The sequence below is a fragment of the Chiroxiphia lanceolata genome, chromosome 2 (genome assembly GCF_009829145.1).
Source record: "Chiroxiphia lanceolata isolate bChiLan1 chromosome 2, bChiLan1.pri, whole genome shotgun sequence".
NCBI classification, from domain to species: domain Eukaryota; kingdom Metazoa; phylum Chordata; class Aves; order Passeriformes; family Pipridae; genus Chiroxiphia; species Chiroxiphia lanceolata.
This window is the reverse complement of record NC_045638.1, coordinates 55974442-56259617: the sequence shown is the minus strand read 5'-3', so window position 1 is coordinate 56259617 and position 285176 is coordinate 55974442. Positions and strand designations below refer to the sequence as shown.

Sequence of the window (285176 nt, the reverse complement as noted above, 5' to 3'; positions counted from 1 at the left end):
TTTGAGCACTTAAAGAGGGACCCCAGCTCCTCTGTATAGTCAATGAAGATAGCAAGGAGACACTTCTGAAGACTATGGTGCTCTCCACTGGTGCTGGAAGAGACACAGCAGGAACAGACTGAGACACGCTGACTGAATGGCCAAACTGGACAGCTTGGCTTTCTGTACTCCTAGTTCTTCTTTCTTACGGTGTAATAAAGCTCCTTATTCCAGCAGAGAAAGCTGCTCTTCCCATGGGTGTTCCCAGGCCAGTGCCTGGCATGAGACATCAACAAGGATTTCAGTTATCTGCAGTATCACCACCCTCTTTTGATGTGCTTTTTCTCACCCTCAACAAAATTCTAAGGCAAGTGTTGGGTTGCCTGTACCTGATGAAGTGATGCCACAGGGTTACACATTCTAAGCTGTGGCCTTCCAGTTAGTGTGCTGATATCCTTGTGACTGCTGAAGTCCTGGGCTGAGCTGAGCAAAGGGACTCTGCAGCACTACCATGAAAAGCACAAGCCAGAACATGCTCTCCTCAAACACAGCCCCCTTTCAGACCAAAAGGGACTTTTACATGCCCACATAACATGTATTTGGGATTCTTTCACCAGGTGCCTTTTTGGAAGCTGTTGCACCTCGCCATGGATTTTCCTGGCTACTTAATCATTAGTGTGGAGAGGGAAAGGGTTATGCAGAGATGCTGTCTTTCCTTTCCAGTTTGTGTTTATTTTCAGCTTATTTTTCCCCCTCCATATAGGATGAGCACTTTCACCACAGGGCCTTCTCCTAACTTGATGACTCAGAAGTCAAAATCGACATAAAAATAGTCCCCCATTTTCTACGTTATTTTGTTCTTTTCAAATTGGAAGAGCCTGACTGTTTCCTTAAATGTTGTAATCAGGAATGTTATATTTTCTTGTATAAATTATCCTTGTATACTGAAATATAAACAGCCCATGGGAAAGAAATTCAGTGTATATTTCATTTCTTCCACTGTTCAAGGCAAAAAATATGTACTTATCTGCTGAGAAATACTCTGCTTGTGCAGCAGAAACCAATCATAAATATCAACTTACCAGCATTTTAATGACTGCCTGTAGGGATCCCAGAAATTATAACATTCAATCATTACAAGAAGATCATGGCAAAAAAATAACAGGGACGAAGAGTCTCTGTGGCAAGTGCAGACGGTGTTGACAGTGACACTTTAAACTACCATTAAACTTCTTGATTCTGGTGTTTCTGAAGGAAAATTTTAGGCATCCTTAGGAAGATTCTGGGACTAGAAGTGCTATCAGTGCAGTAAGTCACTGCGTGCCCAGTCCAAAGTCCCCTGGGCTCTGAGAGCAAGGAGACGACCGTCTCCATCCCCTGGAATGGTCTGGAAGCTGCAGAGCTCAGTGCAGGGCAGATGCTGTGAAACACTTTAGCCTACCAACACACACAAGTTGAGACCAGGTCCTTTCCTCTCATGTGCATCACTGAGACAATGCTTTGTGTGGCTATCACAATAAATTACAGAGCCAGGTGAAGTCTGCTGTTGTGGATGTTTCAGTTCCATTACTTCTTCCCACAAGACTGTCTTGGGGAAGGGATGTTTATGTGCCAGACTCCATGGCAGTTTACTTGGCAATGCCCAAGAAGTAAGATAGAAAATGAGAAAATATTAGACTGTCTGCTTCATGCTTCTCCTTACTCAGGATAATTTATCATAATGTAATCAAGGCCTAAGGAATAGAGAGACAAAAGGCAAACTGTACTGGATAACCTATGGGGAGAATAACTTTATTAAAGTCTAGTACAGAATAAGTGCTCATGGTGCAGCTTTCATTCAGTCAGGTTATTTAGAAGGTCTCATTTTCTACTTCAAATATTCATCACACAAGTAGAATAGGATGAGATTTTCCTTGTTTCTGTAGGAAAGATTACAAGATACAAAGGCATCAGGTGTGGCTTGGGACACCTGTGAGCCTCCAGCCCCAGATGCTGGAGGATAATCCTGGGAAAGTAACAGGAGTTGTTCCCTGGGTCCACAGCCATTGTCCATCCAAGGCAGAGTAATGAGCCAGATGTCCTCACCTCGTTTACTTGTACTGCTGAGCCTCCAATTATTCTATCAAATTCAGTCAAAATGAACAAATAGATACACAAGTTATTAGAGGCAACAACCAGACAGCAGAACCCAAAGCAACGAATACACATGATATGTTTCCATAGGAAGCCAGGCTAAAGCAAAACACCAGTGTTTGAAAAGTTACTAATGAAATTACTTCTTTAGGAATGTTTGCTGATTTCCTATAGGGGGGAAAACAAGCTTTATTTAATTTTTATTGAATGGTATTCTTCAGAGATTGTCTTCCACTGCTAATTCAGGAGGTCAACCTCTGTGTTGGTCTGTGTAAAGAAAATTTTCCTTGAAATAATAAATACATTTCTTTAAAAAAATCCAGTCCTCTTTTCCCCTGCTTACCCACCAAAGTAACAAAATGTCCAAATTATTGTGAGCAAAATTTACCCACAAGCCCAGAATATTAACTGAGAAATTCCAGTGCTCTTGAAACTTACAATAAGAGAAAGTGGAATTACTAAAAGTATAAAAGCCAAAGCCCCCGTTGAGGTCCATGTATTCTCTGTTTATGCTACTACAGAGTGTGCTAGACAAATGTGTAGGGTTTGCAAAATCCTTTGGGAATCCCTGAAAAATGAAGTGGAGAGAAAAAAAGATTAGCTCCTCACACAAGGGCATAATAAAGCTACTGAACATTTCTGTCTTAATTGTGCTTCATGCTAGAGTATAAGAGAGAGTTACCTCAGCTGAATAAAATGCGAAACTCTCCTGGCAGCAAAATGCCTCCTTTAATATTACAGCAGGAATAAACCTCTCACTTATAAAATACAGTTGACAAAAAAAGGCTAATAATTCACAAAGGTTTTACATACAATAGAAAAAAAAAAGCCTGTAAAGTTACTATGCATGAAATATAATAATCTAAATCAGCAGTTTAATTTGCATTTCTGCATATCAGACTTAATATTCCCATTGCATACAGCCATAATAAAAACTGCTGTTTCATTGACCACAGAAGATAACATTGTGTGGTTTTATTTTTTTATTTCATTTTCTCACTCCTAAAATATACCTTTTGCCACCTGTCAGTGCATTTGTCCTCCTCAGCGGGAGGATAGTAAACGGTACTTGACACAGTATCTGGTCAACAGAATTGCAAATTTTAACCTCCAAAAAGAGAGGACCACAGTTCCTACTTGGAGCCTTCTACTCATGGAAAACAGAACTGTATGTTTACTGTAGAGTAATTATGGTCAATGATAACGAGAAAAAGCAAGAATACCACAGAACAGTTAGGTGACCACAAATGAGTTAGGATGGAGTTTGATGCAATATCGACGTGTGAAGAGTCTTCAGTGGAGTTGCCTGATTCTGTGATTTGTGAGGGGAAAAAAAAAAAAAAGAAAAAAAAAGAGAAAGAAAGAAGACTGCTATGCAGCTGAACTGAAAAACAGGACTTTGTTCACTCTCACTAATGGATCAACTGACAGTCAAATAGAGGTGTCTAACCAAGAACTTCCATTAGGGTCTCTGGAGAGTGATGGCTTGATGTAGCTGACCAAAAGCATCCCACTTGGACTGCTCTACATATCCCGCCTGGCCCACAGTGTCTCATATCTGCCAGCCCTGGATAGATGGATAATTGAGGGCACCTCAAACAGTTCTAGAAGCCTATATTTATCTATGGCTTCATCTGCACTGTCATGTGGGGCTGGACACCAGCATCATATGTAGATGCCCATATCTCTGACAGCCTCGTTTAGTTATCCCAAAGTCACCCCTGTGGTCTGTGCAGGTGGGAAAGAGAGGAGTTGGTTAAGTTTGTTTTTTTCTTCTGTAGGGTTGTGTTCAGAGCAGGAGAGGTATGCTGGCGCTCCCTGCACAACCCTCCCCACTCTGCACCTGGACATGTGTATATTTGGGTAATGCATTAAAATTTCTGAGATTACTGGGAGGTAAAATGGGACCTTTCCAAGTCCCATAGACTAGGAATCACCCCCCTGACTCCTGATCATCATTGTCTGCCCACAAGGCTTGGTCTCAGGCTGCAGCTGAGAGGTCCAAGGTGGGGGTTTGTGCTCATGGGGTGCTTGTGAGAAAGGTCTTTCAGTGGCAGCCAGCTCACAGCCATGACTTCTCACAGCCATGTGTTTCCAGGCACAGAGCATCTTCTCATGGTTGCAGAAGAAGGCACCTAGAGCAGGCCCTAGGAGCTTCGTAAAGAAATCACTTTCTTTAACAGTGACATTTCCTTCCAGGCCAGTTTCTGTTTAAGCAAGAGCCAAAGGGAATTCCCTGGGGACCCCAAGACTTTCCTCCACAAAGGGGAGCTTTGTGGAAGAAGCTCTCCAGGCAGCTAATACAGCACTGTCACAGCATAACAAATCTAATGTTATGGAGTTCCTTTGGGTCTGTTCAAGAACTCTTCGTATCCTGGGCTCCAGGTTCCAAAGGACTCAATTTTAGACCTAATTGCAGTGGATGAAGGCTAGGTTAGGAGCCTAGCTTGAGGTTATAGCAAATCTAGCCTCTGGCTGATATCTGAACGAAAAAACTCACTCATGCAAATGAGCCATTTTTTGTGAAATTACAGGCCTATCTTTGCTTCTCATGATGAAATTATGTTTCAGAGGTGTGCTGGGATTTAAGCTCAGTTTTAGATTTCACTGTCGAAAGCAGTTTGTGAGTGAGAGGTGAGGTTATTTCTTTGGGCTGCACGGGTGTCTCACCAGATGGCACTGTGCTCAAGGACTGACTCTGGACAGAAACAGGGGTGGACAAGGTGTCCAAGCAGGAGGCGTGGAGGTATATGGCATGTAGATACACTAGCAAGTTCCCAGAATCTGGCTGGTGAGCTGCACAACATTAGCATGTCCCAAATGAGACTCCTCTCAAAAGTGGGGACGATGTTGAAACTATCATACTCCCTTGCACATTGAGTGTGCTCCAAGTGCCTCCAGCACAGCCCTTGGGGGAGGCACCATGTCCTGTTGAGCACACCAGATGGCAACACCATTCACAAGGTGTGTTGTGTTTTCCTTGAGGCAGCATTTCACCAAGTCCTCTGACTGAAATGAGCAGTAAGACTCACAGAGGCAGCATGAGACTTAGTGCTGTCAGAGCAGAGCCTGACACAGAGCTCTCCACAAGACTGTGTCCCATGGAGTGCCCTGTGTTCTTTTCGGAACCTGCTTGGCTCAAACCCTGCCTCTGTGTAACAAGGACCTATATGTAGGTACCTCAACCTAAAACACAGGAAAAGGGTAGGGTTTTTTTGTTGTAAGTCTTACCATTCTGTGTGTTCCCCTTTGAGGTGTTTGAGTCAAACAACTGCACTGGAAGACATTCACAAGGACAGTCTCTTCTGGTAAGGTACTGTCTGCAGCCTGAGGTAATTTTAGTGATCTCTTCCCTTAGTTCCTTGATAACTTTAGGTTACTTGCAGCCTTTATTTCCAGGGAAGTTTGCCCATCCTTTTCCTGGTAAATCTACTATTCAAGAACATCAAATCCACAGGAGATGTAATATCTATTAATTTTTTCCTAAGGTTTTGCTGGTCAGTCTTGCATGGTCATTTAATAGCTGTTAAGGTACTTAACTTATATTTGGTTTTGAGCCATGAAATAGAGGTGATAATGCACTTTCCCCCCCTCTACTGAATATTTGTTTAGTCTGTTTTGGATATATTCTCATTTTGTACAAGTAACATGCAGCCTGAGTGCCAAGGCTGGTGGGACCCCTGTGGATTAATTAATGAATAATAATAATAAAACCACATGATGAGTCATTTTAATTGACACTGTCAACTTTAATTTAATCATTTAGGAAAATGCCAATATTCATATTTGCTAAAAATTGTAACATATTTTTGTTAAAAATTATAACAACAGTAGAAAAGAAGAAATTAAAAAACAAACAAAAAATTTAAAAAGGAAATAAATAAATTAAAAAAATATAGAAAAGCCATTAAAAAGGACAGAGGTGTGGAGAATCTCTTTTTTCAGATGAATCTACAGGATTCAGCTAGCTTAGCCTACTAAGACAAAGGCTAAGGGCATAGACTTAATCTTTGTAAATATGGGATAAAGGATTGCTTACACAAAATAATAATAAAAAATATTTAGAACAAGTGAGTATAAATGGGCCATTAAATAGGAGCAGCAAGGGTCAGAAACAGCTTTTCACTGCCTATAGAAAATGAGAGGACTACAAGTTGCATAGGCTCTTCATCTGGTCTGAAACAAACTGGTCTGAAACTTCAAATCATCTACAGTTGCTCTGAGTTTAAATTAATTAAATTAACCAACTGAAGGTCCTATTTTGGGGCTTGATGTTTGGTTGGGTTTTTTTGGGGTTTTTTTGGGTCTTTTTCTGGCATTGATGTGTTTGGGATAGGTTTGTTTAGACAATTTCTCATTATTTCTGGAGATGTGTGGCTGTACGGTGTGAGGAGGGTTATGTGCAGTGGTCAGAAGGCTGCCATGGAAAGGCCTCTCTCCATCATATTACTGCTTTTGTAAGGTGATGATGTGATGAAGCATCTGTGAGGGAAGTCACTGAACCTGAGAACTCAAGAGGTCTTTTGCTAAAGCTGAGTCTTACTAATGGAGTGGTAACTGAAAGTTGGCTTGTTTCACTACTGGAAAGTACCTGAAGTTCTTTTCACAGAACATATGGTATATATGGCATATACAGGGCTTTGCCTAAAGTCAATGAATGTATTTTGGGATTTTGTATCTCCTGCCATCTTGTTTTCTCTCTAAAAATACCTCCTTCTCAGGTCCAAGGATACCTTTGCTGCAAGAGCACTTGCAGCAACAACAGATGGTCCCTCCTGTGCACAGAAACTTTACCAGGAACACAGATGACTCCTTGAATGATTTAGCTCCTCATGGGCAGAAATTAAAGCCTTTGGACAGGTGAGGAAATCTTTCAAACAGCTACATACATTGGTCAGAAAGAGATTGCTACTATTTTAGTGATGGATGAAGGATCACTGAGGTAGAGCTGTCACCCACCCACTTTGAAGTTCCTGCCCATTGGTATGTAGTGGAAGTGGCAGACTCATCAAAAAGCAAAGCCTTTCCTCCCTGCACAGACTCCTTTCTGGGAGAGCAGCAAATGAAGACATACACACGTGTGCACATACAAAGGTAACTGTTGCCATCAAATGGGTGGCAGCTAATGATCTAGATATGGCATGCACTCAAGTCAACTTCTACTGGACTCCTGTCTGGGAATCAGGTCCGAATTGCAGACATGGGAATGTTGCTGTTGAGATGTCCTCTTAGCTCTCCTCCTCTTGAGGCCAGTGGAGATCTGCTCTATACAGCCAGTGGGGTCTGTGGTGGGATTCAGGAGGTGAAAATGGTCCTAGAAATGCTCATCCATACATAAAATCCATGCAAATATCCAAGTTCCTGTTATACTTTCCTCCCAACAAAGGCTGTTGAGAACTTTCCTTATGATAGGGGTTTTTTACTGATGTGCCAGAGAGCAAAGTTTTATCCATCTAGTCCTTCCCACGAAGTTTGTTACTGTTAGCAGTGAGGTTGAAAGCACTTTTGAGTGAAATTCATCGCACATTACCACAAAATTTGTGTTGAAATGGGAAAGAATGAGGAGTTAAAAGCTGAAAGACCCTCTCTGTCCTGTTTGGTAACAGAATTTATTTTGTGAGGAAGAAAGAAATAGTTGAAGAAAACCAGAAGGGAAAGAAATAATATATCCTCCTTCTGCAACTTTACAAATTAATGGCAGGAGCTCAAATATAAAAAATTTATACCCAAAGGTTTTACCATGTCACTGCCACACACAGTATTTAATGTGCTGTTTGCTGCACTTGCATCACCAAAACCTCTTGTACAGGAAAACAATGTTTTGCTAAAAATTCAAAAAGTATTTGAGTAACAGTATTCTTCCCATCATTGGTGTTTTCCAGCTATAGTGTCAAACAGGGAGTTATAGTGGGAACATGAAATCATTCTGGAAAGAAGAAACAGCTCCTGGAGGAAGGGAAGAAGCAAATTGAGAGAAGAAGGAAAAACCTTACCACGACGAAAGGCAATTCGTTTGCAAAGAGGTAAATACCTCACTTGGGAAGAAGAATAACAAGAGGCTGGCCCAGGAAGCAAGACTTTCTTAATGAACAGGATTATACCTGTCTGACCTATTCCCATGTAAAAAAAGTATTTTCTGAACTTCAGATTAGGAAAACATCAGAGACACCCCACAGGAAAAAGTATTTTGGTGAAAGCTCCTTCTAGCTCAAGTACTGGGACATTTGAAGGTCTGAAAAAGCCTTGAAACAGAAGAAGCTGGAACAGATTTCCAAGGGTTATCTCCCAGAAATCATGATGCTTTTTAATCTTGATTTCTACTACAGTCCTCTTGAAACTCATTCTTCATTCCTGTCCTCAATTTCTGGCCGGATGATTGATTTTGTCATCAAAGAAGCTGGGTCACTGAGATGAGTTTGGCTCAAGGTCTCACAAACAGAGAGGTTGCTGTAACTCAGTGAAAGATTCTACAACCAAACCAAACCAAAACAGCCATCTCTAAATTTTAATACAATTTCAATAGAAAAATAGACACAACTTCTCTCAGTAAAGTGCCTCTCACATCCTGTAGGATGAGGGACTGAGTTGCACTAAATGTATTTACAAGGCATATAATTAAAATATTTGGTACTTACACAGAGAAGGTGTTCAAATGACCAAAATTTCAAAGACTAGGAACGCAAATCCAGTTTAAAATACCTACTCTAAAGACAGACCTGATTTTCTAATCCACTTATCCATCACTTCTTCCGAACACCTTTAGTGAGACCAACCCATTTAAAAAAGTCAGGATACTCTTCTAAAGCAAGCTTTCAGGTAGATTTAGGATCACAGATTTTGTTTTGAAAACCATCTAGTCTCGGTTGTATCCATGCTCAGCTTTAGTTCCATCAATTGTTTTGTTTCAAATAACACAAGGTACAGTAGCACTTACACTGGCTGACAAATTTAGTCATAGAACTGTAATGACATAATCTGAGAATGTGTCTAACATTTAGTGTAAGTACTATACATGTCTTCCAGATGGTTTCCCTAAGCCAGGAGGGGAGATAGCATGGGTAGTAAAACCTTTGGATGGGTTTTATTATGCTTGAGAAGCAACCAGCATGAAAATGAAGGAAAGTACCAGTTATGGCTCATACTCTGCCAGCAGCCCAGTGACTCCTTCCAGCTCCACTCAGCATCACTGGACTTTCAGCTAATGGTTCCAAACTTTGTGAAATTCTGTCACTGTAGGTGAACAATGGATCACAGTCACCAGTGGGCATCAGAGACTCAGCTGTCATAAGGACTGCACTTCTCTAAGTGTTGTGTTTCTGCTATAGAGTTTTAAAAATGCTAAGTTTTCAGGTAGCATGACCACAATTGCTGGATATCTTTGGAGCTTTATTTTTTTGATGGTAATAGATGGTAACAGAGAAGAATAACAAGAGTCTTAACAAGTAAAGAAATATTTTTTTTCAAATTCATTTGAAACGGATCTACACCAGCTTCTGACTTGTTAGCCACTAGTTCTGCACTCTTAGAAATGTCTGCAGAAAACTATTTTGATGACAACTGAGAGTGTTTGCAGGCTTGTGGAACAAAATGATATAATTTAGTCATTTTCTGTGAGATAATAATGATGTTCTAATTGAAAAATGTACTCTAATTACCCTACATCTTTATATGCCTGCCTCAGGAGCTCAGTAAAAGAACAAGTGGCAATATTTTTACTGTACTATATGAGAAAAGGCTCTCAAACTTTTATTTGTATCACTTGATGCATGTTAAGGAGGTGGAAGTCTCATAAAAGCAAAATAATTTCCTGCTTTTGTCTGAGCCAAAGTGAACTTAAGCCATGTAAATTAGAGACAGACTTTGAGGTGGGGCTCATGCATACACCTGGGTGCCCTGTGCCCTGGTATGCATTGGGATATCATCACTGACACCCATCACTCTCCTCTCTGTCAAGCCCCAGGATATGCGTAGAGGAGCTGGGCTGGGTCTCTGCCAATCTATCAGTAATGAGCAGTGAACCAAAGCTGCAGTTGCCAGCTGGTGTCCTGCACTCCTGACTGCACCTCTGTAGTGGGTTGACCCTGGCCAGATGACAGGGACCCACTAAAGCCACTCTCTCTCTCCCCTCTGCAACTGGACAGGGGAGAGAAAAAAAAACAGCTAAGGATCCATGAGTAGAGATAAGAGCTGGGAGAGGTGAGTTACTGATCTCCTTCACAGGCAGAACAGACTCACAGTGGGGATATTACTTAAATTTATTACTGACAGGATCAGAACAAAGGAGTGAGAAGTAAAATAATCTTGAAAACACCTTCCCCCTACCCTCTTTCTTTTCATGTTCTCCCTCGTACCCCGCCAGCGGTGTGGGGGGGACAGGAAATGGAGGTTACAGGCAGTTGCTGTTTCTGCCGCTGCTCAGGGAGAGGAGTCCTTCCCCTGCTCCCACAGGATCCCTCCCACGGGAGACAGTCCTTGATGGACCTCTCCAGCATGAGTCCATCCCTTGGGCAACAGTTCTTCACAAACTGCTGTCCCGTGAGTCACTCCTCCATGTGGTGCAGTCCCTCACAAATGAGCTGTACCAGTATGGGTCCCCCACAGGGGCCACAAGTCCTTCCCAGGAAAAGCCTGCTCCAGCATGGGCTCCTTTCTCTGTGGGCTGCAGGCCCCTGGCAAGACCCTGCTCCAGCCAGGGCCTCCCACGGGGTCACAGCCTCCTTCGGATATCCACCTGCTCCAGTGTGGGCTCCTCCATGGGCTGCAGGTGGGTCTCTGCACCTTGATGGTCCCCCATGGGCTGCAGGGGCACAGCTGCTCCACCATGGTCTGCACCACAGGCTGCAGGGGCCACAGCTCTGCCGCCTGGAGCATCTCCTGCCCCTCCTTCTGCACTGACCTTGGTGTCTACTTTGTTGTTCCCATGTTTTCATTCCGCTCTTCCCTGGCTGGAATTCTTTCTGTGCAACAACCTTCTGTTCTTAAATATGTTATCCCAGAGGCGTTACTATCACTCCTGATTGGCTCAGCCTTGGCCAGCGGCAGGAAGCCTGTCCTGGAGCCGGCTGGCATTGGCTCCAACAGACAGGGGAAACTTCTAGCAGCTTCTAACAGAAGCCACCCCTGTAGCCCCCTGGCTGCCAAAACCCAGTCACAGAAACCCCCATATTTAAGAGTCACAGTTAACACTTGGGTCCTAATAAGACAGCTTGTGCTGTTCCACCAGATTAGGTGAAACATTTAACTTCCTACTGCTCTTGGGACCGTTATGGGAGCATTGACCTGCTTTGGTGAGGCCCCCTACATCTGCTGTCTGACAGCAGCTTTGGCATCAGCCTTGCTGACATGGACAGAGGGCAGGGAAGAAGTGGGAAGGATTACAAAAGTCAGTGTGGGAAAAGATGCAAGCTGAAGAGAAAGTTGGCAGCAAGTCCCTCAGCAAGAGGGAAATAAATTTATCAGTGTGCATATGTATGTGTGTGTGTGTAAGAGCGGGAGACAGTGCACACAGGGACTGGAATTATTATTCACCTGCTGAGCTCCTACTGCCAGTGCGGGTACAGGATCCTCTAACAGAAGATCCTCAACAACTGCAGTGCAATGTGTGGCCAATATTTAGCAATATTTCATAGAGTCATAGAATAGTTTGGGCTAGAAGGGACCTTTAAAGGTCACCTAGTCCAATCCCCCTGCAATGAGCAGGGACATCTTCATGTAGATCAGGTTCCTCAGAGCCCCATCCAACCTGACCTTAACCATTTCCAGGTATGGGGCACCTACCACCTCATCTGTTCCAGTGCCTGACCACCCTGATTTTATGTGCTGTAAGTACAGAACCAATGTCTTCTGCCACAGCTTGGCACAGGAACTGCAGTTTTCCTCTTGAGAAACCCAACTCAGATGCTTTACATTTTCAAAGGCTGAGCTGTAAAAGCTGTTCTAGAGACAAATCTACATTTGACCATCTGTACCTCTGAGAACATGAGGGACAAGAGCAACAGTGAAAAGTATGAGGCATTGAATTTTTCTCTGGAATGGCAGCATTAGTAACTCATTCTCCTTCTATACAGGATTTTAACAGTGAATAGACTCAAGGACAAAATGTAAGAAGCCTTTACAATTGCTGTTGAATAATCTGATGACTTCTGCAACTGTCAGGCATTCTTAGGCTGTCACTCAAGCCTGTCACTCAAGTTCAGTCCTTTGTGATGAGCTGAAGGATAAGGCTGCCTGTCCTGTTTAATTTTATTCAGGTTAAATTATGCCCTGTATCTTTCCTGACAAATCCATGAATATTTATTGTTCAATGAATAACCAGCCCATACAAAAAAAAGCCAGCTGTTTCAGATAGGGTAGGAATGTTTTGCAACCTTTGCCTTACATGGCAACAATAGATTAATAATAACAGAGGTGAAAATGACCTATTAGACCATTCAGTGCAATTTCCTGCAAATTCGGGGCTCTTACACATTAGAGCTTTATCATTAGATGCTATAGAGAGAAAGAACCTTTTAGGAAATAACAGTATTCAAAAAGCGCTTGTCACTTAATAAATTTTAATGTCAAAAAGCCAAGAATTATCTCAGTTATTCAAATCCACACATCAAATTAACATCCATTTAAACTAAAATTAGGTATGCTCTCTCTTGCAAAGAACTTGAAACACATGAAATGCCATTAGGAGAACTCCTAGTCACTTCTTCTTTCACGGTAGAGCAGAGCAGTGTTTCTCTGGTGAGAGTGCTGTCAGTGACAATACAACTGTTGAGAAGTTTAAGGCATTACACAGTGCAGAACAGAGGAACCAGAAGCTTAGCCATAGAAACCCATATACCAATATGGTTTTAGATTGCTGGTAGCTCCCTCAAAAATACTCCATCCTGCCTGGTAGCTTCAGAGTGGCCTTTGATTAGGTGGCAATGATGGACAGAGACCATATGCTTTCCGGAGCTGGGTATTCGAAGTGGGAAGTTAGACGCCACCTGCTCTGTGTCCTGCGGCTCTGGACTGAGGCTGAATTTCAGTCATGAAGGAAATCTCTGCTAACTCTCTGGAGTTGTAAAGTAGTGAAGGGGACAAATAAAATAATTTTTATAATAAAAAGCACAGTTACATTTATCACCTCTGCAATATGCACGTGGAGGCTGTCAAAATGTGACGCTCAGAGTGAAAAAATACACCTCCCTTAGAAGTTCAAGTCTGCTGATCTGGCACAGGTTGGCTATAGGGACCAGGAAAGAATTGTACATGTCTAAAGACCTGAAGATATTTGAAGCATGAACTCACCTAGAGTGGAAGGACCTAAATAAACTGCCAAGCCTACCTGTGTCTCAAAAGCAACCATACCTGTAGTGCTCTGTGCAACCACTTCTCTAAGCTGTTTTTCTTGTTTAATTCCCTGCACTAGTGTTGCATAACCATCACTTTCTCTCTAGGACTTTACTTACATTGATTTTTTTCATGATGTCTGAGGTGAATCTCCCTCATTGCAGTTTTGACTTCTTATCTGTAGTCCTATCCACTGTCTGAAGCCCAGTATTGTCTTCTCTATCCAAGTCTCCCTAGATTAACCCACCCCATCTGCTGCCCTCCTTCACTGACCAGATGCTTTGGGTAACTGCAAGGCTTCTGTCCTCCCTTCTTCACCACCTCCCCTCTCCAAAAGACTGAAAAACCAAGGTAATTTGCAGCATCCAGACACACAACCTGAAGATGTCAAAAGTCCAGGTCACAATGCATGTTTTGCAGAAGGGATTTAGCCAGGAGTGATACGGCTGAGCCCTTCAGATACCAAACATCAGTACCGAGCTGCACTGCTGCTGGTGGGTCCTTCTGCAGAGCGATGCCACTGCATCGAGCCTTGTCCTGCACCCCAGCATGTCTCAGCCCCTGTGAAAGCAAACCTGGGACTTAGCAGCACAGAGTCAGCCAGAACAGCCACCGATGAAACTTCAGGCCATAACCAATCTTCCTGTTGTCGTGTAAATAAAGGGCTATTAAAGACAAAAGTGGAACAATTAGGGTAATTTCAAAGCAAACCAGAGATAAAAGCCAAATACAGGGAAACATGGTGAACCCAAACAACTGATATATGTTGCCAATGTAATTAATGTAAGGTCAATGAGCTGTGTGCACTCAGGAAAGGTTTGGAGCCTTAGCAAGTCTGCACAGACTGATCTGACAATGAGATACAGAAATTTGATGGACTAACGGGGCTGCATGCCCAGAGATCACCTGCTTTCTGGTGCATGTGATGCAGTTCTTGCTTTCCTTCACTGGAAAAAGATATGGAAATACTATAGAAAATATTACAGAAAATATATGTCGTGGCAGGAAGGTCCCACTTTATCCACACTGAAAGGCAGCCCTGCCTCAGTCACAAGCCGGTGAAGATGCTGATTAATCTGCTATACATATTTCGAGGTGATATTCAGGAGCCTTTTCTTTTAAAGTTTATGCTCAAGTAATTCACAGCAGATTATTTTCTGTTCAAGGCCACAAAAAAGGTGGAAGTTATGGACTGCAGCTTTGTGCCTCTAAAACCACAGAACCCAAAGTCTTACAGAGGGATGACAACTCCCACACAAAGCAATAAAGAGATTGAGTCAGTAGTGCTAAATCAGCTTAAATATTTGAATGAGAGAAGGAAATAGCTCCTGAGCTCACCTGCACAATTTTGAAAAGAAGCATTGTCATCAGAAAACATTTCTGACACAGCTGTGGAGCTAAATTGTGGGAGAGGCAGAACATGAAAAATGGTAAAGAGTCATTTAACTCTACTGACATGTCCAGATGCATCATAAACCAGAACTGTAAGAGTGACAGAAGAAAATTAAATTTATTCAGTATATGTATGTGTATATATAGCTCTAATGTTCAACTCTGTGTGACAGTCATTGCATAGGAGAAATGTAGAAAAACTGGGAGGCAAGACTGTGAATAATGGGAAATTGGAGGTATGGATACCATCCAGGCACATATATAAATTCTACTGCTGTTCTGCCAAGAAGTCTGGCTGAATTGTTGAAAAGTCAGTGTAGAGGGTTTCCACAGAAATTGAAGGAAGAGATAAAATACTGTGACTGAAAATATCAGATGGGAAAAAATAACCACACTTGCATCCTTCAGAAATTAACTTCTAATGTGGGTTAAAGAGATGAAACACAAAGAAACTGTATTTTTAAAACAACTGTGTAATGCTGAAAATATCTCTGTTTCTCCTTTCTTTTCTTCTTTTTAAAATATTTTATTTATTGAGTGAACTAAGAGCACGACCTACAGAGAGAGAGGGAGTTCCAGGTTCTTGACATTTGGGGATTTTTAGGAAGGTTTTGGTCTTGATCCAGCAATTCACTCAATCTATGTGGTCTCTCAGACCATCTGAAATGTTCCAAAGTCCCGTATAAATCCATATTCACAATTAAGACTGGGATTCTGCTATTGCTGGTTCACAGGTGGGGTGATGAATTTGAGCACAAGCACACATCCTTGATGACGTGGGCTTTTATCAAAATAAAAGACAATACAGATTTGTACCCAGCATCTTCAGAAACCACTGTGGCAGCCCTGGAGTTGTAAAGATAAGCACAGATTGTAGCTTGGATCTTCAGGTTTGCAATACATGAAACAGAACCTCTGAACTAACAACCAGTTTCCCTGGGCTGCAAGTTGTCCCCTTCTTATTTGTGATTTTCGTGTGTGTGCAGGTATGTGTGTGTGTACATACAGACACATACTAAGGAGGAAAAAGTGGCCAGGAACCAGTCAGTGTGTGCAGTACAGACAAAACACTGTGCTCCTGCCCTGTCACCTCCCTGCACTGCCTCTGTTATCAGAAGTGTTGTGTGAATGACTAAGAGCAGGAGCTGTGCAGCTGCAGACTTAACAAATATCAGCGTTAAGGCTGTGGAAACAGGGGACCTCAGTGCAGGACCATGATGACACACCTTTTATGCCATCATCACCTTCATGAGCAAGAACTGCTCAGGAACAGTAAAAAAAAAAAATTAATTAAGGATGGTATTTCTTCAGTCCAAATGGAAGCACGACTGTTCATCCTCCACATTTTTAATGTGAGTTATAGCATCATGATTTTGTTATCCCACAGCACAGCTTTCTGAGTGTTTTGGCGTGGGAGCTTTTCAAGCAGAATTACTGTTATTCTTCTTTTTCTTCGCATGAATGCTACATTGCCAGAGCTCTGCTAAGCTAGCCTGAGAACACCTAAATGGAAATTGCGTTGAAAAGCTGTTATTTGGCTGCTCACACTGCCAGTAGATTTCCAATTCATGTATGGATTTTCTTTCCTGTTCTTCAAGATTTGTGGCTTGACTGCTGTACTGCAGGAAGGAGGAAAGAAGCATGAACCAAAGTAAAGTCTCACTGGGAACACATTGTGAACATGCTCTCTCTCTGCTGATGTATCAAAAAAAAAAAAAAGCAGCTGTCCCTGCATACTCCATTGTGATTTCAAGCTGCAGCCCAAACACATCAAGTTCTACTTGAGAAAGCTATACATCCCACGATTGCTTCATAGCTGTCATATGGACACTTAATGTACATATAAAGCAACATACCCTGGCTTTACATCATATCAAGATACACAATATTTTCTTCTTTTCAGAGGCACTCAGATTTGCATCTATGGAATTAACAGCTATGTTTAATTTAAAAAGCCAGCCCAAGCAGCAGCCTGATGGAAAGTTTTTAATACTGTGAAATCTGGAGATGAAGAAATTCTGTGACCTGATCTTTTGCACTGATCAGCTGCAGAGCAGAGATGCATTTGAGGGCTGATAGGAGGTGGAACTGATTAACAGGGCAGATACCACCTGAAGCATCCATCCTTTCCAAGGATGGGAAGAGGGGATTTGTGTCAACTGATATTCTTTTTAATGAAGGCATAAATAACAAAGCCTGCAATGATCCCTCCACAGGGAACCATCAGCCCTGCATCAGCCTGCTGAAAAGCAGCAGCAGCATGAAGCACGGTACTTTGCACTTATAAGGCTCCTGCTATACATATCTCTGTGATAGATAAAAATGTGATGCTTTTTGCTTTTAAACCATCCTATTACCAGACATTTATCAATTGTGAACTTACAGTATATCGCAGGTGAGCATGTTCCACCTCCTTAGTCTCCTGTTTAGACCATTATTTTGCATTTAAACAGGCCAGTTTCTACCAGTGATTAAAAATATAGCCTTTTCATGAGACCGAATCAATTTTTCAACATCTAGAGTTTTCTTTTGCCAGTCCAAGGATGAGAACTGACAGCTGTCTGCACTGGAGTTATGCTCCATGGCTTTCCCTGAGGAGTCCTCTTGATCCGTGATGTTCTGAACATGGCTTTCTTGACTCTCAGCGGGTAAAGACACTTTTCTCCTGCAGCCTCAGCTGTGGAGAGTACCATAAGGTCATGTGCATCCTTGGCTTTGTGGGTTGGGGCTGGCAAGGAGCAGCTTGTGGTGCTCTGTCTCTACATAACATGCAAGGAATTTAGCACCCTCCTTTTGAGTTGTCTTCAGTATGATCTAAGTTGTCATTTCAAGATCTCAGCCCCTACATTGAATATGCCCCCAACTATGTGCTGGCTGGAAATGTCCTGCCTTTGCCCATACTGAGTACTGTCCACTCAGGATCACAAGTTTCTATGCAACCATTGCCTTCCAATCCCATGATTAACTAAGCCTTATCACCCCTGTGTGAAGCCCAGCATTGGGTGCAATACATGTCATCATGCAGAGGAAGTCGGCACCTCCAGCAGGCACAGGTCCACAGCCCTGGTGCACTTATCAGGGATGGTGGAGGACCCCATCCATGGGTAGCATCATGCTGCAAATGGCACAGGTCTTGCGTGGGCAGACACAAGCTGAGTCAGCCTTATCCAGAAGTCAGGGCACGGCCATGACTCTGTATGAACAGATGGGATGGACTAACCCCAGATTTTAATGCCAGAAATGGATTCACCTGCTATTTTTACCATCTAACTCAAGAATCATATAGAAGAGCACTTATAGTCTACTCCAAAGAGAAGCTATCTTGTAGAAGGGCAAACAGATTTGGCTGCAGGACTGCAAGCAAAGGCGTACCTGCAACACCTATGGATGCATATTACCACCATAGGCTGCTCTCTTTGTACTGCTTCTCTAAAAAACATATGTGATTCAGTTCCCATGACAAGAACTTTCTACTAGTGAACATCTGACATCTTCCAGTTTTACCCAACAACTCTTCTGTGTGGTCAGGACACATACTATGCCAGTGTAACCGACTGGAAATGCAGGCACAGGGTCTGTGCTACCAGTGTGCATGGCCTGGGTGCATCTCAGTGCCATACTGGGAGTCTGTGCCCTTGCCCAGTGCCCTGATTTACATGGGAAGGAAACAGAAGCAGACATGAGAGATACAGATGGGTCTGGATGTCAGAGGTAGGACTGTAATCACACTATAAACCTTAGGGCTGGAATAAGATTCAGAGCTTTAAATGTTGACATTCAGGAACCAAATGTTCCTGGGGCCTGGGGTCAGGTAGCCTGTCTGACAGTAGAAAGATGGCTCTCAGAGGGCTGATCCTGGGGCTTTTTGAGGCATTTCACAGATCACAGCTGCCTTCTCTGCTCTTTGGCTGCAGCCACGGTAGATGTCACAGAAACAGCAGCAAGAACAAGACGGTGCCGTATAAAACTTGTAAGTGCGGCACACTGATTTCCAGGCTCATGTTTGACCAAGCGATAACTCCTGACTTCAGACACTTCCAAAGCATTTAATTGTACACTTAACACCTCTGCAGCTTGCTCACAAGTTACGTGCTCGAAGTCTTACTGCCATCCATGGGACAAATGTCTCCCATGACAACTGTAATAAGAGGAATTCTGTTTTTAACCCAACTACAGATAGCGCACCACAGATATTACAGGAAACCTGTGGGTTGGATTTCCTAATGAATAGCTCAGGCACCAGAGAACAGTGCTCACAGCGGTAGGTTATGCCACCCTCACCACTCTGAGACCCACCTTGGCAGGGGGAGCCACAGCCTCACCCTCCCACACCCCCTGCTACACTTTGTCTCTTGTTTCTGCACCATCTCTGTCCCTTGCTGGAGCAGCGAGCCCTGCTCAACCCCAGCCCTTCCTCCTCCACACAGGATTTCCTGATGCATGGCAGCCTACCTGGAGGCAAGCAGCAGATTATGATATAACCTATAGCTAGATGCTTTGAGGAAAGAGAAAATAAACCAAAATAAAGCATGCAGAAGTGCTGGCTGGAAAGAGAGGATATGGCCAGGAAAATCCAAGTGGGTGGCAGCTATGGCCAGGACAACCCTCCTCATGATGTGCCAATTTCTACTGAACAGCAAATAACTGTGACAAATACATGTCATGTTTTATTGCTAAAATTATTTGTATTTGGAGCAGAGATGCTGGACTCCTCAGTTTAATGCTGGCATATGAAATTATCAGTTTGCAGCCTCAAGCACAGAGACAATAACTGGTGTTGCACACATTGTCAGTGCTGCATATTTTTAGACTCCTGTAGGCGTTTACAATCATTTCAAAGTGCCTTGATGATTTTTTTTTCACATGTTTTTTCAGCAGGAATGAAGATGGTTTCCTGAGCTGGGATATAATGACCAGTGAGAAAAAAATGACTGAGTGTTTTCACTTCAGGGCAAATTTTGGGGCAACAAGAGCAATTCTGAGGCTGCACAGACATTCCTTCTGTTTCCTATGTGAAGGACTTTGTGATGCCAGCCAGAAACATTTTTCATGACTCTTCCCATTTCACCATGCTCTCAAGCAGGGACATGCTGCTCAGGGGTTGCAGGACAATTTCTCTCACAGGCAGGGGCTCGTTTTCTCCCTTGCACTCCCTAAAGACCTGCTGTCCTTGGGACCATGCCAATGTAGCAATTTGCCCTAATTTCATTATGAAAGAAAACATGTGAAACTTGTATTTTATAGGGATAGCAGGCTCACAATTCCTATGAGATCAGCGCTGAGTCCTTTAAGAAATAATGCAGTTTTCCCACAAGACTCTGGCAAGGCTGATCTGAGCCCTGCAAGGACCTGGGTCCAAAGAGCTGCAGGAGAGCTGGAGGCAGCAGTTGGCTCCTTGCAACTCACCCGTTGCAAGGATGCTCACATCCAACAGTTTCCTTGGGGCTGGAGATATGACTCTAAAATGATATTCCGATTACAGTTCAGATCTGATCAAATTAAAGTTTGTTGGGAGAGCAAGGCAGAGAGAGCAAGGGGTGACTCCATTATACAGGAAGTGTTTGTCAATGCGGAGAAGCCTTTCAGCACCTTCCACCAAAAATCTTCATCTCCAGATTAAACAGTAACTGCATCAATCTAATTGTTACATATTGATGACTTTTAATATCTATAAATATATGTATGTCTGTGCACTGATGTGTGCAAATGTATGTGTGCCAACAGGTGTCTCGGAGTGTATAATCACAACCACAATCAGATTCAGACCTGCCTGAGGCCACGTACACTTTAAAAAGTGCTTTTTCCTAAAACATTTACTAAGGTCTCTAACAGGTGGATGAAATTTCTAACACCTCTTCTTGCAGTGTTTGGATGCTTCTCATGGTCTAAATTTGGACTTCTTTGACAGGGAGAGAGATAAAGAGAGGAGTAAAACCAAACATTTTTCTAATAAAGTCAACCGATTCTTAAAACAGTCATGCATGCCTGGGTGTGCATGCAAATTGCAGGACTCAGCTATCCTCGACAAATTGTCCACATTTACTGTTGGTTAGCGCATAGGTAGACCTGGACTTTAGGGAAGTGGTGGAAGACAGTACAGGAAGATTTCAGCTCTCTGAGATGGTCTGTACAGAGCAGCTGGTACCACCAAGTTGGAAACATGGATGTGCACCGGATTACAAGCACTGCACACTGCATTATAACTAGATGGGTCCAAAAGGCGCGGTGGGATCATTAAACTTAAACCTTCATTCCCCAGCCTGTTGGTTCATCTCATCCTTGGCTGTCCTGAGAGAGATGGCTGCCAGCAGTATGGTCTGCTCACTTCTGCCAAGGAGACATTACTGACATGAGGGAAATGTGCCCTGTGAGGTTTGGAAAGAGCTTAAAATGTTCTCTTGAAAATAGCACATTGTCCCTGTTGGATAGGTTCCAGGATACATTTCTGGTTTTCCATTTGAGAGCTGTAATGATAATTCAGATGCATTTATAATCAGTTTGCTGTGATTTAGCAATGAGGAATGGGAATGCAAAAGGCAGAGTCGTGTAATTGTGCTTCAGAAACAATGAATATGTGTGAGCTTAATGTCAAGGTTTTCCTCACATTTTCAGATGTCTATCCCTTTTTTTGGAGTATATCACTGGAAGACAAGAGTAGAGCAGTGGGCAGTGAATTCCAGGGGCAGCTGGAACAGGGAGAGGGGCTGGGGTGCAAGGTGGGGCCAGGAAGGGGTGGGAAAGCCCCAGCTGGGGAACTGGGGAGTCATGGGTGGACAGAGCAGGAGCGCTCAGACCAATCAGCCAGGAAGCAGAAAATGTGGGACAGGTCCTGTACAGCTCAGCCTGAAAAAGAGGGGAGTGGAGACAGAAATGAAAAAGGTCTGTTAAGTCCTGAGAGGCACAGATGAAGCTACTAGTCTCCACTACTACAAAATTCAGGAGACATTGAAAGAAGCTAGCTGTGTTTGCATGAGCAATATTTCCTGTTTTAAGCATTCAGCATTTCCTAGTTTCCAGAAATTTCCTTTCTTAGTCTTCAGAGGTTTGAAGTATGTGACCTTAAATATCATGTACCAGAGGCAACTTTAACCAAGGTCTGCTGCAGGTTTTTGTGCTGAGTGCCAGTCAACCAGCCATTTCCAAGGGACTAGAAGTATTTTAACACCTGCAAATCCATCAGAGAGGTCCTGAATGATTTTTGAGTCACTGTCCTATGAAAATCCTCTCTTGCCAAAGGATAATTTCTGTAACGGCAAGGGACATCAACACACAACCAGCTCCACTGTATGTCCACAAAAACAAAAGCCAGTGCAAAGCAGGTGGAGAAGGGACCATGCACGCAGTATGATGCTGCTGCAGTGCACTGCCATGTCCTGCTCTCAGGAGCTCTTTCTAGCCTTGTCACATTACTCCCAGGGCTGGCATGAGGCATGGCTGCACAAAGACAGTGAACACAAAAAATGTAAGAAACTCTTGGCAGTAGCCTGATGGTGTCTGCCCCAGGCCCTTCCTGGTAGCTTGGGTATACAGCAATCCCAGTTTCTCACAGCTACACTGCTAGCCAGGCTTTTATTAGAGCCTTGTAGGAGCTTAGGTAAACCCATTTATTATTTTTATTATTGCCTCAGCAAAAGCATTCCCACTTTCAGCAAAGTTTTATGAGTTCATGTGGAAGAAACAGACCGTGACACGAGTAAATTCTCATTATTTGGATTATTGTATGTTCGAAACAACTTCTTTGATGTCAGTATTTCTTGTGTTAGATGCTATCAGTTAGATGCTCCTCATTCATCAATTAATGCCCATAATGAAAATGTACCTGGCCAGTTTATCTCAATGAGCATCTCTGCTGTGGTTGTCATCATGGCATCTAAATGTCCAGCACTGCAATTGCAATCAGTGGTAGAGATCATCCATGGTATGGTTTTCCTCTCATTCTCCAGAGACAGTCAGAAGAAAACAGCAGTGAGAGACAAAATAACCCTCTTGTTGTTTTAAACATCAGTCACATCCTCCAAAGAGCTGGAGGAAAGAACCTCTCTTATTAGACAGTAAATAATTGCTGATGCCATGTCTAAAGAAATATGCTGGGCTTTATACATGTTTTACTACATTAGACAAGCACTATCCTTTCTTTTCTTTTTTTTTTTTTTTTAAAGCCAGTTTGACAAAATATGTGGATCCTGACTGTTCCTATCAGTTAAACTCTTCAGGACATTAGAAGCATGTCCAGCCAGTTTTGCCCACCAGTCTTTCTATGTTAAGGAAGAGCTGCAGAGGTGGGATCCCTTCCCCATCCCCATCCCAAAACAATCACAAGGAGCCAGGCTGGAAGCTGTTTATGTACCCTAACTAATACTGGTAGCTTCTGCGGTTGTTAAAGAGCTCGTAGATGTTTTGCCTGAAGTTGGGGAAGAAGCCAAATACTTACATGTATTTATTGTGAGGGAAGGTCCAGAAGGCAAAATAATAGATCAGCAATAAAGCCACACCACTAGTCCACTTGCATCACAGTTGTCCCATAACACAATTAAAAATATAGTGGAATTGGGATCTGATTGTGTTTTATAGGTTTTCTCAAATACCTGAGAATAGTAACTATGGTCACAGGTAAAGAAAGATTCTAGTAGAGTTTATAGATGGTCTTAAACCACTATTCCCCCCCCCCCCATTATTATTTGTATTCTTAAAAAGGGTTTCAAGAATACCTAGTGTTTTCAATGCAGGCACCATCTGCCCTGAAGGCCTCCAGCAGGCATCCTCCAGGTCTGGTCATGCCATCCCAGAATTGTGCTGGAGGGAAAAAACAGATCATTAAGAAAGGGAATAGCAGTGCAATCCCTTTCTACAGTGAAGTATGTGGTCACCTGTAAAAGCCATTTCTTGGGTTTGCTGGTGAGTGTTCCATTGGTGCCCAGTGACAAGACCAGAGGCAACAGGCACAAACTGAAAGACAGGAGGTTGCCTCTGAACATCAGGAAACTGCCACTGTGGGGGTCACCAAGCACTGGCATAGGTCGACAGTATTGAAAAACTGTGTGGACGTGGTCCTGAGCAATTGGTCTAGGTAGCCCTGCCTGAGCATGGGAGGTTGGCCCAGATGACATCTGGAGATCCCTCTTAACCTCAACCATTCTGTGATTCTGTGAACCTAACTGCTCCCACCAGTGTGTGCTCTTAACACATTACTCTTTCACATCAAAACATTCTTAAAAATGGAGATGGAGAAAAGGTGACCTCTTTTCAATCCTCAGCTTCTGGAGGCAGGGACAAGCAGCGCATTCCTGTATGGTGACACAAGTGGCTCTGGGAAATTCGTGTTCCCCGTACAGTGCCACGTGATCCTTGGCACAGCATCAGCAATGGTGGGAACAGCACATCTGCTGTGGAGAGGAAAACAGGATGTCCACATGGGCTTTTGTGGCTGAAATGCATTCCTTAGCTTTCTGAGGCCATGGGAAATGCTAATTCCTGAATGTTCTTGTAGTCAAACCCGTCTTTCTGAGTAGGAAAGCCATCTCCCAGCTTCCTGGTAATTGCTTTTGTGGTAAATACATTGGGCTGAATAACACTAGAAAGGATAAGTTTTCTGCAATTAATTATTTTCAAAAGGAGCTGGGATTCAGCCAAACACTAATGAAGTCAGAGGGAAACAGGAGCTGGACCATCCCTGAAGCAATGAAAACGCTTTGCCAGCAGTTTAAAAGCTGAATCATTTTCCTCACAAAACCAGACAGATATGTCTCCTGTAGCCCTTTGCAGTCACTTTTCGTACTTGTTTTCCATTCCTTCTGTGAACAGTATCACTTAAATCCTGCATTAGTATTTTAAAAGCGAAACTAATATAAGATGCAAGACTGCCATACAGAGGGAAAGCCTGAACCAGAACTTGAGAATATTAATAAAGTGAATGACAAATAGTTTTTTTAGTCTGAAATAACTTGCTTAGTTTGGAAAATAGGATGGGGAGAAAGGTAACATAAAGAAAGCCCTGGAAGAGGGACTGACTAATATTTTCTAAGCCCAGGTAGAAAAGAAGATGCAGGTACACAGGGGCATGCAGGGCTGTAAGTTGTGCTGTCATGACTGCTCTTAAATGAGAGAGTCATGGGTTTGACACTACACCCATCTGCAAGAGCAGCAATGAGCCAAGGCTGTGAGAACTGCTTGATCACATGGAGCTACTGGGTAATGGAAGGCAGGGTGAGTGGTAGACAGAATCCCCATGCTGCCACACTGCTAGTGACCAGGATGATTGGCAGTCTGTATATTTAACATGAGACCATGTGGACTGTTGGCTCTTTTTTCCCCCAAGATTTTTAATCCTATTTTGGATTAACAACCGAAATGTGTGGCTCATCTAGCACATAAGTATCTACTATCTGGCAGGCCAGGTTCTTGAGCCTTTGATGTATAGAAATACACTTGCCTCATCTTTATAATCCAAATGACTATATGCACTTTCTGTTAGGCATTAATAACACTGTCCCTTAAATCTTTCCATTCATACACTGACAAACAACCCAGAGGACTTGTCAGTGTCTCCTTTATATTTCAAGAAAGCTCAGCCATTCTCCTCTTTTCCAAATCATCCAGTCTCTATTAGAAACATCTTTTATTTCTAAATCGGTTGTGTGGAATTGCTGGGTGTTAGAGTCCAGGAGAGGGTAAGACAGACAAGCTTGATGGAATCAAACAGATCTAAAGTTTCAAGACCAGAAAAAGTGGAAAAAAAAATCATGCTTACAATCTGTACAACGTTATTGAGAAATAACTACTTGCCTTCATGCAACTTGACAGTGGGCTGCTATTAGCCTGAATGATTGTCGTGATTTAACCTGGCAGGTTAATCAGAAAAGAAAAAGAAGGGCTAATGTTCTCCTAGAATATCAGAGAATAAAATAGCAGATGATGCAGGTGAGGTGGCCTCTGGGGAAATGTGCTAGAACCTTCTAGGTATTGCTTTGATACTGCCCTGTGTACAAGTGATGGTGTCATGAGCTGGAATTGTTTAGAGTATTCGTGGCTTGCTCTGTGCCCCAGCATCTCTCTGAATAACTCAGCAGATCAAAGAAAATGTATCATCTGCTGTGGTTTGCCATTTCTGTCTCTGGCTTTTTTGGTTCTTGTGTGTTAAAAGCATTTTTTTGCTGAAGCCAGTGCATGTGTTGCAAAAGTGCTGTGGCCACTCACAGCACCAAATGTGTATATGTACAGCACAGTAAAATAAATGGAAGTGTGTTAATACTGGTATAGGTGCAGTCATCCTCATTACACCCACTGCCATTTCTAAGCATGTATTTTAATTGATGAAGAAGTGAGTGGAAGGAGAGCATGCAGAGGAAGTGCTGTCATCAGCATAGATGGGTAAATGCGATGCACAAATACACACGCCCTTTAAATCTGCTCATTTCGTTACTCTTCAGGTCTCTTATTACAGGGGTTTCCAACATATTTATTTTCTGACTTACTCATACAAGATGTGGAAAATGATGTAAGAACTGATGAGAATAGGGAGGGTGAAAAAGATGTTGGGAAAACAGTCATATGTGTCTGAATCAGAGACCAATAACCTGTCTGCTGGCAAGTTATGTTTTTGCTCATTTGTTATTGCAAAGCTAGACGTTAGTTCTTTTAAATTCAATTTTTTTTTTGTTTTGTTTTTGTGGGATTTTTAAAAACAAACCAAGTGACTGTGAGAACGAAAACAAAGCAAGATGGTGATGAAAGAGCTGAAATGCAGAACATCCTTGTCCCTGCTGAGTTCAGACACTGCTCAAGTCACTTCACCTGTACCTTAGCTCAGCTTTGTGTAAGATGCAATCAACACTTTCCCTATGGCAGTGGCTTGACGTTTTATTACTGTAAAACTTTATCTCAGGGCTTACATTTAATAAACACACAGGGAGTTATTTAACAACATTATTAACAGCAATGACAGAGGTGTGCTTTTCCATAGAATTCAACACTTTTTGAAAGAGGAAAATAGCAAGGCTGCTTTGGGCTCAGCCTTGTTTCCCCCTCATCCCCTGTCCTCTCTGGCCCAAGATCCTAGGACCAAAATCTCTGAGCAAAGCTGCTTTTCTTATTACTTTAAAAACATCTTGACAGCAAGCCTATTTTTCTGCTGACTTATATTTGTCCAACATGCTTATTATTTAAGCAAGAAGACCTTTTCCTATAGCTTAGTGTGTTCAGAAGGGAGAAGAACTCTGTCAAATTCCAATTTCCTCTGTTTTATTAAAGCTTAAGGAGTTATTGCTGTAACTGTTAATGACTGGTTAATGGCTTTCTTGGGGAAAGGAGTCTTGATATGACACCTCTTTCAGTGCAGAGGTGCTGTGTGAAACCTACCTTGGACTTGCAGGTTTTGAGGTGCTCCTGGCTCCAGATGTAGGCTGTGGTGGGTGCTGGTCAGACCTTGACACTACTCTGAATGGCTGAGGGTTTTTACCCTCTGGTATCCTCCAGCAAAGTGCCCTAGTGGCCTCAAAATCCTGGTGTTCCCTTCTTACAAAACCAACCCTCGTGTTCTAGTTTCTCTCCACCCTGCACTTGGGTCACAACAGCCCCATGCAACACTACGGGCTGGGGGAAGAGTGGCTGGAAAGTGGCCTAAGTGTGAAAGAACCTGGGGATGCTGGTCAACAGTTGGATGAACATGAGCCAGCAGTGTGTCCAGGTGGCCAAGAAGGTCAATGACATCCTGGCCTGTATAAGCAATAGTGTGGCCAGCAGGACCAGGAAAGCGATAGCCCCCCTGTACTCAGCACTGGCGAGGCCACACCTCGAATCCTGTGTTCAGTTCTGGGCCCTCGCTAAAAGAAAGACATTGAGGCACTGGAGTGTGTCCAGAGAAGAACTTAAACCTCACACTCCCCGCTGACTTTCTCAGCCCACTTGTTCCAGGTGTGGGTACCTGCACTAGCAGAGGCAGGCGACTGCAGGCATCTTCCACCAAAACCACCCTTCCAGAAGCTTGTGAGCTACTGGTATAAACCTTATTACTGCAACATGGCCTTGGCCAGAATAGCATTGGCCAGGTCACCTTTACAGTCAAAATTTGCCTCCCCCATGGACACGAAGCAAGCAGCATGCTACCCAAAAGCCTTGCCTACCTCTTGTTCATCCCTAAGATGATGTTATACTTAACAAGCTCCATGGTCTGTAAAGAGAGCAATCAAACAAAAGCTTCTCTGATTAAGTTAGTTGTGGCACAAATATATTGGCAGGTGTATGAGGTTTTTAAATCCTCCTGCCATTGTGAGAAGATAAAATTCCCAACACAAATGGCAACTCTGCAGCAAGATTCTAACATAATTATAGTAATTATATTGTCTCTGCACTCCCTTATAAATCAGTGACAGTATATATTTAATGAGCTCTTTCCTGTTCAGCAGGTTGCTCCCAGCCACTCAGATTTGCAACTGCAATGCAGAGTTATCTTAAAATAACATTAACCCTTGGAAGTGAGGTCCCTTTCTGCAGGGATGCAGGCAAGTCTCTTGGAGCAGGGCCTGACACCATACAACCTTTCCTGCACCACTGGAACACATAAGCAGGCTTTGGAGCAAGCCCCCTGTGCAGATCTGATTTGCCTTGAATAAAATTTTGCCAGTTCTGCCTGTGTGAGCTGGATGTGGTAGATGTGAGCATTGTCAGAATGCATGTAACCTGCATGCAGGTTACAAGCAGCTGAGCCCAAAATGGTTTATGTTTCACAGTCTGATGCTGTGTCCTGTAGGAAAGCCAAGGGATTTTCTTGTCTTTTCACAGCAATCAGATGTAGTCCATCGGCTGTGTCCATGCAGAGGCACTGCTGGAGGCACAGCAGGACATGTGAGGTGGTGCCAGTGCTCTCTTTACACAAGAGCATGCAGCTGCCCCAGGCTGCTTGGCCAATCCCATGCATCCCCGTCAATAGGGAGGTAACACAGGTTGCTCTGGGGACGTGCTGCGTGTGGGCCATCTAAAATCCAGCACTTGTCTGCAGAGAAGCTTTTTACATTTTCACTCCAGGCAGAAAGACAGTTAATCATGTCTCTCACTGCATGCACATGATGAAGTAATCCCCAACCTGGCAGGAAAGCTTACATGAAGCTGTACACTAAAACACCTTCACTGCAAACCTCGATGAGAGCCTTACCTGCGTCCCTTGCTTCATCCCCATAAATCGGCCCACTGACACACAGGGAATTTGACAACTCTGAAAACTGAAAATGGGTGCACCCAAAATGACCACAGCCAGTGGTGCCCAGTGCCCCCTGTGCAATGAATTTGCCCCTCAGCCTTTCCCAGCAGCAGGCTTGGCACCAGCTCCTGTTCATACCCTGCTGGGACCTCCAAGAGGCCTGATGAAATCCACAGGCTCAAGCAATGATGCTTTTTACAAAAACAGTGCACTGTGTCAATCTTAATAAGAGGTGGCAACAGAAGAAAAACAGTTTGGCAAACTTCTTTCAAATCCAGTCTATTTATTCATTTTAAATATAGTTGTATGGATTTGGGGTAGCTCCCTAATTGTTTAGAAGCCTCAAATATTCAGATTTATGCCTAATTTATTTTCTGATATCTATCATGAGATACATGCAGCTTTCTTCAGTGCAGCTTTTCTTCTTGAATCTCAGCTTGTCAAAGGAAAAAGAAAGTCATTTCAGCAGATACCATCTGTGCAGCTCTGGATTTACTTAAGCATCAAATAATACAAAGTACCAATTCAGAGTTCAAGCCAAACACATGCGAGTCTAAAATCTGTTTCCTGGGCTCTATAAAGTTAAGTCAGCCCAAAATTTTAAACATGACTTAAACTGCCCCCTTTACATTTTTTCCTGTTACTGCTAATCAGCAGTGAATATATTTGATCTTCAGATGCTTTACAGATTAAGGGGTTTCTCTGGCTTGGGCTGGACCTGCAGTTTTGGGTCAGCACATCACCCTGACCCAAAACTCACCCTGATGCCAGGATGTCCCTGAACTGCAGCACTGCTCAGCGCTGACCAGCACAAACCTGCTAGTGGACATACCTCCATCTTGGGAGGCTGATGGCCTAAGTGGGGAAACACACATCTCCTCCTACCACATATCCCTTCCCCTGCAGCAACAGGGGAAACTTCAGAAACCATCCTTTTAAGCACGAAGATAAACCAATCATGAAAATCAGATCATTGCATGGAGAGCCTGTGGATGGGCTGTCCTTGCCTGCAAAGCCTGAGTGCTTTTAACTTGAGACAAGGAGAGGAATTAAGGTCTTCTCCTGTGCTTATGTGTGTTTGAGACCCACATGTGAGCAGGATGTTTTGCGCTTCACCACTTCTTTTGTTGTGACGCTCAAACGATTTCCCACTGAAAACCAACACGCTTGTTGTTGGTGTCTTAGTAGAAGAAATTAAATCTGACATTTCAGTGTTATTTGATTTCACATCCCTGTACACCATTGTATAATTTCACCACCTACTCATTTTTTTTCTTCACGCACAAAGGCATTTAGAGAAAATACAATCCTTGAACGAATACTTAGAGAAAGGTTGTAATCAGCTGGGATACAAATCAGACAGTTTATTTGCTTGAAAAACAAGGAAAGGAGGCGGAAATTAAATGGAATCCTTTCTTTCCTGTGAACTTAGGGCACCAAAAAATTGTATCAGAAAACTATAACATGAGAAGAAAAATAGTTGAAAAACTTCGCAGGTAACAGTGCTCCTGAGCTATTGCACTAAAAATAACACGAAGGTCGAAGATCTGATTCATTAGATGTCTTCTGTGTTCATAGGAAAAAAAAAAAGCTACAGAAAAAGACTCATAAACTTTTCCGAGAGCAAAACAACTAGATATCCCACGTAAATCATTAGATATATCAACATTTAGAGGTCAGATAGGCAGCAACTGAGTCATGCTGGGAGAACATGCAGAATGTAGACACCTAAGATCAAAACTGGGATTCGAAAAGTTCCTCCAACTGTCTAATCCATGTAAATACTCAGTCCTGGGAAAGAGGAGAAGTGTGGCACACTGGAAAGCAGCTGGGGCACCGAGCTTATGAATTGCCTCAAGAGCCTGCTTTCTCAGGCATCTTCCTCCAGCTCTTTTACTGGACCTGGCTCACAGGGCAGAGGAACAGCAGTCACAGACCAGCGCCTTGCTCTGCCAGAGGGCTGCAGGCAGACAATCCCCGTGGAGACAAGGAAAGCTCATGATTATGTTATACAAAAATGCAGATGCTGAGCTCCATCTCATACACCCCTCCAGTGAGTCAGCTCAAATTTAACAAATGCACATGATCACAAGTGTCAGGACTATCACCTATTTTTTTTTTTTTTTGACTATGTATAACTATTCTAACTTCCTCATAGATACTTATACCTTGGCAGTGTTGGTTGACAAGAAGTTCAACATGACCCAACAATGTGCACTTGCAGCCCAGAAAACCAACCATATCCTGGACTGCATCAAAAACAGCGTGGCCAACAGGTTGAGGGAAGTGATTCTGCCCTTCTACTCCACCCTTATGAGACCCTACTCTACTGCATCCACATCTGGGGCTCCCAACACAGGAAGGATTGGAGCAAGTTGCAATGGAGGACCACAAAAATGATCAGAGGGCTGAAACACCTCTCCTATGTAGACAGGCTGAGAGCCTGGAAAAGAGAAGGCTCCAGGGAGATCCTATAGCACCTTCCAGTACCTAAAGGGAGCTGGAGAGGGAATTTGGACAAGGGCATGTAGTGATAGGACAAGGAGCAATGGCTTTAAACTGAAAGAGGGTAGATTTGGGTTAGATATTATGAAGAAATTCTTTATTTGTAAAGGTGGTGAGACACTGGCAGAGGTTACCCAGAGAAGCTATAGATGCCACATCCCCAGAAGTGTTCAAGGCCAGGTTGGATGGGGTTCTGAGCAACCCACTCTAGTGGAAGGTCTCCCTGTCCATGGCAGGAGGGTTGCACTAGATTAACTATAAGGATCCTTTCAACCCAAACCACTCTGATTCTAAGATTCATGCAAGTTTCACAGCAGTTTACAGTCTAAGACATTATACAAATATAATTAGCAAACCTTAACATATTTTCCAATTCATTTAAAGTTATTAAATAAGTCAAAGGTAACCTTTTTTCCAGTTCTTTGGCACTTCTTGAGAGTAGGATAGTGTGATCAATCCTCTACTCCAATAATTTTCCAGTTCATAAAATGTTCACAGAAATAAGAGAAAGCCCAGCTGGGGACAAGGTTAGGAGCTTGTCCAGAGCAGCTGCCTGACTCAAGGCAGGATTCATCTGTGGCTAATGCATTGTCATCAGATACGTTTCTGATTGCCATGCACATCCAAAGAATCCCCCTCTGCAACCTCTTCCAGTCCTCCACAATCTTTCCTGTTACACAGTTCCTCCCTAGTGACTAATCTAAATCTTTTTTGATTCAATAAGCCTATTATTTCTTGTTCTAGCCACCACCAACATAAAAGACACCACAAAGGTGAAAGAAATAAATCATTCTCTTCATTTTTGAGACTTGTATTTCCTTTGAGTATTCTGTAGGCAACCCTACTCAAACTCCTTCAATCTTCTTATAATTCTCATTCGCATATACTTACGTTCTCATGGTTTCTAGATTTTTCTTAAATATCACTGCTTTTCTCTGACCTGTATGCATTTTTCCTAACAAGCATGACATATAAAACTAGACCTGATATTTCAGCTGATGCCTCTCGAAAACAGAACAGAATGAGGTACTTCATGTCATATGGATGATACAGTCTTTATAAACCTCTCAATACTTCTGTAAATTTTGCAGAATCACTATGTTGTTAGAATAGAACACAAAACGCATGCCAGACAACTACCTGATCACAAAATGCATGCCAGACAACTACCTGACTTTTTTCTGCTGGGCTAACCTTTAATTCCTTTCTTTCTTGTTTGCAAAGTTTGTCAGTTCTGTCCAATTTCCCAAGATGATTCTGAATCTTATTTCCACCCTTCAATATGCTTTTTTCCCTCCTATATGTCCTGCCCGAAACAGATCACAAAACAGTCGCAAAACCTTGTGCATATGTATCCTGCAAGCCAACAATCACTGCTTATGCTCTTTTTTTTATTCTGTACCCCTGAAAAAAAAGAAAAAGGAAAAGAAAAAGGAAAAGGAAAAAAGACAACAAAGAAAAAAGAAAAACAAAGACACAAAGTTATTTATTTGTTTGTTTGTTAAAAAAAAAACAAACCATATTTTTACCATAAGGACTGGTAAGAAAGCATAGAACAGTGAAACAGCAGATCCTCTTTCCCACAGGGAAATGTATAGGCACCTATGGCATATTTGAAAAGTGTGTGTGCTGTGAAAGTAATCTCTATTTATAGAGAGTTTTAAAACTGATTTATAATCATATATAAGACAGTTCTGTCAAAGTTTGCTAAAGACAGTTCAAATACAATACTGAGAGGAAGAGAGAATAGGAAGACCTGGCCAATGTTTCAAGCACAATTCTTTTCCTCTCTTACTTGTTTTTCATTTCTACATTAGAAGAAGCAGGATTTGAACCTGCGTTGGAAATAGCTTTATATTTAAGTCAATGAAAGTAAGCGGTTATTTCACATAGTTTAGCATAACATTTCCTCTTCTTTCAGTTTTTATTTTAGATTATAAAACTGTGGTCTGCTTACATTGGAGTCCCACAGTTGGACAACACAGCACTCCAGGACTGGATCCAGTGCACCAAAGCCATTGATTCCTACTGCCTTGACTCTAAAAAGTGTTAAGGGATAAATTTGACATTTACGGGGATAAAGTTACTGCAAGCTTTGGAAAAGATGCTAAGGCAAAAAAAAAGTGTTGTTCAGCACCTTGATTTCTCAATAAAATAGAGCAAAGAAGGAAACTAAAACCAATTCAAAACATGAATACAAATTTACATTTGCTATTACAAATCTTCTTAGTTCAAGTCCTCCTGTCATTTATTTAGATGTGACAGCAAATAGAAGCCCCACATTTTAAGGCCATTTTTCCACATTTATCATTTAAACTTTGGACTCCATTTTAAGCAACCAGCAAGCTGGGGTTAACTTATGCAATAAACTCGCTCTGTTCTGCTGTGCTGGAGTCCAACCAGTGACAGTTCTGCTCTCAGTCATAACACGGTAAATACCAATTTTGCTCACACAGGCATAAATTCTTCAATCTGTCAGAGGAAAGAGACAGATAACTGCCCAACTGTCAGGAGCTTCCTAGGGTCCTGCAAGTATCTTGGATAACTTGGACTAGGAATTTTTCTGCCTTTGTGGACTTCAATAGGAATGGAAAAGTTCCTGGTGACTTAAAGGAATTTGTCCCAAACAGGAATATCTGTATACATAATAGTAACTATAGAAGATATCTTGTGCAAGGAAAGGAGAAAAAAGGGCTCATATTGAGCAAAAGAGAAAATCTAGGACAGCAGTGCGAATCACAGAACAAGTTTAGCAATGGAAATGTGCATCAAAAGGATGCAAAACCTGAAAACAAGTGAAAATCTTTGAAACAGACCCTTCAGAGAGTTATAGCCAGTGAAATAACAAAGCATTTTTGGTCCAAGGAGACAAACATGAATCCTAAATACAAAGTGTTCTCACAGTGACATGACTAGTTAGGATTCTGTGTAAAAACTCAACTTCAGACCACAGAGATTCTTATGCCATTGCTAATTTCACTTAGAAACACATTAATATTTGGCAGCTCTGAAAATACTTTTGCTTCACGTGCTCTTGAAAGAATAAAGTTAGAAAGAGTGAAAAGTATGAAATTTGGTGCCTAGCAAAGAGTCACAGAGAAAGAAACACTTTTAGACTCTGAAAATTACAATTTTACATTATTTTACTAACTGCTGTACGCAAAGAAGCCAGTTCATAGAGCCACAGATTATTTCCATAACTAGAAATAACTGGTGACCTGAAAAAAATCCACCATCTGTACAACCCAACATTGAGCTGGGTTGCAATTGTCTTATGAGCCGAAGGAGTAACTTCATGTACAACCTTGAAGCTCTTGATGAAACAAGTCAATCCCTCCCATCACTGGTGAAGAGAAACATTTCTCTGTACTAAGAATGCACTGCTTCAGATGTAGTGTTCTTCATCTCCTCCATTCATGAGCAATGACAACTTTCCCCCTTCCTCCTCAACAAAACCATTACGTCTTGGCAGCTTGTCTGAAGCCAAGGAAGAGAAAGACACTTGGCTAATCTGATCCCAAGGAGCCAGTCTGGAAGAATCCCTTCTTCTATCATCCATTCCAATATGAACACTGATTTGAGAAGGAGTGAGTGGCTTCATGTGGCCTTGAGCTCGAGCTTCATAACTTTCTGTGTCTGGCTTCTTGTAACTAAGAAAAGAAAGAGAAAAGATGTTTAATACCAAGATGTCAACGTGTAGAAGCATCTTCTGCATTGGAACAAATCTGAAACTTCTGATAACCTAACTGTATTGAAAGTATCTCTATAGAAAAAATAAATTTATAGATTAATTACATACGTTTAAATTAACAGCTTCCTATTAATAGCTCACAAATAATTAATTTAAGATGTGTGGTGTCAAGAATGTAACAGTCTCAAAAATCAGCTACAGAATAATAATTTTTATTACTACTTAATTTCTGAGCCTGCCAATTCTCTCAAGCCAAGACAGGCACAGAAGGATAGGGGGGATGATGGAGAAATGGCAGAACACCTCTTGAGATGCCTTTGATCTCAAGTTTTCAATCATTCAAGGCCACATACCATTCATTGGTTGAGCACTCTTTTGCTGCATTTAGGGACATGGGTAGTGGTGGCCTTGGTGCTGTCAGGTTAATGGTTGGACTCAACCATCTTAAAGGTCTTTTCAAACCCATTTGCAGAATCAGAAACATAGTGCAGTAACTGATTTCCTATGTTATTTTATACTATACTGTACTGTACTATACTGTAATATACAAAAGACCCCAGCCACAGTAAAAATATGTGAAGGTTTGGATTAATTTCAAACACCATAAAAAGTCTTATTTTCGAAAGATGTTTGCTCTCTATGCTGTTAAGAACAGGTCCAATGTAACTACCAAAAAGGGCACCCAAAAATGCAGCATTAATAAAATTAATAGAATTTGAAAAATCTTGTTATAGTTCAGAAAAAATAGAGAAAGATATCTGTAGCAAGGTGCAAAAGAATACATATACTGCTTCTCTGTTTCTCTTTGGCTAATTTAAATAGACAAAAATAAAAACGAAACAGGTACAAATATTTTTTAAAAAATCAACTGCTACATCATGGAGAATTATCTTTTGAATGACTTGTTCACCTGATATCCACAGCAAAACCTGCTGATCATTACCTTACTTGGTATTGAACTACATTTGCAACACATGGGCTCAGGAGGCATCAGCTGCTAGTTAAAGAATGCTCAGCACTGTCTTAGTCCAGGTGAGTTCATAATAGCAACATCTGTCTCTTTTGGAGCCAAGGATAAGACAGAACAACCCCAGGATAAAGGACTGTCAGGCTAAAATGCTGACAGCAGCTGCTGCACCACCCGCTACAACATCAACATGACCAAGTCCATCTAGGTATAGAAAGCCCAAAGTGTGTCCCACTTGCATCCCATCATCAGTGTTGTCATGGTTCCCCAACTGATAAGTGTAAGACAACTTGCCATTTCAGCTGCAGGGAAGACAGCAGGACAGACACAGAAGAAGCTGCCATTGCAGCTGATCCCATCCAAGGCTCAAGCACAAGGCCAACAGGCATGAACGCACCTAGAAAAAAAAATATGGACATGAGCCAGAGCCACCCGCCCCAACACAAGCATTTCCATTCCTGCATACTATGGAACAGATCAGCAGTTCTACAGCATGACTTGCTGAGACCTCCATAAACACAACTACATCAATATATATATTTACTCACTTATTTCTAAACATGACCCTTCCGTTGCAAGGGATGACATTTGTACAAATACAGCTACAAGACTGTGGCCACAGGTAATTATATTTGTCCCTTCCAGCTATTCTGCACAGATGAAACACAGCAAAGGCAACAGAAAGACTAGACTATCGTACAGGCAAAGGAAGAAGTTACTCATAAACAAAATGAGGAATGCTTGAAGTAAATTTTAAGTAGGAATCTGAAGCATGTGGTATAGAGGATGCAAGTAGTAGGAGAGAAAATGTGTGATTCAGGGTGAATAAAAGAGGGAGCACCCAGAAATGGGGTGGTGTATCTGATTAGAGCTGAGTTTGATTATATAGAAACAAATCCCCAAGTACTGCTATGTCAAGTAAGAGTATGGTTTTAATTTCATAGAACTACGTATTCCTAAGAGTTTAAAATTTGGCAAACAAATATTTTTGTTCAAATAAAAAAAAAAAGTATTTATTTTGTCATCCTTCTACCAAATTTTAAATAATCTAGGAACCTCTCTTTGGTTCCTTGAGCAGGGAATCCTACAAGATGCACTACAGAGTTCAACTATACTGCTGCCTTCAACAAGCTGAGCTCTAGCAGCCACATACCTGCTGCTATGGGTATTCCAAGCAGATTATAAATTAAGGCAAGAATTAGATTTATTCGTATTCTTCGAACTGTTCTCTTCGATAAATGAATACTGGCAACTACATCCAGCAGGTCATTCTGCAAGACAGAAAAGCACTGAGTGTTTTCCACATGCAGTCTTCAGAATACCACACCAAAAAGAGGAGCGTCAGGGATAAAAGAGGACAGGTTAAAACTGTAGTGCTCACTCGGATAAGAACAACATCTGCTGCTTCAATGGCAACATCGGTGCCTGTTCCAATTGCAATTCCAATATCAGCCCTGGCTAGTGCAGGGGAATCATTGACTCCATCACCAACCATTGCAACCTTCCTCCTCCCATTTTGGAGTTCCTGGACCTTGGCAACCTTGTGAGAAGGAAGAACCTCGGCAAACACTTTTTTGATCCCAACCTATGTACAAAGAAAGACACCCAGTTGGTGATACGCTTCATGCTGAAAGGAGAGCCATTTGCTGTTCTGGTGAAGGGGAAACACAGGAATATCAACCCAACTGATTCCAGTGAAGGCAATCTTGCAAGCTACACAGAAAGCTGAAGAGCATCATGCCTTTGGCATAAAAAAAGGCCTGATGAGAGCCCCCGCCATCTTTACTGCAAAGATGCTGGCAAATGATGCTCTGCCCTAAGCATTATGCCCTGCAGGGCTTCTGAAGCTCCACTATCCTAGCAATAAGTGTTTAATGGTTAAAAGAGGCAGTTTTCAGCTAACCATGCTGCATGATGCACCAATAAAAGTTTCAGTAAAATCACAGAATCATAGAATAGATTATGTTGGAAAAGACCTCTAAGATCATCGAGTCCAACTGTTAACCCAGCACTGCCAAGTCCATAAGCACCACATCCACATCTCTTTTAAATACCTCCATGGATGGTGACTCCACCACTGCCCCACGCAGATATTTTCTCTTGTCCTGTTGTTTGTTACTTGGCAGAAGAGACCAACGCCCACCTGGTTTACAACCTTATTTCAGGTAGTTGTAGAGAGTGATAAGGTCCCCACTGAGCCTCCGTTTCTCCAGACTAAACAACCCCAGTTCCTCAGCCGTTCCTCATTTTGCATTTAGAGTTTGAGATCAGGGGAATCTCCTATAAACCCAACATCCTTTCAACTGCTATGCTTCTTACAATAATTCATATTGTTACTACTGTGTTACCCTTGAAGATACTGACAAATCTCCACTTCCCTTGTTGTGAACACGACTGGACCTTCAAGGAACCTTCCTTCATCAGTAACCAAACAGGACTGCCCTTCAGTGAAGGGAAGCAGAAGGCTTCAGTTCAGCAACTGATTACTGCAAGGAACTCTATACCTCTGGAGAAGACTGCATGTCTTCAGCAGCCACTGGCCTTTACTATGTCATAGGACCTGACCTGATTTGCAGTCCAGTTCAAGAAATGTTAGTCTTCATTTAACATTTCCAGAGAAACTGGGATTCCAGGGAAACTGAAGTCCTACTTCAAATTCACTGGGGCAAACCAGAGTTTTAAAACCTCATCATATATTTTTTTGAAACACAAAGAAGCAGATACCTGAGTAGCAATGGCTTTTGCAGTTTTTCTGTTGTCCCCCGTTATCAGCACCACATCTATTCCCATGCTTTTCAGTGTATGCACAGCAAGGGCTGCCTCCTGCTTGACAGTGTCTGCTATTGCAATCATTCCACACAACACACCTGCACAAAGAAACGCCCTCTGTTAGAGAGAGCTGTAGGAGGCAAAGTGGCAGCAAGAGAAGGGGCTTCCCCTCTATCACTTCAACACATTCTGGGCATTATTGCCTGCATAACTGTCTGCAGCTTTCTCATTTACGGTCTCTTTCTTTCCTCATTTATCTGTTTCAGATCAAACAGTAAACTGTTTAAATATATCAATATATATATAAATATATCCTTAAATATATCAAACAGTAGCTTTTAAACATGCCTGACTGCTATATTTTATTGTATAAATAAACATGATAGTGGGCCAGAGAAAGTTTTGGAATTTGTGCCCAGGAGAAATGTTGAAGCCAATCCTCCAAGAGGAAGCACATAGAGTGTCTGGTTTTATGTCCCCTACGCTTTCAGGGTTGGATCTCTATTAGAATTACTTTCACAAAGAGGTGTTGGCATCTGCCTTCCAACCCATTGACTTAAAGGTGCATCCATGTGCACATGCCTCTCAAAATTGCCCTCTAGGAGCATCAAGAATATTTGTACAGTAAATGAATCACAGGCCTCATTTCAAGATCACATATGCACTGGCAATCTATGACTATTACAACCATTTGTTATATCAAGGTATTATCTGGGATCTCTTTCTGTATAGCCTAGAGCAGAACCTCACTAGCAAAACTCATTGAGTCTAATTTATATTTGACTGATCTAATGAATTATCATGTTTATTTATTACATGTTTTGAAACCGGTGATGCAATAGGTTGGCCTGTGACCCCTAGGTGATGTAAAGTCAGGATTGGACATGGCACTGCACTGGTACTGCTTTTTTGAACAACAGTCTTAGACAACAGGGGTTTCAGAAATTATTACTTACATTAAAAACTACACAACAAAATCTTATAAACACTGCTCTATGGTAAAAGCTTCTTTTAAGAACACCTTGATACTTTGCAGTTCACAAGCAGTTCTGCACCAAAAGCTTGGTAGCTTCTTGCCACTAAGCCAGTGATCAGCTGCTCCAGAGTTTGCTTTTATCCCTTCCTCAGTAGGATCAACTGATATTTATTGTCACTCCAAGGAACAGCAGTTACCATCTATAGCCACCAGTACAGCAGTCTGTCCTTTCGTTTCATGGTCTGTCATTGCATCATTCACATCATTTGCAATATTCAAGCCATTGCGTCGCATCCACTCACGATTTCCGATCAACACTGAGTATGTATGAGATGGTGATGGACCTTTGTGCACAGACAAAAAGAAAAATTAGCAACTCGAAAATAGTGTACACAAGCAGAGATGTTCAAGGATGACAAGTTGGGCATAGGCAGTGCCTGAAGACAGCCTCATGAAACTTTTCTCCTTCAAGACGCAATCTGTGCCTGTTTACATACAGAAATGTGTCATGAATTTAATAGAGGTATTTGCCTGTATTTGCCTTTGTCAGTTGGCACTGTTTTTCTGAATAAGTGCAGTATGTATGTTTAGTAAATGCCATCCTCCTTTGTTCTCACAGCTAATGACTTCTTTCAAATATAAAGGCTATTTCTGACGAGAAAAAAGTAGTTTTGTTCTAATAAACAATGAACCTCATTATTAATTCAATCCAACTTCACAAGAGCCGTATGAGAAGGTGAGAAAATATTACATTAACACCATTTACAAATGGTACAGTTCTGATGATTAAAGTTCTTATTCTATTTAATTCTTCTAATAGCTTTCTTAAAAAGGTCAGGAGCACCACAGCCTTTTGAAGAGAACTGATGAGCTTCTTAAGGAAGGTTTTAAATACCTTTTCTTTCTCTCCTACACTACAAAAGACCAAAGTGGCTTCCAGAGAGTCTGAAACAAACCCAAGTGTATTGGCCTAATCAAAAATATCACACACTGAAACTCTGTTTTCAGATGTAAAGTGCTTTATTGTGCATCTGATGAATTTTTTTTTTTTACTTAAATGCTCTGAGAGGTATATGAACAGAAAACAAAAGGCCAAAGTTAATAAGGAACTGAAGGGTAGGATATAAAAGGTTGCACTAAGAAATATATGTTAAAGGTAACTGTTCTAAATGGGAAGATATCACTAACTGGCAAACTTTGCTGTCTGCAGGACCATTCTTCTATCCAAAAGGAATATTGCATAAGTATTGTATGTAATTTTCAAGTATCCATCACTGTAGCATCCAAATTCTCATTTAGATTTCTGAATTGCAGCGAGATCAAGAGTTGCAGAAAAGAGCTTCAATTTTTGCTAAGCCACATTTTGGTCCTCTTTGTTCTTTGCCTCCTTCTGCCACAAATCCATTTTTCTGTTGTTCCTAGTCCAGTAGGATTGGTTTAAAACGGTCAGCACTGTTGATTCATCATCGCTCACATTGCCACTGGTGGTCACCTCAGGGGCAGACTTACCACATGATTCCAAGAGCGTGATCACCGCGTTATCTCCCAGAGGAGCCCTGCTGTCTCCACTCCTGTTAGCATCCAGATTATCGAAACCCTGATTGGCTGTGCCGAGGATGGCCTCAACTCCTCTGACTTTGCAGCTGATACCACAGCCTGGGACTGCCTGGAAGTCGGTGCAGTATCCCAGACTCTGAGTGCCAAGCTCCTGCAGACATAACCAGAGGTCATCACCGGTCTGTTCTGCCCAAATTGGGTACAAACATTAGTTAACTCCTGCAAAAAAAAGGCCTCACTCCTCTTGACAATGACTGACCAACCAAAAATTAGCACAGAGTATTAGTAGCACAGAACTAAAAATAAGCATGTTTTGGATGTGCTGTGGCTTAGACTTCCAGAAAGGGACAGCATACAGGTCACATTCAGGTCTCAGCCCTGGCACCAGCAAACTATAAAGAACAGCTTTTCCTGGTAGCTTAAGCATGAAAAAGTTAGATTGGTGGTTCACGACTTCAGCCAAGATTAGGAATTGAAGAGAAATAATATAACATTAAGCCACACACCTTCTGAAAAGATGCAACTTCTAACTGGCTGTGGTAGATCAGACCTTTTATATACACATATATATATATATGTATACATATATGTAAAAGTATAGTGAAAACCTGTTTCTAATTCCTAGAGTGATCTAGCTGGATGATAAGGAACTGGGTTTTCCTGTTGAGTTAGAGAGAGAAGCCAATGAGTACCTTCAAGATAAGAAAAGGATTACCAGGATCCTATCAGTTTCAAAAAGAGCGGAGAAAATATTTATCTATAAACAAGTTACTCTGGGTTGTTTCTGGAAGTTGGAACTATATGTATCTTTTAGTGACCTTCTTAAAACACAGGGATGATAAGATGGGTGGTAAGAATATTATCAAACAGTATACCGTTACAATTCATATAAGCTATGATCCAGTAATAACTGGTGCATGGGATAACTACAGAAGTATCAGGGTACTAAGAGAACTTGTAAATAGAAAATGTAAAATACAAGAAAGGCAACCAGTTAATTACTCATACTCATACTTCTAAATTCAGTGTTCAGTTCTAAATTTTATCAGTGAAAGATCTATCACTAATAAGTTTTATATATTCTTTCCAATTATTTTTTCCCTAAATCAATCAAGGACTTTTCTTAGCAGAAAGAAATAGTTTATTTGAACAGGCTTCCTATTTTCATTATGATTTGTGCTTTCAATCTTTCTGAAACATTTAAGGAACACAATATATACAGGACCTCTGAGGATTTGTTAAATTTGCAAAGATTTGAGTAATCCATTAATTAATTTGTGAAATTCACAAAATATTACAGTTTAATATTCAAGTTTTAAATCTCTTTCCCTAATTTATTGAAATGAGCAAGTGACTAAGAGAAGTGACTACAGTCAGGTAACACAAGAAATGTCACTACATTTGCTTCACAATGCTATTTTAAGTATAATTATTGCTCCTGTACATATTCCACAATCCTTATTTTTCTATTAATTCAAGAAAAACTTTGTAAGGTGTTGCTTCTTACCAGAAAAGCACAGCTTAAAATATACCTTCTGGTAATGTCCAGACTAAGATGCACAACCATAAAAGCACAGAATAACAGAATATGCTGAGTTGGAAGAGGCCCACAAGGATCATCAAGTCCAACCCTTTGCTTTGCACAGGACCATTCCCAAGAGTCACATCATATGCTTGAGAGTATTGTCCAAACACTTCTTGAACTCTGTCAGGTTTGGTGCTGTGAACACTGCCCCGGGGAGCCTGTTCCAGTGCCCAACCACCCTCTAGGTGAAGAACCTCTTTCTAATATCCAACCTAAACCTCCCCTGACACAACTTCCAGCCATTCCCTCAGGTCCTGTTACTGGTTACCATAGAGAAGAGATCTGTGTCTCCCCCTCTGCTTCCCCTCACAAGGAAGTCGTAACTGCAATGAGGTCTCCCCTCAGTCTCCTCCTCTCCAGGCTGAACAGACCAAGTGCCCTTAGCTGCTCCTCATATGGCTTCCTCTCAGTCTTCATTTGGACACTCTCTAATAGCTCAATATCTTTCCTATATTGTGGTGCCCAAAACTGCACACAATATTCAAGGTGAGGCCGCACCAGTGCAGAGTAGAGCGGGACAATCCCCTCCCTCGACTGGCTGGCAATTCTGTGCCTGATACCCCCCAGGACACAGTTGGCCCTCCTGGCTGCCAGGGCACTCCTGACTCAGATTCAACTTGCCATCGACCAGGACTCCCAGGTCCCTTTCCATGGCACTGCTTTCCAGCATCTCATTCCTGTCTGTCCGTACATCCAGGGTTGCCCCACCTCACGTACAGAATCTGGCACTTTCCCTTGTTGAACTTCAATGTGGTTGGTGATTGCCCGGTCTTCTAATTTGTTAAGATCTCTCTGCAGTACCTCCCTGCCTTCAGCCTCCCAGCTTTTCAGCCTGTTAATTTTCAGGCAGGCCTGTCCCTCTGGAACTTGATCCTTTTATATAACATTTCTGCATTTGCACAGACACCTTCAGGCCTTAGATGAAATAGGAAGACTAAGTACCTCTTTGCAATATTTAGTGACTGCCACTCCTAAAGGATGCTCACTGCTGGCTTCTGCAGTGCCAATAATCGCCAGTACCTTCTTCAGGGAGATCACAGCTGTGTCTCCCAACAAAAGCACCCTCATGACTTTAGGAACTCCATAGGTGATGGTCCCAGTTTTATCAAACATTACAGTCTTGATCTGCAAGAAATAAACCACAGTTACTCCCTAAGCCCTGTGAGTAAAGGGATGCTCATATGTTTATATGTTTTTGGAACATAAATGCAGTCAAGACCTTAAGAAATAGTTGACTATATCCACAAGAAGACAGAATAACCCTACAAAAGTAGGGATTCCTGTATGTACCTTAAACTATTTGTACAGTACACCTCCTCATACTTTTTTATTCATTCCCCATACAGTGATTTCACTCAAGCTACACCATCATCCTGTACCTACATCAGGATCTCAGACAACAGCATCATTGTAGGACTTAGATGCACACACAAAGGAGTCTTGTATTCTCATGCAAGACTCATGCAATGGCACCTTAATCACTTTTTCCACAACCTATGTGATGCAAAGAGGGCTTTTATGAATGCTGTTCTAAACAATTGACGAAAGAGGGCTCAGGAAGTGGTTTGGTGATAGAGAAGGTAGAGAGAGTGTAAGAAGCTGCAAGAAATTCAAGAACCTAAGCAAAATCAACATCATGCTAATTCAAACCCAGCAGTCACTTTTTAGTCAGCCCAATAGGTCTTGAGGAATCAGGAATGAACCAAAAAATACAGCCCAACATATCATGAAATCCAAAGCTAAAGTTAATTCTAATGCTGCAAATAAACACAGCAGAGAGAAACACAAGAAAAAAAACTTACCAAAGTAGGCATTTTTTCCATTCCCAGCTATTTCAACACATCAGCCTTGCAGAATCCCAATTTTCAAAGCCCTGACCCTAGCTTTGCTTAGATCCAAAAGGTAAAAGTTCCAGCATTATTTAGCAGTCTTTTTGTTTGTTTGTTTGTTTCAAAGACTTGGAACTTCTGGTCCAATAGGAATAAGAATTATCAGTCTGACTAACTTGCTCTTACCATCCTTTTCCCTTAAAATGTTCTGCGTATGTCTAATACAGTCTGTCATAGCATGGTTTCAATTCATATTCTTTGTGGACATGTCAAACCTCTTCCTCCTTCAACTTCTTCCTCCTCTTTTCATCATTTTTGTGTCTTTGAAGGGTTTTTTCTTCCTCCCTTCTATCTTTTTTTCTATACAACGAAACAGCTTCAAATAATTTGGTTTTTCTCTTACATCCCACATTTTAAACTGCGGATCATGAACAATATGCATTTCACAATAGCTCTCTGAGGAAAGAAAAAACCTACTGGATTACTGGGCTCTTTTGCAGAAGAGGTAAAGAAAGTGTAAAAGTCAGAAACCTCTGAGGCCATGCAGAAGATTAGCAGCCTCATAGTCATGAGATTGCAGGATCTGTTGGCTCTCAACACTTTGCTGCGACTGCTTTGAAGAAAGAAGGTCAGATTTGTCTTCTTTACTTTAATGAGCAGCAGTGAATTAAAAAAAAAAAAGAACAACTTTCTGTAATCTTTCTCTGTACCTGCAGGATTTCCTGGGAAATTATATTTCATGTAGTAAGATACAAAAGTACAGAATGAACTATTAACCTTGTGTGCCATTTCCAGGGGTTTTCCACCTTTGATGAGAATACCATTCTGTGCAGCCACTCCTGTGCCCACCATTACAGCTGTGGGGGTAGCCAGGCCTAAAGAGCAAGGGCATGCAATGCTCAGCACAGTGATTGAGGTTTGAAATGCAAACCTCAGTATTAGTTCAGCTTTTGAAATGTGTTTGCTCTGATTCTGCAAGAAGAAGGAAGAGAAAGGGGAAAAAATTAAAGATATGTAAGAGTGCTGACAGAAGATGTACAATCAGATGTACAATAAGATGTACAATACAGATGTACAATCAATCACAGTAATATCAAAAAACACGTTTGTCTGGAAGCCTCCAGTGTAGGAAAGCAATCTATTATTGTTAACATAATGCTAAATAAAGATCAATGTTATGAATTGTTTTATGACAGTATTTTCTGGATTTTTTGCTGCTCAAGCACACATATGTTTAACTCTGCTCTTAGGCGACAATATAACTTGTTGGAATTTCCTTTATAGCTTAGCAAAGGAGAACCCTATTTCCAGGTACACAGATCCCCACAGCTCCTGAGCATAGCAAATACACATCCTAAAGATTGCAGAAGCTCATCTTCTTTCTAAAGCCAAAACCACTATCTGCCATCAGGAACCAGAATGTCCACAAATATTTCAGACATGACAGGAATGGTTCCTTGCAATGCAGCTACAGATCATGTTTAGTCCAGAAAGACTGTCAATAATTTCCATTTGTAAGAACCCCATGCATAACTAAGGGGGAAATGCAAAGGTATATTTATACCTGCAGAGAGATTTTAACAAGTGTAATTATCTGCTCTGTGTAGGAAACACCACATTGCACAAAAATATTTGCCAGGTTGTGACATAAAACCTAAGTACAGAAAGTATGTTAAGTACACTGTAAGGCATTCTAAGAAAAAAATCCATCTCTTAATAAAATTACTTACAGGAAAATATTTTTTAATAACATCAACATTTATAAAACCAATTGTGATCCATACTATCAATGTCACTGTTGAAATGATGATGATAAATGGAACAAAGTATCCACTAAACTTATCTGCCAGTTGCTGGATGGGTGCCTATAAAAAAGAAAACCAGTTATTTGCATGTTTATGGTCAAAACAAATAAATACGCAGAGTTCATGAAAATATGCAATAGTCTTTATCTATTTCTTTTTTGAAGTCTGGAAAAACACAGTTTGCTGGAAATATAGAATCTTTTGATTATTTAAGGTTTTCTTCTCTATTATTTTTACCTTTGACATTTGAGCTTCTTCCACCAATTTCACAATCTGCGCCAGAGTGGTATCACTACCAACATGAGTAGCATTAACAAGAACTGAGCCATGTGCATTTATAGAACCAGCAATCACTGTGCTCCCAGGCTTTTTAGTGACTGGCATAGGTTCCCCTAGAAAGAAAAGGTAGGAATAAATGAGCCAATACCTCTAATAACACAGTCCATTAGCATTCAGCTCATTGTTAGCAAACTCAGTATACCAAGTAATAATGACCAGAAATCACATATTGTGTATCTCTGTCTGATGAAGACACGTAAAAGTAGCGTCATACTTCCATAAATCTTTTCGTAGGTTTAATTTCAAAGGAAATGCTGTTTCCTTGGTCTTAATTTTTCAGTATCGCATCCCTCAACAGGGCCAGGAGCAATTTGGTTGGAAAAGGAACTTCTAGGAATTTCTCCATTAACACTTTACCTTGTCATGGGAGTTTGAGCAATCTGCCTTTATTTCTACAATCCTCAGCTTGCAAAGACTAGAAAAGTTTTCTCTGTGGAAAAGCTCCTGTTCTCATGCTTCCACTTCAAGAACAGTAGCTCTACAAAATCTGTATTTTCTCTATTTTTAGGGTTAGTGATAACAACTGGTTCTCTTAAGTTAAGGGTGTCGGGGTTCCCAAGTAAAGCAAGTACGTAACTAAAACAAGTAAGCCAATTCAATGTAAACTTCTTCTATCCTTTACCTTATTTATAAGAATTGCACAATTAATTAAATTCTTACTTTATTTATCAAATGAAATGAAAATTTCAGAAGCTGTGAAAAAGTCCCATGACCCTGAATAGGTGTCAAGTTGTGAAGCTTCCTTTCCCTCTACTTGCTCACTGGAAGAGCCCTGTCATACATACCCCAGCATCTCATCAGTATCTCCCCATTAATCCTTAGAAGTTATTTCTGAAAAGGTACCATCTCTACAATTACATTCCAGAGGAAACTCCAAACAGATCACTGGAATAATGACAATAGTGTTTAGACTCTACCCATCCCATCAAGTACATTAGTAAGTGACCAAACTGAGTGGAAATTCTTCAGCTTTTTAGGGTGTTGCAGACACAGGATTTGAACTCAAGATCACAAAGGCAAGCCACAGTATCCATTAAGGTGGGAGGTTATTCAGACAGCAGTGTTTGCATTGGGTCTGCTCTCTTTTCTTGTAATAAAGAGTTCTAGAAGCTTTCACTTTTTTGCACAAGGTAAGGGGAGTTACCAGTAATGAGAGACTCATCTGCCATAGAACTGCCTTCAATGACCTTTCCATCCACTGGGAACTTTCCACCAGGAACAACTTTTATGATATCACCCCTTTGAACCAGTTCAACAGCTACCTGTTCCTCCCTACAAAAGACACAAGTAAAACAGACAGATTATTTATGCTCTCAGCTTTCACGTTAACTGGATCAAGCATAGTCTGTGACCCAGGCAGGCTGAAGCGATTTTGGTTCATAAATACGTACCTGACAATAGAGTGGTCAGGTCCAAGAGTCACCACAGTGGCTTCTGTGGCTTGAAGAGACATAAGTTTAGCAAGAGCTTCCGAGGTCTTACTCTAAGAAAGAGAGATTAATGTTTAAGATATATTGAGACATATAAATGCTGATGTCTACTCAACACAATGAACTCTAAATGACCTTGTACAGTATAGGCTGCATCAGAAACATCTGACTTAAAATTCCTCTGAATAGTTTTATTCTACTCCTATCATAAATAAACAATAACTAGCATGAAGATGAGTTACCTTTGCTATGTGTTCCAGCCATCTGCCAAGTGCAATGAACACAAACAACATCGGAGGAGTGTCAAAGAAAGTAACAGGGCTTTCCTCTGCCTTTTCTATTATCGCCACTATCAGGATCACACAGGAATACACATAAGCAATCGTCGTGGCCAGTACGATGAGCACATCCATGTTGGCCATCCTGTGCCTCAGCGATTTGTAAGCTTGTACATAAAAATACCATCCGCCAAGAAACTGTCGGTGTAAGCATGGACAGACTTGTATTAAGATCACAGCAGTAACCACAGCAGTGAATGGAGAGAGTACATAACACTGCCCATAGCAGAATTTAAAAAACATAGTAGATAAGGGAAAGCATAGCTGTCCTATGCAAATTTTGTACTGCTATAACTTCAGGTCTCCTGGAAGACTGACTCCATTGACATCTCTCATTTGCCCTTCCTTATTTTCAAAACCAGCTAAATATCATCCTTTTCCTCAGCTATGCAAAGTAAACAAGGCACAGAAGATGAAAGGATTTACCTATAGCTACCCAATTAGTTTGCAGATGATCAGATCTTTTTTCATTGTGACAATACCTTCCCCACTCGGAAAACTGTCTGATGCAACTTTGGCAGCAGTAAGTACTGTGAGTAAATACAGAATGGATAATTTGCAGAAAAGTGCCACTTTGTTCTGCAGGTGGTACAGACAAGAGAGAAGGCCTAATCCACTAAAGCTTTCCAGTCTCCTGTCTTTACCACATCAGATTACATAAATGAAATAGGAGATGAATAGAAACAAAACCCCTAGGATGTACTGTGGACATACCTGAACAAAAGTGCACAGGATAAAGAAGAGAAGATTCAAAATAGATAATCCAGGAATGAGGTTCCGTTCCAGCACCATAGACCCATGGTGCTCACCATTGGGTATTTGCATATAAATCATTATGATTAAGACAGGAATACCAAACAGTAGGCTGCACAAGAAAGATTTCTTCCACCTGAAAAGGAGAAACTGTAAATCCTTGGTTGTTGTACACTCTGCAGTACTCAGGCCAAACAGTGTGCTCACAGTGCACAGCTTTGGGATATTTGCAAAGATCCAACATTTAGGGACAGTTTCAGTGTCTCCTACATGTTTAACTGTATAGACTTCTAGGAGTTTAAAACTAATGAAAGTAATAAATGTACTTGAACCAAATGGTGAATAGTAAAATTAAATATGCTTTACACAAGAAGAAGCTAATTAACTGGGAAGAGTCCTGGGGAGACGTCAGTTACAAGATATGATCTAGACATGTTAATTAGTGAGAAAGAAAAAGAAATGCTTACTGCTGTATTTCCTTTTTATGATCCAGGTTATGTGCATTTGGATCTCTTCTAGCCACAGAAGCATGAAAACCAATTTCCTTTTTATTGACAGAGGAGGAAAGATCAGTTAGTTTTGATTAAACTAACCATATTACTTATAACATACTTAAATGACACCACTTTTAGAAGAAATGTCAGAAAAGGACACTGTTCCATATTTAATAAATGCCGACTTCTTATTTATTTTTAGATCCTTCCAAAATGAGAGGATATTTCAGTCAGTACTCAAAATTTGGACTGCTAAGGATTTCTGGTACCTATACATGAACATGGTGTATAGATGCAGTATGTATCCCAGTTTTCTTAGGCACAGGAAGCTCCCACTGACAGCTGGAATTCTGTTGCTCATTCCCTCAAGGACAAGGTATGCCTGCCCTTTCACCTCCACTGGAATAATTATGAGAGATGAGACATATCACAAAGGAAGTAAAAATGCAGAAGCCGCTGGGCTAGACAACCTTGTAAGCAAATCCTAAACATTACAGTTTAGCAGATAAACCTGAAGTTAAAAATGAAAGTGTCTAAAATCCGTTTAAACATGTAGACTACAGGGTAAAGCATTCCAGAAACAAATATAAGCAAAAAGCCAGCTTTGACTGACACTTCAGTGAGTTACTGCAGTATAATCACAAAATCAATTAGGTTAGAAAAGACCTCTGACATCATCAAGTCCAACCTATGACCAAACACCACCTTGTCAACTAGACCATGGCACTGAATGTCACACCCAGTCTTTTCTTAAACACCTCTGGGGATGGTGACTCCACCACCTCCCTGGGTAGCCCGTTCCAATATCTAATCACCCCTTCTGTGAAGAAATTCTTCCTGATGTCCAACCTAAACCTCTTCATGTTTTGACTAAGGACGTTAGGCTGTGATTGCAATCGTATTGTTAGGGCTAGAACTATGCCTCTCCCTCAAACACCCAAAACCCCAAAGCACGCTTGCAAGAACAATACATCTAAACTTCCTACCTGCATCATGAAATGCTTCTCTGGCAATATATGCTTTACAGAACTACTCTGCCATCCTGAACAGTCTACTAGTTAATATGTTAATAACTGCTGCTCCATCAATCCTGCAGTCTAGGAATTTTTTTCTGAATAAATCCTCTAGAGCACAGAGGGCAAACAGTCTCTATTGTCCTCCTGACTACTCACTGCATGCACCTCATACAGTACATTTTCTTCCCTTCTGGTGGGCAAAAAAGGAAGTTTTGTCCACATCTGGGCCACGCTAATGGTGGATTTTATGATCTATGTGATTACTGGTAAGCCAGGATTTTTTTTTCATTTAGTGGCTGTATCACAAGCTTTTCCAGTTTAAAAAATTCCACTCTATTGATGTGAGAATAAATGCAAGTGTATACAGAGATGTGTAATACTTGTGGTATGAGCTGTGGCAAAACTTCTTTTACAGCCTTTCACTGTAGTATTTTTTTTATGAAATATTAAGACCACTAAAATGACTGGAAATGAGAGACACATGATTGTACACACAGAATTAAAAAGAATAAATATATCGCACTTTTATCACATATAGATAAAAAAAGGTTTCCTTTTGTAGTTTTTAGTATGTGTTTTTAGAGTAACAACCTGTGAGACTACACGACTGTGCAGCACAGCAGCTTCAGCACAAGAGCATAAAAACATATGGCAATAATCGTGTCATCTGCAAAAGTCAGTGAAACCTCTCAATTATCAGCCGCTCTATATCCTTTTAAATTTCACCTTAAAATTGTCCATACATAAAAAATTCTTAAATCCTACCTTGATTATTTTTATAATATCTCGAGGTCCAATAATTTCAGGATCAAACTGGATGTGAGCTTTGCAAGTTGCAAGTGCAACTGAGGCATAAAATATGCCATTTGTTCTCATGAGTTTGGATTCAATATTGTGAACACAAGAAGAACAAGTCATCCCTGTAATCTAAAGAAAAGACACATTTAGGTAGTTAGCAATCCCATATATTCGCCCAACATTTGTAGATGAACTTGAAACAAGGCCTCCTGATCTCACAGAGGTACTAATTCTATATGACTATTCAAGCTCTTCTGGTATTGACCCGAGGTCTCAGCATAAAGATTTTATAGAGCTGTCTTAAATGATACAAAGCTGAGAATACAACTACCCACTTTTATTATAAAATTCTGCAACCAGCTGTTATAGTCACAGCTATGTATTTGTATAGCAGAACTCAGATGTTGTATTAACTGTAATAGTATAACTAATATAGTTCTATCAACAGCTATATTAACACCAGCAAAGCCAAATTCTTCATGTTGCTTACTTAAATTTCCCTGTGGCTTCAACAAGGCATTATTCTGATTACTTCTGTTTTATTAACACAACTGCAGACTGCTATCTGTCTTGAAGTAGGTATCTGTCAGAGAATAAAAACTGACATTTGAAGAATCTGTCCTTCATAAAACAATTAACTAATTTTATCCAAAGTTCTTAGACCTCTATAAAAAGCCCCCAGCATTGGCAGTACATATTTGGTGACACATTCTCTATCACTCAGAATCTGTACTGTTGACAGAAAACTTCTGTTTTATTCCTGCTTGCTAAGAAAAGTCTAGTCTGTACATAGAACTATCACCTTTTATTTCAGTGCATTTGGATAGGTTCTTCTAAGACAAACGATCTTGTCTTTTCAGTAATTAAGAGACAATAACATCACCATCCAGAACTGAGCTGCTGAAGGTACAAGTGCTTAAGTAAAGGTATTTTCAAGAAAATGAGTCTTCCAGACCTGACTATTCCTAAACCAAATACACATGACTTACAAGAAGATCCACATGCCCTTCTGTTTCTGCATGATCTTCTATGATGGTAGCTTCAAAACCCAAATTCTGGATCAGCCGTGCTATTTCAAAAGGCTGTATGAATTCTGGCTTGTATTTTATCTCTGCTTTACCTGCCATCAGCGCTACCAACACTGAAACAATTCCTGCAGTGGCATAATAAAAAAAATATTAGATAATATAGCCCCTTTGAGGGAAAGAAAAAATATTACAAGTGACTGTCATTGAGGACTGTAACAACTCTGAGACACTATAAGCCTAATGATTTCCCTCTGCCTCCTTCTAGTGTTGTTCCCTGGTCACAACAGCAAAGTTTTTACTGAGATCCAGCCACATTGTGGTTCCCTTTAGCAATGAGAGGAACATGGAAGGAGGTGAGTTTTGTTATGATCTAATGAGACAAAAAGGATGTTCAGAAACAATCTTTGCACTTATTGCTATAAGCTCTATCCTGGACTCTCTTAGTTTGGAAAGAGCCAAACAAACCCCACAGTACAATGCTAGACTTTTTTATTTTCTTGTTTCCCATCTCCTCCTCTTTTTTAATAAATAAAAACCCCACAGAAATCTATATCTAGAATTGAAAAGCAAAACATAAAATTCATAGGTAAAAAAAAATAGTTTTGAAGCGCTAATGGTTTCTTGGATTTTTAAATCAAGACAGTGAGACCATCACTGTGAGACTGGAGATGCAGTAATCAGTAAGCAAAACCCTCCAAAGGCATGCTCACACAAATGAAATCAGAGGCTGCCAAGGCTCATCTGTTCATCTTCTATATGGTCAGAGGAAAGGCAGCTCCAGCCTGCAGACTTCTAGACGAGCAAACACTGCTCTGCCTAAGCTTACCCTGGCACTGGAGCCATGCATTTGTTCGTACCTGCTTGTGCAAATGCACCCTGAAGGGCAAGTTTCACATCAAAAACGTGCCAGAGCTCTCAACAGCTCTGGAGCAGATGGATTGCTCTGTAAAGCAACAAGGCCCTGAAAACTAAACGAGAACCCTTTCTCTGTTCTTGTCTTACTTGAAATTACTTGAAATTTTTATCACATTGCAACAACTTACTGTTACAATACATGTATGTCCATGAGGTTTGTCCACTAGTGCAGTAGGATAGTAAAACAGTGACATAGTTATATTAGCACTAAAAAGAGCATTAAGTCTATTTACCTTCAGATGCTGTACCACAACCTATTCTATAGAATCACATAGAATAACTTTTCCACCCCATAGTCCCTTATAGACCCATTATAGGAATCTTAAATTTATTACCATCTTCTTTCTGCAGATTTCTTTCGATGGTAGACACACATGATGCACAGGTCATGCCTGTGATTTGCAAAAAACACTTTTCAGCTGTTGCTCCACTGAGCTGGTTTGACCCATCAAGGTGAGGACTGTCTAGAAGAGCATCCAAGACACAGCCTTGCTGAGGAGGCTCTGGAGCTCGAGGCTGCACCGCAGCTTTGCTGGCATTAGGCTGGTGCCTATGTTCTGCAGTGGAGGTATCTTGAATAAATAAAGAAGTACACCAAACAAACACTATTTACAGTGTGATTGGATGATGCAAAAGTTCAAACAAGTCACACATATCAATCACGCAAATCCTCACAGTAGTTTGAAAGGTGACCCAGTAACCTTGGTCTCTACATGGAAATAGTGTATATTATTCCTAGGTTTATAAAACTATACACTCACCAGTACCACTTGCATGATCATTTAACTCTACAGAACTAGTTCTCCACTTTCAGATGACAAATGATTCCCCTCAATTTCAATGCCTAGACCTGACATCTACCTCCACTTGATAAAGATACCTAGAGGGTCACTATCCAGCACAGAGAATTCAGTCCAGTTATATCCATTCTGTTGTTGTTGTTGTCATCTATGCAGGACTCATAGCATTTCATCTCAAACAAGGAAAAGGTCAAGTTTCTTAACAGGTTTCTCTTTATGGTGCAGTATTTACACTGCAAGTAGTGCAAAACGAGTAGTGGAAGCACCCAGGAGACCTCAACACAAACAGGCCTGTTGTGATCATTTTTGTTCTTTACCAGACATCAAACAGACACACAACAGCTCCAGCTATGTTCACAAACTGCCTCCTTTGTGTAAAGGAGCAGGAGTTGCTTTTGAATGTGTTAAACACAGGGGATTCCCTCCTTTCCCACAGATGGATTGGGAGGTCTCGTACTAAAAAATTACAAACCAAACAAATAATAATTAAAAGCCACATACCAGCCCTGCCTCATTTGTAGTAGTACCACAGATTCAGAGGGTTTGGACACATGAAAGAAGTGAATAGGATGTGGTCTGTTGTGATCAAACTAATTAATTTCAGGTAAACTACATCACTATTTCAAAGCAAATCTGTTTAGTTTGAAGCAGGTAAAAACTGTTACATTTGAAATTCACTAGAGAGGAGATTGTGCATCAAAGCAACTTTTTAAACACTGAACACATGTACAAAATGAACACACTGCTGCAGCTGACATGTAAAAGCAGCTGTTCCCACCAAAGAGTATCTGCATCTTGCCACTTATCGTGCTTAAAGGAAGCTTTAGTTAAGTAAGGCAGGTAAAAATACTCAAGAAATAAAGGTCAAAGGATTAAGACACCAAAAAGAGGTTTTAGCTAGGTGAAAAGTGGTTTTAAATGAAAGAGATTTCATTACGTTTGTAGGTTTTAGTATTCTGGAACATAAATGAAAACATTTGGTTTGACAGACCTACTTACAGCAGCCTGTAGACATAGTAGGAAACTTACTTCAGTGGGTAAGGGCATGAGCTGTTTGAAAGACCTTGTACCAACTCTCAAATATTTTGGTTTCATAACACAACTCAACTCTTACACCCATTAGTGCAGTTATGAATGCCTGAAACAAGGTGCTTTACAGCTGAAACCTCTCTCCCTTGCTAAGTGATGTCAGATCAGGCCAGTCATTCAGAAAAGACAATGCCAATGTGATGCTTTAAGAGTTTCTCTCTAGAAGAGAATTTCAAAGCAGGTGTCACACAGCCCAGCCTGGCATTCTACCCACAGAAAAAAAACACTGTTACCTGTCAGCACTGAAGCATCAAATCCCATGTCTTCTATGGCAGCTCTTAACTCTTCGCCGTTAGTGACAGCTGGATCATAATGTATGGTTCCAGTACTGCCAGCTAGAGAAACTGCTACCTGTTGCACTCCTTGTCTCTCTGATATGGTCCCTTCTATGGACTGTGCACAAGAATTGCAGGTCATGCCATCAATCTTAATAACAACCATGCACGTCGGGTCTTGCAGCGGCTGTTTGATGAGATCACCTGTGAAAGCAGGTGATGGAGATGCTCCTTTATTTGCTTCTGAACCACTAAGGAGACATACTTTAAAGTTTTCAGGTGGAAGGGATTCAATAGCTTGCTGCAGAGCTGACAGGGTGATTAAATTTGGGCTATACTCTACCACAGCACATTTTTGCTCCAAAGACACTTTAATACTTTTTATTCCAGGAATAGCTGATATATTTTCTTCAATGTTTCTGACACAGGACTTGCAGTGCATGCCTTCTATCTGTACAGTCACCGTAGCTGTGCTGCTCATCTCAGCAACCAGTGGATCCAACCCATCACCCTCAAAACTTGCTGGTGTCTTCTCGGGGTTTGCATTCTGCAAGCGCTGGAGATCAAGGACACCCAGCTTCAAAGGGGCTGATTTACTTTTAATGGTGCAGTCATACCCCAGGTTATTGATGTGTCTCTTGAGGTCATCAGGCTGAATGATGTAAGGATAGTAAGCAATAATTGCTTCCTGGTTACCAAGTGACACCTTGATTTTTGCTACACCATGCAGTTTCCTAATCTTTCCTTCAATGTTGGTGACACAGGACTGGCATGTCATGCCTTCTACGCGAAGCTTAACTACTGCTTCTTTCAAGCTCGACAGATTTATGGTTGCTGTTGTCAACTTCTCTTCTGCTATGCTGGCATCAAAGCCCATATCCTGAATTTCCAGGCAAATCTGATCCGGACTTATTTCCAACTGCAGATACTTGATAACAGCATTGTTCTGTTCACGGGAGACTTTAATACTCACAATGCCCTTCACCTTGGAAATCCGGCCTTCTATTGCCTGCACACATGATTGGCAAGTCATTCCCACGATGTTGATTGTCACAGTACGCTCTTGGGAAGATGAAGAGGGAGTGGTTTCAAAGCTCTCCTCGTAGCCCATGTTGTCAAAAGCAAAATTATGTTTCATTGTAGGCTCCAGCTCACAGCCAGGAGGAGAATCAGTGTTTGACAAAGCCTAAGGAGAAAGAGGAAGAGTAAAAATAAATGCCTGCATCTTCAGCCCTGTATACGCTGCAATGGTCTGCATATGCTCTGAAGCACATGCTAGAAGTGTTCTCAAGTCAGTCTATAGTGCTGAAACACTTCACAACATTAACCCATGATGATGAATCAGGCCTCTGACTCATTTCTTAAGTAGCAATTTAAAAACTATTCACTAGGGATGTAAAACCAGAATTGATTCAGTATTCCTACCCCAACCAAATAATTTAAAACTTGAGCTCTCTGCAGCAACAGGGCACTTCTGTCACAAAGCCTGAGCCCTGCTCTTCAGAGCACACTGTCACTGGCACAATGGGTCACAGTAGAGTGTATGCTGACTGCCTCTCCACCAATGTCCTAAACTGCCTGAGTTTGGCCAACCTGCTCCTGCTCATCGGGAGTTCCAACCAAACCAAACCACATCAAACCAAAAAGCCCAAGAAAACAGAATCATGAATCTCCCAGAAGCTTGAAACAAGCTGGTGCAGGGAGGACCAGCTGCATGATATTTGAAGAGTATACGCATGCACAGAAAGGCCTGGGGTCTCTGCATATAACATATAGATCTTTTAAGTTAAAATCTATATCTGACAAAGATCTTAAAAGACACAGAACTATATGCAGATATTTCCACTATGGTTTAGTTTCATTTACCGACTTGTGAGGCACCTAAGAAAGACTATAAATTGAGCTACTCACTAGTTTGATCCAACACTGATTTTCAGGATGGCAAGTACTGAAACAGATCAGTCAGATCATGGGCTCTGCGGTACTGAAACTCTACAGTTGAATGCACTCAATTCAATTGAAAATGAAGTATTAAAAAAATAAAAATAACAGCAATGCTTCTCACAGAACAGGTATTCAGAGCACAGACTGTCTCCAGTTAGTGGCACCGTGTGATGAAGAAGATTGAGAAAGAGAGGGACAAGTTCCAGATTGTCAGATTTCATGGAAAGAACATAAAAATTCATGTCCATGACTTAAGCCAGCTTTAAATACTAAAGATCTAGATGAAAGCAACTGTGATAAATCTATTCTCTTGCCAGCAAAGCTGTGGAATCTCCAGCATTCAATAAAACACCTGATGCTGGGCATTACTGCAGAGAGGGCCTGGAGAAGGGGCCAACAGATTAGGCTCAGTACTGCAAGTCTTGTTCCTATGACCCATAAGAAAACTCCCTCCTCAATACCACAGCATGGATGAGAAGCATTTAGGCTGCTTATTAACACTAGAATGCATCCAGTTCATTTGATGCAGAATTCAAAATTCATTAACTTGATTTTGTTTGATGCTTAGACAGCTTGGGAATAATGAGGTCTGAGGTCACAACCAAAACAGTAAAAATTTAACACAAGACATTTTCTTTCAGCTTTTCCTGTACTGTATTTGTTATAACAGGAGGAGGAATGAGCAACTTCAACTCTTCAGCAATTATGGTTGCAGCCCCTCATTATCCCAACAGCAAGCTGGGGAAGAAGACTCACAGGAATATTTTAGTCCTGACATCCCCTTTTGCTTCCTCCTCCCACAGGCCTGGCAGCACCCAGGACCCATACCCCTCTCCTTGCACTTCCCTTCCCAGAAGTTACTGAAATCCCCAAAATATGTGAAAATGTGCAACCACACCCTCCTTTCAAAACAAAACATTAACAGTTAATCAGACTTCCCTGCAAAGACGGTTTCCTGTTTAAGCACAAAGACGACCAAGATGCCCATATTCTTATTTCCTTCTATCTGTGACTTCCCACAATTTGAAATAATAACCTGGCCTTGTATAAGGAAAATAAACCCATCTAAAAACAGTCTCTCATCCACCACACTTCAAATGCTTAGACAGCTCAAACTGTTGTTTATTGTAAAATCTGCCTCAAGAAATGTTTTTTGAATATTGTACCTCATCTCCTCTTCCCTTATCCTCAGTCCCTCAAGGACACTTTGCTTGCTGTGGCCCCCTCTTCTTGTCACAAACACCCGGTGAAGCACAAATCCGCTTGAGAGTTACAGAAGCTCACCCAGTGCATTTATTTTGGCTCATATGACAAAGGCATTTGCCTTCTGCATCCTTTGGCGAAACAGAGCGTGAGAAATGGGCGAGACAAACATGCTCTGCTCTCCTGCTTCCCTTCACTGTGTTTCTGGCAGCCACTTGCAGATGAAACCCAGGAACTATCAGTAGACTTATGTACTCCGTTGTTCCCTCCACCCTCATTCTCACCAACTGTCTCATCTTTCCCAAGTACCCAGTGATATAAAAGCATTTCAAATTAAATAGAAAAAAAAGATTAAAGGGTATTTCTTGTCCTCCAGCCATGCGAAAAGCATAAAAGCAAGGACTGGTTCTACTATTTCAATGCATTGTAAGCCACAGAAACATCAAAACTTGGCTGCTGCTTTATATTTTGCATAAAAGGCTATTATCAACATTCAACGAACTGTCAAAAATATTTTGTTTGCTACTTTACAAAACCAGATGTTTATAGTCCGTAGGAGAAAAATTCTTGCATGCAAATTTTTAAATGACAAGGAAAAAATAGAGAGGGGACATGGATATAAGAAAAATACAAAGCTTATTTCCCTTAACCCCCCCCCACCAAACACACAAATGCAAAATCATTGAAGAATTTTCCCCCAAACCCAAGAAATGTGCACAGGAACAAATAAAGTATTTACAAAGCCTTTAGTATTGTCTAACAGCTTCAAAAAAACCCACAAACTGAAGGAGTATAAATACATCCATGTGTGTATTTGCAAGGTGGGTGTTCCTAGACCAGAGGAAAACAGCAGATTCATGTAAGGACACAAAGACGAGTGATATGGAAATGTGCCCGTAGTTTTCCTTAGGCACAAGCTGGGTCTCAAAAGAGGGTTTCCTGATGCCATACACATAAAATGGCATCTATGAGGCTGTATAGTAATTTAGACACCATCTGCAAGAGGATCAGAGAAGCAATCACCACCAAAAATGCCAAAAAAGGTGCCTGGGATTCCCAGGCGCTGCCCCTTCTGCTTGTTTCTGTCTAGAGAGAAATACCAACATAATAGTGGAAATGCTTCTGACTCTGCATCCAGAGGGGAATGTGTGAAAGAACTGGCCACTGTTACTATTTTGTCTCTCACACCAAAGGAGGCCTGCTTACTTTTAAGGACAGGTGTAGACCAAGTATGTTGGTGCTCTACCAGTCTCATGCATAATTTTACAGTAGCTATGTAAAGAGTATGTAAATAACGAAACATGAAATGATGACAATTCTTTCCCTCCCTTCTTCTGCACATAAAAGTTGCAACTGACAGTGCACAGCAGAGTGAGGCTCTAGTCTGAAAGCTAAGAATCTCAACATAAAGAAGCTCATATTAATAATATGGAAAAAAACCAGAAAAAATCAAGAAACTCATTGACACAGAAGCAGCAGTAGATGGAGAGAGCTTTAAAGGAAGTGCCAGAGCTGGTTGGAAAACAGTTGCATCTATAGGAGACAGCTCTGAACTAGACCCGAGATGAGTAGCAATTGAAACTGCTGATGTGCAGGAATATGGCATTCGAAGCCCAACTTCCAGCATGAGGATTTCAAGGCATGAAGAACAACCTTTGATGTCCTTGAGAGGAGCTGTAGTACTCATGCCTGTCCAGGAGCAAAGCAAGGCTTACAGACTGTTGGTAGAGCAGAGGCTCATGCTCCCCATTCTGACTGCCTCCAGCCAGCAAGAAGGAGGACATCCAAAGGGAATATGCTCTGGGGCTGGACTAACTTCTTGTGAAAGCACGAAGGTGGGGCAGGGAGATGCTGCTGGATTGGAAGCACCAAGTCTCAAGCCCTCATATCAGAGCATCCAGAGCTTGTGACAGGTCCGATGGGAAAGGCAGTCACTGCATATGGTCTGTGTGGCTTCTGGGGCAAACCTCCCCATCGAGGGCTGCCCTCAGAGGCCTAGCAGCAGGCTGCTTTGCTGTCCCCCAAAATGGGCTATTCTTTTGGATATTCCCATTCAGACGTGCAAAGTCTAGGAGTTTAACGGAGCAGTGAAGGGATACATAATAAATGTGAGAAAAACAACTAAACTCAGAGGAAAACCCCAAGACAAGGAAACCACAGCACCAGGTGAGACTTTCACATATGCACATATGGTGACCAGTACGCTGAAAATGGATGCAACTCCATGGCTGTGAACTAAACACAGCTTGTGCCCTCCCTGGCTTCACAGCCCAGCCACCAGCTACCCTTGGCTGGGTCTCCATGCTGCCTCCACCACTGTGTTCCAAGGGTCACCCTGTGGAGTGGCTTGTCATCAAGAAAGCCACCCCTCTACCCATTTCCCCTTCCCAAGAGGTGCAGCCACCTCCAAAATGCCAATGTAACACTCCTGTCTTCTGCAGCACAAGGCTGAGGCCGTGGTAGGCGCACCCCACAACTCTCTGAGCATCACCCACACCAAGATCTGGCACAATGCTACTCCTCTCTGCTCACCCAACAAGGTTCTCCCCCCATGGCTGGCACTGCTTTCCTGCCCTCCTGCGTCTGGCCTGCAGGGATGCCAACTTTCACATCCTGAAATTCAAACACCAGACTCCTCACCATGATGCCAGGCAAACAGCCAGTGAGAAGATGGGGCCCAGCCCATTGAGCACCTCCCCCTCTGCCTCTTCCCACCCACTCATTTATAAATACCAGAGCTCACTGAATCTCTCACGCACTATCTCCAGAGGTTTTGGGCTGCTCTTCTCCCTGTATCTCTGTGGGCTGAAACCAGTTATCGCTCTCTTACCTTTGAGCACACAACCACCAAGGAATTATCTTATCTGTGCTTTACCTTTCCTGCTTCCTTCTTTCACAACCCTCTGATTCATGGCTTTGGATTCAGGCAGGCAGCAACACACAACTGAAAAGCCACATTCTATTAATTAAATGCTTCAGATGTTTCTCAGTTTATTATAGGCAGGCAGTGAACAAAAAAATGAGGGCAGAGCAGCCACAAGAATATCAAAGGTCGCAAGTCTTCAATTTCATGCCTACAACAACAGCGCTTCTGAGAGGGCAGACATTCAATCCTCATCCTCCTTAATAATTTTCAGTGCAACTTGTCCATCCATCTCATTAGTGAATATTCTTTAAATATATTAGATCTTAACAGGTTGTTCTTCCTTCTCTCTTCCCCCAAATGAAGATTAACAAATGTCAGTAGCTACTATTTTCAGTAACTACTTGTAACACAATTTGTTATTTTTCAAACAGTTCCTGAGTCTTAAAAGACGGAAATAACACCCTCTAAACCCAGATATCAAGATTCAATGAGAATATTATTACAAAGCAGCCTTTATGGGACTTTTGTTTTCAAAATACTAAATTAATTACCTTAATGCTTCTTCAAAGTGACTGCTATTCCCCATTAATGATCAGGTTTCTCTATCAGTACAGATGATGGGGAAAGATTTAGGCAGTTAGAGCTTACTGAAATCACACCTACTGTAGTTAACAAACCTTAGAGACCTTAACAGCTAGTTTTAAATTAAAGGGAGCTGTGTAAACCACATTTGCTTTACGGGAAAGGAGAAAGCCTTGCTGTATATGCAATGTTTCTAATTTAGAATTAAAACAATGCAAAACTCTCTTTGATGTTCTTCACAGCTCCAATACAAGCAACACATATATTCCAGTGAACTGAATACAGAGAAGAGATCCTCTGGCAGAACAAAGTCATTTTTGTCATGATTGTTTTCTAGCAAACATTTATAATACAAGAAATAACTCAAGGCAGAAAAAGCCTTCAGGTATATTTGGTCGGTCCTGGCTGATATTTCATTCCAGTCTGACACTAATTATTTAAGCCATTCTAAGCATACACAGTTTCAAAGAACACATTTTTTCTGAGAGTTTCTTTTCCTTGAATATTTCCAATACTCACTGGCCCAAACTACATTACTGCAGTTTACATACCTTTTAAACAGCAAAAACTCTTTTAAAAATAATAAACTTTATCATGCTTTTATCAGCGCTGACCTTTCTAAGCCTCTTTTTCATAGCAGTTAATCTAAAAAAATACCATAGTTATATATAACACTGAATTTAAAAAAAGTTGCCACAGATACATTTATCAAAAACTTTCACTAGCACCCACTTAGCAGATATAAATAAACTACTTACCTACAAGGACTTTTTAATGTTTCTTCAATTTCTGTTATTCCAGAGAATAAACTGGTATGAGCTTCTGTCAAACTACTCAAGCAATTGCAGTTCAAAAGGAGAAATACTATGTTTCCTTCCTAAGAATCACCACTCTGTATTATTAGAGGTGGAGCTGAAACAATGCTCATTAGTTTCTACTGCATAACTCATCATTAACATCTGCTTTCAAAGATTACTTTCAGAGGATCTCCAGAGGACTTTGCATTTGTGTACTGCTTGCTATGGGGCTGGCATCTGTGCTGGGGATTGAGACAATTTAGATAAAGAAAGTTTAACGTCCTTTAATATACAACCCATGTCCAACATGCTTTGTTTTAAATTCTCCAGATCAGAAACACTACTTCCCTCCCAACATGCGCACACACACCAGCTCACTGACCTGTCTTTCAACTGTATTGACTTCTGGCATTCCCATGGAGTAACTCTGCAAAAGTTTCTCTTCTTTCTGCAAGTTACTGCTTGCTTTTACTGGAGATCCAGTCTTGGACTTTTCACCAATAATCAGTAGTTCAGGCACATCATGAGCTGCCTGCTGCTTACGAATAGACATCAGGGTTATGTTTCTGTCGTTTAAAGTAGCTAAGTAGGACAGTTCCCTTTTCATTTTACTGTCCTGTTTTCTCTCCATTATCTCTCTGGATTTTAAATATTGCAGTGCCAAACAAAAGCTTTACGAGAGCGGTTATTCAGTGTCTTATCAGCCACGCTTCCTTCAGCTACGTTTACAACAGCCTGGAGAGTTCTGCCCGTCTAATCAACATGCTCATTAGGCATTCATCACAAAATCCCAGATGTAACCTGTGATCCTTGTGTACACTGCTCGCTGCACTCAGCTACCTGCTTTCCCTGCCAGTTTAAATGTTTCCCACCAATTGGCATCCCCTGTGCTTTCCGAATTGCGTTCAGCACTGCTAATCTCTGCACACGGCGTCGCGGCAGGCTCAGCCAAGGCTGCTTTCACAAGCTAGTCAAACATGACCTGTGTGCAGCAAGCAAGTGCATAATCAGCCCGGCCAGACACGCATTAGCGCCTTGTGGCCGTGAGCACAATCACAGCTCCTACAGAGGGCAACGCTACTCCATTTCCTTCTATGAAATTGCCAGGGATTTCTTGGATAAAATGTGCTCCCTTCTAACACTGAAAATGTGCCAAATTAGATAACGTACATAATTAGATAAGGCTCTTAGTCTAAAAGTCTTTCACTCATTCAGGGCATGAGAATGTTCATTTTTTGTTTCAAGAGGGAAAACAAAAGAGTGAGTACAATATTTGTATTTTCTAAAACATGCCTCTTTACCATCAGCAAGCTTTACTAAGAAACAACGAACCAAACAAAATTAAACAAGCAATTAGTGCCAGAAAGTAAAGGGAAAAAAAAATATATGCTCTCTGGCAAATTCAGTTCCCCTTAGATCCTCTGGGCAACAACAGGAAAATCTAATTTAGACAGCCATACATATGATAGGTACCATCACTAGAAGTGCCTTGAGCCAAGCTTGAATATATTTCTCTGGGATTGCCCACAGCAAATGCACAGCACTGTGCTAACACACCAAGTGGGATCTCCAGTTCCCTAAGCCCACAGTAGCACAATCCACTTCTGAAGGCACCCCTGAACAGAAACACTTAAAGAATGGCCATACAGGGAATTTATAAAATATAATTGAGGTGTTAGCAAGTTACACACTCCTTGGCTGTGCAGTGACATCAGTGCACATGCAAGCCTTAAAGTAATTGATTTAAATTTAATCAGAATTTCTTGGACTTGCTGCAAAAAGGCACAGATTTACTCCTATGCAGAGGTTAGCACAGAGGGTGAAAATGTCAGCATATCTCTGTCACCTCATGAAAACCTATGGGATAGATGACAGACACTCTACCTGTCTGGTAGGACAAATTCAGATTCTTTTTACTTCCAAAAGCAGAGGTACATCCCTCACACTCCTGCCACATTGACAGTGGTCCAGAAAGTCACCATGCAGGACATTAGCATGCTAACTTGTCTTTCTGTTCTAACTTCTCCACAAAGATGGATCCTCAGCTCTGCTCACTCCATCTAGTTCTTGACTCCACTTCAGAGGTAAGGACCATCTTTGAAAAAGAAGGTCTTCTGACAATGAAGGGAAACTCAAAATACTGCTGTAGCACTATTTTGTATCATTGTACAAGATCGGTGATAATATTAAATTTTTAAAAAGGGTTATTTTGAAAACATTTTGAGAAATGGCTCCTCTAGAGAGTCACTACAAAGAGTAAAGTATCTCTGTTTGTTCTATGTTTATCAGTGAAACGAATTAGAGCTATATCTGACTTCAGCTTGAACACTGTGCTGAAAATGCAAATTGTGTTAAAGGTGAAATACTTTCAGGAATTACTGATTTTAACTCATTTTGAAACAAGCAATTGAAAATCATACAATTTGACTTACATGAAAAAATTCAGTACGTCTTTAAATACTAAAGCTACATCTACATACTAAATACACGTATATAAAGTTAAAAACTAATCTTTGTCTTTCTAAAACAAAACAATTCTCTTCCCCCCAAAAAAAGATATTTAGAAATTGAGCTCTGTGTTCTAATTCCAAATAACAACAATTTCAAATTCTAGATTTTCTTAGTCAACAGAAATTTCAGTTTCTGGCCATCCCTAAAGTACATACTCTCAATTAACTGCCCCTTTGGAGTTTAGGCTACTTGTGCCAGCTGCAAATTGAGGGTAAGTGTTTTAGTTAAGGCTGAAGTAGCAAAGGCAATGTTACTCATCTCATCTGATGAGTTTAAAGGCAGATTTTGCACAGCCTAGGAGTTTCACCAGGATGAATCACTCAGGCTTGGTAGCATGAGATTCAGATGGCAAACAGAAAACATGCCTTCTGCCTTCACAGCTCTCTGCTAGTGTTGGGCAAAGATGTTTGCATTTTCATGTCAGAAAATGCAGAACATTCCAATAAAATTAAGTCCCTTTGACTTAAGGCCTCAAGAGCTGGTAAAATTCCAGTTTTCCTCTTCATATTACCCGCTACAATCAGACTGTATGATAAACACACAAGAATTATGTGTTTTCAGTTAAATTAAGTTTCCTGGGTTCATCAAGCATTCATCCTTGGCTTTATAGGATGTTCTGGCCTGTGTCTAATCCCTCTGGTTCCTTGCCCAAAGAAAGCATATTAAAATAGTGTTAACAATGTCTTGAAAGATGAGATGCTTGGTTCAAGGAAAAAAATTGGGGAGCTGGAGGTAAGAGGGTCACATTGCTTTAATCTGTGTGGGGAAAAAAACCTGAAAAACAAAGTTCAGCAAGAAGGAGAGCATGCGTTGGCTATAGTTCACCAGGAACAAACTGTCTGCACACCTTAGGACCAGAAACACTGAAGGAGCTTGGTGTACCACTCTTAAGAGAGGCATGAAACAAAGGATGCAGCTGCACAGAGGTGTTGTGGTCATGCTCTGTTTAAAATGATGCAGCTAACAGGACTAAGCTACAGGAATGACCCAAATGGTGACCAAAAGTTGACCTTTGTTTCATTAACTCAAAAAACCATACTACTTTTCATGCCTCTGTGTATGCTAACAAATAAAACCTGTACATGCTTTACATGTATGACTAAAGTCATTCAGGCTACACCTAAACATGAAATGATATCAACTTTAACTTTTCTTTTTCCCGTCTCTCAAAGAAAATAATATAAATGTAGCTTAAGTGGGGAAGGAGGCTAGAGGAGACTCCACTTTTGTATCCTGGGATGTTTGATGGGATGTACCTATCTCATTCCCCACAGGGATGCCTACATGGTAAGACTCGAACACGCAGGTATATCTAGGGCTTCTTTCGGAAATTTAGAAAGCAAGGTTCTGCTTGTGATTAGACTTTTAGCACTATATAGTCATCTGGCAATTAAACGTATTTGCCACAGGTTATTATTATGTGTTTTATTCATTTATTTATACATTACTTATGTATTCACACATGCTCCTGCAGATGATGTATTTATCACCAGCAATCCAATAACAATCTGCATTTCTGTTGCTCAAGAAACAACACCATCTTGCACTTGGCCATGAGAGTTACTGAACACGACCAGACTTCAATCTGGCCATGAGAGCTCATTGGGCGCAACCAGACTTACAGTGTATCGCAGTATTTGTGCAACCGTAACCATGGCAGTTCTTACTGAACTCAGCAGAACTTACAGCGCTGCATTGGCTCTGCATTTCTGTTGCTTAGAGCTGAGCTGGCTGTCACTCAGAATCTAAGCCCAGCTGCCCCAAGCCCCTGGCATCTGAGATCCACCTGGAACGCAAGGGGGTTAGTTTCTGCCAAATCTCCTTCTCTTAACACAACAGAAAGGTTAGCCCTACTCTTAATTTGACAATTTGACAGACAAGAGGAATTGGTTCAGATACGTGCACTTTGTGTCAATGCAAAGAGGGATGTATTAGTATTAATACATCACTCTTGAAATCCAGTCTGCCTTTGAATGTTGATCATTTTTCAACTCTCCTCCTCAGACATCATTCTAAACTACCAAAATACAATCCATCCTGAGGCATACAAACAATGATATAAGGGTTAACCACAAGTAATTTCCCATTTGACATATTTTGAGTTATTTTTAATTTTGTCTTCAGAATGCAATCAGCTAAAATGTTTGAATTTTTTCCCCCCATCTTAACAGAGTTAGATTTGGTTTTGGTTTTTACACATGCAACTGCAGGAAATGGAGCATTAAGTGAAAAAAAAAGTGGGGAGGGGTAGCAAAGTATTGCAAAGCTTGTAGTAATATCACAAACAACAGTGCTGGTAACTCACAGTTATCAAGAAGTTGTTAACAACATTGTTTGAGAGCAAACCCGTGAAACATCCAGCCCTTGTGTGAAACAATTATTTCTCCACTGTCAGTGCCCTCTTTAAGCCAAAAGAGAAGTAGTTACTAAAGGCATCCACTTTTTCTTCAAATAAATCACTGCACTTGCTCAGTAGTCATTTTGCAGTCCTACAACAGGCAACACAAACCTCACATTTCCCACATGAATCAAACAGTTGCAGCTGAAAGTTCAGTGGAAGCTTGGTCATATTCATGGTACATAACTATGTCCCTGACTTCTCCAAACTAACTGACATACTTATTACTGAACATAAAAAAAATGCCATACCTTTCTGTATGGACAGGCAACAAAACTCTCTCTTTAAATACATTTGTTCTTAGTTTTGAGCCATGAAATCAGAAAAAACTCTTTGGTTCTAAGAAAACAGGCAGCAACTAGATACACAAGTGCTTCTATAGCATGAATGGGATACATATTTCTTGAAAGAGATGAAGAAGTGTGTCCATAAGTACTATTATTTCTTACACTGTAAGAAAAAGGGAAAACATACAGAAATCCGAAATATAAGTGATCAAATTCCTACCCGCCACGAATAAAATTGCTTAAGAGTTGATGACCTCATTTCAAACCCAATCAGCTCAGACTTTGGCTTCAGTTTTTCAGGAAGCAGACTCAATCTTCTCTAAATATTTAGAAAGGTTTGTTTGCTCGAAATCAGCAAAACTCAACAAAGCACCTCTTTTCTAACAGGGTCCCAAAACATGTATTGATTTTTTTCATTCCACAGCTTTTTGTATGATTGCAAATTGTGTGGACTTGGTACTTTGTCTGCTCTTAGCAGTGTTGGTTTCATTATGATAATTTCTGTTATCTGTTTATACTGCAGCAATTTGTTTTCAAGGGCCTGGAAACTACTAGGCTGATCATATTACCATAGAAAAAGACACACCTTGTGGGTCAAGGTTTAAGTGCAAAGAACAATTGCAACCTGCATGAATTAATTCAAGTCAAGATTTCCACTAATGTTCATTTACCAAGAAGGTTAAGAAGGCTGGCAGAACTTGTAAGGCAGTGCCACAGCAAAACCAGTAATTTTACTTCTGTGTTTCCAACTTAATTTTCTAATATTGTCCACGATTTTCTCTTGCTCAGAAGTGGTTCTGGCTTGTGAAGTTCAAGCAAAAGCTTTTTAGAATTCCATGCATAGAAAAAGGACCCATATTTTACCCATTTTAACTGCAATATTTCAAATATAACTTGAGAATGAGTAACAGTACAAAAGTAACTATTTTAAAAGGCTAATTTGAGAAGACAGAAAAACCTATTACTTGTGAACTAACATTTGTTATCCATATTTAGAAATAAGAAATAATTAAAGTATTGATTCAATTTTTATTTTGTAAATTTCTTAGTACTTTTTGTAGCACTTTAAAACTATCTCTTACACTTGTTCGGAAAAAAAATAAGTGATAAGTCTCTGAGTTGTGATTTAAATAAATGATAGGACTGATTTTTTTATTATTGTTTTTTTCCCAAAGTACACTGCCATTCACCCTGTAGCAGGCAAACTAATAGCAGACCCTAAGATGCCCTGACAAATCTGCAATTAAATTTTCCCCTATGCAGATCAGGAATGCAAGCCTATGTCTTAAGTGACCTCCATATAAAATAGATATTCCTGTAAACTGTCCCCAACTGAAGAGTCCACACCATTTAGGTTTACTATTAGTTTTAAGAACACTCTCATGCCTGTATTTCTGGCTCTGTGGTCAGTGTTTAATCCCAAGCCAAACTGCTCAGCCTCTGAAATCACCTTCATTTCAAGAAAAAAAACAAAAGGCAAAACAGCATCTTGTGTTTGCATTACAAATGCCATGTCTAAAATAACATATTGCCTTTGTTAGGGCAGGTTACATATTAAAGGCAGTTTCTCTTAACAGCTATTTCTATCTTATCCTGGCAGGAACCACCTATATACACAAAGAGAGAAGAAATTCCCAAATCCGTAAGTAAGCTTGAAAGCTGAACTCCTCACCACAGCACCTGCGCTCCTCCAACACAGAGCCTTGAGCAAAGTCCTATCTGCTTTCTTGGTGATACAGGCAAAAGTCTGTCTGTGAAGAGTTTCCACTTTCTACATCATCTGTTTCATTCTTTTACTTCTTTTTTCCCTCCTCTCTCTGTGGACTGGTTGCAGCTACGGGGTAGAAAAAGGCATGAGGGTGTTAGGGCCCTCCCTGTGACCTCACTCTTGCAGAGAGCGTAATCTCTCAGGTGACCCTGTCACGGGGCTCAGGCACAGCCCAGCCAGGGTGGCACAAGGGCCCTTCTCACCTGCCCTCCACTCCCTGCCCTTTTGGACCCTGCCACATGCTGCCAAGACAAGGCACAAGCTCCTTCCATGAGCGAACAAACCTAAGCACTGCTCATGAGCCTCTGATCATACGCCATCACCATGTGTGGGACTGAAGGGAACAGGAGGGGGAGCAGCAGGGGCCTCCCTAAATACAGTGCTGCCCTTAAATGCATTTTTCTTCCCAATTTGGAGGTGGATGAAGATCTGCCAGCTCTCTGGCTGACCTACTCTGCCACAGCAGGCAAGAAGTGAGGAGGGAAACTGATGAGGCTGCACCAGTGCAGAGCAGAGCGGGACAATCCCCTCCATCGACCAGCTGGAACTGCTTTGCCTAATGCCCCCTAGGACATGGTTGGCCCTCCTGGCTGCCAGGGCACTGCTGACTCATATTTAACTTGCCATCAACCAGAACCCCCAGGTCCCTTTCCATGGCACCGCTTTCCAGCATCTCATTCCTCAGTCTGTCCATACATCTGGAATTGCCCCATCCCAGGTACAGAGTCCAGCACTTTCCCTTATTGAACTTCATGTGGTTGCTGATTGCCCAGCCCTATAATTTGTCAAGGTCTCTCTGCAGGGCCTCCCTGCCTTCAAGGGAGTCAACAGCTCTTCCCAATTTTGTGTCATCTGCAAACTTTCTTAGTATCCCTTCCAGTCCTGCATCCAAAGTCATTTATGAAAATGTTGAAGAGGACAGGGCATAAGATGGAGCCCTGTGGAACCTCACTAGTGACAGGTCATTAGCTGTATTTCTACAAAAATCCCGTCAATTAGTTGCTCTTCAGGGCTAAGAACTATACAGCACTGCACTTTCTAGGTCTAATATCTTGCACGAACTTACAGTTAATTCTCAGGCAAGAGCCAAAGGCAATGAGGTGCCAGTTTTTTTCAGTGGAAAAAACATACTTCCAAGTGACCATGAAAATAAATGGAGTGTGCCTGGATAGAGTCATACTGATTCACTGTAGAAGCTTATAAAAACTAAGACGAGAAAAAAAATTAATATGAAAATCTATTTGCTGCCATTGTTTTTTTTCTTTCTTTCTTTTTCTGGAATACTTGATAATAATTTCCTATTAAATAAAATAACATGAGCAGCCTACAACAATTCAGGTAAGGATTCAGGTGGAAATGTCAGACCTACAGCAACAGTCAGGGATGAAACTATCAACACAGGAAACTGTTACTGCTGCTGCTATGCAATCTCTTCCATACAAACAGTTGCTTTGAAAACCATCTAAGGGAAATGGCAATACAGAGTAAACCTCTTTCTGTTTACAACTATTTTTATCTGAAATATGTAACACCTGGATTGAAATACACAGTTAAAATCCTAGTTTAAAATGCAGATGAGTTTTCTCAGATTGTTTCCTGTGGCAAGCATACTGGCTCATCATGACTCAAACTCACTGTAAAAACAGTGTTTGTTTATTGCATGAGGAATACCCAGAGGAAACTGGAGACATTTGACTCCTAAAGAGTTCCTGGGACCCTGTGATTGTGAGAAAAAGTAAACAAAAAAAAGCCTTCTAACTCTAAAATTGAGGAGTTTTTCAGCTCTCAGCAATACTTTCGTTTCCAGAGTTCACCTCAGTCTGTTCTCTAGGCAAAGAATGTTTCTTCCAAGGACATGTTTAGTCAAAACCAGTGCATTCTGCAGCTCACTATAAAGGACAGTAACCATACTGAGAGTTGCTGAGCAACCTTCTGAAACTTATTTACTGCCCAAAATTCCTGGAAAGCAGAGTTGTTAAGCCATGGAAATTCAGGCTCAGTTCATTTATCGTTCCCACCTGGTACCTCTGCTTGCTGAAAGAAAAGGTAGTGTGGCAGGGAACTACTTTTAAGCAGCCCTGGTTTACCATCCAAAAGAGGATCTTTGACTGAATCTACCCCATGGGAAAATCATTGACCTTCCAAGCTTTCCTCATCCTCAGAATAGAAATAGTCAGAGGAGGTGACAAGGCACAGTGTCTGCATGTCTGGACTAGCCAAACAGTCTCCTCCAATAATTTTAACTCCCTTCTGTCCTGCTCTGCAGGCAGTTTCTCGTTCCTTTCTCTTTCTTAAGCAGTGCCAAGGAGCCAGACACGAGCACAGAATGCAAATCCTGCCTTGTCCTGGCTTCATGTGAAACAGTTTGGATTTTCATCTGAATAACACTCTCCCTTGCTTCCTGAAACAGGCAGAGAGGCACATACAAACATGTGCACAAATGCACCTTGAACAACCTTTAAAATTTGATGATGGAAGCACTTCACTCAGTGAAAAAATTCACAGTGAAGTTTTGCAGCTTCCTAAGTAGTTTCATAGTTGATTTAAACAGGTGTTAAGGTATGACTGTGAAAGAGGTGGTCCTTCATGATCCCCTTCATGCACATAATTAGGTACAGATGGTCCCAGATATGTTACTATTTACATAAGGAAGAATGAAAAGCAAGAAGGGTTTGAGTCTGCTATCACAGACAGTCAAAAATGATCACCAGCTCCTTAAGAATCCCAAAATTCCACCTGAAAAAGATGAGATTTAAAGTGAGTCTGCATGTTATTTTGCAAGCTCAGTGATATTATCAGTAGGGGTCCATAATTTGCCATCTCATTTCTGCCTGTGCTCTGAGTTGCTTGAAAACATGTCCTCCACCCACCCTAAAAATAGCAGACATTTAGAGTCCATGGAAGGTTAAAACACTCACCCGATCTACAGGATTAAACTCCAACAGTGGAACTGATTTGTTTTCCTACATGGTCCTTGCCAAACTGTAACAATTTGTGTGAAAATTATCTTCTGTTAATCAAAAGCTATGGGTTCAACCTGCTTAAATTGCCTGGTGATGCAAATAAACATGCTTTATAGGCATTCCTGCAAAAATTCTGCATAAATCCAAGCTACTTAATTCTTCATTGCTTCTGCCAAAAAAAAAAAAAAGGCCAGCTTTTGCTCACAGATACATGGTGCAAGCACCCGTGCCCTAGAACATGTAACTCAAAATAAAGGATGAGAGTGAAAAAAAACTTTTTACTAGAATTGCTTATATTTAGCAACTTTAATATTACAACATACCAGTAAAAACAACCCCTTAGCGTTTTTCCCTAGATTTATCAATGCCACAATGTATTTCTAATGCTTGCGTTTTGCTTTACAAATATTTAGCATAGAACTGGTGTAACTTTATTTCTGCCTTCACAGCCTATCACAAGATGTATAAAAATTAAAAACTTACTGTGTATATGAATGACCTAAGATTCCTTCTGCTAAAAACAGTCCCAGGCATTTTGGTAGCTAAGACAGCAGCCCCGAACAAGAGACTTGGAGCTACACAGTGAATGTTTCTGAAAGAAAGTAACTGTACAAGAAAATATAAAAGACCACATGACTGTCATATGAATATCCTTAGACAATATTAATCCAGTTTCTTTCTATTATTACTTGCCAGTGGTTTTATCTTACTAGGTTACTCATATGTGGAGTACTCAGCAAGAATGAGAGCTACAAAAATATTCTTTAAAACTGTCTCAAACGCATCGTAGGCTTGGGGAGAACACAAAGTGAGTGGGTTCTGCTATTTATTCTGAATACCACTCATTTCAGAAGGCCTGTTTGCATGGGCTTTCTTTCAGAGTAAGGACCTTAATAAGGAAAGCAATTAAAACAGGACAAAAATGCTTACAGAAGCAACAAAAGATTAAAAGATTGGTACGTCTGTGGGAAGATGAAAACAAAGCTGACTTCATGGCAAGACTAGTTTAATTTCGTTGGCATGTCAGCCTCATGGAATTTTCTACAGACAAGGTTTTGAATAGTGTTCTCACTGCTGGAGTGGGAACACCACAGAGAGCTCAGTGCTGCTCTTGCTGAAGTTATTGTCAATACCCTAAATGCATGCATACAGTATCGCCTGCCACACAGGCATTAAGGTGGGGAAGTCACTAAGTGGTGATCGCTCAATTAGTCTGTGTTGGACATTTGCACACTAAAGGTAAGCCTTGCAGTCCATAAGTCTGTCAGCAACCTCAGAAGCTGAATGTGATTAATGAAAAGTTAACAAAATAACTGTTAAAAACAATAAGTCTGTTTTTAATTACCACTAGAGGGGCTAAGAAAAAAATAAACTATGATGATTAAGAGACTGGAGCATCTCTTCTGTAATGAAAGGTTGAGGGAGCTGGGACTGTTCAGCCTGAAGAAAAGTCTAAGAGAGATCTCATCAATGTGTATAAATACATGAAGGATGGAGCCAAGATCTATCAGTGGTGCCCAGTAACATGACCAAAGGCGATGGACACAAACCAAAACACAGGAGGTTCCCTCTGAACATCAGGAAACACTTTTTCACTATGAGGGTGACCAAGCACAGGTTACCCAGAGAGGTTATGCAGTGTCCATTCTTGCAGGTTTTCAAAACTGGACTCAGTCCTGGGCAACAGCTCTAGATGACTCAGTTTGGGCAGGGGGGCTGGAGAATGGTGTCCAGAGGTCATAGAATCATAGAAAGGTTTGGGTTGGAAGGGACATTAAAGATCATTTAGTTCCAACCCCTCTGACTGGTCAAGGCTGCCTCCCATTAGATCAGGTTGCTCAGGGCCCCATTAAACCTGGCCTTGAACACTTCCAGGGGTGAGGAATCCAGAACTTGTCTGGGCAGCCTGTTCCAGTACCTCACCATCCTCACAGGAATTAGTTTCTTCCTAACATCTAATATAAATCTCTCCTCTTTTAAACTGTTGCCCCTCGTCCTATCACTATCTGTCCATGAAAAAAGTCAGTCTCCCTCTTTTTTGTAAGCCCTCTTTAAGTACTGGAAGGCTGCAATTAGGTCTCCCTGGGCCCTTCTCTTGTCCAGGCTGAACGACCCCAACACCCTCAGCCTGTCTTCATGCAAGAGATGTTCCAGCCCTCTGATCATCTTAGTGGCCCTTCTCTGGACCTGCTCCAACAAGTCTATATCTTTCCTGTGCTGAGGACCCCAGAGTTGGGTGCAGCACTCTGGGGTGGGGTCTCAGAGCAGAGTAGAGGGACAGAATCACCTCCCTCGACTTGCTGGTCACACTGTTTTTGATGCAGCCCAGGATGCAATTAGCCTTCTGGGCTGTAAGTGCTCATTGCTGGGCCATGTCCAGCTTTTCATGCATGGGAACCCTCAAGAAACTGCAGGGTTGCTCTCAATGAGTTCTCCCAAACTGTACTCATGTTTGGGATTGCATCAACCCAGGTGCAGCACCTAGACTTTGAGCCATTGACCACAACTCTCTGGCTCCATCCATCCATCCATCCAATCAATTTCACCCAAGCTCAGCCATTCTGTGATTCTATGAACTATAAATTATCAGAACTGAGAAAACTATTTGCTACTCTCACCATCATGCAAATTTCTCCCTACAACAAGTGAAACTTAAGAGCCAAATAGGTAGGTGCTCCCTCATTAATTAATCTTCTTGCTTCCTGGAACTCTTCAGCATTATTACTTAAGTCTCATCTTAATTAAACCATGGCTAACCTGTGGTCCTTCGGCTTCATAAAGACATTCAGTTTAAGATTCATACCTTCCAAGGGAGTGACCATGAGCTCCTTTTGAAGTCTGTGAGGAGAAACACAAATTTCATCATCTAAAATAGACTGGACTTCTTGTTCCCTGGAAGAACTTGCCTCTTCTCTGAACACAGGCAATAATCTTCAAATGCTGACATTACAAGAGAGGTGTCTTGAGTTGAAAGACATGAATCCAGCAGAAATCTCTTCTGTAAACATACCACAGGCTTTTCAGGGACTGCTCTGTCAGGGAAGAGGAAAAAGATTAAGAGAGAGAAAACAATGCCTGTAGCACCCTCCTTCTGAGAGCTGTTGGTTCAGAAATGAAATGTATGGCCATGCTCACTGGACCTCCCAACAGAACTCTTCCAATTTACCTACTTACATAAGTGTAGAGATGCTCTGGTAAAACCTACAGTCAGTGGTATTTAGGACAGTCAAAATAAATAAAAACACCAGTAAAATAGCCAATAAAACTTTGAGGGTTTGACATGTTTCCAGTTTCACTCCCACGTGGATTGTCCTTCTAAGTGGAAAACTCAATCCAGGCAGGTCAGAATCAAATAACCTAAGCTGGACTCTTCTCACTCCCACTACAGTAGAGACTGTGTCTCTCTGCTTCAGGCTGTAGCAATGGCCACATAAACTAATGATTCAATACTTTCCAACCAACATTCTTCTGATTAGGAAGACACAGGATAACCTTCACAAAAATCCCTAACACCTTTAAGACCTCAAAATGCACAGGTGGCTAAGATATGAAATGGATCATGCTGACCTCAAAGAGGCTGAAAGATCACAGGTTCTGGAAAAGTCTTGTTCAAAGAAACAGGGTTTAAAATTCCCTTACATTTTGGACAGCCTCAACTCTGCAAGAGACTGGAGAATGAGTTATCTGGATCAAATTTCCCACATAAAGCATTTTATGATTTTAAAATGGAGAATGTGGTGGGGGAAAAAAGCATTCAGCAATGTGATAGGAGATCGGAAATATTTGGGATGGTTCTACCTAAGCCCCTCCTGACCTACATAGTCTGGTAGTTTCACTCAACGCTTCCCAGCATCCGGGAGCAGGACGAGTTCCTTACATCATTCCAAGAAAGCTTTTTTAGAAATACGTAGTCTTGATGTAGACTAACGCATCATTAGTAGCATTTTAAAAAACTGACCTGTTCAGTCTTATCACTGCACTAATCCTCTGGTCTGTGCATATATTCCCCAACCATGACAAAATAGGACACAAAGCACATTAGACAGAGACAACCTGGACATCTTCCAGTGGAAACTGTCCGCAGTGAGTGTGTTCACGGAATCCCTTTTAGAGACACTGCCAGGCACAGGGTGTGCTAGACACCCTGCCCTCGGCCTCACAGCGATAACTTGCACAAAGTCGCACAGAGGTCCCTCGCTGTAAAGACGGATTCACTAACAATCAGGAGGTTAAGGCTGAGCTGGAAGCCAGGACATGGAGCACCATCCTCTCCTGGCCAAAGAAAGGGGCCAGCATTTACATTTCCAAAGGCAAAACCTGGATATGATGGATTGTCAAAAAAAAAAAAAAAATCTGTCCCCGGGGGGAGCCTCTGCCTCCTCACCATCCTCTCCCTTCCATCCTCCCCGCAGGATTGAAGGACGTCACTGTATTGCACTGAGAGGCCCGTGTTGTGTCTGACTAAGCTATGTCAGTGCCGTGCTGCTTTCCACTCTCTTCGTGGCATTCCCGGGGAAGATGGTTTACGTAGTAGCACAGCGCTCCCAAGAACCTAGTGCACCTCACTTCTCTCACGGGGTACGGGGCTCTGCACTTGCTGTGGGGAGGACGGGGCGGACGAGAAGAAGGAGGAGCAGGAAAAGGAAGAGGAGGTGGAGAAGGAGGAGGCAGAAGAAGAGCAGAAGCCGGAGGAGAAGGCAGCGGAGTCGGAGGCAGCGACGGCGCCGTTCCCGCCCCTCCGGGGGCGGTGCCATCCGGGAGCCGATGCCAGGCTGGTCCCTCCCTTCGCGGCCGGGAGCCGCCCTTTCCGTCGGGAAGGGGATGCGGCGTTGTCCAAGATGGTGGCGGGAGGGTTGTGCCTGTGTGGGCTCATCAGGTACCGGGGTGCGGGGGCGGCGCGTCCTGGCAGCGGAGAGGGAGGGGAGGAGGCAGCCCCTTCCTGGCCGCGCTCCCACATCCCCCTGAGCCCGCCCGGGCAGAGCGAGGTGGGATGGTTTCTGCCCGGCTCCTCGCCGTGCCGCCGGCCCCGGATGGGTTAATGTGCTTTTCCGCTGCTCCCTGCCGAAAATGGAAGTGTTTCCTGACGTGTCAGTCGTGACGCGTGGGTGGCCGTGGGCAAGTCCTTTGGCGCCGAGTAAACGCTATTTATCATAAGGCGTAGCCCAGCAGGAGGAACCAGGCGCTGTCCCTGTGAGCCCCAGTGGGCCAGGAAGACACTCCTGTGAGAAACATCCCGTCAGTGGTTTAGGGGAGCTGAGAGGGCGGCGGTGGAGAGCGAAGGGAATACCCCTGTCAGCGTCTCAGAGGCCACAGGAAACGGGTCACTACTCAGAGAAGCTGCACGGCGCTTCTCTGGAGAGCTGACATAGCTCTTCATATCTCAGGGGAGTGGGAAATGGCTGGCCCCAGTAAATTGGCACCAAAGCAGTTCGCAATAAGGCAGGCCAAACAGGAACTTGGACTGAATAAAATTCTTACAGTAAATCTATTTAGAAATCACTCTGCCAGTTTTATATTGCCCGATTGCTGAGGGCATGCAGCTTTTAGTGTGTAGAGCACATGGAGATAGATACAGGTATATGGCATGAGTAAACAATAATAAATGATTGCAAGGTAACAGGAGTGGGAAAAAGTGATCTTTATCTAAGCAATGTAGAGTAGTGGTTTTATTTCTGTAATTGTTGAAATGATACTGATGATTTCTGACATTAGAAGAACTCAAGAAATTGTTGAACTCCTGTAGCTCTCCCTGTAAGCCCTTCTTGCTCAAGTTCATACATAGTATTTCTTTAAAGCAGTTATGTATTTTAAAATTTCCGGCTTGTTTCAGATTGCTGTGCTCATTGTTAATTCCTGCATTATTTCTAAGTGGAATTTTGTGCATCTGCTTGGTGGTACTGCTGTGGGTAATACGGCTCTGGATACAACAAAGGAAAAAGCAGTTAAGCTCAGCAGGAAGAGACGGGAAGGGGCCATTGCTGGTGGCCTTTTTTCACCCATATTGCAATGCAGGAGGTGGAGGGGAGAGAGTCTTGTGGTGTGCTATAAGAACGCTCCAGAAAAAGTAAGCATATATGTTTATCAAACGTATTTCATTCTTAGCTTCTGATGGTGTTACTTATGCATTTTACTTAAGTAGGTATTATTAATCCACCAGTCCTATGTTTTATTTTACATCTGAGTTCCATGTGGCTGCACCATTCCACTTCATCACTTTACCCAGATTTTGATCTTTTCTGCTGTGGCATCTCTTACTTTTTTCTGTATATCCTTGAGAGAAACACCCCCACCTCTGGTATGGAATTTTGTATAGCCATAACTCATCAGTAGATAACTGATAATCTTGATACTTGCCTCTTGGTGCAGAAGACAAAAAAAGTTAATATCTGAAGTGGATTTGACATTGGCACATCCCCTGATTTGCACAGTTGTGTGTATTTTGCTCATGCTATGCAATAAACAGACATCTAGGGCAGTGTGGTCTTAAGTCTGTAGATAATGCTGAGCTCCTTTTACTCCATAATAATATTCCCCAAGTCCTCAGCCATATGCTTTTCTGCAAATCAGGAAAAAACTGTGGAAGTATTAGGAAAAGTGTAATTTAATTGAAGTCATTTCATAGCTATGTCAGACATTTGTTCTCACATTCTTCTTGAGTAATTTTGAACAGATAATAGTTTATTGTTAAAAAATTCGAAGAGAAGAATGTATGAAATTCTTTTTCTCTATTCTTACAGGTACAGAAATATAACGTGTGTTGTTTACACTGGTGACAGAGATGCCACTGGAGAAGAAATAGTAGAAGGTGCTTTCAGAAGATTCAACATCAAATTAATTCATCCTGTGAAGTTTGTATTCCTAGAAAAACGCTACCTTGTGGAAGCTTCTCTTTATCCTCACTTCACTTTACTGGGACAAAGTTTAGGATCAGTGTTCCTTGGCTGGGAAGCTCTTCTAAAGTGTGTTCCTGATATTTATATTGACTCAATGGGTTATGCTTTCACACTTCCCCTCTTTAAATATTTAGGAGGTTGTCGCGTTGGATGCTATGTCCATTATCCCACTATCAGCACCGATATGCTTTCTGTCGTTAGGGATCGGGATACCAGGTTTAACAACACAGCCTTCATTACAAACAGCCCTTTCTTCAGCAAATTTAAGCTTGTCTACTACTACTTCTTTGCTTTCATGTATGGGTTGGTTGGTTCCTGCAGTGATGTGATAATGGTTAATTCTTCTTGGACGCTAAATCACATCCTTTCCCTCTGGAGAGCTGGGGCTTGCACTAGTGTTGTGTATCCTCCATGCGATGTCCAGACTTTCCTGGGTATTCCACTGGAACTGGAAAAGAGCACCAGTGAATATTCCATTGTTTCTGTCAGCCAGTTCAGGCCTGAAAAAGATCATCCTTTGCAAATCAGAGCCTTTGCTAAATTGCTGAAAGAGAAGCGAGTGGGGCAGCAGCCATCGTTGAAGCTGATCTTAATTGGAGGCTGTCGTAACCAGCAAGATGAAGAGCGTGTAAATAACCTGAAACGTCTTTGCGAAGAGCTGGGAGTTGGTAACGATGTGATGTTCAGGATAAACATTCCCTTTGAGGAGCTTAAGAGACACCTGGCAGAGGCCACCATCGGTCTGCATACAATGTGGAATGAGCACTTCGGGATCGGTCAGTACCTTTCCTCAGTTCAGCCGTTTGTCCCTCGGTGTGCAGGCATAGAGGTCTGCATGCCGAGCAGGTGTTCAGCTCCCATTCCCATTAGAGCCAGTGTAGCTGCAGTAAAGCCTACAGGACCAATGCAGATGTCTAACCACTAGGTGCTACTGTAGTGCAAGCTGAAGCGCTGTAGTCGTAGACTGTTAATCCTGGGCATCCCCTGGTCACCTAAACAGACAGCTAGTCCCATCTATGCTGCCCAGGATGTCCTGCTGACCTCCAGCTATCACCCTGCAAGGTCATGGGTCACCTTATGGTCCTTTTGTTAGGTTTGCCAGCCTTACACAGAGGCTTTCCAGAGCCCCAAAAGGCAGCAGGTACTTCTGATTAAGCACCTTAGATTGTGCTCCACAGACTGCAGGAGGAGCTTAGACACAGTTTGTGTGTAGATGTCCATGTGTAGAGATTTTGGTTGTATTTCACCTGCCTCAAATGCTGTTTGAAATGCCATGGGGCTCAAGCTGCTGTTTCAAAGGTGTGAGTCTCCCACAGATCTTGTCTGTTATAAATAAGCCCCGTGTAGATGCCACCAGGTACCCTGGGCCATCTCATTGCACTATGCACCTGTGCTGATGCAAATAAATCAAGTCCTTAAATCAATCAGTGTAGCATGGAGCAGAATTCCAAAGAGGAGCTGAGTCCTGGTTTGCAGTGTGCTCTCATACAGAATTAAGGTATGGGGCTCAGTTTATTTGGATTAGTTGAGTCCTGACCTTGAGAGATTGCCCATCTGCCATAAATCTACAAGAGGGTTAGTTAGCAGCCAAGCAGATGGATGCCATACTTGTCTATAATGTGACTAAACTGCAGGCAGTGTCTTCAGACTGTCAGAGTACAATTTAAGTATCAGGAGTAGTAGTTTATGCTCTGGTCTGTTCTGGAACCGTGGAGGAGAATTAAGTTGTTATATACATTGTATGCTCTTACTATGCCACTGCTTTTAGCTGAGAAAAGCTTACTGATTCCCATTTCATTAAAATGTCTTCCATCAAAAATACAGATGTAGCAATAACAGTTTTTACTAGTGTCTTGCTGACTTGTCAAAAGCTGTAAAGATTTGTTAATCTGCAAAATAGTGAACTTCTGAATATTATCTAATTGAAATGAGTTTTACTGTTGTTTTAACTTTCCAGTGTTTTATAGAGAGTCAAAGTACACGATGTGCACATTCATATCATCGTATTTTGTATCTTTTACAGGAGTAGTTGAATGTATGGCAGCTGGCACAGTTATTCTGGCTCACAATTCTGGAGGCCCGAAATTAGATATTGTGGTACCCTATGAAGGACATGTTACAGGCTTCCTAGCAGAAAATGAGGACAATTATGCTGAAACGATGGCTTATATCCTCTCTTTGTCTCCTGAAAAAAGATTAGAGATCAGAGAAAATGCTCGTCGCTCTGTGCACAGATTTTCAAACCAGCATTTTGAAGACACATTCCTGTTATCCGTGGAACCATTATTTAAATAAATGTATATAAATAAAAATTTATATGAGTAAAATTAACTTTTTGTATTTGACTGTGTGGCACCTGTAAATATATCTAATCTATGATCCCTTGGTCCCATTCAATAAAGAGGTTTTTTTTCTTGATGCCAGGCTATCTACTGTATGTAACAGATTTTTTTTCTACTGGGAAAGAAATGCTTCTGCATTGACTTCATGACAGCGTGGTGCACTTCAAAACCCTCTGGATTCACAAATCATGATACTGCTTTAGTAACAGAACTACATCAGGAAGCTCTTTAATTTATTGAATACTTTCAGTCTTCACCCATTTTATGGCTCTCTTCCCATAGTCATACTTTTTCGAAGCCAACACTTTTGTTTTGTACCCTTTCTACTCAGTAAATTTTTTTTTCCTGGAATCTACAGCACATTTTCAATTTGATCTCCCCTGTTGTGTGGCAAAATTCTGTTACATAGGATTTTAATTGTAGTTCTGAAGATCTCTACCTACAGTGATTCCTTTAGGATAAACATGTGGTAGTGTGCTTTTTATAAGTGTAATAACTGCACTTTTCTGTGATCCTTATATTAGGTATTTCCTCATGTCCTTTCATGTATAACAACTTAATAGTATTTTTCCAACCCTTCTCCTTTGAAAGGTTTTCTGTTCCTAGGGAATAGAAAGGTCTAGATTAGAGGGCATAATTAAATGCTATGCAAACATGAATGTTAAAGCTCTAAGTGACTGCTTATTATAAAACTGAGAACAGTACAAACTATATGTTCAAGAATTTGACACTTGCGTTTGTATGAAAATGGAAAAAACGCATAGCCCTTTTTTTAGCCTTATATTTTAGCAAGCTAAGAGAAGTGCAAAACTTTAACTTAGCAGATGTCTGCTGTATATACAGTACAGCAGAGCAGAGATAGTCTAGGAGGTTCCTGGGCTGTGTGGAAGATAACTTCTTGACAGAGCTGGTCAGTGAGCCAACCAGGGGCGGTGCCTCACTAGACCTGCTGTTTGTGAACAGAGAAGAACTGGTGGGTGATGTGATAACTGGAGCAGAATGAAGTTCCCATAATCCAAGGAGAAATGATCGACAACCTTCTACACCACTTACACATGCGCAAGTCTATGCGGATAGATGGAATTTACCCAAGGGTACAGAGGGAGCTGATGAAAGCTCTCACCAAGCCACTTTCCATCATTCACTGGCAGTCCCGGCTAACCGGGGAGGTCCTACTTGACAGGAGGTTGGCAATGTGACACCCATCTACAAGAAGGGCTGGAAGGAGGATCCAGGGAACTACAGGCCTGTAGACAGCCTGATCTTGGTACTGGGGAAGGTCATGGATCAGGCCATCCTGAGTATCATCACATGTCATGTACAGGACAACTGGGGGATCAAGCCCAGCCAGCATGGGTTTGTGAAAGGTAGGTCTTGCTTGACCAACCTGATCTTCTTCTACAAGAAGGTGATCCAATTAGTGGATGAGGGAAAGACTGTAGATTTTGTCTACCTGGGCTTTAGTACAGCATTTTGTACCATTTCCCCAGTATTGTCTTGGAGAAGCTGGCAGCCCAGGGCTTGGAAGGGCTGGGTAAAAACCTGTCTGGGTGGCTGGGCCCAGAGACTGATGGTGAACAGAGTTAAATCCAGCTGGTGTCTGCTCACCACTGATGTCCCCAGAGCTCAGTACTGAGGCCAGTCCCATTTAATATCTTTACTGATGATTTGGACAAGGGGATCGAGTGCACCTTCCATCAGTTTGCAGAGGACACTGAGTTGGGTGGGAGTGTTGATCTGCTGGAGGGCAGGAAGGCTCTGCAGAGGGATCGGGACAGGCCAGATTGATGGGCTGAGGCCAACTGTTCAACAAGGCAAAGTGCTGGGTCCGGCACTTGGGTCACAACAACCCTGTGCAGTGCTACAGGCTGAGGGAAGAGTGGCTGAAAAGTGGCCCAGCGGAAAAGCACCTTGGGGTGCTGGTTGACGAACACTTGAACATGAGTCAGCAGTGGTGCCATGGTCTAGTTGAAAGGGTGGTGTGGGATCATGGGTGGGACTCAATGATCTCACAGGTCTTTTCTAACTTGGTTCATTCGGTGATTCTGTGTGCCCAGGTGGCCAAGAAAGCCAATGGCATCCTGGCTTGTATCAGAAGTAGTGTGGCCAGCAGGACCAGAGCAGTGATTGTCCTGTACTTGTCACTTGTGAGGCCACACCTCGAATTCTATGTCCAGTTCTGGGCCCTCCACTTCAAGAAAGAGAAGGTGCTGAGCATGTCTAGAGCAGGGCAATGGAGCTGCTGAAGTGTCTGGAGCACAAGTCTTATGAGGAGCAGCTGAGAGATCTGGGGCTGTTTATCCTGGAGAAAAGGCAGCCCAGGGGTACCTTATTACACTCTACAACTACCTGTAGCAAGGTGGGCATTGGCCTCTTCTCCCAAGTAACAAGAGATAGGACAAGAGGAAATGACCCCTACTTGTACCAGTGAAGGTTTTGATTGGATGCTAGGAAAAATTTCAACACAGAAAGGGTTGTCAAGCATTCAAACAGATTGCCCTGGGAAGTAATGGAATCACCATGCCTGCAAGTATTTAAAAGATGTGTGTATGTGGCACTTAGGGACATAGTTTAGTGGTGGACTTGGCAGTGCTCAGTTAACAGTTGAACTATCAAACTTTAGAATGTAGTTTTTCCTCTATTTAAGATTCACCTGGATTATATGAAACTTCTAATATGAAAAAATATGGTTGGAAGAACTTACATCCCATGTTTTATTAGGAATTGGGGAATGCACAATTTTCATGGTGCTAATAAACCCTTTTACTGCTACTATATTAAACTGCTGAGCAGTTGATGATACTATGTTGGGTCAGTACTTTGTAAATGAAACTATGGATTACAAAACTGTACTGGCAGTACAAAGAGATTATGAAAAAAAGGAAGAGATTCTTAAAACTAGGAGTTGATTGAGCTAGGGAAGTAAAATATACAAACTAGGAGACTTCTTACATGATACAAAAATGGTTAAACAGAGTATGCAATCAGAAATTTGCTCAAGCAAGAGTTGTCAGAGATGTCCAGGTAGTTTAGAATAATAGATGAAAGTGCATTTCAGTCTGGATGAGGATTTTTCAACATTCAGACATCTGAAAAGTAGCCTGATTTTTTTTTTTTTGCTTTTAAACAAAATAACAGCCTTCTGCTCATTTTATTTGAGCATTTAACACTGTTGTAAAGCAGTTGATTTACTTGGCATTTAATGTCAGCTATCCTTAAATTTTGTCACTGATGTGGCTGAAATTTCAAGCAAGTTAAAATTTTGCAACAGTAACCCTGCTGATGTTCTAAGTAGCTCTTGCTTCCTGCTTGCCTTTTTCATGATGTGTGCGAACACTAAATTAGCCATGATTATTTTCTAAATTATCATCAGATTTTCCAAGCAGTTTGTGAGGTAAACTCATCTTTTCTTCATCTGTTTGACCTTTATTTATTGCAAAAATGGGAGACTCCATGGTTCTCTCTGCTGGAGAAGCTGCCAATTCTTCCAGAGATTCCTCCAGCTCATGTCTGAGTTCATCTTCAGAATCTTCAAAATTTCTGCAGAGTAAAACAAAATAATTATATTAAGTAAATATAACTTTGTTACAAACCTTTCTCCTTTCAAGGTCTTTTAGATTTTTTTAAAACACTTCATAAAGAATATACATGCAACACATGTAATATGAACTGTTTCTTTTCTCCTCGTGAGATTATTTACCTGTATTTATAAAGCAAGACAAAGGAGCTGCAAAGCCATTAATAATTAATCTTTTTGCATAATGTAATTTTTAATGACAGCATTGGCTGTGGCATATTAAATTACAGAATTAAAAGTTAAATTAGCAGACTCTGTAAGTAAGCTTTTTCATTTATGAATTTAAAATAACAAAAAAAAAAAAAAGCTTTAGGCAATGCAAGCTGCCATTTCATGAAAACTGTTCAGTTGTGTGGATTTTTCTTCTGATGTGCTTGACTTACGTGTCTTCATCATCTGATCTTGGCTCAAGTCTGCCTTCATCAACAGCAAGAGCAGAGTATGTTTCTGAATCATCTTTCTTGTTTTCTTTTGGAGGCAACAGAGCTAATTTCCCTTCTGGAAAGGAAGAGAAACTTTCCTTCAGTTGTGTAATAAAAAACTGTAAAAGTGTGTAAAGTAATAGCAAATTAGTAAATGCTTGAATTGTTTTGTTGTTGTTCAAATCACAACAATGTAAATGCCATGCTTCTGTTGATCATGTTTTAGTCAGTGGTTTGTAACTTCTGGTTCATGGAACCTAGTGTGTTTGTAGACCATAAGCAAGGGACTATTAAAGTTAAGAAAGGCAATCTGATGTTATTAGGTTTAAGTTCCCAATATAGGGATCTCTATTTTCAGTGGAAAACTTAAGGGACTAGTGTTTGGGAAAGTCTGAAAAGTACTACTTGGGTGTAGCTATGGTTACCTAAAAATGCTTCCTTCCAAAGACTGAAGGGCGAACCTAACCTAAAGGTGTGAGAACGCCTGCCAATCATAGAAGAAATAATACAATAAAGATGGACGTGCAGAATTTACAGTAAAAAAACATCCTACCTATTTCTTCTTCAAGACACATAAAGGAATCATTAGACAGCTCTGCTTCTGCTAAGATGTTCAGGAGAGTCTCTGGTGGTGTTTGTTTCCACTGCTTCCTGCTTTCTGGGACGTCTTCAGGAAGAATAGCAACTAAAAGCATGCCAGATCATGTGAACATTCAGGTATGGATGAGTTTAGTCTGGCTGAATTTTAGAAGCTCACTACTCTCACTGAAAGCCAAAACTTTCTTACCAAGTTCATCTTCAGCCATAGTAGGACATAGAGATGTGACATCAGCATCAGCTAAAAAATTCAGTAGTGTCTGAGGGGCTCCAGCTTGCCAATGTTTCCTGGGTTTTTTTGTATCATCTATGTCATTAGACTCTTAAGGGTAAGAAAAAGAGGAGGCAAAGTTATTTCATTTTTTTTAAGTAGATTTCAATGTGATTATAATAGCATGTGACATAGAGAGCTCATCAGATAAACTTGCTATAGCCTGGAGTTACTGAATTTACCTAACTCCTACGTAATTTTCATTACGCTTGAGTATTAATACTCAGCATTGCATTTCCCCAAGAAATACCTGTTTGGTATCCAGACAGCTCTTCCAAAGCTCTGTCCATATGATTTTCATGAACTTCCATCAATTTCTCCTTAAGATTCTCACCATCCACAAAACTTGAAGTCTCACTGAGTTTATCTAGTATCTGCAAAAAGCAATAGGTTACTCTGGAACCAGAACACAAATATGGTACAATAACTAATCACTCCTCATTTTACTGTGTTTGCCAGACAACTTCATATATGCACAGGAAAATTGTGTAACAAAAAGTGAAGCAGCAGAACTCAAAAGTCTCCTTGTGATTTGGGTATCAGAGGGCTGCATGGGGCTCTGTAGAGATGTGAAAAAAAAGAATGACAAAATAGTGCTTTATAAATTAAAAATATAGATACTAGAAATATCATATATTTTCTATGTTACCATTAGAAATATCTTTTTTATATTCAATATACTAATACAAAATTAATAGGTAGCTATTACATGATGATCAGCCACAAATGTCATTCTAATAAATGAAATCACATAAATGTTGTCTGTAGTCTCTCTCCTACTTTTTATAAATAACAGATGGTTCATATCAATGTTATTCTTGCTTTGTGATACAATACTAGTGAAAAGAAACAGAAATGTCCCAAAATAACTTACAAATCAAATTCAGCATTTGCAGACTAACTCAATTTTGAGATAATTTCTTCCTCTCAAACTCAGTTTATGAAATATAAATACCTGCAATCCTTCATCTTTAACCATGATTGACCCAGATATCACCCAATCTTCTTCTAAGCAATTATCCTCTTGAAGAAGTTCAGATATATGCAACATGTCAACAAATCCTCAATAGGAAGTTTATATATATGCTTATATATATACTGTTATAATGATAGCAAAGGTAGAGGATGATGGTAATGGAAACAAATCTTAGATTATGGAGCTGCCATGGTTTCAGATAACTAATGTAAATTCTTTGAATATAATTACAGTGTACCTCTGCTTCTTGAATGCTGTCTTCTTCAGGAACACAAACATCTAAATTAATTTCAAACTTTACTCCTCCCTAAAGAAAATTCACATGCCATTAATTTAGTTTATGAAATAAAAACATTTAATTAAAAGTACACAGTTTATATGGAACTACAAATTTGAAAATTATTCTTCTATTGAAAATAACATTTATTCAATAATATTTTCCTTCTATGTAACAAGATCAAAGTGGAACAAATTGGTCAAAAATAGACTTCCTTAAATATAGATTATTTTATTTTAGTGATATTTTGAAATGATTGCGTCCAGTTTTGATTTGAAGGAAGAGTGTCTTTGATGATAATTTCATTCACATCCTTGCATTACACAGACATGGTTCTAACAGCTGGTTCTCAACCAGTGCTAGAAGTTGAGCACTGTACTGCTTCCATGCAATATTTCACAAAAGACCTTTAGTCCACTTCACAATGATCTTATGGTCAGAAACCTTCCTGATATCTTATGTGCATTTCCACTCAATTCCTTTCTTTCTCCTTCTATAATTTAAAAAGCACTATAGAGAACAATCTTTTATAACAAATGTTTAAAAATTAGCAGCCTGACTTGACTTCACTTAAACTTTTAATAAACATGAGTTCCCATGCACTACTAATACACTTTGATATAAAAAGGAGTAGGTAGGGATTGATTACTACATAGGAATACCTAAACAGAGTCTCCCTCAAATGGTCAGAAAAGCTTATTTATTTTCTTAGTGATTGTCTCTTCTCATATAAACTTTTAACAAACTGTAGACCAGCACTCTCAATTGACTCTCAGATAACTTGATTTCCAGAGCTACTATAATAATACAGTAATTTGAAATGCACAGACATAAGAAGAAAATGGAAAAAGGAATAAAAATAAGGATGGATACCTTTCTGTTATGTTTTTTTTCTAAGATTTTTTGGTCTTGTTTATCCTGGACTCGGACTTGTTCGAAGTTTTCTTCCATGTCCTGGAAGGAAAGAAAAAAACCCCAGCTTAAAATACACTCTCTGTAACCAGAATATGTGTATACCCTGTAAAGAAAGAGACTTATTTAAGTAACAAATATAGTCATTGATTTGCTTGTATTTATATCTGTAAGAATATTCCATTCATTGCCAATTCTGACTTATCTGGCAAAAAGAAAAACAGAAAATTATGCATAAAGTGCAAACCTCTGATTTTTCAAAAAACTATGTTTGAAAGATACAGTACTGTGTCAAGAAATAAATAATACATCTTTTTTTTTTTTTTATGATCACATGCAAAATGACTCAGGGTCATTTCATTCTTGAAGACTTTGGAAGTTATGAAAATCAATATTTCAGTGGAAACCTATGCCTATAGAAAGTACAGTCATGTTTCATAGTATCTTGTTTTCTGGTAACATCTTAAATACATTTAATGACTCCTTTTAATATTCTTATGTCTTCTGTTAGGACAGTCAGATAAAAGCAAAGTAAATAATAGTACACAGCTCCTTCAGTGCTCTGCGGTGATTAGCGTATGTCTTCAACCTCAGGCAAAACCACAACAGATCTTACTTTATAAAAAATCTACGCAGTTTCTCCAGTAGATGGAAAGCCCAGAAAATAAGGTGACATCAAGCAGGTCCAAAATCTAATGTTTCTTTTTCATTATCATGCATTTCCCCTTAAATCTCTTGGAATATAATTTCTCCCCTAACATGACTCTAGGTGCCCACTTCATCTCCTCAAGTGGTATAAATTCATTTTAGTAAAAGTCAGATCCAGTATCACTGAAGAGGATCCTTTGGCAGGTTTGGCTGAAGTTCCAGCTGCAATAAGGTAGTAATGTCTGTCACTGGCTAATGTGTTCTAGCATAAAAAAGAAAAAAAAGTAAATATGACTGCCTGTATGTTTGAGCTTTGTTACCTGGAGTATTTGGGCTCTAAATCTGAATTCTTTTATATGGCTGTGGTATTCTTCACGAATTTTCTGCAGCTGTTTCAGGTACTCCTATTAAAGAACAGTACAGTAGAATACATATGTGTTACAAATACATAAAAAAATAACAGTAGCTAAACAAAATATTCTATCAAATTGTGTATATACAAGAAAAAAAGGGATCGGTGTGCCCTTTATTGACAATTTTATAGAATGCTTGATACTTTCTGTTAGAGGACATTTTAGGGTTAAAACACTTCCAGACTTTAACCTTTAAGCTTTCCAGACTCTTTCATGCTTTTCTATAGAATTTTGTCTAAACTAGCTAAAAATAACCCAAGGACTGTCTGAGTACAGATGCAAAGGTTGCAATCCAAATATAGAGGACTAGAAATTATGAAGACAAAAAATTATGTAATATTTGTTGTATGGCAATTTGCTACCCATAACAAAACAAACTCTGGTAATCTTTTCTTGAAGTACCTTCAACATTCCTATACTGTGAAGCAAAAACTTCAAATTTGGCCAAAATATAATTTTTCTGTTAAGGACACCTCTGTTATTGTTTAAATGAGAGTCTACCCCAGTTTGCCTACATTACAAATGGACAAATCTGTAAAATATTTTTTTTTTCATATTTAGTACAGACTTTGTGGAACTAAACAGCAACAGTTTCTGGAGAATGTGTAAATGATGAGTATGTTCTAAAGTCTGATCATTATGCAAAAGTTAATATATTCATATTTATTCTGACATTTTTTAATAAACCAAAGACAGAAAGATTAAATTTATTTACATATGCTCACATAAGAAAGAAGTGTCAGTTTGTTTTCTCTGTCGCCCAAAAGCAAAACTACAAAAGTATGTTGTTTCTCTAAAAAAAGATGGGAAAAGAATCAATGATGGAAAAGAGAATCTGATGAAAAAGAATAAATTAATATGCAAAGATTACTACTATTAAGGAGTGTAAGAAGACAGCTTTAAGCAGCTAAGGAAGAGATGACATTTACCTGTTCTTTCATTTCATTCTTTCTAGATATGTCCTGCTGATGGTTTTTCAGATCCTCTTCCTTTATTTTCTGCTGCTGTATTTGGTCATGACATGGGTCAGCAGAAGATGGTCGCAGCCCCTGTGAATGTACAAATAAATCCCAGATAAAAGGAATTGTCATTTAGAATCCTCTCCTTCAGTGCTCACTCAGTGCACTCTCCCTGTTCCACTGAAGAACACAGTAAGGCAAGTGTACATTTTTAGAGGAAAAATGTAGAATTTTACATTGTTACAGTTTCGTATTAGAAAATAAAAGCTCAAGATGAGCATTGCAGAGCAGAGCAGGGAATTTGTTAGAGCAAAACCTTCTACCTGTCAGAGTTAGTTTTATATTAAAAAGACATCAGTTCATCTTTGGATTTTCATTCACCTCCTTTTACAGATTTCATTCTGTGATTCAGTATTTACTTACCAGCTGTTTTTCCGCTTTAATCTTGTACTGTTGAGCTTCAAAACGCCTTTGAAGAAATTCTGCAGTCCTGAGAGAAGAAAGTGATGTTCAAATTTTATTTCACAGACTCTGCTATCTTCTGCACAAGTAATTCTCTCTATGTTCTATCACATATGACGAACAGAGCTCTCTTTGTACTGCATGAATATATAAATATGCATAAAATACATGTGAATACGGCGCAACAGTAAAATGAAACATATACTCTTCAGGCATGCCCCTTCCTATTACTTCAGTTATATTAGCCTTCTGAAGAGTGCAGCAAAGTCCTTCACCACCTTTTATTCGTTAAATGGCATATCAAAGTGTTAATGAAAATAAAACTGATTTCCATGATCCCCAAAATGAGTGAAAATTATCAGAATGGAGGTTGTATATTCAGCCACCCTTTTATTGTCTTTCTCCCCTGTGCCTAATTCTATCAGTCTAACTGTATTTGTGTAGTTTCTAAACTTTTACTTTGTTTTTTGATATAATCATCAGTCACTTGTAAGTTCCCTGTTTTCTATTCAAATTTTCTTGTGCCACAGGGAGCCAAACTGAATTGACTTTGTCCTTAAATAAGGCACCAGAAACTCAGGTCAGAAAAGATGTTCTAAAACTGACGATCCCTAACTAAAACATTCTAAACACTGTCGACATTGAATGAAAGTTAATGATCCAGTCAACCTTAAAGGAAAGCTTTGAAAGTAGGCTGTATAAAAAGTCCCTCCTCAAGGCTTTCAAAGTTCATCCACACCTAAAATGGCCAGTCACAGAATGGACAGGCAACCTCCTAAGTAATGAAAAGCTTGTATCTCTACTTTGTAAGAGAAAGACTTTGAAGTAAACAATCTGCTGGAGAAAGGGTCTTTATATTTGAAACAGAAATATAAGCTCTGCAGGAAAAAAAAATAATAACTTTCATGGCCTGCCTCTCACTCCTGTTCCCTCCAGTGCAGAACGTTTAATCTTTATATGGTTCTGATCCTCGTGTGAAGGAATGACAGTGTTTATGCTTGATCTGATCAGAAAGTCTACAAAAATCCTGTGTTTTGCTTTTTGTCGAATAAAAAATTGGGCTGTGATTCAGGACACATTTGACAATGAAATGTCAAACACCAAGACAAGACATTCAGAAGGAATTTCTGGACAAACAGGAACAGGAATTGTATTGTTGTGTAACAAACTTAGGTAAAAAAGAAAAATCAAAGACGAAGCAGAGAAGGAAGTCTACTAAATGAGCTATGTCCAGTGTTACCTACTCAGGAAGGCTGATAAGTCAGGATATGCATGACAGTTCACCACTTATAAATGGAGTGAAAATTACCAGTCGGGGGGTGGCGGTGGAGGTGCAGCTTGTCCTTTCAGTTTACAGTATTCTTCAGCTCTTTGGCTGATATGAGAAAGGTCATCATGTGCATTAGCTTTCCTCTGTAAGTTGTCAAGCTTCTCATAGTAATGACCATAATGGCCACATACTCTGATACTTTCTGGCCTTTCTGCCATATTAAATCTGGAGGTCTGCGGCTTAAAATACAGTAAATTATGTTAATTTACCTGTTTTCATTTGTAACAGTACAAGTTTGAATTCAATTCCTGTCCTCCCCAGTCTGAGCTGCATGGTAATATAGGCTGTCTACAGCACAGTTACTGTAAGTTTTCCAAATCCTTTCACATATAACCCAGAAACTCCCTAACTCCTAAGAGTTTATGTAATCTTACCATTGCCTTTTCCTTTTTCCCTGTTCCATCAGCTCCTCCCATTTTGCAGCAGCCCAAATCATTGTGCAAGTCAATCAGCATGGGCTTTGTACTCTGTATACTCTGTAGTATCATTGTCCTAGAGTCAGTTCATTGTTCTGAAGCCTAAAGTGCTGAATTATTTCCAAGAGAGTCTCTTTTCGACATGTGGTAGCCAGGGAAACCTGGAATGTAGTTTTGGGCAGTATATGCATTGATTGCTGCTTTCAGAGGAGCACTGTGCTACTTCATTTCACATCTGTTTGATTATGTGCCTGCGGGAGTTTGGCTTTCATTTCTCCAAGTCCTTACTGTGATGAAACATCCCTGTATTTCTCCTTTGCTACAAGACTGTCGTTTCCATTTCTTATAAGGATAATGGAGAGAAGACCATTATCTATCTGCCACTGCATGATATAAGTGTGGTCAGACATCCACAATTTTTTCCATGGTGGGACACTATATAGTGCATGAGAAAAACGCTGAATTTTGCTTACTTTCTTACATAAATGTAAAAGCATCTAAGTATCTGTTCCATAGATGGTAAATACTTTAACTATTCCTCCCTGTTTTCCTTCTTAGAAACACTGAGAATAGGCTTACGTACCTATAGTATAGTCCAGATTACAGTAAAATATAAATTCATATCTGTATAAGAAGAAAATTTTCAACTGTCAGTAAAGTTGCCAAGGAAGAGGTAACCTCAAAAAGTGTTTATTGTGTTCCTCATTGAAAGAAGTTTTACAGTATGGTATCCAGAAGTATGGCGATCCCAAGCAACAGGGAGAACAAATCAAGCCATCTAAATGAATGTCAGAGTATCACGAACTGAGACTAGTGAAGCAGGTACCAGGAAGTCATGCTTGACCAACTCAGTAACATTCTAGAGTCAAATGACTGGCTTGATAGCCAAGGGGAAGGCAGTGGATACTTCCTAGAGGCAATTGCCTTCAGGGAAGCTTTTGACACTGTCTGCATAAGGTCCTCATAGAGAAGCTGATAAAGTATGGTCTAGATGGATAGGCAGTGAAACTTATTGAAAACCAGCTGAATGCCCATGTCAGGAGGGTGGTGATCAAGGTATGAAGCCCAGTTGAAGGCCAGTAATCAGCAGTACACCCCAGAGGTGGGTCCAATCCCATCCAACATATTCACTATCGATTTGGATTATGGGGGTATTGGGGCAGAGTGCACCTTCAGCAAGTTTGCTTCTAACACCAAACTGGGAGTGGCTGATACACCAGAGGGTTGTGCTACCGCCCAGACAGACCACAACTGGCTAGAGAAATAGGATGACAGAAACTTCATGGAGTTCAACAATGGAAATTGGTAAGTCCTACACTATGCACCAGTACATGCTTGGGGGCCACCCAGCTGGGAAGCAGCTTGGCAGAAAAGAACCTGGGAGGCCTGGTGGACACCAATTGGACCACGAGCTAAGAATGTGCCCCTGCTACAAAGAAGGTGAATGATATCCTGGCTTGTATTAGACAAAGTATTCCCAGCAGGTCAAGGGAGGTGACCTCTCTCTTGTACTCAGCACTGGAGAGGCCACACCTGGAGTGCTGTGTCCAATTCTTAGCTCTTTGGTAAAAGAGAGACAGGGACATATTAGAAGTCCAATGAAGGGTCACAAAGACGATTAAGGGACTGGAGTATTTCTCCTGTGAAGAAAGGCTGAAAGGCTAGGACCCTTAAGCCTGGAGAAGGTTCAGGTGAGATCTTACCAAAGTTTATAGATACCTGAAGGGAGGGTGCAAAGAGGATGGAGCCAAGGTCTTTCCACTGGTACCCAGAGACAGAAACAGAGGCAATGGGCACAAACTGCAACACAGGAGGTTCTCTCTGAACATTCAGAAAACACTTCTTCATTGTGAGGAATGACTGAGCACTGGCACAGGTTGCCCAGAGAGGTTGTGGAATCTCCATCTTTGTTGAAATTCAAAAGCTGTCTGGATGTGGTCCTGTACAACTAGATCTGGATGACCCTGCTTGAGCAGGGGTATAGACAAGGTGATGTCCAGAAGTGGTTCTGTGAATCCTGAAGCAATGCATTCAAAGGTATGACACTATGCAAGTACCCCTGCAATCCTCAAACTTTTTGCTTCATGTAGATGTCGAAAGAATGTGGGGACATTCCCAGTGCAGGTCAAAACACTGTGAATGAAATTCTGCCTTTGATTACAGCAGTGCACAGTGAAAAGAAACTTAACCTTTCTAACTTAATCCATCTCTGGATTCGCGTTCGATATGCACAAATGTAACTATGAGGAAAACTAAATCCTATATTCTGCACAGGGCCAGTATTATCCATAGGTAGCATAAGTGATTGCGTGATGGACGCAATCCTGGGAACTCTATGTTCCCTACTGTCAGTTAAGCTACCATAACTACAACGTGCAGATCTGGGAGCTCCCAGATCCTAAAAGTGCTTTGCTTATGTTCGCCATCATCCAAGGCAGTACTACATGTTCCTGAAGATAAAGATAAAAGTGTGAAGCGATTCCAAGTAAGAGGCTGGACAAAGCATACAGCTGATATCCTGCCTGCACAAAGAAGGAGGTGGAAAACAAGTGAGAGACACAAGTGGTTGTGAAAAAGTGGGGCTTGGATTTGGGAGAAGGCTGTCAGTAATAAGTATCTGAGACAAGTGCAGTGAGCACTAGTGGTTTTGCCCAAGAATGGGCTCTCAGAAGGATGGAAGGAATAGGATCAGTGTATTTGCTTCTACAAAAAAATTGCAATCACAGATATTACTTGCCTTTGTGCACACATAAATGCATAGCACGTCCAACTCCTTTTGTTACAAAGGACCATACCAAAGCAGACTATATTCAGTGTTTCCTACTTAGGCTTTCAAAAACACCTCTTTTGAGGCTTTAGGAGCAATGAACTGTCTCTACTGACTTAGAGTAGGCACTGAGCTAAATTTAATACATCTTAATGAAGCCATTTAAAGGCTAAGAGCAGGCATTTGCCTTCTGAAGATGATTATATATTATAGGAATGTGGAGGCACAGTACCTGAAAAATGAGCTGTTGCCTTCTTGAAGGGGGTTTCCATTCATTTCTTCTAAATAATTCTTGTTTCTTGACATGCATCACCATTCCAGATTCCAGAGAGACTTGGTCCTGAACTCTTGTTTTTTGAAGTTTATATGCTTTTTAACAGTAAGAGATTAAAGTTACATTCTGTGCTCTCTACATGATTAATGATCATGTGGTTTCAAACCATAGCAAGGTGTCTACACCTAACGGTGACAGGTTGGGCCAACAAACACTCCTTACATCCTTTCATCATCATCACCACCATCACCATACTTCACACCTCCTAGGCATTCTGCTTTCCATTCTTAGAATGACATGCTTTTGAAAACATGATTGACATTCACATAAAGTGGATCTTACTGATTAGTTTTGCAAAGCACAATGAATAAAAGGGAGACCTCTATGAGCTAGAGTGCTGATTTCATGCTAGTACCAAGAACAAAAACAGGAGATCTGATTCATAGGCTCAGTTTTCATTGGAGGTTAGGTCTACCTTCTTAGGCATTCCCTTCCTAAACCTAGCCCTCAGTACCCCAAAAATCACTAGGTAACTTGGGAAGTTTGAAAAGGGCTGAAAAGCAAAAAATCTACATCATGAGTTCCCTGTGTAGGAGAATACAAGTACATACCATTCCTCTTTGGTCAGTCAGTATTTTGCAAGTATCTTAGTTGCAATAAAAAAAGTGGTGTCCTTTCTAGGATTAAGTAGTTTCTAAGTGAGTTTAAAATCTTTCCTGAGTATTGACTGTGAGAGAATCATGTCTCAGAGATAAAATATATGAGAAGTATGAGCATATGACTATAGATATTTTTTTAAACACTTAAGTTATTTAGGTGTTCGGGTGTTTCTGTCCAAATTGCATTAGTCCTGTAGGCAGATAAATTTCATTGAAAGTCATTTCCAAAACAGCATAGGTTCCTACAGTACTGAAGAACATTTTCTGGGGAGGAAAAAAAAGCCCATAGCATAGTTAAGTAATTACATAGGTTTATTTTCACAAATTTGTTTAAAACACCTTAATACTTCTAAAGATAAATTGAAGGAATAATCGTGATATACCAAAGAATATGGAATTAGGAAAATGTTACACTACCAGAAGCATGCCACATGTTCAACAGTTCATGCAGACTTACCATTTAGTCTCATTCATGTTTTCTAAGAAAGGGAATACATAATCTGTTCTATCAATGAATACTAAATCCAATATTGTTCATCGTCTCTTGCAATTTAATATAATTAATAATACTTTATAAAATACTTTTTTATTATTTTGTAAAATACCACGGAGCATGTTTTGCAAGATTGTTGGGGTTTTTTTCACATAGCTTGGCAAAATTAAGTAAGGTTGTTTTTCATGTGATGGACCTAAATTGCATCTAAGACCAAAGGCTCTCAGTTTTGTAAATTCTGTTCTTAAAAGAACTAAGACTGTTTTCTATGGCAGCTTTTCTGGCTGAATGTTGCTGATGAGCTGGTCTTCTCCTGAAATGAGCTGTCTTTTCTTGAACAGGAGAGCAATGCACTGTCTGGGTGAACGGTTCTGCTGTTGCATTTCTCTCCTCTACTTATTTTTAACTTTGTGTGAAAACCTTGTATCCAAATGTGCAGTAAAGATTGCCGGAGAAAGTTACAGCCATCACTTGTATCATAACTAACAAATGTTACTGTAGAACAGTATTATTGTCATTACCTTGTATCCGCCTGGCTCCAGATTGTGGCGCTGAAGGTCTTTTCTTATGTATCACAGTGTGACTGAGATCTTCCTGTGTCATCTATCAGAAAAAAGGTATCTGATAGAACTGTTTATAATACTTTGATACATATTTTCTCTCAGCAAGCAGCAGTACAGGCACTTACCTCAGGGGGCAAGTACTTGAGAACGAGTTTCTGCAAGAAGGGCTTCCTTAGGATAGAACTGATGGATGGTCGATCTCTTGGCGATATTTTAAACAACTGGGAAATTAATATCCTCAGATCATAGGAATAGCTGGGAGACACTGGGTGAAAACGTCCTCTGCAAATCTTCAGCACCAGCTCGTGCAAACTATTGCCTTCAAACTTAATCAATGAAAACAATAAAAAGAGGACAGTAAGTACTGCTGATTGGCAATGATGAACTAGACACCCCAACTTGAAAAAAGGTACTTGCTGATACAATCAGAGAATCAGATTGTCTAGTTCCAATCTCTGCCATGGGCAGGGACACCTTCCACTAGACCAGCTTGCTCAAAGTCCCATCCAGCCTGACCTTGAACACTTCAGGGATGGGGCACCCACAACTTCTCTAAGCGACCTGTTCCAGTGTCTCACCACCCTCACAGTAAACAATTTCTTCCTAATATCTAAATTTACCCTCTTTCTCTTTAAAGCTATTTGCCCTTGTCCTGTCAGTAAATGGCCTTGTAAAAAGTCCCTTCCCACCTCCTTTAGGTACTGGAAGGCTGCTCTAAGTCTCCCCAGAGCCTTCTCTTCTCCAGGCTGAACAGCCTCAACTCTCTCAGTCTGTCTTCATAGGAAAGATGTCCCAGCCTTCTGATCATACTCGTGGGTCTCCTCTGGACTCATTCCAAAAGGTCCACATCCTCCTTATGTTGGGGGTTCCAGAGCTGGATGCAGTACTCCAGGCGGGGTCTAACAAGAGTGGAGTAGAGGGGGAGAACTCCTGTGCTATGCAATCCCTTCACAAATTCTTTCTTACTAACCACAGCTTGCTGCAGAAAATTAATATAACCACTTTGATTGTATTTTCTGGTAATGTTCTGCCTGTTTCAGCTGCACAACTGTAGCAGCCAGCATGAGAAACAAGAAGCAAAAGGCCTGAGAAAAGTCTAAGATGATCTTGTTTTGTTTTCTTTAGGCTGCGATTTACTGCCCAGAAACAAGCTCAGTTATTCTGTTTGCATTCTTGCCATATGTGGGTGTAAAAAGGAGTTACCTAGAGCTCCAGGTTTTGTGTGTGTGGTGTGTCTGTAAGTGATAGGCTGGCCTGCGAGAGTGATGGATGTGTGGCTTGCAGCTGTGCTGTCTTGGTTTGCTTAACCATTCCCAGCTAAAAGTGGATGATATAAAAACACAGAAGCAATTTTTCCAGAATGAAACAATTTATTTTGCCAAAAGTTGTTCACAGAGACCTGCCTACATTTTGTCTTCACATTGTTCACCTTCAAAACTTCACACAACAGCTTCTCAAGAACAAAGACACAATCCTAATTTTTTAACAACTGATGCCAATCAGATAAATAAGTCCCCTCAGTTCACTAGATCTCTTAAAAGGCCAGCATCAATACAATTTCTAGGGGCTTAGACAGGCAAAAATAATTTTGAAAGCAAATTCTTCCTAAAATTACCATTTTATTTATGTGGCTATTTTGAAGGTGGTGTGACCAAAAATTGCCTTAGCTTCACTTGCATTTCCCGTCTACATCTGCATTGAGTCCCTGCCTTCACACTGAAAAAGTGGGCAGCATTACAGAATAAAACATCTAATATTTATACAAAGTAACACTAATGTTTTCTCACTTTGTGAAATCTGAAATTTTCCTTAGCAGTATCCCCCTTGCTCTTAGCTCAGCACAACTGCTCTCCCTATCAGCGCTGCTCTACCTTCTCCCAAATGCAAGCTCAGCAAAAGATCAACTTCCGATGGGCCCAGGAAACTGATGCTTTTTCTCATCAAGAATTGCCAAGATTAGTTTCTGCTGTGTTCCCTTCTTCACATAATACTCACAATCTGAGGATTGTCTGAGGCTTAGATCAGGGTGAGGACAACACAAAACCTTTAGGAAAATACTTCTGAGGACTCAAGCTGCTTTCAGGAGAAATGTGAGTTTCAAATTCTTTAGTAAGTATAGATTGGTATTTTCAAATATAAATGAGTAAAATTATATGGCTAAGTCTAACCTTGAAGTCTGGCTTTAATTCTTTCCACTATTCATCTGCCTTTTGAAAAGGTTAAGACTTTTTAAAGAGTAAATATATGTTCAAAGTGCATACACACATGCATATATGTAAGTTACAGGAATACAGCATAATACATTTTATTATGCACAAAACAGATACAATATGAAAAAATAAACACTGGCAGTCATTTTTTAAAGATCAATAAATAAGCTGAAAATACTTCTATTAGCTGACTATCAATACTATTATCACTACAGTTTTTCCAAGCTGTCCACTATATTTTTAAATAATATGATAATGATCTGATCATACAGTACTTACAGGATGCTTTAGTGTACATAGCTCATAAAGCACACAGCCAAGAGACCAAATATCTCTGTGAATAAAAAGTAATTAAAGTTTCAGTGAAAAGTCTATAACATTTTCATACATGAAATCAGTACCTCTTCTCAACTGTCAAATTGATTATTATTGCATTTTTTTTCTCAATATGCATGGGAAAGAACAGCTAGAAATTTCTTTTTAGTTGTGGCATCAATGTTTCTATGATATCTAACTAGGTATTATAACTGTAATTGGAAAAAGAACATGACAAAAGAATGTCTGCTTAATATTTCTAGCAGCATGAAGGACAAAGCTGACTTAATAGTTAAGGAGACAACAAGGGAGTAAGTACACTTGTGTGAATACCATGCCAGAGCTGAGATGTTAGTCTGGGCTCCAGAGCATTTGGTGTTCATCACATCCCCCACACAGAACGGGGTCTAGCCCACTCAGCTCCTGACTTCATAGTGCTTCTCATCTGGTAGTTTGTGTTAAGCCTGAGTGAGCCTTTGCAATTCTCAGACCTATATGTATTTTCTGGAGGAAGCTGCTGCAAATTTCCAAAACAGGTAACCTAGCAGCTTTCATTTTAGTGTATTCTTATAAATGATAAATGAGTGTATCAAAAATTCATAAACTTGGAACTGGAAAGATTCACTGGTAATCACATGTTGGAAATGAGAGAAATGTAGTATTTGATGGAGAAGCAGATAAAGCTAAGGGGAAAAGAAATCTGTTTTACATTTACCAGCACTACTAACAAGAAGTATTAGAAGAGGGCTAAAAGTACAAGTAATTTTATAAAAACAAAAAATATAATTAGGTTAAGCCTGTAGATTAATCATGGCAAAGTCATGATGACATTCTGGACGCTGTGAGTCAAAATACTACTGACATTGTTGTATAGTATAACATAGTTGTTATCTACAATGATGCACCTAATTATTGTACACAAATAATATAAAACTTCACAACAGGTGACACGTGAATTTCCTAGTGCCCTGCACAAATACTGATTTAAACCACGGTATTACTAAAATGAATTCTTTCATGCCTGCACACCCTCATGAACAAGCATATGAAGGAAAGACAGAGACTTACGTTTTGTTGTTATATGGTCGATTTTCACAGATCTCAGGTGACAGGTAATAGGGGGTCCCTACACATGTGTGGGCAAACTCCATAGTGCTAATGAAACATAATGAACAAAAAGGAGCACTTACACAATGAAAACATTTACAAGAAATTTAACTAGAGACTTCTCTGTCCCAGGTTAAAAGCCTGTGGGGTACATTATTTCTGCTCTCCAAATAATTGAATAAAGGAACACCCCATGAAAAACTACAATATTTCCCAGTTCTGTGTAAAAATGACCTGCTATTCTAATAGTGTTTGTACTTCAATGGAAAGTGCAAGCATTCCATGTCCTTATCTTAACTCATGAGCCTTTTATTATATTTTCTCTCTTCTCTCCAGTCGAGGAGGGGAGTGACACCAGACCTGGTGTCAACTCGTCACAGAAACTTAATTTGCTAGTTACATGAGGAAAACTACTATCAAGCTCTAATTGTATGGTTCTGTAAGGCTACTAAATAATTTTTAAATGTCTGTACTTGGATATTCAAATTCTGAGGTTTACTTCCTATCTGCTATGTACTATTCTGCCATGTAGGTGCAATCCTTAAAGCAATTATCTCCAGAATACTTGTGAAGGCAGGCACTTTCTGCACAACTAGTTTACATGCTGAGAGTAGGTCTGGGCTCCACAAAGGAACACACCACAAAGGTATGAGAGCTGGTAGAGACTGCGGCTAGAACAGTGAGATGGCACATCCCTGGAGATGAGCAGGCTTCGATCAAGGTACAAACCAAACATGCTTAATCCAGTGTACTCCAACTCTTCAGCAAGAATTCCTAGCTCTGATGCACCACTGAACTTGCAAGGTTATGTAGGCCCAAATCCAAAGCCAAGCTGATGGGGCCTTAACAGAAATTCCATGGGCTGTATGCCCATGTGAAGAATGCACACGAGTACCTAATATATGTAACATGGTTTAAGTACATCTGAAGAGAAGAATCAAAATATCTATGTTGGATAAAGTTCTTGGTTCTCATTATTGATGTTGTATAGACAGAAATGTGGCTAAACTTACACTGACTTAATCTAGGGTTAGGAAAAATTTTTAACAAGTGAGGTGCAGCAGGTAAACTACAAAGCAACTGAGAAAAACTGACAGTAGAAGGACAAACTGAAAAATGATCAACAGATGAAATTACTTTTCCATGCAATACCTTGTTAAATTGTGGACCTTCTTTGCCACAATATCCTCCCAAAGATAAATCAAGCACAAAAAGAGATCAAATTTAAGCATTTTCCTCTTGTTAGCATGATCCCTGGTATGTTTTGGCCACACCTGGCCACTACATAGGATAGGCCAACCTTGTCCATAAGGCCGCTCTTGTTGGGAGAACAGAGATTATCCATTCAGATGCAAGCCATGCCATGCCTTGCTCTCAGGCCCAGAAGGTGGTTCTGGGTGTTTTTTAAAAATCGGTATAGGCTCAGTTTTGGAGGAAACACAAAGAAAATCTGTACAAACTCTCTTCTTACACTCTTTCTTTAGTTTTTAATGCTCTTCATTTTGGTTAAACGAAGCAACAGAAGTTATTATCAACAGCTGCACAAGCAGGAACTGTACCTCCAGAATCTCTTTATGTCAGTTCCACAGAGAATAGGGAAAGACTGTGGCTTCTCCTATACCTAACAGAAGTCCAGTTACTAGGCTAGACACATCTGTGGTTCCATGCAGGATGGCATGTTTTAGGACAACAGGTTAAAAAAAGCAGTGTCAGACCACTTGTATCTCAGAGCTCTTGAACAAGACAATCCACAAACAATTTGCACATTCAGGTTGCATTTTGAACATTCACAAACAGTCCTGTTTGGTGTAGGTCACAGACTAATTAAAAACGGTGCTTACCTGTTCAACTGTCTTGCTATGCCAAAGTCCCCAAGCTTTGCTACCCTTCCATTATTGCTAAGAAAAATGTTCTGCAAATAAAAACAAAACTGGTGTGTGAAAATGAAACATGGGTTTTTAAGCACATTTTTCATGGGACAAAATAACCCCCTCTCCAGTACCAGTTTTATTACCTGTGCTTTAATATCTCTGTGTAAAATCTTCTTGTCATGAATATGCTTCAGACCCAAGGAGATCTGCACAAACCAACTGAGAATCTGCAGGGAAAGTTAAAGGAAACAGATACCTATGAATTTGTGTGACTCTAATGTCCAATGAGGTATTTTACTAAAATATATAAAATAAAGACTACAACAAAATCTAAAATATGTAAACCACATGCAACGTAAAATAGTAAAAAAAGTATTTTTAAAATGAATGCCATAGACTTTCCCTTTCCAATTCATTCTATTACAAAACTAAATGGTTAGATACCTGCTCCACTTTCCTTATCCCCATCCAGTTTTCACTGACTGTGACAGGATATTTGAACGATGGCTGAAAAATCATGCCGAAGGACAGTAAGAATACTAGACCTTTATTTAGAAATGAGGGATTTCAAATAACAACTAAGACAGTATTGGAAAGTGTCAATCCTCAGTGATGGAAATCATACCACTCAATTATAATACTTGTAGTACTACTAAATGTAGTCCAGGAAAAAAAAAGGTGATGGTCTAAAATGTGGTGAGAGAAGGGAGCTATGAAGAAACTTGCATAATAAGTAAGCACACAGGTTTATCCTTTATCCTTGACCCAATACAGCTTTTAAACACATATTTAGCTTCAAATATATGTGTTTTCTTGAATAACAGCCTTTGTACTTAATCCAGAAACAAAAGTACATTGTGCTTTTATGTGTCTCTGTTTAGGAAAATTCACGGATGTGAAAGGCTTTGATTCAAGTAATAATCTTCCATTTATTAATGCTTCATATTAAGTAGATGATTTCCTGAATAGGGCTGGTGCCACAAATTATACTTTCTTAGGCATACATTTGAAAATATAAAGATATTTTAATAATGTTATGTTAAACTGGGTAATTTGCTTTCTTTTCTTGATTGGCAGTTATATCTTTAGTTTCTATAATCCATTCTTTTGTCTGTATTTCCTTTTCCTTTCTTTCAATATGTGTTATTCTGTGTCATTGTCAAGGGATTTGTGTGTGTTGGCTCTTTCGTGTTTTCATGATCTGTTGGTTTGTCCTCTCTTTATTTTCTTTCATGTTCTCTCTAGTATGACTCCCAATAGGATCTTAAAATTCTTTATTACTGAACCTATAATTCGCTTTCAACTGAATTCTACAATAAGGAGTTCCTCTTTTCCTACTAATGCAAAAAGAAAAGTCACAATACTTTTTTTTCCTTCAGTTCTATGCTTTAGAGTATATTTCCACTAACAGGTTGGATACTATCTGTCTGGTTTCTAAGCAAGATTTTACTGTACCTGCAAAAGATTATGCATGATTAAATAATCACACAGTTCAGTATACTAATTCCTTACATAAGACAAAATTTCCTTCAGAAGCTAAGAGTCAGCAAAAAAATAAAGGAATAATAAGGTATAGTGGGAAATCCTATTTCTGTGAATTGCAATACTTATCATACTGACCTATTTACAAAATAAAATATACGTGAACATGATTCAAAACTAGCCAGACATCTGGGCTTGTTTCCCTGTGCTGGTTTAACAATTTAAATGGCATCAGAGAAATTTGACCCAAATTAAATGAGAGATTTACTGTGGACTTCAGTGTAAAGCAAGATATGCCTTGACGGCCAGTAGCATCAACAAATTAAGAATTTGTATGCAATATATACACCCTAATTCGAAAACAGTATTTAAAAGAAAGTCTTTATGGCTTAATAGGTATACTACCAATATAATAAAATCTACATCTATGATGGAAGGAGCAGTGGGAGAAAGGGGGGATAAAAAATGTCCTCATACTGCTAATGAATTAATTTCAGATCTTAAGGCAGTGTTAAAAGCAAACTCTTACACTCCTACTAAAATTACCAAAGTTTCTTTAAAAGTTCAATAATTTTAACAGGCCAGAAAAGAAACAGTAGCTAGTACTGGATAAATCAAACCACATGTTTTACATATTATGTCAATTCCTCTAATGATAACTTCTTTCACCTGGTCCTCGTCAAACAGCACTCCATGCTGCATATTTATCCGCTTCATTAAATCTCCACCATCACAGTATTCCATCATAATATATAGCTTGTTTTTTTCTGAAAGGAAAAGTATGATTTTTTCCTTTATTCCTTTATTTATTCATTACACAGCAATAAATCATAGTTATTTTATATGATCTTTCTCTCAAAAGGTAGTAGTTAAACTCTACTTACTCTATTTCAAAGAAAAACTGAAAAAAATGGATATTTCCAAGTGAAACCTAAGGCAAAACTAAGACATGAAAATATATTTAAATGAAGATTCACCAAAACATTAAATACATGACAAAACCCTCAAGAGACCCCACTGATAGAAAGAGAGATGTCCTTACAGGAATACTTAGCAGAATGCTTCATAGTTGAGGTCTTTTTCCCAAAAAAGGTTAGTACAGCATTATGAGCTTGATATTGGATCATTGAAAAGACTGTGCTATAGCAGGGTCTGAAATAACCAATGTTGGTTTTACATTCCAGATGATAAAAGATATTTTCAGGTTTACTAATAGCTTGCATTACTATTTAATGGTCTTTTTCTGTGCTTGCCTGTTTTGTCTGTGTGTGTATTTATATCTATACATATGTATGTATATTAGTATATATGTGTATATGTATATAGGATGTATGTATCATATTCATATAATGTCATACGTATATGATGTGGATAAACAAAATATGAGGAACATAAGGTTGATCTGATTAAATGATCATTCTATTTCTTGCCTATTTGATCAGCCTTTTGTCCTACTTGATCAGTCTATTCCTTGCTGTACTCAAAAGCTCTCTTCTTCTATTGAAACACCTAGAGAGTTTCATTAAACTCTGGACTCCTATAAGAGATCGAGACTTAAGTTTAACTTATGTAGTACAGGCACCACAGGGTCTGCGATTCATGCCACAGTACCCACTCACACACATGAAGAGGGCAACTGATGACTGAATTTGATGCCCAGTGTCCACTTCTAGGACTTGGGACTTATTAGCACTTCTAAGTAAGGGCTTAGAGACAGGGCTAAGGTTGGTCAATATTAACAGTAGGTTTTCTGCCTTCCACTCCTTTAATCACAAGTAAAACACAAGAGTTAAAAGTAAACCTTGCAATGAAGCATAGAAGGTTACAATATTTGCATGCTTCATCTTGGCCAGAAGAATGACTTCTTTCTGAGAGGCTTCTTTTTCTTTCACAGGCATCTACAAAGAATTAAGAAACTATATGCTAGCAATGATATATTTAACTCTTTTCAGAAATTTTTACATTATTATAAAACTATTCCCATAAATACAAAAATACTGTGTACCAAGGTGATACAGAAATATAAAATATGATCTATATATAATGTAAAATATACATTATGCTTGGAAATATATTAGAACATTACTGAAGTCAAACCAAATTATGAGATTTTACAAACAAGCAAATGTATACCTTAAACCTTTTTACACAAATGCTATTGGTAAGGTAGCTGACAAGTAGAGTTAAACTCTAATGTTAAAGTTTCCTTAAGTATTTGAAGTACATGGGTCTTGATGATTCTCTATTCCTACTATGGAGGATCATGAAAGAATAAAGCAAAAAGGGAAAAAAGGCCTTCCTTTTAGCAGTGTTACAGGTTCTTGCAATATTTTGGGCAAACTCTTTGCCCTGTTACATTAAATGAACACTTCTATTTGGTTCATTGTGATCACATTTTCATCAATACTACTTCTTAAAAAATAATTTATCTGAGTATCTATCCATCAAAATATTTTCTTGTATTTATAAAAAGGAACTTATCCTCATTCTTAGCAAATATTTTTGAAATGCAATCCTCAAAGATTCAAAAATAATAAAGTGAATAAAACACATCCTACCATATAAAAAACTTTAGGACTTCAAAGTAGTAAATATCTGTATCCAGTTCCTGATTTTTGAACAAGTGGGATCCACAGTAATATTTCATTAGCTGCCATTTTTCTATTTTGTGAACATCAAAATCTAAGACTTGAAATGCATGGGGTTTATTGGTCAAGAGAACAGAGAGAAACTGGTTTTGCATTTAGCTGTCATTACTAGCATATCAGTTTTTCTGGGTTTGAACCTGGAAGTTATACAGCTCTTTCATTCTTCTACTATAATTCTGAATACATTAAAAATTCACTAATGTGGCCTAGAACAACAAAAGGCTGGTCAGAAGCATGTAAGCACTCATTGAAATTGACTGTTAAAACCCAGGGATTTTAATTGCCTTTCTGGAACTAGATATAGCTGTGTTCCTCTGATACCTGAGCAAGTGGCCCTAAGCTGCCTCTGTAGTCAACAGGAAGAGAGAGAGCAGTTTTATGGCCCGATGCAGCTCTTTCCTAAACAGAGGTCTAAAACACACATAATCAACAGCTTCCTAAAAGTACCTATTTCTCTTGTTCTCCTGGAAAGGGAGTCTAGCCAAGCAGCTCAGATGCTGATAACAACTGAATCGAAATTTAAAATTAGATGAGATGAATCAAACTGCCATAAACACAAATGAGAAATTGGAAAGGCACCATTGTGAATTACTTATGTCTGAAAATAAGCATGTGGGAAAAAAGGAAATTAAAAAGCTTAGAGAAATGTATCACAAAATTGTCATTTGTTATTTCAGTGCCAATATTTTCATTGTAGTTGAATCAACAAATATAAGATTTGCATTAGTCAGTGTTACACAAGTAGGTAAAGTTTTGAAAAGAACAAAACTGCAGTAAAAAGTAAGGAATATTGAAATACATATTTTGTTTATGCTTGTAAAATACTAAATTAGCTAAGACTACAGTCTTTGAAAAGTTTAGCTCTATATAATTGAGATGGAACTATAAAGGAGATAAAAAAATAACCCAAGTTCATATCCTAGCTAAATGCAAGTAGCATAATCCAGTAAATATAAATCACAGGTTTTTTGTTTTACCTTAGTTAAATTGATCTCTTTGATAACACACGGCTCATTATCCATTTTTCCTTTTGCCAAGAATATTTTGCCAAAAGATCCTTCTCCAATTTTTTTAATTATTTCATAATTATCCATGATGTCTTCAACTTAAAACAGTGGCTAAAATAAAAAGTGCCCAAATTAGTATTGTATGTAGTCAGTGCTGCAACATCTGAGGTGGTGCTATTGAAAGAGATACTACCTTTTAAGACTGCCATTTTTATAATTTTTTATTATGTTTTATCACATTTTTCTTACTGCTGCTGCTTCTCCCTACAAATATCATCCCCTGGAATTATGCAAATTATTGCAGATCTGAACTTTCAATAAGCAGCAAATTTATGGATGTCTTATAAAGAAAATCCTACACCCTAAAGTTAATACATGAGAAGGCAGTAGACACTACTATGTAAGATTAAGATATAATTTCGGAAAGTGTGACTCATTATCTCTCGAAGTTAACAATATTATGGAATTGTTCTTTTAATGGAAAAAATAGCTTTAATCTATTTCATGTTGATTTAGTTTATACTAATGCGATCTAATATTAGCAAAGAAGTGAAAAGCCACTGCATTTTGCAGGAGATCACGGCCAAGTGCAGTCGGACATTAGCAGTCATCTGGAAACATCTGTCAGGAACAGCAATGTCACTGGGTACCTTGCAATGGTTCCATAAGCATACTTCCACACATAAATACGAGCAAACACTACAAAATTGTTTTTACTAGTTGACCTGAGTTTTAGCAAGGGAGATTTGTTCAGATACCAGACATTGCCTGCCAGGCAGGCCAAGGAAGCCCTGCAACAGGCTCCCTTGGGAGCCCGCATGGGCTGCATCACTGGCAGTCGCCAAAAACCACTCTGGCAGTGCAAGTGGGGCGACCTTCGGGCATTTATAATTTCGACGTTTGGGTAAAAGCCAGCTCCCGTGTGCAGTCACAAGTGAGACGCGGCCACTCGGGACAGATGAGCCTCTCATCCCGGCGCGCCGAGCTGCCCCCGGGCAGGGGTGCGCTGCCCACTAGGCTCAGCCCCGCATCCACAGGCGACACCCCCGCCCCCCGGGGAGGGCAGCTTCGTGGCCGGGGCGCTGGGGAGGGGAGGGCAGCAGGACCTACACCGACTCGCGGGTGGTGGTCTACAGCCCTGCTCGGGGCCGGGGCAGAGGCAGCGCGGGTGCCGCGGGGAGAGGATGCCGCCAGCATTCCCGCCGCGGCACCGCTCTCCACCGCCCTTCCCGCCCCGGCTGTCCTGCCGTCCCCATGGCGACGGGACGCGCCGGCAGACAGCTCTTGCCAGTGCCTCCCTGCCCTGCAGACCTGCTCGGCCCAGCCCGGCCCGGCCCGGCCCGGCCGGCCCCAGCCTCGGCAGCCGCCGTGGGCGCCGCTGGAGTCGCGGTACCTCAATGTGCTCAACCGCCGCCGGAATTCACCAAAATTCACCGCACGGCCGGGAGGAGAGGAGGAGGAGGAGGAGCCGGCCCCGCCTCCGCGGCCCCGCCTCCGCGGCCCCGCCTCCGCGCCCCCGCCGGAGGTGTGGCGTTTGCAGCGTCCTTCAACAGCAACAGGAGCAACAGGAGTCATTATTTCCCTCACGCAAACCGCTCTCTCCGCCTACGACAAGAGACTTTTGATTTGAGTGGTCGGTAACAGGAGTGGCCCGAAAGCAAATCTCGACTGCCTCAAGTTGTTGAATCCTTGGTGGAAACTCAAGTACCAGCCTACGAGCAAGAGAGGAGGTGCAATTTGGCTCCGTACCAAATCTACCGATTTCCTAAAGCTTTCTTTGGGTATTATTCTCCGATATTATTTATTACGTGGACATTGTCTGGGACGGCCCCAGGAGAACTCTGCTGAGAGTGTTTGTGCTCTTCTCTGCCACACTTGTAAAGTGTTTAGTACCCAGTAGCCAGCACAGAGCCCAAACACAACATTGCTCATAGCACTCTCTGAAGTCTAAGTTGGAAAATTTGTCCTTATTTATGAACAAATTTGCTTCCTTTCACACATGCAATGGCATATAAAAACCATTTCCATTGAATTAAGGCAAAAGTTCAGTCTCAAGAGTTTCCAGGGGACTAATTGCATGAACTAAAGCCTCAAATGTTTAGCACAGCTGTTTCCCATAACAGGCCCTTCAGATAACATCACTTTTACAATGTATGTATTGGGTCTGTGTGTCAGCAGGGAGGAGCTACAGGGGTGCCTTCTGCAAGAAGCTTCTCCCATGTCTGACAGAGCCAATTCCAGCTGGCTTCAACACAGACCACTGAAGTGAAACTGAGTCTGGGAAGAAGGGAGGGGTGGGAGGAAGGTGTTCTAAGATTTGGGTTTATTTCTCATTACTCTGCTCTGATTTGGTTGGTAATAAATTAAACTGATTTCCTCAAGTCACGTTTGTTCTGGCCATGACATTAATTGGTGAGTGATCTCTCCCTGTCCTTACCTCCACCCATGAGCCTTTCATTAAATTTTCTCTTCCCTGTCCAGCTGAGGAGGAGAGTAACAGAGCGGCCTTGGTGGGTACCTGGTATCCAGCCAGGGTCAACTCAACACAAAGCTGTTAATTCAGTATATAGTCAGGAAGAATAACTTCTCATAGTGTTACACCTTCTCTTTGGACAATGCTATTATTTGACTGATCAATTCTGCAAAGCTATTACCAACTCCAAATACCTTTAATATCTGGACTTGTTTAGGTATTTGCAAGTGTTCTATCTGAAAAGGTTTGTTGTGCATTTTGCCTGCTCAGTTTTGTGATACAGAAAACATGCCCACTCGGAATTTGACTGAAATTATTTAATTAATAACCAATTATTAACAACTATTTTGATTATAAAGACCAGCACACCCAACTTCACTTATCATAGGTAAATTCAAGTTTTCAGTCACTGTGTTTCAATGCCATTTTCAGTTCTGACATCCAGTCTGGGTCGTCTTCCTCAAAGTCCCTAAAAATAGATTTCAAAATATTGTTTTGCAAAGCAAAATACAACTTTATAAATCTTTGCCTTTTTTTCCCCCATGAAAAAATTACCCAATAACTAGGATAAATTATGTTAAAAATATCAGCACAAGAGACAAATTTCCTGCACAGTTGTGATTCAGGAACCAAAAGATGTTCTCTTTGGAATTTACTAAAGTTTTATCAAAAGCAAAACCAAATTTCATATACTTAAAGACTGAATATGTGTTGATATTGACAGCCTGCAACTGAACTACAGCAAAACATGCCTAAGTAGTTCATCTCTAAGTGCTACAAAAATAAACAATGACATAAATTGAAACTCTGAGAATCCAAGAACTACCCCCAAAACATACACACACCTGTAAAACACAGTATTTTTGTTCAAATGTGTTGATTTTTCACTCCACTCTTTCAAAAACACAAAGTGGGTCACTAACATAATCAGAACACAGAGTTTAAAAGGTCTCTAAATACGTCTCTATAAGTAGGTTCCAAAGAGATTCTATTGCATGGCACATGAAAATTTAGGAAGAATAATATACAAATGCACCAAACATACCACTAGGCAAGTGGTTTTGCCACTGATTATCAGATTTCAAGGTCAGAATACAAAGATTTTCATACAAGAAGGTTTTGCACTTTACTGTGGATCTAACTTCAGCTCAGGGTTTCATTTTTTTCAAAGTCATCAGCAAATTATTAGCGTATCTGCTAATAACAAGCATCCTGTTTAATCTTCAGACCATCAGTAACTATAAATATAGCAAATAAAACCTGTAAAATGGCAAATGCTACTAAATTTCATTGTGTAGGAGAGAAGTGGATTTTAACGCTGACAATAAAACTTTTTTTTTCAGGGGAACATTGTTTTGGGAAAATCACTTTGAGGAACCAAAGAAAACAAAAATACAAGGACATCATTTGGACATACGTGTCATCTTCATCAGATCTAGGCTCAAGTCTCTCAGAATCTATGACAACATCTTCATGTTCACCATCTACTTCATCAGATGCTTCAGTTTCATCAGAAAGTGGACCTCTTAATATATTTTCAGAAGCTTTGAAAATATAAAAATTAAAATGTCACCAAAATATTTTAATTTTAAAAATAAACCTATTAAAAATTTTAATACAATGTAGTCTTTCTAATTTGTCCCCACTTTGTAGCAGATTCCAGGTCAAGTCGTTACCTGTTTTAAATGCAGAACAAGTATTTGTGGCTGTGCACATCTATAGGCTGCATCTGTCTTTACCTGTACCATTTTACCATCCTGCCCTCAAAACAGGGCATTGCTGACTTAGTGGAAGTGGATTTACCTGATGGGGCTGCAGTGTGTTTATTGCACCCCCCTAACACATACACCAGGCCACTCAGCAGGATGGAGGACACTTGGCTCTACAGCATCTGCATTTTGGTCACAACTTCATTCAGCTGTTGAGCTGCAAGTGAAAGTCCATCATAAAGAGCTGTAATGGAGATGTGCAATCACTCATGAATTCTAATCCTGGCTTTTTGTAAATCCACATCTCGTTTCATAAACTTAAAAAAACCCACCCAACCTGCTGTGATATGAATTCAAGTGCACAATCTCTATATATGGGGGCTATGTATGAAAAAAAATAAAAAGGGGAAAGTCTTTATTAATAAACCTGTTTGTATAAATGTTTGCCCACAAACTGGGGATTTACCTGGCTTATAAATTGTGTATGTTTTAAATGCTAGGCTGACGTCTGCATTAGTGAGAATGTTCATCAGGGTCCGAGGAGTTTCCTTGTTCCACTGCTTACGTGGCTTTTTTTCACGGTAGTTTATAACACCACCACCACCTGGGTAGAAAATATTCATAAATACTACTTAGATAAAATGGCATTAGCAGTGTGGATTACATTGAAGATCACATTCAAGAGAGAAACAAAGGAAGAAGAGAGTCTAGGTATTTCCATCTGTAGCACCACTGACCTCTCAAAAAACTAAGGTAGACACTGTCAGCATTAAAAGGACAGCAAGTTACAGAAAGGTCACAGTGGAACTTTTTGCTGACAGGAAGCTAGCAGAAACAGGCTGAGGGGTGTGAGGAGTTAGAGTCTCTGCAAGCTTATGTGGTGGCTCTGTGAATCTCACAAAATGGAGCCTGAGGCCATTTTTGTGCCTTTTAATAGCAGAACACCTGAATACATGCCTTCTTCTGTCCTTTTCCCTTGTGCATATAATTATCATGCAACATTCCTACCACAGCTGGGGAATTTTCTGACTACTTCTATTTTGACTATTTATTTCCACAGCATTTATTCACAGTTCCTTACAATACATATCTATAATCACATTAAATAATTATAACAGTTGCATAAGTAAGGGGCATTTTAAAATTGAAACATTTTTCAGAAGAAATCTCATGTTAAGTGTTTTAATTAAAGCTGTAGATGTGGAAGAAAAATCTATGCCTCACATGTGAGGTACATAATTGATAGTTATTGTCATTGACCTTATCTGGATGTTAATGACAACAGAAGTAGAGGTACAGATGTTTTATGCTCTCAATAGTATCCTGTAGTTGAAAGATGGGCAGTTTCATTCTGCATCAAATGAATTCCTCATTGTTACCTCCACGAACATCATATTAAGAGGAGAATTGTAGGGTAATTTCTTAGTCATGATTATAATTTTAGGGCTGCTAGCATTACCTGTGGTTTTCATCGCTCTTTGCAATTCTGTCACACAAAACCACAAAGAAATTCTCTTCAGCACAGCGGACTTTTTAGTTGTTAATAAAATATTTTAAAATTAATTTTACATCATTTTAAACATGTCCTGTAAAATTTTGGCCTTTAAAATCTATAAAGAATCACTGATATTACTTGAATTAAAACCACATTTAGTCAAATCTTACTTTCAGTCTCTTCAGGTGTAAAACTGGAAGAAAGCAAGGACGCATTTTCCAGGACATCCAGTACAGTATTGGATATCCTTTTTTCCCATTGCCTCCTGTGGACATGTGACAAATCAATATCTTCTGCAAGGAAAGCAGACGTTTCTATTGTAATTGTAACAAAAAAAGGATGATAACAAGCATCTAACTTGATTCTCTGTCCAGATTGCCCTGTCCAGGCCAAGCAGTACTAAGAGTACAGCACTTAACTAGCAGTGATGTTTGATTCTACGGGTACAAATCCGACTTGGTAAGAGCTCCCCATGCATTTACTCTATTCCAAATGTTTTCAAACAAATTTTTTAATACTTTGGCCAAGATAATTTTTAAAATATTTTTTTTAACATCTCTGAGGAGCAGTATCAATCAATGCAACTGCAGAAGTAACTGGTGGTGGAAAGGTTTTCTACAGCTTCAGGCTTGTTTGGCTACCTGTTTAAATGGCTGGATCATTGACATGTAGGTATCACTACACAGAAGGAAGTTCATCAGCCTTAAAACTGTAAAACTCACCCTCTTGCTCAGACTTCTTTTGTTCCTTTGTGCCTTCACTCAAACCCTCAGTAATATTTTTCCTTTCTAAGGGGCTACAATTGCTACTTTCATCTTCTCTTCGCTTTAAAAAAATAAAGACCGCATTAGTCATTATCCTTGTTGTCGAGAAAAAACAAGCAGTAATATTAACACAACAGTTTTGCTATAAAATTGCTGGCCTAAAGATCTGAAGACCTGAAAACTAAACCACTGACGATGAAGCCAGTTGCAGTTGCACAGTATCTATTACTGCACGGCATTTCACACTGCATGCCCTTTTTTGAAAGACAATCTCAGTTTTTGAAGCTAAGCACACATGTAGTTACTTGATGCAATTTGTGTTTTGTTTTGTTTTTTTTTTTCCATTTAAGAACAGAGCAATATAAGGATAAATTATTTATATTCCCAGGGAAAAAAAGATGCACCCAAATATTAAACTTCTCAGATTGACAGGCCTATGAAAAGGAAAAAAAATAGGCCCCATGGCAACACATTTTTAAAAATATACCAAGTACAGCTGAGTCAGGCTGTGCTGTAATGTGCCCATAGGCGATATCTTGGCTACCTGTGACTAAATTCTCCTCACCTCAAATCTCACATGGGCCCTAAAACCTGGTGAGAATTCTGTTCAGACTAGACTGTTTCCACAGCAGCCTGTTCTCAATGTTCCCCTGAAGCAATGAAAATGCATAAATTTTTGCAGAATCCAAAAACTTAGGAAAATAAGAGCGGATTTTTTTGTTTGGGTTTTTGTTTTGACAGGGTTATAAGGAAATGCACATTGGAACTAAACTAAATATGGGAAAAATCAAAAAGTTAGAGTGGTGAAAAATGCACAGGAAAACTGCAATCTGAACACAGATGACAGCTGATCCAGTAGGCTGATCCATGGTTTAGCATACTAATAATTTTCCATAAGAACTTTTCTATCATATAGAACATTCTAAACTACTAAAATACAAATATTATATTTATATTTGGATACTTACCCTATTTTCTTTCCCATTATTTGAGCTTCCACCAGCCATGACACTACCTGATACATTAAGTAACAGATTGAAGAGTTAACACCTTTAGCAAACATTTGTAGTAAAGTGGCATTCCAGAGGTATGACAGCAATGCCACTGAACCAAGCAAATGAAAATTATGTGATAGCTTCCTCACACTTCTGTTAACAGAACTCATTCTCAACTGTGTACAAATTTTGGTGTAGCTTAATTTATGCAGAAGAAAAAAAATCCAACATTCTCTCTAAAAACTAAATAGTGAACGTAACTTGCTTCACCATATTTTGGGAAAGAAATAACTCATATTTAAACTACATGCAACAGTTAAAAGTTTTGCTTATTTTAAAATTGAATTATTTCTAGCACAAGTCTTATGCCTAACAATGTATATATTGCAGCTTTGCACTCTACTTACGTTGGAATATGATTTACACCCTTCAAACATTTTCTATATAGCTTCAATAACATTAGATTTTGAAATAATTAAAAATAGATTTGAATATATAGTACTAATGTTTTATAGCTATTTTTAAGATCTTACATTTCCTAGTCATTTTGTCATTCCCTACATCAACAAAAATGTTGTTCACTTACCCTTTCGTCTTGCTGCACTGCCTTCATGTTTCTTGGTTTCCTTTAATACCTGCTCAAACTCTTTTATCATCTGGAATGTGTATAAAAAGATGGAGGTACTGTACCATTTTTAACTTCCTCAAATTTTATGTTACATTATTTGTTAAAAATAGTCACTATACAAAATAGCTGCAATACCTAATTTCAGCTGCATCAGGTCAATATTGAACTTTAATTTTCAAAACAAATCCTTTTAAAAACTCAGCTCTCTGAGAAGTCTGCAACTGTATTTATGGCTTTTAGAGTAGGACCTAGACAACATTTTATAGTTATACACTAACAAACTACAAAAGAAAATGATTTAGTACTTAAAATGTAGATACCATTGCTTAAATACAAAGAATATACTATACCTCAGAAGGCAAACAATTTTTTATAAGTTTGGTTAAGCAACCTCTTGAAAGAATAGTACTGGCTGATGGACGATCCTGAGGATTTCTCTTAAACATCTGTTTTATTAAGTAATGAAGTTCATAGGAGTAGTGAGATGGTAGTGGATTGTAGGACCCTTTGCATATCTTAAGGATGAGATGTTTCCAGCTATTGGCTTGAAACTGCATTAAAAATAAATGAACATGAGAGCAGAGAGTTTAAGCATAAGGTAAAAATTGCTGAGATGATTTAAGAGGAGCTTTAATATTTTCTATATAAAAATGCATAGTACATATTTTTGTAGGCTCCCTTACTACCACCTGATTTGTCTTCCAGTCTGACAGTTTCAGAGGTGTGAAAAAACACTAGTAACTTTCCTCTATATTTTGTAGGGCTGTTGCATGGGCATTTAATGATGTCAATAATGACAGAAATTTACTGAGAATGAAAACATCACAGTGACTAAAACCAGATCATAATGAACATTGCAAACAATAATCTTTACAACTGGAAAGCAGATGGGAGAGTTACTCCTATAAATTTAGGATTAATCAAATTTTATTTTATAGGAATCAAATTCATCATCAGATTTAAACTGCAAGAGTGAAACAGCAAGCTAGGAAATACACAGACTTTGATTTTAAAAAAAATTATCAAAAGTAACCTATAGAGGCACAAATACCCTCTTGCAAATCTAAATGTTTGAGAACTTCTACCTCCACGCAGGCAGTTTTCTTTGGGTACACTCTGCTGGCTTGGCTGCAGAGTACCAAACATCCCCAGTGCGTGGCATCACCTCTGATAGATGATGCAAGAACATGTGTGACCATCACACAAAACCAGACACATAACATTTCAGTGCTGCTAAAAAGGGAAGAATACTCCACTCCTTTGAACCTCAGCTCTGAGCTCTGCCTGAATAGCTGTGACACTGCCAAAGCCTTGCCACAGACACTTACTTAGGCTAACACACAGCCATGCACAGACTCCTTTATCGCTCAGTCAATACACTCTTGCACAGTCAGCAGTTGCAGCTGTGGAGAATCTTTTACTGATATGCAGGATTTGAACAATGCTCTCAGACATATGGTATCATTCTGGGGGCTGTTCTGTGCAGGCCCAGGAGCTGGACTTTGATAAACCTTGTGGGTCCCTTTCAAACAGAATATTCTGTGGTTCTGTGATTTCAAGGTATAGTATTACCTCAAGAAAAGGAAACTGCTGTTTATAAAAAACTACGACAAAATCACCATCAATTACAATCTCATTTTCTTGCAAAACAAACATATCCTGATGAGGGCTCTTCTGTTACCCATGTGTCTGTATATAGAAGCCAGAAGAAGTTAACACATAAGGAACACAGCATCAAGACTGTAAAAGACAGCGTCCCAGGAATGACAGAAAGACAGAACCATACATCAAGGTACCCATGGTTCCAAGAGGAGGACAGTGCTTTGACAGTGACTTCTTTGATTTGAAGAATAAGCAAAGAATAATCTCACTGATGCGAGATACAAAACTGCTTATTGCTTTCTACCTTTCACTGCACTTGCACACAATATATCCTCATTAGTAAAGATTTTGAGTGTCTTTGCCTACATCTCCTGTGATCATCTTGATCCTGTAAAATGCAATGCTCACTGCAACATCCCTGCAGATATCTGGAACCTGCCTGGCAACTGCTGGACTCCTTAATAAGTCCCAGATCACTGATATTGAGGAAAGTTAACCAAGAAAAAAAATTGTTTTCTAAGAATTTTTAAAATTGAGTCTTCTACAGAAAGGTCCAGTAGGTCCCAAGAACTGCTGAAAAACAGAAGGCACATAGTGGAGGAGGTCTGGGAAGGGTGGAGCAATACTTCCCTCTTTTGGAAGCGGCAGCAAACACATCAGTCAAATCTACAGTACAGCTAACTGCTAATTAAGCTTTAAGGAATTCCAAAACTTTTCTGATAGCAATAAAGCTGTACTTACCGGATGTTTTAGAGTGCACAGCTCATATAGAATACACCCCAGAGACCATATATCACTGTAGATATAGAGAAGGATGAGAAATTTTGAGCCAAAAATTACAATTTAATATCCTGCTTCGAAAAAGTGAGATTCAATCTCTGTACATAACTTAATTGAATAAACTAAAAATAAATGTAAGTAACTATAAAAGGCAACACAATTATGCATTTAACCTCTCCAGTGGAAATGTTTTTGCTTTTTTTATCCTACCCTGTTGTAAAAAAAGATGACTGTCATACAGTTTTGTTGGCTTTTTATTCCTAGGATGTCTCTTAAACAATTTGCTGCAACAACAGTTACCCTTCCATCCTTGAAAGCCTTTGTATTCCATGGCCCCTAACATCAGATGGCAGCCACACAATCCTAATTCTGAGAGCTGGAATTCTGGCCCTGCCAATAAGAACTCTCCTACTGAGAAAAAAAACCCATCATTTTCCATGAAAAGTGAGTACTGCTACCTGCACAAGAAGCAACTGATACCTTTCTTGCAAGAGGAGCAGAAAAAACCTGAAGTTCTAGAAGGTTTCTTCCCTCCTATGGAAAACCAATTGCACAACTAGGGTCACAGAACAGACCTAGGGGAGGGAACATAATATGGCTTAGTATTTGGGAGTCTGGGAAGAAGCTGTAAAAATGGTACTATCGAGATGCCCTCAGAAGTTCTTGCATTAGGACCAGAATAACTAGGCTCCATAAATCTAAGTAATCCATTTTGTGCCATTATCCCTACATTATGACCAGTGTGAAGAGTTTAAAAAAATATGATGAGTCCAAAAAAAAAAAACAAGACCAGCAAAAGATGTAAACACATACCTATGTATGTGCACAGATAGGTAGGTATTTGTGTGTATGTTTGTATGCATATATTTACTCTCCCAAACAAACAGATGTCTGCACAACAGTTTTCAAACTTCTAAGACTAAAGATATTGTGCTCTCAGTTACCTAATTAAAGAGGAATTTCTGCACTTTCATCTTAAAAAAAATGTAATTACCTCTTTCTAAAAACACTTCAGCTCAGTATCTTCTCTAAACCAAATACAGATAAGCCACAAAGCCAGATTGAGACAGCAATAAAAAACCCTACATCAGTCAGGCATTATTTGTGACCACTGAAAACACAGGTACCTTTTGTTGTTGTATGGCATGCTTTCCCATATTTCTGGAGGTACGTAATAAGGCGTTCCCACATATGTGCAAGCATATGACATCGGGCTATCAAAACAACAAAGAAGAAACACCAGGTGGAAAGCCATGATTTAAGAACTCTGTACTATTTGTCAATGGTAAAATAAAACTTGACACCACTGAGATCAGTGGAGATGTCCACATACTGTGCAAGAAGGCGTGCAGATCCAAAATCTCCCAATTTCACTTTCCCGTTTTGAGTGAGGAAGATGTTCTGCATTTCAAGAGCATAGATTAACATACTGAAATATTCTTCTAGGAATCATTTCTGCAGTTTGTATATGCAGAAAACATGGTGGCAATCACTTCTAGTATTTTATCTTTATATTTCCTTTTACTTGCTTCTCCTAATACTTCTACCAAAAAAAAACCAAAACAAAACTAAGAACTGTGTCATATTCTTTGATTCCATGACATAGAACTCTGTCCAGGTAAATGGAAAGCTTATATGGGCCTAAAGCCCCAGCATCATTAGCAGAGGAAGAATCACAGCTTAGAATTGCCTTAATCTCTATGCTGTACTCAAACCAATAAGCTTACACTTTCTTCTGAATTTCTCTCTTTCTGATAGGTAAGAGTAACAAAGAAAAAAACGTGAGGCAAGACATTTAAAAACTGCATAATCTATACACTTTTTTTATACTTCTGTTACTGTTTTAAACTACATGCAGTCTGTCACAAGCAATTAGTGCTATCAGCAGTTTGGATATGAAGGATATGTCTATACTTAGATGACGGTTACGCCTGCAATATTACATCATCCCCTGCACTCAACAGTTTCATTTACATGATATTCTTAGGCCTAAATAAAAAACACAGAACTTAGCTGTCACAGGAAATTATGAAAGAGGGAGTTTAACTTTTACATGCAGAAGAGGTCTTTAATGGCAACAAAACTTGCTCTGTTCACCTTGGATTTTATATCCCTGTGCAGCACACGTTTATCATGAATGTGCTTCACCGCCAGGCACATCTGCACAAACCAGTGAAGGATCTGAAAAAGAGTAATTAGTACTTATAACAGCTCAATGCTGTATGTAATGAATACTAATAGATAAAAAAAATTAGGAAAAGAAAAGCATGTTCCGAATATTTGGGAGTTAAAAGTACCTCTAACATAATGGCCTCACATCAGCATGAAAGACTGAGTTCAGGATAAATTATATTTTTAATATGGTGGAAAAAATGTTTATTACCTGTGTCTAGAAAGCGGTAATAATACATAACAATGATGAAGGTAGGCAGTTGCTACATGGCATTTTATCTCATGGTCATTTCATAAGCAAGTTCATTACAGTTTCATAGTAAATTAGCAAATAAAAAAACCTCACCTACCAAACAACAAAACAAAAACAAAACCCATGGGGAAATAACACACACGTGGGTACCTACAACTTTTCAGCATTACCATAATACTTCTATGCACTGCTACATGATTTTACTGAAAATGAGGCCTCCAGAAAGTAAAACTCAAAGCTTGATACAGCATTATTGCTGCAATTTTTAATTTCAAACGCTAAAGCTCTTTGAAAATGTAAATTACAAACCTACAATGTTGCATCTTCTTTTTGTTACCTGCACTCCTGCAGGTGGTTTCATAACACTAAAGAAAACTCACAGGCACAATAACATAATAAGCTTCAAGCTTCAAGTTTCTAAAAGAAAATGTGTTCCTTTTAAAGCACAAAAGAAAACTCCTAAAGATGCAAACATGCATAGAAAATCTAAATATTCGGTTAGTTGAGATTTTTGGTCCTTTCGTTTTAACTAACGTGATGCTTCTAACTGTGGCAAGAAGCAGCTTTCATTCACTACAATGTCCCTTTGAACATTCTTCTAAGTAATTTTATAGCCTCTCTGATAAAAGGAGTTAATGCCTGCTGAATACTTTAAACATTTAATTGCTACATAAAATGCAAGCGTTTAGTCTCTTGGCTAGCTTAATTTATCGTGCCAGAGCGCTTTGTTTACTTTTCATTTGCAGTACATCTTACTGTGCTTTAAATTCTGTCTGAAGTTTCTGTAAAATTCTTATTTAATTGCATACAAACCTGACTCTGTTTTTCCCACTATCTGCACAATTCCCAGATACAGGCAGTAATTCCTTTTTTAATCCTTTCAGTCCAATTCTTGCCTTGTTCTGCTGGAAATTATAAAAGAAATAACTTTCCTATTCTATCTGTCGGTGCCTTTGTTTTATTTAAGGTACCTCATGGTGTTTGCATATCTATAATTTGGTTTATGCAGCATGTTTCAGTTTACATGAAACAGGATTTCTGGCCCTCTGGTTCAAAACAATGTCTTTTCTTACCGTATCTTCAGGGAACAAATTTCCTCTTTGGTGTTTAATCTTTTGCATTAGATCTCCATTGTCACAATATTCCATCACTATATATAGATGTCCATCAGCTAAATTTTAGGTAATTTAAGAATAGTTAGTAGTTTCATTAGCAGAATAAGTACTTTTTTTACTGTAAGTAACACTTTTTACTATAAAGTTCCGACTACATGCTATGTTACAATAAACATGAATTTTGTTTATAACATGTATTGTAAACAAAAAGGAAGAAAGTAATCTTGATCCCTGAGGAGCATGCAACTTGAAACAAATGAAGGAATTAAAATTTTTATATTTACCTTCAAATGATTCTTCGTAGGCAACGATATTCGGATGTTTCATTTTAGCCAAAAGAATTGCTTCCTTCCTAGAGTTCTCTACACCAGACGAAGACTGAAAATATAAGTACACCTGTATAAATGTCACACTAATAAATTTTCACATAGACACACAATACACTTCACTTTCCAAAAGGAAAATGCTTTTACGAATTATTTTTCAGTTATTTTTTAAAGTCATTTAGAAACCACAAAGCCCCATCTTTTTAATCTATGGTTTATTACTAGCTGAAGACATCTTTGAGCTTTTTACGTGTTTGGATTTTAATATTTCTTTTTTTTTTTGAGAGGATATTTTCCTACTTCAATTAATGACTTTTTCTATTTTAAAAGTGCAGAACTACATAACAAAGCAGCACACACCAACTTTGGAACAGCTGACAGTCTGCATGAACTCAATATAAAGCCAAGAGCCCAAATATGAACTGAGCCTCAGGCTCCAGAAAGCTGGTGTCTCCCATTTAGTGATTTTTTTGCTTATCTAGATGCAGAGAAGATAATCCAAATAAGTGATTACCAGCAATAATAATAATTTCCTCATTAGGCATTGCAGGTGAAATCTGCATTCCAGTGAAATCAAGGGCATTGGGGAACAGGGATTTCATTGAAAGTGTCTTCCTACGTGCTGCATTTCCCAAAATGTAACCATGCACTTTCTGAATCGGATCAGATTTTCCTACTTTACTCAGTACCAAGAACATCAACTCAGACATAGTTATACAGTAACCATACCATGCAACTGTCTAGTACACAAAATTTGCACCAAAAGTGTTCAGCGTTTCAAAAACACACCCACAATTACGATTTTTTTTAAAATTTTACTTTTTTTAAGCAGTGGGTGAGGTGGCATATGTGTCACACTTACCATGGGAAGTCTTATTTCCTTTATCGCGTACTTCTGGTCACTGATTCCATGATGAACTAGGAGAACTCTGCCAAAGGATCCCTCTCCTAGTACTTTCAACACTTTGTATTCTTCCATTCTTCATAGGCTCAGGCCCAACACTTCTCTTCAAAAAAATCCGCAAAATAACAAGCATGACTGATAAACGTGGGTACCTACAACTTTCCAGCATTACCATAATACCTCTATGCACTGCTACATGATTTTACTGAAAATGAGGCCTCCAGAAGGTAAAACTCAAAGCTTGATACAGCATTATTGCTGCAATTTTTAATTTCAAACGCTAAAGCTCTTTGAAAATGTAAATTACAAACCTACAATGTTGCATTTTCTTTTTGTTACCTGCGCTCCTGCAGGTGGCTTCATAACACTAAAGAAAACTCACAGGCACAATAACATAACAAGCTTCAAGCTTCCGGTGACAATTCTCACCATAAGCAGGATCAAACTGGTAAAAGTTACTGCACATCGACTTCAACAACTGGAAGACAGAGTATTTTAGTTAGAAGGGACCTGCAATGGTCACCTAGTCCAACTGCCTTACCACTTCAGAGGTGACCAAAAGTTAAATCGAATTGGTAAGGGGATGGTGCAAATGCCTTTTAAACACTGACAGGCTTGGGGCACTGACCACCTCTCTAAGAAGTCTGTTCCAGTGTTTGGCCACCCTCTCAGCAATGTTCCCTAACATCCAGTGTAAAGCTCCCCCTGGTTCAGTTCCGAGTTGTTCCCAGTTGTCCTATCACTGCATTTAAGCTGTATCACAGAATTGCTGAGGTTGGAAAAGACCTCTGAGATAACCAAGTCCAACCTTAAGACTGATGACCACCTTGTCAACCAGACCATGGCACTAAAGTGCCACATGTAGTCATTTCTTGAACACCTCCAGGAATGGTGACTCCACCACCTCCCTGGGCAACTTGTTCAACGTTAAACAACCCTTTCCACGAAGAAATTCCTCTTGCTGTCCAACCCAAACCTCCCCTGACAGTTTGAGGCCACGTCCTCTCATTCTGGAGAGGACATGGCTATGGAGCTTAATCCCACAACACCAGAGAGCTCCCACAACTGCTGAAACTCCCACGTTCCCATTTTCTGCTAAAAACGCTTCTCAAGCATTTCACACACAGCAGTGACCTATTCTCCTTTTTTCCCAAAACGCTGGTGGTTTTAAGCTGGTTATCCACGTTCCAAGCACCCCTTTTTGTATACACTGCACACGCACTGTGTTTTAACGGGCTGATGAGTTGTTTTTGAAAAGCATCTCGGGGCTTGTTTCTACAGCTCCTCTAGCCTGAGGAGGAGCAGCCCCAGCCCGCCCCAGCCCCTCAGGCCCGCCGGGTACTCACCTCGGCGGGCCGCAATCCCACCGGGCAGAGGCCCGAGTACAGACCCTGGCACAAACCCAGCGCTTGCTCCACAACCTCCCCGGGGCCGCGATGGGGGCGGAGGATGGGAAGGAAAACGGAGCTGCCTGGGAGGGAACGCCCAGCCCGCGTCTCTGGGGCGGTGCCACCGGCAGACAGGGCTGTCCCTCGGAGCGTGCTGAGTACGGAAACAGTGCGTGTGATGAGTGTGGAAAATAGCAGTGTTCTGCTTTGACACTTCACTTTCAAGAACAGACTACATAGTTTACAGCGTATAGCCTATAAATAAAGAACAAAAGCAACTCAGTTAAGTTTAATGTCTACTGTATTAGAGACTAATGCAAACCAACATTAAAACAGTCACATAGTAAGTAGTGTATGAGACCTCATCTAAGATTACTTGATAATGAACAATGTCAGTAACCAAAGAGATTAAAATGTTTTGTTGAAACACCTCTAAAAGAGTTTAAATTTAGCCTACACCTTACAAACTGGCTTCAGTTTTCAAAACTAGATGTTGTAGTAGACATTGACCTAGTAGAATGCCTACATTACTGTTTATTTTCTTAAACTGAAAGGTTCCTAAGAATTCCTTAGAGTTCTGCAATTGCAAGAGGAAAAGAGTAGATACTAGCAATATACAACATGAAGCTATACACCTAGTCCTTAGTTTGATATTTAATGAAACATAGTTAAACACAGACATCAATCTAGTACTAAACCAGAGCAGATTTATTACAATTTTGAAAAGGCAGAAACTTTAAAAGTTTATTTAGTGACTCAGGCAGTCAAATTTCACCTTAAGCCATCCACATGAGTCTTAGATAGCTCCACTCTCAAAGCTGCTAAAAACAAGTCCCATTCAACTCTCTTCAAAATCAAATCTTTAACCCCTATATAGCAGTAACACTACTTTTTACTCTTCTATTTCAGCATTTGTTTCTTGGAGGGCATTGCTCTGTTTGTGGATAAATTCAGTGGCTTTTGATTCCAATTCTCCCAGCTGTTCAAGTGAAGAGACACATGGATCTTGATCTTTGCCAGTATCAGGCAGCTTGCACATTTTGTCTCGAATGCGTTGAGAATATCGCAAAGGGGTTACAATTTTCAGATCTTTACCACTGGAGTAATTTGCCTCATGAGACATCTTCACGCTTTGAGAAAGAAAAAAAAATAATAATAATAAAAAAAAAATCACTAAACATAGGCACACCATCATACAAGTTACCTTTCTAGCATCTGGCAGAAACAGCAAGTCATGATTCATGTTCAATTCTTTCCCATTCCCACAATCAAAGGAAACAGGCCCTTTCCCATTCATACAGTTAGAACCAGCTATACAACTTTTCTTTGGCAAAATATTTTAACCCAGAGAACCTCCTGAAAACAGTTTCCAAAGGAAGATCCTTCCCTATTCCATCGGGGGCAAATTGGTCTTCCTGCTATGAGGGATTAGTGGACAGCTGCCAGGTCTCCAGCTTCATCAGATGTCAAAGCTGAGCACAACTTTCCTAAGTCTGCTATTTTAGAAGAAACTTTGTGGTAAAAAAAAAAAAATGTCAATATTATCTCGTTTATACTGAGGTTACTACCCAGGTTTTTGCCTCAAGATAACCACTTCAGGACAGTTACATCTTGTTCAGTATTTCTGTGTTGTATGACGTACAATCACATCTGCATTTGAAAAGGAGAGGACTGGAGACACCTACTTTCTCTTTGCCTAGCTTAGTGTAGAACTGGTACTGTGATGTAGGCTGTGGGAGGGCATCCCAAACATGGAATTTATGTCTCTACCACAAAAGTCTGGTTACTCTGTAGTCAGGCATTCACAAAGCAAAACAGTTTGAGTAAATAGAGAAATTTATTTAAAAATACTTCCTTCTGAAGGAAGAGAAAGCAATCCTAAAAATAAAAGTTCTTGAGAGCTTTTAACTAGGTATTCACAAATGCAATACCTCCCTGTTGCAACGTGACACAAACATTATTGTTTCTCCAGACACTGCAGACTTTCCATAGTTACCTGAAGTAATCTTACCTTTCCAAGTATGGTGTGGTAGGAGGATTGTATTTCATTGAACAAGATGTGTCATTCCCCTTCTCAGGAGAATTAACTGCTTGGGCTACATCTTTTATCCCATCCTCATGCTGTTCTGTTTCACATTTTCCTTTCCTTTTTGTACGTTCTTTAGCCTTGTGTTTTTTACTCTTTTTTGGTAAGATCTCTTCCCTTGGTTTTAAGTCTAAATCAGTTTCTTCTTTCTGGATAGCTTCGCTGCTTGCCTCTGTTTTCTTGTTCTCACTCTCTGCTTTTCGGACATCATCAGAACAGAAATCCTTGAGGGTTTCCTGAACTGGCTCTACAGATGAATTTGGTTCCTTGACTTCCATTAACTCACTTAAATGAGCTTCTATCACAGTTTCCCCTAAAAATAAAATACAGAAGAACGTACAGCTGTGATTAGTTACAGCTAAGGAGAATGTTTTAAAGAGGTCCCTGAAATCTTAGAGCTTTACATGAGAATGAAAGTTAAGTAAGCGTTGAGTCTGAGCCACAACAATTTAAGTTACTAATAATTTTAGTCACCTTTGAGAACCTGCAACCTGAAAACTCAAACTAAGTACATGTTCTGAGAAGTCAGTCTGTTCCTTTCCAAGTGCAGCAGCTCTCAACAAATATTTCAGTTTCTGGGTTCAAATACTTGTCGGGTTATGTTATATTAAAGGGGAATATTTATAGCTACTTTACTTCCAAAATTAAAATATTTAGAACCTTTAATTGACGCTCTGTCAAAACATAACCATGCTTCTGGTAGCGAAGGAGTTTGTGTCAAAGGGGCATTGATTTCTAGCTCACAAGAATATTTTTATTTACTCTTTGATTATCAGGCTGAAATAGCTTTGATAAAGTTTAAGTAGAAAGTTTGAATACAAGAGCATCTCCAATCATTGTAACATGCCCACTATTGAAAAGTATTTGTTTAGTTAAGATTGTTTTCAAAGACAATTGAGTACAAAATTATCACAGAAAATTTTCTATGAAATAAAATTTAATATCAACACAAATGGTTTGTGTTCTGTATACAGCTTGTGTTGCCTGTTAAGTCACACATTTAACTAAATTAGAGTACTCAAACTTACCATTCTCAGGCTTAAAAAGGCTTTCATTATTTTTCATAGTATCTATTAGTGTGTGTCGTAGTTCTTCTTTAGGCTGAAAAAAAAAGTTTTACTGTTTTAGAAAAACAAATCCAAAAATAATCATTGTTTCAGCTTATTTGTTTCATGTAATAGTTACAGGGAAAGTGGTACAGACCACATGAGGTTAATCTTAGAAACCCTTTGTTTAGTGCTGTTCAGACATAAGTCAGAAAACAAGTGAATCCTGTATTTTCTGCATTTGGTGCACTAAAGCTGTTATTTGATGTCCTGAAATCTTGCTGATATTAAGGCATAGAAGTGAAATCCATCAATAAGTGTAAAATTAAGTTATATTTTGCGTTTCTAATGATACTAGAAGTCTCAATCCTTAATTCCTTCTAGGTAGAACATCATATGGCAATTCAATGATCCTAAACCTTTCTTCTTTAAAGTAGTATCTACAGTGGTTACAGAGGAAACTAAATCCATTATTTTAATGTTTAAGTAAGTCACATGGCTCTCCTTCAACCATAAAAGGATTTAAGAAAATCAGAAGCAGTTATATTTTACATGCCATACTTTCATGCCTCACTAATTGTTAATCTCAAACTTCAAGGAAAGCTGCTTACCATTGCTCCTGCCAAAATGGCCTCCTCATAGACAGCAATAAGCTTTTCAAGAGGGCCCCTCTGTTCAAGACGAATACAGCAGTTCCAATATTTCGCAAGCTTTTTAACCCCAGGAATGCTATGTGTGAGATCTTCCAACATTGCACGTATTTCATCACCTCGACATCCCTAAAGTCAACACAAAAGCAGAGATTTAAATGCAGTTAACACATTTAGGTGCCATAGTTTAGCTGGTTTTGAACTAGAAAGCAAATATTTTTTTCTTTCTTTGGCAGAAGAATTGTTATTCCACTATTCTTCCAAATAAGAATTATTTATACGGTATTGTAAGCAGAAGGGGTAGTAGAATGTATAGACATCTTCAGAACTACCTGAAGCAGACTTTTTCAGAAGTACAGACAAATTTCTGCAAATGCAAACTTGTTTTAGATTAATTCCTTCTAGCTACCCATTATGTTATAGCTCTTCTACTATTATAGCTCTACTATTATTACCATTATTGCCTATTCTTATTCGGTAATTCAGTAAATTGGTAAAGCTTAATTTCTTCAGGTGTTGGCAAAAGCTATGACATTGCTTAACTTGGGGAGCAATTAGTCCCCTGCACCCAATTCACATGGGTCTAACACACCTGTAGTACTTGTGTGTTGTCGGGACCTATATGATCAGAACTCAGTAGGCAAGGGTCCAAATACCTGTTCTGTTAACTGCAGGCATTCGCTGAGAATCTTGTTGGCCTTTTCACTGTGTAATATGTGCTTTAAAGCATCAGCAGAAGAGTATTCTTGTTCTTCACTTGTAGACTGGGATCCAAGAAGCGCATATGCAGGAGGTCGTCTCATCACTTTTCCTCTAGAAGCCCTCCAATCTTCCAGACGAGCTCTGCATTTAAGAATATTGTTAGCTGAAGTGACAGATATTTTATAATTTTTGACATTGACTGACACTAACTAGGCTAAGTCATTCTTTCCAGATAGTTAAACTCTTCTCCCTGTAATCCCAAAAGGAATACAGCTGCCATTTAGATCTGCATGGAAATTTCAGAAGCGTACATATCACTGTCTGCTTTAGGTATCTGTCAGGTCAGAACACTTTAACCTCTTCCTTTCCAGCAGACTTAGGTTACAGACCTTTGTTTTCAAAAGAGGGTAAAAAATGCTTCTGAGTTATTTCTCTGTTTCACCTTTTTTCCCTAATCCCACTTCAAACTAGAAAACTAGAAGCAATTTCTTAAGACAAAAAGCATGGAGAGCAGCCCAGAACAACCCTATCACACAGTTGTTAAAACCTGAAACCGATGTGAAGTATAATTCAGTTTTCATGTTTCATTTCAATCCCATCCCCCTAGACCATCAATTTCTAGTAAATGTGAATTTCCACAAGGACCTTTATCAAGAATATTTAATAACTTGTAGATTACGAATCATCTTTCCCCCATAGTCTAAGATGCCTTCACCTAACTGAAAAATGTCATTGATAAGTGCTCTCCTTCAGTCTAAGTTGCTCACTTCCATATACATCCAGCAGTCATCTTTCTTTTTTTAAGGGTGACATGCATGTGAAATTGACTTACAGGATTACCTGTCATGCTTAAGGTTGTCACAACACTTCGCCTAAAAAACAGCTCTAGCAACATCTATTTTCTAACTGCACAGGACAAGCTGTAAGCCTGGAAAGCTGCTGCAATTAGTCTGAATCCTGATTTCTCACAAGTCTACAGTTTTAGATGCGCTTGGGCATCAAGTTTAAATGCTCAGATTTTTTTTTTCAATGTATCTACAGCAAGAAATAGGTCAAATTAGATATTCTTGGAAAGAAGGTAAATAACCTCCAAGATCAAGCCATGAGAGTAATACACTTACCTTCTCTCTTCTGCTGACTCTTTTGGCAGAATAGAGTTTCTATGGCCATTAGTTTTAGAATTCTGCCCCGGTTTTGTACCAGGAACAACAGAAACTGGTTTTGCTGGAGCTTCTGGTCTTGCACCTTCACAAAAATCTGCACATTTCTTCACCCCTCGCACTCTGTGGTTAGGATTGCTATAAGCAGCCTTTGGTGGCTGTGGTCCCCTTGCACCAACCAGTTTTTGGACTGTTACTTTCTTTGGTGCTGCAGCAAATGTCAGTTGCTGTTTCTTCAGACCAGACTGCGAGTTAATAGCAGCTTTTTCAGGTGGCTTGCTGTGAAGTGGCAGGACACTATTCGATTTTACAGACTTAGGGTTGTTTGTGACTTTGATATTCTTCAGAACTGCACTACAGCTTTTCGTAGACATAGAACTTCCTGCTTGTTTGGTGGCAGAAGGAAGAAGCTTCTTCTCTGGCAAAGAACTTTTTTCCCCCTCAGTTTTTACTGGTTTTCGGAAGGAATTTATCTTGGATGGGATAACTTTGCCACGGTATTTGCCGAGCGCTGGTTTCTTTGGTAGGCTGATACTTGCATTTTGTTTTTCTGCAATCAATTGCTTCTCTCTTATTCTTTTTATTTCCAAGAAGGCCTTACTAAGTGATGCATGCTGAGATTTTATTTCAGTAGCTTTGGCCTTAGAAGCTTGATCTTCAAGATTCCAGTTTGTCCCTGATAGGTAACTTGTCAGTGGGATTGTGGAAGAGTTTAAAGTAACATTTTTTTCTGAGCTTACACTTGATTGGTCCCATGACAGTTTATCATCATTCTCTTTATTTTCCTGAAATCAAATGCAAATCCACAGTAATATTAGAAGTACATTCATTCTGCATGTTGTTTCTAAAGATGCTTCCACTGATTTATAGGACTGAAGTGATTAAAGGTAAATGCCACTTAAAAAGTACCTACAGAAGCAGTGTATAAATACTGAGTAGAATATTTGTCAACTATTATTGCAGAATTCACATTAAAAAAAAAATCAAATAAAAATTGCTTAAATTTTGCCTTGGAAGTAAGAAACAAAACTCTCAAAGTAACTGCTGGCTTTTAACTGCCAAAATTACCTTCTAAGAGAAGTTATAAATAGAAACTTGCTTTAGACTGTATGTAGTCAAAAGCAGTATCTCTACCTACCTCATCACTTAATGGCAGCACCATTCCCCCACTTAGTGTGGATAGTCTACTAGCAGGAGGTAGTGAGTAAAGCCTTTAATTAGGGTAGTAGGAGTTACCAGAAGAGGGAGAATTTTTCTTACTATTGAGCTACAGGATGCTGTAAGTCAAGAATAGTTACGTCAGTTTTATATGGATTTACTACTCCCTGAAACTCTCAGCCATATGGTCTCAGCACAACCCTCCATGAGAAAAGGGATCTAGTATTTTCCTCCAAAGAATATGCTCTACAGCAACTAATTCAGCATTGTCCAAGCAGCAGTTTTGAAAGAGTAAAATATCTAAAGGCAGGAAAAAATCATGAATGACACACAGACCTCTGCAGAAGTTGATACTCTTTTATTTAAGATGCCCTCAAACTGTAAAAAAAAAAAAACTACACTGCATCTCATTTCTTGGTCTGTTATTCAGGCGAGAAGTTAGATTTGACCTATTTGACTTCTATAACTAGAGCTTGAGTATGAGGGGTGTTATTTCAAGAAACTACGTAGCTTAACTTCACTTTAAAATAACATGAGATATTTATACAGAACAAAATATGTCCCTTCAGGAAATTTATAAAAAACCACCTTTGTTCTAACTTTTGGAATTTTTCCCCGCAACATTCTGTTTTGAAGTTTTCAGGTTATTGGTTTCCTCCCCAAATAACTCTACGTCTCAAATCTTTTGGAACTCAGATTCAAAACTGCCTAACACGAACACAGGTCTCGTGTCTATTTTTTTCTCACCTTTCCCTGAGAACGGGTCTGGAGAAGAATCTATTTTGCTATTTCTAAGCAGCACAACTGTTTGCATCTTAATTTTGGAAAAGTAACATGAAATTATATAGGGAACACATTCTATTAAACTCTGATTAGGTATTGGCACCTACTTCTGATTACATTAGATTTGCCAGTACACAACTGAAAAAGCACGCTCAACAGTTAGTTTTGTTAATGATTTGGTTTTCTTCCAAGTAACAGAGTACAAATAGAAGACTTCTCTACTCTGTCAGAAGACCTTAATTAGATTTTAAATTAATTCCCTGAAGATGAGAAATATGTAAAACAAATTCTGAGATTCTTAAGAAAATTGTTAAAATGAAAGCATTATTTCAGCAACAATAGTATACTCTTTAACTCCCTCCACCATCAGATACAAACTGAATATCAACATGATCCATTACATACTGTAATGTGACGGCTTTCCAAAAAGCATATAATAAATAGTGACTGAGTAAAGTTTTAACAACCTGCACTTCTGCACCTCAAAACTTCCCATGCTCTGGAAGTCATATAACATAAATATGATTTAAGTGAGTGGAATGTTGTAGCTGCAAGAAAAAGAGTACCGTCAGTATTTAAATATCACTAAAAAACTTACCATTTCTGGCTTTGGAGATGTTGAGAGCTGTAAGTTGTCTTGCAATTTATTGCTAGTTGCTCTCAGAGTTCTGCTACTGCTTAAAAAAAAAAAAAATCTTGAATCATGAAACAAAGAAATCTATTTTTGTCCAGTTGGCAGTCTGCTGGCTGAACTCACACTGAAGTATTTCTGTTTAGCTTGTAGTATTCTTCCAGCAAAAAAAAAAAAATTTAAGCAACCACTGATTGGGGCTCAGACTGCAAAACATCCCATCTTACACCACAAAGAGCTGGCTAACAGATTGGAATTGACTGCAGGTGTCATTCTCATGTTTAAGGATGAGCACCAACTTGTCTAGCCTGATGCATTTGCTACAGAAGTTTAAGTTTCTAAATGCTGCAGTTGAGGGGGAAGGAGGAGTAGCACAAGGAGTCGAAGCTACTGCAATCATCAGAGCCCAAGCCATTTGAGGCGAGTCTGAACAAGGAGACATAGTTTCTACCATAGTGACAGGTTCCAAAACCTTCAGTCAGGCACCAGAGTTGGCATCAGACTACCCAGTGAGTTACAAAACCACCAAGACCAGTATTGTCTCCTAGCAACTATGAAAATGTATTGACAGCTCAGAAGAAAAACATCTCAGCTTTGAGTTACAAATCCAAGTTCTTCCTCAGATGCTTCGTGATGCATTATAAGAAACATGTGGCACTACTTCATGTGACTGAAAATGAATGTTCCAGTTCGCGGATGGTATCTGTGCATCAGATGATCTTACAGAAGGCAGCTGAGATGAAAATGAAGGTATATTAGTGAATATAAAGAAATTTAAGCCATAGCAGAAATACTACCTGATCGATGTCTGGTTTTCTTGAATGGGCACACCAGAGAAAGTTTTCTTTCTTGATAAATATTCTTCGACTTTTTGTCGCCTTTGTTCTAGTGGGTTTTAAAAGACACACTTATTACATTTTCAGCTAAAATGGTAATGACAAACTTTGATTCTTAGTAAAAAAAGGAAATGCAATTAGAAAAGCATCAAGACATTATGAAATAGAGACATTATGGATTAAGAAAGTTTTTAGTTTAATATTCACATTGCAATGTCTTACACATTTATTTCTTGAGAAAGGCTATATTCAAGGGGCACTTGAAGTGTAATTTCACAGCTCTACAAGTTGGTTGTTTTGCTGTGTTAACCCAAAAGAAACACAGTTATTTGATGGGAAGAAGTCAGGCTCACTCTTATAAGCAAGCACACTTTTCATCTGTGGCAGTAACAAGTATAGCACACATGAAAAACACCGTGGACATGAACTGAAGTGACCATCTGTAAAATCATTTGCTTATCTTCCACTGTCAGCTGGACTAACAGGAGTGTCAGTAACAACACAAAGTGATCCTGGATAGGTCCTAAGACAGCTGGGACTGTCTCTCCAGGGACAGTGCCTCCACCACTTCCCTGGGCAGTCTATTCCAATGTCTAATCACCCTTTCTGTGAAGAAACTCCTTCTAATGTCCGACCTCCCGTGGTACAGTTTGAGACTATGTCCTCTCGTCCTGGGAGAAGAGGCCAACCCCCACCTGGCTACAACCTCCTTTCAGGTAGTTGCAAGAAGTGATAAGGTCCCCCTGAGCCTCCTCTTCTCCAGGCTAAACAACCCCACCTCCCTCTGCCGCTCCTCATGGGACTTGTGCTGCAAACCGTTCACCAGCTTCGTTGCCCTTCTCTGGACAAAGTTTAAAAAAGACCGTGTAGCTTCTGAAGACGCCACAGCAGAGATACACCTGTCAAGAGATGCTGCATAGCAGCAAGCTCAGCAAGCATCCCAAAGCCCCCCCAACACCTTCTGCTTTGGAAACTGAGCTCTCACCGCCCTTCGCACAAACAGCAAAGCTCCATTCAGAGCAACTCTGTTGCTTTAACTTGCAGAAGCCAAACCGTTCAGAAAGTAAATAAGCACAAGAGTACGGATCTAGATCAGCGGCACGTTTGCTGGTTTCAATGGGACGCTCTTACGTTAGGGCGTCTCTTTCGTCAAGAGGGAAGGCTTCTACCCTAGGGGCCCTGCCTGGGGCAGGGGATAGGATGATAGGGTGAGGTGTGGGATGCGATGGGGTGCGGTCCGCACCGGCCCCAGCGCTGTCAGGGGAGGGTGAAGTCTCGTACGCCCGCTCGCACCGGCCAGAAGCTCCAAGACCACGACAGCGAGCGCTGCTGCTAAGACCTGCCGGTCGTCGACCTCGCCTAGGGTGCCTTCCCTTGCCTCCGGCTTCTCGGGGAGAGCGACCAGCTCCCTGCTCCCACCGGCTCCCCCGCCACCCGCCGCGGCCACGCGCGGGGCCGTAACGACGAGCGGTAACGCTCAGCCCCGCGCGGCCGGCCGGTATCGGGCAGCGTGTGTGCCAGGGGGCGGCTCAGCCCGTCGGTGCCCCTCTCCCCCCCCCAGTATCCCGGCCGTACCTCGGAACGCGGGCTCGGACCTGCGGCTGGCCGGGAGCAGCGAAACCGCGCGCGCCGCCATGGCCGCCGGCAGCGAGCGTTTGAATCATCCGCCGCCCGGCAGGGCCGTGCTGATTGGCCGGGCCGCGGGACTTGAACTGGCCAATGGCGAGGGGGAAGGAGGAGCGGGTGCTGCCTTCCCGTTCCGCCGCGCGGCGGGGGAACATGGTGGCTGCTCCCCGAGCCGTCGCCAGAGGGCGCGGGGCGGCCGCGCACGGTCCCGACGCGCCTGGCGGCTGCGGGCGGGGAGCGGCCGCCGCAGCTCGGTGAGGCCGAGGAAGGGAAGGGCGGCCATGGACAGGTTCTCGTGGGCCACGGGGCTGCTGGAGCTGGGGGAGACGCTGGTGGTCCAGCAGCGCGGCGTGCGCCTCAGCGACGGGGAGGAGAAGGTGACGGGGGCGGCCCCGCGCGGTGCCTGGCGGCGCGGCAGAACCCGGGTGGGGAGGAGGCCGCAGGCCCCGGGCAAGGGGGCGGCAGAGCCGTGAGTGTGGGTGGTGTCGAGCGAGGGCGCGACATGAGGGGTGTGAGGGCCTGGGCTGCTGGCGGAGCATCGGGCGGGAGTGTGGGAGGACATTCTGCACCAGAGTCTGGCGGGGTTTATGTCCGTGAGGAGATTGTTAGGGCGGAGTTCCACGCTCTGGGAGACTGTGCTAGTCGACAGCCGGCTGAACATGAGCTAGCAGTGTGCCCAGGTGGCCGAGAAGGCCAGTGGCATCCTGGCCTGTATCAGCAATAGTGTGGCCAGCAGGACTAGGGCAGTGATTGTCCCGCTGTACTCGGCACTGGTGAGGACACACCTTGAATCCTGTGTCCAGTTCTGGGCCCCTCAGTTCAGGAAGGACATTGAGGTGCTGGAACGTGTCCAGAGAAGGGCAGTGGAGCTGATTAAGGGTCTGGAGCACAAGTCCGATGAGGAGCGGCTGAGGGAGCTGGGGTTGTTTAGCTTGGAGAAGAGGAGGCTCAGACCTTGTTGCTCTTTACAACTACCTGAAAGGAGGTTGTAGTCAGGTGGGGGTCGGTCTTTTCTCCCAGGTAACTAGTGACAGGACGAGAGGACATAGCCTTCAGCTGCAGCAGGGGAGGTTTAGGTTGGACATTAGGAGGAGTTTCTTCACAGAAAGGGTGATTAGACATTGGAATGGTGGTGTAGCCACTGTCCCTGCAGGTGCTTAAGAAAAGACTGGACATGGCACTCAGTGCCATGGTCTAGGTGATGTGATTTGGGGTCATAGGTTGACCTCGATGATCTCAGAGGTCTTTTCCAACCTAACTGATTCTATGATTCTGTGAGAAAGGCCTTGGACAGTGTGTGCTACATGGACGGAGGGTTGGGAACCCCCCAGGGTGTGCTGGCATTGCTGTCACAAAGCGCTGTCCACCGCTTGAGCTGTCAGGGCCGAGCCTTCCCTGTGTTGCCCTACACAGTGACTTTGGTGTCATGTATAGGGCCTGATGCACAATTCACACTGGAGTTGTCCTGGTAGCTGTAAAATACACTGATGCTCTGGTCATCAAGGGTACTGCCCCTTCACTTGTCTGAGCTAGCCTGCTTATTGCTTTGTTTTACTGCTGGACTGACTCTTGATCTCTCCATTTTCCACACCACAGTAGTTGCGCGCTCTCACAGAAAGCTGTAAAAGTGTGCATCAGATTTTACAAGTAGGAAGCAATTTGCTAGCACAGATTTTCCACATGCTGTTTGCTGTCTGATAAATAAAGAGCTTTTCAACAGTAAGATGGATAGAAGCAATACTCCTGTGTGATAGAATGGAAGATTTCAGACTGTGTCTGAAACACCTTCTTAGTAGGTTGTTTAAATGTTTGTATATCTTGCACAGTATATGGAGGGAGGATCCCTTAGGATTTCCGGGGGACAAAGTTTATACCCGTTAAAAAGGAAGTTTGTGTATATCTAATCCCTTTATACTTATTTTCTCCATTGTTTCCTAAACTTCATGTATTTTGATTTCTGTAAAAAGGGGAGGTGTTCTCAAAATATTGGCTTGTTGAATCTGATTGCTATGTCTAGTAAGGTGTAATGTTTCCAAGATCAGTATTTATGCAACTTACCGGTTAAATTTGTTGTTGATGTGTTTTATTTTTCTGGTTTAGGTGAAATTTGATAGTGGAGTTTTACTGCTTAGCACGCATAGACTGATCTGGAGGGATCAGAAGAATCATGTAAGTCCCACTTTTGTCTCCTGTATGTATGTCATTCAGCTGTAAATTCCATCATAAACTACAAGTAGATTGCAATGAAAAGACTGCACACAAAGAGATTTTTCCTTCCTTTGTGCATGTTTTCTTTTACAAGCATAGTCAATTTTTTGGCTCACAGTGGAAAGAAAATTATGTAGAGGAAAGTTCTTTGACCCAGTTCTGCTTTAATAAAATAGCCATGCAGACATGAGAAGGGATGTGAATGAATCCTATAAAGTTTCTTTTTCTTTGGCACAAAAATAAAGGAGCAAAGAGCCTGGTGTCATGCACTAAAAAAAATTGGTTTTGAGACTGAAGTTGAATGTGTCAGGCAAATCATAACATGAAGTTCTCTCCCATGCTCCTTGTCTAGGAAGACCTTTTCTTCCTCATTGGTTTCAAGTTGAAGTTTCCCTGTCTTCTGCTCCCACCGTATAGTCCATGACTGTGATTTGATAATAGGATATGTTTGGTGGCAGTATTATTTTGCACAGGTCTGGCCCTGCCAGCTGCCTGTTCCTGCGCTGAACCGTCTCTTCAGTAAGCCAGAACACTTGTCTATACTGCTGTGGACAGTTAGTTCCAGGTTAAGTAGCACTGTCAGAACTACAGTGTGGTAACATTGCTGCTGAATGCTTTGTATCATCAACCCACAGCCTGAGATTGCAGGCTGGAAGTGAGTGAGAAAAACTACAAACACATACAAAACTACAAACACATACAAAGCTCTAAACATAGGCTGTGAAACATGCATCACACTACAGGTGCAATTGAAGGAGAAGTTGAAGTCCTCAGACCAAGTTGGATTATGCTTTTGGCCACAGTAATTTAGAAATTTAACCCTGGAAGCCAAAGTGTAGACAGCACATTCAGGTGACATCTTTTCAAAGGCAAATTATATTCTACTGGGCTGGTTTTGTGCAAGGGTAGCACAAGCACCTCTCGCACCCAATGGCTGTTCCCTACCAAGTATGCACATCCTTGCTCCAAAGCAGGTAGCTACTAAGAGCCTTCTGAAGGCAGTGTCACCAAGAAAGTTCTTAAATTTGGCAAAACAAATTTTTTCTCTAGGGGTTGTTTGCAGGAATAGCAGAAATATTTTTAGTACAGATGTCTCAAAATGCCCAGGGTGGGGTTACTGTTCGCAAGTCAGGAGTTGATTGTCCAGTTTGTGAGCTGTTCTGTATAAATTAACTGTGCTTTTTGCACAGTCAACATGAGTTTGTGCTAAACCATGTGTTAATCACTTCTTATTTCTTCATCAGCGTCTCTTTTTGAGAGATGACCGTGTACTGCAACATGCACTGCTTCTAATCTTCTCACTTGAACTTTTTGCTTGCTTGAAGTAACACTAGACATAATGACTTCAGCAACTCTTAGAACTGATCATATCCGTATTGTCTCCTTTCCAACAAAAGAATGACATCTCTCTCTTTTTCCCAACTTCTCCCTCTGATCCTAGGTCACACGATTTCCTGTACTCTTTCAAGATCATTGAATTTCCTAAATCAGCAGAGGAGAACCCTGGAGAATAAGGAAAAAAAATTGTTTTAACTACTTTAACTGAGCAAAGATTCTGACAAGCTCCAGGCTCGATTAACAGAAGGGGCAAAAACATGTCCCAGAGGCTGACAAAACTCACCCAGTTCTGATTATGGAGATGTAATGAACTTTGTTAGTATGGTAAAGAAAGTTGACTAATTTTCAGGCTCTCGTGACTGAAACATGGGGAGCACAGCGTCCTTTTATTTTCATGGTGAGCTGTTGCCTAAGCTCAGCTGTGGTGTAATATCAGACTTAGAAACCTTAGCTAGCTTGCCTGGAATAAACTTGTAGAGAGAGTCCCCTTCTATTGTGTCAGCAAACTTTAATAATAAATGGGGCACTTGTCCTTAGGTGAACATAGCAAACCTTCTTACAAGCACAGACAACTGTGTTTTACAGGTGCTGTTTCTATATACCATCTGCAGTTGAACAGGATAGAAAATACAGTGATTTCAAAAAAAAAAAAAAAGGAATTCTGTAACATTTGTTACATAGATATGTTTTGTACAGCATTTTAAATGATAAAATCATGCATAATGTGAGCGTGAGACATTAGAAAGAAGATTTCCAAATAAACACACAGCATTTTTAACAGATTTCTATTTTCGTATTCCTTTGTCTACTTCTCTAATGAGGAAGGAGTCATTGTAAGCCCTTGTACTTACAATGAGTTCATAACTTTCTAGATGTGTACTAAATGAATCAATCATTTTGACAGTGTGCATGCTATATATAGTTGAACTTTTTGTTGTTTTCAAATAGTTTTTTTAACAGAAGTATCATATCGCATGTCTTTAAGGTGTCCAGAATTTTGTGGGTATTTTAACTGTTCTACATAATGGCTACAGAAACTGGAGCCATAGAAGAATCTGGGTAACTTTGCATAAAGAGTTTTTAAGAACAGGAAGTACAACCCATGTTTTTTGTCAATAAGAGATCTACTTATTAGTTGGAGTTCCTTCATGTATACTTACCTGATCTCCAATTTAATGGTTATTTAATTATTCCATGTAAAGAGGAACAATTTGGTAGTAGGGGTTGAGAGGGCCCTCTTGCAGTGTTCATTGTAAAGTGGTGCTAGGCACACCCTCATGGCAGGTGGAAAAGAGAGGTCCAAAGAGGAAATACAACCTGTGTTTCCTTTATTCTGTGTGACTGTGTCACTCACCAAGCTGTTGTGTGGAAAATTATGTTCGCCAAAGGATGTTCACAAAAACAAGACCGGGCACCTAATTAGATGCTTTGAATCATTCCCGTAGCAATTTCTATCTCAGATGCATATTTTAGCTTAGTCTCCAACAGATGGATACAGTCTTGTTTCTTGCTCTTCTTTGTTTTGTCTAAGGCACAGTCCAGTAAATTTGTGTTGAAATGCATCAAGCGCTGGATTCGGTCCTTCAATGTAGGATAAATTGAAAAATTCGTATTGCACTCAGACAATAGTCTAGTGTTTCAGAGATTCAACATTTAGAAGGCTGCTGATTTTGGATATTGTTTTAGCTCCCAAATAAAATCAGTGCAAAAATGTTAAGAACCTATGGGTATTGTGCACCTACAGGGATAAGATACAGTAGTGTGTCAATTTTAGTGTTTAAATTTTGAACTTGGAAATTCAACAAATCTTCAGATCTTAGTCCACTTTAGGTTTTTAAAGTTGACACACTGACACTTAAATTTGTTAGTTGTTTTTTTTTATTAACTAGAACTCAGTTTCAGTTTTATGTTATTTTTCTACATATATTTCTCTTTAATAGATTGTTTCTCTCGTTACTGTCATATTTCATATCGAGTGCCTCAGGCAGCACCTGTAGAAATCCGTACCGTCTGTGAAATGGGGAAAGACGACACTTGGATTTAGAGAATGAGTAGTCAGGATATAGCTTTAATTTCACTTATGCTTGTGTTGTTTGTTCCAGGAGTGCTGCATTGCTGTACCTCTGTCTCAGATTGTATTTATTGAAGAGCAGTCATCTGGGATAGGAAAAAGGTAAGGTGGTTGTCGCAGTCCTTTTCAGATGAATACTTTGCATATGCATATTATGTGAGGTACCCAATATTATGTATTATTCGTGGTAAGTTCCATTTGCAATCTAAATTTTCAGATTGACAGCCACAATGGCCTGCTTTCCTCATTTGAGGTCAGATGTGTAAGAGAGTCATGACAAAGCACTGTTTGATGTGATTTGTTAGATAACTGTCTTGTAATCATGAACGAGTATATGTTTTAGCATGCCATTATTATTTGATTAGTCATAAATGACAACAGTGATTTTGCTGGATCTAAATTTGAAAGCTAATATTAGTCCTTTGTGCCACAGAACTCTTTGGGAATAGCAGCTTTGACAGATTCCATATTATATGACTTTTCATAACTGTATGATTGATTTTGAGCATGGAAATGCTAGTGATGGTTAGAAGGAACTCAACTGTTTCCAGTGAGTGAATAACTAATTCAGTAGGTATGTGTATAAAGGAGTGTATAAGCCAGCAGTGTGCTCAGGTGTCCAAGAAAGCCAGTGGCATCCTGGCCTGTATCAGGAATAGTGTGGCCAGCAGGGCCAGGGCAGTGAATATCTCCCTGTACTCAAGTGTTTCCAGTGAGTGAATAACTAATTCAGTAGGTATGTATATAAAGGAGTGTATAAGCCAGCAGTGTGCTCAGGTGTCCAAGAAAGCCAATGGCATCCTGGCCTGTATCAGGAATAGTGTGGCCAGCAGGGCCAGGGCAGTGAATATCTCCCTGTACTCAGCACTGGTGAGGCCACACCTTGAATCCTGTGTTCAGTTCTGAGTCCCTCACTTGAAAAAGGGCATTGAGGTGCTGGAGTGTGTCCAGAGAAGGGCAACAAAGATGGTGAAGGGTTTGGAGCACAGGTCTTATGAGGAGCGGCTGAGAGAGCTGGGGTTCTTTAGCCTAGAGAAAGGACACTCAGGGGAGACCTTATTGCTCTCAAGTAAGAAGTGACAGGACAAGGGGAAATTGTGTCAAGTTGTGTCAGGGAAGGTTTAGATTGGATATTAGGAAAAACTTCTTCACCCAAAGGGATGTCAAGCATTGGAACAGGCTGCCTGCGGAAGTGGTGGAGTCACCATTCCTGGAGGTATCTAACAGATGTGGCTTAGGGACATGGTTTATTGGTGGACTTGGCAGTGCTCAGTTAACAGTTGGACTTGATGATCTTAGAGGTCTTTTCCAACATAAATGATTCTATGATTCTAAGTTTCACAAGAAAAAAGAGAAAAAACATTAACTGGAAAAATATATACATAGCTGACATCTGCTTTCAGCCTACAGTCAGTTTGGTATGCTGACGATATCCAGAAGAAATCAGGTAATTCACTAATGCTGGAGAAGTCAAGTAAATACAGACCAATGCAAAGAGTATCAGTAAAATGAGATGGGAATGGCCAGCTTGCAGTCATGTTGTGATAGGAGTCTGTTAATGTTCCTAAAATAATATTATCTGAAAGTTTGTTTTGGTGGTGTCATTTTAGACTGTTATTTCCATGCATGTTACCTTTGAATGTTGATTTTGGACAAATTCACATACAGTGTTCACAAGTGACATATGCCAGTGGAATAGGTTAGACATAAAATTGAGACCTTCTGTTTTTCTGTGGCAAAGACAGTGTATTTTGGCTTTTGACTCGCAATAACTACTGACAAATGGAATGACAACAATCAGATTTGTCAGAAATTATTACTTGAAATTTTAAAATTTGTTGTGCTTATTTCTGAAGAACTGATGGTAGGTACATTTTAAATTTGTGCGATATTGCTGTTTCAGATGGTATAGCAGTTTTTATGCAAGATCTGCTTAGTCAAAATATTTAAATGTTGATGGACAAATGTAAAGCATTTGTTCATGCACTTTAGCTCTTTATGTGAGATAAAGTTAAAAGAGGTTTTGATGAGATGGTTAACTTTGATTGTAGAAATAATTTTTTTAGATATTACAGAGATTTCTTCTCTTTCCTTTACCTTTTTCTTAGTGCCAAAATAGTAGTTCATCTTCACCCTGCTTCTTCAAACAAAGAGCCCGGTCCATTCCAAAGCAGCAAATATTCCTACATCAAGCTTTCTTTCAAAGAACATGGGCAGATTGAGGTAAGTTTTATACCATGCAAGCCAAGCACATCAGATATTTGGACATGCTTTTCTCCTCTTGCTGTGTTAGTGATAATTTTCCGTGATCTTTCTGTGTTTACTTTTGAGGTGGAGCTTTTTCAATACATCCTTTTGGAAGACAAACACTACAAGTCTTCCTTATTCAATACTTTGGTTAAATGATGCAAATAGAGTTCAAAAAATGTCAAGAGCCATTATTAGGCTTTATCCTTACTTCAGTGGTTTTAGTATAATCTTATACTTCTTTTTTGTAATCTAGTAAATTGAACACAGGATTTTCCAAGATGACATCTCTGAAATCTGTTAAATATTTAACAGAGTAGAAGATGTTTCTGTGTAGCTACCTCTCTACTGAACAGGAATTAGACAACTTAGTCATCTCTCTAATTTTATTGCTGAACACTTTTTGTTGCCTCAAAACTTTTTCATTTTATGCTTTATAAATCTCTTTTTTTTTTACCTACACCAAACCTCAAAGGCTCTGAGCATTCTAAGAAAATTTTAATATATTTTTAAAACAAGTCTCATCCTAAAAGACAAAGAAATTTCACAGTGTAAGATCCTCACTTGAAGAGACTGAGAACTTTAACTTCAAACAATGAAAAAAACTGTACCTGTTCACTACAGAAAATCAGATTTTCAACTCAAAGTAATTAAAAATGCCTTATAAATGCATGTGTGGGATCAGACTCACTTTCATTTCTGTATGAGCAGTTTTCAGATTAACAACGGTAGATTTATGCATAGTTGTAATTGTATAGGTGTTTTGCCTAATCATAACCTTATTTATTTTAATGTTAGATTTTTGTCTGAAAATTAAATTTACTATGCTTACTGGTTCCCAGCATATCAATTACACCCCAGCTTTTCTTTGGCTTCAGAACACTTTCCTGTGAACCTGAACAACCATAAGAATGGAATAGATCTTCTTTCTATTTATTGGTCAGTGGGATACACTAAGTGTTAAGTATTTAACTAATGCCACCTTCTGGTATTAACAATAAACATATAAGTGTAATTGATCTGTGTGGTTGTTTTTATATTGTTGAATTAACAGATCAGTAGTAATTGGATTGTTCAACTTTCCTTCCTCTAAAAAGCATCCCTTTGAGGAAACCTCAACATTTTTAACTTTAGCGTGGTTTGGAACATTTTGAATATCTGAAAGAAATATTTTACAATAGAAATACTTATATGAGTTGAACTAGTGATTACGTATTTCCTACTCTAATATGTGTATTTTTGAAGACTGGACATTAAGAATTTCCAGATAATGGATGTTGTACTATGGGTATGTAGGTGTTACCACATTTTATCTTATAGTGAAGTTTATTTTATCTACCACTGGGATGCTAAAAATACCCAGAGGTACACTGCACAGTTTATGGAATGTCTGTTGTCACTCTTTAATGTTTGCAGTTCTATAGGCGATTATCAGAAGAAATGACCCAAAGGAGATGGGAGAGCATGCCTACTGGTCAAGCCATGCAAGTTAACAAGGATACACAGGTATGTGCAGAGCTTCTGAGCAGCATCTGTATGTAATTTCTTGTTTCCATTTCTTGCTGCCCCCCTATACTGCATCCAGCATGCCTCTCTAACCAACACGATGGGCACGTGGCAATTCAGCTTTACTTCGCTGGCATAAATTAGTCTCTACTTTGCAGTTTGCACCTGATAGAACACAGTGGCCTCTCTTGAGTTTGTTTAGACTAGAGTAGTTGATCAGACATGCATACACATAGTTATGCAAATGCAATATATCTACTTGCATATAATTTTATTTAGCATCAAACATCTAATGAAGCTGCAAGATTTTTAGTCTTAATTGCAATTTCTGGGTTTTTCTGTGATTGGATATCAAATATATAATATGTAACTTTGAAACCTGTGTATATTTGATTTAAATGAATATTCTAAATGGACAGTTGTTATGGAAAATGTTAAGTGGTTAGATTACCCTCTTTATCTGTCTGCATACTTGTAGGTTATAAACTCTGATAAACATGTAGATGATGTTGTTTCTCTATATGAATATGTTGCATATATGAACATATAGTACTGTATGAATGGAATAAAATGATTTTAAAATTGTTCAACGTCAAATCCCGTTGGTACTCCTTGGCAAATGTAGTACCTGTAAGCACAATTGCATTTGGACTAATGGGGAAACCTGTACCCTGCATGAAGAATCTAATGAAAATACCTTACCCTCTTGTTCTTAGGTCATAGCAGCTCATTAACACCAGTGCTAAGCCTTGTAGTCAGAGATTTGAGGGCTGGCACCACTGGTACCTAAGTACCAGCCCTTATAAAACACATTTGGTATCTAGTAAAAGTTTCACCATCACCTCCATGCTGATACTTCTCAGCAAGGTAAATTAGACTGCACTTAGCATTGTGTTTCTATGTCTGTGTTTCTTCAGGCTCGATTTCTTGAGGTAATCATATTTAGATACACTCAGGCATTTCCACAGCTCTAGTAATGTGTGTTCACATGGACTCGGGAGGCTACAATTGAGATGAGTGGGAATACTCTGTCTGGATCAGGCTATTAAATTTCTTCATATTAATAGCTTCAATATAATAATGTAATTTTCTGTCTAGTATAGCAAATTTGTACATGTTTCACACTTATTGGGTTTTTTTTTTTAAACTCTGGTTTAAAAAAATACTGTCAAGAAATGTATGAAATATTGTATGAATGATATCTGCTCTTTGGGGGAACATTTCCTGTCCTCTAATTTTCACAGTGAGGTAGATGAGAAAATTTAAGATTTCTTATTTTGATTCCTTCTTTTTTTTTTTTTTTCAGGCAGGAAGAATAAGGGCTGTAGGAATTGTAGGGATTGAAAGGAAATTAGAGGAAAAAAGAAAAGAGACTGACAAAAACATTTCTGAGGTAGGTACTTCTGAATTTTCAAGGTCAGCCACCTGTCTGAACCATTTACATTCATTCACACTTTCTTTTAGGGGCAGGAGACTATTCGTTTCTTTTTGTTGAGAAATCTGAATTGATTGAATGTATTATTTACATTTACTTATTTTGTTTAACTGGCTTGTCAATGTAACTTAAACAGTTCCTTTCAAGAAGACTGTTCTTTGAAACTAAGTGTCTATTTATAAAATTAATTTTGGTAGAATTAGAAATCTGAGTTCAGTGACTGTTCATCAGGGAAAGAACACAAATACATGTCCAGAAAGAGTCTGTACCTGTCTGAGGGGGGGGTTTCTTTCCTTGTTTGTTTCTTTTTTTTAACACTAATTTTGGTTTCAGTTGAGAATTTAATACATATTAAGAATATGCTGGTCCAAGCATAACTGTGGTGGTCCAAGCGTAACTGTGGTGAAGTTAGGTTTTCATCTTATACATAATTATTTTTTTAGAAGTTAGATTTAGGATTATGATTACAGTAAAATGATTTGGAGTCCAGGTATTGACAAGACATTACAAGTATATTTTGCAGAACACCTGGACTAGATAGAGACCATCCTTTTCCCTAGAAACAGCACAATAGTTGAATTCCAGATATCATTACCGATGGACAACAGAGACATTTAATTTCTTCATATATACCTGAAAGCAATATCCTCAAAAATAGTCTGATTCTGCTTGGTGGTAGAGATTAATACAGAAGTACTCATAAACTACATGCAACAGACTTGTTCTTGTGGCAAAGCTCTATGGGATTCAACGTGCCATGAGAAAAAAGGCCATTCCCTGCTCTAATACCTAAGAAAATGATTTTACCTTTGCAGGCCACATGCTGTTTCTGATACTGGTAGCATTAAACTTTTTTGCTTTCTGTCTGTGAGGAATGTAATGAATGAAGTTTTGTGTAGTTCAAAAGGTATTGTGGTTACATGCATGTGTATATAGTTCAAAAGGTATTGTCTGCTTATTTTTTCCTTTAGTAGCTTTGTCGGAGACTAAAAGAAATCCATTTGTATGTGTTGTATGAACAGAGGAAAGCTGTGACTTGTAAAATCCTGCCTTCCTTTAGCTTTAAATGTTATAAATGACTTAATTTAAAAAATGGTGCCCTGGCTTCCAGGAAAAGGCTTCCTGCATCTGCTGTTCAGTGCTGATAAGAATCCAGTTCTTTAGCCTTTTGTTTATCTGAGGAAGTTCCTGTTAGGTGTGTGCACATTCCCCTTTGTTTCCAGGCCTGCCCTCTGTGAGTCAGGCAGAGGAGGAGTTAGACACAGCAGTGCTCTTTATTTAGCTAAATCAAGGGTTCTTTTCATGAATGATGTTTTCATGCAGGTATAGAGATTAGAAATAAGATGGGAAAAGCCTTGGTAGAAAACTTATTGTTGATACCATTTACAAGTACAGTAGAAGGACGTTGATTTACACCAGAGATTGAGAAATCTATTGTAAATTATTGAATTTGGCAGATTAGGGAGTCAAGAAATACTCCAAAGAGAAGCTCTTGTTCTCCTAGTGGTAAATTATTGTTCTACGGTGGTATATTTTCTTTTCTGCCCTTGAACCTAGGTTTGTCCCATTAAACTCAGGTACCAAGTCTTAAGAGGCTGAACTTCTCCAGTCAGTGGGGAAACACTGGCACCATTAGGAGGTGTTCAGATCAAAAGCAAACCCTGTCCCTTCCTAGAAGCATCTCCTTTTCTTGTTTGCATGTTCAGTCTCAGACCAGTAAGCTTCTAAGTAAGGCACCTAAATGCAGATGGGAACAATTGAGTCAAAATGCTGCTAAAATGTGTCTTACTAGTGGGGGATTAGTCAGAATGAGCCAGGAATAACACGGAAGCAGTGACTAGAAGCTGTAGGCAAGATAGGTATCTGGTCATTTGACATACTCTTAACTGAACAACCTTCTTTTCTTGTGGCTGGAGGGGCTTGGTGCTGCTGTTTAGCAGTCAAAGTTTAGCTGAAAAGGTTCAGGAATTTTTCTCACATCAGTTGTTCAAAAAAGATTGTTTGAAAAAGTTGACCTCGTGGACATGTTGTCACGTATCTGAGAGAAGCGAGTGGGGATGCTGAATGTGTGTGGGTGAGGATGGGAGAACAGAGTCACTTGTTAATATAGGTGCATTAATGGTGTTGTTAGGTCTTTTTTTTTTTTTTAAACATGAATTTTTTTAAAGCTAGTTGGTTTTCATTACTAAAAGTTTTGAATTTCCGTATACCTTCGGCTATTTTTAAAATATGTTTTATTTAAGCCTAAAATACAACTCCAACAACAGCACACAAAGGGTATTTGAGACCATAGCAGTTTACTGTGATATTCAAATGAAAAGATGTTGCCACACATTTTTAGAGGTTTTGTCCCTTCAGTTAAGCATACACATGAAAACATACACCCTCTTCCTTGCTCACTTGAAATGACTGTTTCTTATTAACTTAGTAACATCTACTGATTAAAGTAAAATCATCTTGTCCAGAGGAGTACATCTGTATCTTTACATCTGGCTTGCTGCCAGAAACAATAGATCTTCCTGAGAGAGTTACCTGGTGGAAGAAAACTTGCCATCACCACCAAGAAACATTCCCCCAGTTTATAGGAGAGCATAATAAACTTCAACAGTTTAATCTTTTCTCAGTATCTCATTGTTCCTTCCTATTGTGGACTTCATAAATCATATTGAACTACTGTTTGCATACTGGAAAAATGTGCAATTGTTTGATTCTCTTCTTCATTCTCTGTTGTTTATGTTTATTTTAGTTAAAAGACCTGACATAAAATAGATGCATCAACAAATTATATTTGATATATCATACTGTAACATACTAACCTAAAGGGATAGCATCTCTTATGAACAGCTTGGATAGGTGTACAATGGCAACTTCCTGTATCCATGAAGATAAATTACACTGATCTGCATTGTCTGCTTTTTGTTTCAGGCTTTTGAGGATCTTAGCAAACTAATGGAGAAGGTATGTATGGCATGTGTCACTTGTCCAAGTAGACTTATGCTTGTTTCCTCAGTTTCAAACATGCTTTTCTCCGTTGATCTGAAAGTTGACTTAACTATGTGTCTTTCTTGACAGGCTAAGGAAATGGTGGAGTTATCCAAGTCAATAGCTAATAAGATTAAAGAAAAACAAGGTGACATCACTGAGGATGAGGTAAATGAATTTTGTTTTTTAAAGTTAACAGAAATGTGCCTATGACAAGCAAAAAGCTATCTATTAATTGCATGTAATGTTAATAAAAACCACTTCCTGGTTGGTTTCTTTGTGTTTTGGTCCCTTATTGAATTTATTTGTTTAGTGTTAATTTTTCTTCTAATGCTTCTTAAACACAAGGATTTTACTGATTTTGTATATTTTTTTCTATTTTTTGACCTCTGCCGGTCAAAAAAAAATTGTGTAAAGTCTTGCCTTCTCTTTGTTAGCAATTTACTTTTTTGGTAGTAAATTTAAGGATTTATTCACTAAAACTCCCTTATAGTAATAAAATCAAAGACTTTTAAAAGCCAGAATCATTCACTAGCTGATGTACTTGTAAATTCATCTGTTTGCTCTTTCAGACTATTAGGTTCAAGTCCTATCTACTGAGTATGGGTATAGCTAATCCAGTTACTAGGGAAACATATGGATCGGGTACACAGTACCACATGCAACTGGCAAAGCAACTAGCTGGAATGCTGCAGACACCATTGGAGGTAAAGTACTTCATTTTGCACCAGCACTTTCTCTGTGTTGCTGAATTTCAGTGTAAACATGTTTTGGCTGCAGTGCTGTGCCTCTTTTTAAAGTCTCAAATCTTGCGGCACAGCCTCATATTCAATGTTTATGGAAGGAATATATATCCTCTTTTTGAATGTTTAAATATAAGTAAGAATTTGCAGAATTCTTCTATTTACAAAATATCAGTGAGTCTTAAAAAATTGTACAAGTGCTCTTTCTTCTATTTGAACAGCCCTGCATTCATCCCTTGCTGCAGAATATAACATTTTTAAAATGAAGTGAAATGACACTGACTGAAAATACAAGTAATAAGTCTTTAAACTGCTTAAATTTACATATTTTGCAAATATAAGACAGAATTATTAAGTAGATTACGTGCCCTTAGTAATATCTCCTGGTTTAATTTATCTGAAGCTATTACAGAATTCAGGATTCTCACCAAAAAGTTGGATTTCATGTTGCAACTTAAAAGGCTATGTTCCTACTGAAAAACATACATATTACAGTACTTTTGTGAAAACTGTGTGCTGCCTACTGTGATCAGAACTGAAAACTGAGTTTGTTTGAAAAGTAAAAATGGTAAATTGATTGATAGATTTACATATTGAAATTTCTTGTTCCTGTGTCATACATTTATTTTTAGCTTTAAAAGCAAAGTAATTCACAGTCTTTGGGTGTAGTGTTACTGTTTAGTTTAAGCTGATTAGCGAAAGATACAATTTACCTCTTCAGTTTTCTCTGTTCAGGCCCATCACGTAGCTCCTGTGTTTTACCTGTTTAATCAGTCACATACGACTGGACATCCTGTGTTTACTGGATTAATGCTTTTGCTCTTACCAGTCTTGTGCTTAACACAGGAGCGAGGAGGGATCATGTCGCTCACGGAAGTGTACTGTCTGGTGAATCGTGCGCGAGGGTTAGAGGTGAGAAACTGCTTTTGTTAAATACTTTATAAAATGTACTTTAGTGATAAGGTCATTCAAGAAAAAGGGTAAAAATGTTCCCTAACAATCGCTCATTCTACCTGTCTAACAGCAAGAAGCGATCAGCCTTTTATTAAAATCAGGCTGTTTTTACCTCTCTCCTTCTTCCATGTAATATTTATGTATCCTTCACTAGTTGTGATAATGTGTGCTGCTTTTTATAATACCACGTAAAAGGAAAAATCCATCCTTATCTGAAAAGAAAACTTAAAGGACAGAAACTACTAAAGAATGGTGAATGTTTTGGGGTTTTTTTTACAAAATACAACAATTCTTTCTGTAAACAAGGCGAAAGGATTATTATAGAACACATAATAAAGGAACAGAAAGCAGCATAGAAGCCAAGAAAATAGACTGCACAAAAGAAAGGAAGAAAATTAACAATAAGTGTGGCCTGGTGTATTTTATAGCTGTAGTTATTAAAACTGTTTGTTTTGGTGTTGTACTGTATACTTGAAATGCAAGCTGTGAATAAATATGTGTTACTATTTTAATAGTTGCTGTCACCAGAAGATTTAGTAAATGCTTGTAAAATGCTGGAATCACTGAAATTGCCAATAAGGTAAGAGCTTTACAGATTTATTTATGAAACGTGGCACTCAGAGGTCAGACCATGATGATTTAATATTTTACCTTTTAAAAAAAATACAACAGCAACAAAAATCTACTACAAAGACACTCTTTACTTAAAGGATGCTGCTGTATGCACCAATATCCACTCTACATCAAAGTACTAGTTTTTAGCTATGGTTCACTTCACTAGGAAGGTGTTATTTGTTTCACTTCCAATGTAATTTTTTCAGACTGGGAAAAGGGTTTAACCAAGACCAGACATGTAGTCTGGTCTTTTCAGTCTGTTTAGATTTTGAAGATGCTATTAAGCTTAAGTTCATTTTACAGCTTTTGTTTGGGGGTTTTTGGATTTTTTTCCCCCTTTTGTAATGTGGTTATAGGCGTGGATGCATTAGAAATGTGACCATAGGTGATGTGCACGGGGTTTTTAGTTACTTTGCTTCTCTTTTTTGATTTTAGGCTTCGGATATTTGACAGTGGTGTGATGGTGATTGAACTCCAGTCTCATAATGAAGAGGAAATGGTAGCTTCTGCTTTAGAAACAGTAAGTGTACTTCATTTCCTTCAGTGTTCTGACCATACTCGGGGAAAATTAAATACATTAGGTACAAAAACTCGAGGTACAGAATTTCCTTTTGAGGTTTTGAAATACAAAATATTCCACTTCCATATCTTCTAGAGTAATACTTAAATAGCACTTATCTTCAAAGTTCAGTGCAGGCAATAACTCTAGTCATTGCTTTCTCTTTAAGGAATAAATCACTTTTCCATCTCTTCTCAAACTTTATTAACCTAAAACCTTCCTTCAGATCTCTTGTGCTGTAGGATGAAATTCGTGGCAGGTATTGAGCACCTCATTTAACAGAAGCCCATTTCAGACACTGAACACGATGTGCTTGAAGGCAGTGGAAGCAGCTCTTAAAGGTTGATATAGGTAGTTGTTTGCTTTGGCTTTATTTCATAAAACAGTATATTGTATGTGTAACATCTTGCACTGAGTTTGCTGCTGTGATGAGCACTCAGTTGGAGAATATTGTGTATAAAATTAAGCTAGCTTCATCAGGAAAAAAATTGTATAAATTGTTCAGTGTCATAAACCTTTGTGGTCTTGCTGCCTCTGGACACTTTGAAGTCCTGTTATCCCATTATTTGATGCATTTTTCTGTGTCTTTTTCAGTGGAATGTAATTTTTTGATTTTCACACACTTAAGAAAAGGCTAATTCAGTGTATCTCAGGTTAAATATTAAAGTCAAAGAGGGCTTTGTCTTAGGCAGTCGAGAAAAAGTGGAGCTATTGCAGACAGCTTCTCACTTCATATGAGGTAGACTCTTCAGTGCATTTTCCATGATTTGTTACCATATAGCTTTCACTCATCAAAAATATTTTTAGATAAGAGAAATGTATATAGCCATCTAAAAGATTCCATTCTAAATTAACAAAACTAAAATGCTTAAATCTTTCAATATATGTTAATATTTTCAGTTTATTTCCTTATATTTGCAGAAAAATACCTACTCTATTTTAGAGTTTTTTTCTGATTGGTTTCTAAATATTTGTTGCCTTCAGTAAGAGTACTTATCTCTTTGAAAGGAAAGGAAAAACCTTTCTTGATAACAAAGGAGATTAACTGGAAAAAGTAACAGCTGGTGGATTTATTACCAAAGTGCCTTTTTTCTGTTATTTTCCTAATGTGAGACTTTGACTCCATAGAAAAATGTAAGGGAGAGGCTTCAAATGAGGAAGGCTAGCCCAGAAGGGAACAGGAAGTGAGATCAGACTTGTGGCCAAAAGCACCCTGTACTTTCATGTTACTGTACATTATACATTAAGTTCTGAGAAGAAGTGAAAGGTTTCAGAGAGGAGAGAGATGTGATTTGAATGGCTAGTGAAGACAGGAAATGACATGGATGTCAAAGGAATCCAAAGTCACCCTTGATGAGAGTAGTGGTTTGGGAAGGAAAGATAATTAATCACCAATTGTATAGCTGACTTCCATTACTCAGATTTGATCACCTAGCTTCCTAAAATCTCATGTTAGGACTAATTTAATCTGAGTTTCTGTAAAATGACTACTGCTGAGAATGATGCACAATAGACCCCTTCCCACCCAGTTATGTGGGAAGCAGGAAATGGCAACTGCATCCAGAATTACAAGTTTGCATGAGTTACAGCAATGTAGAAATGGAAGAATAAATTAATTTTTGGGTAATAAAACATGTTTATCTGGGAAATTCAATGCAGCAATAAGTCTAGACTTCATATCTAATATTTATCTAGCATTTCAAACATGCATATGTCCAACATGTGTGAGAAGGTTTCATTTTAGCATGTATTAAGTAGCCTGGTTGAGACAAAGGGGCCAAAGTGTGGAGTCCCAAGACTGAACCAGTCCTTTGTATCAACTGAATGTGATGGTGGCTTTTACTTATCCCCCTAGTATGCCATAATATCATGTCAAGTACTAAGGTTTGGGGATTTTCCTATAGGGAGTGGTTATATTTTAAATTTTAAACTCAAATTCTTCACTTCTACCTGAGATTACTTCAATTTCTACATTGATGATCTGCCCTGAACAGGTCTTTTATTTCCTTATTTAGGCTTTGGTGTTTGCAGAATCACTTAGTATAGTTGGGCTGTGTAGATACTTATAGTGACAGTATACTGCTGTCTGAGCTATTCTGATTTTTCCATTCATTTTATACCAAGGCATCTTTTAAAAAAATCCAAAGAAAAGGGTACCATACAATTTTTTTAGAGATCTAACTCTTTTCTGTGTTCCTTTTTTATACTTGGCAATTTCCCCCAGGCACAAAATAGATATTTTTAAGGGGAAATAGTCATAATTAGTTGTACTTTTTAAAAATGTAAACAAACTAGTTTTCTTCTCAAGAGATTTGCTACCGGTTTATCACTTCTCAAGGCTAGACCTGATTCAGTAGCTGAGAGAACTTTGTCGTTCTTTTAATGCTGTAGTTTGTTTATTTGTGTATTTGTTTTTTGACAGGTATCTGAAAAGGGTTCTCTCACAGCTGATGAGTTTGCTAAGCTGGTGGGGATGTCTGTTCTCTTAGCCAAAGAAAGGTAAGTAATAATTGCTGTATTTAATACTTTAGTTACCATGTTGTCCTCAATTAATACAGCATGTCTTCTTTTGCTTTCTCTAGGCTGCTTCTTGCTGAAAAGATGGGCCATCTTTGCAGAGACGATTCAGTGGAAGGCTTGAGATTCTACCCAAATTTATTTCTGACACAAAGCTAATGTCATTTGTGTACAATTTTTTTATGTAACAGTTGAGAGCAGAGGGCAGAATCCTTCCAAGAACTGACTTAAATATTTTATTTTGTTAGTCAGCTGCAACAAACATGAACATTGCAATGCTTTACAGTTCTCAGGTATTTCAAGTGCTGAATCCTCTTAAATGGAACTGAAAGGAAATAGAAATCACAAAGTCAGAAGCATGTCAATTGTCTCAAGCCAACTCAGTCATTTTTCACATTTTATTTGATGTGCTCTGTAGTTTCAAGAGAATTCAGATGAAGATTGCACACAAGTGAGAGTGGAGAGAATATCCCTGTAGTCTTCCATGAGGGTCAGCACCCAGAAGACAGGTTACTGCGTACTCCAATTGCAGTTTGTTTATGTCTAGAGCAACAAAGCAGACAGATGTATCCGCAGTGATAAGAAAAGTCACTTTAATGTGTACTGAGGTGTAAGGAACAAACCAGCGTAGAATAACCCTTTCTCCCTGAAGTGATGAACAGTTTTCTAAGAGAGGACCTTGGGGATCTGTACTTTGATACAGAAAGAACTTGCTGCAGGAGAGATTATTGTATTTTATGTGAATCTAGAAATCATGGTGTTTATTTTGTCATATCTTATGCTAATAGCTCAGATAGAAACATTGTTAGCACAGACTTCCTCCCTTCTCTTTCCTTGCCATCATCCTTCCTGTCAATTTATGTTGCACTTTGGGTGCCCTTTCTCTGTCTGCTCTAGTGGAGTGGAGCAGCCTCTTGTCACTGTTCCAGTCTCTGTGCTTTAATGGGCTTGGGATTTATCTTGTAGTTTTTACAAGACATTTGTTTGTTTCATTTTACAAACGTTTGTTTCATCAGCCTGTCACCTGTTTTGCGGAGACAGTTGGTTTGCTTATCTCTCATATGTGAAAATTAATATGTTTTCAGTATTGAATGGAGGAAGAAGACTATCACCCTGTGCTTAATAATCACAAGGTATCATATTGTTTGGTATTCCTCACCCTGTGTTCACACTGAATGCAATTTGATAGCCTCAGTTTTCATAACTCCAGTGGAGTTGCTACACTACTTGAAGATCTGTTGTCATGATAACAGTTAAGTGGATGTTTATGATCCACATCACCTAAATTTTTGGCATTTTGAAGAGACGATTTTTAGTAAATAACAAAATTAATTCAAGGTATGGGCAAGGACAACATATAGGTAACTGCATTGTGGTTGTAATGGCCAAATCAACATTACAAAAAAGGACAAAAAGGCTTTTAATAAGAGCCTGAAAATATTTTCAGAACTATTTCAGTGTTACCATAGCTTAGACATGGGTTAAGAGCCTGCCAATAAGGAGTAAAGTGCAGAGATCCCTACAGTGATGATGCCTAGGGTTTGTAGGATGCTCATTTAGATTCAGTGAATTGTGTCCTCTTATCACAAGCAAACTTTAGTGCAGTGCTCTCTTTAGGGCAGTTTTCCTCTGCTCCAGGAGGGTGCTAAAACTAAGGTATTTGACACAGCTAAAGGAACCAGTTCCACACTATTCTTACTGTGTTAACCCCTGCTATCATATCTTTGGGGGCCTTACAGCTTGCTGCTTTTCTTCATCCTCTCCACAACCCACTGAATGTGAGGTACACTAAGATGACACTTCTAGGGAGGGACTGAAAATTGAGAAATTCAGATACAAAAAGCTTTTTGTGACAACCGTCTCTTCTGCCCAATACCAAACCTGTCATGGGAGACCAATGGTTTGTGGGCCTGAACCTCTCCCCACAAGGGGGCATGTCTTGTGCAGAAAGAATAAAACCTGAAAGGAAATGGCAAGTGTAAACTCCCAGCCTCGGTTCCTCCAACCTGTTTCGTTATCTTAATTAAGCAATAATAATACAGCCTATTTACAATAATGGTACCTTGTCAAGCTTTTCTTTCCCAGTATTTTTCCTTGATTTCTTTTTCTACAGAGAAGAAATCTATTGGGTAAATTGTATAGCTGGTTTAGAGAAAAATGAGAAAATTACACATAAGAAAATGACTACCAGAAAGTAATAAAATTAAAACATTTTCTTAAACAGACTGTTCTGTTGAGTTTTTTTCTTTCTAAATATTTTAAGCAGCTTTAAAACCTTTACACATCAAAATCTTGTGGTTCCATGGGGCAGATATTTAAAGCACAACTAATTTTTACTGTCTCACTTTGTACTTAAAAGGGTGCAAGATAGTTTTGATTTAAGGGCAGAACTAAATGTAATTAGAATGCCCTTGTTCTGTTGCTGAGTAGCCTGTGACCCATCCAAGCCAGAATAGTCAAGCTACAGATGTCTACAAAAGCACCACTTTCCTGAGGGAACCAGTCTGAGTTCGAGCCAGACGTTTCACTGGGAAGGTGAAATGTGTTTTCCCAGCTGCCATACAACAGAAATCACGTACCTGAAACCATACTGAGAGCCAGCTGTTGGGTGAACGATGGAGCGAGATGTTTACAGGAGTGTAGTACCATGTTAGTACATGACAGTATCCTAAACTGTCATTGTCCAGTCCTGTTTCCTAGCAGGATTCTAGAAGAGGGGAAGATGTAGGAATTGCCATTCCTACAGTTTAATACAGAGTGTGCATATATGAACCTTTCCTGGTTTGATTATTCCTAGGATATTTGTATCACAATATATGACCATTACCTCATTTTGCCAGGGCTGCCCAAATACATGGTCCTTTCAACAGAAGTCTGCTCAAAAAGTGCTTGCCTTTTTATGGAGCAGTCTTGAATGATGATTATGTTTTTCATTTGAAAACATGGGCTTTTTTGTATCTGACAGGAAAACACTCCTCAGGAATCTGTACACCTTTTCCGTTTCTCCTTTGCCTTTGTTTTCAGGAAAATTATATTCAGCCTATGGAAACACGGATCTACTCTGGACCATATCTGAAGTGCAGATTTTTTCCTCTGAAAAGTATGCATATATGTGTATTTGGAAGTCTTCAGAAGTGTATCTTTAATAATCATTACTGGGTGCATATTGATTAGCTAAACTCTTTGATGCTCAGTTCTTCTAACAGGACTTTTATGGTTTGTCCAAAAAGCCTGACTGTGCTTCTTCTAAAATTAGTGTGAGTATTTGTCACTGAATTCACGAGGACAGTAGTGGGAGACAATAGGAGCCTGTTGCCAACAGTAGAAGTTCCTTCTTCCAGAAGCTAGGGAGGCTCTCATTTGCAATTGGACAGTTCTTTCAAAATATGCACTGAAAAGGCAGGAATGGGCAATTCAAAGTTACTTGTGGATTTGATAAGAAACCATTGTTTTCTCTGGGAGGAACTCCCTCTCTAATGTATTTTCTGTTGAGCTAGATTGACAAATCTAACAATTACGTTGCTTCTCCTATTCTTGCAGCTCCCATTTCATCCTGATTCTCAGCCCTTTAGGCATTCATGTGAAATACAAGACCCTGTAATTCCAGGTCATCTTCATCTGGGAAGACCTCAACTATCATTTTTTTCTCCCAAGACTGAGCTACAAGTACTCAAGCTGAGAGAATATTCTAGACCTCTCTGTTGGCAACATTGATCTGTATTTTAAGGATCTATTCAAATACTTTTATTATAGCTGAGGGCCAAGTGTCTGCCATACCTCCCAGGTAGTTGTCCTGGCCAGCAGGCTTGAGAGTAATTTTTCTTTGGGGCTTAGAATTAAAGTATTATTCAAATTTAAAAAAAAAAAACAAAAAAAAAACAAAAACAAAAAACAAACAAACAAACAAAAAAAAACAAAAACAAAAACAAAAAAAAAAAAAACAAAAAAAAAAAAAACAAAAAAAAACAAACAAAAAAAAAAAACCAAAAAAACCCATGGAAACACAAAAGTTTCAGGAGTGACTGAGACAACTTCAGTTTAAGAAAACCCCATAGCCTGGAAGTTGGTACATGCTCATGAGAGGTACACCTGACAGGAACCACCCTGCTTCGTATCTCTGCTCCAGACCAAAGACCAGGTAGGCTCCTGGGTCTCCTGCTTTCCCACTGGACTGCAAATGCTGTGACTTCAAATTTCTGCTGATGAAAGAGCACATTAAACCTTGCTCTGCCATGCTGACAGCAGAGCTGGACAGCAAGTTCAAGGTAAAAAGGGGAATAGTCACAGCACTTTTCTGAATCTAGTCCTGCTGTGACCGTAAGGCTCAGACTATTCAGATGTTTTACGTAATTTTGTCAATTCAAACTATTTTATGTACTTAAAATCATCAAAATTATTTCAGTAAGTAAGTAAAGGAGGGGACTGATTAAATGCTGTTTCACTGTATTTTTGAAGTCAACCATTAGACAAATTGGTGCTCCTGTGTCACTTGCTTCATGCGTGCAGAACACTCCCAGAAACTAAAAGACAGGACTTGTTATTTTATTCTAACCAAAAAACATTGCAGGAGGACACATGCTATGTGAAGCACTCTCTCTTTGCAAAGAACAATAAAAGCAGCACAGTTGCACAGAATACATTTGTGTCTGTGGCTGGTATGGCATTTGTATAGTGGCTATTTAGTGACCCACTTCATGTAGGTAGAATTCTTTTCAAATGTTGCCTAAATATAACAATATTTGACACGATATGTGAGAAACGTCTGTTTTTTCAGCCAGACTCAGCAGCTGTGTGTGTGTGTGTGGCATAATTCCTCTGAGTTTCATTTTGCATCGGATGGAGGATTTGAGGTGTGTCCTTAAATTGCAAAGATACTCTGGTTTGATCCACCCATTAGATGAGAATGGCAAAACTCCCACCAACTTCAAACCCAACCTTTGTTATGATTATCAAACGTAGACTAGTTAGCAGCTCTGGAAATGGGTGTATTGGGCATGGCTGACTCTGGCAGTAAGAAAGAAGATCTTAAAAGACATTCTGCAGTAAAAATCAAAATCAGTAGAAATACCAGACCAGACACAACTGTTGCTAAGTGACTATTTCTGATCTTTCTGCATTCCTATTGTTTTTTTCACAGTGTTTTGGGAAAGCCCAAGATAAGGATAATTCTTTTTTTCCACTGGGACTCTAATCTATTTATAGGTTACAAGGCCAGAAGAGAGTATTATGACCATCTTGCATGACCTCTCGGGTAACAGAGGCCGTAAGACTTCCCTTATTTAATTTGTGTTTGAAGTAGAGTTTCTCTTTAGAAACAATAAGAGGTTGCATCTTCTGGGAAATCCTACTGCAGCCCTTGGCAGATTATTCCGGTGACTGTTACCTGTTGGAAATATGTTTTTGGTGTACATAATCAGAGTTTGTTTGGCTTTGACTTCTGAGCAGTGGAGCTTATATTTAATAAGTGCTTTATTAAGCCTTAGTTCCTGTCATGCCTGGTGTCCTGGAATGTAACTGTTTCTTAAACATAAATAATTTGGATTCTTTTTGCCCACCACATTGTCCTTTTTTCTGCTCTTCCAAAGGCTTTTACCTAATAACCACCTTAAGTTGTGAACACCAGCAGGGGCCCAGGGAAAGCTATAGTAAAAGTCCTAACTGCAGAGGTAATTTGTTCCTCCAGTTTTTATACTCACACCCATCACACACAGACAGCATGTCCACGCTATCAAAGATGTGCTTGAACCTATGTTCGTGCTTGTTCACTCCCCATCCACACACCTCAGATGCAAATATGACTTAGACTTTTTCTGGACTTTCCTTCCTGTGGGCATCTTAAGAGGGAATGTGGGGTTTGAGGGTGGTCTTCTGAAAACTGCACTAGACTAAGTGCACTGCAGGCAGGCTTCCCAGTGGGTATCCGAAGCCAGAGTTTTCCTAAGCACAGTAGAAAAACTATGAGCCTGAGCCTTAGTGGGTTTATTAGCCAACGGTGTAGATGGAAGGTTTCATTCAGCTTCATCTGATTAAACCTGCCCTGCAGCTTCCCTGGCAGCTTACAGATGTTTTCCTGCAGGTTTGCTTCCTCAGGGCTTGTCGTTCATGCTATGGTTGTGTGTGATTATTTCTCACAGTGACAGTTGAAATTTCATTTGATCATCTCTTTATTTTGATACCCATGCTAACTACTCTCTCTGCAAGTGGTTTTGTGTTTCCTCATAGGAATCTGGTCGAGGTCATATTTCTTGTGCTTTGGCAATAATACTTTCAGGTAGGCTAGTGGCAAAAGACTTGTCAAAGTAAGGTGGCATTGTTCTCTGCTCCAAACTTGTGGGCAGCAGGATGAACTAACTGGTGTGACAGTGGGAGCTCAAGATTAGATAACAACTCAGCATGATCTCCAGATCTGTGTAAAGTAATGAGTCCCCAGGAGGGAGCTGCACATCCTGTAAAGCATGTTCTGCAATCTTTGTTCCAAGATGTGTAATTTTATGGGAGCTGTATTAAAATAAGTATTATTTGCTAAAGCTCAGCTTACTCAGAGATTGCTTAGTGGTAGTGACTTTTCTTCAGAACCTACCACTCTCCCAGTTTGTGTGTTACCTGAAAAATTGAGCAGTTAGATGTTAGATCCTCTTTTAGGTCTCGATGAAGTTTTAAATTGCTAAAGACTAATCCACACTTAAATCTTTTGGTAAATACATCCTGCATGAAAATTGCACATTAAAAGGACATTTTGAGACCAATTAGTGAACACTTAATCTTTTTAAAGCATACTGTGCTAATTCTACAGAAGCATCCTTGGTGGAAATGTCAGGGGTTACCAAATCAAATGTTCTGTGGAAATGTAAAGTATTATTACATTATAACATTGCTCCCTTTACTCACCAAACTTGTAACTTCATCTAAAATGCATTTTCCACCAACTTTTGTCAAGTGGCATTGGTGATGGTGCTCTCCCTTTTGATTATCAGCTTTTGCATCCCTGTGTCTGGAATCAGGGTAAAGTTGACAGCTCTGTATCAGCCAGGGCTGCTCTCTTTTTACAAACCAATCAAATCAATAAAACCCCACAGATGATAATTCATTCAGTGGTCTCAAAGCTCCACAGCATCTCCAGAACCAGTGATTGGGCAAATAACATATACAAACTGTTGGATGCAAGTTTATCCAGAGATGCAGACTTTTAAGTTCTTTAACTGGAGCTGCTCTTGTTTTACATTCTCAGGCTTGCATTGGTACAGGAATTATTTTCTTACCAACCTGAAACATGGCTTTATCATCTGTTTTTCACCCCCAAACCAGAACAGAACAATTTATTGTGTTTCTTTTGCATTCCAATTAAAAGGTTTTTCACATAACAGTAGATCAGTTGAATAGCAACCATTCTTTTGTTTTAAATATATATAAAAATTACACAAATACCTTATCACTCAACATTACTGACTGCAGATCTCATCTTCTTTTAAGTTCTGTACCAGCTTTATGCTTCTAATTTTGAACAATCTGACAATTTTACCTTTTTTTTCCTACTTTTTTTTTTTAATTTAAATGCCTTTGGTCATTAAATTATTAATATTCTTGTCAGTTTTCCAATCAAGACTGTAGTCAGGCAGTGCAACATTTCTCTCTCTCTTTTTTTTTTTTTTTTAAAAATAGCTCGAGAAATTTTCCTGAACAATGCAGAGGTATCATTTATGAAAGGACATGGTTCAGTTTCTTCCTTTTTTCCAGCCTCCAGTTTCCAGCTTTTTTAAGCTTCCCCTAAACCACCAAATATTTATATTACTGTTTTGGCCCTTACCTTGATCATCCACAACAGATGACTATCTTGTATCCCAGCCAGCACTGCTTTGGGGGTTTCACAAGTAATTCTCCTTTGCCAGTGCAGATGAAGGCGAATAGAAATTTCTTTGGCTCACATGCTTCTCCTTCTGAGTCAGGATATTATTACTGCTCCCGTTGGGAAGCTTGAGGTCAATTTCATATCAGCAAGAGGAGGGTTTTAGCATATTTTGCACAGATAGAAATCACATATAGTGTCACTTCTCTTCCCCCCTACGCAGAGCAGAGAGGGAATTCGGTAGCCAGCCATTCTGCTTTCACACCCGGTGGTCTGTAGACAATATGTGCTACTACGTGATCTTATTTTTATGCCAACAGAAGAAAAAGACATTTTCTTCCCAACCCAACTGTGCTGGCAGTGGGGAAACCAACAGAGCACCTTATGCCCACTGAAAACCACCAACACAGCCAATCTGGTGACAGTGCCCCTCATATAAGTACCCATAACTTGTTTTGGGTAAAATCAAGCAGATCTGTTTCAGCTTGTGGCTGGAGTCAGCGTGGCTGTCCTGGCCTGGCTGAGCAGGGGGCAGCTGCCCACAGCCCCTGACAGCGCCCATCACTGCATGTGCAAGTGCTTTCTGCACAGCTGCCAGCAGCTGGATGACACGTAATCTCATTTTCACAGGCCATGATGCTTTTTCCTGCCTGACCTTCCTGCCATGACTGTCTTTAATGTTTCATCCACATGGGCCACCTCAGCACAGCGGCTACCTGGAATCTGCATGCAGGTGGGATCCATCTGCATGCTCCCTGCTTGTTTATCGCACTGGTGGCTGGTGCTACGGATCAGAGTTAAAGGTCACTCTCTCTTTGTATTCTTCAGTGTCTAAATTAATTTTGTTCTCAACATTATGGTTGTGGACTAAATGAGTATTCATCTGCTCCCTTGTTCTCCTGTCCCTTCTTTATTAGTTTCTCCCTCTCCAGGGAAACCAATCAACTCTAATGGCAAGGAAACCCAGCATTTTATCCACTGCCACTCAGATGCCTCAGAGACCAGCTCCGTTGAAACATTTTAATGAAAAATATGTTCCTGATGAAATTTGGACGGCATGTTAACAAAGACAGATCTTAGTCCTTAGCATCAGAGCAGGTGTGTTATGTGCAAACATAATCCAGTGTGCTTCAAATGGTTTAATAAAGTAGCCTGTGTATTTATCCTGAGCTCATTGTTCTGTTATCTAGGGTCTTTACAATTTTTACCATGTAAACATAGGGGCAACTTGTGATTTTGAATCACTGTTTTTTTGGACTCAGTTCCCTTTTGGAAGGTGAGATGGGTCTGAAAGAAGGCACAGAGGAAGAGCACAGTGACCTGAGCTGCCATCTTGGCTTCGTTTCTGGCTTTACAGTTTGAGCATAATCTCAAGCAAATCAGTTTACTCTGGCAAAAAAAACAAGACAAAGCCTTTTTCATCAGGATTGGGAAACAAAAAGATCAAAGATCATTCATAACTCATAAAATACTCTAAGGCCATTGGATCAAAGACACTATAGTAAGTGCAAAATACTGTAATACAAGTAAAACATCTTGCCACATGTTCCAGACTCTTTCCTGCTGCGTGGATTTCTTTACTTTCTCCTCTGCATTACAACAGAGGAAAAAGACTTTTTTCTTAGTGATTAAAACTTCAAAAGATTGTGTTTATTGGGGAAAAAAGCCTGGCAATACACTGACCAATGTAAAATTTTTCAGATGTTAAATATAGGCAGCAAGTGAGATTGGAGTTTCAGTCCTGGGACTTTAGCAGACATTTCAGAGCAGGTAGCCATTCACCTCACTCTCCTCTGAACTTCTCCATCATCTGGAATCTACTTATAGTATTATTGTCTTTATTACCACCTGTGATTTATTTCCTGTTTCATTCAAACCAAACCAGTACCACGTTTCATCCGCTTGGAGCTCCTGGCACAACTATGCACCTCTGTACCTTAGCACCTCTACAGTGGCACTCCCTGGGGCCGAATTCTTGCTGCCAGAGTCACACAGACCAGGACTGGGCACAGAAGGCTCCTAACCATCCAAAGGAAGGGTTGAGCAATCTCACCGCATGACATATAACAGATTGTGTAGCTGCAAGTGTCTGGTGGCAAAACGCAGTGTCCTTCACTTATCAGACTGGATACACACGTGTGTGTATCCCTTGCCCTCCAAAACATCAAACATAATCTTACAGACATCAAAAGGCAGCTGAATTAACAAAAAACTGTACACACCTCTATTAAAAAAAAACCAGGAGAATACTAGGAATTTGAATTACTAAAATTAAAATGTTTAAAAACAGCCTGGAATAAATTAATAGTTCACTTTTTGCTGTTCAAAATACAGTCCGAGTTCCTCAGTGTTTATCTTGCCCTCTTGAAGGTTTTTGTCAGGACTCCAGATGGCAGTGTGCCTGTGAATCATTAACCACCGCAGACCCCAGCTAGCATACGGAAAAGGGTTTTAGCGCAGGTTGATCAGAGCCGAGTGACAGCCGCGGGTGGCTAATCAGCTGTTTGGTCTCAGCATTCACTTGGGGCAGGGATTCCAGGGTCATGTGGAAATTGTATTTTCTTGGTCATATAGATGATACAAGTTAACTAGGAGGGACATTTTAATCTCTTTATAGTTTTGGACACCAAAACTTACTTACATTTACTTACTCTTGGGCCTTTATGTCATGCCCACACTTACTGCAAATGAATTAGGAAAAGCAGGAAGATTCATTACATGTAACATTGCCTGATTTAAATGCTCCTTGAAACCCTTTCGTAGCTTGGTGGGTATGTGGGTATCCATTGGTCTGTATTTAAATCACAGACTCCATGTCAGTGAAATATCTGAGTCTGTTGCATAAAAGCAGATGGAAAGGGGTTTTTTTTAAGAAAGATCTGCAAGAGGATAGTTTTATCATGTAACAACAGTTCCTGAACATTATTCATAAACACTGGACATGACAAATACCCATATATATGTGATGTTTGGCACATTAAGGAGCTGGTGCTGCTCTTTGCCATTTAATGTTCTGTCTTCGCCACTGAAAGCTCACTCGCTGACCCTGGACATCGGCCTCCCGCCTGCCCACTGCGCTCTTCATGTCAACTGTGTGCAAGCTTGTGCCTGGGCAGGTGCCGAGTGGCAGGAGAGCGATTTTCACAGAACATCCTGAGTTGGATCCCACAAGGATCGCTGAAGCCCAGCTCCTGGCCCTGCACAGGACAGACCCAAGAGTCACATCATGTGCCTGAGAGTATTGTCCAAACGTTTCTTGAACTCTGTCAGGCTTGGTGCTGTGAGCACTATCCTGGGGAGCCTATTCCAGTGCCCGACTACCCCCTGGGAGAAGAACCTTTCCCTGATATCCAGTCTAAACTTCCCCTGACACAACTTCATGATATTCCCTCAGATCCTGTCACTGGTCACCATAGAGAAGAGATCAGTGCCTGCCCCTCCGCTTCCTCTCATGAGGAAGCTGTAGATAGCGATGAGGTCTTCCCTCAGTCTCCTCTTCTCCAGGCTGAACAGACCAAGTGACCTCAGCCAGTCCTTATTACGGCTGCGATGCAAACCGCACCGCACCGCACCGCACCGTGAGTAGCGCGGCCGCCGGCCCGGACCGGGGGCGCACACGGCCGAGGCTCTCGGCGCGTCCTCCCCTCGGCGGGCGGCCGCGTCCCTCCCCAGTGCCCTCTGCCCCAGGGGCCGCCGCAGCTCGGCGGGCGGGCCTGTGAAGGCGGCGCGGCCCCGTCAGGGCAGGGCCGGGCTGGGCTGGGCAGGGCCGGGCAGCGCCTCGCCGCCAGGGGCGTGGGCTCTTCTCGCTCGGCGCCCGCCGCGACCCGCGCCCCGCTGACAGCCGCGCCGCCATTCAGCGCTCCCGCCGCCGCCGGAGGGCAGCGAGCGCCCAGGGCAGCCCCGGCGGCATCTCCTCCACGGGAAGGATCTCTCTCTGGCCCCATCCCGCCGGGCGCTCCGCCCGCGCAGAGCCGCGGGCAGCGGCGTGGAGGTGAGCGCGGGGCGGGCGGACGGCGAGCCGAGCCCGGGGGTCGCGGGGCGCGGGCACGTCCCCCCGCGGCGGCGGTGACGAGGGGCTGGGGCGGTGGGAGCCCCGGGCAGACCCGGGCGCGGAGCCGGGCGGGCGGCGTGTCGGGGCGCGGAGCCCGGCGAGCACAGGCAGGGCAGGACAGGGCAGAGCCCGTCGGTCGGTGCGAGGGGCGCGGACGGGACCGCGCCGTGACGCTCGGTTATGGGGGATTTTAAAAACAACCCCTGTGACTGCAGGTCCTGGTTTTGTCCCTGCCCGCCGCCCAGATCTTCCCTATGTTCGCCTGTGTCCCGGAGGCACGGGCCGTCCCGCCCGGAGCCCCGGTGTTCCAGCGCTCCCGAGGTACTGGGAGCACTGGCATTGGGAGCGACTGCACTGGTTTCTCACCAGAGTCCGTGATAAGCAGGATTAATTTTAGTGTTTTTCACTACGTTCCGTGGTTTTTACTTTGTAGCAGTCGCTAGACCAGACGAAACCGTGTGAGTAAACGCTAAAAGCAAGGTAATCCGTAGGAGAAAGCTTTCCAGTTCTCTTTTTAACACGGATACTTCATGATATTTCAGACCTGCTTCTCAAACGTACTTCTCATTGTTTCAGCTGTGCAATATGTATTCCCCATACTGTGATCTTTAAAATAAACTGCACTAAAAGGGGAATTCCAGAAACAGTGAACAATATATATTTAAAAAAAAAACAACTCTCTAGAGGGGGAAGGAAAGAACGGATGACTGCGTTCCTTCCCTTATGCCGTAAAGTCTGATCTAATATATTTAATTCTTTGCATTCTTTATTTATTATTTCTTGGACACCTTCCCAAATCTCCTTATGCTTAGTAAGCTTATTTTCACTGTACGTTTTCGGAAGTAAATATTATCCATATATTCTATCTACTGTAAGCCCTTTGGTTTCAAAGGACAAATGTTGCTGGCCAGCTAGCTCATGAATTGCTGAGTTATTATCAGAACGGGGCTGAGAAATGCCAGGATTTTGTGGGATATGACCCCAAATGTTAATGAAAATAGGCTTTACCAACTAATTATTATTTTTTTTCTGTGTACACAGGGGATCTGATGCTGTCAGTTTCAGCCTAGTGAATTTAGATGCATAATTTTAATAAAGCCATTATCTGATAACAATGTAAAATTGTTGGATGTGTAAATAAGAATGAAAGATGCCTTTGAGAATGTCAGCTCTAGCCCCCTGCTGTGGCAGACATCAAATAGATATGTTTCTGGCTAAACTCAATATCTTCTGAGAAGTGGCATATTTTTGCTCTGACCACTCTGACTGGTCAGCAGTGATTAGATTTTGATAAAATGTAAAGCATACCTGAGGTGTTCCCTCTTTAATGTCAGAGGAGAAAGATTATATGGGAAGTTCTGAAATTCCCAGCAGGTAGTAACACTTCAATAGCTGCCTAATCCCATTGCAATAAGCGTATGCTGGTTGAAAATAATTAATCTCTTTCCTGCCATACAGATAAAATACCTTAAATTTGAGAAAATGTTGCAGATACACATTTCTTTTTGCTGTTAGTGCTGCTTGTGAAATGTAGGGAGGATTTAGGGACTTTCAGGCTTTTCTCTCTCTAGCCTATTTTACTGTCAGCCTCTCATGCACAGCCAGAATTGTGCAGATTTTGGGTTGCAAATACAACTAAAATATGTTAACTAATGGACAGCTATTAAGGACGTTGTTTTTCATCTGGGATTACCCCCTCCCCCCGCATTCTGTCAACATTTCACTTGATTTAAATTCCAGTAAATATCTTTATTTTTCTGACAGCATCACTCTGGCTGGCTGGCTGGCTTCTTGATGGGTCTGTTGGGGTGGCTAGAATAGGTGCTTGCACTTGGGGCAGTGCTTGGCGGGGGAGGCAGATTGGCTCCAAGAGGATTACTTCTCAACCTGACAGCCCCCTGCACACACACTTACTCCTTCCCCAAGCCCTTCTCCCACCTTGCTCTCACGTGTGCCCTAAGTTCTCTGCTATGGCTGGGTCAGCTGGAGCTATGGGGTCTGGGGGACAAGGAGAAACCGGGGCTGTGCTCAGAGAAGAGATGAGCCAAGACAGGCCTATTACCAAAGGAGGATTGGGCTGGGGCACGGGAGGGCTCAGCTCTTGTTGGCGTTTGCAAAGAGGAGGAGGACTGAGGGTGGTCATGGGTAGGGCGAAATATGGGATCCATCAGTGGCACTTCCCTTTGCATGAATGAGGCTCCAGAGCACTGAGGTTTTGAGTGCCATGGGTTTGTGTTCTCAATAAACTCAGTGCTTGGATGGAGAATCTGATTAATTCCTGATGTCCCTTTCTTAACTTCAAGGCTCATTTGCCTCTCATCCCCCTTAGGATGTGGGAGTAGGCACTGAATGCTATACTGTTGCAGCTGGCGAAGGTAGTAACTGCTCAATCAGCAGGTGACAGCTCTCAGAAGATGTGGCAGGTTTCTGAAATGTCATATCCGTACTGTGGCTTTGGATACTGCTGCAGAAAGTATTGGGAGTCATAAATCAAGTTGGCTTGGGGTTTGTTTTTGATTTGGGCTAGTTGATTTTAGGAGCTTTTTTGTGAAACCAAAATGATCACAAAATACTATATGATTTTAATGATGTAGAGAAATAGGGGCATTATTTGAATAGATTAATATATGTGTTTCTAATACACAGTATATGTAACCTATTCTGTTACTTATTTGCAAAAAATATTGCAAATAAAATTTTAAATTTCATATTTGGCTCTTACACAGGTCATGACACTGTGGTGCCTGCAAGCCTCACAGTTGATGTGGATTTATTCCTGTAATACCCATACCAGATAGTGAGGTACCGTCTTCAATGGAGAGCTATGCCACAGGAAAACTAAGTGACGTGACCAAGATCGCACAGGAAATCTGTTGCAGAGCAGGGACTCAAAGTTTTCCCGTGTCATTTGCGTTACACATAAGCCTCTTGGTCTTCATTTCCAAGGCGCTTTATGGCTTATGTCCTCCTCATCTGTCATTTCAAATTCCCCTTGGAGAGGAAGTCTTCCACTTCCAATCAGTCCATTACACCATCTCCTGGAAGAAGAAAGCATCTTTTTATATTGCTGTGCTTCTGCTGCATCTCACACAATAGAGCCTCAGTTCATACTTGTCCACGGGAGCAATAAATTAAAAAAGCCATTATTCCAAGTCTGATAGCCTTCTCTGTTCAATCTGGAGTCTTTTCCCAAGCAAGTCAAGGTAACACAGAGGGAAGGGTGAGAAGGAAGGAGATTTGGGTCTGACAAATGATTGGTGTTACCAAAACACTCAAGGGCTCTGGCGCTGGGCTCCATCCACAGGCTTGGTTAGAAAGAGTCTCTGTCCTGAAGAGTGTGCTCTATAAATACAGAGTATGAAATAATGGGGTGGGAAGGAGGGGAGCAGATTAATGATGCAGTTTGCTGACATCATATGTCTGGCAGTGGCAGGAACAGGAACAGAAGTCAGGTCTGGTCCCTGTGCCTCCTGCTGGTGCTCTGTCTCATGAACCATGCTGCTTTTTCCTCTGTTGGGCTGATGTGCAAATTAAGATGTAAGGCAACTACCTCCCTCAAGAGTGCTCTCCCACACAGGCTTTTTCTTTCTTCCTGAGGATTTATTCTCCCTTCCATAGCTTCATTTCCTCCATGTAGTGTGTCGCTCATTAGACTGAGATTAGGATTATTTGAATTTCACCTGCCTGTGTGTGACTCTCTGAAAGAAGTATTTGTAAAAATCATTTGAAAAATACACAGCTTGGAAAGCTAGAAATGGAAAGGGTCCATTAAATCATCCAGCACAATCATGGTTGTGGCCCACAAAGTAGTTTTTCCCCTCATTATTTCAGAGCAGTTTACAGCAATGCCACATAACTTCTGCTATTTTCCTTGAGCAACTGTGCTAGAGGCCAAGACATCTATTGCAATTATTTTTTTTAACTGAAACCTGCTTTTTTTTTCCTTGAGCTACCTTGATTCTTTGTTTTCATTAACTGATTAATTACCAGGAACGATACAGGCTAGGAATGATGTCCCAATGTGATGCTGTGCCTGCTGCCAGTAGCCTGGGACTGTTAAGGAGCGGCTGCTCCAGGAAGCAGGCTGGCTCTCCACCACCCTCTGCTAGCAGCCTGCCCCTCTCTTGAGGCATAAGGTTTGTCTTCCTGTAATTTACAGCATATGAAGTGAAATCGTGGGTGGTGACGGTATCACTGTCCCTATCTAATCCTTTCTGGAATCTTGTCAAGTTCGTGGGCCAGATGATGATTATTCCTTTCAGATATGTACAGCTATTATTGTAATGGGCTTTTACTGTTAGTCTTTTCTTAGAAATTATTCTCTCCAGCCACTTGGCACAGAGAGCAGTTCAAAAAGCTTTCAAATAACACATCTGCTGCCTCTTAGTTCAACAAGTCGAGCAATGTAATTGTTGTAATACCTCATTTGTGATTCCTAAAGGTGTACCCGATCTTTGCCGTACTTGGTTCCTACGTTTTACCTTTATTCTCTGCAGTTTTGCTCATTCCTAACTTCTGCCTGCTCCAGTGCCAGATTTCTCTCATAAAATTAGGTTGTAAACTTAATGGATCAAGACCTTTCTTACATGTTTGTGGGATGGTTAGCACAGTAAGACTGACCTGCAAGTGCTCCTGTGAAACACAGGAGAGCAATTCTTATATTTTGAGAATGGCCTCTGAGTTAGAACTTCTCTTTTTAGATTCCCTCCTACTTATGTTTTTGAAGCAAACTGTTTGGTTTTGCTGCTATCATTGTGCTTCCAACCTATTTTATTTAATTGTTATGAGACTCATAAAGACTAGTTTAAACCACATGGACATAAAACTGGGAAACTTGCCAAAAAGAACTCTATGTTGGCTTAGCCAAGGCTGCAGAGAATGTAAACTTAAAAAATCATGGAGGAAAAAGTGAAAGTTAGCACCTTCTCCATCTGATCAGTCTGAATGACATGAAAAGCAGTTATAGATCTTTTATAAATCTAGTAATATCACTAAATATATTACCGGACCTGAATTACAGAGCAGTTTGAGGACCAAAAAAGTAGTTTGCTACTGAGCTTCTTTCATGCCTGAAAGCAGTTATGAAATGAAACCTGAAGTGATATGAATTGTGAAGCAGCAGTAAATCTCTAATATCGATATGTGCTGAGATCAGAGTTATATTTTGTATAAAATATTCATTATTTTGCTATCGTGAGCCTTGGTCTTAGTATAAGACATGCACAGCAGCAGTTACTTCAGTGCAGTGTTGTGATCTGTCTTTGTTGTTCTGGCTCAGGAGCTGACATTTCAGGACAAAAAATTTCTCGTACAGTGAACTGTAGTTGTGCTTATTCAGATCCATTGATACAGTGTTAGTAATTTTAAGTAGATGGGGGAGAAATGTTGATTAATAGGTTTTTTTTCTTTTTATGCTTATTAGTGGGATGTCTTTCTTCTTGTATTTTATGAAACAAAGTCGAGACAGCTGTAATTTTTTAACTCATAGGTGTTCTTGGAAAACGTGCCGGCACTTTGGAGCTGAAGAAGGACATGAGGAGTAAAAGAACCTGGGATCTCAATGGTCAGAATGAAACAGATGTTGAAAGATTTTTCAAATCTATTGTTAGTAGTGCTCTGTGACTACGGTGAGTATTAGAGCTGTCAGGGGAAAACTACACTATGCACATTCACAAGGTAGTTTTGGACTTATGTTTCCAGGTGATCTGTTGAAATCAGATGCTACAGAAGCTACCACTGATATGCACAGAAGTTAGATCTTATGCAATATTTAGGTGGAAAATGCAACTTGCATAAACTGTCCCTTTAGATCAGAGCGACAGGAACCTTTCCTGCCGTAAATTTGCTCAGAGTATTAAACAAGATAAATGAACAGATTTCCATGGGCATCAAGGGACTGGCTGTGATAGAAGCAGCAACTAGAACTCTATTCGCTTGTAAGACTTATTTTTCATAATATTTAATGAACATCATGGAAAATAGACCTGGTTTAGGTATCCATACTAGGATGGGTGGAACTGCGCCACACAACTACCTATTTCTCTCCATTACTAGAGAAGAAACCTACTATCGTTGGCTGAGATGTAAGCATCTACAGTACAGGCAACCTGCTATGGCTGAGTGAGCCCCCACCTGATGGACCTAAGCTGCCACTTAGAGAGCTTTTGAGAACAACAGAAGTGTTCTTTCTTCTGACCGTGTAAGGATGGAAAGGGTGATATTCATAATCATTCAGTGTTGGTCACATAAAATTAGACAGGTAGTCAGAGACAATCAGTCTCGTTTGAGTAGTCCATGCACAAATCAGCACATATTGAAAGCATCTCCTACCCATCTGCAACAGAGATGCGTAGAATGAAAAAGCACCTCCTTCTCACCTTCAGCTGCCAAGGAGGGAGGTTAGACATCGTAAGTTCAGTCAGACAACTGCAAGATGTCTACAAGCTGAGGGGCATCATATGCATAGTGTCTTATCCTTTTCATGAATGTAATAAGTAGGAAGTAGATTTGCAAAGGGAATTAATTCCTTATCTCACAGGGAATTAGAAATGTTGAAAATGGGACTCTTAATTCCTAAACAATACATATGTTTTAGAAATTTGCATTCCTAGTTTAAAAGCAGGCATTGTGACAGCTGTAGCACATTGTCAAACCATGCTAAGGATTAAGCCATGCACTGCTGAAATGTCTACAATATGGAAAAATGGGAAAAGGAGTGGTTAATCCCCACTTATGGAAAGAGCTGTAGCAGCAGGTAGTTCATGCACCAAAGAGCTGAAGATACCTTACGAAGGAGAGAAATGGACCAAAAATGTACGCAGATTGTTCTCCATATATAAGTGAGAAAAATCTGATTAATGACTGAATGCTAAGTGTGCTATTCATGCCTCTGTGCTTGCTCCATCTCTGCTCTAGAACAAGGGATCACTAGAAGATGTAAAGAACCTGTAGAAGAATTGCCATCTTTTAGATGAATTTAGTTCCAGTAGAAGTGGAGACACTTGTCTATGGCTTTTAGTACCACTTCATACTTTATTAAGACAAAGTTAACCAGCCCAGTTAGGAATACTGCACTGAGCAGGTAACACAGTGAAGGTAAGTATTAAATTCACTGAAGCCAAAAAGTGAGATGAATGATTGCAATATGCACTGTTTCTTGGTGAGCCACTCCTGTAGGCATTCACAACTAGTTGACTCAGAGGTAAAAGCTATTATTCCTGAATTGTATAGAGTGTAGTGCAGTATGTAATTACAAGATGCAGTTAATGAGCTAAATCTCTGTTGCAAACTTTAGGTGCATCAACCTTTGCCTTATTTCCAGTTAAAGGGCAGTCCGTAATTCAGAAAATTACTTCCAAACAGTTCTGCATATACACATCTTTAAGTATCACGTGTACATGGTTTTTAGATAACTATTTCACTCATATAGTTCTCTGTTTCAGACAAGACTATTTCCAGTATGCTCTGGAAAAATTACTGTAGTGCTAAAAAAGCCCTAACATACAACAAAATAGTATTCTCATTTCTTATCAGTTTTACTGATGTTTTTGTTCTTAGCTCTGCGCTACTGGTGGCTGACAAGCCAATAGCACAACCTAAGTTGGCTTAAGCACTCTTAAAAATAAGTAAGTATCCAAATAGCTCCCTGAAGTAATTCTTCTTGCTCTTCAGTCACAACAAGGATTTTTCTTTTGATCTGTCTAAGAGCGAGTTCCTACAAAGACTGCTCTGGCAGATTGTTGGCACCACATCCAGGCTTCTTGCAGTGTGAGACCATTGTAATGACAAAGGAAAATATACAAATGCATTGAAAGCTGCCTCTGACTGGCTGTACAAACAATTGGGACTAGGTTTTGGCACGTGACACAGTCATGGGCAAATGGTAGGCTGGAGGTCAGCTGAAGGAGCTTGTGGTGGAAGCTGGCTGCTTCCAAGAGGTGCCTTTGGGAGCATCATGAAAAAGTGCTGTGTGGGCTGTCCAAGAGTGCAAAGTTCTTGTGCTGTTTACCAAACATGGGGAAAAGGATGCTGTGAACTGTGGTGCACCAGCCAGAGCTCTCCAGTGCTGAGCTCCAGTAATGCTCACTTTCCTCACTTCCTAAGTGATTTATGTTGGGGTTGATGGGATATGGCAGTTCCCTGCCCTCTCTCCAGTCCTCCCACCTACATACACAGTGCTGTTACTTCTTGTCTCAGCCATTCCAAATAAAAAAACAGTGCAAGAGAGTCAAGACAGTTGTAAAAGAGAGTTAGGATGCTAAAGCAGTAGGTACAAACATCAGTGATTTTCATTACTTTCACTTGAATGGTTTTTTTGTAAGTTTAAAGCTTAAAATTGAATTTTTTCATGCTGGGTTTTTGCCATGGTGTGATTTCTTTTTCCTTTATAATGTTTCAGCTAAGTTGAATCTAGCCAATTCCTTTGTAGAGAAATGCATCTCTATAATTTGTAGAGAAATTGCCCACTCCCAGAGAAACAAAACCCCAGTGACTCACAGCCACTTCACAGTAATGGAGTTAGGCTGGTACCCAAGAGATATTGACGGTAGATGATGGTAGGAACAAGGCTGTAAAAAATGGGCAAGCACACATGGCAGAACCAGAATGTGAAGAGCAAGGAGAATGTGTTGCTGGGCAATTCATAGAGACGTTTTTCACAGGCACTTAGGGTCTATTTCTTATTTTCGGAGTGTCCAAGTTGAGATCAGGTTTGCTGGGGTGCCATGTGCTCACCACAGCTGGAATCAGTGGGATACTGCTTGGGATGTCTGAGGAACCATTGTATTTAAAATCAGGTCCTTGCTTTCAGAGGGCATCCACAATTGGTTAATACTTGACAGTTTTCACCTTTGTGCCTGTGCCTTGGTTCCTAACACACTAAACAAGAATAGTGACATCCTCTCATCTTTCAGGGATTTTGGAAGAATAAACTCATTAATATTTCTAGTTCACTAATATACTATAAGAGCACAATAGAAGAGTCCATGGGGGAAATGAATAATTCTGTGTTATCAGGATGGATTTTGGAGTCAATAATACATAGGACCACCCATGGAAGAATAAATACAAAAGAGCCTTCTGGTAATGAGCACCATCCATCTGCCAAATGAAGCAGCATCTTGTGGAAATGCAAATGAAAGACTGAGTTATAGTACATATATGTAAGAGTATATGCATGATTTATATGTGTGAGGCTGTGCATGCCACCTTTATTAGGACTTTATGTATGTGGTTGGAGCTGGTTATTTTAAGGACATGTTAGAGCTGATGGTGAGTAATAGGCTCTTTTTTTCTACTGCACACTGCACCCCACCCTGATGTAAATATCTGTAGCCAGTCAGATGAATTTCTTCCTGAATATTTTCCCTGCTGAGAAGAAAGTGAATCCAAGGTGACTAACTTAAATTGAAGCTTAGAGTGGTAGGCGTCTAATATTATGTGAGATGAGTCCTGCTACTCTTGACTGCTGAGTGCTTGCCTTGGCAGTTGCGATGTTTTTCCAGCAAAGCTTTCTTTGAGGTAATCTTAAGACATGTGTAACAGATTTAACAAGTCAAAGTATTGTTAGTTGATACTACTTATGAAAGGATTGCTTTAACTGAAATTTTACAGTTCCGTAGCACCTTCCATCCAAGACTCAGAAGCCTTTTCCCAGACAATTAAATAAAGATGTCTCACAGGGCATTCTGTGAGGAATAGATGTATGCAGTTCCCATTTTTCAGATAACCTTTCTGTGTCTGAAATCCTTAGGTTTCAGGCAACACAGAAAAGCTAGCTGAGCTAAGAACGGAAATGGGATCTTCCCAGTTCGTTGCTTCAGATATCATCACTAGTTACAGCCTGTCTCAGGATAATTTGGCAACTTGCACAAACATGGTCATGCAAGAAGTGAATTTGAAAAGACTGCGCCATTTATAATGAAATGATGTCATTTAGACATGTTGCACCACATTTGAGACAAGAAAAGTGCTGCAGTCACCATCGCTATTATTTTCAGCTTTCACTCAAGTGTCTGCAATGCAAATGAGCAAAATGAAAGATTCATAAGACAGAGAAAGAGAAGAGGCTTCAAAAAACATCATGCAGTCTTTTATTTTATTTGGGGGACATTTTTCATGTTTCTGTACTAAGAAACCACTGTTCTTTTTTTGCTAAATTATAGCTAAAGTAAATGGAAAAACAGCTGGCCTCTGTGAAGTGGACTTTAACAATCTGTAAGTGAAAGAAGTTGAGAGGTTTGAGAATCTATCCTGATAAATTAAGTTTTCTGTGAATCTTTTGGGTGGTTTGTGGTTTACTTTAAAATACTCTTTTTTACCTTCTTGAACATGTTACTGCAGTGGACTTTGAGCTGCTCCAAATCACATCCCTGCACAAAGGAGAGGTGTTGAGCTCTAACTGCAATAGCTAGAACTTTTTCTTTTTGCTAACTGATTCACTTGAAAAAGATTGAGAACTGCTTTTTAATATCAATTTTTAAAATATTTGTTTTTTTCCATAAGGTAGATAAACAATCAGTTGTCTACTTGGTTCTTAATACTGTTGTTAAACTGTTTTCCTTTCAGTTCTTGGCGAAGTGGAGTATCTCCTGTTGGAGCGCCCAGATCATGTAGCCTTCAGCAATGACACAGTGCCTGTGGAATATCAGTACTATAATGGTGGTAATGTGACAGCAGAGCATGCATCCATCCTTTTGCTGGATGCTAGCACCAATGAGATAATTGCAAGAAAACAGCTTCCAGCAAATCAGTCCCAGGGGACGGTAGAATTTGAGTGTTTCCATTTCAAGAGTGCTGGTGACTTCTTGTTCAGAATGGTCTCTCCCAGTGATAACAGCAGTGCTGCCCAGTGGAGCAGAAGCAGCATGTCCACCCTCCATGTGGAATGGCCTGTATTTCACATTGATTTGAACAGGAGTTCGGAGGTGTTTGGGAGCTCCCTTCAGGTTGGACTTTTTACAAATGAGCAGTTGTGTGCCATGAACGAGACCGTGATTTCACTGGATGTGATATTCACCAGCACCCTTTATGAATTCAGAAGAGTAAGCTCTGATGAGACTCTGGGCATTAGAACTAGCAAAGGAATCCCACTCTCTAGGTCCCAGTGGGTAGAGTTTGACTGCCCACCTGTTGGTCAAGAAATATACCTCACCGTGTTACTCACATCGTTAGAAACACATTCCGTCATTGCCTCCATAGGACCTGTAGATCTTCTCCACAAATTTGGATGCAGACTGGTTGTGGCAGCAGAAGCCACATGCAAAACTTTGGTTCAGGTCTTCGTAATCTCTCCACCGTGCACTTCTATCAGTGGAAAAATTGTCGTCTATAAAGAGGCTCTCAAGCATCCAAGTCAAAGAACAACTTGGCTGTATGAAAACACCCTTCACCCAGGAGACAACAGGACAGAATTTAACTGCACTTTGTTTGATGTGGGGAAGAACAAATACTGCTTTGACCTGTTTAATTTGTCAAACCGAAGCTATTTCCCAACAAGAGTTAAGGAGTGTATAATGATCCAAAGGAATATGGGTTTGTACTGATGTTTTTCCTCTTTTAGCTAAAATCAGCACTCTTCTCAGCCAATGTGGGTAATGATAAATAGGTTTGATTGTGGTGTCCCTTACTGAATAGCTACTTTTTGGATCTCCTACACCAGTCAAAATAGTTGTAATGTCATATGCAGGTGGCAACATGATAGACTGTTATGTAGAGGTATACACAAGGATATCTGGTGATAAGTGCCACTGTGGTAGCTTAAAGCTGCACTAAGTTAACGCTAAGTACCAACCAAAACCATTTAGGGCATTTTGAATGTTGTATATATCTAGTCTGGCTGAAAATGAAGCTTGTTCCTCTCAGTGACTAAAGAAGCTACTGCTGTAGATCTGGCCTGTTGAAGACTGTAAAGGTAGGATTAGTCTTACCTACATTTAAGTGTCTAAAAGCCAAGGGTCCAACACTAGGTAGTTGTCTAGATTTTTAGTCGAGGCATCTCACAAGGGTGATTCATGGGTATAGAAAATACATGGGATGAATCCTCACTTGGGTGTCTTTTTCTCTAGCCCATTTGCTGTGAAAGTTTAGAGCCCTACCTGTTAGATGCACAAATTTTGGTGAGATGAATCAGGATTTGGCTACAGGAAAAGACACTGTCATGTCACTTGGACAGCTTGCAGGTTTTTCAAGCAGCCTTTCAAGACATGTCTACTGCTTAGAACAGACCAGGGTGCATTTTCTGACCCATGAGGCCACCTGGTAGATCATGGGTCACATTCATATAGCTAAAATTTTCCTTAGAGGAAAGATTAGAATCATACAAGCTTCCAGCTGGGGATAGTCTGTGGTCCATATAGTCCTCTGGACCATGGTCAAACATGGCAGAATGCTCATTGGCAGAAGCCAAAACCGTGCCCAAGAGTATGAATGATCATGGTCAGAATTGATCACAGTTGAGTACACAGGCAGAGCTTGAGCCCATTCCTCAGACCTGTTTAAAACCTTTCTATCCATTCTATTTTTATATCTTATGCAGCTGTAGCATCAGAGGTGGCAGTCCATGGTTTGACAGAGTCTATGAATCACAGTTGCATGGCAGAGGAAACAGATGAGCTAAATATCCTTCTCGTCACTCATTTGTGAAAGCAACCAGAGTGAGGGGTGGGCTGTATGTGCACGAGGTAATTGGGATTGGGTTGGGTTAGGTTGTCGTGCCTGCACCATGGAATGTAAAAGTAAATGTTCCCATTTGGAGCAGGCTTGTGTCTATAAGTAACAAATCAGTCTTTCCCATCTGTACACTTCAAAGAGTGGGTTGAAAGGTTTGAGATGCGCACCGTTTTCCTCACCTCCCCAACCTGGTCTCCCTGAAAAGGAAGTGCAGGAACTGTAGCCAAAAAATGGTCATTGCACTTCATGGGCAGGTATCTGAGAGGCATCATGAGGAGACCAAGAGTGTAGGACATGCTCCAGAGCACACAGTGCAGACACAGCCTACCTTAATTAGGTTCATAGCTTCATGTGGTCTTACTTGGTACTCTTTCACAAATTCTAAAGCTGTTAGCTATTTAATTAACACTCTGTACTAAAAACGACCTCTACTTTCAACACATGCCAAACTCAGTACCTAGTTCCCTTCATCTTAACTTCCTATCTGCATTCTCTGTTGACACTCTCCCTCTTCCTTTGGCATAGAAAAGTCTGTCTAAAAATAAAAGCATATTATTTTCTTAATGGAGATAATTCTCAAGGAAAAAGGAAGAGAGAATTTTAATTTTTCCTCTGTGCTTGGGTGGTATGTTACACTGATATGATCTACATAATTGCCCTGACAGATAAATACCTAGCATATGATATAGATATGTTTCTGTGCCCAATATTTAATTGTTTTAATTGATGAGATCCGCATTAAGCAATGGCTTCCTGCAATCTGCTCTGTTTCCTTGGGTTCCCCAATAGCATCATCCTTACAACTACAGTCGAAAGAATGAGGCTATGCCTGTGAAGAGCAGAGTTAAGTCAATAGCTGCCACGATAAGAATATCAACTCTATAAAGCCGATGAAAGCAAAACCACACCATGTAGTCGTAAATAAAATGTCAACCTGAAATTAATTAGACTGCAGCACATCTGACTTCTTGTCTGTATCTGTGAGACTTCAAAGCCTGCAGGCGGCATTTGAAAAGAGTGGGGTGTTCTGGGAGGGGCACATCAGCCTGAAGCCACGACAGACAGAGAGAGCCTGTGCTGCCTGTGCTGGCTATCTGCCTCCTGGATCCTTTGGAAAGTGCACTCCTGAGCCCTCTCACTCTGCTGCAGGGCACTGTGCAGTGGCCTCCATAGACCCAGACCCCTTAGTAAAACATGCGACTGCTACACAACAGACACCTCGCCTCAAGTCTCTTATTCTCTGCTTTGGACCTCTTGAACTCAGTTTAAGGCAAGGAGAAGTGATAAATCCCCTAGTCTGGGCTTCTGTGCAGCACGGGCCCTCATTTTTATTCAGTTACCCTGGTGTTGAGTCCCGAGAGTTATCCAGTTTTTTACTGAAGACACCACAAAACAGAGACTTTTATGGTAATTTTTCTCAATCTTGTGCTCTGATTTATTTATTCTTTAAAAAGGGAAACTCTGTGTTTCATAACTGAAGCTCATCTAGCTTCATCCTCTGGTGACTGGCTTTTACTCTGTTGCTTTCTGATAGCTGTTTCCCATCCACTGTCTTCCCTTCATGAAGACGTTTGCACATCCAGGTCATCCCAGTCCTTCCAGATTATTTCAGTGTACTGAGATAAACTGAAAAGATTGAGTCTTTAATTGGAAGACATTTCTTCAGGATTTGATTAATTTATTGATTCTCTTTGACTCCCTTTCTGTTATTTTAAATACTCACTTTTATTTGATGCCCAGGGTACTAGCTTTGGGTGCTGTGTTCATCTGTCCCTCCTCACTGGTGCTGCTTGAGCAGTAGCACTCCACCTACCCCTACCTCTGCTTTCATTCCACCAATTGCATTAGGTAAATCTACCATAACTTTCACCCTCTAAACTCCTCTTGCACTGTTTTTGTGTGTGTAGTCCACCATCCTGCAGGTGCAGTTTGCATTCCTTCTTCCTACATTTTTCATTCTGCTGATTTATGATCTATTTTGTTTGAATTATCCTAACTTAGCCAGTACCCTATGGTGCTCCATACAACTGCACTATCTACTTTTGTCATTACAGGAGTGACATATTTTCTCAGTAATGGTTTTGTATTTATTTTCATGTCAACTAGGGAAGCATTGGACCTTATACTAATCCCTTTGGAATCTCTCCAAATGGATTCTCACTCGGTGATGGTTTTCTGTTGACAGTTGCATATCCAATCTGTCACTCAGCCAGTTCTTACTTCATTTTAGCATATGCTCTATTGTTTTGAAGAAGAGATATTGTTTTGTAAAATATCGAAGTTCCTAAATTATTAAAATTATCTTCATCCAAACCACAGAGGATGAGATAAAAGAGGATATTTTGCCACATCTATTTTCCATATATCAGACATCAGTTATATTCCTGATCCTTTGTCAGTCCTGCTCTTTACTCCTCATCCCAGACAGGTTTAGTACAGCCTTTTGGAACAGGAATCTGGCTTGTGCTTGATGCAGGAAGGAGAAAGCTCCCGATGACCCTGACCAGGCCAGGGCAGCAGGTCTTCCAGCCCAGGCCATCAGCCTCAGAAGGAGTGTCACAAGAAACCCTGTGCTATCTAAGACTGTGAATATATCTATTAAAGGTGGAGAATACATCCATTAAACATGAGCCAGCACTTGTGCAGCTTTCTGTAGACTCTAAATGGAGAATCTGTGAAAAAATTAACAATGAGATGTGAATCAATTCATCTCAGTGGGCTCTTCACTGTTTGACACAGGTGACTTAGAGTCATGCAGCTGTTTTTTTCCTAGTGTTTGACCCAATTATTTGGATGTCTGAGGTAGGAAACTCTGTTAGACCATCTTACCCAGCACCAGATGAATTGCAGGCTCATTCTTTTCAATGCTTTATCCTGTGCTTTGCTCATCTGGGTTTTAAGTGTCCCCAGCAGTGAGACTTCTGGACTCCTTAGAAGGATGTTCCATGTCCTAGCCTGTATCCTACTTGAAACATTTGTGATGAGAGGGATAAAATTATTCAGTAACACTAAAGCATAGAAAAAGGCATATTTCCTTCAAATTTTTGCTGTTAATTAACTTTCTTTTCCAGTTCTTAGTTACACTCTGGAGACCAATTTCAACTTTAGTGTGACTCCCAGTGAAGTCTCTTGCACTTGCCTACAGCAGAGATGAATTTTGTTCATCTGACTTTTGCTAGCTGTCGGAGGAACTATCAGTATGTCATCAGGGCATAAGAAATGCAGCTGTTGCCAGAAAAGGGAAAGAGGAAGTCAGGGGAAGACCTTCTAAAGGGAAAAGTGGTCTGTAAGGGAGGAGAGGAGTAAGTGGGATATCTAGGGGTTAGATAGGAGCATACAACTTCCATGAAATTTTTGTTCCCTGAATAAAACTGTATGAATCAGACCTGCTTGCTGGGAAGCAATTAGCTCTACAGCCTAAATCTGCACCTGGCTTGCATTTATTTAGAAACAGGCAAATGCAGGGGATCTGGGAATGGGCTGGTTTGTACCCCATCCACTTCTGTGTCAGTTAATGCTTCATCTCTACACATTAGGAATAAATCAGGTGTTACAGAGTCACTGAGCTCTTAGCTTCTGGAAAAAATAATTTTTAGGCTGTGCCTCTACAATTCTTAAACATGCCTATTTGTGGGGAAAAGACTGTAGTTTTCCCAGGCTTTCTAGGTTTTCTTCCTTTAAAGAGATCTTTGTCCTTTCATTGTCCAAATTAGTAACTTGTTGGAACATGCCGCTGTTTCAGTGTACCCAGGCTTCATCTCCGTGGAAGGCTGAGAAAAGTGTTTTCCAAGATCTTGTCCAAACACCCATACAATGCATGTAAACTGATCTCAGCTTCCAAAAATAGGTTGCAGTTCCCCAGGTTAGCGTAGATGTTTACGTGAACTTGTAAATAATCAGTGATTTTGTCCCGTATCACTGGCCTTGTTGAAGTGCGTAGGACTATCACGTGCATCAGGCTGGAGGGATGATGCTGAGTGTCCCTTGCTGACTATGCTGATGGATAGCACTGCGTGCACAAAGTCTTATGAGCACAGAAATTTGAGGAGAGATGTTTATGCGGAGCAACAATTAACACAGTTAATTGCATGTATCTTTTATGTTGGCAGACCTGCCAACTGTCAGCTGTTTCAAACTAACTTATCAGTCTTCATGTTGATAATTGATTCCTCAATTGTATGTGAAAAAAGTTCACACTTATTAGAGCTTGTTTGCAGTTCATACCTTCTGGTTTTCCCCCTGGCACTTTCAATCTGTTTGTCTTAAATGGAGGTTAATCATTTGTTTCCTTGGGGGAGAATAAACTATGCTTCATTTTCTTTTACATTCTGGTAATTGCAGGAGGTTGCAGAGCAAGTTGCAGAAGTTTAAATCTCCCATCTTTCATTGCAGCTGGAGCATTTCTTGCTCTCCTATTGCTTAAGGCACATTTCTTAGCCCCAAAGCTATGGATGCCAAGTGTTTTTGCTAAGGAACTCTGTGCCTTTAGCCGAAGCCCAAGTCAGTGAAAAGTGCCTGGGAGCAATGGGCACATCTTAGGTTTGACGTCAGTGTGAAAAAATTACTCCTGCTAAGTGTTCTTGTATGTTGAAACCCACAGGCATCAATGTGGAGACTGCCGAGCACCCTCCACTATCACCGGTGTTAGCACTGGAGGCAACCAGAATCTTTCTGAGTCTGGTTCTATATCTGACTCTAATTAACAGACGTTTAAGCAAGCAGGGAATGTGGAAAGAGGGAAATGAGTTAGCTCACACACTGGAAATTTTGGCAGGAATTCACCAAGCTGCTCACACAAAGTAGTCTACAGGGATGTAGGTCCTTCTCCAACTAGCCCCTCTGCCAGTGGTGAGGGACACTGCTGGAGTCCTTCATACTGATATGAAGAAAAGTGTTGTGAGATCCCCAAATAACGTGATACCATGAAGTCCTTTTTTGAGGAGGGATCAATGAGCCCTTGACTGACTACTAATTATCAACATTTTTTCTTGCTGCCTCACTAATAGCTTTGCTTGCTAATTGATGTGATTTTGCAAACTGTCCAGAGCCTGTACCTTTGTGGAGCTCCTTACCCCAACAAACTTCCTCTGTTACCTCCTCCTTGACATCCTCTGATTCCTTTTTCTCCTGACACCACCAACCGTCTTGCTTCGTTTTGCACTTTACAAGGAACTGGCGTGGCTGCAAACTGGAGGAGGAGTGTGAAAGCTCAGCCTGCCTTTGGGCTCCTCTCCCCTGCTGTAGCAGCTCCCCAGCTCCAGAGACAGAAGGGTTAAAGCAGAGAGGTGCGTGAAGAGCACAAGTGAAATACAGCAAGGGATCACGGATATCGCAGTAGGGTAGTGGAGTCAGTGGCAAACAGCTGGGAAGGTCACTTGGTGTTGTGTGGGCTTAAAACCACAGCACCATCAGAGTATCTCACCATGCCCATCTCCACTGTGGATTAGGTGAGGCAAATGCACTGGAACGTGCATGGACGCAAATGTTCTTGAGTATGTGCCCACACCTGCTTTGCAGCCTTGGCTGACAGCACAAGTGTAAGCTCAACACATCAGTGCCCGTCCTGCAGTGCAGGTGAGTACCTGCACACGGGAGAGCAGCCCTGCTGGTGCTGTCGGGCTGCTTGCATTAACATTACTCATACTGGCATGCTCACAAAAATTTGTAGGACAGGGCCCAAAGCAGTTAAAATTTCATGTTCATTGAAACACAGCTGTATTTATTTTTGTTAGAGATACTTAAAAATAATAACACACTATGAACTGTGCAGCAACCAATATAACATGAAATCATAAAGCCATTTTCAGTCATGCAACACTGTATAGTCCTTTACCATCGTAACTTGGTCAAGGGCTCAGGGGCATGTTAGCAGCAGTACTAAAATTAAAAATCATGGCCTGTGTTGGCAGTAGCAGCACCATAAATTATTTAAAAGAGCAAACTTGAACAAACCTGATCTACTTCTAAAAAAAATGTTATTCAGATATTTTTCTACTTAATCTGCGAGCAGTGAAATGGACTTAAGTAGTCTATTGTTTTTTTTCCTGCCAGATTTCAAAACTAGACCACCAAGTCAACTGAGCCATAGCAGGGTCCCCTGGGGTTTTGTTCTTTAAGAATGTACCTGAACTCATGCATTAGTTTGGAATTTAAAGTTGTGATGCTGCTTCAGTGTCACAGCTGTCAGAAATGGGTAGGAATGGTCCCTCCTTTCTCTCTCTGGTTTCTTACTGCTATAAAGTTTGAGTGTTGAACATTGGATGAGGATGTAGTCTTAAGAAAAAGAGGGATTTTATTACGCATTAAAAATGATAATGTTCAAGGTAATATTAGAACCTGAGTCTGCCTCCACTAGAAATAAATAAGTGCACATGCAAAATCTCATCTTGAGTTAATTGCGTAACCATAAGCAATAAACCAAAGAGACCTGCAAACTGTCAAATAAATGATTCAATAACATGTTCATGTGCTGAGAAGATAATAAAGAGAAAAAGCAACGTTGCCATTTCATTAGGCCTTGTAGTCTTATCCTCCTGTCACAGTCATATAAATCAGCAGTAACTATACTTAGGTCAATGAAGTTATCCTGCTGTAAATGCACTGTTTGGCAGGCAGGAATTGGATTAATATATAAATTACCAGCCCACTCCAAAGGTCTGTGGATTCATTTCCTTTTGCTATTGTTCCAGGCAGAACTTGCTTGCCAGTTGACTGACCACTGTGTTGCAGGCTGGGGCTTGGGGTGAAAAAAGGAAAACAACAAGTGGAAGCTTTGGCCCAGACTCTGATGGGAACAGGAGCAGGTTCTGGATGCTTTGTGCTTTTTTGGTCTTGCTGTTTGCATTTTTTAGTTAGTTATTGCTGTTTTTCTTAAAAAAGAAGACAAATGGCTGTGTCTTTAAAGGTAAGGATGCAGACACACTCCTCATTGCTGTGAGCTTTTTTATTTGTAGAAGCATGGAGCCCGTGGCAGCCCTGGAGCCCTTGCAGTGTCACCTGTGGGGATGGCATCCGGGAGCGCTTCCGAGAGTGCCTCACTTCCTCGCCAGCAAACCCAGGCTGCGCTGGATCACCGAGGGAGGCTTCCCTGTGTTCGCTGGAGGAGTGTGCGTGTACGTACCTCTGCTGTCCTCTTCCCCCTGGTCGCGTGACTGCCCTGGCAAAAGCAAAGGGCCTGTTGTTAGAAGGGCTGTGTCAAACAGAAATATCTGCTCTCTTCTTCAGTCATATTGATTCAGGGGGCTGTCACATTCCTGTGCTTGATGGAGTAGAGTGGAAGCCTCCATGCGTTTGTGGGATAGCTGGAGATAATGCTCCAAGGTGTAAGATTTCTGAATGCTGTGGGTGCTTTGGAAGCAGTTTAAAATCTCCATCATGCCCAGAGAGCGAAGAAGCACTGAAAGAGAGATCTTGGGACTAGCAGAACATGTTCAGTAGTGAAAGCCACTCCAGGTAGTGGGAATCTGTTAAAAAGTCTGTTAAAAAGAGTACTGGTTCTAGTGGTGACCTGTGGTGTGAGATTCCCATTCTGGGAGTTTTTTGAGGTGGCAGTGCCAGGACTGCCTGTGCACCAGCCTGTCACTGCTGTTGGTCCGTGATATTGCAGGCTGGCCACTGCTGGTGAGTGGCAAGTTGGTGAAGTTACAAGAGATCTGAGCCTCCTGTAAGACGAGAGCGGTGTTCCAGCAGCTGCACAGCCTCCAGTGAAGCTGTATGAGGCTGTACCAGCACCATAATCGGGTGCTTATAGTTACCATGAGGGGTATGAGAAGTGCTCCTTTTAGCAGGGTGCTGGTGCTCAGTTCATGCAGAATTGCTGCTTCTTGAAATCTCCGTGCTGAAAAAGAGTGTGCTGATGCCAAGGGTCCCCAGAGATCTATCTCAGAAAGTTGATCTACAAGCTCCCATGCTTTTGTGTCCCACAGGTGCCAAGGGTGCAGGGATGGGGAAGGAAAGGTGCCCAGGAACTGTGCAGGCTCCTGGGCTCTCAGGCTGTAATTTAAAAGATATTTTAAGATATTAAATAGTGAGTAATGCCTTACCCTTTGCTTTGGCTGCTTGCATGTACTTCCTTCTGCTTGCACAAGTGCACTGTGGAGAACTGGAATGGAGCCAGTTAAAAAATAGACAGTTTGTGGATGTGGGGAAATTGTTTAGCATGTGGCCACTGCAATGCTTGTGCCATTGAAAAGGGAAGGACAGCAGGGGGAGAGAATGTGTAGCTGGAGCAAGAAGAGGGCAGGACTACGTTTTTAATGGAGGTGTTGGCTTGAACCAGCCTCAAGGTGTCTGAGGATGAGGGCCTTGGAAGTATGCAGGCGGGACTGAAATGTGTTGTGGAGCACTTTTAAGAAATGGGTTGTATTGAACAAAAGTTTGGGTGAAGGGAAAATACTAAAAATTATATTCCATCAAGCCAGGGATTGCATTTTGTCAGTGTTTGTGCAGCACTTGGAATGTTTTAACAGGTCTGATGTTTTTAATGACTTGAAAATGCTGGCCATGTGGGTTTGCTTATTTTGTAAAGCTGTAAGTTCAAGCAGAGAGGAACAACTCAGATGTTTTGGGCCCCAGCTTAAAACTAATGTCCTGCTTCAGAGCTGGGTTTTTTCCCTATGCCAAACTCTATCAGTCTGCTGTCAGCAGTAATGTCACCAGCAAAATGCAGTGGGTGGTTAGTGCTTTTCTAAAGCTGATGTTGAGCTGTGCTATTCCATGCCTCCTGTTACCTGCTGGAGAGGTATGTCTGTGAGTACATAATTTGGTTTGGCTCCTTGTCAGCCAGTTTCACAGCCCTACTCTGGAGCTCGGAGAGTAGTCTTGGTGCACAGAGCTCCCCAGAGAGGGTGTCTGTGCGTGCAGAGCATGTGCTGGACACATGATTTGTGTGTGCACCTTGCTTTACATGCACAGAGGTGACATGCCTCTCTGGTCCTTCTCAGAGGTGTCACTCTTCCCATGCAGGTGTGCAACTGTGCAAGGTATGTGATGGTTGCCAGAGAGGTCAACCTCCTGTGCATGCACAATTCACAGGCCTGTGGCAGTCTGCTTTGAGTTACGGTATGACAGCACTCAGCAGGTCTGGACAGTCCTCAAATTCCAGTGAGGGTTTACATATATATATAAAATCAAATGCACAGGAGGCCTGCATCTGTATCCTGTGGAATCTTCTGGAGGAAAAACCTCACTTCTCTCTTGCACATGGTTTCTAATCCTCCCGCTCCCGGCTTCCTTTACAGAATCACCTATATGATTTCATCCCATTGAATCTTAGGTTGCTTGAGAAGTGACTTGACAATGTGACTTTACGGTGTTCATCTGCTCCTGATCTCAAGCTGGGAGTTTGACCCTTCCCACCTCTGCTGTCTGCAGCTTTACAAAGCAGACAAGCTTTGTTTTCAGCATAACTCTGCAGTCGTTAGTCCAGCAGATGGAGCAAATGGCTGAATGAGTGAGACCAGCAGAGTGTAGGGGTGGGGGAAGATGAGGTGCAGAGAGAGGTGATCCACAGCGACGAAGTCCTGTACTGAACCTCGCCGTTTGCTAAGCTATTAGCTGTCTGCTCCAAATGACGCAGCACAGTGTGCATTACAAATGGAGAACAGAGTATTTGGAAAACAACTGTGAGCAACAGGACTGAGAGAAGGATGAGAAATGAATGAATTGCTCTGCTGGAGTTAACAGAGCAAATGCTGGTCCTGCTTTCTTTCCTGAGGTCAGCTTGTTCACTCCATGATCAAGCCTCCAGAACAGCAGTGCTCTGGGCTCTGGCGTGGTAGCATTGGGCTGAATGCAAGTTTTAGAGATCCTCCTAAAAGATTCATCAGTCTTGTTCTTTAAGCTGCTTTCAAGCTCTCAGAGTAACACAAAGATCAAGGTTTATTCGTTGGCAGGATTTTTAAAGGGCTTGGGGATGTCAGGTAACCCTGAGTCAAAGAAGTGGACCTCCTGCCTAACCCAGCACCCTGCATGTCTGTTTTTAGCAGCCTGAGACCTTCTGGCCTGTGTTTATCAGTGCATTTATGCATCCTGCACACCTAAAAGCTGCACTACCACCTTGCTGTTGAATTTTTTTTTTTTTCTGAATTATGGGAAGTATGTGGTGTCTACTTCTCATTATTCTGCAATTGCATTTCCTATGCCTGGGCAGTCACTGTGGTGCAGGCAGGAGCACCTGCTGAGTTTTACAACTGACTGTCTATCCCTGATGGAAGGCTTTGGCTTCTGGATAAAGCAAGAGACTAGGGCAGGGTGGTTCAGTGGTTCAGTTTGAGTTCACAGCTTTATGGCCAGCTCTTGTCAAGTACGACTGACCAGCCTTGCTCTCCAACAACATTTTCGTGGCTTTACAGAGCTGATGTCTGACCCCAAAAATGGGGGAGTGCTAACAGATACTAAAATTAGCTGCTGGACTAATTCATCTGCTTTCAACCATGCTGTGTTCTGCTTAAGGCTGCACCTGAAATCCTAGAGACCTCATTCAAAAAAGAATCATTAGTTTCTTATTGGTTTGGCCATCTGTAATGTGGAGCAATGGGCTGGTGAGAGGTTTAAATAGGGATGTGGACAGCTCTGAGATGTTCTCATTACAGGTTAGAATCATAAAATATCTCAAGTTGGAAGTGACCTATAAGGATCATTGAGTCTAACTTCCTGTCCTCATAGGACTACCTAAAGCTAAACCATATGATTTAAGAGCATCATCCAGGCGGTCCTTGAACTCTGGCAGGCTTAGTGCCATGATAGTTTCCCTGGAGAGCCTGTTCCAGTGGCTGGCACCCTCTCAGTGAAGAAAAGTTTGCAGAGTGTCAGTCCTAGAATGCTAGGGACACCAGAGCAATGGCCTTTTCAGTTGAGAGCTTGCTGTGACATGTTAAGTTTTTGCCCTCTGGGGCTATAGCACCAGACAGCACCCTCAGAAGAATGCTTAGAAAAGTTACACTGTCTCTGCTAGTGCTACCTCTCTGCTCTTCAAACTCGTTCCAATTCTCACACCCACTTAAGCTCACCTAAAAATAAAGTGATACCTGAAGTCCTAGCCTCAGTTGAATTATTTTTTTCCTGTTTTATGGCACTTTTTATCAGGGAATCTTAAAGTACTTAATAAAGAAGGGCAAATAGAGTTATCCCATTTTACACTTATTTAGGAATGCCTTATGGAAATGGCAAAACAGGAAAAAGTAATGGCTGCATTTAAAAGGTCCATGGGCACCTTGGTTTAAAGTAAGTAGATCTTTTTGGGCCAGTTTGAAGTCATCAGTAGTAAGTCATCTCCAGTGAGCAAATTTTAATGGCAGACAACTTCCTGTACTGTATTAATTGCTTATTTTTTCTTTGTAGTAACATATCCATCCTCAAGTACCAAAATGCTGATGCCAGTGCAACTCTGACAGACATGTGTGCTCTCTCTTACAGCTGTCAAGCCTCCCACCCCGCCTCCTGTCCAGCCAGGAGAGAACCGGAAAGCAGATAATATAGTTACCATCACAGGTATCTCTGTATGCTTGTTTATCATCTTTACCACCATTCTCATCACCCTCTGGAGGAAGCTCTGCCGAGCTCAGAAATGCAGTACTGCTGTCCGACGAAACTCTGTCCATTCCCCTGGCTTCCGGAAAAACTCCGACGAGGAGAACATTTGTCAAGGCAACAAGCAGCGGGACAGCTTTGCTGAAGGAGGGGATGCCCTTGTTAACATTCCTCTGACCTATAGGCGAAGCCTCCAATTTGCCCAAGAAGATGATGCCTCTGGAAGTGAAAACTTGCAGCCAAATGCCCAAAAAATAATCCCTCCGATTTTCAGCTACCGCCTGGCACAACAGCAGCTGAAAGAGATGAAGAAGAAAGGCCTGACGGAGACCACTAAGGTGTACCATGTCTCTCAGAATCCCCTCACGGACACAGTTGTTGGTGCCACCGCGATGCTTCCCCTGAGCCAGGAAAGCCAAGAGGAGGTAGCAACAAACAAATTTCGGATCAAATCTCCATTTCTGGACCAGTCAGCCAGTCAGCACAAATTCCTGGAGGAAAGCTCTCACCCCAGGCTGGATTTTCCATTCTCACAGGCCAATCCTGCAGTGAGCCCTACCCAAACCCTAGTAAGAAGAGCTCATTTCAAGCACCAGGATAACAGAGCAGACTTACCCGAGAGGGGCTGTCACAGAAACTCACAGTTTAGAAGAACAGCCAGTTTCCATGAAACTAAAAAGGCCAGGCCTTTCAGAGAGAGAAGCATGTCCACTCTCACACCCCGACAGACTCCTCTCTACAACTCCAGGACCAGGACATGGGACCAGAGCCTGCAGGAGAGGACACGGCCAAAATCCAGAAATGCTAATCCAGCGTGTGAAAAGCTGGATCAGCCCCACAACCCTATGGTGGGGTGTGAACTACAGGGCCATGGCACAAAGTCCCACCACAGGGCAGGTCCCCCAGTGAGGAAGCTGGACCTGATCACTGACCGCCAGCCTGCTGGTCAGGAGAAGGCAGCTGAAAAACCTGAGCCCAGCCGAAGTAAGAGGGGCCTTTCACCTAACCCCAGAGGCATGTGGCAGAAAGAAACAGGCTCAAATGGCAAAGATAATTCCCAGAGAGGCCTGAGTGTAAGCCCTGCCCAGCACCGTAGGGACAAGTGCCAGAGCTTCCCCTTGGACCCTGAGTTTGCCTTTTATGATAATAGTACTTTTGGCTTAACAGAGGCAGAGCAGCAGATGATTGACCTCCCTGGGTATTTTGGTTCAAATGAAGAAGATGAAACAAGTACTCTAAGCATTGAGAAGCTGGTGATCTGAGTGACTCATTGCGGCCCTGCAGGAGGGGCATGCGTGGTAGAGAATCTGCAGGATCAGTTGGCTTCTGGTAGAAGAAGCAACAGGAATCACGTTACCTTCACATGGATCAGGAGGGAATAATGCCCCAGATCTGGTTTGTGGGAACATATTCCTTTCTAATTACTGAAAAGTGCTTCCATATAATATTTTTTTGTATGCATATGTGTACAATACACACAAAATACGCTGGGAAAGCACATGTTAGTGAAGACATGACCCAGGAATAGCCAATAGATTTTATTGCCTAAAGTGGTCATGTTTCATGAATCAAAGATGATGAGTGCCACTGATCTAGCCTTTCACACCTTGTGGACTCTGTACTAGTAGACTGTGACATACTGAGACATCCACTGTACAGCATCCTCAGCCATCTGCCCTGATTAATGAATGATTTTGCCATTTAGAAAGGACAAACTTCTAGTGGTGAGCAGTTTTTATCATTTTTCTGGTTACCGTCGTTGAACTGTTGTAGTTGCTCAAATAAGTCATCTGGTGGGGGTTTTTTAGTAGGTTGCATGGAAGTGCAAACAATTGGTGCTGAATACTTGGAGTGAATTTAAAATTGAGGAGGCATTTTTCATCATTCAAGACTTTGATATTTTCTTTCTGTCCATATTTATGCCAGGAAAACAATGATGTACAGATATTTGCAAGAAATTTTTAGAAAAGGCATGCTACAGGGAGGGCAAAGAAAACAGATGATCAGATTTAGTCCTTGCAGAAATGTTACTGCAGAATGTTACCTGTAAAAAGCACTGAGAACTGTTGAATCATGCATCCTTTCCATAATTATCCTTTCCTTTATTAATTTTTTAAATGTAAATATATTGACAACAATACTACTACAGCAAGCTCAAAATAAATTATGAACAAAACCAGCAAACAACAAGATTATTTGGTTAATACCTGTTATGTAACAAAAATTAAAAATAAAATGACAACATCTGGTGATTCACAGAGAATCTTATAGACTCATAGAATCATTTAGATTGGAAAAGACCTCTAAAATCATCAAGTTCAACCATTAACATAACACCACCATGTTTACCACTAAACCATATCACCAAGTGCCACATCCACATGCTTTTTGAACACTTCCAGAGACCGTGATTCCACCACTTTCCTGGGCAGCCTGTTCCGATGCCTGACCACCCTTTCAGTGAAGAATTTTTTTCTCATATCCAATCTAAACCTCCCCTGGCACAATATGAGGCCATTTCCTCTGGTCCCGTGACTTGTTACTTGGGAGAAGAGGCTGACCCCCACCTTGCTACAAGCTCCTTTCAGGTACTTGTAGAGAGCAGTAACAGTGAAGTACAACAGCCATGGTGGGTTTATCAGTTGTGCTTTAAAACTAGAGATCACAAATTTGCCATTGTATGTTGCTGCAAGTATTCAGAGTTGGGTTGGAAACCTGGCTAACAACAGAGCCAGAGCTCAGGCCAGAAAGAATGACTTAGAGACTTTGCTTGCCATTTGTTGGGATAGCTGTCTCTCCAGGGACTTGCAAAGAGCAAGGTGATACTAGTGGGCAAAAGCAAGAAAAGAGGAGGTGCTGCCCATGGAGGTAGGTATGAGAGAAGATAGATTTAGGTGGTGGACTGTCAGTCTTAAATCAACTCTCCCATAAGGAGCCCAACCCTACATGCCCTTTAACCTGCCTTGTGGGTGTGAAGGAAAAATTAGCATGTGCTCTGTTCTCTGGAAGGAGGTGCTATCTTTCTCAAAACGGGCTTTCTGAGCAGAAAGATAGGTTTCCCATCCCACACTTCCCCCCCTCCCCCACCCCCCACAAAGCAACAGCAATTTTAAAGGAAGAGCAGCATCACTGTGTGTCAGCTGCCAGTTATGGCACCCCACTGAAGTGTCCAAAGCATGCACAGGTAGTTTGACAGGCACACAGTGTCACTTGCTGTGACAACCTAGGAGCAAAAAGACTCTCAGCATTTGGCCACCAGAATCAAACCTGGCTGTTTGAATGGTCTTTTTGATGGGTGAAGTTTTGAAGCTGCTGCTGGAGTAGCAGATCCGACTCACAGGGTGATGTGAGCTCCCTCTTTCCCAGGAGCTGTGCCAACAGGTCACATTGTTGGTGTTCAGCCTTTGGCCCAGTATGGCATTTGTACTGGCTATGCGTTCCCACAAGCTGTCAGCTTGAAATGCTGTTTAAAGCATGTAAGAACGTGTCCACGCTTGAAGAGTTATCCAAAGGCAGTCAAATGTAACGAGTCTTTAAATTGACTTAAATGAGCTGGAAATCAAACCTCTGAAGCAATTGCTGCTCAGGTTACTCACCTCCCCTGTAATAAGGTAAACTTTGCAGTATGAAGCACATTCATCCTGAAGCAGAGATCTGTCAGACTTGGAGCTGCAGGGCTACAGTATCTTTTAAGCTTTGTTGAGCCTCTCAGCATGGGAAACCCTGGAGAAACGGGAGATCAAATGTACAGCACAGCAACATTCAGCAAGCATTCCCCTAACCTTTAGTGGGAGTGATTTGAGCTTGGCAGTAGCCTTCAGATCAAATAAGTACTCAGCTAGTGGCATTTTACCCTGTTTATTGAGATAAAGGAGGTTCTGAAATGCTTCCTGGGGTTTGCTGTGGGAGCTTAAGGCTCCTGCACAAAGCCCTGTGACCTCTGCATCTCCAAGGGGGTCCCCTGTGCCACAGGAGGGCAGAGAAGGGGGAGTGTTGCTCTAAATCAGATGCTGCTTCCTGCAAACTTCCCAGTGTTGGGCTGTCTTCAGAACAGCTCCTGTAATGCATTAAATGTGCTTAGGTACATTTCACAAAGACAACAAGGCAGATCCCTTCCCTCCCAGTTTGTCATACCTTGTCCCCTCTTTCTCTCTCAGAGACAGAAAAAAGCACCATAACACTGATGCTGGCTGAAGGCAGTCCAACAGTAACGCCTGTCTTTCCATACTGACAAAGAGGGAAACAGGCTCCATAGTCTGGACTTTACATCGCTCATTGCTCACTCACTGAGGAACTTGACCAGGTGGCAGTTGTCTGACTAAGCCCTGCTGACTTTATTTCCAGCTTGATACTTCATTATCAGATGGGTTATTGGCTGCTTAATGAACTGTGAAATTGCTAATGCTGTCCCTTCAGTGCTGTAGTTTCTGCAGTCTGTAATCTTTACCCTGTTCCCTTAGTCCTCTACTGAAAAAGGGGATTTAGCATAACTGGCCAGAAGGCATTAACTGGTTTCACTCACGTTTCTCTGGGTCTTCAATGTAGACAAAAGCCATCCTTAGTGCCCTCAGCACTTCATCAGTGGCAACACAATTATAATCTGTGCAAAGTCATTTCTTATGTTCCCAACATGCAGTTACAACCTTGCACTAAGATTTTACCCTAGTAAAACACAGAAGTATTGATCAGAAGGGAAATAGCAAGCTCTAGCTCTTTGCAGCTCTTTCTTCACAAGGGCAACCTCATTTCAGACAGGTAGGTGCACGTTTCATTCCAAGTGGGTATGCTTGGGAAAAGGGTGGGGCTGCAGTCTTGTGAAGGGCACAGACTTTAGGAACATGGCTCCCTAGAGTGCTGCCCACTGCACTCCAGTGTTCACATTTCTAATCACTGGGATGTCTAGGAAGCAGTGAGAACAGGGTTTACCTCTTGACAAAGCAGAGTAACCAAACCAAATTTTATACTGAACCTTCACCACGTGTCTCTGCACTGTCTCCTGGACAGCTTTAGCCATTGAAATTAAACTTACCTTGCAGACCCTCTCAATTACTTAGGACAACAAGTAGAAAAGAATTGGAGCCAATACCAAAGGAATGCTTTTCTCATATTATGACCTTCACAAGATTTTAATCCAAATTTCTGCTCAAGTTCCTACTGTTAAAAACCAGATAAAAAGTATTAAGTCCTACTCAGCTGGTTTTATTTCGTTCTTTATGGATGTACATACAAATGACAATATGTATGGACCTAAAAGCCAATAAATGGAAAAGAGCTACCAGTTAAAAAAAATATTGTAAATCATAAAAAAATTAGGCTTATTCTACATCACAATAGTTAAATGACTTGCATCAGGCTGATACTGCTGTTCATTTTTAACCACTGCTGTTAACAACTTGTGGAAAATAAAGTTTCAGTGTTCCATTTCTTTCAGTCATTTGTATTGCTCTTTCGCTTCACTCCAACGAGACAATGAAAGTAGTCTGCCCTGTGGTTCAACCACTTTCTACTTTCTAATTCCTTTTCACTAACTCGAAGTCATCTGGTAAATTACAGGAGAACGTACAAATGAATCATGTCTGCATTTTAGGAACTCCTAAGAATATCTGTGCTCAGCTAAATTTAGTAAAATCTGCCTAATTTTAGTCTGGGGCTTAAATCTGGTCGGCAGGGTTGTCTTTGCATTAATGTGTTGCAGTGTGCTGTAGCAGTGGATCTCCAGCTGTTGGCAGTGGAACCCAGTGCCCACATTGTCCCTATTGTGGAGGTTTACTTTGAAGTAGTCTTAGTCTGGATGTACTTTAGCAGCTGGAGCACATCCATCCACGTTTGGTTTCACACACTCCAGAGGTTTCACACACTGATACTGAAGTGTGGCAATTTAGAACCATAGGGAGAGTTGCTTAGAAACATCTCCTGAGGCAGAATGAAACGCTGGTAAAGGCACACCAGATGAAGTCCAATTTCCCATTGCTTTGTTCTTTCTGTTCTGATGTCCTCATAATTGAAGCGCTGATGGTTAAAATCAAGATGAGAAAGGTTTAGACCTCGAAGAGTATAGATAGATTACAGGACATGCTTAGAATCATAGAATCATAGAATCAACTGGGCTGGAAGAGACCTCCAAGATCAAGTCCAACCCTTGATCCAACACTGCCATGGTTATTAGCTTGATCATTCCAAGTCCAGAGAGTTTTTAATAAACATTTTCCAACAAATTCCTGAAAACTGCTGAAAAAGAAATCTGTGGTTATCCCATGACTGAGATCCATTTGTTTTCTGTTAAACTTTTGTCTGGCTATGCTCAAACAACTCATGCTGTTAGCTTCAGGTAGCAGAAGCAGGTGCAACTCCAGTTATCACAGTGCAGATTTGGCAATTGGCAACAGCAGAGAACCGGCTATCAACTTATACAATTCTTTTCAGCCTGTACTTTTCCTCTTTCCAAAGCAGTAGGTTTCAGCTGCCCTGACTGTTCTCTCCATCTCCGCTCTCACCGTCCATGAAGAACGGAGCCCTGATTTTCATGGCTGAATATTTCAGGGAGTACCACATCCCATGCCACGTAGACCAAACCATGCCATCGTCATGGGAGCCCTTGTACCTTCCTCTTCTGTAGTATCGTCCATTTAGGTTTGCAGCATGGCACCTTGTAACAATGTAGGAGAGGGAAAAAGGGAATTATACTTAGCGTGGGAAGATATTGCATCATTGCAGTGCAGTACAGTTTTCACACAACACACATTTAGAAATACCAGGGTGGGATGGAGATGTGGTTACTGCACTTAGTGGAACCCAAACAAGTATATGGGTCATACTAAAGCAGACACCTACACTAGTCACAGAATTCAACCTGTAGACTCCTTCAGGTGTATTAATTATGGACATTATAAGCACATTGCCTAAATAGAGGGGTGTAGGGCCATTTGTTAGGCTCTAGCTCAAGTGTAGGCAGCTCTGTATTGACACTTAAAAATGCAGATGTCTTTTAATGAAGGTAAATCCTACTATTGATGTAGCTTCACTGCTTTCAATTGTTATGTGATGAGGGTCTGGCCAAAGGGGCTCATCCTGCAGTAAAGCAGAGAAAAACTGAGAGTGGTGTGTCCATGATCCCAGGGCAGGTGAACCTGAGTCCCTGCCCATTGATGTGTGTCATATGTCCAACTAGCAAATATACCATCACATCTATTATGGGATAGCTCACCCCCTAGACTTGCTCCACAACAGAGAAATGTCCTTTGTACATACTTCAGCTTGCTATGGGTACAATTGTTTTCTTTTCTGGAGTATAACCCAAAGCACTTTTAGGAATTTTAATTGGGCTTTTTTTCTTCCAGGTCATTGGCGCCTATGCATTTGTTCTGACCCATTTTCCTAAAATGAATGCAACTTACCTGTGGCCCATTTCTTAAAATGAATTCAACTTACCTGCTTTGCTATAATGAAAGAAGCAGTTTGCTTTCCTTTGAGGATCTGTGGGTGTGAACATCTTAGGTTTGGCTGTGCAAGGTGGCAAATGAACACAGCAACCTCCAGCTGCTGTAAGGCAGGCAAGTCCTCTCAGCTGTACAGCCACCCACACTCGACTCATCTGAGAGGAATCAGCTATTTTCCATACCTGTTAAACCACCAACCGCCCTTATTCTCTGATGCACAGTTGCCTGCCAGGAATCGATCGTGATCCTTGTCAAATGTGGTGAACTGCATCCCTCTATGAGAGGCTGACCACTGATCTTCAAAATTGCTCCCAGCAGACAGAGCGTCGCCAGCGTTACCAGAATACGTGCCAAACCATAACCTGTAATTGTCCTGCAGGAATATGTGACACATGTCTTTGATATCAGCTCATTCTGTCCTTCCTCCCATTTTTGAGATCAAATTTGCTCTGGCCATTTTATCCACTTTTGAAGTCAAGGGTGACTTTTGTCTCCATGCTTTAATGATCCTAGTGTAGATCAATGAAGGATTGAAACTTCCAGAAGGGATTGCTAATTACTGCTGCTGCTACAAAGGGCTTCAGGTTTGTCGTGGTTCAACAACCACTTGATACACTCTACAGCAAGATGAAAGGCTCTTTCTAGCTGGCCAAGAACAAACTTAGCAAAAAACTGTGCCAAGTAGTTGCCTTCACAAACCGATCAGTTGTTCAGCTAGAATAAATTCTTAGGCATTTTGCTCTTCCAGGGACTAGAAGTTGTCTGATTTCTGGCTAAATGATCTGGTCCTGGTAGGAATAATTAGAATAATAGTTCCATTGTGCACAGCTAACAGGTCTAAGAGACATTTGATACGAGATGGATGATTACTTTTGTGTTGTGGGCTTTCTCCTGTCATCATAGTCCTCCTTTCTTTATGAAAAATGGCAATAAGGTATTAAAATGAAGCTGTTCAAACTTTTAATAAGAAAGCTCTAATCACAAACTGAGCATAATGTGTACATTTCTGGAGCAGTGATGGAGGTACTAGGACTGGTCCATGCAATGGAACTCATGTCCTTGTTTATTTGGGCTACTTGCATGTGGTTTTCAGAAAGGCAAGCCTGCAAAGAATAGCACCTGTATGAAGCAGGACACTGTCTACAGCTAGGAAACAAACATGGAAATACAGGATGTTTCTGTCTTTGGGCTTTCTGTGTCTGTAGCATGAGGTGTAGTGCTACAGGTACCTCTTTTCAAGATAGGAACTTACAACTGCTCTTTCAAGGCTTTGATTAAAGTTCACTGTTTTATTTTAAAACAAGGTAGAGAGGGTTTGTTCTGGTGCTTGCCTTTTATGTGACAGTCTGAAACACTCCCTTAGGAAGAAGGAGAATAGGGTTCCATTTTGTTGCAAAGGTTCAAACCCTAAGGGTCTTCTCACTCGCAGCAGACTTTTTTAATCATGAGACTAGAGGCAAGAACATATCTCTTTGTACCCTGCAGCAGAGAGATGCACTACCATAGAGCTGCCTTCAGTGCCGCAGCAGAGATAGCAAGAGAGCATACACACATGATTCTGTCACCTGGTGACTTTGACACTCCACAGTTGTAAGGGAAAGATCCCAGGCTTATGTCCCTGCTCCCAGGACTGTTTGTCAGTTAGACAAACTAGGAAGCCCAGGGAACCACAGAAGATAACTTTCGCAGAGCTGTAGTTACAAACCTGATACTGGTCTGATGCTGCATATGCAGCACCCTCACAGACCAAAACAGGCAAATCATGGCTCTCCCCCTTTCTTACCTGCTCATTTGCAAGTTGGAAATTTTCATAGACTGCGTAACGTCTTTCCCCATGCCAGTCCATCAGTTCAATCTTTAATGAGCTCTCTCCTAAACATAAAGTTGTGTCCTGTTAGATGAACTATCTAATGCAAATTACAAAGAAATCTGTAGAGGAAAAATACTTGGACCTCTAGCAAGCAGGTCATAGATGTGGTCATTGCCCAGCCAGTATTCGTCATTCTTGCCCTGGAATCTCCCAAATCCCAGTTTGTATTCATCCCATTTCCTGCAGTGAGATACAAATATCAATTTCAGCATGTGAGGGAATTAGACAGTTTGTGACACTTGGATATGGTAACAAGTAAAATTTCACCTGTATTTCTAGACACTGTTTTCTAAAAGTATCCGACTCATCACAAGCTGAGCTGAGATTTGTCACTTTGCCTTAGAAGTAAGTACAACTCAGAGCTTACTTTTTCTCCTGCTAAACCTGCGCACACACATATATTGGGATCAAACCTTCAAACTGGCAGATGTGATGCTCACAGGGTGAGGTTGTCAGTTAGATGAAAAGGGAAAGCAGAAGCTGTCACATTGGTCTTCAGCAAAACACCTGCTATTGTTCTTCACCAAGTCATAATTCACATGATTTATGTATTATCTTTGATATTCACATATACTTTCTGTGTATCATCATTTCCAGTTTTAGTAACCCTGTATTTATTCCCTCTCTCATGTTGTTATTATGGATATTGAGTCTACCTGACCTATATACTAGTCAATGCTCCTCTTCAAGATGTTTTCCATTCATTTGAACTGCCATGGCCAGATAGCTATTGCTCTCTGGGCAAGCCAGCTTAGAGCCAGTTGAGGTAGCTTTGCAATGGACTGAAGAGACTTTAAGAGGCACTAGATAATCCCTGAAATTGTGTGTGCTGTGATAGTGAAATAATCTGCATGGGGACATTTCTTCTTTACTGTGCTACCAGAGCATCTCTCCTCCTGTAAATTTCTGTGTGAAAGTCACGTCTCTGGGACTTTGCATAGAGAAAGGACAATCTGATTTGGCATCTTTTTGAATTATCTAAATATGGTAATAAAGCTTACAACATGCTGAACATAATTCCTGATATGGAAACAGGTATGTTCAACAATCTCAGTCTATGCACTGGCAGCAAATACCTGCCAGTTTGGAGCTTTTGACAGTCTCCAATAATGATAAAACAAATATGCATTCAAATGCAGAAAAACTATGGAAAGGATATGATAGGTCCAATTTGAAAATGGCCTCTTGCTGCCAGTAGGTACCACCAGATTGCTCTAATCCTAAGTAATCATCCAATATGCAAGACTAATATATAGTCTTGCATATCCTGCTTCACAAGGGTGGGGGGTTGTCAGGCAGCAGGACAGGGGTGGGAGCTGTTGGCCTGACTGAAAGCCCTCTGGATGCAACAACGATGCACCCACCTGTTGAAATTCTCCCTGCCGTTACTCCGCCGTTGGATGACCGTCCACCCCCCTCCATCAGACATGTCACAGTACACCAGGAAAGGCTCTCGGTCTGCTCTGGGCCTGATTCGGTAGTAGCCACTTTTGGTTTTCTTCCGATTATACACTGCAGAGCAATCTAGGCAGAGTGGTATCTGTTAAATGGTGTGGTGGGAAAGCAAAGGGGTACGTGCCACCAAGAGAAGACATCACTGAGAGGCTGTGTGGGACAAGAACACTTGGCTAGCCTGTGTATAGCCATGCAAGCCCTGGAAAATTAAAGCAAATGGTTCAGCAATGTACTAGCAAGGCTATTTTGCAAATGGCTGGGCCTGACAAAGAGCAGTAAGGCTTGAGAGCCTTTACAGCCAGGTCTTCTGAGGGAATCATTCCCAAATCTTTGGTGAGATACAGGACAGCTGCAGCTTAGGCTGAGGCTATAACATTATAGTCAGGCAGGACTGAAACCATCTCTGTCAGCAAGATCATTTGCAAGGAAGCTAATTTCCATGTGGACAGTAAGGTAACCTTAGCTGTATTTCAGATAGAATCAGGGAACAACAATTCTAAAATAAGAGGCTAAGCTTCTGTGACCAGCTCTACAAGGGCTGTATCAGGACAGAGCCTTTCAGGACCTCAGTGTTCTGCACTTCCAACGTAATCCCCACAAAGGATAAAGTCTTGGCCACAGGCAAAGATGCCATTTATGACCATGTTCTCAAAGTAACACCAAAGAACATGCATGTCTGTTTCTGTGCCACAGAAGTGATGAAGGAACTGAGGAATGGGGAGGCTTGGCTCCTCTAAACAGGTTTCAGTGCCTGCAGCTGAGCTAGGCACTCTGGACTTCCCTAAGTCACTCAGGGGAAATGGGCTCTTCAAGAGCAGGGCCCACCTTTTCCCAAAGCAGGTGCCTAAAGTTAAGTCTAATGGAAAATGTGAGAGGTGGCTGTTCCTCTCTGCAGCAGAGTCCCAAGTGAGAAGCCCAGCTCCAGGTGTCCATGTTGTGCTTGGATGGTAGCTGCCTAAAGATGGGCCAGCTGACTCTAGCCCCAGAGGATATTTGCTGGTACCAGCACCACTAGTCAGCTCTTCTCCTTCCCATGTATCTGCATTTTAAAATACAATCCACTTAAAAAAAATTAAAACTTTTAGCAGAAATAAAATATGACACATGAGACACTGCTGGGAGAAATTAACATTATGGCACGTTACTGCAAACTGTACCTTGGTCATAAACTATCAAATTTCCACTGGTTGTGGGTAAAAGAATCTCATGCTGCATGCTCCTGTTGCCTGAGAACAGCCCACTTTTTGTTCTGTGGTAAGTGTTCTCCAGGATGTCCTTCAGTTGCAGGTCGTATAAGTAAAGCAAGTCTTGAAGTTGTTTTAACCTTTGTCTTAAATTATTGTTGTCTAGGAGGCAGACATCTTTGTCCTATGAAGAAAATGAAACACCCCCCCCCCCCATGCTTCAGTCAGTGGTAAGTATAGAGAGGCAGAGACAGGAGTATCTGTCTCCTCTTGACCCTAACATGTCACATTGCCACGGTGGATCAAAATGATTTGATGGTCGTATCTTGCTAAGATACACAAATCTTGCACAGCATGAACTGTTAAGTTGAATCCAGTGAAAATGGTGTTTCTACAACAACCTTGGCATTGATCAGAGCATGCCAGAATATGATCAGATGCACAAAAACTTACTTTGGACAAAAATAATTTGTCTTGACCCCCATTAAATGAGCTCAAAGGGGAGGTTTGCAGACTGTGAAAATGCTCAGATTGATAAGAGGGAGAAAACTCGGCTCTTGCACTGCAGACAGGGCAAACCAGCAAGGTTCCAGAATCATCTTTGTGTAAAACTGGAAGATAAAAGAGCTGATATTTTGGCTATAAAAATATATATTTTTAAAAAAGAGTTTATTGTTGTTTTTAATTCTTAGCAATGTCAATTCTGTCACCCAGACAGCTGCACAGCCCGTAATGCTGTGAAAACCCTGTATTATCAGGACAAGAAGAGTGACATTCCTTTAGCTGCAGGTAGATGCTTTCTTGCTCTACTCTTACAGATCTCCATCCCTCTTGTGAGGGAACATCCATCTCTGTATGACTGGGAATGACGAACCGTTGAGAGATTGTACAGACGCTAACTGAAAGATACTCACGGAAAACCTGGGTGCAGGTGAGCTGAAGCTGACCAGGAGAAGAAGCAGCAGCAACCTTTGCATCATGACACACACTTACCACCTGAAAAGAAGCATAGATAGGCTGCACTGGAGGTTTCTTTAGTTCCTCTCACAACCTAATTCCCCTCACAGTTATGTTAATTCCCCAGAAAATGCTGTAGGATTTGTTAAGGAGGTTGCTTGAAACTACAGGCAGGACAAAATCAGAGGAAAGATGCATATTAAGGCGAAGCTAAAGCACCAGTGCAGCATGCTGAGAGGGGCATTGAGCCTTAGGTCTGAGTTCCTGATTCCCTGTAGAAATAAAACCCTGTGTGACTTTCCAGCAGCCTCTTCTCCCAAGTGTCCACACAGTTGGGAAGTTACTCAGCAATCACACCTCCTTGGAGCACTTCTTGCAAAAATCACACAGTGTTTATTCAGTTCAACCTCCCCAAAGTTATGAAGAATTTTGCCTCCTGGGTTGAGTGACCATGGACATTGCCCCTCCTCAGTCCCTGGAGTGGTCTGTCAGGACGGGATTACCTTGAATGCCAAGGGCAGAAGTCACACATATGACAGAGTGGAATGGGATAGTTTTTCCTTGGATTTCAGTGCAAAAGATCTCTGCTGCCAATCTGCCCCAACACACAGATGTGACTTCCGTTGGAGAAAAGCTAGAAAAAAATGATAAATGTTGACAATGGGAACACGCAGTTGAGTGTGAGCGAACAGTACAAATTGTTCCCAGTGCATTTGCATGATGCTTTAAAAAAAAAAAAATTAGAAAAAAAATCTGAAAAATAGGCTAACACCAACCCCCCCGCTTCACATCTGGAAGTGCTGCAGAAACTTGGCTACCCAGCTCTATTCTCTGAGCGACGTGCTTTGTTCCAGCTATGGCTCTACTAGCATCTTTGCAGCGGCTGACGCTAGAGCTGCTTCCAGAGCCAGCAACAGGGGACTCCTCTGCCAAGATGGGCAGGCAGGGCCCAAAGCCAGCTAAGGGAAGATCTCCATGCAAGTCACCCATAAAAGATGTTGTGCAGAAGGATGTCCCAGCACTTGGTAATTTTTCAGCTCATAGAGAGCAGAGTTCAATATTACAGCAAGGGATCACTGCCAGCCCACGACCACTAGTGCTGTTCACACCCCCCACAGCCATGCCAGTGCTGCAGCACTGGTGCTGAGGTCAGAATCAGGCTCCACACAGAGCACGTGGGTAGAGGCAAAAAGCTAACAGGAAGGATGAGTTTGAGCGACAGCTCCTGAAAACTAGACAGTGCAGAGCAGAGGGAAAGAAAGCAACTCCATCCATGCCTTTATCAACACACATGAAATAAACATACCTGTAACTTGCCTTTCTTCAGACCTCCTTCTAAAAAGGTTATTGTCCTTGAAAGTCAACTGTGAAAGAAAGTGGTCATAAACCTAGCTGCTTTTCTAGAGATTGATGAGATTTCCCTCTCCAGAAGGCCCACATCAAGGGCACGGATGAAGAATGTTTCACAGCACCACGCAGTTTCACAGAAAAGATACTCGCAATTCCTCATGGGAAAGTTAACCAAATCCCGGGTTTTCTGTTGTTACCCAATACTCGTCTTGCTGCTTTCCAGGGAGAATAAGCAACAGTAGGCTGCTATCAACAGTGCTCTCCAAAGGAAGGGGGAGAACGTCTCTGCTGCTTGTATACTATTACCCACCTTATTTGACTAGGAAGCTCAACCAGGGCTGACTTCTTTAAGTGTTTATATGAATCACTCAGTCTAATGCTCCCAGTGGGAATTTTAGCTCATGTTTTAACACAGCCAGGCTCATTTCACCAAGTCCTGAAAGGTAGAAATAACACAGCTTTTCCATTCAACATTCCTTTTGCTGTTTAATCTGTTTTATAAGAACACAGCTGTAATGCCAAAGGAGCTGCAAATCTGAAGCAAGAAGTGAACACGGGGGTATTAAGCAAGATTTGCTACGAGACTGAAATCTCAGGAGGTTTGTAGTTGCGTAACTCTCCTCTGAGCTGGATGATTAGATTTGTCTGTTAACACAAACAAGGACATTTGTGGAAAAGAGAAAAAAACTCCAAACCAAACAGATGGGTGGCTCTCTTTGCATTAAGGCCAAACAATTACAGATTACTTTAAAGAAAACAGCAAGAATGTTCCATTTTACAGAACGTTTTTCAGAGGAGAGACCATGGGCACAAAAGACAAGGCATATAAACCCACAGTAAACTTCTGTGCTACTCTCAAGGAAAGCAGGACTATCCAGCTACTACCCAGTACAGCAATGCTGTTTGTTTCTTAAAAACTGAATTCCTCTTCTCCCATAAGAACCCTGGCCCATTTCACTGCCAAAGGATTATGCAAACAGTTCTTTTCTTCTCACTTCTTTTCTACCCCCAGTTTTGACAGCTATGAAGTTAAATGAGCGAAACACCTCCACATCTCCTCCTTAGTGGGTACTTAGCCCTTTCTTCTGTCCCTTTGGCCAGGGACTGCAGCTTACAGCAGAGTACTCAGTTATGTCCACTGGAGCACAGGGAGGCTACATGTCATCCGCCAGGGCTTTCATTCACACCAGCATCTTTCTTAGCTGGACACATCCAGACAGCACTCAAGATGCTGCACAACAATTTATGCTCTTGCCTAGGAGACCAACATTCTCACTGGCCCGTGAGCACCTCCTGATCCCAGATGGGATTGCAGCAGGGCTGAGTTTGTGGTGGCAGTGTTGGAGTCATGGTATGGGCAGCATGGTCAGTCCCTGCAGCTGTCTGCAGGGACATACGGTTAGGGAGCATCAGGCCTCATGTCACTAAGTCCTGCTGGTCCCTGAGTAGGAGGGAGAGGTGAAGCTACAGTGCCAATGAGACTCACACATGTATGTTATGTGACTGCAGCTTTGCAGGAACAGGACTCAATCTCCAACCCTTCTTCAGTGACTGCCAAATCATCTCTCAGAGTGAAGATGTCTAGCATTCTCATGCTCTCTGTAGGACTCCACTAGTGTTGACCTCACCAATGTCTGCATGTGAAAATCCAGTCAGCTGGAACAGGATTCTTGCATACCTGCTTCATGATTAACTTTTTTTCCCAGGCTAGAGGAAGCTTTAGGAATATCTGAAGCACAAAAGAGTAGTTGCCATGAGGCTAAGTTCACGTGAGGTGGGTCTAGCAGGAGGGTGTGTTCATGTACTGCTTCCACTGGCTTGAAGCTAAAATAATCAAGTCATCACAAAGAATGTGGACACTGTGTGATCACTGATGTTTCCTCGCAGATATTGAAATCCCTAGTCAACGCGACTGTAAATGCTCTTTTTTTTTTTTCCTGGAAAACACATGCTTCACACATATTCTGCAGTGCAAATTCCTGTTTAGTTACTTGGAATGAGGTCAGATTCCCTTTTCTTAAGATAGTCAGCAAATACTAACAGTCTCATTAAATAAAAACCTCCCCACCCTGCTGTCCTCCACCTTCCTTCCAGCAAAAGTATTTAGGTGCTGAATAACAGTCACAAAAAACTATTTTTCACATATTAAATGCACAGCCAGCACATGCAAACTGGTGGATAAATGTGACTGAAGAGAATGGTTCTGGGGTAGCTCTTGATATTCCTACAGTCATTGGACACTGGAGTCGCTCTGAAAAATTGGCTTGGGATGAAGACATGAAGATGACACCTGAAGGATACGCACACCCCCAGAGTCCAAAGAAACATCACTGCAGATGGAAGAGAGTCGTGGGATCTCAAAACTCTTCCAAGACCAGTTTCTTGTTGTCTGTTTGTTATGAAAGGTGGAAGGGAAGAAATGAGGCAGACTGCTTCAGGCACCAAAGGAGGCACAGAGACTGAGGATTTCAGAGCAAGTCTCACTGCCTAGCTGTGCTCTAGGAAAATTCAGGGTAGTCTGGACCCAGCTCAAAGAAAAAACAGGTCATTTGCAGTGAGTCCAGGGGCTCTATGCATTTGCATTATTTTTATATTTCCCTATCAAATCCCACCATCCATGAACATCCTGCTCAATGGGAGAGACTGCAGATCATGATCTTTTGCAGGCACTGCAAGTGTGGAGGTACCTACTAGGGGCCTGCAGGCCTTTGATGCATGAGCTAGTATACATCTTCTGTAGGAATCTTGTGCTGCCAGGTTTTTTAAAACAAAGTTAATATATGAGATCAGAAATAAATATTTACTGTTTTTTAATCTAATAGTAAAGGGTTTCATCAAAAGTAAGATAAATTTAAGAGATCAGGATGACATCAGAGACCATAGTTTCAATTTATGAAATAACCGAAACTAGTATATGCACATGAGAAGTCTGTGGTTTTTAAGCAAGGAGTAACCACAGAAATCTGTGTACAAAGAAGAAGTAATAGTGGCAGACCATGAAACATGCTAGATCTGAATGTTTTGATAACATTCAAAGAGCAAATACATAATTCAGTTTAACTAATGAGTCTGCATGCAGCCTATGAGTACCTAATGGGTTGACACAACAAACGTAATTAGTTTGTAAGTTCCTGAGGGCAAGCACAGGTCCCTGCAATCTCACATCAGGGATAGCTGTACCAAAGGGAATTAGTCACAAGACCAGAGGGAATATGTAGATTATCTGCATGATCTTCTACCTACCTCAGGTCAGAGAACTCCCCTGACCTAATTCCCTCCCATTTGAACTAGAACATTTCTTTGAGAAAGAGACATCTTAAATGCTGAAGAAGCAGCCACAAACCTTAGCATGCTTCTCCAATTGCTTAATTATTTGCACTGTTAATTATTATTCTTTTTTTGCCCTGAGTCTAAATGTGCCAAGTCTCATCCTGCAGCCTTTTAATCTCATGAGGCTTTATTCTGAGAAGGGGAAGAGCCCTCTGCTGCCAAATGTCTTTTTCCCTGCTGAAGGCTAGGTCTAGGTATGTGCAAGCTGTGTGCCTGCTCCTGTCTGGGAACCCAAACCCCTGTTATCTACTTCAGCCGCAGGGGAAAGCCAGCAGGGTCATGGAGTGAGGGGTTGCATGGAGCTTTTCCTAGGCAAGGCTGAGAACCACAGCACAAGCACATTACACTAGTGAGTAGGGCACTTGGCTGGCATGGGGAGGAACAAGTCCTGCTCCTGGAGTGACTTCATTCAGGGCTGGTTGATGTAGAACATGTACATCGAAGTGAGAAGATCTGTGGGTGGTGTATGACAGTGTGTGGTGGAGGTGGTCTCAATGGGCATGTTGAGAGGACTCCAGGGACTGCAATCCTCTGCCTGGATTTGGGAGCCTGATCCAGTCTAGGCAGGAGCAAGCAGCAGGGATATGTGGCCAGGACATGCACAGGAACAGAACTGCAGGTTCTGGGGTGATCACTGCAGCCCAACAGAGAGGTGCCAAGTCAATGTAGTTGCCTCAAGGGTTAGGCAGTTGCTGAACAAATACCTTTCTAAATCTAAATGTTGATGGTGTAAGTCTCCTTACACACCTTCTGGGGCACCTAGATCTTTTTTCAGATCCAGCCTTGATTGACTTTGACTAAGTCACTGTCCTGATTTCAGCTAGGGCAGAGTTAATTCCTTCTCAGTAGCTGTTACAGTGCTGTGTTTTTGATTTGGAATGAGTATGGTGTCAATAACACACTGATGTTTTGGATTTTTGCTAAGTTGTGTTTATCCGAAGTCAAGGACTTTTTTTTTTTGTCTCATGCTCTGCCAGTGAGAAGGTACACAAAAGAATCTGTGAGGGAGCATATCTCAGACAGGTGACCTGAACTGACCAAAGGAATATTCCACACCATAGAATGTCATGCCCAGTATATAAACTGGGGGAAATTACCTGGAATGGTGGCCAATCTGGACTTGGGAAGTGGGTGGTGAGCAATTGCACTGTGCATCAATTGGGTTTTTTTCCCTGTTATCATTATTTACCATTATTATTTCATTTTACTTTATAATAAATTACTAAACTGCTCTTATCAACATACAAGTTTTACTTGGTTTCTCCTCCCCATTCCACTGGGGTGGGGCAGGGGGAGAGAGGGACGATTGAGTGAGCAGCTGTGTGGTGCTTCATCTTCAGCTTGATGTAAAAGCATTACAGTCACCCACATTAAGGGCTGTGTAAAAAGTACAAGCAATATTTCCAAACGAAAATCTTTCCTGTTTGTGGACCCAAGGATCTTGCTATTCCTTTTGTCACAGACTTACATGCTACATGTCACTTGCTAATCCCTACTGTTTGCTCCAGGACTTTTCAGTGTTACCTGTCTTCATCAATCACTGATGCTCCAAGTCTGACCTGCACGGTGTTACTCCCTGTAATCAGGATGATTGTGATTTGCAACACATGAGAAGTTAGTCCAGAAATGCTTGCCAGCTTTTCAACATGTACACACATATGCCATACAGTGGGACTGTAAGTAGACTAAGGATTTTTTGAAAAGATGTTGCATGGTCCTTCAGGTACTGAGAGATGAAAAACATCATACTGAGGTCTTTCGTTCTGAGATTGACAGTGGATGTAAATTACAATTTACTCAGTGCTAGGCAGTTGTTCTTAATCTATCCATCTGACCACTGTTCCAACCTTTGTGTCAGCTGCAAACTTCATCACTCAGGATTATATCTGGGCCATGGTTTAAAACAAAACAACACATTAAACAGTGTAAGACAACACCCAGCCCCTCTTAGGAAAAGAATTGCTTAAAGATAGTTCCTTTTTCAGTTATTTTAAGACTAGTGTGCCTGGTTTGATACACTAATGTGAATCAAATCGAGTTTATACTCTTCTACTTTTTAAATCAAAGTCATTTTCTAGCCAGCTGGTTGCTTACAGAAGCAAAAAATACTTTTATTTTAGCAGTAAAACTTGCCATCTTGTTTTAGAAATATGTTTGACACAATTACTTTCCTTAATCCTTTGTTGATTTGCAGTAATAACAATAACAACAACTACAATTATTATTATTATTACTACTACTACTAAACTTCTTTAATATTTTATTAATCAAACCCCTCTGTTTACTCTGTTCTCATTTCTCCTGGGAGCAAAGCCAAGCTGACACTCTATCCCATTAGGTTATCTGATATACCTGCTTTTAATATTGGCAGAGAATTGATTTTGTACCCATCTATCTTCATACTTCAGCTATTCCAAGACTTAATAAAATTATAATTATTTTTCTTGTAAGTCTCTCTTAAAAGTATCAGATACAGAAGAGCCATACTTACCAATTTTAAAATCTGTCAAGTTAAGAGATTCTGTTTACCACCCTCTCTGTTATTTTTGGAATGTAAAGTATGTCATCAGCACTCTGAGAAAGGCATACTTAATCCCACTCTTTACCCACTGTGTAACTGGATTATTTACTGAACATTTAAATCTTTTCTGCATTTTTTTGAAAATTCTGCTATTTTACACTGATGAATAATCATCAGAGGATCAGAAATGGGTTCTAAAGGGTTATGAAATATCAGTATCATGAGTTAACCAGCAATATATAATGAAAATTATTTAAAAGTCTTGAATTTAAAAACCAGAATAGCTTCAATGCTTCCTTTTTATTTCTAGCTTTATGAATCTTAGATCTTGTTCCTATGCTTTTCTCCACCAGCTGAGAGCTAGAAGTATAATTTTATTAATAAAAAGGTGGTGTTTTTATTTTAGTCACCTGACTTCAGAAGTTAGGGTTTTAAGCAAAGAGATCAACCACCAGGAAACTCATGATGACACATGAGAGCTGGCAAATTTTCTACAGCATCACCAATGCTGAAAGATTAGTGACATTGAAAGGAGCAGCAGTTAGTGACAATCAGTATCACTGGCAATGGTTAAAAATGGGAAAACCTGGTTTTCCTTTTAAAGTGCATCTGCAACCTTTAGAAAGCTGAAGGCCCTGGCATTGTCTGGTTGCCAAACTGGAAGCCTCCCACCTCCAGCCCCTCCTTTGACTGGTTGTTACAGGTTGTTCTGTGAGAAGTATTTGGACAAGGCTCTCAGGCACATGGTGTGATTCTTGGGGTGTTCTGTGCAGGGCCAGGAGTGGAACTTCAATGATCCTTGTGGGTTGCTGGCAATTCAGGATATTCCATGATTCTGTGTTTCTATTATTTGCTACCACTGTCTGTACTAGCTATTTACCCATACATTTATATATATACAGATTTAGACAGGAAAATTTCTATTTAGTCTGCTGCCCAGAAAAGCTTCCTATTCTCATCATTCATCTTAAAGATTTTACTTCTTTTGGGCAGGGATCATCCCGAAAATCTCCTGCATCGGTTAACTGCATCTCTGCTGACCAAGCCCCAGAAGCCATGGGAGCAGGTCCCAAAAGCTCGCTTTGAGCTCCCTCTGCTGCCGACCATCCAGCAGAAGGCCTCTCCAGCACAGCCCTGGCCTCAGTAGCAGGAGCAACATTGTTGTACCGTGGGATGATCATGAACTGCTTGTCACTTGGCTGTTGGAAGCGATGAGGTAGGCGTGAAGCCTCTGCAGAACACAGGGTAACACGCTGCATTCTGGAGGCTCTGATTCTGCAAAAACGTAAGTGCTCGATGCTGTGTGAAAACCCCAAGTGCTCAGTGTGATGCATCTGCACTGGTTGGGAACAAGTGGTGCCACAGGCTGTGGGGGCCTGGCTGGCCCACAGCCCCTGCTAGACCTCAGTCAGCCCTATGCTGAGCGCAGCCCCACAAAGCTGCCGTGATGCGGGAAAGGCATTAAGAGGCATCAAACCACAGCAGCAAAGTTTACAAAACCCAAGTGGCCAGGGCTCAGAAGAAGGAGGATGGCTCTGCTGGAGTGGGCTGGATGGAGTTTGGTGGGCCAGGGGCAGCATGGCCCCACACAGAATCATACAGAATCAATTAGGTTGGAAAAGACCTCTGAGATCATCGAGTTCAACTTATGACCTAGCACCACCATGTCAACTATACCCTGGCACTAAGTGCCACAATCAGTCTTTCCTTAAACACCTCCAGGGATGGTGACTCTACCACCTCCCTGGGCAGCCCATTCCACTCTTCAATCACACTTTCTCTGAAGAAATTCCTCCTAATGTCCAACCTGAACCTCCCCTCGCATAGCTTAAGGCTATGTCTTCTAGTCCTGTCACTAGTTACCTGGGAGAAGAGCCCCCCCACCTGGTTACAACCTCCTTTCAGGTAGTTGTAGAGAGCGATAAGGTCCCCTCTCAGCCTTCTTTTCTCCTGGCTAAACACCCCAGCTCCCTCAGCCGCTCCTCACAGTACTTGCACTCCAGACCCTTCACCAGCCTTGTTGCCCTTCTCTGGACATGCTCCAGCACCTCAATGTCCTTCCTGAATTGAGGGTCCCAGAACTGGACACAGCACTCTGACCTCACCAGTGCAGAGTACAGTGTGACAATCACAATCCTGCTGGCCACACTATTGCTGATACAGGCCAGGATGCCACCGGTCTCCTTGGCCACCTGGGCACACTGCTGGCTCATGTTCAGCCGCCGTCGACCAGCACCCACAGGTCCTTTTCTGCTGGGCTGCTTTCCAGCCACTCTTCCCCCAGCCTGTAGCGTTCCTGTTGAACCTCATACAACTGGCCTCGGCCCATCGACCCGGCCTGTCCAGATCCCTCTGCAGAGCCTTCCTGACTCCCACCAGACCAACGCTCCCACCCAAGTTGGTGTCGCCCGCGAACGTCCCCCGAGGGGGGGACCCCCGGGAGGACCCCGCTGCCCTACGGCGGGCGCTGCGCGGGCGGCGCGGGGGCGGTGGCGGCGGGGCCGTTGCCATGGCAGCAGGTGGGCCCGCCCGGTCCGGCCCAGGTGCAGCCGAGCGGCGCCGCCGGGACATTTACCCGCGGCCCGGGGAGCCCGGAGTGTGCTCGTGGTCCGCGGCTCGGTGGGTGAGCGGGGTGGCGGCCTGGCCGGGAGGCGGGAGGGCCGGGGTACAGCCCTCAGGAAGCTTAACGCAACTTTCCGCTGAGTCTGCGGGGCGCCGGGGGGCGGGTGTCCGGGCTCGACTTTGAGCCCGGCGGCCGCGCTGAGGTGAAGTGGGGGCGGTAGGGGGACAGAGCTCCGGAGGGGTCTGTGCGAGCAGGGAGGGAGCTCCTGGACCCGCTCCTCGGGTTCAGCCTGCGCTTGCTGGAGCAGCCTGGGCCTGCAGCCATCCCAGAGGTGCTAGCTGGGGCTCAGAGCTTGAAGCTGGGGGAAATGTTTAGTCGTGAGGTAAAGATGCTGTTATCATTGTGGCGTATTTCGTATGGTCAGAAAACCTTCACCACAGTGCTGAGTGCACTGACTCTCACTACTCTTATAGTCAAAGGTTGAGCTTTGTCAACTGTAGGGAGGAAATAATTGAAAATTAGACTGAAGGTTCACTGCTAGTTACACAAGTGTGAGGCTCCTATAGGATGCTGATGTTCACTGTTTCTTGTACTCGTCTCTCTAACTAGGTGTTCTTCTTTTAAGACCAGTGGGGCAACAACAGGCAAAATGACAGCTGTGAGGTATGAACAAGGGGCAGAGCCGACAGAAGCATCTGGGTGAGTGAAATGAACTGTGCCAGTATGGAGGTTTGGGATTGAATATACCAATATTCAATGTGTGGTCCCCTGTCTCTAGTTTCTTAGTGCTTCAAATATAACAAGGGGAATAATGATGCAGTGTTTGAAGTTCATATAGCCTTTTTATCTTCCCCCCCCCTTGCCAATGCTGTTGTCTGAAAGGAAGGATATCTTTGAGAAAAATATGCTGCTGTGATTGACTTCTTGTAAGTAGTTAATAAGTGGCTAATGAATATTCACCCTTGGTATAATAAGCTCATGGCAGTAGTCTGCTCTTTTTTAGCATCCAGTCTGTCAAGAGACTTACCAGAGATTGTCAAGGTTTCTTGTAGAGCAAGATGCTCTTGCTCTGCTCTCTTTAAAAACCTCAAGTCTGAAGTTGCCTTTACCTGTGAGCAGTCAGAAAAGCTTATGCTCTATAGGGAGAGTATGTGTGTGAAGAAAATAATTTCTACTATGTCCTCCTTTTCTTCTCTCCCGCCCCAGTAGTCAAGGGCTAACTGTAGAAGCTTGTGGCAGAGAGCTTGTTCTGGCTTAGAGAAGTAGATATAGAATGATCAGCAAAACAAACTCCCTCTGAGGAAAGCATTATCTAGAACTGAATTCTTGTGTGAGAGCACAATGGAAACACTGTTCTTGGACTTGGCTTTTGTTTTGTTGTTGTGGGAAAGATTGTCTTCCTAACTGAAAACACTTCTGTTTCTCATTCTTACTGTGGCTTATTTTATTCACAGTAGAGGATAAGAAGGTGGCATTTAGTGCATTTCATGTGTCCACAAGTATAAGCAAGTGACCTGCAGCAAAATTGCTGTAGCAACAGCAGTAACATGCTTTAATAAGTGAAGCATTTCTGCTGTTCAATAAGTGTAAATGCCCACGTGGATATTCCATAAGAATAGCTGGGAAGCAAACCTGAACAACTACACATCACTAGAGCTTTGCTTCAGCTCTAGGAGCAAAATGAGGACACTGGTGTCTGGAGATACTGGAGCTAAAAAATAAGGCATAAATACTGAAATTGTTGTGGTAGAATCATTCCTCTATTGAGGCTTATACTGAGTGCAGGTGGCAAAACACCAGTGCTGGCTGCTGAAACTGTAGGAAAAGCATCATTAAACTTCCTGCTTGAAAGGTGGTTAGCCCAAACTGCAGAGGCAGTGGAGGATGAAGAATACTTGAATCCACACTAATGCTTCAGATATGCTAGGCTGCCTCAGAGCAGTGTGGAAATATCAGTATTGAATATGTGTGTGTAGCTGTTCCTGCCCAAGAAGCAATGATGCCAGAGGCAGAGCCTCAGCAAACACTGTGTCTGTCCTATTATGCACCACAGTATTTCTGTGGAAAAGGCTGAAATACAAACTTCTGGATTTGGACGTTAACGCTTTTTCTCTGAAGTTGTCATGTGGCCTTCAAAAAACAAAACCTTGATCTAAAGAGACCCTTTTAAGGAAGTTATGGCAAGCAGCCACTACCCCGAAAATATGCTGTTCTAGCACTAGCTCAGCTGCTACTCTCGTCTTCCAGTTTCCGGTTTGGTATCCTGCTCTGTACAAAAACATCTTTGTGCTATGGCTTTTCCTGGTGAAAACATTCATTCTCTGAACAAGAAGTTTACTGTAATAGCATTAGTGTCACTTGGACTCCCTGAAGCCATTTTTCATATGTACATTTCCGGCACTTCTAGAGCCTGGACTGTTAAATCCTTAGTGGGCTCTTGAATGCCCTGCTTTAAAGCCCTTTATCCTACTGCTGAACACATCTGTCTCTTCTGGGGGGAAAAAGGGAAAACTTTTGAGAGATGGATTGCTAATGGGAAATAGGTCACTACAAGCCAAAGGATTCTGCTGTGTCAATATGGGGAAAGTCTCTTTCTTCCCCTGGTACTAGGCCTATACTCTGACTCAGGCTGTTGCTCACTGCCCAGGTGACAGTTAATTCTTTTCTCTGGAACAACAAATAGTAGCAATATATTGAGCTGACATCTGTATCACTGTGTGACTTGTGTTATTCCTTTACCAGCTCTCCGACAGTAGAAGAGCCCACAGTAAAGATTGATGATGGTCGTGATGAGGATAACAAACCTGATAGCTGTTCCAAGTAAGCTAATGATATACTAAATTACTTGCTTACCTGCAAAAGTGGAATCTGCAGAGCCAAAATAAGAATGCAGATGGCTTGCTAAAGTAAAGATAAGCCCAGTAAAATGTTTGATATAGATATTTTTTCTAGTACGTAGTTAAGACAAGTAAGTTGAGGAAGCTTCTTTATGACCGTGGAGATGAAAGGCCAACCCAAGAATCCAAGCTTGTCATATTATGGAGAATGGGTAGTCCAAACTACATTGATTAAATTTTTGCAAAGGAATGAATTTCTGGGAGCACAGAAGAATAAGTGCTGGTGAGAAAATGAGGTGAATGAGTATCTGGAATAAACAATAAGCCTCATGGCCCTCATCAAGAGTAAATTGTCTAAACTTTCTTGTAGTTAACTCTGTTATTGAAGTAGTTATTTTCTAACAGTTTTTAGCTCATATCACCATGTTACTGACTCTTATAGCAAACTTTGTCAAGTCAGTTACAAGTCAATGGACTTGTTTCTCTGTTCCTGCAGCTCAAGAACAGCAAGACTAAGCCTGTTATCTTACTTATTCTATGTGACATGTTTTTCTAGGCTTCAGGAGTTGACATTTACTAATGTATTTCACAAAAGCTTTAAGGTAAATATGTAAGCAAATGTGCCATGTTTTCTTCAATGGGTTTAACATGTTGGCAGGCAAAATTGGAGTTGTATGTATATATATTTCAGTCTGTAGTGTACCTAGTAGAGGTACTTGTCCATAGACTGTGGAAGCTGGAGTCTTGTTGTACCTACTTCACTTGCATTCTGAGTTGACTGGACAAAGATGTAGACCAACAGTTAGTGTAATTATGGTAGTGTTTCCTTAGATATTTGACATTCATAAATGGAAGGAAAACCTTCTATATGCTAAACTGCTTCTAGGACAAGACATAACATCCTTGACTTCTGTAAAAAAAGTGAGTACTACAACCAAGTATTGCCTTCCTGCTTGAGGATGCAGATGTTTGCTGCTTAGACCTTGCACCTTAATTTAAAATAAGAATGTAATAATGAAGAGTGTGGGTGAATTCAGTAGCCCCAGCAAGATGCTGCCTCAGAACTTCAAAAGTATCTAGCTGTGTCTTAACTGAGTTATTGAGATGTACCAAGTGAAATGCAATGCTGAAGTTATTCTAGAGGAAACAAGTATCTTAAACAGGATCACTGGGGTGCAATGTGCATTATTGAGCAGACAAAACCTTCTTATAAAAGTGCAAAAGAAATCTACCAATACTTTTTGTTAGTATGCTAGTACTTATGGTAAGTCCTACTATTAATAATACACTTGGAAAAGATGTTTTCTTTTAAGCGTCTAAGACAAGACTTGGTGCTTACAGTAGTTAAGTAATCTTGGGATTACTTAGCAGACTGGCAATCTGTTTTTTGAACTCTCAGAACTGGGGGTGTCCAGGTTCTGCACCAAGAACTTCTACCTTAATTCTCAGTGTAACCTGAAGAGACTTCACGTCAATGAGAGAGTTACATAAAGGCCTGTCTCTAAACCAGAGGGCTTAAAGCAAACCAAAGAAGCAACAAAATCTACTGTAACTGAAAATGGGAGCTGTGATTGAAGATAACTCTCACAACTGGAAGAATTTGACTTCAGAAACTTACTGAAAAGGCACTTGGGTTTTCAACCTGAAAGCCAAATTGATATTTCCTTTTAAAGGTAGAAGTGGGATTTGTATTCCTCTATTCCAAGAGCACAGGAGCTATTAACAAGTGCAGCTTTTTCTGGACCTAGGAAAAAAAATGATCTGATATAATGACCTAATATATCAAAAAAGATCCCTTAAGAGATATTTAGCCTCCAGTTTTCCTCTTGACCAATAGTTATTTTATAAGCCCACTTCTTATAGCTTATTAAGCCAGAATTCTAGTGTCACTGGAATTGTGACACTGAATAATGTTACAGATAAGTGCATACTGCTGTGCTTCTAGGGTCTGTAAACTCATTAATACTCTAACAGGTGGTGAAAGCATTGTTATCAAGTACTCTCTTAACCTATATGCTTCATGATTGCAACTGAATAATCTCCTCTTAAAGAAACCACTACTGTACAGAATACTAAAATCAAAAGAACGTGAACAAAAGGGTATAACAGTGTTCTTGTGTCTAATACCTGTAGCAAAATGTCACTTGATGTCATTTCTCCTGTCTTTCAGTGCAATTAGGAGAAGAATTTCCCCTTTTGTGATGTCATTTGGATTCAGGTAAAAGCTCATGCTTGTAATGATATATGGGCAAGGTAAAAATAGTCCTCATTTCTGGTGTGAGAACTAGGAGAGTAACAACAGTAACTCCAGCCTGCTTTTCTGAAAAGTACTGAATGCCCTGTCGCGCCCAGAAAGGGTGACTTGAGACAAGTACTGGGATTGAAAAATAAGTCTTAAACAGATATGACTGCATTCTCCAAGGAGAGCTGAAAGTCAGAACTGTAAATGCCATTGACTGGGATAAAATGCCTGTAACAGCTTATTCTAGACTGGCAGCCTTTGAGCAAACAGTTGGTCAGCTGTATACAGTCTGTGTGCTGGAACAAGGTAAGCTATTAAAGACAGTTATTTTTAAGGGACTACATTAAGTCACAAGTGGGAAGGAAATTGAGTAAGATGAAAGCACTGACATTTGTGGGCCTTAAAGTGTTCAGCTTTGTACTGTTTCTAGGTAGCTGCAGAATTATAAGGTAATAAGTACAGCTGTGTCTGAGGTAAATATAGACTGCCACATGGATGATGCTTTCTGTGCAGGTCACTTAAAAATGCAATTGGAATCCTTCAACTGCTAATTAAGCAGGCCTCAACCTATGTAAGAGGACAAACTCTTGCTGGAACAGCTTAAGAAAAAATCTGAGATTGTGCTATTCAGTTGATAAACGTCAGCAATTCATTCCTACCTCTCAAGTTGACTTGTATTTTTCTCTTTGCAGAGTATTTGGAGTAGTGCTTATCATTGTGGACATTACAATCGTTATTGTGGATCTGGCTATCAGTGAGAAAAAGAAGGGTGTTAGAGAGATTCTTGAAGGTGTTTCCCTGGCAATAGCACTCTTCTTTCTCATCGATGTTCTTCTGAGGGTGTTTGTTGAAGGGTAAGACACGGGCAGAAATTAAGTCAGAATGGTAAATCCTCAGGCTAGGAAAGAAGCAAAAGTTCAGGCTAGAGCTATGATGCCTTGTAGGCAAATTTTCTGGTCAAAGACAATAGTGACATCTTTTCTTGGCTGTGTATGTTGGCTGTTACCCTTCTATAGAATAATCTGTAAGTGCTTTTGGTATAAGTGAGTGATTGGAAACTACATTAGCTTTGCCATATCTTACATATGTAAATCAGGTGTAAGATTACTTTTAGTGAAACTTCAGTGCTTAGTGCTAAGAACTAGTTCAGGAGAGCTTCTCTCTAGCAGTAGCTCTGTACAGATGATTCTCTTCCTGAAGATGTATTTCAGTCTTTGGACACCTTTCTAAAACTCTCCTTGGTTTCAGCTTCAGGAACTATTTCTTGTCCAAGCTGAATATTTTGGATGCATTCATAGTGGTGGGCACTCTGTTAATTAATATGATGTACTCCTTCTCAGACCTTGCTGCAGCAGATCAGATACCAAGGTAAGAACGGTATGGTAACTGGTAAGTGTGAGCTCTTTTCTTGATAGTCTTCTATTAATTTTCTTGGGCAGCTCTAAGCTAGACATGTGCATACTAGATCACAAATATGACTGATAGTATTTCATGGTACTAATGAAGGATAGACACATGTAACTTTGGTCCACAGTTATATTGTCAGCCGTCTCTGTCTCATAGGCAGAGGTGGTATGAACAGGTGGGGTAACTAAAAGTGAGTAGTGAGGCCATAAAATGCTCTGACTCAAGTAATTTTTGGGGAAAGGTGTTTAGCAGCCCTGATAGAGAGGGTCTGAAGGCCAGAAAGAAAAGTTGGATTATAATAGGAAATGAAACGGACAACTGAGGGAGGATCTCCACCTAATGGGTCTTGAAATAGAAAGAGTTGCCCAACTGTCTGGTTTCCTTCACTTTGCTTTCCGAAAATCCTTATGGTAACGTATGTTGGATTTTTCAGCCATATCCTAGGGAGAGAAAACATGCTGTTTATGTGCATAAGCTAATTCAAGTCCTATTTCCTTCTGATTTCTGTAGCTTGAATCAGATAACCTGTGAGAGGAATCCATTCCTGACGGAGACAGAACTACAGCTTTAAGATTAGTTTATCTACACAAAGTTTGATTTAGTGAAACTTGCTTGCATCAGCCAGGGAAAGAAGTTGAGCTCTTTTTTAAAAAAAAAAAAAAAAAAAAAAAAAGACAAAATCAAATACCCCCCATATTCAGCTGACTAATTGGCATAAGGGGGGAACATTATTCCAGAAGAAACCAACTCAAAGTTTAGTTATTGGAGAATCCAGTGTTGGACAAACATCTGTAAGTACTAGTTGTCTCTTCAAATGCTGGCTAACCTCAGGTTTCAAAAGCAAAACTGTCAAAGAATAGCTTTTGCAGCCTCAGTCATAAAGCCTTTTCCCTTCTAGGTTGTCTTAAACATTCATCTGAGTTTTTAATGATTAATTCCCATTTCTATGACCACATTTTTCTAAAGCAGCTTTCATCTTATGACAGCATCCAGTTAGAGGTAGGAGAAAGAGCACTGTGACAGGGTAATGTGCATTGCTATCTTTACTAGGACGTGGTAGTAGTAGGCCTGATCCTGCACTGCCCCATCTGGTTATAGATTGGTGTGTGCAAGTTCCTTGTATTCTGACTTGCTGAAGTTGATGGGAATTTACAATAGGCTTTTGATTACATAAAGAGGAGTTCACGCTGATGCTCTCAGAAGACACTCAGCTGAGGCCTACTGTCTCACCTGTTCAATTCTTAAGGCTCTCTGTAAGGCTTCTCTTATTAAAGGTTCTTAAATCCTGTTCTGACCAAAATATTACTACCTGACACTAGATGATACCTCAAATTTGACCAAATCCCAAATTTTGAGATGAAGTGGTCTTCCCACTTAACACTCCAGTAGTGCCTACATAATCCAGCTAATTCCCAGTAGCCTAAATTGGGTTTATAACTTTTCTTTCCTCATAGCCCTTCCTCAAGAAGCAAACAGCAGTCTTAAAGCATCTGATACATTTTAGAATAATTAGAATTTGAGCAGCTTTTATATGGGTGAGAACTAATATGTGACAAGTGACACTTTAGTGACAGTCCATAGAGATAACATGCCCTGACAGAGAAGTATGGTTTCTATTTCTAATCTGGTCTAGCTGAATGTGTGTTGGGATGAGTTAACTCTTTCCTTTAAGTATAACCTATAAAAGGACATTGAGGAATGAAAGCTGGGTATCAGTCTGGGATCTAATTGTTAACTGACTGACTTCCTGAAGGGCAGAATGCAAACTGCTTTTGTCTTGAAGAGTTGCTTCTTAGAGTTGTGGTTCAGGCTGGGGAGAGAGACTGTGGAGTTTTCACCCTGGTGTTAGTTCACGTAATTTGCTGCTAGCTCCAAGGAAATTCTGTTTTCAGCAGAGGAAGGTGATGCTGAGTTAGGAAGATGCTCAGGGGAAAACTGAAACTTTCCTCCAGGTGTCCAGGACAACCTGGTCTTGCTGACTTAAAGCTCCACATCAGTGTAGAGCAGACTGTGTCTTCAGCTCGAGGTTTGTCTCCCTTACTGTTGGCATTCACCAGGATTCTTACGAGTGTATCAAAACCTAAAATATGTGTGTGTGTGCTGCTTAAAGGTATTTGCTCACATACCTCCTTAAGGAATGAAATTAATGTTAGTTTGCCCTAGTCCCTAGGGGTGTGGGAAAGCAACTGCCCCTGTTCAGTTGTTTTGGTAGAACCACTCACCTAAGCGTCTTGCCTGCTTCAAAGTTCAACAGCAGTTCAAAGTTCCTCAAACCAAACGAAGTTGCTGAATGATTAAACACAGGATATATGATCTTTTCTCAGATTTCTTAATCAAGTAATGATGTACATAGACTGTCTAGCTGCTCTTTTCAGTAATTTTTCAGGTGGCTACATACACTTAAATGTAGAGTTGAGAATAAGCTCTGAGGAACAAGAATTTTGTTATGATAAGTAATGTTAATGGAATTAGTTGCTTGCTGGCCAGAGGTGCCTGTGGAAGTCTGTTTTAGCAAGTAGGGGATTTCCTAGTTCTGTTAGCTGTTCAGAACATGTACTCCCCAAAGCCCTTAACAATAGAACCATGGTATTCTTCAAGCATAGTACTTTCTCCAAAATCAGTCTGAGGAGTCCTAATTCAATATATGAAACACAGCTTTAAACTGTCTCTGAAACAGCTTTTAAATAGCTTTATTCTTTGCCTCTAAGTTTTATTTCTCTTCATTTCCTTTCATGGTGAATCTGGCATCTAGAATGGTTACTTTCCTCCGAGTTCTGAGAATTGTCATCTTGATAAGAATATTTCGCCTGGCTTCTCAAAAGAAGCAACTTGAAGTGGTGACCAGGAGAATGGTAAGTTTGCCTCTTAATATATCTGGGCTGTCACTACTGTTTCCAACTCTAGCTCTTTCTCCAGGCACCCATCGATGGTAAATAGCAAGACTGGCCACAGCCTATTGCTGTGCTATTGGTAGTATTGCCCAAGCAGCACATCTGCTCAGTTTCCCTGACAGGCTACCAGAGCTTTGTCTCCGACTTCAGCAGAGCTAGTAATTCTTAACTTTGCTCAAGTAAGCAGAAAATTGACCTGGAAGGCTGGCATATCAAAGTGATTGCAACACCACCATGTGTCTCAACTGGCAATTTCTGGCTTGTGTGGTATATAGACTGTTTCCCCTCATGTGGGGGAAGGTAGGAGTTTGAATGCTTCTGATGCTTTATTTTGGGTGAAAACAAAACAACCTTACTGTTTGAAGCCCTATCCACTGTAAATACCTCTTATTTTCATCAGGGACATTAAAGTGGTACTTTAAGCTTCAAGGATATCCTATTGCTCAGCAATAACCCATTTTAGTTATGCTGCCCTTAACTTTATTCTTTCTTCCTTCAGCCTCCAAACACTCCAATAACAATGACAGATGCATGGTGCAGTCTGTGAAGAATTTGCAGTGTTCTTTTTACTAGAATAAACTTTGATACTTCAGGGTAAAAATTCTGTACAGAGCTTCTACCTAAAAGCTATGTTACTCTCAGCTGATGCTGCACACTTTGCTATAGCAAAATGAGGTTCTGCTGCTCAGGCTTAACTTCTGAGTCTAGTCAATGGCTGATTTTTCCTGGTAACTGGCAATGTTCGGTGATCTTTGGCATTCCTGTGGCAGACTAAGTCTCCTTTTTTTTTGTCAGGTCTCTGAAAACAAAAGGCGTTATATGAAAGATGGCTTTGATCTGGATCTCACTTATATTACTGGTTTGTATAAACAAATGTCACTTTGCAGCATGTTAATCCTGCTAAGCCTTGTTCTTCACTTAATAAGAGTTTGATGTGACATACAACCAATGTTTTAGGCTAAGGAAACTTATGTATGAAGTCAAACCAGACCTACTCCTTTTTTTGTGGGATTTTGAAATATGGGTTCATGACTCTGGCACTGTTCTCAAGAATTAGCCCTCTGGAAGAGAGTTGTACATGCTGTATGTAATGACAGAAAATCTCCTGAGGCCTAGGGAATCAGAGCTGAGAAACTATTGACTTAGAGTATCTTTGCTTCTGATTCTGTGCAGACTGACATTAATGGTGTCTGATGCTTTGGGAAGCACTATTTGTCTTGCTCTAGCTATGCTAAATGTAGAGGAAAGCCTCTCAGAAATGGGTAGGTTGTTCTTATAATTAGGGTAGGAATAAGACATTTTATAAGGATGTTGCTCAATCACGTAGTTCTTACGTGTAGGGGAGCTTTCTGCTGTTACTGCTGATTGCTGTCTTCTCCACAGATCGAATCATTGCGATGTCATTTCCATCTTCTGGGAAGCAGTCTTTCTACAGGAACCCCATAAAGGTAAAAATCTCATCTACCAAGTTCACTCTTTCTGAAACTCATTTCTTTTATAGGTTCCCTCTGATTTACACGTGGACTAGATTGTGTCAGTCCTAGTTCTGCTGGTGTGGCTGGTTGGAATGACTGACTGATGGTCTCCACTGTGCTGTTTGTGTTGTAGTGCCTCAGCTAAGCCTAGTGGGATGTATCTCAGTGTGGACACATTGGTATTCTGATGCTCCCATTCCTTGGGAATGCTTTGGAGAATTAAGGCAGTTCTGTCCCAGGCTAGTAATAGTGATAAGATCTGCTCAGCTAAAAGTTGTTTAAAAGGTCTGCATAATGTCCTTTTCAGAGATGCTGCCTGATTTTGTAGAAACATACATAGGGTAAGGAAGATAGTTGCAGTAGTACTTTTATTCCAGACAAGAACCTGAGTTGGAAAGGCTTGCTTTGAACAGTCCAGGGGCTGTTCATGAATGCAGTTGCTGATCCGATCTCGGGAGTTGAGGTGGCAGTGGAAATAAGGAGTAGAGCACTAACTACTCTGAACTCTTATCTTATTATTGCTTAGGAAGTTGCAAGATTTTTGGACACCAAACATCCAGACCACTATAAAGTCTACAATCTCTGCAGTAAGTATGTTTAGCTGCTAACTACACTGAAATATTGGTAAACAGAAATGCATCTCTTCAAAGTATTCTGCTGCCAATAGCAGATCTCAAAAAACGTATATCCAATCAAAAAGTGCATATCTGTCTCTGACTATATTCTGTCTTGAGTGTGGCTATTGACTGTACCAGAGCTTGCAAAGCTAATCTAATATTGTACTGAAGCTTTCAAAGAAGATACTGGATGTCTTGCAGTTTAGACTTCCTTGTTCATGCTGAAAAATTGTTTCAGTGTTCCAAAGTTCTTATTAAAAATAAAAGTTGAAAACTAAACCTGGGCTAAAACTTGAGGTAATGTTGGAGAATCTTCTAATGAAGGCTTAGAAGAATGAGGTGGAGAATAGTTAAAAGCTATTCTGTTTAGAAGTGGCTAAAAAAAATTCTTCATAAACAACTATTTTGAGGTTCCTGCTTCATAGCAGTGTGTCAGAGCTGGAAGCAAAGTATGTTCTAGAAGCAGTGATACTTGAAGTCATTAAAAAGTAAAACTGTCCTCTGGCCAGCAGAGAGATGGATAGGAGAGGTCAGATGGGGGATGTGGTGTTAGTGGCTTTTTACCACTTTGCCTGCAGGTTGTTGCTGTGGTTGACCCTGACACTACATCAGAACACTAACTTTCAGATCCCAAGTAATCTCTCTGGAAAGGAATGACCCTCTGCACCTGGAGATAAAATTTAAGTGAGAAGTGTTAAACTAGAAGCTAAACAGTCATGACTGTAGCCAAATTACCTCACAGGTTTTTTTCATTTTGATCTTTCTATTTACACAACTGTCCTTTAGAAACTAGTATATGCTCAAACCAGCGGTTGTGTGTCACAAGCCACTTTCTTTGTTACAATCCTCTTCCCCTTCCTGGCGTAACTTCAGATCTTTTCTTGTAGGTGAAAAAGGCTATGACCCCAAGTACTTTCACTACAGGGTGGAAAGGATATTTATTGATGACCACAATGTCCCAGCACTACAGTGAGTCTTGTCAAGAACTACATTACAGTAGTTCTGCCTAGGCGTTTACGTTGATGCACTAATTTTCCTCTTATTTAGGGACATGCTGAAATTCACCAGCAGTGTTCGTGAATGGATGAGTCAAGACGAAAAGAACATCGTAGCAATTCATTGTAAAGGAGGCAAAGGTAGAATTTCTCATGTGTAGTCTGTGTATGCTACAAATTGCACTTCATTGTTATTATAGCTTCTTTGATGTAAGTATGGCCCTAAACCATACTGTGAGATGGGGTTACAGTGTAACTTGACAAATTCTGCAGACACTGACTAGGAACAGTATAATACTATGTTTAGTATTACAGAACCCATAGGATGCACTCAATCCCCTTGTCTAGATCATTGGTAAGATATTAAACAGAACTGGCCCCAGTACTGAGGCCTGCAGACACCAGTGGTGTGACTGGCCACCACTGGATGTAACTCCGTTCACCACCACTCCCTGGGCCTGATTATCGAGCCGTTTTTTCACCCAGTGAAGAGTGCATTTGTCTGAACCATGAGCAGCCAGTTTCTGCAGGAGAATGCAGTGGGAAATGGTGTCAAAGGCTTTACTAACATTCAAGTAGGTAACATCTACAGTCTTTCCTTCATCTATTAAACAGGTCACCTTCTCATAGAAGGAGATCATATTGGTCAAGCAGGACCTGCCCTTCATAAACCCATGCTGGCTGGGCCTGATCCCCTGGTTGTCCTGTATGTGTTATGTGATGGCACTCAAGATGATCTTCTCCATAACCTTATCCCCCTAGAATGTTCTGGGTGCTGCTGGATCTTAAGATGCATGCTGTATTAGCCTTATGGAAAAAAGATAGTCAAAGCTACCTTATATGAGCTAACCTGCAGGTGCTATCTGCAACCAGTAGTAGTGTGGGAGCTGTTGAAATGCATAAATAACTGCAAGTAAGCCAAACTTCCCTGCAAACACATGCCAAGCACCTGCTATTACTATCTGTTAAGCAAATACTTGTTAAGGAACAGGTAGTTCCCCAAGGTTGCCCCAAGGTGAAGCTATGTTTTAAAAGGTTTTGCAAAACTGAATGTTGAAGCCACAGCTTGAAGAACAAATGTAGGGAGGGTGACTTGACCTCTGAGATTTTAAATTAAAAACTGAAACTATACAGGATTTTCATGCTAGCAGACTTGATGGCTTCTTAGTATGGTTGTGGGAAAATAGTTGGGGCAGAGAGTCTTGAAATAGATGAGATCACAGGAGATGACTTCACCTTCACAAATCCCAAATACTTTTGAACTGCTGTAATTTAACTTGTCTCATACTTCTAATACAGGCAGGACTGGAACAATGGTCTGTACCTGGCTAATAGACAGTGACCAGTTTGAAAGTGCAAAGGTAAAAGCTGTTTATTTTTGTTTAGTATACAAAATGCTCCTCAGAATCTCCTGAATTGGTGAAATGCAGTAATAGTCTGCAGAAAATTCTATACTAAAAAAAGATTCGGTGAAAAATCTGTTTTATTAAAAGTTCTTGCAAATTTTGCTACTATGTAAATTCTGATGCAGTCTATTCTTGATCAGCAAGAACTGGGAAAGTAGCATTTAACAGGATACCAACTTGAAGCACTCTTATTGGAGACATAATAGACCTAGGGCCTTGAGCAACAATGTAAACTTTAGGTGACTTCTGAGCAAACTCTACTAATGATAGTGTCACTGTTTTTAAGTGGTCTTAAGCAATTTTTTTCCCAGTCTCCCTCCAAGTAGTGTGAGGCATCAAGACTTGACTTGTCTTGACAGCCAGCAGAAAGCCCTTCTGGGGAGAGGCAGAAAGATCAGCAAGCTGCAGCCAGGACAGGTGCTTATGCTGCTTTAGTATACCAGATCTGGTATATCAGTCTGGAGACTTGGGATGCAGAAGGCCCAGGTCACTCAAGGTAGTCTGGGCAGACTGTATTCATTTAATCACTTGTTTTCCTCAGAGTCTGGTTTGTGAAGATCTGAACTAATGTTTGGCTTTGTCTGCCACAGACCACTTGAGAAATATAGATGGTTCTAAAGAAATTGCTTAGAAGTCATTGCTGTCCCTCACTCTTTCATGTGTGACAGACTTAATGTATCTGACTTCCGAATTAGTATTTTCTTATTCTAGTTAAAAGTCTCCTTTAGAAGGTACCAAAACAACTATTGCATATTTCCACTTGCATTCCCATATTGGACTTGAGTAGTGTAGTTCTAGTTTAAAATCCACTTTTCAGGAAGGGGAATAGTGGTGGGATGGATATCTTAACCCTCGAAATTTTTTTCTTGTGTAGGAAAGCTTGGACTACTTTGGGGAGAGAAGAACTGATAGAAGCACAAGTACTAAGTTTCAAGGAGTTGAAACTCCATCCCAGGTAAGCTTGAGCATGTTCAGTAACAGTAGCCAAACCAATACTAACCTTGTGAGCGCTTGTGCTGCCCCACATCCACTGCCTTGTTTCAGAGTTGTAGGTTTCTACTTCCTGAACTTTCTGTACTCTTTCTTTACTCTCTCTGTAAGAGTTGGGAGGCTAACAACTGATAGAGTTGCATTGCATCTTTCCCTCTCCCCTTATGCCTTTCTCTTCCTATTAACACCAAATCTGAAGTATAGTATCTAAGATAACAGAATTCTTGAGATTAGAAAAGCTTTCAGTCCAACCCCAGTGTTCAAGCAGGGTGAGCTGGAAAAGGTTGCCTATGGATGTGTCTGGTCAGGTCTAGAATATCTGCACGGACGGAGACTCCACAACATGTCTGGGCACCCTCACAGGAGCATGACACTGTAAGACAATTGGGCTGTTTATCAAGGATGCACAGAAGCCTGCAGCCTAGCCTACGATGGGGCCATGGCACAGATGTGGCTGGGTGGAGGAATGCATTCTCTACAGACTGTATTCACTGGGAAATACCACACAGGTTTATCTCACACCATGGGGCTTTGCTCATATTAATTCACTGTACTGTGTGATGGAGGGGTGTGAAGTAAATCTGGTGACAGAGGTACTTTAGTTGATGGTATAAGGTAGAAGTACAACTGTCCTTCAGAATGTACTTCAGTAAAATGGAAGTATCTTGTATGTTTAAACATTCAGCCTCTTTAAACTACAATATAAAAGCTCCTCACTTCTTGCTGAACTAAAAAGTACAGAATTTCTCAAAACATGAAATTTAAATGCTGATTAAAAATGTAGGTGTTAAATTTGTCTAGAGGATTGTTTGAACTGGGGAGGAGGATAACAAATGGCTTTCTTATTTTTGGGCTTTGGAGAGCTAAAAACTTAGAGTGGAAGACATTTAAATCCTACTTCTGCCTAGAATTAATCTGTGTTGGGTACAGGAACTGCATAATGTGTCTGGTTTTTCTGTTACAGAGTAGGTATGTCGGGTATTATGAGATCCTGAAAAACAAGTATAACTTGAAACTCCCACCAGAGAGACAACTCAAAATAAAAAACCTCAAAATCCACACTATACATGGTAAGAACTCTTGAATTTGGGGATTCCTCTATCTGATAATTGTTTCCTATTACAGGCAGCTGATATCTACTATCTCTCCTGCTAAGCCCATGATAGGAACGTAGATTTACTTGGATTTGAGAATTTAAATGACACAGAATACAGTGAAGAGTATTTTGGAGTCAGTTGCTCTGTGTTTTGCTTTCTGTGTGTGGTCAAATGATGGCTCACATACAACCTGCTCTGTTTTGGAAAGAGAATCGCTTTTCAAGTTTGACTAACTCCACATGTGGAACTGGATCCACTGGTGTTTCTCAGCTTTATATACATGCCTGTTTCTGTATATGTGTACAGGTTATCTTAATCAAAGGCTAGAAGTTCATCCCTCATTGTTTTAGAGGACTTCAAACTGCAGTTCCTGTTCAGTCAGTGAAACTAGACTCTACATTAGCCTGTTCCACTAGTGGGATTCACTGCTACTTCAGTATACAGTTTTCAACCACGGAATCCTGATTTACCTTTAGCATTTGAGTTCTCTAGAGTCTTTCGCAAGGCAGTCTGGAAAGAAGGCACTTTTGAATGGGATTGCACTTGGTTTTCATGACCAATTTTATGTTTCCAGCTAATATGGGTGCTCTAGTATAATGCAATGCTTTCTTCCTAGGAGTTGGGAAGGGCAATGGAACTGATATGAAGGTGCAGATAATAACAAGGAAGCAAGTTGTACTAGAATGTGTATGTGCCAGTCAACAAAACTGCAGGGTGAGTACTGTGAAATCTCATCATTTGAGTCACAGAAGCTGGAAGCTGACTTACAGGTCAAAAGTGTCTTTGTACAGAAGTTGAATACTTGACATAAAACTATCTAACTAAATGGATGAGGTAAATTCTGAGAGGATGAAAAAGCTAAGCTTTGCTAAGTCCTAGGAAAAGTAGTGGTAAGATAGTGAAGATTTCCCTAGGAGTCACTTAAACACAAATAGCTCACTCTGTCCTGAGTAGCTTAAACTGTTGGCTATTATTCTAGCCTGCTGTTGTGTTTGTATACCATGAATGAATAGCTAGGTATTGTCATGAATTCGTTCCTTGTCTCTCTGCAGTAACTTCTCATAAAACAAACTTTATTCTGTTACCTAGCTCTTCTTTGATTCTGAAAGTGACTCTGTAGTCATTGGCTTGGAAGACTGCCCTGTTATAAGTGGTGATGTGAAAGTCCGATTTGAATCAGATTCTGTAAGTATAACAGTGTGAAGACCTTCACTTGGGTATGGGAAGAGGCTGCAGTGCACACTGCAGCTGGGTCCTGGCTGGCTGTGTGGTGTGGGGCAGAACCTGTTTTTCCTCAGCGGCTCCTGCTGTGTAGGGTGGTCTCACTGTGCACTGAGGGATGCAGCAAGTGGTGCTACTTCAGCCTAGGCAAGCAGGGGAGTCATCTGGTTGTTCATACAGCAGTGTGATTGAGATGTCTTAGTTGAGTACCTGCTTCTCACTTGAGGCTCTTACCTCATTGTATTGAGTGACCTAGTACTGAAATAATTGCAGTGAAAATAGTGATCTGTGTGTGATATTGGGATCTTCAAGTGTACTGATTCTGGCACTTAATCCTTAACAAGTCCTTAATCCTTTGTGTTTAGGATCTCCCAAAAGGCTATGATGACTGCCCATTCTTCTTCTGGTTCAACACTTCCTTTATTGAAAATAACAGGTAAACAATCATTGTAACTGTCTCCAGATCTTAACTTCTGTGTCTGAACTGAGCTGAAAGTTCATAAACATAGTAAAGCTGAGATAGGCTTGATGAGCCAGCTGTCTTAACTTCCAGGTCGGTACTGGTCTTTGACTCTCAGCTGTAACTTATGAGCAGGCAGCTTCTTGCACTGTGCTAAGTATTTTAAACATATGTGAGGTTTTTATCTTAAGCCACTGGACTATTTCCTCAGTGCTCTAAGCATTGTTAATGAATTTTAAGTAAAAAATCTAATGGTAACTATTCAAATCTGCTGTCCTCTATTGTATGGCTGCCTAAAAGGCTAGAACTCAGTGGCTTAGCAGGCAAACATTAAGACCACACTTGGAAGTACTGATGCTTGGGATCCAAAGAAAGGTTCTCTTATGGCTTCTCATGTTTTTGATAAAGTTAGAAATTACTGTGGTTTTGCTTGCTGAGACTAGAACTCCTGGGAAAGCTCCAGCCATTGAAAGTTGGACTTGTCTGTCTTGCTTGGGGAGTGATGTAGAAACGCGAGACAGGAGATCCTTATCTACTGTCTAACCTGCTTTGGCAGATTTAGGCAGAGGAACAGTGAACTTGACATAGGAAATAAAATTACTGTGTTCTCCAGGACTGAAATAGAAAGGAAACAATTTTTACTGAACTGATCCTGTCAGAGTATGAGGAGAGGTAGCCTCTGATCTGTTTGTAACTGTAAACTTAATATGCTGAACCAGCAATGCACCTTGCTATCTAGGTGCAGACACTCGTTAGACCATCCCAGTGCCAGGAGAAATGTATGCCTACTGTCTGACAGCCCTGAAACATTGCCATTTTGAGAGTTTTGCTGAAGTGCTTTGTTTACTCCAGAACTAGGGAGGATGCCCCACCAGGCCTTCATTTCTCCCTTCCTGCCCAGAGAATTCTGGTAGACCTGAAGTGGACTAGGTCTGATCAGAAGTGAAACAGCTCTTAAGGCAGTGCTTCTATCTCTGTATCTCTAATTCAGCTATAGCTGATGTGCAAGTGCCTTTAAATGATAACTAGACGTGAATTTAGTAAACATTAAAATTGGAGAATGTACCCGATGAAGTTGAGCACTGAATTGAATCCTTAGCTTTAGGAAGATCAATTATTAAATTAGTGACACTTGCATCCTATCGGGAGACCTTGAGCTGAATGCAACATTAATTTTACTCTAACAGTCTTGCATTGTGGGGCTCTGGGAGGGGTGGATGTGGAACCAACCCAAAAACCCATCAGGTTGACTTTGTTTCTCAGACTATTTCAGATGCAAATTGTTGTGCAGGCATGGCTGATGTGTGTTTCAATTCAAGATCTGGGACTATATTTCATATTCCAGGGCTGAGCTTGAAACTTCTGCGGATAGTTGAAAGGAAAAACATGTCTTAGGTTGCTAAGATATACTACTGAATTTTATCTTTCAGACTTTACCTTCCCAGGAATGAGCTGGATAACCCTCACAAGTCTAAAACTTGGAAAGTCTATAGCGAGACATTTGCTGTGGAGGTGAACTTTATTGATTCATAAGGGAAATCTGAAAGAAGGGAAACATGTAAAACTCATCTATTTCCTGGAGAATGTCTTGCTGTTTAAGTATAAAGTGAAGCAGTCTAATTTTCATGTACTTAATGTATAATCTGTGTAGATACAACTTCTCAAATAAAGTTACATGAAGTTCTGTTGTGCAGGGTAATAATACTCTGAAGAGTTATTTAGTATCAGCTAACTGTCACATCATCCTTAGGAGTTTAGGTATCTCTGCATACAGGTAATTCCTGTTTTAGTAATCTAAGCTGATTGCTGGTCTTTAAGCAATATCGTTAACCCAAGGGTGGGTGAAGACCAGCAATCTGCATGAGACTGAAAAAATCTGACACATCTCCCTCAGCACCAGGGTTTTCCACAGATCAGTAGAATATGGGAATTTTGAGGGAGAAATATTAGTCTTCGTATGTCAGATTACTGCTGCTTGAGTAGAAGCCTTGGTTTAAACTGCTTTTCATCAGGAGTCATTGGTGTAGGGGTTTGAGCAACATGTGTCCTGGAGCTGCCTGTGGGGGTTGGAGACTACACAGCTGCTTTTCTACTGCTGTACCTCCCCACAAAGGGCTGTGATGGCCAAATGCCCTAAGACTTAAGTTTGCATCTCATCAGCTCAGAAGCATGACAGCTACCTGGGATCACTTAGTGAGGCTTGCCTTAATACCTGCATGTGGTGGGTTTGATCTGTGCACCTGCCCATTTTAGCTAACAGTGCAAATGCTCACTGACCCCTCTTGAGCTGTGCTAAGACCTGTAATTCACAACTTCCAGGAGACTTACTCTGCTTCCAAATGTTCTCAGCAGTGCAGCTCTTCTGTGGTGACTATATCTTCCTCAATGTGAAATATGTTCAGGTGTTAGCTTCTTGATTCTGTTGCTTCCTTAGTCTTTAAATTGCTAGGAACCAAGAGTGGAAGGGAAGTGATGTAGCTTTCCAGTTAATGGGGTAAGCAGAGGTCACATACCTTCCATGTGCTTACTTGGGGATAGTGGTATGAAGTACTCGTGTGGACTGAACTTTTGCTATTGTGTAATTACCTAGGACTTAGGAGCTGGGCTCTTGGAAGCTGCTTCTATCAGCACTGTACTGCAGGTGTGGAGGCTAAAGCCTGTCTTGAATGACCAACAGAGTCCCATCACTTGTTTGCAGTCCTAGGTGCAGGATAGTGAGCCTTGGTCACTTAAGTACATGTAGTCCGAGCTCCTGTGTAAAACAGGCCCAGATAGAGCTGGATCACCCAGTCTAGTTCAGTTCTTTGTATCTCCACAGATAGCATTTTTCACACAGTACTTAATCTTCTAACTACTGTTCCTTCCTAGTTGGAATTTCCCTGATTCTAAGTTGTACCTGTTGCATCTTGTCCTGCCCCGTAAGCCTCTGCAAAGAGCCTGGCTCTATCCCCTCCCATGAATGAGGTAACTGTAGACTCTTCAGCTTTTTATTATGGGTGAACAAACTCTGTTTTCTCCACCATCTGTTCTCACTGCCCTCTGCTTAACTTGCTGTAGTCTGTCACAGCCTTTCTTGTACTGAACAAGAAGTTGTATGTGGCATTCTGTGTCTGCTCTGACTGATGTGAGAGGTATGAGCAGAGGGTCATAACTGCCTTACCTGCTGGCTCCCGAGCCAGCTCTAGCAGCCTAGTCTTTGCTGCAAGGGTGTGCTGGCTCATGTTCAACTTCTGCAATGCTGTTCCCCAATCTGTGGTGTTGCTTTGGAGTTAATTTCCCCTCAAGGTTAAGTGGTACTGGCAAGGTTAATACAACCCCTGCATCTCTGGCTTGAGAAAAGGAAGAAATACCCAGTTATGCAGTTGTGAGATCCCAGCTGCAGCACTAGAGGGCAACAGGGCAAGCAGGCATGTAAGGTCTCAGTGTCCCTATGAAAGTGCTTGGAGCTGGAAGAGGACACCCTTTTATTACAGCTAGAAGTGGCTGATGACCAAGTTCATTTTGGCTTAGCTCAGGCAATTGGATACCGCTGTCCTAGGATGCCCTTTCTACTAGCTGATGCCCTTTCTAGCAGTTGGCAGGGCAACTAAGGTGACGCCTCTTCCTGCTTAGGGAGTAAGCCAGTTTTCTCAGGTAGCAGCAGCAGAGGCTGTAACAGTAAGTCAGATTTTTCTAGCTGAAGCACATGCAGTTAAGTAAAAACTATTGTGTAAGCAGGAATGAGGAACAAAATAGCTGTTTAAGAGTCATACTATGTTTCTCTTGGGCCATCCAAGCACTACTGCTCAGGAGATGGTAAAAACAGGTCCTGCATTCCCTGTTGCACTGATCTTCACTGGGTTCAGGGTAGTGGGCACTCATTCCTTACATATGTGAATTTATGACCTATGCTGACTCTCGGTATTCTTCTGAAGGAAACCTTATAGCCTATATCATGGTAATGTAAAACTTGGAAGTTGAGGTGAACCTTAATGCTAGAACTGTCTTTGGTACTAATGAAGCAACAGGCCAAGTGCTGAACCATGGGCTTCATTTTCCATAGCAGAAGATATAAAATTAGCAGTTGTTTCACAGCACCTTGCTCTAGCTGCCACCTTCCCTTTGGTTTTAAGGGCTTTATACATTCATTGGTTGGAAAAAGTCTTTTCCTTTAATTCTAGAGAGGTGGCGATGTTGACTCCAATCTCTCTTTGTTTCTCAGCTAGATAACCTTGTTAAATGGTGTTGCATAAACAATCATCAGGTATTCAGTAAATCAAATGAAACTTTATTCCCATGAATTCCTATACCATTATGAAGTTCTTAGCTGAACAACTGATACACGTGTACAGCTTAAGCAGCTGTGAATGGAAAAATTCCTGCTTACATCAACTTCAGAAGGTAAACTCAAAAATGTCACCAGCTTCTTGCTGTAGGTTCAGTTTTAAATATCCTGCTTCTCTTGAAGCTTCAACTTCCATATTAAAAACTGCAACCATGAGCTTTAAAAAATGAAAGCAAAGACAAATCTAAGAAATAGATTGAAGTATTCCACTGATGTGGAGTCAGTCCTCACCTTTTTGTAACTATTAGAAAAATGTACAAATATACTATTTCTCTTAGCTAGACAACTTTGAAAAGGAGAAGTCTAACAACTCTTAAAGTCTCACCCTCCTACCTGAATTATTTAAACATTTGGTATAAATTCCCTTTAAAGTACTGGCACTCCAGAGTATTGCTGCTCCTAGTGTATTAGTCAATCAAGGTAAAGTGGTGCAATAGACACTGAAGACTCTTCAGCCATGCCCTGCTTTAACTGCCTTTTCTGATGGTATATGAAAAGGAGATGACTTGTTCCTTCTGCACTTGAAAGCTGGAGGACCAAGAAGAGTTTGTGGAACTGCAGCAACCATTTTCCATCAGAGGCTGTGACAATGCAAGAAATTAGCCAGCTTAAGTGCACCCTGGCTCCACTGCAAGAGGCAGCATGTACTGAGATGATTTCATCTATGCTTAAAGCTTCTTCCTGTTTCTGGGATCTGAAAGGGAAGCTGTAACATGCAAAATGAGGCTGTTCCAGCTCTAACAAAGGTGGTTGCTGTGAGAAGCTGCTACTCTCTGTGTAGCTGTGATGCTATCAGAGAGTCAAAGGGCTCTGTCTGTGCCCCCCCCGCCACTGTTGGGCTGCACTTACAGCACACAGCATCGCTGTACAACTCCAGGCCCAAGCTTGTGCTGACCTGAGACCTGCTTGGACTTATTCCAGGATGAGACAGTAGCTGCTTCTTACATGCTTGTACAAAGAATGATCTACCTCAGGAACAAAAGTGGCATCTGGAAATAGGTGTCACTGCATTATTTTGGGTAACGCTAACTACACATTTAATCAAGGAACATGACTAAGCAGGCATGCCCTCCAGGCCTGAAGGTGATACAAGCTATCCAGTCATATGAGCTTTTTCCACTCGGCTGAAGAGGCACAGCAAGGGGCAGGACTCAGCCCAAGTAAGAGTGTGCTATACCAGAGACCATAGTGTCAGGTGTCTTTAAGAACAGTTCTAGCTCTCTGCTCCTCTTCAGCTTCCTGTCCTTCCAGCACATGGACTCGTTCATGACAAGGCGGCCCAAACAGGAGCCTGTACAAACTTACAGTTGTGTGCTCAGAGCCAGCAGCTATTTCCAGCACTGTCCCTTATGTTAAGCAGTGCTTAGCATATTCTACCACTTCTTGAAAGGATTTAGAAAACAATAAAATGCTGCATAGATTCCTTATCATTGTTACTGGGTTTCTTTTATCAAAAATGCATGCATATTGTTTGTACAAGGTAGTAGGGGGTGAACACTTCCTACTTTTATAAGTCCATTCAGTAGGACATCTGCCAAGACTTTGGCAAGTCACAGAGCAGCTGGGAGCTGGAGAAGGACAGTGGTCTAGTTGAGGTTTATGTCCAAGTCATCCATAAGCAGCATGATTAGACAAGACTGATGTTATTTTGAGTCACACACCAGCAACAACTGGTAAAGGTCACTATGGCAGCAGAGATGTAAAACCATTGCTTTGCTGTAGGCAAATCATAGCCTACTGTCTCATGTTACATTAAACTCCACAGGTTCGCAAGTCTTTTTAGCACCATTACAGGTCAGGAAATACATTTATGACATGCAATGTACCTAGTGCAGAATCTGCAAGATGGAGATAGTTCTGCTTGTGCAATTCAGGCAGTATGTACACAGCTCTATAAAATCACCTGATTTTGAAAGATTACAAATCCTAGACTGGACTTGAGTTCCTAAAATTAGGTCACTGATTTGGCCCTCCTCAGACCGTCATGTGATCTACATCTTTTTGATCATTTATTTATAATAATCTTTTGTTCTTTATCTGCTGGAAGGTATCAGTAAGAATCTATTTGTTTCATCATAAGTTTCCGGCTGTACTCATAGGCAAGGAACAGTGCCCCGTTGGCCACGAACGCACGGATCATAGTTGGCGTTAGTCCAGAATACAAGGCAAGTACACCTGGAAATAAAATCAGAGCCAGTTAGTCATTTAATACATTGGCTGTCTGCATCAACCACCTTTGAGGGATACTGAAGCAAGCTTCTGCTTAGAGGAGCATGAACACAGACCTGAACTCAGTGGTGTAGCTGCTAACACAGTGTTACTGGATATTGATGTAGGAGTATCTAGCATTGTAACAGGAGTTTAGCCATGTAAATGCTTATGTTAGAAGCTTATTTCAGGTATGACAAGGTCTTGGTCACCTGAGATACACTTCACAGCAGATATACCACAGCTGGCAAGGAGACAGAAAAAACAGCAGGACTATGTTGGAGCTGTGCCCCAGGTAAAATTTAAATTCTGAGGAGTATCTTCCCTAGCACTGGGGCCAGGATTCATATTTGCTGCCATGTACATTCTTAGACCACCTTCCAAAATGCCTGACCCAGGCCTTTTCCGGAGATGAGATGCTGAAGTAGATGTCTCCATGCCAGGCTGGACAGGGCTGTTTGATAAATCAGTGATCAGCCATATATTAACTTCTAGAGGTGAAGAAAAATTCTGCATGGAACTTACCCAGTTCCTTCAATCTTCATGTAACCTAGGTTTGGTCATAGGTAATGGACCTCATTCCTTTATCTACTTTTAATACCTCCTGAGCTTTTGTTAGCTTTAAGTGAATAGTCTCCTAAACTAAGAAGCAGGGCAGATGCAGTAGGTCTCAATTCCTAGATTCCAAGCTTTCCAGACTAGATGAAGCATTAATATTTGTGTTTGCTAGAAACAGTTATTGTCTATCCCTAACACATTGTCACTGGACTAGATTTCTTATGCAATTTCAAGTGTTGAAGAGTATAGATTTCAGTCTGTAGCCCTATAAAATTCAGCTGTTCTGCTTGCATACTTACCTTCAGTTCTCACAACAGTTACAAACGTTCCCATAAAGCCTGCCTGTTTTCCAGCCATTGAAAGAACCTGAATTCTAGATTTGACACAGTCCACAGGATACACAGAAATCCACAGACAGCTGCCTCCAAAACCTCCACTTAGTAGCAAAGGAACAGGACCTAAAGTTAACAAATAACCTTTTATACACACCACAATATTCACCAGCACAAATATAACATTATTTCATCTACAGAAGTCAAAGAGAACAGAGCAACCTGCTTATGACAAAAGAGCAGTTTCTTCTCCCTCCCAAGCCTTTAAGTTAATTTTAAGCCACTGGTAAATTACAAGTTTAACTAGATGCTCAAAGGTTATAAAGAGTGCCTCTTTGATTATTTGCCATGCTAAAAAACCATAACTCAAAATTCTGTCTTGTCTGTATTAACTAAATTTACTGCTTTAACACTTGTAACCACTTTCCAAGGCTAATTGTGAAATGGTTTAGAGTTATGTTATATATTGTTACTAATCACCTATACAGAGATTTCTTTGGTACAGTAGAGTGAGTTATTTTGTGATCAGTCATTTTTTTATGATGCACTCTGATTTTGTATTTCAGATCAGATGTTTATAAACATTTTGTAACAAGCCAGTCCAGAATGCATGCAGCTGAAATCCTGACTCCCAGCAAGACAAAGTATTACTGTTCAGTCTTTCAACAGGGCATAGGCAATCTTTATTCTGGCATTGCCACATTTTTTTTATGTCTAATTTTCAATCTCAGTGTTCTCTTACTATCATTATAATTACATCTAATGGTCAGCATACACTTGAGCATGCTGTTCAAGAGAATACAGATAAATACTTCAAAATCACTCTAAATGGCTGCTGAAATGAAATAGTTCAGAGTTGTGTACGGTCAGATATTTCAGTGGTTATGTACTGTTAGCTCACTGTTTTCATTTTCCATTTATAATACATCCTGCTTCATTAGAAAGCAGACACTTCAATAATTCATTACTATATATACACAAAATGCAGACCTCCATATTTACTATGCCCAGTTTCCTTCATTTTACATGTATTGTACAACTGCTGTGCATCGTTAGTGTATCTTCATGGAAGATAAGCCCTCCCTTATGTCCCCCATAACAACGTGCTAAAACGCACCTGGAAAAAGAGTCACCATACCTAAATCATCTTTTGATCTCCCAGAGGCAAAGAATGTCCGGCTCAGTTCATACCCTCCAAAGAAGAAGAAATAGCCTGGGACTTCCCGCAGCAAAGTGCTTGACAGGCCACGGTAAAATCCAAGGGGGCCATCCTTTTGAATAACACCCTTCACTACTGACCAAACTGTACTGATAAAGAGGTTGATCCAGTTAGTGATGCTTAATAGTCAGATAATGAGAGGTTACAGAACAAAGGCAACTGCAGTGACAATTAAGGGCTAGACCTATTGTGTAAACATCAGAATTAAAGTAAGACTTAGAACAAGATTCTGCTAGGAGCCCTTCACTGGCATCCAGCTTTACTAGTACCCAAAAGGCCTGCAGGCTGTGACCCTTCCAGCCACAACTCTGCTCTCATTACCAAGGAACTACAAATGTGACACTAAGCCAATACAGAATTTGAAGTAATAATACACATAGAATGGTTTCAGAGATACTGGGCAGGGTGTATACTTACTTGTGTCCCTGGATTATCTTTCCTGACAACTGCATTTCATACATGGCCTGTAGCCGGCACTTCACCAGCTCTGTGGGACAGAGGACAAGGGTGGCAAAGGCAGAGGCGAAGGAGCCTGCAGCAGCATTCTGCAGATCACTGCAAGAAAGAAACTGAAGAAGGTATTTGGGCAATGACCTTTAGTGCAGTGGAGCCACCACACCGGCAATCAGCTTCCTGAACCTCTACTCTAAACAACATCAAGAAAAACTGACAATCCTGGTAGAAAGAGTCTCAAGGGAAAAGGGCAGTTACTTGAACTAGAGAGAGGAAAAAACTAGCTCATCCTATCTTCTTTGCAACACAAAGACATCCTTTTGACACCCGAGAAGATATATTGCAACCTCTACCCTTTTTGCTATACTTCAGTGATTGCAGCACAATAAGCACCATCAAATATTCCCCTTTTTGGCTTTTATAAAGATTTCCATAGACTTGTTTTACTGGGCAACTTTTGGGTACTAGTTACTTCCTCAAAGAGAACAGGAGCAACAATCACCTCATACAGATAGATGTCAGTGTTTTCAAATTCACTTTACCAATATTAATACAGGATTTCAGTGAAAGATGCTAGAAAACTGAAAACAAGGCACAATGGATCACTGTAATCTTTCTGTGGATGTATTACCATGAATGCAACAATGTGAATCAGAGATAGCACAGACAAACATAAACTACAACACTGAACAAGACAGCACTGTCATCTGCAATGACTCATAGTATTCCAAAACTAGGGCTTACTTTGGGGTGATTTTACACATACCACAAATTCTGGGGTTGCTAAACTGCCAGGACTCAAAAGGCTGGTATTCGAGGTCATACTGATTTATGATGTATTTTAAACAGGCTCCTTCAGATTCTGATGTGTTAGACAGAAGCTGCACAATAGCATAGAAGTGGAGCTTCTCTCTTCTTTCAGAACCTGGGGAGTCGGCACAGCTGAGACCAAGCTCATTGAAGCACAGAAATTCTTTCCATACAAGGGAGATGTTTGCCCTATGTCCAGCAGTTTGATACATCTATAGTATCAGAGATTAAAGCTACAATTTTTAACCTTGCAGAAGCATCATGAAACTAAAGTTGTGACATGAAGCAAAGCTCATGACATAATCAGATATAGCAGTGACAGCTGTACACTCACGCTATTTGATCTTGAATCAACAAGACATTAAGCAGCCACCCTGGATCTGAAAAGTACCATTATCTGACCAAGGAAAGAAGGATCAGATGCCAAATGCACTTGCTATTGTTACATACTCAAATTACATTTCCATTCTGTATCTGACTCCAAGGACAGTAGTACACCAATGTACGGTTCAAAGTTTCCTGCACTACCTCCATTGCACACAGCATAAACATGCTGTCTCAGTCACATGAGATGATCCTAGGACCTCTGCACATCTGTGGTCTACCTCCCAGGATGATCATAAAAGAAGGTTAAGAAGTGAAACATGCTGGTGGGCCTACTGCCAACATTTTAACTGTCAGAAAACAGTGAAAAATAATGCAAGTAGAGATAATATGATTTGTTTCTTCATCACTTCATATTCCCCTCATAGAAGGCCTCAGTTTTAAGCTATAGCATGTCTTAGTGTGACAGGAGAACACCTCACTTAATGTCACTTTTACATAATTGTCTTGCACTTAGGAAGCTACCCATATCATGTCAGAGATCTCAAATGCAGAATCACGGCCTGCTACTTCCACTGGAGACACATATGACAGAGGCAGAACAAAGCTATTAATACAAAGCTGAATGTGGTTAGCCTTGCATTGCCCTTTGAATGAATGGAGTTCAGACAGTAAGAGAAGTCTTTTGCACCCTGTGGCACAGCACAAGGATGGAGAAGGTGCAGCTAATCTTAGTGCTGCACAGAAGACATACCTTAAGAAATGCATAACAGTAAGGCACACTGAGACTGCTGGGTCACTGACAGCTCTAAAGTGATGCATCTGGAGAACAGCCATCCTAGCTAGAAGATCATAATCATTGTGCCAGTGCATAAATCCACAACCTGTTCACATCTTGAATACTCTGCACAACTCTGGTCTCATAAGCTAAATCCCCAGACACATTAGAATTACAGGAGTTTCAGAGAAAGACAGCATGACAGCTAAAGGAACAGCTTCTGAGTGCTCATTGATTAAGAGGGCTGCAATTCTCCCATATAAGAAAAGATTCAGGTGGGGAAGAGGGGCATGGAGCAATGGATCTACAAAATCCCAGTGGCTAAGGATCAACAGTTACGGAGTTAATGACTATCGTCTGCAGGGCTCCCTGCCAAAGTGTACTTCAGAGGTAAGGTAATTAGAAGAATTCAAGAGGAGACTGAACAAGTCTTCAAAAGATCCAATGTCAGTGACTGGATCAAACCAGAATCAAGAAATCCTCTGAACTAAGAACAAACTTGGCAGAGGACTCAGTAAGTATTAAACACTTCTTTCTTATTCTTTAGGCAATCACTTTTTGCCAGTGTAGTAGACAATACACTGTTCAAAATGAGACCTTTCATCTAACCACCATTACATTCAAGCTTTTGAAACTTAAATAAATAATTTTTAAAAACAAGGCAATATTAGAAAACTGTCCTTTCCCTTTACTATGCCTCCCTGTAAGAAGAAACACTAGCTTCCCTTCAAAATCACAACAACCTAGACATCAAGGGAATACTAACTTTCAGGTGTTGCAATGCTCAGTTCCATTGATAAAAATGTTCCAGGTCTTGAATACTCCAGATAAGTTGTGATTATCTAAACCAGACAGCTACAGTGACTGGTTAGTAGGTGGCTCTATTATATTTAGAAACCATATCATCACATAAAGGTCTATATTCCACTTTATACTGGCAGAGAAAGGCGTGGAACATCACTTGCACCCTGACAACACAGTACTGGCAAGTAGCAATGGCATGATTTTTTATTTATTTATTTTAAAACACAAGCCAGATTTTTATTACTAACCTGAGCTTTGTTTTCCTGTCAACTCCAACAATTCTTCTCACAATCTGTTGGCAAAATCCATAGCACATGAACAGAACAGAGTTCTCTGCGATGTTGGCTAGAAGGGCTGGTGTGGTTCCCTTGTAGAAGCCTCGAAACCCCACTTGCTTATAGGTTTTCACAAAACAGTCAACAAGTCCTTTGTACATGTTGGGGAACGTCTGCATCTTCACCTTTGCGGTGTCAAAGGGCTGGCCAGTCACCACGCATGCCGTCCCACCTAAGCAAGCAGTGGAAGTTAAGAGGGTGGCTGAAGGTTATCGCGACTTTGACATCTATACTCAAGCACCAGTATTAGCAAAATCACACAAAAAGCAAAGATAAATTTAATTCTCCGTAGGAAAAGAAAAGTGCACTGATTTTAGCACAATAGCGTCAATTGTCAGTGGTGAATTTAGTTACCCTAAGAAATAAAAATCAGGCGAAGGGGCAGTAATAGCACGATTATCATTAAACATTTCTTTACCTCATGAAAAGCAAGCATCTAAATGAATCAGCTCACGTGTATAAACTTGTGCTGAATTAGAAGTATTGTTCTGCAATCAAGTCACTTGTGTCAATGAGTTGAGTAGCATTTTCCTTTGCTTATTTATGATGTGATTCAGAAACCATCTGATTTTACATTCCAATAATAAAAAACAAAACACCCCTGAAAGATTAGCAATCAAGGTTTTCCTCCAGGGCAAAAGGGACACTGCTGAGAGTGCTAAACTGATCATATATAATAAGTTGATAACCAAAGACTCAAACCCTTTACTTCAAAACTCCAGATGGCTCTTAAGTACATTTATTTCCACATACTGGAAGAAAGTGTTGAGTATAAGCTGAAAAAGGACAAAAGGGCAAAGTTTCTCAACATGATATCTTTTCCAAACTGAACTGCAAGGTCAATACCCTCAAGACTTGTGAGATATTTCCATTAACGTCATCAGTAACCATTTCGCTCCCAGTGCAGTGTCCCTCCACAAGATCTAACTCAATTCTGTAGCCTGTAGAAAGAGCTAATGCTACACTTTTTCAGTAAGAAACAGTGTACAGTGATAGCAATCTATTAGAAGCAGACACCTGCCAGGAAGCACATGATACGTGTGCCTTACATAGGCTTTATGGTTTTGCTTTTTTTAGAAAGAGAGAACTGTCCTAAAACAGAAGTTCATCTTTAACCAAAGCACGGTTGACATGCATATACCTTAAATTATCTGTAAATGGAGATAACAAAGTAACTGAAATAGAAACAAATGTGTGAATCCAATTAAGATTAGTTCTGTGTCTTTTATGTGGGGAGAAGAGTAAGTAAGTGTTTGTTTAAGGAATGTTATTTACAATCTGTTTTACTCTTTGCAAACACATTTGCGTTACATTCTTGCTCCTCTGCAAGGAGGTACTTCAGGCTTTTTGGAGAAATTCAAGTCTAGCTACCATAAAACCTCATTCTCAACCAGATGGTTAAAAGCTTCAGAGCAAATCACGCATGGAAACACGAAGAGTTTCCTGTTACGGAAGGATAACCAAGGAGAAAAGTAGCTGGTTCAGACCAGTAACATCCATGTAAGCTTCAAATGAAAAGCAGAGCTGGAAAGGCTCAGCCAATGGTATTTGTGGAGAAGGTAGATATTAATCTACAGGACAAATGCTAGGTTTCTGTAATAAAATAATGGCTACTACCCAGGAAAACCAGGAATGGTCTTGGAAATGTAAAGCTGAAAAATTAGGAGTTGACAGAGAATGGTTGTTCCAAAAAGACTGTCATTGGAGGTGGTACAAAAAGCCTAGTAAACTACAGCAAAGAACTTTGTAAGCCTCAAGATAAAGACCAAGGGTCCTAGTTATTATCTAAATTACTAATGAAAAAAATAATTCTTCCAGCCAGCAGTAGTCATAAAAAACCCAACTACAAAACAAAAACAAACAAGAAAACAAAAAAAGCCAAATCTGTTTGAACATTTAGACAAGTGTGGTTCTATAACAACATGGCAATAATGAGAAAAGAGTCCTACTGAATCAAAGAAGTAATGAGACATTTCTTAGATCCTAGGCAAAGGACTATGACCCACAGACAGCTAAATGACTTATTTTTTCTTGTTCAGAATTTACTTGCCCCAGTGTGTTGTTACTTAACAGGTAGTCAAGACTAGTATCTGGAGAGGAAGGTAAAACCAGGTTATGAATTTGCTGGAGGAACAAGCTGTTTGCTTACTTAGATACATTTTCTAAAGGGTGTAGAGACTGCCACACTGGACTCGTGCTATCTGTCACCCCTTGCTTTCTCATTGCACTGTTAACCTCCACTCTGACAAATGACCCCAAATAACTACCAGTGAACACAACACCATTAATACTGACATATTCACAGCATTAACACAGTCATAAAAGGACTGACTGTAATAGTCATTGTATGGGAAAGAAAAAAATCCATAAAATTGTCCAAGTTGTTTCAACAGTAAATTATACAAATCTTCCACCTTTTCTGTATAAACACTGTTGGCTAAGAAATGTCAAAAAAGACCCCTTTTCCCTGGCAGAATTAAAAGCCACATCTCTCAGACACAGACATTACCAACATGGCAATATCAGTGAGACAATACAACCATTTCCACATAACTAGTCCAGTAAAACTTTATGGCACAGACTAGACTGAAAGGGAAGTCAATTAAGTGAATTCATCATCAGTTCTACTACTGAGCTCCACAGCATTTAGAGGATGTTGTCTGAGCCAGTAACCCGTCAGCTAGTTTCTTGTCCCTTTCAATTAGAGAGGGTTCCTGTGACAAAAGCAGCACCTCAATCACTCATGCACTGACTTCGTTCCAAAACTCTGCTTGTGACTGATTCTTGAACTCATGTAAACAGGAGAATTTGAACCTCTTCACAGAATATGATTAGTCTGAAATAAGGGGTTATGCCTTCACTGCGTGGCAGGGCTTTCACTGGGGAAGAGCAACAGTGATACAGTTACCACACTGGCTAAAGTCACTTCTTCACCTCTGTATCCCTAAAGTGCAGAAGGTGAGGCTTTTTATAGCAAAAGGACACTGCTTTTACATTTGTTAAAGGCATTAAAACTGTCTCTCAGAAGTTTTGTGCAATTAAGCTCTCTCCAGCATTACCTGCAGCTCCTGCTGTGAGGTCAATAGCAGCCTGAATAGCAGAGTTAATCCTCATGCTTCACACTTGTTTACCGGTTACTTCAGAGCAGTCTCCTGTTTCCTGGTAGGTATGGAGATAGTTGTCTCCTGAGGGAAGAGAAAGATACACAATTTACAATAACTTGACAGGCAAAAGCATCACAGGAATGCTTTCACATCCACTCTTCCATTTAGAGCCAAAAATTCTTGTGCCCAGGAGTGAGACTTAGCATATTTGTATTTTGACCAATTTTGCTGCATTAAGCATGTCTCCTGGAGTATTACACCTAGCTTCATCTTTCTTGGGCTTTCCAGCTTCTAATTTCCCTGGATATCTCAAATGAAAGCAAAGAGTACATCCAGGGAACAGTGCTGAGCATTACCTTCATATTGATTATAGAAGCATAGTCTCACATCAGGTGCCTAAGGCTAGCTGGCAGGAATATTTCACCCCTGTCTCAGCTCCTCACCTATAAAACAAAACAGAGAATCTCCTCTCCTCATGGTGAAGAGCAGGTAAGAAAACTATCCATGATGATACAAGTACATTAAGTGGTTCTCAAAAGATGAGTAGAATGGAAATGAACAAGAACATCTTGAATTGTGTCTGGCTCATGTTCCCAGTGCAAGTTCCACACACTAGCATATTATAAATAAGAATTGAAACTCACCTCTCAGTAAGGCAGCTGGAAAGCAGAAATACAAAGGTGACACTTTGAAATAAAGCATTCAAATGAATTCAGTTTTCAAATTTGCAGCAAGGTACACTGGGCAAGCAGTTAAGCTTATATATCTGGGACAACTGTTCCAGAGAGTTCCAACTGTTTCAGAACCATGCTGCTGAGTGAGACACTTGGCTGGTAGTGCTGTCAAAAAGCTGCAGGAGTCTTAAAATTTACCACACAAATACACACGTGAATCAGCACCTCATTGACTTTTAAGCCTGGCTTCAAGCACAGTATATCAGTAAACAGAACAACTGTCACTCTTTTACCTCTTGTAGTACTTCTTTTGAAGCCTGTTACCTCTCAAAATATATTTTGGGGTAATACGAATGGGAAACAATTTCCAGTAGGCTACATTGAAAGGATAATAAAAAAATTATACTGTATAAAACACAGGCTTTGTACAAGAAGCACAGATACTTGAATACAAGCAAGGCTTTAAGAAAACCTGTCTCTAAACAGATTTATTATTCCTGAACCTTAAAAAATACTCCAGTAGGCCAAATACTGTCACTTGGTGACTTTATCCATCCAATCTGTTTCAGATGTGCTGCACAAATCTAAACATAATGGATTTAAAACAAAATAAATAATTACTCTTGTAATAAATGGCACTAACACATTCAGTTTCCAAACTGCGGCTTCAGACTTGAACTGTTTTGCTACTGACACCATAGCATGCTAGGTGTTATTTCACAATGGAGACTCCAAGGCCAAATTGCACTTTGTTATCCTATATACCTCATTAGTGTTCACACAGCACTCCCCAGTTTTGCACCTAATTTAGAGGAAAAGAACAACAGATCAGTGAGACAGACTTTGAATGAAGGGAATTACTAGAGAGCAACAACTGCTTGTGTTCAGTAAAATATACACTGCTTTCATCGTGCTGAGTGCTTATCGACTTGTGCCAGTTCCCAAAGGGAGCACATGCCAAATCACCCACAGAAAACTCGGCAGCAGAAGGAAAAAAAAATGCCTATAAAAACATGGATTTTAAGAGCAAAGGAAGTCTAGTTGCCTGATCCATATCATCACAGTGTCACTTTCAGAAAATTTAAGTCTTAGTCAAAACTAAACCAGTATTATATGTGTACATACCTATTTTTTTCTTATTTGTAATAACACTAATAGATTAAAAGCTGCCTGTAGATAAAGCAAGGCAACAACTGCTCTGTTATTTCCAAATCGAACCCAAGCCTCAAACCTGAAAACAGAAGCATTAGTTAATGTAACAGGTCCTGCTGGGTCCTCCGCCCGCAGCCCTAGATGTTTCTCTCTGCTGATGCCTGCTCTGCTGAGTAGCTAAACCCAGAAGGCAGTCCTGCTTCTTGCGATAGCCCGCACGGGCAGGCCGTGACTCCTCTCCCCAAGGTCTCAGCAGGCCGGCACCCCGCGCAGCAGCAGCGGGGCGATACCGGGGCTCACCGCGCCGGGCTGTCACACGTGCTCGCGGCCGCTGCGGGCGGGCCGGGCAGGGGCCACACCGCAGCTCAGGCTCCTCCGGGGAGGAAGGCTCGGGACTCCCGTTCCGCCAACACCCGCCCATCTGGAGCAGGACGCCCTGGCCTGCGTTCGGCGGAGGCCCGGGGGGGGGAGAGCCCGCCCGACCCCGGCCCAGCGCCTCTCCCGGGCGGCCGCACGCGCCGCCGCTTCCCGAGGGGCCCCACCCCGCGCCCGCCGCGCATCCCAGGCCTGCCCGCCCTGCTCCCGAGCCGGAGGGACCCTCAGCCCGGCCGACCCGCTGCCCCCGCCCGGCACCGCCACTCACCAGAGCCGCCGTCCCCCCACTGGAACGCTCCCGCCGCCGCTGCTCCCCCCCTATATACATATATGGAGGCGGCGATGGAGGCGGCGCGGCCCCGCCGCGGCCCGGGAAAGGCGCGGGCCAGGGTAGTGGCGGGGCTGGGCTGGGCTGGGCTGTGTTTAAGCTGGGGCTGGGCGGTGTTTAAGCTCACTGAGCAGGATGCAGCCGAATTTATGAATTACGACCATAGTATTTTTTTCTTTTTTTTTTTTGGTTGGGTGGTTGGGTTTTCTTTAAAATTTTGTTATAAAGAAGGATTTATTTAGGAATTGCGTACTCTGGAATAACAGCAGTTTGTGTTATGACTCCCGAGACACTCTCCTAAGCTGTCACTTTCATGATCCTGTCACATATACAGTGGCCTAAACCACTGTGGTGAGTGCTAATATCACTTTCCTCATCTGAAACTACAGAGCACGGTTTTTTTTCCCCTTTTGATTTGCAGTTAACTGAAGTGCTTGCAATAAGGCTTGTCAGAAACAATGCCCAGTTGAAAGCAGTACATCATGTATATCAGTGGTCAGTCATACTTGAGAAACACTGTATGCCTGTAATCCCATTTGAGCTGCACACGTTTGTGTGGATTGGATACCCAGACCTACATATTTGAGCCTACATTTTTTTTCCCACCAAATAAATCTGATGGCTCCTACTTTCAAAGCTGAAACCAAGGCAAAAGCATTATAAATACCATAAAGTTAAGTGTTTATTTTTCCCCATCACTTTTAATTAATTGTAGGGTTCAAATTTGATTTTTCTATATGGTTATTTTCTTGAAATATTTATTTTAAATGGTTTATCATAGAACCATAGGGGTGGAAGGGACTTTAAGGATTATCTAGTTCTAACTCCCCTGCTGTGGGCAGGGATACCTTTCACTAGACCAAGTTGATCAGAGCTCCAACCAACTTGGCTTTGAACACTCTTAGGGATGGGATATCCACAGCTCCTTTTGGCAATTTGTTCCAGTGCCTCATCACTCTCAGAGTAAAGAATTTCTTCCTAAACCTAATCTAAACTTTCTGTCTTTCAGTTTGAAGCCATTCCCCCTTGTCCTGTCACTACATGCTTTTTTAAATAGTTGCTTTCCGTCTCTCTGATAGGCTCCCTTCAGGCACTGGAAAGTCACAATTGGGTCACCCTGAAGCCTCCTCTTTTCCATTCTGAACTATCCCAATTCTCTCAGTCTCTCCTCTTAGGAGAGGTGCTTCTGCCCTCTAACCAACTTGGTGGCCCTCCTCAGGACTTGCTCCCAACAGGTTGATGTCCTTCCTGTGCTTGTGACCCCAGAGCTGGATTCAGTATTCAAGGTGTGGCAATTGTGAAGGACCAACAAGCTAGGTTATAAATGGCTTTAGAAATTGAATTATAAATTATTTTATTTCTTTAATGTCAAAAAAATAAAATTGCTGGGTCTGTGGTAACCAGTTAGTGATTGTGATTTAGTTGCACAGCTCAAATAACCTGCAATATTAAAGAGATTACTGTTTAGTTGCAAAGAATTTTGACCTGTGTGGTGATTTCTTTTTTAGCAGGATGGCAGCATTGTTGGAAGATCCAGTTGGTGAAAACCATCTAACTCCCAATGCAGTGAAACTTGTGATTAATATGTCATTAAACCACGTGCTGCCTGCCATTGCCATTTGCCAGCTAAAACATCAGGCCTTTGTGTATTTCAGGATGCTTCTTCATAGCCACGTTCCTCGGGCAGACCACCAGGACCCATCTGCTCTTGTTTGGACTCTGTACAAGAGATGGAGATGGTGACAGCACTTGAAATAATTGCCTGGGAGATTTTATAGCCATGGAATGCAGCACTACAATGAGCATATTGCCACCACGTGGCTATTTCTGCTGCCTGCACCCGTGGCTACTCAGCCAAACCATACTTTTGTCCCTGCACTGGGCTGGCATGGAGGACTTTTTGGTTTTAAAGAGGGATTTATTTAGGAATTGTGTACCCTGAAATAATAGCAGTTTGTGTGTACAGGGGAACCATAACAGAGCTGCCATAATTACCAAGACACTCTCCTAAGATGAGATGTCAATCTGTTTATTTGAGGGGGAGTTTAACTTCATGCTTTACCTCAAAGGATTTAAGCATGACAGAAAGGGGACGTGTGCAGAGAGCTTGGCTTGCAAGTCCTTTGCAGGAATGTAAAAGTGCTTTCTGGGACTAAAGGGATCTGGCTTGAGGTATGTGTGATTGACTTTGGGATGTGATGGTCCACTGTGCAATGGAGGGGCACAACTTCTCTTCGGGAGAGTATTTTGGCAGTGGACAGATGCATAACATCTGGGAGATGAAAAGCTGTAAGGAGATGCTGTGGAAACTTGTCTGATGCAGTAGAGGAAAGGTTTCCTTGCAGCATATGTTTCTTTCCATCCTGTGGGATACCACCAGTCCAAGTCTATCTTCTGGGTCCTTCACCATCTCTAGCTGATGACAGATAAACCATTTGCTCCCTGTACGCCAGTTTGCCTTTCCTAATCCATACAGAAATCCCCATTGCCCAAGAAGATGAATGTCAGTTCTTGGCAATTATTGTTCTGGAATTGCAGCCAGAGCTGCAGAAACAAGACCATCAAAACTCACCCAGCTCCTTGCAGTGCATGTTGTTCAGACTGTTTGGAGAGGTGGGTCATGCAGGACAGTACCACATGGAGGTTGTACATGGGGGAAAAGTAAGATGCATTCTGCAGGTACACAGGTGAGAATGATTTGTGTACTGATGTACCACAGTCAACTGCAAGTGAGAAGACAGTGTTGGCCTTTTCCAGGGTAGGTTCTGCTAATGAAGTGAAGGTTTAGGGGCCACTTTTGAACCATGTTTCAGAAGGATGTTTGGCCCTAACCTAATGCAAAACAGATTCCCCGAGTCGGAGGTGAGCAGCCTCAGCACTAGACATTTCAGTCTGCTGGTATGTTTTTATTGCATCAAATTCATTACTAGCATAGACAGTCCCATTCCCTTCAGGATTCCAGAACTTCTTGAACTGTGTCATCTTCCTAGTAAGTGTGGAGATTGAAGACCTGACTGGTCTGGAAGCAGAGAGTCCAGATAATGAGGGATAATGCAAGTTTGAGGCGAAAATAAAAAGCTCGTGTTCTTGCTATAGGTCTTTGGCAGAATTTTTTTTTGCAATGTAAGAATTGTACTTCCAGATTCTGTTTTCAAAAAATATTTTTTTCTGTTTTGCTTAATATTCTTCATAACTACCACTTGCCATGGAGTTATGCTGTACCCTGCGCATTTTCTTCCTGTTTATTAGTCAACTGCAAATACTTACCCTTTGAATCTCATGCCAAAACAGCAATCCATAAAACCGACATGCAGAGCTGAAAATGGTATGTTTTCTTGGACAACTTTTTAACACTTCTGTCCATTTTTTAAAAAAATAACTCATGGTTGAGATGTGCAATGGACTTATAGAAAGTTAGTTACTGAATATGAAACAAGCTGGGAATTGTCTTGGTACATTGCCTCAGCTGGGGCAATGTGATACTACCAGGCAGCAGCTCACAGCAAAGGAGAGTTGTGACGCAAAGTGTGAATTTAGGGCTTTTGTATATCACACTCCTTGGACACCTGACCTTCCTTGGAAAATGGCAGGATGCTGAAACATCACTGTGAACCAGCCATGCACCAAAAGTGCTGTATGGGCTGAAACCTATGTTTTATACTTAATATTTTCAGTACCACAAACTTTAGAGAGAGGTGAGAGACACTTGAATTAGCTGCCTGTAAAGGAATTTACTTTTACGTTTCTTAAAGCAATTTATGCTCTGAAATACTAGATCATCTGTCATTCAGAGAGGTAACTTTGGTCTTCAGATACTCTGCCAGCACAGTTCTGGATACTGCTACTTATTTTTTTTGTCCTCACCTGTACTGCTGACAAGACTCTAAAAAAAACCCCTAAAAAACAACTCTTATGGGAATGTAAATCTATTAAATCTAGTAAATCCATTTCTTAAATATAAAAAAAATATGTACTTCACTCTTAGAAAACCAACATAGGTGAACCACTGGGGCAGGATTGGTATCTTAATTTGGAGCCAATTTAGTGATTATTTAGTGATGGAAATAACAGGAACAACCCAATGAGACACATGAACTTAGTAAACACAGATCTTTTCTTTCCCTCCACAAAATTGTTAAAGGTAAGTGCTTTGGCCCCAGCAGAAACCCTTGCGCTTGTCTGCTCTTGCTCAGCCGTGAGAGCTTTCCCCAAGACTTTGGGGATCTCCTACCATTAAATGCTTCAGAAGGGTCACCCCAAGTCTTGGTTTCACAGAATCACAGAATTAGTCAGGTTGGAAGGGACCACGGTGGGTCGTCTGGTCCAACCTTCCAGCTCAAGCAGGGTCATCCTACAGCACATTGCACAGGATTGCATCCAGATGGTTCTTGGAGACTCCACAACCTCTCTGGGCAATCTGCTCCAGTGTGCGGTCACACACACAGGAAAGAAGTTTTTCCTCATGTTCAGGTGGAACTTCCTCTGCATCAGTTTCCGCCTGTTGCCTCTAGTCCTACTGCTTGGCACCATTGAGAAGAGCCTGGCTCCATCCTCTTGGCACCCACCCTTTAGATACTGATAGACATTGTTGAGGTCCACTCTCAGTCACCTCTTCTCAAGGCTGAACAGGTCCAGCTCCCTCTGTCTTTCCTCGTGAAAGAGATGCTCCGGACTGTAACATCTTTGTTTCTGCTGGACCTGCTCCAGGAGCTCCACGTCTCTCTTGTACTGAGGAGCCCAGAACTGGACACAGCACTCCAGATGTTGCCTCACCAGGGCTGAGTAGAGGGGCAGGATCACCTCCCTCGACCTGCTGGCAATGGTCTTCAAACGCGCCTACAAATCCCGGCACAAAGACCTCTGAGAGACTGTCAGTGGCCTGGATGGGTTTGTTTGGCGGAGGAGCAGATCCCGGCCGGAGCCAGGCGGAACGCTGTTGCGCGGAACGCGCGGCGCGGCTTCTGTTCCCAGCCGGCGGCGGCGGCGGGGAGGGCGGGCACGGAGCGCGGGCGCGATGTGGGGCCGTGTCCGTGTCTGGGGCGGCGGCGGCTTCGCGTCGCGGCTCCTCGGGGCGGCGGCGGCACCGCGGCTGCACGGCAGCCCTCACAGGTACCCTCGCTCCCCTACATCCTCACCTGGCGGGGCGGGGGTGGGTGTGTGCCGGCGGTGGCCGGGCCGTATCCCAAAGCGCGGCCTTCTGAGGGTCGGGGTCCGCGTGTGGCGCCGGGGCTGGGAGCCAGTGCCACCAGCAGGGACTGGGGAATGGGGTCAGTGGAAGGGAATGGCATGGGCTGTGTGTCTCACGTTGCTTTCCTTGCCGTCCTTCCCATCGTGGGGTGGTGTGAGCGATCCGCATGCGTGACCTGGCCATAACTCTGCACCGTGTAGATCAGCAGAGCGGTGCTGCCTGCTGGGCTTTGTTGTACATGCCCAAAGCACCGGCTAAGAGCAACATTTGGGAGTTCGTTTTCATTTTTACTATCAGGTTTTTAAGTGTTTTTTAATGGCAGGTCAGTTGTACGTTTATTTATTTAATTTTTTTAGTTTCAAAGCTCCTCGATACTTTTGCACAAGCTCCGATGCTGTGATGGCCTCATGCACGAAACGGCTCAGGCTCCTTGGTAGCTGTATTTGCTTTCTCAGGCCGAGCTTCCCAGCAGGAGGCAAACCAGAGGGGAGGTGAAATACAGCAATGCAAACTGCAATGCACTGCTGGTTTTAAATGTCTAAGGCTTGCAGTCTTGCTGTGTTTTCCGGGTTTTTTTTTTGAATCTTTGTAAGCAAAGATTAGGCTGAGAAAGTTGGGGCTGTTCAGCCTGGAGAAGAGAAGGTTGCATGGAGTGTCTGAAGGGGGCTACAGAGAAGCCAAAGAGGCACTCAGGAACGGTAGTGATAGAACGTGGATACAAATTGAAAGAAGGGAAATTTGGGTTAGCTATTAGGAAGGAATTCTTTACTGTGAGAGTGGTGAGACACCGGTACAGGTTGCCCAGAGGAGCTGTGGATGCCTCAACCCTGGCAATGTTCAAAGCCAGGTTGGATAATGCCTTCAGCAACCTGGTCTGGTGGGAGGTGTCCACGGCAGGGGGCTTGGGACTAGATGATCTTTGAGGTCCCTTCCAACCCCTCAACATTCTATGATTCTGTAATTTCTGAATGCTTAAGTAGTGTTAAGGTGCATGCAGCCTGAATGAATAAAAAAATGAGCTTGGCAAATACCTGTGGAGAACAACGCAGTGTAAAACAGCAGGGCTCTCACCTTCTTCCCAGTAATGAGATTCTGAAGCTTTCCTTAAATTTTCCTGTTGCTTCTCAATGTTGAAATTTAGAGTTTAATGCTAACAGTTTATGAGGTACAGAGTGACTGAAGTGTAATGCCTTCTGGTACTGGCAGATTTTCTTTTTTTTACACAAAGACAGATGTGTGTGAGGTGAGGAGGTATGTCACGATTCGTTCAGATTTGTGGAAATGTTTTATGATCTGCTGAGATGTTTTATTTTGAATCAAAATAAATATTTAATTTTAATTTTTTTTCTTTGTTTTAAAGCAAAATAAGCAGCTGTGAATTTAGAGATTTAAAAAACTTCATTTTAGAATGTTAAAGAGAACAGTTCTTTGAATTTTATGATAACTTTTCTAGAGAATGCAGTTTGTGTCTGTGTTGCAGCAATCTCCTGCTGTTCCTGGCTTCACATCTTCACCTGCACTGTCAGTTTCAGCTTCTTTGCAATGATGTGGTAAACTAAGTAGAGGAACTATTTCAAAGGGAAAAATAACCCAAATAATTTTTTGTTTGTTACTGGGTTATCTTTCAGCAGAATCCATTTCCCCACTTGGCTGCTATATTGCAGGGTAGGGGAATGTGATCTGTAGTAGTGCCACAAGAGTGAAAACATGTGAAGCTACATGTGTGTGTACAGTCTTTTTTCAGATGTCTGGGAGTGTTGTCTTTATTGACTTATTTTTAAGAGTTTTGGTGAGTTTTCTCACTATCAACGAATTTAAGTATAAGGTACCAGTAGATTCAAACTTGCTCTACTACCTAATGCAGAAATACTTAGGAAGTTTTAAGTTCATAGATTATTTTCTCCACAAAAAACCCAGTGTTTTAAAGTTGTTTACTTGATTTTTGTGATGAGGAAACTGTAAGTAATCAAGAGTTTGAAATGGTGTCCCAGTCCTTCTCAAAAGTCAAATGGTACATGTTTGGCATATACTTAACATACTCAGAATGCACTCAGTTAGACCTAGACAGTTGTAATTGATGTTTTGGGGTTTTTTTTTCGTAGGCTTACAAAATTCAGCCTTGGACACTATTTGTAACTTCTGTTTTTTAACTTTGTATGTCATCTAGCAAAGTACAGAAACCCTTCAGCGCAAGCAGCGTGCTTTCTGCCGAGAAAGATGAATGTACCACTTCCAAAGGCAGCACCACTGAGGGGGCATCAAAGAGGCAGGAGGGTACAGCAGAAACACCAAAGCAGAAGCTGTTAGACATTATTGGTAATATGAAAGTGGAAGTGAGCTACAGAAAGAAACTCCAAGAGTTAAAAGCCAGTGAGAAGAAAAAGCAAGCCACGAACAGGCTGGAAGGCCCAGACAGTGAAGGTCCTCAGAAAACTGCAGAAAGCATCCAACGGTAAAGTGTCACAAACTTTTCATGCCCTGTTTTATCCTTTTTTCATTTTTTTTCATTATTCAGGACAAAATAAGCCATCAAATGCCATTTCCACCTATCGAAAAGAATCTTGTAAGGGAGTGTGGTGTACAGATGTAGCTTGGAGTAAATCATAGGAGAGAATCTGGACAAAAGATGCCAGTTGCTTTCTATGAAATGCTACCTTCTTCTGCACTGAGATTCTGGAAAGGTAACATTAGCATCTGCTTGTGGAAAGTTATTTTAATGGGAGAGGGAAAATACTGTTCAGATAAAATACAATGAAACTGAGAAAAAAGAAAAAAAAAATTAAGAATGGCATCATGATTGTCAGGTCTTCGGACTGGCTCCTCTCCACAATGTGTTACGTAATATTTATTACCCCACAGGTCTATGCTGCCAGTGGTTTTCAAGCTGTATGTCTGAGGGGCTGTGCAGTGGCATGGGGCTGCCATTTCCCCAGGTTTGAAAACAAGAGCTTGTCACAGTCATTCAGCATTTGATGATTAGTGCATTATAGGGCAAACCTGCCTGTCCCAGTGGCCACCCCTTGGGAAAATATCTGACTAACTTCCGAGTTATTAAGACATAAAATGGCAGTACAGAAATGACAATTTAAAGATATTAAAGGCTTTTTTTTTTAATTTATTTTTAATTTTGTATCTCTTGTGACTCTTACAGAGGGAAGCCTTTAAATCCAGAACTGGTGAAGGCTGCTTCTGCAGTCGCATCTTCCCTTCCACTCAACAAGAAACAGACAGAATCGGAACTACTTGCGCAACTAAGAAGACATGAAGAAACCACAGATAAACAGAAGAAGGGGGAAACTATTAACATACGGTCTGTTTATTGAATTTTATTCTCAATTATCTTCCAAATTCTAATTTTGCAATGTCATCCTGAAGGTGACTGGGTTCTGTGTTGGAAAGATGGCCCTAAAAAATACATTTGGACAGTTTGTCCTTGGGATTAATGTATATTAGTAACACCGTTGATCTGGTTATACCAAACTCTAAATTTTGCCGTCGTCTTTCTAAAATGGTTTTGCAGAAACAGAATTGTTTTCCTGCCCAGGATCATTGCTTTCTTGGACAGGCTAGCAAAATAACAGCTCTTTTTGTGAGTTTGTTTGGGGTTTTTTTGTCACAAGCTTCCAAAATTCTCACACAATGGATGGATTTGTAGACGTTTCAGACGTTCTGTCTGGACTGGTGAATTTTCATGACAGCTCTGCAGAAATGAACTAGAGCAGCTCTGTTTATAGTCCCACCCTTCCTTTCAAAACTTTCCAGTCAACCCAAGAAACTCATCTGTTGGCTTAACTCTGTTTCCAGTGTGGCTTTCAAACAGATGAGAAACATTTGTTTGGAAACGGACACAGTTGTGCATATTGCTCTTTTGGATGATGGCTGAAGACAGGTTTTTCATTCTGTTTTTTTCAGCTAGTATTCAGATAACTACTCAGAAAATAAGGCATTAAATCCAGGTGAAATGCTGCATCTTCAGCAGAAAATGAACGTGAAACCTTTCTTTTCATTCTTGCAGTGTGAACTGCAAGCTGCTTATCTTAGTTTTAATTTATTCTGTGAAAATGAATTTGTCCCAAACGAGGATCTAAGTTTGACCCATCTATTATTGTTTGTAGTTTACATGTATTATTGTTTATAGGGATCAGTAAAGGATCTGCTTGGTATGGTTATCAACGTACTGCAAACAGAGCAGCCAACAAGCTAATGATGTTTGTGGCTGATGTCTGCCTTCAAAGTGAGTGGAAATTAAGGAAGAACATGACAGATGCTTGCAATCAGATTGAGTTAAATGATTGCCCAGAGAGTGGGGTATACAGTGCTCAGTGATAACTGTTAAGCAAAATACCTGTTCTTCAGTTATAAGGACTATTTATATAAAGCATATGTTCATTAAACTGTTAATTACCAGTGGGCTTGTGTCCTTTCTGTTACTGTGCTTTTTAAAAGAGCAGAGTACACAAACATCTCCATAGTGGCATTGGCTGTGGGTGGCCAACTTAAATGTAATTAGAACCTACTTGAGTACCTAGTGGAGGACCGTTGGGATACTCACTGAGCTAATATGTGCAGGGGCTAATGTCATATGTGCTGTCTCCCTTCCCTGAGGTGTACATGCCTTTGTCTAGGTGTGGTTGGTCTGACTGCTGGCATCAAGGGCTCACTGTCTTGTCACCTACTGCACTTTTCCTGAAGCACTGACCCAGCTCTGGCTGCAGTGAAAGAAAGATGATGACTAAGGAGCTTGTAGTATAAGCAAAAAGGGTTTTTTTCTCTTGAAAGTGAGTTGAAATTCTTCAGAAATTTAAAAGCTGCAGCTATATAGTGCCTCTATGCTGTTGATGGGTGGATTGAAATGTGGTATTACAGTATGTGGATGAATCGCTACCGTTAGAAAAATGCATTTTCCTCAACCAGAATGTCACGGCTGGCTTGCTGTGATTAGAGTTGGCAAATTCTATTCCCTGAGGCAGCTTTGTGACCTAGTTTGTTTCCTCCAGGGAATACACTCCCCACCCCCAGCCCCGCCCCACTATTTGCTGAAAAGTTTTAGTTTTCTTCCTTAATAGTTGAGTAACAGTTTGCAACTCTTATCAGTGGATGAGTTTTAAAGAAAGACCAGCAACTCCTGCTGATTTTCATGACAGAAAATTTGGTTATTGTAACCTTTCAGAGTTAGTAGTGACCTTTCATTTCTTTTAGATCAATGTAGTACTTTCAGATTTCTGACTAGTGTTAAAAATGTGGATTTTACAAAGCCCAGCAGCCCTCAGACTTGATTCAGCATGATTTATACTCCACAATATCTCAATCCACGCAGCACACTACAATGCTTTTAATATATTAGAAAGCATTTACTTTTGTTTATACGTTATTATTTTGCGTTGAATTTTATTTTGACAAGGGAATACGGGCAATTTAACTTTTAATTTTTTTCTATAAAGGTTTTGCATTCAATATACTGACACATTTTAAAAGCCAATATATATTCCTCAGTTATTTAAAATATTTAAAAATTAGATACTTTCATAAGCAGTAGACCATATAGAGCTGAACTGTAAAAAATGGTGCTATTGTGATTTATAATACGTAATAAATTGTACGTTTTCCAGATCTTTTGTACCAAATATTTTTACCAGGATAGTGGCATGACCTCCAGAGGTCACTGTTGAATGCAGTCATCTCATCACCTTGTTTTGTAGACAGCATGAGGGCAGTATGTTTATGAGGAGGGGAAAATATTAATGATACCAGAATTTATTTTTCTCAATGTGGGATAAAGTTTCACTCCATGGAAATCACAACAGCACTACACCAAAATAAAATCTGCGGTTTCAACCTACAAGTTGAAATTTCAGCTCCTGTTTTGGGTGAAGAAGAGGAAAAGTAGTTCAGAGCTTTGACTAAAATATATCCAAAGCTCTGTAGGTCTTCATTTTTAGTATGATAATTATTGCCTGATAATCAGGAAGGAGAGAGAATCTGTGGTTGTTACAGAAGTCCTACCTCTTCCTATTTCTGAATGGCAGAAGTACCTAGGAACGTAGGTTTAAAATGTTGTGTTGGGACATGAGGTAATATGTAATATCTAACCTCTATCAGTACACTGGGGTTGGAGTGGGACTTTGAAATTGACGTTTCTTGTTACAAAAGGCATTAAAAGAATCTTTGTAGTTTTATTTTTGTTAATACAGGGGTACTTTTGATGATGCAGGGGTATTTTTAATGATAAAGTGATGAGTGTTGCTGCCAGAAACATTGATATGCCAGTGATGGGGTGACACTAGGATTTCCCAGTGAGAAATATGATACCATTGACTGCGTGTTCTGATGGATTTGTAGTGTAGTCTGTCCAAACCTACTGTGCAAAACTGCAAGTAAATTAAGGAGAGGTTCTCTGAGCAATCCTGCCTCCCCTGAAGCACGGGAACGCTCCAGCCTTCTAGGTCACAGTCGAGTCAAGCCAGTGGGCTGGGCTGTGTGTGTCTGACCTTAGAAATTATGTCCCTTTGACCCTCCTAAGTGTGTCAAGCCTCTGGCTCAACACCAACTTACTAATGCCAGTAGCCACTTCAGAGAGTAATTTCTAACGTGAGATATGTGACTAATCTGAGATTGTTTTTTATTTAAGATTAAAATGAAATTCTTTAAAACTTGCCTTTAGATACCTTTCGGAGTAGGTACTAGAAGAGCTATGCTGTTCTTGTTCTGCCATTTGAAACCACATCTAAGACTGAAGAGAAATCCTGCTGTGTTGCTGTGGCAATTAGCTTTTACAATTTTCCAGAAGTATTTCTTTCTCGTCAGTAAAATCTCCTTTGAATTAAACTGCCAAAAGCAGAGTTTGAATTTCATTCAAATTGTCATAAAATGGATGTACAGTATTTTTGACTCAGCCTATTTTTACTTTTTTGAGACCATATTTATGTCTTAAAACTTGAGTGCTGCAATTTTGGATGCCTGCATGTGACTGGCAGCCGTTGGGTGGAGAGGACAGCTGTGAGGAAGAATTACCGGCTTGGCCTTTACCAACCAACAGACTTGCCACTTAAGGGAGGCAGGAAGGTGGTGTGTTTTGCCCTTTGTGTTCAGAATGAGCTGCACACGGTGCTGGAAGAGATCGGAGCATTTACTCTTCACATATGATTTTGACTACAGAATTACGAAGGAAGATGTGGTCTGTTAATGCTGTAATATGATTATGCAATGCAACAGATTGCAGTGGATCAGGAAAGGTGACCTACTTATTAGGGTGGCATGATTGGCCCATGTCAGCTGATGTGTGAAGTCAAGCTTCCTTTTGGTCTGCAGCAGCACAGCTCTGTCCCTGGGCAGTGTTGGTTCCTGTCCAAAAAACTGGTGATTTTTACCTCCCTGTTTCAGCCTATTTCTTGTATCCAGAGAAGTTCCTCATTTGCTTAAGCAAAACATATCTGGTACACTCTGTGAATATTGGTATGCAGATACGTGATTTTTTTTTTTAGTTGGAAACTAAATAATTTCAAAGAAAGCATTCATTGTAGATTTAATAGGTTAAAATAGCACTTTTCCTATATAGCATGTAACAATTAAATGGTTGAAAAGGTAAAGCTGAGTGTTTGATGGTTTAAAGATGGGTGTATTTTATGAGGAATGTATAAGTCTGTCTCATAGAGGCTTATGAAACCAATTGAGAGTAGAGTTTCTGGTTAATACATATGACAAACTTCCTCGCTTTGTCAGTTTGTTGAGGTTTTACTTTTCATGTTTTTAATTTCAGCAACGTTATTTCAGAAATGACAGTCAAAAAGCAGTCCCCAGCTCAGAGGGGTGTGAGGATATCCAGTCGCATTTCCTTGGAGTTGGATGATGATGGTCAAAGAATAAGACCTGAAAGATTTTTGTCTCAGTCTTTTGACTCCAGAAGGTATGTTTGTTGTGTTCTACTTGAACAGAAGGAGCATGCAATTACTAATGGATAAGATTTTAAATTTACTTGCCGTACTTGACAGCTTAAGGAAATCACTTAACTATTTTTCAAGAAAAGTACTGTTAGCATTGAAATAAACCATGAGAACACAGTAGTTAATGTTAACCAACAATCAAATAATGTGCAGTTTTTTAATGTTACATTTTAGATAATTAAAAATACTTGGTGCTGAAATGTAATTGTGTTTGTTTTAACTAGTTTAAATTTTTCTCACTTATGCCTAATACACTTTCATGTCACTTCCTTAAATTTTTGGGAAATGAAATTTTGAAGGTTTGCTTTCCTTTACTGGAAAACTTTGATAATGTTCCACGTTGAGAAAAGTTTCATCCATTCTGCTGGGGTTTTTAAGAGATGATAAAGTTTATTTATTTAATTTTACCACCTTGTTGCAATTAATAAGTCATTCTGTAATTTATTTCTCTATTGTCTGTGACATTATAATTGTCCATGAAATTAACTTTATAATTTACATTGTAAACTCCTTAACCTTATCTTGCTGTTATTGCTGTTCTCTTGCATTATGTGGCCAGTCTATTTTTTAATGAATTAAGGAATGCTCTTGCATTTTCGGTTTACTCCTGTAAGCTGTGTTTTCTTACCTGCAGTCTTTTGATTTTTCAGTGGCAGCTCATCATTACCTTCCTTCTCAGTATACTCTTTCTCTAGCAGTTTTTAGTAATATTAACTTCTCTTGTCATTAATTTACTTTACAAATTAGTCCCCTGTTCTTGGGGCTAGGGGCTGGAAGTTGAGGGAATCATTTGTGTTTAGATAGATCGTGTTGAAAACAGAATTTGGATAACTAGGAGAAAAAAAAGCATAAGTTTGTGGGTGAGTAGATGTAGAGTATTCTGCTCTCTTTGGTTATCTAAGACATCTATTTCAGTATATCATGAACAGAGAATTGTGACTTCCCCTAAGGAACAAATCGGAGCACAGCGATTGGCCGTGTAGATCATGCGAAAACATCGAAGTGGCTTATGGCCATTAGAAGTCATTAGAAGAACTTAACCAGCCTGCTGAAATGTTTCTGAGTAACTTCCTTGTTCTTGAACTGCTAAACTGCAGTGGTGTGTTAGGGAAGCATCTCTTGGGACTCTTCAGTGTTATAAGCGTGCAGTGTTTTCTGTTCTGGTGCAAAGCTGGTAGGAGGTGCAAGAGGGGCTTTTTGTAATGAAAGTTGAAGGGAGAAGAAGCGCAACAAAGGTTTTGACCAAGCCCTCCCAACTTAGATATTTCTGTCGTAGGTTTTTCATTCAGCTACAGGCTGCTGGTTTGAGGAGCAAAGAAACTGACTTCATTATCAGATGAAGGATACCTCTCTAGATATTTTTATTCTTTGGATAATTCTCAGACAGAGGTAGTAGTCACATGAAAGTAATTTTATTATTATGCTGCAATTCTTGACTGACTGTGAGAAATACTTTATTTAAGGTGTTGGATTAAAAGTTTTTCAAAGTATGAAAGAACAGAAATAATATGATCTAGAAGTATCAACTGGAAGCCTGAGCTTTTACATGCTCATACAGTGTATATTATTTACCTTTGCTAAACTTCTCATTTAATAACATACTGCAAAGTGAATTTCACTTATATTTGAAAAAATTTATTAAATTTATGATATCTGAGAAGCTGTCTTGCCCTCTTTGTCTGATGAAACTATACTTGGTATATAACTTCAGGATCAGTACTTTAAAATTGTTTTTAAAATCCCTATAATGAGTAAACTGTCCAGTTTCAGGCCTAGGTTTCCTTCTGCATACCTGAAAATCTAATGGATTTACATATCAATTGACAGTATGAAAAGGATGGATTAGGAAGAATATCTTAGTTTAAGTCGAGTTAGTAGGTTTCAATGAAATGAGTGATGTTGCATTATAGTAATTTAAACTTGTAATTTTAAAATAAGTGTTCTTCCAAGTCATGCTTGTATCTTTGGCCAGTGTGAGTGGGAGTTACACAGAGATAGGAAAATATAATCCTAAATCAACATTCTTTTAAGGCTCTGTAACTAGATTGCTCTATGCTGAAACAAATCTGGGGTAGTTTCATCACTGAAATGTAATATGACAAGAGCAGGTTTGCAGAAGTAGTTGAGGCCATTAGAAATCTCCAGTAAATCCAGATAGGTGGAATTTTAAGGTCAGAAAGAGTAACAGTGGATATGCAATAATGAAAAGTAGTAACTGTTAGAATTTCAGTGGAAACCTGGAAGATAGTATGATTAAAAGCATAATTGTTTCTAAACTAAAGACATTGTTTTTTCTTTGTTTTCATTTATAAGAATTTACTTTGACTGCTTCTTGAACTCTTGTATTTCCAAATTTTCTTTTTTAGTGTAAGCTTATACTAATGTTAAATGTAATTGAAAATAGATGGTCAGACTGAAATATTTTTATATTCAGAAGAGAGAGCTACTTAAAACATATTGTAGGGATATACTCTGACTGTTTGCCATATGACAGAGAAGGTGGCTTTGTAATCTTCCAAAAAGGCTATTTATGTCATAAAGCAGGAATTATTTGATTTAGCTGTTGCCTTTTCTGTTCCTGAATTGTGCAATATTTTTTACAGGGAAAAAACCCAAGTCTTCAGATAGTTGCAACTTTGTAAAATCACTTAAGTACTGTGGTTTGATACTGTTTACCTTTCTTCAGATTCCTAAATACTCCAGTAAAAAGTAACTACAAATGTAATGTTTGATTTATGCTCATTCCTTTGCATGGAAATGTTTTGAGAGGCTCTGTTACAGAAGAATAATAAAGTCATAAACACTTCCTCTGGTTTAAAGCCTGAGAATTTAGTGAGAGGCACTATCTCCTTTTTTTTTTTTTTTTTTCTCCAGAGATCTGTTAGTTCATGAAAATATTTTGTGCTTTTTAATTTGCTAGCTGGCAATGTTGTGAGGTGTTGTGAAATACTAAATATCGGTTTTCTTTTTTGTTTATAGAAGTCTTAAAGTAGGAAAGAGACTTAATATATTCACTAAGGCTTCTACAGAACCAGAACGCGCACTGAAAACAGGTTAGTGGAAATTCAGTAATGAAAAACCCAGTGAGGCCAAGTTCTGCATTTTTAGAATATCAAGAGATTCATTGCTCTTAGGAGACTTATGACCTGTTCACTTTCTGCTTTCAGACTGATAAATGACTACTTTAATGTAACTCTGATTTTTACCAAGCAAAACTTCCATACAGATTGTTTTCTGTAGTGATCAGGGCATTCTGTTACTGAACTTGAACGGTATAACTGGCTTTTTGTCACAAATGTCAGTCGTACTCCTGTGAGTGTAAAGCCAGCCTGGAGAATGGGTATGTTGGCTCCAGCTTATTTGTCAAGTTGCAAAGAAACGTGAGGCTGTGATTGCAGGAAAACAAACTCTAGAGGTGGCTAAGCGTAAGCAGGGTAGTATAAAACCAAGATTACACACTGGATTGCTCTGTGGCCTTCCTTTGTTTAGTGTTCCAGTTGCAGCTTGAAAGATCCCGTTCAGTGACTGACAAACGACACCTTGCTTTATGTGTTGTAAAGCTCTTCATATATGTTTAGAATCATAGAGTAGTTTGGGTTGGAAGGGACCTTTAAAGGTCATCTAGTTCAAACACCCCTGCAGTGAGCAGATATGTCTTCCTCTAGATCAGGTTGCTCAGAGCCCTGTCCAACCTGACCTTAAACGTTTCCAGGGATGGGGCATCTACCAGCCCTCTATACAGCCATTTCCAGTATTTTACCACCCTCATTGGAAAAAATTTCTTCCTTTTTATCTACTCTGAATCTACCCTCTTTTAGTTTAAAACCACTACTCCCTTGTCCTGTTGCAACAGGCCTACTAAAAATTCTGTCCTTATCTTACTTACAAGTTCCCCTTAAATATTGAAAGGATTGTAATAAGGTCACCCTGGAGCCTTCTCTTCTCCATGAGAAACCATCCCAGCTCTCTCAGTGCATCCTTTTAGTCATCTTCATGGCCCTCCTCTGGACCTGCTCTAACAGGTTGATGTCCTTCCTGTTCTGAGGACTCCAGAGCTGGATGGAATGTTCCAGGTGAGAGCAGAGTAAAAGGGCAGAATCTCCTCTCTCAACTTGTTTACCGTACTTCATTTTATGGTTCCAGTTGGCTTTCTGGGCTGTAAATGCGTGTGGCTGGTTCATGTCCAGTTTTTATCCACCAATATGCTTAAATTGTTCTTGGCAGGGCTGCTCTCAGTCCCTTGATCTCCCAGCCTGTATTGATATTGGGGATTACCCTGACCCAGGTGCAGCACCTTGCACTTGACTTTGTTGAACCTCATGAGCTTCCCATGGGACCTCTTCTTGAGCTTGTCCAGGTCTCTCTGGATGGCATCCCATCCTTCAGGTGTGTCAGCCACACTGCTCAGCTTGGTGTTGTGCAAATTTGCTGAGGGTGCACTTGATCCCTTTGTCTGTGGTGTTGATGAAGACACTGAACAATACCAGTCCCATTACAGATTCCTGAGCAACACCACTTTGTCACTGATCCCCATCCAGACACTGAGCCCTTTGTCACTACTCTCTGGATGCGACCACCCAACCAGTTCCTCATCCACCAGCTATACATGCCAAAATTCCTGTAAGATAAAAAACACCCCAACAAAACACAAAGTCAAAACAGGTATGACCCACCTTCATGTTCACTGAATGGCATAGCTCTGCAGGAAGAGTCTTCATGACACATGACAGGGATAGCTTTCACGCCTGAAGGCTCAGCTTTACTACAGACTGGGTTTGGCTAAGAGTGTGTGAATATGGGCAAGTCGTGTAAAGAACTCCTTCTCTCCCTTTTCTTTCTGAACTATGAAACTGCATTGTTAGTATTGATTTTTAATATGCTGCTTTCCCTCAAGTATTCTGAGGCCCTTTCAAAAAAAGACTTTATTCCACTGTGGTGACTTAGAACTTTGTGTAAAGCCAGCAGTGGCAGAAGAAATAGTACTCCTCTCTGATGTCTTAGAAAATGATGCATATTTGTTTGTTTCAAGAGTAGGACTCTTAGTTTTTGCCAGATTCTAGATGAGTACTTTTATCTTTTTTTTTTACATTTGAAACTGCAGGGAGAAATTAATTTTTTTATTTAATTTCTGTAGTAAAATGTAAAATAGTGCTGTTTGCATATTTTCAAGCAGCTGTGAGGTTTCTGAATTCAGCTACCTCTGAAATTTGCTTATTATACTGGAATTCAATTTTTTTAAGACTGCCAATATCTTTAAAGTCTCCATTTTACATATAAACCCAACAAATTATGCAGTATTTGTTTTTAGCCATCTTAACAAGTGTGGTGTTGAAGAAGCTGGCTTTTGACTTGATTCAAATTTACTCAGGTAAAATGGTGAGAACTTAAGCTTTCTTTTTCTCATGAGCAGAATGCAGACACAATGGCTCATAGTAGCCACTAGATAAAAAGCTGAGATGCACTTTTTTTTTAAACACAAAACGGGAATGTACACAATTGTGTAAGAGAGCGAGTGGATTTTATTGGATTTGTAATTAGATATTAAGAAGTAAGCTTCTTTCAGCTTTTTATGTGGTATTTCCTTGTTTGGTTCCAGGTAGCCTTGAGGAAATCTACAATATATTCTAAGCCAGGAACCTGATTACTTGGCTTACTGACTAAGCCTGATGACATTTTTTTTGTGTTAATCTTGGGAAATACTGGTGTGGTACTTGATACCTTGATTCATTTGTTTTCATTGTCTTGGCTCATATTAATGGAGATAATGAGTTAAAATATTGTTTATACATGACAGAAAAGCAAGTTTCCTGTTAAGTATTGATTTTGAAAACCTGCATGTTAACTGGAAAGTAAATTGGCATCCTGAAAATATTCTTCATAACTGTTAACATAAAATGTCAGTATTATTTTCCGTTTCACAGAGGTGAAAATATAATCTTTATCACCCTTACTGCAAGCTTGAAAAAATGAGTTTCTCCTTTCCTCTATTAGAAGATGTACTAGTTTCTTAAAGATGTGGACAATAATTTCATTTTGGTATGGTTTCTCATATTGTCTTCTAGCTGTATTTTATTCTTGCCTCAAGCCCTCAAATCAAAGTAGTCAGGTAGGGAACAGAGTTCTGGAAATTTCCCTCTTAAGGAACAATTTTAATATCTTCTGATTTAACACAGAAAAACCTGAAAACCCTTTTCAGTATGTAAAACTACTGTTTGCCCTTCATTGTGTCTTCTCTTAAAGCGGGGGAGGAAGTTTTTTTTTTAATTCATTTGAGTTGTAAGCCGCTGAGCTAAAGATGAAATTATATCTTGGCTTCAACTACTTACACTTGTGAGTAGTAAAATAATAGCTGATTGGCCCTGATCCACTTCAAGTGGACTCTTACATTTGAATTCACATGAAGATCTCTGTTCCAAGGAGATTAGGGTGAATTGATAACGGGAGGAAGCAAAATACCCAAGGAGAGTGCAACTTAGGCCAGCTCATGAGACAGCAGCCCAAGGCACTCCCAGTGATTTCTCCCTGTCCTGTGGTAACAGATTGTTCCCTTCAGTTCAGCGAAGAGGCTCAGTCTGGGCTCATGACCAGTTCTCCTGGGTGGAGGGGCAGGAACTCCTTAAGAGTAACTACTGCCATATGAGTAAACTTTGATTAAAAAAAAATGAAATAATTATATGCATCAGGAAAGATGCATCCCTGAAGGAACTGTTTGTTCCTTTGTGAAAGTATAGGAAATCACAATTTTGTGAAAATTGTATAGGAAAATACAATTTGTGTATTTGTGAAAAGTATAGGAAATCACAATTTCTCAAGCCCAGGAGACAAAAACTGGGATGCTTGGGAGTGCTGGGGAAGGAATTGCCATCATTTGTAGATTGAGTTGTTTCCCTGAAGGAGAGTATCGTTATGAAGTACCTGAAAGCTTCTGTAGAAGTAAGATTCTTTTAGCAGAGTGCACCAGTTGAATTCAGAGTTTGTCATATCCACAATTTTGTGAAAGACAAAAAGGAAAACAGATTGTGGAAAAAATTAAATTCCTGCTCTGTGGAAGGCTTAAAAATAAACTGTCCCGTAGCAGTTCAGAATACATTTTCATCATACATTTGAGAATTTAATGGGCTTTCATGTCAACAGAGAATTCTCATTTGAGAAAGGTGATGCTGGCATCTGAAGTAGAAAAAATTAGTCTCTGTAAAGATTAATGTTAAAGGACTTTGTTTTAGCTAGTGAAAAGTCTTTGGCTGCTGACAGATCTTTACAAAATTTATTTTTTAGTACCTTCACCAACAATTTGGGATCTGGAGTTTGCAAAGGAGATTGCAGCAATAACTGCACAGCCTCCCCGAAATGGTTTTGAGGAGATGATCCAGTGGACAAAAGAAGGAATACTGTGGGAGTTCCCAATTGACAACGAAGTTGGTATGTGCACTGTTAACTTTTATTATCTGTCTCAATTTATCTTTTTTTAAAATTAGAGCATATTTGACCTTTGACTGTTTCAACATAGCATTTCAGCTATGAGTCATGCATTTGATAGTAAACAAATATAACTCCCTGACTGTCCCAGATCAGAGATACTTCAGATGAACTCATTCTGGCACTCTTCAGGTGAAGTCCTGCAGGTGGTTTGGCTGATCTGATGACTGGCTGCTGCCAAAAATGGGAGAACTCTCTCCCTCCCTGATGCTTTCAACACCAACAGTCCGTTCAAGTCTCTTATGTAATACCTTTTACTATGCAACTTCTTTAAATTAAGCTCCTGGCAGAAGTTGGGGAATCTTAAAACTGCTATTTGTGTTTTATAATGCTGATTCTGTTCTTTGGTGTGGGTCTTGGACAAGTGTCTAGCTGGATCTCAAATTGCTGTCTGCCAGTTCCATATCTGCCCAGGCTGAGTGTTAAACAGTTGTTTTCCCCCTTTCTTCTATCTGTTTCATAAGAATAAACAGTCACAATATTCACTCACTCTGGGCATCTATGTTAATTAGGCATCTTTGTGCACTTTATTTTCTTCTATTACCATAAAAAAAAAAAGCTTCATGTGAAGTTAAGCCAGCAGAGAGAGAAAATGAATGCAAAGGAAGCAAGAACAACTACTCAAAGTCTACAGTATAGGAAAGGGGACTTCATAACTTCAGGGAGAGCTTGGCTGTGGGTTTGGGGTTTTTTTAAAGACTTTAAAGACATCAAATAGAACTGCTTTGTAGTGATTCAGTCACTGAGAGCAAAACAGGTTAGTATCTGAAGCTGGGAGTCTTTGAAAATCTGTGCTATACTGAGTTGCAAGTTGAATAACGTGGTTCATCGTTTCATAGTGTTTATTCTCATCCTAGTTGGCAGTTTCTTCACAGAATTTAATCACTGCTCCCAGAATTGATCTGTTCCATCATGTAGAAATCCAAGTATACTCCAGTCATGTTTTCGCAAGCTGAAAACCATTGCAGCCGATGGTTTTGCTGTTGCTGTAATGTGGCTGGAACCCTGCTGTCTGGGGCCGGCCCTTGACAAAGTGTCTTTGGCGGCCGGTGGTTTCTCTGTTGCAGCAATGCGGCTGGAGCTGCGCTGTCTGGGATGGGGTGGTGGACGGACAAAGAGTCTTTACATATACTTAAACAAGAATCTTTATTGATTTGTCCTCAAAGACTAGTCGTGGGGAAAATTCCAGTGGAGCGTTCCAAAATCTATCACCTCTCAGGTTGAAATACCGAGTCAGTAAATTCCATCCTATCGAACTGCCAGCCACAGGCTATTAATCATGTCAGGTATGTCAAAGCACGGTTAAAAAGCTTGAGAACCTCACTCCAATTATATCAACATACTGTAATTTCAGTGTCTCTGCAAAAGAAAGATGCCCCTTTCTGCTGTCAATTTTGCATTTTTGTAACAGCCATTTCCCTCAATGGGAGGACATTACTTCAGCTTGTATCAGAGAAGGGTGTGATTTTTCTGTTATCCCACAAGCATGTGGATTTAAAAATGTAAGTGCAATTAAATTTTCTGTTGAGGAAGCATATATACTCAACTTTTAGCATTACGGTAGCCTTTAAAGTTTTAAACTACATATAAAAAGGAAGATGACTGCTTATACCTCTTTTTCTTGGCTCCAGAGCATCTCTGGTGATCTCGTTAGAGTGCTTTACCAAGGCACTGTGCTGTGCTTTGTGGCATCACGACAAGGTCATGATTTTTAAAATGATTTTGGTGTGAACATCTGAAGATGTAGCTAGACATACTGGCTTGCTGCAGCAGCCAGCAGCAGTCTTCCCCCACACACCCCCTAGTGCCCTGTTGTCTGCTCCTCCCTGCATGTCCTTTCCCTTGTCTGATGCAGTTGAAATCACCGTTAGGCAGAAAATTACCTTTTTTTTTCCTCCTCTCCATCTCTCCGACCTCTGATTAATTTTTACCAGATTAGCAAACCATTAGTACAGCTTGCATAACACCATTCTCACTCCTCCTTCTTTCTGCTTGCCTCTCCTGTTTCTAGTAGCTTTAACTTTGCTCCATGATTGCCATGGCAAAAAGTTGGGAAAAACATTGATTTGTGCCTCTTTTATTATTTCTGTTCATATTGATGACTCAAAACCTAAGGAGCTAAAAATTACAGTGCAGGTTACAGGTGCTACTTTGCCTTAACACCTCATTATGAGGAGCAAATGCTTTTGGTGGGCCAGAGGTTGTTACTGCACAAGTGATAGGAAGGTCTCTCTGTAAGCAAAAGTTCATCAAGTCCTGTTCTGTCTGTTTTGCTGAGACGCTGTTCCCAGAAGAGAAATATTGGATCAGCTTGCCAAGAGAAGTGGCAAAGTTACACAATCATTGTGTCAGGGTTGCTTTCGTAATTCCGGATCTGTTCTAGGGACCTACTGAAGAGCATGATTTGTCTCATTCTAAAAATCCTAAAAGGATAGAATGCTTTGTGCTGAAAGGGACCTTTAGAGATCATCTAGTCCAAACCCCCTGCCAAGGACAGGGACATCTTTTCACTGGATCAAAATAGTCATCTTTGTAGCATGTCAGCAACACTCCCTGTAAGGGGTGGACATCTGTGTTTGAGATGACATCTTTAAGGCAAGGTTGGTCATGTCTTGGAAGGATTAATGTTGTAGGTAGAGAAATTCCCAGACTTTCTGTTTTGTAATATGTTGGGGATTGGAAATAGGATATTGAGAGTAGATGACTTTTTGCTTTGAGGTTGAAAAAGAAAATCCTCTACTTTAGATTTCCTACTATGGGTGTTATTTCAAATTAGGGTTCTGAGGATAGCACAAGTGAGGCTGAGGGACAGGTTTGCAGCTGGAGTCAGGGTTTGCTGGGGGAGGGTGGGGTGGGGGGAGTCATGCAAGCATATCTCATCTGATCAGTTCCCACCAGAAGTTTCAGTCTCTGATGCTTTGGGTAGTTGTGGTCTCATTTTCTGTCACGCACTTTTGTTTACTTTTTTGAGGACTGAAATATGTGGTCTAACTGAAATACTTGGATTTAACACTTCCTCCCCAAACTGTCTATCATGTCTTCAACAAAAAGGAGATCAGAATACATGATGTTATATTTCCTTCTGACCTGCATTTTTGTTCGACTATAAATAGTTTAATTTCTTTTGGCTTAGAGATGAAAATGGTGAAATTATTTATTAGACACAATCTCTCCTGACACCCTCTATCTATCCCCAAAAGAAGAGCATCCAGGAGGCCAGATTTTACTGTCAACATTACTCAGATTCTTTCAGTAGTGAGTTTGTTGGTTTAGTTTTCTTGGATTTCTGAGACCAGCAAAAGTATGGAAGTCTGGAAAGGTTGTTAGTTTGAGAAAGCAACCAGTAGCATCTAGATACAGTGAGATTCCACCTTCCCTTGGTGAGAGAAAGTCAGCGCAGGTGGCGTGGTAAAAGGATCATCACTGTGCTTCTGTAAGAGGACATAGGTTTCCAAGCACAGCAGAAGTACACCTTCTGAAGCTGACATTGCCTGGTTTTTTTATTTTAACTTTCAACATAAAGGAAAAAGGAGAGAGCTTCTGAAGAAGGAAATGTGCTTTCTTTTTCCAAGAACAAGGGAGATAAATGTGATATGTAACTGGTATGGATACACTCACACATTTCTAGGAAAAATCTGTGGGAAAAATGGAGGTATTTCCCAGCTCCTTCAGATATTGCAGTATCTAAAGCTTAAAGCAGGAAAGAATACGAACTTAACAAGTTGAGAGACTTCTCCAACCCAGAGATGTGCATCATCTCTTTTGAAACTGTGGAAGCTCTAACAGAGGAGGAAGCCTAGAGCTAACATGGCTTAATTACCTCCATTTTAATACTCATGATTTAATTTTGTCAAATAGTATAGAAAAACATGAAACTAGCTAATTTAGGAAAACATGTACACTTCTGTCTCTGGTGTAGATTTCACATTTTTGTCATCTGAAAGTGGTACAATGTTTTTCTCTAATACCAGATTTTTATTTAAAGGTGCAAGCAAATTGGGATCAAATAAAAATTTTCATGTATATCTAGCTGAAGAAAAATCTTTCTTTGCAAATCCCAGTTTGCCTCATTATTTTTTTTTCTTGGAATTGGGAACAGCAAAAGCAGCCTTTTTTCTGCATGTAGGAATTTGTGTTCTGAGTCTTTATCCGTAGCATCACAGTATGAACAATGGCAAAAGAAATTCACGGGACAGAGAACAAAAATTTGGTGTAGGATCTGAGCTGTGCTTGATTAGAGATCTCCAATAATCCCTTATCCCCTGTTCTGTGGGTGCTTCTGAATATATCATCTTTGGTGATGGTTGTGACTTAAAAGTAGCAGCTGGTGAGAGACACAACATTTTTACATGAGCATATACTCACAGATTCAGAAGATGTCAGAAAAAACAATTTCTCTGCCCGTTTGATAGCAATAGGATGTTAAAACTGTGACTCGGAACGGACATGCAAGTAAGTGTGTGTTAGCTGTTCAGTATTTACGAGATTGCCTCATTTGTTCAAGGCTAGCTTGTATTCTTTAATCCTCTGCAGAATTTAGGCAATCAGTGTTTTCTTTAAGAATTTATTAAGAAAGTGCCCCCAACCAGCTACCACTGGTGAATCAAAATTTTCAGGTGTTGAACAAACCAGATTTTGGCAAGAAGATGGATTATGGTTATAATTATTCCTACTCCTATTCCAGCATCAGCTTTTAGTGAGATTACCAGCCAGAAAGTTGATTTAAATATTACATATTCTATAAATGTGAGCAGAACCATTAATTTTACTAATTTAAGATTCTTTGCAAACTATGTATTTTTTTACTTTACTCTGTTATGTTATGAAAATAACTTTGTCTTTTTTTTTGTTTTCTACTAGGGATGGATGAGGACGCTGAATTTCATGAACATATCTTTCTGGACAAACACCTCGAAGGCTTTCCCAAGGAAGGACCTATTCGCCACTTCATGGAACTAGTCATCTGTGGGCTCTCAAAAAACCCATACCTCAGTGTTAAGCAGAAGATTGAACATATTGAATGGTTTGAGAAGTATTTTGAGGAAAAGAAGGAATTTCTTCAAGAGATTTGAGACTTGGGAAAGTGCTTACCCTTGAAATGAAGAATCATTGTGTCACGAATGACGATTTGTTATAATGGAAATACCGTCAGTGCATAGTAATTGTGTGACATGAAAGTTGTATTTTAAATAATAAACTGAAAGGGCATACTTTCTTATGTGCGTGTCCATGTATATGTAGATACTTTTGACAACAAAAGAAGGAACTGAAAAGTAAGGCTTTTGTAGAATGTGCATTTAAAATTTAGTTTATTAAAATTGTTGTCTTTTAAATTTGAAACTTCTGATACAGCTTGAATTTGGAAAAACTGTTACTGAGATAGTAAGGGTTCATTTTGCTAATTCATTAACCACACTGATATTCGGATAGTATTAATCCTTTCTCTCCTCCTTTCACTAATTATCTTTACTGGTTCATTTTAAAGTTTTTGGTAAAGACCAAGTCATTTGAATTATATGCTTGTTGGTTCATCTGCTCAATGAAAGGCTGTTGTATTCATGAGATGTGTGAACAGCATAACACTGGTAAGTTATAGAAAATAATAAGGGAGTGGTTGATATTAAAGCCAATGGCTTTAAACTGTAAAAGCGCAAGTTTAGATTAGATGTTAGGAAGAAATTCTTTACTGTGAGGGTGGTGAGGCACTGTTACAGGTTGCCCAGAGAAGTTGTGGATGTCCCATCCCTGGAAGTGCTCAAGGCCAGACTGGATGGGGCTTTGAGCAACCTGGTCTAGTGGAAGGTATCCCTGTCCATGGCAGAAGGGTTGGAACTAGGTGATCTCAAAGGTAGGTCCCTTTCAACCCAAAACATGCTATGATTCTGTGATTCTATGAAATCTCTCTTGCCATCTATACATCCACTCTGAAGCTTTTGACTAACTTCCCATTGGTATTTGTTGTTTAAAAATGGGTCTGGATGTCAAGTAATACATAAAATTCTGTTTCACTAGAGCAAACATTTTTATGATTACTGCAGTGTTTGGAGCTGAGACCTTATCTCCTGCATCTGCAGGGCTAGGAAGAGAACTTGGCATTCCTGACAAGGAGGGTTGTTGCCTACAGTTTGCTGTCTCATGATGCCACTGCTGGTTTCTGTCTAGTTCTCTGATGCTGGTGAAGCAACTTCATATTTCCTACATAATACTTTCTTCTAATTAAATGTGTATGGTCCTTTGCATCTATTAAGCCATTGCAACATATTTTACTTCAGTTCTGTCCATCCAGAACTACTCACTCATAATCCGGGATTCTGAATGACCATCTTGCTGCTTAACTTCCGAGAACATTTCCAGTCTTGCATATTGTGTTCTTCCTTGTTCTCTCCAACCATGTTAGCAACTATTGACCCTATAAAATGCACTCCTGTCTGTTTCTCACATTTCCTCGTAACTCAAGCAGGAAGGAGGATGTATATAGAATTCATTATAGAAGGAAGGTAAATCGCTAGCTTCATATGCAAAATGTTTTTATAATAAGAATTACAAGAAAGTGAATGAAAAATAGAGAGTCGGCCTTTTTCTGTGAGTTGGAATACTGTTGCTGTGATCCACTCATCTCCAAGACATTAGTTTGCATGTCTGGCAAAGGAAAGACTCAGGCTGTGGAAAGGAGAAGCAACTTTTTTGACTTTCTGGCTGTAAGAACAGAAAGGTTCAAGTTCTGCAGAAATTTTTAGAGGTTTTCTGGATATAGAATGGAGAGAGTAAGAATTACATCAAAATATCTATATTTGGTACTGTGATAGTTTGGTTCAAATAGATTTTGGTTCAATGCCCAGATATGTTTTGCTTAAAAAATATCATTCTTCCCAAATTTCTACCAAACTATAACACACAGCCTGTGTTCTGCTGTATTCAGGCCTTTGCTAAAACAAGGTACAGTAACTTTGAAGTCAGTGCAGGATTCTAGAAATAGCCTCTGTGTATTTGCATCTAGTCTGTGTTTTGATAGGAAAGACAAGATACTCAGAAGCTCAGCTCTTGCTGGAAGAGGTTCAGGAGCATAAGCTGTATATGAAAGTACTGAGTTTCCCAGCACTGGGAGCGAGGTGAATGTTATTGTTTAAACAGATTCATTAGGAGGTCAGTCCTCTAGCAAGCTCTTAACAAGAGCTCTTGATGCTTACGATCTTTGGAAAGCTGTAGTAATTCCTACTTAGGTGCTTAAATATAGATTTGAGAGTTAATACTAGGCAACAGGATTTGAATAATCAGACCTAGCTGCCCATATGTATGGATGCTTACTGGGAACACTCATGGCACATTAAGAGAGCCCTAGTGGCAGGGCTTTTATGTGTGTGCATTTTTTGGGGTGTACACTGCTTGGTAGTAGGCTTTACTACCTTTTAAAGCATTGCTTACAGATTAGTCACTTAGAGCATAAAAATCCCCCCTTTTCTTTTGAAGCACAAAGGATAAAAGCTGTCTGCTGTTGTTCAGAGTGGAGCCAGTGCTGCAGCTGTTGATTCCCCTCTGGGAATCATTTGGCTTTTCTTCAGATGGTTGGTTTTCCATGTCTTATAACTGGTTAGGTGGTATTACATGGAAACTCAATGGACTCAGCATTAGGATCTGTCTGAGGCAAAATAGTATTTGTTGTGTTCTGCACTCTTACATTTCCATCTTTATGCATGAAGCTGAGGTCTTGCAATGCGCTGCTAATGCTGTATCTCCTGGACACCCACACTGGAAAGTCATCTGGCTTTGAGGGGAGCTAGGGTTGGTGCTGCTCTGGGAGAGCAAGAAGATGGAGCAGACTGACCCAGAGCCATAATTGCAGGGAATGTTGTCCATGTGTGACTTTTAGGTGACAGTTTTTCCTCTGAGGTGACTACAGTGGGTACGTAGCAAAAGGAGAATTTCATGTTGAGTGGAGGTGGCTGAACTACTGTAAAGTTGCATGCAAAGGCTTAGAGACTTGCTGTTGGAGACACTGGTAGCTGTTGTTAGTGCTGTGAATGATGGTCGTGGCTTCCCAGCTTGGCTTCTATACCATGAAGAAGTCCAAGTTCCATTTCCCTCACTTTCTGTTACATCTGGGTTGTCTCCATTTTCCACCTGTCTAGTGCTACCAGAGCGGTTCCACGGGGTTTCTGGTCGTCTTGGAGGAGACAAAGCATTTGCTCCCCAGTGAGGTATTAAGAAGCTGGAGGAATGATTGTATGGTTGGAGTGAGAGATTATCCGTGCTGGGATTTCAGGATGTTAACCCCTAGAAAGCAATTATGCTGCAGCATTGCTGTGGCTTGTGCCTAACTGGAGGCTTGTACAAACACTGAGCACTGGAAGAAAGATGGCAGTGGCTTAAATTAACTCTTTGGACCTGGCAGAAGGGCTAAAATGCAGGCAGTTTTTGCTTAAACCATGTATTTCTAGATGATGAGGAGCCTGCAGTTTGGGACAAAGGCAAGATATTCCTCTGTATCCACTCCATTCATTTTAGCCCCTCTGCCAGGTTTTCACCACAGACACAGTTACAGGTGCTTTGGGAAGTCAGGCTGCCACTGCAATGATGTCCAGCACGACATGCTGAGGGTGTAAATCCAACCCTACCCAGTGGCTGTGGCATTTTCATCTCATGATCTCCACAAGATGTCAGTGTAGATTTATTGGATTAGATATAAAAATCCTTGTGCTGTTCCCTCCAGCAGATTAAAGCAAAAACTGTTTTAGAGCTGCACAATAGGTTTGATTGTGCTCTGGAATGTGTTGCCCATGGAGGAGCGAGGTGGTGAGGGTTGGCATCCAGGGAGGAGAGCGAGTGACACCCTGAAATGGGAGCACAGCTCCTGGCTAAAACATGCAATGTTTTGCTCATATCAGGGTGCCCTTATTCCCTTGGGGACAAGCTGCATATGCACTTGTGTGATGAAATGCTCTACAATTTACTCAGAGAAAAGCTGGAAGCCTGAATTAAAACTAGAAGGGCCAGCCTGGGTGGCAGGAAGGATGTGAAGGTGGTTGGATCAAGTCATGTATTGGAGAAGCTGGCATGTGGTATCCAAAGGTTGCTTGGTTTCTTTACACAGAAAAATAGTCTTGCAATGTCCAGTGAGCTGTGATCCTGCAAAGAAACTGGGACATAATATCCAGCCCAAGGGAGTTCCCCTTCATCTTTTAGCTCTTTCGCATAGCAGTCCCTGCCTATCAGAGAGACTTTTTGATGCCTGTCGAGGTGAACTGAGATGGATGTCAACAAAAGAGGAGTTTTTTCATGGCAGAAAATCCCCTGAAGTGCTGGCAGTGGGCCGTTTTGGTGGAGATGATGACCAAAGCCTGGCTATGGCCAGGCTGGGAGGGAGCTTCCCCAGCCCGGCTGAGCTTCTGCCGCTCCACGCCCTTGCACTGCCCAGCCTTTCCTGGGACTACCCTACCCTGGGCACTGCTGGGACAGCTAAGGTTCCCCCAGGTTGCCAACTCCCGGCTGCTCCGACCACGGCAAGGAAAAGAGGCAGCATGGCCAGCAGCCAGAGGGATGTTTCAGAGCCAGCTTTCCTCTTTTTTCCCTTGCAGCCCCTGGTATTTATTCCCATTTTCCCAATAAAAGCCAAATGCAATGCAGACCCCGGCGCCTCTCCTTGCAGCTGGGGCTGCGGCCCGACGGCGCTGGCGTGGCGTGGGTGGCCCCGTTCCCATCGCTGTGCTCGGGAGCCGCGGGACCGATGATTCATTTGTGGTCCCGGGCGCTGCACCCTGCCACCCGCGAGGGAGGAGGGAGGGAGGGAGCGAAAGGTGACGGTATTTGTCAGCGCTGGCAGAAATAGCCACGTTTCAGATTTCACTGGGGAGGCGGGGAGGCAGGGAGGGAGATCAAGACCAGTGTGATGCTCAGCCCCGTTCTCAGACTGCCTCGTAGCCAGGTGTGGAGGGGAAAGCAGTGCCCTATTTTCCTTATGGGCAAGCATTTGCCCACCTAAATATTAGGGGATCCGAACCACTCCTAGCATTTGCATTGTGCAGATCAGGTAGAGAGTGGGATACAAACTCCCTCTCCCCTTGATGTGTCGTGTCAGCTCACCCTGCAGACAGCTGAGATGACTTTCTGGGGTAAAGGGAAATTCCCTAAGAAGGCACTTGTGTTTTCCTGCTCTCTATGCCACAGCAGCTGCTGGACTCCACTTGACTGGTGACCACATTGGAGAATGATTCTTATTTTCTTGCTAGTGAAGGGATTTTGCCTGTTCAAAGGCTGGACTCTGCCCACAGCTTGCCCCTGGAATGGGCCAGAGGCTGGGATGTGCTCCTGGGCTGCCCAGGGTGCTCTCCAAAGCTGGGCAGTTTTCGAAGATGGGATAATCTTATCTTTAAAGACAATTTTTAAATAGAATGGATCCTGTTGCTCAGCACACCACGACCACATTGGATAAGGGAAAAGGTGTGAACAAAGCAGCCACCGAGATTTAAGAGCAAAGCTGTGATCTTGTTCCTCGTGTTACTGATTACCTCCTAAAATCAATGGGATTGCTCAAGCAAGTTGCCATTTTGAATCTAAGACTTTACTGTGAACTAAACCTAAGCCTACCTGGTGAGGGGATGTTTGCTTAGTGGTTTCCAAGGGGAAAACCGGAACCGAAGGCACATACCAACAGCTGCTCCTGAAAACCTCTTGGTTTCTTAGACCAGGGTTTATTATATTATATATATATATATATATATATATATATATATATATATATATATATATATGTAAGATATGATAGCAGGAAGTGCAAAATTATTTTAAAATGGGTGTAGATTATTTTAAAAGGTGGATTTAAAACCCCCCAAGTTGTAAGACAAAAAGTGGGGAAATAAAAGGAAAAGGTTGAAAAGAAAACATAAGGCATACTTCAAATTTAGCCTAATTTTAAGATGAAAATGAACGTTTCTGCAGTCTTGGTCTCAATGTGATCAGCTCAAAAGGCCCTGTTTCATACCCTGGCAAACATTGTTCTAATGAAATTATTAAAAGTTATTTCCCACCCCCCCTCTTCTGAAAGCAACTTAATATTGCTGTTTTTTAAAAAGGGTTGTTTTAGGACAGTCACAAGATATACAGGCCTCAGTGTGGCAGTGCTATATCAGATTGGCAGCGATACTGAGCAACAATATCCAGACACAGATTGCGCTGGTATCATGAGGGTGTAAATCCGAGTTTCCGATTGCTTCAAAATCAGAAGCAGCTGCCAGGCACATGAAAGGTTGCTTGCCTGAATTCAGGACTGCAGTCAAACTGGTTCCTCTGTCATTGCAGGCTGTGTGATTTACTAACCAGAGTGGCAGAGAGGGAAGAAGGTTGCCTAAAGCCACCCAGGTCACCACCATGGCTATATCCCCACTGCCAGGATGCAACAGGGAGAAGAGGAATTCCTCAGTGCTCTGCAGAGGACAACCATCCGCTTCCCTTTCTCCCAAACTTGAAACATCTCCTGCTCCTTGGTAAGTGCCTTCTGCAGATGTTTTAAAAGTGACTGTTAAGCTTCCCTGCTGTGGGGGCTGCCCAGCTTCTATCCTCCCCGTCCATAGAGAAAAGACCCTAATCTGATGGGTGTTTGCAAATATGAAAAATGAAGCTAAGGCTCCTTTCCCTATCTAATAATTCTAAAAATTTGGTGAAACAAGCTTGGCTATCTTTCTAGGTGCCTGCCATGCCTCTTCTGCTTGCCCAGAGCTGCCTTTTGTCACTTACAGAAGCCATGGAGGCCTGACCCTGTGTGTTGGCTTCCACGGCAGTTTTGCTGTTAGTGCTATTGCTTCCAGTGTCAATTCCCATGTAAGATAAGACATGTAGCCTTGCTTGGAAAGTCAGGCTGGGACCCCCCTGTGGTCAGTCCCTACTGGAGGAGACTTTGGGGCTGTGCATCTGACAAGGAGAAATATTGGAGGGGATGCACCTTCTTCCAGGAGGCATTGACTCCCTGGGTACGTGTGTACCATGTAATATGTAGGTTTGGTGTGAACCTAACCGACACACCCGAGGCAGTTTTTCTGCAACATGATGATAATAGGGCTCACCAAAACTGTAGCTAAAACACCCAGTCCTGATATTTTGCCTCTGTGAACCAAGAGGCTGGGAACGGCTGGCTTTCCAAAGCCTCACTCTGTGCTGTGCTGTATGGTGGGTCATTTTCTTCACAGAAAAGTGATGACTAAGAGGGGAGGGGAGCAGGCCTTGTGCTATTGAAGGGACACATTTTAGTTTGGCAGCAGAGAGCAAGGGCTTGGGTTGGCTGATGCTTGGCCTGCAGGCCCCTAGTCCCTGAGCACTGGCGTACCCAGCTGCACTTCCACTGGCTCAGGGCTGTAGCTCCTGCAGGTCCTTGAGCCCCGAATTTCCCAGAATTTTAAAAGAAACCTGGGTTTCTATCCTGGCAGTAACATTAGAGTTTGATTGAGACTGTGCAAGGATTATTCCCAATTCCCTGTGGACGTTGGCATTAACTTATTCTTTGTCTCTTCTTCTGCAGCACATCCTCCAAATGGGTGTTTAATCAGAATCAAAGGTAGGAAGTAGACAGATTTCACCCATCTTATCACCAGCACTGAAGTGTTTCAACCACACTGCAGTGCAGGGGAGGGTTCACTGTATCCCTCCCTGAGTCATTTTATGTCTCCTTCAGTTGCCAAAGCGCTGTGTTGGTGACAGGAGCAGACTTAGGCATGGCCAAGGAGGCCAAAGATGGAGCTAGTGCCTGATCAGGAGGGTGCAGAGGATGTCCCTGCTCTTCTCCAGGATACCCAGTGCCTTGAGACCCAGCATCATCACTTCTCTGGCCATCATCCAGAGCAGAGGGATGAGTACTGGGAAAAGCCCTGAGACTTGCTAATCAGATTTTCTCTCTCCTCTCACCAGGGGGAAATGGGGAAGGAAAAACTTCCATCCTTCCTCTCCTGGCCACGATGGGAAAGAGAAGTTGTATTTACTTTCCACTGCCTCGTAGCTGAAAGGAGGAGGAGAAAAGAGAATTTGGAAAGGGAGAAAGGAGAGGCTTGGGGTGCAGAGATGCCCATCAATGACCACGCTGGGGTCTGCTGAAACCTGAAATGGGCACACAAGGTGGGCAGTCTACAGTGTGGCACCCCCACTTGCAGACAAAGCATTTACTGAGTCATACAGTAACAGTGCAGGGCAAACTGGGAAGGCGACCCAGAGAAAAATCTGTCCCATCTGTGGTTGTGTCAGGGGTGTTGCTGGATGTTATTTATAACATTTAATTATTATTTTTACTTGTCCCAATTCTTCCCAGACAGAGAAGGTCACTCAAGTCATTGCTTAGGAAAGAACATGATCTTAAACTGGTAAAATAGAGCTAAACTCTTATGGGTTTATTTTTTGTTTGTTTTCTTTTTTTTTTTTAAATTATTTTGGCATTCTCACTTTGCTGATCACTGAGATTTCTTAAACACCTCACCTGAATGACAGTTAAGCATGGCATTTAAAAAGACAAGGAAGGGTGGAGTGACACAGAGATATGGAGGTGAGTCTGTGTTAATGCTTGGCAAATAAAAAAAGAAATATTAAAAAAATTTCTTGGTAACAAGCACCAGAGGTATGTGCCACAGTTGTGGGTGCTGGGACTGCAGGAGGGAGCAGGCAAAGGGAAGCTGGCAAAGGGAGCGCAGCCCCCTGCTGCCCCTACCTGTTTCTGTGGGATCCCTGGTACAGGGTGAGAGCCTTTTGGAGAAGGAAAAACAACCCTTCCATCCAGACAGGATGGGTCTGGACACCAAACAGGATATGCTGATCCTGGAGGGGCTCACTTGTGGCAGCAGGTCTGGGGGCAGCTCTAGGGTTATGGCTGTGGCTTACCTCTGTGGTGTACGGGAACAGTCACCGGCACTGAAAGAGCACCCCATGTGTGTCCAACTGCTGTGTGGCCTGAGGCTGTCAGCCTCATGTTCTCAAGCTGGAAGGAGTTGTTACTGCTGCAAAAGGATGCAAAATCAGGCATAAAATGGGAAGAAGTTAAAATCCTGTGGCAAGTTTCCCCTACATTTTTTGCTCTCCCCATACTTAAAAAGAAGAAGTTGAGAGGCTTGGGGCCTTCCACAAGCATTCGCCTTGGGATGTGGGCTCTAAACCTACCCTATTTAGATCATAAACTCCTTACTTCGCTGTGGTCTGGGGATGAACAGTAACTGCGGTGTGGGATGAACAGTGCCTCCTCTGCCTTGGCAGTGTAACCCTGCCCAGGAGTAAATGACTGTGGTGGCTGTCAAGTAAATGCAATAAAAAAATTATTGTTGCTGTTAACACACCTCTCCTCACTCTGATTCTCATAATTAGGCCAGATAGAGCACCTGCTAATTTGAGTAGTTTCTGTGGCTCCCCTCTGACAGTCTTTTTAGCAGCAGTCCCTGATTTTAATTGGGCTATGGAAAGACATTGCCCTTTTCTGAACCATTTGCTAGACCTGCTCACCTCCACTAACAGTGACACATGATTTTACTGCACAGAAGCCAATGTAACAAATCAACAAATAACTCGTGGTATCTGATAATCCAAGTGACGTAGGTGATTAATTGCCTAGAAACTTACAGGAAGACACTCTCATGCTGGGTGTGAGGTGGTGAGATTTTTGATGGTGAAAAATGAGCTGTGAGTATCAGGGTGCATGGTCCGGCTTTTTGCAGGAATGGAGATAAAGATTTGAATCCAGGACATTCAGGGCTAAGTCAGTTCAAAGGTCCCTTAAAAGGGTTTGTCTCTGGGA

The 285176-nt window shown here is 40.9% G+C and overlaps 11 protein-coding genes across 40 annotated transcripts; 5 read left to right on the top strand and 6 right to left on the bottom strand.

Moving 5' to 3' along the window:
- Nucleotides 1–32858: 32858 nt before the first annotated feature.
- ATP7B (ATPase copper transporting beta) lies at nt 32859–77873 on the bottom strand. Of its 5 annotated transcripts, none has more exons than XM_032678937.1 (22): nt 77683–77873; nt 76102–76330; nt 55938–57165; nt 54151–54420; nt 52862–53025; nt 51840–52001; nt 50032–50108; nt 49526–49700; nt 48716–48949; nt 48435–48526; nt 48188–48315; nt 46942–47096; nt 46630–46764; nt 45677–45871; nt 44013–44195; nt 41438–41636; nt 40126–40272; nt 38908–39050; nt 37565–37768; nt 37337–37454; nt 36478–36580; nt 32859–35175 (listed from the first exon to the last, which is right to left on the bottom strand). In XM_032678937.1, exons 2-22 carry the CDS (start codon nt 76162–76164, stop codon nt 34911–34913), a joined length of 4440 nt encoding a protein of 1479 aa, XP_032534828.1. In that variant the 5' UTR covers nt 76165–76330; nt 77683–77873; the 3' UTR covers nt 32859–34910. The 5 variants fall into 5 exon arrangements, with proteins under 5 accessions (XP_032534828.1, XP_032534829.1, XP_032534824.1 ...); XM_032678938.1 differs by lacking the exons at nt 76102–76330; nt 77683–77873 and adding exons at nt 63333–63613; nt 63754–63863; XM_032678933.1 differs by lacking the exons at nt 76102–76330; nt 77683–77873 and adding an exon at nt 63754–64253.
- A 118-nt stretch (nt 77874–77991) lies between these two features.
- On the top strand, nt 77992–82619 carry ALG11 (ALG11 alpha-1,2-mannosyltransferase). 2 transcript variants are annotated; one of them, XM_032678941.1, is made up of 4 exons: nt 77992–78174; nt 79168–79362; nt 80036–80967; nt 82215–82619. In XM_032678941.1, exons 1-4 carry the CDS (start codon nt 78137–78139, stop codon nt 82484–82486), a joined length of 1437 nt encoding a protein of 478 aa, XP_032534832.1. In that variant the 5' UTR covers nt 77992–78136; the 3' UTR covers nt 82487–82619. The 2 variants fall into 2 exon arrangements, with proteins under 2 accessions (XP_032534832.1, XP_032534830.1); XM_032678939.1 differs by having other exon boundaries at nt 78042–78174; nt 79129–79362; nt 82215–82609.
- A 2614-nt stretch (nt 82620–85233) lies between these two features.
- On the bottom strand, nt 85234–110633 carry NEK5 (NIMA related kinase 5). Of its 4 annotated transcripts, none has more exons than XM_032680924.1 (22): nt 110583–110633; nt 109160–109300; nt 107336–107432; nt 106204–106301; nt 104196–104279; nt 104023–104093; nt 102143–102229; nt 101039–101093; nt 98675–98875; nt 98508–98589; nt 96793–96929; nt 93357–93556; nt 92009–92075; nt 91556–91675; nt 90534–90617; nt 89527–89607; nt 88615–88683; nt 87651–87774; nt 87313–87451; nt 87086–87216; nt 86494–86608; nt 85234–86073 (listed from the first exon to the last, which is right to left on the bottom strand). In XM_032680924.1, the coding sequence occupies exons 2-22, from the start codon at nt 109274–109276 to the stop codon at nt 85875–85877; spliced, it is 2358 nt and encodes a 785-aa protein (XP_032536815.1). In that variant the 5' UTR covers nt 109277–109300; nt 110583–110633; the 3' UTR covers nt 85234–85874. The 4 variants fall into 4 exon arrangements, with proteins under 4 accessions (XP_032536815.1, XP_032536817.1, XP_032536816.1 ...); XM_032680926.1 differs by having other exon boundaries at nt 93357–93550; XM_032680925.1 differs by lacking the exon at nt 110583–110633 and adding an exon at nt 110300–110415.
- A 1331-nt stretch (nt 110634–111964) lies between these two features.
- Nucleotides 111965–125862, bottom strand: NEK3 (NIMA related kinase 3). Of its 4 annotated transcripts, none has more exons than XM_032680603.1 (16): nt 125752–125862; nt 124364–124508; nt 123460–123553; nt 123134–123231; nt 121733–121816; nt 120969–121036; nt 120763–120849; nt 119597–119651; nt 117604–117804; nt 117212–117281; nt 116599–116645; nt 115589–115691; nt 115037–115159; nt 113838–113972; nt 113080–113206; nt 111965–112131 (listed from the first exon to the last, which is right to left on the bottom strand). In XM_032680603.1, the coding sequence occupies exons 2-16, from the start codon at nt 124478–124480 to the stop codon at nt 112065–112067; spliced, it is 1476 nt and encodes a 491-aa protein (XP_032536494.1). In that variant the 5' UTR covers nt 124481–124508; nt 125752–125862; the 3' UTR covers nt 111965–112064. The 4 variants fall into 4 exon arrangements, 2 of the variants coding, with proteins under 2 accessions (XP_032536494.1, XP_032536495.1); XM_032680604.1 differs by having other exon boundaries at nt 124364–124503; nt 125752–125843; XR_004355579.1 differs by lacking the exon at nt 111965–112131 and adding an exon at nt 113466–113615 and having other exon boundaries at nt 113091–113206.
- A 612-nt stretch (nt 125863–126474) lies between these two features.
- CKAP2 (cytoskeleton associated protein 2) lies at nt 126475–136553 on the bottom strand. 4 transcript variants are annotated; one of them, XM_032679678.1, is made up of 9 exons: nt 136421–136553; nt 134807–134894; nt 133977–134055; nt 131399–132222; nt 130232–130418; nt 129537–129704; nt 128908–128980; nt 127805–128192; nt 126475–126923 (listed from the first exon to the last, which is right to left on the bottom strand). In XM_032679678.1, the coding sequence occupies exons 1-9, from the start codon at nt 136479–136481 to the stop codon at nt 126686–126688; spliced, it is 2106 nt and encodes a 701-aa protein (XP_032535569.1). In that variant the 5' UTR covers nt 136482–136553; the 3' UTR covers nt 126475–126685. The 4 variants fall into 4 exon arrangements, with proteins under 4 accessions (XP_032535569.1, XP_032535570.1, XP_032535572.1 ...); XM_032679679.1 differs by having other exon boundaries at nt 133977–134052; XM_032679681.1 differs by lacking the exon at nt 136421–136553 and adding an exon at nt 135977–136303.
- Nucleotides 136554–136641: 88 nt separating this feature from the next.
- On the top strand, nt 136642–157871 carry VPS36 (vacuolar protein sorting 36 homolog). Of its 2 annotated transcripts, XM_032679676.1 has the most exons (14): nt 136643–136848; nt 138572–138640; nt 142120–142190; nt 144197–144311; nt 145752–145841; nt 147148–147234; nt 150202–150234; nt 150349–150426; nt 150831–150965; nt 151848–151913; nt 152471–152535; nt 153006–153090; nt 155552–155628; nt 155712–157871. In XM_032679676.1, the coding sequence occupies exons 1-14, from the start codon at nt 136753–136755 to the stop codon at nt 155803–155805; spliced, it is 1161 nt and encodes a 386-aa protein (XP_032535567.1). In that variant the 5' UTR covers nt 136643–136752; the 3' UTR covers nt 155806–157871. The 2 variants fall into 2 exon arrangements, with proteins under 2 accessions (XP_032535568.1, XP_032535567.1); XM_032679677.1 differs by lacking the exon at nt 150202–150234 and having other exon boundaries at nt 136642–136848.
- Nucleotides 157872–167327: 9456 nt separating this feature from the next.
- THSD1 (thrombospondin type 1 domain containing 1) lies at nt 167328–193917 on the top strand. Of its 3 annotated transcripts, none has more exons than XM_032679752.1 (5): nt 167328–167480; nt 173029–173167; nt 178107–179072; nt 187163–187321; nt 191625–193917. In XM_032679752.1, the coding sequence occupies exons 2-5, from the start codon at nt 173101–173103 to the stop codon at nt 192998–193000; spliced, it is 2568 nt and encodes an 855-aa protein (XP_032535643.1). In that variant the 5' UTR covers nt 167328–167480; nt 173029–173100; the 3' UTR covers nt 193001–193917. The 3 variants fall into 3 exon arrangements, with proteins under 3 accessions (XP_032535643.1, XP_032535645.1, XP_032535644.1); XM_032679753.1 differs by lacking the exon at nt 167328–167480 and adding an exon at nt 177704–177755 and having other exon boundaries at nt 173059–173167; XM_032679754.1 differs by lacking the exon at nt 187163–187321.
- Nucleotides 193918–196916: 2999 nt separating this feature from the next.
- On the bottom strand, nt 196917–206210 carry LOC116782780 (fibrinogen-like protein 1). Of its 2 annotated transcripts, none has more exons than XM_032679756.1 (8): nt 205947–206210; nt 204598–204679; nt 203657–203867; nt 202409–202568; nt 201127–201224; nt 200958–201046; nt 199357–199547; nt 196917–198384 (listed from the first exon to the last, which is right to left on the bottom strand). In XM_032679756.1, exons 2-8 carry the CDS (start codon nt 204661–204663, stop codon nt 198195–198197), a joined length of 1005 nt encoding a protein of 334 aa, XP_032535647.1. In that variant the 5' UTR covers nt 204664–204679; nt 205947–206210; the 3' UTR covers nt 196917–198194. The 2 variants fall into 2 exon arrangements, with proteins under 2 accessions (XP_032535647.1, XP_032535646.1); XM_032679755.1 differs by lacking the exon at nt 205947–206210 and adding an exon at nt 205073–205231 and having other exon boundaries at nt 204598–204686.
- Nucleotides 206211–214375: 8165 nt separating this feature from the next.
- LOC116783164 (phosphatidylinositol 3,4,5-trisphosphate 3-phosphatase TPTE2-like) lies at nt 214376–233737 on the top strand. 7 transcript variants are annotated; one of them, XM_032680499.1, is made up of 19 exons: nt 214376–214461; nt 214996–215103; nt 217147–217224; nt 219412–219459; nt 220176–220337; nt 220732–220851; nt 223643–223742; nt 224577–224640; nt 225165–225229; nt 225783–225843; nt 226761–226842; nt 226921–227009; nt 228168–228229; nt 229149–229229; nt 230229–230334; nt 230978–231075; nt 231451–231546; nt 231948–232018; nt 233473–233737. In XM_032680499.1, the coding sequence occupies exons 2-19, from the start codon at nt 215054–215056 to the stop codon at nt 233573–233575; spliced, it is 1536 nt and encodes a 511-aa protein (XP_032536390.1). In that variant the 5' UTR covers nt 214376–214461; nt 214996–215053; the 3' UTR covers nt 233576–233737. The 7 variants fall into 7 exon arrangements, with proteins under 7 accessions (XP_032536390.1, XP_032536391.1, XP_032536393.1 ...); XM_032680500.1 differs by having other exon boundaries at nt 214377–214464; nt 215014–215103; XM_032680502.1 differs by having other exon boundaries at nt 214389–214464; nt 215030–215103.
- A 2555-nt stretch (nt 233738–236292) lies between these two features.
- Nucleotides 236293–249873, bottom strand: SLC25A15 (solute carrier family 25 member 15). Of its 6 annotated transcripts, none has more exons than XM_032680275.1 (8): nt 249761–249873; nt 249091–249196; nt 247247–247372; nt 244101–244359; nt 241101–241238; nt 240582–240772; nt 239432–239590; nt 236293–238541 (listed from the first exon to the last, which is right to left on the bottom strand). In XM_032680275.1, the coding sequence occupies exons 3-8, from the start codon at nt 247299–247301 to the stop codon at nt 238417–238419; spliced, it is 927 nt and encodes a 308-aa protein (XP_032536166.1). In that variant the 5' UTR covers nt 247302–247372; nt 249091–249196; nt 249761–249873; the 3' UTR covers nt 236293–238416. The 6 variants fall into 6 exon arrangements, with proteins under 6 accessions (XP_032536166.1, XP_032536171.1, XP_032536170.1 ...); XM_032680280.1 differs by having other exon boundaries at nt 240603–240772; XM_032680279.1 differs by lacking the exon at nt 249091–249196 and having other exon boundaries at nt 249761–249848.
- A 4932-nt stretch (nt 249874–254805) lies between these two features.
- On the top strand, nt 254806–275753 carry MRPS31 (mitochondrial ribosomal protein S31). The gene is made up of 7 exons (XM_032680495.1): nt 254806–254929; nt 257176–257460; nt 258160–258318; nt 262765–262911; nt 265928–266001; nt 270224–270367; nt 275285–275753. Exons 1-7 carry the CDS (start codon nt 254835–254837, stop codon nt 275494–275496), a joined length of 1116 nt encoding a protein of 371 aa, XP_032536386.1. The 5' UTR covers nt 254806–254834; the 3' UTR covers nt 275497–275753.
- The last annotated feature ends 9423 nt before the right edge of the window (nt 275754–285176 follow it).

Coding starts and splice junctions, on each gene's coding strand:
- ATP7B (XM_032678933.1), bottom strand. CDS start 64,002: ATGGAGAGAAAACAGGACAGTAAAATGAAAAGGGAACTGTCCTACTTA. Junction 57,166..63,753: donor TCAATACAGTTGAAAGACAG/GTCAGTGAGCTG, acceptor CTTTCTCCTTAG/GCTTTGTCAAACACTGATTC. Junction 41,637..44,012: donor TCACTAAATATTGCAAAGAG/GTACTTAGTCTT, acceptor TTATGTCTGCAG/GAGCTTGGCACTCAGAGTCT.
- ALG11 (XM_032678939.1), top strand. CDS start 78,137: ATGGTGGCGGGAGGGTTGTGCCTGTGTGGGCTCATCAG. Junction 78,175..79,128: donor TGCCTGTGTGGGCTCATCAG/GTACCGGGGTGC, acceptor GGCTTGTTTCAG/ATTGCTGTGCTCATTGTTAA. Junction 79,363..80,035: donor ATAAGAACGCTCCAGAAAAA/GTAAGCATATAT, acceptor CTATTCTTACAG/GTACAGAAATATAACGTGTG.
- NEK5 (XM_032680924.1), bottom strand. CDS start 109,276: ATGGATAATTATGAAATAATTAAAAAAATTGGAGAAGGATCTTTTGGC. Junction 90,618..91,555: donor AGAATGAAATGAAAGAACAG/GTAAATGTCATC, acceptor GTTCTTTAATAG/GAGTACCTGAAACAGCTGCA. Junction 86,609..87,085: donor GTGTCTTGAAGAAGAAATAG/GTAGGATGTTTT, acceptor CTTCCTTTCCAG/AAGGGAAATTAGCTCTGTTG.
- NEK3 (XM_032680603.1), bottom strand. CDS start 124,480: ATGGAAGAATACAAAGTGTTGAAAGTACTAGGAGAGGGATCCTTTGGC. Junction 115,692..116,598: donor ATAATGGGAAAGAAAATAGG/GTAAGTATCCAA, acceptor ATTTTTTTAAAG/CGAAGAGAAGATGAAAGTAG. Junction 113,207..113,837: donor ATACACAATTTATAAGCCAG/GTAAATCCCCAG, acceptor ATATTTTCAAAG/CTTCTGAAAATATATTAAGA.
- CKAP2 (XM_032679678.1), bottom strand. CDS start 136,481: ATGGCGGCGCGCGCGGTTTCGCTGCTCCCGGCCAGCCGCAGGTCCGAG. Junction 132,223..133,976: donor CATCTCCAAAGCCAGAAATG/GTAAGTTTTTTA, acceptor ATTTGATTTCAG/GAAAATAAAGAGAATGATGA. Junction 128,193..128,907: donor CCTTTTTAAGCCTGAGAATG/GTAAGTTTGAGT, acceptor TTTTATTTTTAG/GGGAAACTGTGATAGAAGCT.
- VPS36 (XM_032679676.1), top strand. CDS start 136,753: ATGGACAGGTTCTCGTGGGCCACGGGGCTGCTGGAGCTGGGGGAGACG. Junction 144,312..145,751: donor AAGAACATGGGCAGATTGAG/GTAAGTTTTATA, acceptor TAATGTTTGCAG/TTCTATAGGCGATTATCAGA. Junction 151,914..152,470: donor ATCGTGCGCGAGGGTTAGAG/GTGAGAAACTGC, acceptor CTATTTTAATAG/TTGCTGTCACCAGAAGATTT.
- THSD1 (XM_032679752.1), top strand. CDS start 173,101: ATGGTCAGAATGAAACAGATGTTGAAAGATTTTTCAAATCTATTGTTA. Junction 173,168..178,106: donor AGTAGTGCTCTGTGACTACG/GTGAGTATTAGA, acceptor TTTTCCTTTCAG/TTCTTGGCGAAGTGGAGTAT. Junction 187,322..191,624: donor TTCGCTGGAGGAGTGTGCGT/GTACGTACCTCT, acceptor TCTCTCTTACAG/CTGTCAAGCCTCCCACCCCG.
- LOC116782780 (XM_032679756.1), bottom strand. CDS start 204,663: ATGATGCAAAGGTTGCTGCTGCTTCTTCTCCTGGTCAGCTTCAGCTCA. Junction 201,225..202,408: donor GGCAGGGAGAATTTCAACAG/GTGGGTGCATCG, acceptor ATCTCACTGCAG/GAAATGGGATGAATACAAAC. Junction 199,548..200,957: donor TCCAACTTGCAAATGAGCAG/GTAAGAAAGGGG, acceptor ATATTCCTGCAG/GACAATTACAGGTTATGGTT.
- LOC116783164 (XM_032680496.1), top strand. Junction 225,230..225,782: donor TCTACAGGAACCCCATAAAG/GTAAAAATCTCA, acceptor ATTATTGCTTAG/GAAGTTGCAAGATTTTTGGA. Junction 228,230..229,148: donor ACCAGTTTGAAAGTGCAAAG/GTAAAAGCTGTT, acceptor TTTCTTGTGTAG/GAAAGCTTGGACTACTTTGG.
- SLC25A15 (XM_032680275.1), bottom strand. CDS start 247,301: ATGAGGATTAACTCTGCTATTCAGGCTGCTATTGACCTCACAGCAGGA. Junction 244,360..247,246: donor CCTCACAGCAGGAGCTGCAG/GTAATGCTGGAG, acceptor CTGCTTGCTTAG/GTGGGACGGCATGCGTGGTG. Junction 239,591..240,581: donor TATGGTGACTCTTTTTCCAG/GTGCGTTTTAGC, acceptor TGTTAACTTTAG/GTCCTGTTCCTTTGCTACTA.
- MRPS31 (XM_032680495.1), top strand. CDS start 254,835: ATGTGGGGCCGTGTCCGTGTCTGGGGCGGCGGCGGCTTCGCGTCGCGG. Junction 258,319..262,764: donor GGGGAAACTATTAACATACG/GTCTGTTTATTG, acceptor TTTTAATTTCAG/CAACGTTATTTCAGAAATGA. Junction 270,368..275,284: donor CCCAATTGACAACGAAGTTG/GTATGTGCACTG, acceptor GTTTTCTACTAG/GGATGGATGAGGACGCTGAA.